Source organism: Vanacampus margaritifer, chromosome 1, assembly GCF_051991255.1.
Source record: "Vanacampus margaritifer isolate UIUO_Vmar chromosome 1, RoL_Vmar_1.0, whole genome shotgun sequence".
Taxonomy (NCBI): Eukaryota; Metazoa; Chordata; class Actinopteri; order Syngnathiformes; family Syngnathidae; genus Vanacampus; species Vanacampus margaritifer.
The window spans coordinates 17,625,969-17,854,885 of NC_135432.1; the positions used below are offsets into that span (position 1 = coordinate 17,625,969).

General features: G+C 39.1%; 4 protein-coding genes across 25 annotated transcripts; 3 read left to right on the forward strand and 1 right to left on the reverse strand.

Moving 5' to 3' along the window:
- Positions 1-601: 601 nt before the first annotated feature.
- Positions 602-29,423, forward strand: LOC144059691 (ral GTPase-activating protein subunit beta-like). Of its 7 annotated transcripts, XM_077578959.1 has the most exons (32): positions 602-741; positions 3,239-3,460; positions 4,668-4,870; positions 6,184-6,350; positions 6,534-6,720; positions 7,109-7,240; positions 8,405-8,583; positions 8,876-8,944; positions 9,333-9,484; positions 10,234-10,462; positions 11,810-11,845; positions 12,640-12,841; positions 13,303-13,470; positions 13,633-13,747; positions 13,836-13,983; positions 14,340-14,404; positions 14,539-14,683; positions 16,316-16,446; positions 16,776-16,958; positions 17,072-17,220; positions 17,562-17,749; positions 17,874-17,977; positions 18,293-18,448; positions 20,978-21,187; positions 21,332-21,490; positions 22,201-22,366; positions 22,440-22,562; positions 23,207-23,343; positions 23,420-23,528; positions 23,661-23,739; positions 25,015-25,163; positions 26,246-29,423. In XM_077578959.1, exons 2-32 carry the CDS (start codon positions 3,284-3,286, stop codon positions 26,437-26,439), a joined length of 4,611 nt encoding a protein of 1,536 aa, XP_077435085.1. In that variant the 5' UTR covers positions 602-741; positions 3,239-3,283; the 3' UTR covers positions 26,440-29,423. The 7 variants fall into 7 exon arrangements, with proteins under 7 accessions (XP_077435085.1, XP_077435094.1, XP_077435099.1 ...); XM_077578968.1 differs by lacking the exon at positions 11,810-11,845; XM_077578973.1 differs by lacking the exon at positions 8,876-8,944.
- A 2,413-nt stretch (positions 29,424-31,836) lies between these two features.
- prex1 (phosphatidylinositol-3,4,5-trisphosphate-dependent Rac exchange factor 1) lies at positions 31,837-134,718 on the forward strand. Of its 2 annotated transcripts, XM_077579009.1 has the most exons (41): positions 31,837-32,225; positions 56,628-56,693; positions 56,874-56,996; positions 63,134-63,238; positions 70,485-70,586; positions 70,699-70,860; positions 76,203-76,336; positions 76,601-76,716; positions 79,686-79,835; positions 86,219-86,366; positions 92,346-92,446; positions 94,647-94,750; positions 95,016-95,065; positions 95,609-95,684; positions 96,372-96,444; positions 100,120-100,265; positions 103,769-103,861; positions 106,318-106,466; positions 106,548-106,633; positions 108,555-108,694; positions 110,606-110,753; positions 110,979-111,154; positions 111,232-111,393; positions 114,036-114,246; positions 117,376-117,643; positions 118,097-118,315; positions 120,303-120,391; positions 120,901-120,983; positions 122,168-122,258; positions 122,493-122,621; positions 122,718-122,759; positions 123,748-123,965; positions 124,188-124,290; positions 126,835-126,978; positions 128,912-129,026; positions 129,404-129,470; positions 129,613-129,657; positions 130,258-130,433; positions 130,545-130,647; positions 132,853-132,920; positions 133,000-134,718. In XM_077579009.1, the coding sequence occupies exons 1-41, from the start codon at positions 32,082-32,084 to the stop codon at positions 133,040-133,042; spliced, it is 4,968 nt and encodes a 1,655-aa protein (XP_077435135.1). In that variant the 5' UTR covers positions 31,837-32,081; the 3' UTR covers positions 133,043-134,718. The 2 variants fall into 2 exon arrangements, with proteins under 2 accessions (XP_077435135.1, XP_077435136.1); XM_077579010.1 differs by lacking the exon at positions 129,613-129,657 and having other exon boundaries at positions 31,838-32,225.
- Positions 134,719-136,229: 1,511 nt separating this feature from the next.
- On the forward strand, positions 136,230-172,915 carry kcnq2a (potassium voltage-gated channel, KQT-like subfamily, member 2a). Of its 13 annotated transcripts, XM_077579011.1 has the most exons (18): positions 136,263-136,806; positions 146,615-146,705; positions 146,801-146,927; positions 147,020-147,195; positions 148,228-148,353; positions 148,478-148,588; positions 150,215-150,310; positions 150,406-150,500; positions 151,547-151,606; positions 153,383-153,412; positions 153,989-154,042; positions 156,448-156,653; positions 161,589-161,606; positions 162,277-162,382; positions 164,660-164,791; positions 166,761-166,829; positions 170,529-170,622; positions 170,716-172,915. In XM_077579011.1, exons 1-18 carry the CDS (start codon positions 136,499-136,501, stop codon positions 171,532-171,534), a joined length of 2,718 nt encoding a protein of 905 aa, XP_077435137.1. In that variant the 5' UTR covers positions 136,263-136,498; the 3' UTR covers positions 171,535-172,915. The 13 variants fall into 13 exon arrangements, 11 of the variants coding, with proteins under 11 accessions (XP_077435143.1, XP_077435144.1, XP_077435145.1 ...); XM_077579013.1 differs by lacking the exon at positions 153,989-154,042 and having other exon boundaries at positions 136,264-136,806; XM_077579012.1 differs by lacking the exon at positions 161,589-161,606 and having other exon boundaries at positions 136,265-136,806.
- A 2,130-nt stretch (positions 172,916-175,045) lies between these two features.
- slco4a1 (solute carrier organic anion transporter family, member 4A1) lies at positions 175,046-197,040 on the reverse strand. 3 transcript variants are annotated; one of them, XM_077546616.1, is made up of 13 exons: positions 196,912-197,022; positions 187,895-187,936; positions 184,951-186,034; positions 183,162-183,252; positions 182,429-182,550; positions 182,107-182,218; positions 181,223-181,377; positions 180,711-180,975; positions 180,071-180,236; positions 179,290-179,468; positions 177,992-178,056; positions 177,368-177,516; positions 175,046-176,236 (listed from the first exon to the last, which is right to left on the reverse strand). In XM_077546616.1, the coding sequence occupies exons 3-13, from the start codon at positions 185,771-185,773 to the stop codon at positions 176,066-176,068; spliced, it is 2,298 nt and encodes a 765-aa protein (XP_077402742.1). In that variant the 5' UTR covers positions 185,774-186,034; positions 187,895-187,936; positions 196,912-197,022; the 3' UTR covers positions 175,046-176,065. The 3 variants fall into 3 exon arrangements, with proteins under 3 accessions (XP_077402742.1, XP_077402725.1, XP_077402733.1); XM_077546599.1 differs by lacking the exon at positions 187,895-187,936 and having other exon boundaries at positions 196,912-197,040; XM_077546607.1 differs by lacking the exon at positions 196,912-197,022 and having other exon boundaries at positions 187,895-187,970.
- Positions 197,041-228,917: the final 31,877 nt, after the last annotated feature.

Here is a 228,917-nt window from a genome sequence, read left to right on the forward strand (position 1 = left end):
TGTTATTTGGGAAGTTCTTTATTCACAATCACAAATGTAGATATTTCAGTACAAAATTCTCTCTGAATCAGTGGGTGAATTCTTCTGTGGTATAGTGTAGGTCTTTGAAATGTGTTAATAAGAAAGCCCTTCAACAACTTCCTTTGTGTTTTCCGGCAGTCTGTATGCCCTGTGGCATCATGCATCTTTTCACGTTAGTCTTATTACTAGACACCTTTACATGTATTTATTTATTTATTTATTCATTCATTAATTTATTTTTTGATTTATGTATTTATTTATTTTTCTTTCTTTCTGTCTTTCTTTCTTTCTTTCTTTCTTTCTTTCTTTCTTTCTTTCTTTCTTTCTTTCTTTCTTTCTTTCTTTCTTTCTGTCTTTCTTTCTTTCTTTAGTTATTTATCTGAGTAAAAACACTAATGTCGTTTTGGCCATTTTTTCCTTGCTATGCGTGGGCTTCTAAAATCGTTTTAGATGTTATAAATCGCTATGTATGTGCTGCGGACGTAGGAATGAACCTGACGTAAACCGAGAACCGTAAATACTTTGAGGTGAAGTTTGCTGCTGTTTATTTAGCAACCAGTTGGAGGCGTCAGTATCACATCCTGTTTCCCGTGTCAAGCTGTACTATTCAAGCCTTGACATTGCGAAGATGGAGGCTGTGTAGGGTCTAAACCCAGCCATTAACCTGCAGCACTAACTGCGCATTTTTGAGACCTGTTATGATATCTCCATTTGGTCCAGGTAAGGAGAAAACCTTCGTTGCGTATGAGTTAAACGGAAGCATTTCGGTTTTGTTTGATTAGTGAGCGTCGATGACAAGGCTAATGTCAACGAAGGCGCTAACTCGTCGAAGCTAGGTTGCAAGTAGAATAAACTACAGCGTTGCTTTGGATAACTGTTATGTTAGATTGTGTATTCGCTCGGCCGAACCTGGTCTTGTTTGGACCGTACCGCAGATGCCAAGCAGCGGCTATGCAAGCGAGCTAATCATAGATGTTGTGATGTTCTTGCTAGCTAGCATCAGAAGGCTAATGGTACCGTTTCCTGGTTGCGATTCTGACTCGAAGCTTAGCATTTACTGATAATTACGACCCATTCACTGCCGCGTTCGACTATATAGAGACAAATCAACAATTATTTGTATATGTGTGGCGTATGAGACATGTTTTACGCGCCTCGGTTTACTGTCAAACGAAATGGCATACATATCAATTAGCATACAGTATTTACATTCTGTCATGCATTTTTGTGTGTGCACAGTGTTCACCCATGAAGAAATGGCACTTTCCTGAACTGTTTCTCACTCGTAGCTGAATTGGTTTAATTTGGCATTGAACGGAAACACTTTCTTTTGGAGCTTAGTAATTGTGAACCACCATACATTGACTGATGACTTACAGATATACTATATGATTGATTAACAGAGGTGACTACTGTATTTCCATTGGAAGACACAATAAACCTGTTGGAGTAATCAATGCCCTCCCACCACAAATGCTTATAGTTGTAGATACAGTATTGATAGATCAAAGCCTTAAATATAAAACAGAGTGTGATTCCAAAACACTTATCTTACACTAATATCTCGGGGTGTAATCAAACCTGATTTGTATCAAAAAGTTGAATTTTATTTAAAAGATTTGAGCACATCGGTGCACAAACTGATGAATAGGTTTCAATATTGTTTGAACTGGCTGATGGCCAAATAAGAAAGCTATAACTCAATATATGTTGATGATTTGTTGTTTCTTTATATTTCATTTATATGAATAGTTGGGCCTTTGGAGTGCATTTACAGTACTGATAAGTGAATTAATTAATATTATCATCTACTTTCTTTCAAGAAGAAACTCATACGCTCTCTGTAATGGAGTCTCCCTCTGAATCAAACCTGATTGAATAGTTCCATTTTTACATGTACTGTTCATGAATCGTTTCACACCCTAGTATCGAAATTGTACTAATACTAATATAATTTCAAACTTATCTTGCAACATTATTATTATATACATTTAAAAAAAAAAAGCCTTCAAATTTATTCTGGGGTGCACAATATATCGAGAGAGAAAAATCACAATAACGCGATATTGGCCCATGCAATATGCATATCACAAAAACATGCAATAAGTTTCCCATGTCACTTTTTACTATGAAACATCGTGGTTGAAAGTCACCCTCTTTTTCACTCCTGCTCACTCGCTTGTTACAGACACACACACACTGATAAAACAAATCCTTTGGATTTACTTAATGATAGCATGTACATCAGTTGCGCATGATTAAAATATGTTAAACTAACATGTCATTTGATTATTTTCAGTTTCACATTTTAATCATGTACTTTTTCTAAAGTGGCACGTGCCCAAAACATTTTGCAGTATAAAGTATGAGTCATGAGAGCCATTATCGCTTGGCCATCTAGCATTTAGCCCCGGCAGGGCCACACAAAGAGAATAAGTAAACTTAATTTTTTTAAATGATGTGTCATGTTAAGACGTTTCAGCGTGCAGGGCCAAAGAGGGTCGCAAATACACTTTTGAAACCCGTTATCCGTTTGAGAGTTCGACAGCAAAGAAAAAAATATTTGTGAATACTTGCATCAATAATTATTAATTATTAGTGCTGTAAAGTATTCTTTAATTTCACTGTTGAACACTCAAATGGGCTTCCGCCTACTGATTATCTACATTAAGTCTGTTTAAGGTACCTTGGGTAATTACAAATTCACCAGTGAGCGTGTCTAATAATCTAAAACGCTAAATCCGATGCCGTGTTACGGCAAACACTTTTTTTTCTGCACCACAAATCAAACAAATAGAAAAACTGTATGTACAGCAGTAACTCAACATGCCTTTGCGTGCTGCTTGATGACTGACAGCATATTCTTAGGCAGTAAAAGGTGGAAAAGCTTCCATGCCTGCACGTCGCTAGTAACGACTTGTTGGCAGCATGTATTGCTGATTATTGTTTGCTGGTCGGTGTCTGACCTTTTAAAACCAAACCATGGAATTACAGTTCCCTCTCTTTGGCAGCAACTTCTGTTTGGGCTCTGTTTCCACTTTGTATCTGCCATATTGTTTACATCCATGCTCCTCTAGTAGCGTCGTGAACAAATATTTGAGCATCATTTTAAAATGCTATAGCAAAGTAGCATTAGTTGTAGTAGCTGCAGCTACACTGATCTTCAATTATTCTTCATATACAGTATGTGGTGAACTTTTAACATGTGCGTCTGCAGGTGTGGGCATGAGGTGCGAGTAGAAGTGCAGCAGACGTCGGCACCATGTACTCGGAGTGGCGCTCGCTGCAGCTGGTGGTGCAAAGCGACCAGGGCCATCTCAGTGTTCTGCACTCCTATCCCACCACTGTGGGCACCGAGGTGGCCAACGCTGTGGTCAAGCCGCTCTGCACAGCTGTCAGCCCTGTAGCCACGGAGAACATCCTTAAGACAGACAAAGAGGTGAGAGAAGAATTTTTGTATGCATTGCATTGGTTAAGAACACCCTGGGAAGTCTGCCTTCAGGGTGTCCAAAACATATTCATTTAATAGTTGGCCCTATTAACTGGTTTAATCAAACGGCCTTTGAAAAAAAGTCAGACGGCTCTCACTAATCTAGGAAGAGTCAATTCAGCCGCCATGCCGCCACACGCTGCCATGAACAACTTCAAAATAAAAATACCACAAGTTGGCTGTCAGGGCACCAGCCAAAAAGGCTTAATGTCGAACCCGGTACGGCCTGTTTATTTATATATTATTATTATTATTTATTTACGGCATTTGGTACAACTGTGGTTGTTGTGCTCTATATATGGAGTTGAGTTGATTTGTGTTGGCATACAAGAAAATGCTTTGTAAAATGCTGGTGGAAATCCTGACACTGAATAATCCTATTCCACTTGGCCTGGAGGTGTGAGGGCTACTTTTGTTATAACAGGAGAGCGTTGCGGCAAAGCTGCAGTAATATAACTCATCTTTGGCAGAGTAGAAAAATGTATGCCTGTGAGGATTGCTGTTATCTTTCTGTATATGCTGTTGTGCAATTTTTCTTTGAATATTTGTTAACGTTTTGTACTGCAGCATTGATTCGTTTGATTGTTTAGCTTGTCTGTGGAGTTTTACATTAATGAATGATTATGTGTTAGCATTTAGCTAGCAGAGACAAAATTTAAGACAATTACTAAAAATGTTGAAATAAATTAAGTTTTCCACAATATAATCATTTAATGGGCTCTTTGCACAGCTCGACTACTTCCTGAACTTAACAGTACACCACTCCTTTTTCCTGTCTTTCATGATTGACATCACTGATTAATCCAGGTGTGTCTGTGGCCATTGTCGTCACGGTTACTGAGGTCAGGCACACCTGGATTAATCATCTTGTCCACTCATGAAAGACAGGAAATGAAGGAGTGGTATTGGGTTCAGGAAGTAGTGGATTTGTGCAAAGAGCTCATTATTTATTGAAATACACCTGTAGCTGCCAAAAGGCCAATCTACACTGTACCACTGTTTTTAATCAAATATGTTTGTGTGGCTACTCGCTCATATAAACTTGCCCATAGAACATTTAATTGAGCTTTGCCCTCAGTTCAAGTACTATTTTCTGTGATTTTAGGTGTGCTTTACGTTTGAGACTTTTATTAATGAAAATGGTTTGGCTCCCAAGGTGAAATGGACCATGGAGGTGTTGTGTTATGGCCTCACCCTTCCCCTCGAGGGTGACACTGTCAAGCTGTGCGTGGATGTGTACACAGACTGGATGATGGCCCTTGTGTCACCCAGAGACTCAATGCCTCAGCCTGTGGTCAAAGAGCCCAATTTGTATGTGCAGACCATCTTGAAACATCTCCACAATGTCTTTGTACCAAGGTGGGTCCCAAATATGTCTTGACCATTTTTGTGTTGGTTGTTGATGTTTTGTTTTTTATGACTTCATGGGGCGGGGGGCATTTTGCCTTATAATGAACAAGAAAGGTGGAAGACTGGTTAGCACGTCCGCCTCCCAGTGCAGAGGACGTGAGATTGAGTCCGGGCTTTGGCCTTCCTGGGTGGATTTTGCAATCTTTGCATGTTCTCCCTGTGACATGCATGGCAGGTTAATTGAACACTCTAAATCAGAGGTGGGCAATCTCGGTCCTCGAGGGTCGGAGTCCTGCAGCCTTTGGAGGTTTCTCACTTCCAACACAAGCTGATTCCAATCAACAGGATCGTTATCAGGCTTATGCAGAGCTTGCTGATGAGCTGATCATATATCAGCTGTGTTGGAGAAGGGCAACATGCAAAACCTGCAGGACTCTGGCCCTCGATGCCCACCTCTGCTCTAAATTTTCCCTAGGTGTGATTGTGAGTGGGGATGGTTTTTCGTCACAGTGTGCCCGCGATTGGCTGGCAACCAGTTCAGGGTGTACCCCGCCTACTGCTCGAAGTCAGCTGGGATAGGCTCTGTGACGCTTGTGAGGAATAAGCGGTTACGAAAATGGATGGATGAACAAGAAAGCTGAAGAGTAGACAGGAAGCAGGAGAGAGAGGGAATGACATGCAGTAAAGGACCTCTTGGCATTGGATAGATGCATGACAGACATATAGTAAACATTAAGGTGTTTGCTGAATGGTACTGCCATCTAGTGGCATTCATAGGTATTGCTGGAAATGTTGTTTAGTGTTACACAGCAGTTTCTGTTATCTTCAAAAAATATTTGTGTTTCTAATTTGTGATATTACTCATGTTATATACTGAGCATAAATTTAATTTGTGGTTCTCTACATATCATCACTCCGGTAGTGCTGTACTGTATGTGGTAACATTACATAACTCACGCACACAAAAAAACAATTATATGCTCACTGGACTTAAGTTATTTACTAGATTTTCTGATGTCTCGCATGATGGCTTGAACTCCAAGAATAATTTGACTTGATGGAATGGGTAATGCATTCTCATGTGGTTTATATCTGTAATCACAGAGTACACCAGAATTTTGCAAAGCGCATCCAATTATGCATAGAAAATGACGGAAATCATGTTGAAAATATAATCAACATTACAATTAAAGAAAATTGTTTTAAGAATTAAGTGTTTTTTTACCACGTACCGTTGTAGTGTAAAATATATGGTCTAATCTAAAAATGTCATCTTAGAAATTGTGCATGACCTGTGTTAAACGTATCTTTTTTTCCTCCAGGCCTGAGCAGCACAGCCTGAATCATATCAGGCTATGCCAGCAAGTCCTGACTGCCGTCCAAAAACTAGCACGAGAATCTCTTTGCATGGTCAGGGAAACCTGGGAGGTGTTGCTGCTCTTCCTGCTTCGTATTAATGACACTTTGCTTGCGCCACCTACCATCGGAGGTAATTACTGTACTTCCTCTACATGATTTGATGTCCTGATTAATCTATCCACTATTCAGGGGAGAGACAGAACCTTTCCAAAGATGAGGTTTCAAAATGAAAAAAACCCAGCCTTCTTAGCGGAGGTCATAAACTTGCATTGCCTTACTGACTACTACAACATCCGAACTTGTTGTTTACCAGTGGGCGTGGCAGAGAAACTAGCAGAGAAATTAATGGCCGTGCTGTTTGAGGTGTGGCTTCTGGCGTGCGCCCGCTGCTTTCCCACGCCGCCATACTGGAAGACAGCGAGGGAGATGCTGGCCAACTGGAGACATCATCCGCCGGTTGTAGAGCAGTGGAGCCGGGTAGCCTGTGCCCTGACCTCCAGGTTAGTTAGGCAGCAAAGTCCCATTCGTATAGAAACATTCACACAAAAGTCTGTGAATGTTTATCTCCCAAATCCATCATAAAAAACATTAGGGTCCCTTTAAAAGAAGCTCAATTGCTCTGTGGATTCAAGCTATAGATTCAAACAACTAGAAAACCTAACGCATATGTTGGCAGAGGCGTTTGCATAGTATCTGAGGATTGCTGTAATTCATTAATTTGTTTTCTTTATTTCTTAGGTATTTTTTTATTTATTAAATTGCAATTTGTAGTTATAAAAAGTCATTTTAGCTGACTTAACATATTTACTACTCTTCAATATGAGGATCTTAAGTGTCCTGTATATGGGTACTATAAGGGCATTGTTCTTTTTGTCATCCTATATTCAGACTTCTGCGCTTCACCCATGGACCTTCCTTCCCAGCTTTTAAAGTTCCTGATGAGGATGCCAACCTGATCCCTTTAGAGATGGACAATGACTGTGTGGCACAGGCGTGGTATCGTTTTCTACACATGCTCAGGTACATGAACTTACCCCAATGTCAGTGCATTCTCCACCCTGTATGAAATGCATTTTCTCCATTGGGCCTGTGTTTGTGTTGGGAGTGACAGAGGAGTTGTTGTGTAGACGGGGAACTCAAAGCTTCTCATAACTATACAAATAATTATTTGTGCTGGGGTACCTCCTCTGTACAGACGCTCCCCACCTTACGAACGAGTTACGTTCCGGACGATCGTTCGTAAGGTGAATTTGTTCGTAAGTTGCTTCAGTGCTATATTTTGTATTATAATTTATGTTTAAAGCCTATATAAGTATATTGAAGGTTTATATAAGTATGTTTAAGGCTTGTACAAGTAACCTGCATTGGTTTGTACTGAAAAAAAATTAATAAAATGGAGAGAATACGTACAGTACTGTACTGTACTACGTATGTTAGAGAGAGAGAGCGAGACACACACACACACACACAGTATGTACATGTACGTAATAAGATAAATAAAATGAAGTTTAACTTACTTTTGGAAGATGTACTCGATGCTTAAGGAGATGATGGAGGAGGAGGAAGAGGAGGATTTTATATCATGAGAGATTCTTCGTCGTCGCTGGAATCGGCTTCAAAAGTTATTTCCTGCTTCATGGGGACCGGCGTTTCTTCCTCCTCCTCCTCGCCACGTTGCTCAGCCTCCAATGAGCTCTCACAGCGCCAATCGTCGGTATTAGCGGCGGAAAGAAGCACTACGCGCAATACAAAATCTAACTTACAGCATTTCTTTCCAAACATTTTTCGACATACTGTACGCGCAGAAATGTTCGTATGTACCGTTGTTCGCAACTCGAATGTTCGTAAGTAGGGGAGCGTCTGTACTCTCCTATAATTGGATAATGATTTGGACTGTGCGCTAAACCTAAACCTGTATCACTCTGATTACATAATCCATACTAGTCAAGAAATAACGTAACATTTTCACATTATGATGCCATATAAAGTACACAAAACCAAAATACTTGTTTTCCTTAAAATTTTCACTCAGTTTTTTAAAAAAACTGTTATATATGCTGAATGAATGAAATGTCCCATTTCTATCCAATCACGAGTCATGGCTGTTATTGTACAGCTTCCTTTCAGGCTGTTGTGGAGAGATTCCCTAAATAATGCCATTGCAATTGTATATTTTGTTTCTAGCAACCCAGTGGACCTGAGCAACCCAGCTATAGTGAGCACCACTCCAAAGTTTCAAGAACAGTTTCTCAACTCCAGCAGCATCCCACACGAGGTGGTGCTGCACCCCTGTCTCAAACAACTTCCCCAGATTTTCTTCAGGGCCATGAGGGGCGTTAGCTGTCTTGTGGATGCCTTCCTTGGTAAGAAGATGAGAATATAGATAGTGCTGTGCGAAATCTTACCAATTTTCAAATGTTCGTTTTTAACATTTACATGTACAACATCATACATGAATGCATGTGGTATGAATATCCTTAAAACCTAATAAACCATTTAACTTAACCAGGATAGACTAAATCTACAAGATATGCAAGGCAAAGTTTTCCATTTTTTTGTAATATCAGTTACTTTAGCTCTTCCTGCGTAAAATTCAAATGTCCGTTAAATCATCAGACTCCATGCCAGTGTGTATTTTTTTTCTCTACGCTATAGGTGTCTCAGTTGAAAAGAGAGATGTGCGGGAGAGGGTGTTCTCTTTTTGTCCAGTGCTGCTTTCTCATGGTACAGACACCAGCTGCCTTGTTGTATAATATGGGCAAATAATAACGTGGTCTGCTCATTGGTGATGATGATATTAACAACTGGAAAGGAAGGAGTTCCAGACTTCCTTGCAGGTGCATCTGTAACACCTGCAGGGGCTCATATGTGGGCAAGCAAAAGTCAATCAGGATGAATATCAAGCACCTGTGATTTGGTTCTAACCAATTGTCTTTGCATGTTAACAAATTAATTCTGCCTAAAAATCAACTCACAGATTCCGTTGTCACATTATTCCCGTTTCTTATTACGGCAAAAAATAAAAATGCTTTAAAAGTGATTGTCATCCTTGTTTTCATATCACAGCTATCGGAGAAAAGCACTGTGTCATTTGAACTTTCTGTCTCATCAGGCATATCCCGTCCTAGAGCTGACAGTGCCCCGCCCACCCCGGTCAACAGAATGAGCATGTCTCCGCCCCCCTCCATTACCAACACCACGCCCCCTCACAGCCGTAAGCAGCGGCACACGGTTGTCACCAAAACTACAAGCAAGAGTTCGACTGTAAGTCCAAATTATGCCCAGTGTTGTGTGATTGATTTTTATTTTGTTGTGCATATTAAATTGGGTTTAATGTCAGTCCCTCATTAGTGGTTAGCATTTTTCACTTGTGGCAGTAAATGAATGAGATAAGGAAGGCTTGTTGTGCGCCCTCCTGCCGCATCGGTCTCTTAGGTCAATTTTTTTTTGGGGGTGGGGGGTGCAATATGTTCTATGTGCCCCCACCAGTGGAAAAAGCCATTTTCAATAGTAAGAACATATATTTTGTCTATAAATGTGATAACTTAAAATACCTTTAAAAATCACTGTCCACTGAAGATGACATAACCCGTGCTCAGGAAACAGGTAATGAGCAATCATGGCTCTGTTTGTTGACCAAACCCAGCAAACAGGTGAGCCGTGATTGTTCGCTACCTATTTCCTCAGCACAGGTGATTTCATCTTCAGTCGACAGCAAGTGGAAAAATTAGTTTTTAAAGGCAATAATTATGCATGGAAAATAATGGTTATCAAACTAATTCTTCAAAATAGTCACTTTTTACTGCTGAAAATGTCTCAATGAGTCAAGTATCCTTTTAAGGAGATTAATCCAGCCATTTTAATCCATCTCAGGGGTTGGCCATTTTGACATTCTAATGCCCTCTGCTGACTTTGACGTCAATTTCAGTTGTCGACCTCCTGAGGCTGAAAATGTGTGGATTAATCATTTTACCTCTTATTCATTCGTTGACTATGACGTCTTCCCCATGCAGGGCAGTGGGAGTCAACCAACAAAAGCATCCCAACAGCAGCAGCAACAAACTTCGTCTCCAACCCTGTTGTCCAGCCCAAACCAGAGCAGTTGGGAGTCCCGTCCGCTCCCTGCCCCAGCGCGACCAAAAGTCAACAGCATTCTCAACCTATTTGGCCAGTGGTTGTTTGACGCTGCCTTGGTCCACTGTAAGCTCCACAGCGGCCTCAGTCGAGACCCCAGCATGACTGGTAAGGCATGAGACTGTACCTCACTCTGTCTTTTCCATTCCATGCATGGGCAGGTGGGTGTTTTGCTGCTGGCCAATTAATATGCCTCTTTTTGTGTAGTTTTCTGTGGTTTTGGTGTCTTATTTTGATCTGTATGTTGTTGGGATATGCTTTCCTTTTTCTTTCACAACCATTGATTTAGAAAATTTTGTTGTGCCTTTTTGTGTGTGGAGGGCTTGGTTGGAAGATTATCATCAGATTTGAATCCATATACATCGCCCAACAATGAAAATCTGACTACAAACCCTGTTTATGGTGGCCTATAAATTCAATTGGTGAATATAGGTGTACTTGATAGAGATTTTTTTTAGTGTTGTCCCTTCCACTCTTTTAAAAAACTTTTTTGTTTGTTTTAGTATTTCGTAGCACCTGTTCTCATCCACTCGTCCACAGTCCTCCAGACGAGGCAAAGCCTGCTTACTTTCAAGCTGTTTCTTGCCCCCAGTTAAATTTTAATTCAAAACTGACATAAAATAAGAGAGAATTTATTGTGTATTCAAAAACCCAAATGTTGTACGGGGCACGGACGATGATCTAATATACCGCGAGTTGGGCTGAACATAGTAGGGGGTATCATGCATCTAATGTAATGGATGTAAAATACTGTATTTCCTCCAACAGTGGTCTTCATTTACACAAATACAGAAAACATGTTTATTTAAAATAAGGTATCTATTTGAGAGGAGGTGCTTATTTGAACTAAATGTTGTGTATGGGTGGAGGTAGACACACTCCTGTCTGTTCTTTGGTGGACAGAACATTTTGTTTGATTCACAAAAGCAGTCTCTATTCAGTTTCTATTAATAATGCAGTCCTATGTAGAACTAATATTTCCTTGCTAAAGTTTCTACATTGTCAGTTTGTCACCTATGTTTGAGGCACCTTCCTGAACAGCATTAGCGCTTACAGTATGTGCCTGGCTGTTAAACCATGCTGATTGACTTGTAGGGCCACCAGCTGTGTGGTTACAAAAAGAACAATCTATTTGGGGTGAGGCGTTTATTTAAGTGGATGACTCGCGTGGCGATCAATTCCAGCACACTTTTCCTTCAGAGCAGAGGTGACATTTTGGGGATTATAGCATATGGTGATTCTAAGACCACAGAGTGACAGCATGCCTGGTACCTGCTTACTGCTTCCTCCCTTTCCCGTCTCTTTCTCTTTGTGTAGTTTCCTGTATACGCTCCTCCAGTGTCTGATTGTAGTGAGTCAATGTCTTTTGTAGAGAACAACAAAAACACAATTCATGCCTGAAATGAATTGGCTGTGCTTTGATTTTGTCTCTCCACTATTTCTGTTATCTTGCAGCCTCTTTTATCCAAATTCTCCTTTCTTATAAATCTTGTAAGTAGGAGCAGCAGCTTTGTTTTCCCTCACTTGGTTTGCGTTTCTTGACCAATCTTCCCGTTTTTGAGTTGAGTTGCGCCATGATCATCGCCATTACTGCCATCGTTTTATGTTTTCACTCATCATTCTCTCCCAAAACAAACAAACAAAAAAAAAACAACATCAGCCTTATCTCAATGTCTTCGGAGGTGATGGAATGATTTTTCACCAACTGACCACATGTCTCGACCATAACGTTGCCAGTCTGTTTTATTTATTTTTGTTCGGTCACACTAATCCTTATTTGGTTTCAGATCATCTCAAGTTCAGCTTCATTTAGTTGATTTTGTATTGTCTGTTTGACTTGAACTCTGGTTTTACTGGTTTGGTGCCTCAATGCATGAAGTGAATGATCTGTGTGCCCTGAGTGGTAGCCATTTAATTGCAACAACCAGAAAGCTGACACAGGGATTTTGTTCTGTGGGCTTGCAACAGGCACATTAAATTTTCCCTGTACTTGGTCACGTTTTATGTCCCTGGATGGCAGAACTCGGCAAACTCTTTGTGTCAGAATTCCCTCCATATTGTATGTTGTGAAATGATGTGTGTGTCTGGATGTGGATTGTCATGGATTAATTAAGTTCATATGGATGTGATAGGTAATTTTCTTTTCTTTAAATGGTTTTGTTGACTTTTTTTCTGCTAACATATAAGTTTGCCTGTACAGTATGTGCATGAGCACTAGTCACGTACATGAATAGCCACATTACAATTCAGGTTGCTTTCATTCTATCTCTTCTCACCCTGTGCAGCAATAGCCACACAAGTCGGACTGGAGCTGAGAAGGAAAGGTTCCCAAATGTCTACCGACTCAATGGTGTCCAACCCTATGTTTGATGCAAATGAGTTCCCAGAGAGTTATGAGGCAGGCCGAGCTGAGGCCTGCGGAACTCTGTGCCGCATCTTCTGTAGCAAGAAAACCGGTGAAGAAATTCTACCTGTTTACCTCTCCAGGTAACATCTTCTGGCAGCCTCAGATTCTCTTATCGTATGGCATATTTTTGCTATTGTCTATAATAGATATCATTCCCCAATTTGCTAAATTTTTTTGTCCACTGAAGCAAATTAGCAGTTTACCTCAAATTGACGCCTCCCCTCTGGGGAAAAAAAAAAGAAAAAAAAAGTAACAGGCAGAGGTGGTAGGTGGTTGTAATTCCTTTAACCATAACTGATACCACCACCATTTTGTCTGCAATACAAGCTGCCTGCTGAGCAGACATGGCATCTATAAAGCTGATGTTTTCAGTGGGCGCAGTACGGTATATTTGTAAAAATATATAGAAGCTGCTACTTTTTTATTTTTTTATTATTGTTTAAACTGTGCCCATCTCTAGGCAATATATGTGAGAAAACTATGTTTCCTTATTTCAAATCTTAGAACAAGATTGAGAAAATTCTTTTTTCCTACCCAACAGGTTCTACATGGTGCTGATTCAAGGTCTCCAGATCTCTGATTTCATCTGTAGACCTGTCTTGGCCTCCATCATTCTTAACTCTTCCTCTCTCTTCTGTACTGACCTGAAGGGCATCAATGTGGTTGTACCATACTTCATAGCAGCTTTGGAGACTATTGTACCAGACAGGTCAGGCTAGTACCATGTTGCAATAAGTTTGAAATTAATCAGAACTTGAATTATCTATCGGTTTTGTTTTTCTACTGGGCATCATTCTCATGAATATTTTGCTAAATTCAGGATATCACCTTAAGTTTCTTGAAGTCTACATGCTGTGGTCATTTCTATTAGGGAGTTGTCCAAATTCAAGATGTATGTAAATCCTACTGATCTGAGGAGAGCCTCCATCAACATTCTACTGGCCATGTTGCCATTACCACACCACTTTGGTAACATCAAATCAGAGGTAATTTGTAGCTTTTATTCATTTCCCAAATTTTTGGGGGGTGAGTGTTCTGCACAGTTCAATTGAGAGGGATGGTGTCTTTTCAAAGGTTCTGTTGGAGGGCAAGTTTAACGAGGAGGATGGATCGCCTCACGACCAGCCTGTGTCGTTTTTGTCCTTGAGGCTGCGTCTCGTCAATGTTTTGATCGGAGCCCTGCAGACAGAGACTGACCCCGCCAACACGCAGCTCATCTTGGGTATCCTGCTGCTATATCTTTTCTTTACTAAAAATTGGGCCGTCCCATTTGTGCTTGAATTTCAAGGCAATAAAAAAAAAACGACAAATATTCAAATTAACATATCAGTATTGGATAAAGTGTTTTAAGTGTTTGATTTTTTCCTATATCTAATCTGACTGAATTATTAAATTTTAATACATGCAGTATAGCGCTCAACATAATTGACATAAAACCTTGAGTTTAGATTAAAAATCAAAATTAGTAGTTGCAATTGTAATTGTTGTAAATGTAATTGTTCTTTTGTTTAACCTTGCTTTGTAGCCAGTGTTCCTTTTTTTAATTTTAATGTCATTTTTATCTGTTCTCCTTTTTAGGTGCAATGCTAAATATTGTTCAAGACTCTGCACTGTTGGAATCCATAGGTGTACAGACTGAAACGGTAGGTCTTAGCTCTCTGTTATGGCAAGGTTTTTTTAATATATATTTTTTAAGCTTATTAAAAAGCTGTATTTTATGGTATTGTGCTCAGAGTATTGATCCAGGCTTCTAATCCGCTGTTTCTCATCTTTCCAGGGTAGCATAGATGGCAGCCACGTTACAATGAGAAACCAGAGTCACAGCAGAAACAACAGTGGAATTAGCTTCACCAGTGGGGGCAGCACGGAGGCTACCAGCCCAGATTCTGAACGTCCTGCCCAAGCCCTGCTTCGAGACTATGGTAGGAGGCATTATCATACATAAAAGCACATTGTAAACACATATTTGGGAACACACACACACACACACACAAAATTGCAAGCATCCTGGCCTCGCGCCGCTGGGCAAGTGTGAGCAGATGACCTCCAATCAGCTTCCCTGCTTCTCCTTCCCATTCAAAGATAGATTTGCTATTAACTGCAAATTTCCACGATAAAGAATTAATTTATGCAATAGAAAAATCTGATAAATTTAACAGAAAAATCTGAGATGTAGATGATTAATACTAAGAAATAGAGATGCACCGAATATTTGGTTACCAAAAATTTCCGGCCAAAAATGGCCCAAAAGTGCATTTTAAATTTTGTGCCAAAATACTTAAATCACTGAAAACACCACATCTCAAATAGGATGTTATGATGAAGAAAGCACAAATTAGTTTTGCTAAACGACCATACAACCTGATATTTTTTGGTAATGTGATTCTGTAAGAAATTGTCACTACATAATTGTATTTGTAATTGTGTAGGTTCCATGGCATTGAATTTAATAAATCTAAACTGAAATACAAAATGTCAATATTTTGTCACCTGAAAACGTTTAAAGACATTATAATAAAAATATAAAGAAAATATTAATATTGTCCAAAGTCTTTCTGGTCGTTGTAGTTTTGTCTGAGATGCAAAGGTTCCTGACAAAATAGCCAGAATGTACTTCAAGTTATGATAGGGGTTGGCATCTCTGAAGCCATGAGAGCATGCACATCGCTTGGACGTAACCAGGTAGCTCGCACATAGACAAATTTGGCAAAGTGCATAAAATGATCCAGCCGAAGATTTTTAATATTTGGCCAAGAATTTCCATTTCTGCGCATCTCTAATTAATACATTACTTTAATGGTAACATGAAGATTGTTTGATGTCAAGTTTGCCTGCTTTCTCATCTAATTACCGTATGGAATTTACTAATTGAAAGTTTTTGCCCCCTTAATAGCTAACGTGGTTAAAGTGGTGTGCAGAGTTAAGAGGCATTGGATAAAATGCCTCTGTAGGTGATGGCAAATAAACTTGCTGTGATGCTGTGCTTTGTTGCAACTGTTTTCGGCAAAAGAAATGAAGTGCATGAAATGCTTTGTTTTTTGCTCCTAAAAAAAATTGCTTTTTCAATTGTACTGTAGGGCTGAGCAATGTTTACAAGATACTGTGACATCAAATGTGACAAACTGCACAAACCTACTGATACCGTATATACTTACGGTCAAACATTTAATAATGGGTAGATAACAACCATTAAATTTGTACTTCCTCTATTTGAACATGATTTTGTGATAGTTTACACACAGCAAAAAAAGTCCTTAAAATAGAGGCAAATCTATAAATGAGTTACATATTGTGTATACGGTTCTTTGGGACATCAGAGATTTTGTGTAAAAAAAGAAAGATGTAAAGGAAGTAATGAGGTTAAATGTCAGCATTGGCCTGCCCTATTTGATAACATTTACATTAATATCTCGGCCTGAACATGTGCAAAATCTGCTCAACCTGTATTTCCCCCTACCCCCTTTCTCTTCCATCTCTGATTTTAAGCACCAAGAAATGTGGTGTGTTTTCTATGCTGTGCTCTATTTGGTATTTCGGGCTGTTATATGTTTTAGCTCTTCCAGATACAGCGGCAGGCCTGTTGGTGCGTAGCATCCACCTGGTCACCCAGAGGCTCAATTCCCAATGGAGGCAAGACATGAGCATTTCACTAGCTGCCCTGGAACTTTTGGCTGGCCTTGCTAAGGTAATGCTATGATGAAACAAACGCAGGTAGTTAAGTTTGTTATACCACATTCATTTTAAACAAGAACAAGGGATGTGGTTTCCTTTCCTTTAAAAAAAAGTTTTATAGACAGTAGATGCACAGAAATAAAAAGAAAGAAAATGGTAAAAGCTATCTAACTTTGTTAACAATGTTTTGGAGGTTTTTAAATAATTACATAAACATTGATTATTACTTCCTGCTGGCTTAATGGTAGAGCAGGTGTCTCCTAATTATTATAACTCGTTTTCACTTTGAGTGAGAGAAACCCATAAGCGCAGTTATATGTTATCATTTTGTCTTCTGTTTAGGTCAAGGTCGGGGTTGACTCTGCAGACCGTAAACGGGCAGTCAGCTCTATATGTGGATACATTGTGTACCAGTGTAGCCGACCAGCTCCTCTTCAGTCCAGGGATCTTCACTCCATGATTGTAGCTGCCTTCCAGTTTCTTTGTGTGTGGCTCACTGAACACCCAAACATGCTGGATGAAAAGGTACAATTTTAAATGGAGCAAACTGAATTCTTAGATTCTCAGATCAGCCATTAAATTGCTAATATATTGTGTACTGTTTAGCTCACCTTTAACATAACCTTGTTTTGGATAAGGATTGTTTGGTTGAAGTGTTGGAGATAGTGGAGTTGGGAATCTCCGGCAGCAAGTCCCGACAGGAACAGGAAGTGCGACACAAAGGGGAGAAGGAGCATAACCCCGCTTCAATGAGGGTCAAAGATGCAGCTGAGGCCACTCTTTCATGGTGAGATACAATCTTTTTCTTTTCTTTTTTAAATACATTTTTCAAAATGCATCAGAGATTGGTTTGTTGTATGTTGTTGCATAATGTAATACATCTTAACCTGTAAATTAGGGTTGAATGAATTGGTAAAATAATTAAATATGAACAAAAATTTCCCCAAATAATGTATTTGTTTATCATTTTTGTTCATAAATTCTTTAGCAATTGTTATTAGATGAAGTTATTAGTTCCCCCCTTTCCCCCTCCGCATTTTTTATGTAAAACAACATACAGTATATTGAATGTTTTTTAAGATTTTGGGGGGGGTAATTTTTTTTTTCTTGTGCTGTTTGGTCATTCAGTATCATGCAGGTCTTGGGAGCTTTCCCTTCTCCTAGCGGGCCTGCCTCCACTTGTAGTCTGCTTAACGAAGACACCCTGATTCGCTATGCACGACTCAGCGCCACTGGGGCCAGTAACTTCCGCTACTTTGTGTTGGACAACTCGGTCATACTCGCCATGTTGGAGCAACCTCTCGGAAATGAGCAGAGTTAGCAATTATGTTCTTCTTTTCACCTTTGATTATTTAGAATACTTACAATTATTGATCAAATTATATATACCTCGGATGGGCTGAAAGTTGAATAGGCTTTGGCGATTCTCTCTCATGACAGACCCCAGCCCATCAGTGACGGTTCTGATCCGAGGGACTGCTGGCAGACATGCATGGACCATGCAGCTCTTTCATCAACCCAGAGGAGCTCGAGCCAATCAAAGGGTGAGATCACACAGAAAAATTGCCACTTTTTAAAAGGAGATCACGTCAAACCAGAATAGCATCAGAGCTGCAGTTCATACAATGACTGGATGAATGTGATGGAAACTTGAATTAATACCGACAACGAAGGCTTAACAATCGCATAAAAATAATACATGGGAAGAGGACCTTGAAAAAAAATAACCACATCAAATTGCAATAGGATTGATGAGAAAAAAGACATCACAATTAGATTATTTTTCCAAAATCTTACAGCCTTACTGACAACCACAATTGTCTTCATTTCAATTGTCTCCGTTCTCTTCCTTCTCACAGCAGGTATTTGTTGCCGAGGGCCGTCCAACACCAAACAACGATGTCGGGATAAAATACAACGTCAAGCAGAGGCCCTTCCCTGAAGAAGTGGATAAGATCCCCCTTGTCAAAGCCGATGTTAGCATTCCCGATCTGGACGACATTGTTAGCAAAGAGGTCAGAGAAGTTTCTGTCATTCAACTTGTGTCCACATATTGGCTACATCTCTCATTGGTTCTATCTAATTGATAAATTACTGCATCAACTTTTTGTTATTATACAAACTGTGGTGTGTTGTAATGGCTGGCAGGATGATCTGAGAACTACAAATATGCTGAGTTATTTCCCACATGTGCGTTATGGGAGGATTGAAGTCTTAAGTGCTGGCAGGGAAGAAAAAATTATAATTACTGTATCTGCTTACAGTAATTTCTGGACTATAAGCCGCTACTTTTTTCACTTGCATTCAACCCTGCGGCTAATACAAAGGTGCATCTTATTTATCAGATCACAATGGGGCGCACTATAAAGGAAGCACAAGAGTGTCAGGCAGCGCGAAACAAACCAAGCGGGCCCAAATACATTGAACAGAGATGTGATTTTTCCGCTAATTCGCGGAATTCCGCTTTTTTTATCCCCCCCCCCCCCCCCCTCAAAAAAAAAAATCCGATTTTTTGTATTTTTTTTTTAGTAGTTCATTGTGTATGCACATGACTCCGACAGATAACATCTTCTGCTATAACAAAGACATTTGTGGTATGCTCTAATATGAGTTACTTTTCATTTGGTCATGATATAATTATTTGTTCATGAAATTTGAACTCTTCAACATTATTTATGTGTTAACTTAGTAATCACATTAGTTAGATATGATGATATTCTCAGTGATAGTTTTTAAAAGCAAAGGCAGTCCAATGTTTTTGAATGTGACTGATTTTGAGTTGACTAAAACTGCCATTTTATATGGGATAGTTCAATATACATTGAAAATTTATGCTGTTGTTTTGTCTATTTCTTTGTCATGTGAGTGCATTGAAAGTACTTAAAAACACGGAAAACCCATGAGCTCCGGGGACCTAGCTGGGTGCCAGCGGCAACCCAGACCCCCGGCTAAATTTTCAGATAATTTCACTTTGGTCAAATCACATCCCTGATTGAAAGAGACAGAATGAGAGAGGGACAACTTGTGCCCTCATTATGGAAAAGAAAGTAGCGGGAACCCGGTGCGGCAACATTAAAACACGGTCGGGTGCGGCTTATATGTGTAACAAACTCGAGTATTCCCCAAATTTAGCTAGCGCGGCTTATGGTCAGGTGCGCCTTATAGTCCAGAAATTACTGTACATGGAAATTAGGTGGTGCTCTTGGAGTTTTACATCTTGTCAATTCATGAGAATCATTGATGCATTGAACACCACTTTAGAAAACTGCTGCAGTGTTTTCAGTCATTGTCAGATTGTATTTGCGCATTACAAGAAATGAGATTTTGCGCATGACAAGAAATGAGACCGGTAGAAGGCAAGGCAATCAGAGTCAATCAAATCAAATGTTGCAGAAGCAGCAATTTATCATGTTGGACAGTTTTGAGGTATGTGCTTCCAAGCTGCGAATACTTTGCAGAGGTCTCCATGCAGTGAGCTCTAGGTTTGGGTAGGCAGGCAGTCGCAAATTGAGACGCACACAGCAATTACAAATTTGTGTGTTGGCAGGCGAGTGTACGTATCCTAGGGTGACCATATTGCTCACCCTGACCTCGAGATATTAGATACTCCGATACAAGATGCCATACATCCAAACTATTTTAACATATGCCTCCTTTGTATGGGTAGAAAATAAAACAAAAAAACATTACTCTCTTTTGAAGTCTTAAATTTTTTGCCCTGCAATCTTATTATTATTATTATTATTATTATTTTTAATACTTCGAGCGGGGTTCGTATCCATCGCCTCATGGGCAGCTCAACACTTGCTACTCAGCTAAATTTCTGGGCCACCGTCAGCCAGTGCCAGCCACAGTAAATGTTGGAGTGCACTCTGTCTCCCATTTGCCGCACAACAAAAAATTGACAATTTCAAACCCGCCCGGAAAGAATGTAATAAAGGGAATATCTCCTGTAAAACAGCTTAATTCCTCACAAAATCAAGCTAGCAATAGCAATGCCAAACACCATGTAAAGTGAAACAGCTAGTTAATCAAAGCAGATCCAAAAAGCCAATCTTTGCTTTTGCACCATTCTTTGTGAAAAGTATGAATAATTATTTGTCCGTTACTTTGCTTAAGATCCGGTAGCTAAGGCGTTGGTCTCCCATCCTTCATAAGATGGCGTTTTCCCTCAAAAGGAAGGCGTGAAATTAGTTTAATATTCTCCAGAGTGGCGTCATCTTACTGCTTTGCACTCACTAAGTGTGTTTTGAATTCACAAATGCACTGCGATTACGTACGTTTGCATAGGAATAATGGGTTGGGTTGCTGTATTCCTAAACCTGATTTGTCAATTTAGTCATTTAAAGTATAAAATAATCTATTTGTCGTCTGATTAAATCCAATTACAAATAGTCATAACCACCGTTGTCTCATAACATTTCAACACTGGGAAAGGAGACCTCTGTTTTGAGAATGTGGTTTGTGCAACCAGACATATTGCATCCACCACAAGTTGGACTTGTAACTCTTTAAACATGTTTCCTCTCATCCTTCTTATCCAGCTGGAAGTTCAACATGACAAGCTTCGCATTCTGATGACCAAGCAAATAGATTATGAGAATACGTTGGAACGGCACAGTGAGGACGTCTGGAAGTCCAAACCTTTCCCTGACCCACAGATAGACTGCAAACCTCCTCCACCTTCGCAGGAATTCCAGTCAGCTCGCCTCTTCCTCTCCCACTTTGGTTTTCTTTCTCTGGAAGCGCTCAAGGTTTGTCCACTTTTCTGCTAAAATGTTGCTATACTTACCATTATCTATGTAGGGACAATATAGTTTCTCACATTTGACAAAATGCTATCCTTATGTAATTGTTACTTCATAATGACTTCACTTATATTGGTGAATTACTGACAGGAGCCCAACAACAGTCGTCTACCTCCTCATCTGATTGGCTTGGAGTCATCTTTGCCAGGATTCTTTGATGACATCAACTACCTAGACCTGCTCCCCTGCCGCCCATTTGACACTGTGTTTGTTTTCTACATGAAGGCCGGCCAGAAAAGCAGCCATGAGGTGAGGAATACTAATTACAAAACAAATGGATGAGAGTCAACATTTTACCACAGTCAAATGTCATTTGAACAATGAATGTAGTAACAAACAAGTAATGGCCATACTGGTTGTCTGATGATGTTTGTACAGGACTAACCTCTTTCCAAAACGCTTACCAAATAATGTGATCCCAAGAAAACCTTGTAATAAATCAATTTGACTGCTTGGTTATCAATAAAAAAACATGCTGTGTTGTTTTCAAAATGGTTCACTGTTACTTATTAACTGTGGAAGGATTTCAGTGATGCAACTGTGTCCTGAAGGAAACACAGAGGATCCAGCATAAATTCTGGTTCTAAAATGTCAGTTCTTGCAAAGGTGTAATCCACAACATACAAACATGTAGCCCACATAAAAAACATAACACTATGGGAAATGTAAAGTTAACGTTATGTTCCCTTTTGACATCAACAATCAACCTTTTTTTTTTATTAAGTGTGATGTGATCTTTTTATATCGTTGACATTTTTTCTTTCTAACTTAAGCATCACAGCACATTTGCTCATCCCACAACATAAAAATCTCACACCATGCATGTTGCCATATATAAATATTTACCCTGATGCCTTTGTCTTATTTCCAAATTGAACTAAAAGAAAATTGGCACTTTCTAGCGACAGTTTTTAGTATGAATAAGTACTACTGACTCTACTCCTGTGCTATTTATTCAGATCCTGAGGAATGTGGAATCATCAGCCAGCGTCCAGCCCCACTTCTTGGAGTTCCTTCTGTCCTTAGGCTGGCCTGTGGATGTAGGGAGCCATCCAGGATGGACAGGACACCTCGATACTAGCTGGTCCCTCAACTCGTGCTCTGACAATGATGTACAACAGACTGGTAAGTTAAACGGGAACAACTTGTCAACATCAGAGATATGACAAAACTTTGAAATGTTTATTTTCTTCTGCAGACGAAGCAGCTACTCCTGAGGACACGGGAGGTTCGATGTTCAATGGGGAGAAGAAAGTTTTGTACTACGCTGATGCTCTGACGGAAATTGCCTTTGTTGTTCCGTCGCTAACTGAACATTCTGGTCAGTATTCATGCTCTCAAAACCAGCTTGACGGTTATCACTGTACATGTATGAAATCACAACCACACTATTTATTTATTTTTTAAAATGAGTGTTTTTTACCTTTTTGATCTTTCGTACTCAAACTGCTTTCAGTAATACTGGTTGTCACAAAACGATTGACATTTCATTGTCTAATAATACCACGACCATAGTTTATAAAAGTTTTTTAGGCTTTCTTTCCCACAACTTAAAATATTTACAGGTGTCTTAGCATTTCAATGACGTGCTTTTATCAGAAAATATTTGAAGGATCAATAATTACATTACCTCACTGAATTAGTTAATTAGGGGGGGGGGGGGTCGTTATATGTCATGCAAATGAGCCACTTCTCACCCCGCCCCTTCTATTGTGGGGGCACTGCTGAGTATGGCTTTGATTGCAGAGACAGGGGAGTGGTTTCTTGTTGAGCTCCAAATCTGAAATGGTGAACATGTACATTTGTGAAATCAACTATAAAATCTCTACATGTTAGTAAATTACAGCATTTTGATGAATACATTTAAAAACAAATAAGTTTTGATTATAATAATACCTGTGCAAGTTTACAGGAAGATGAGGATAAAAACTTGCTGTGGTCTTAAAAAGCTGTTTTATCTCACAGAGGAGTCATCAGTCCACAGTGACTCCACACTGGAGGCCGACACCAACATGGACCTTATGCCCAGCATACTAAAACAGCCCAATCTCACCTTGGAGCTGTTCCCTAATCACTCGGACAACCTGGAGTCTGCCAAAAAGGTGAAATTTGCTTTATTGAACAGTATTTTGGCAGGACTTTTTACTTTATGATATGTGTTTGTGTGATTTTCTGTAGCTGAGTCCTTTGGTAAAGACCAAGAGGTCTTCGAGTGGAAAATCGTTCCCACCACTGGGTCCAGAGACAAAAGTGTTTGTCGTCTGGGTGGAGCGCTTCGATGATATCGGTAGGCATGCTTGTACTGTAACTGGCTAGCAATTCCTCAGTCGATAGCTTTACACAAAAGTTTTGAATGTGATATCAAATTTGATCCTGTGGTCTTTATTGGTTTCTTGACAAGCACTGTTTGTGTTTTTAGAAAATTTCCCATTGTCTGATCTTCTTGGTGAAACCAGCACAGGTTTAGAAGCAAGTATGAGCAACAGCACCTCCTGCAGGTACTCTCAACATTTTACCACACAAATAGACCCTATTAACTTTAGTCCTCTTGAGTGTGTGTGTCATTAAGCCTTTTTGGGCCTTCTTGAACCGTGTTGTGGTAGCCCTGCCAGGACCGCCACTAATCCCGTGTAGTCATGATATAATACTTTGAGTTTAAATGATTATTTCATATTTAGTGTCTTTGTCTCGTATTATTTAAGACAGGGATTGACAGTTGGGGGGCACACCCGCACTGTGAGTGACCCTCCATTGATTAAAATTTTTTTTAAAAAAAGCTGTACTATACAGTAGTTTTAAGTTGTAATATCGCCGTCCACCACTAGACAACAATTACAGTAGATGCGGTTGCACCATGTCTTGATTAATGATATCTGTTCTGTACTCCAAGTAGGCCAAATAATTTGGGAGATTGTGAGTGACAAGCAGGACAAGCATAGTACCTAAATAATGTTAAATTTTTTAGTGAGTTGAACTTTGGGTGGCCCGACACAGTCATTTAGTAGCCCCAGGCCACTATTAATGTAGAACCCTGTCCTCAACTTTGATCGGATGCAAAACTGAAACTGTTGGTGCAAAGAAACAATTCAGCAAATTGTGTTTGGTGGTTCAACAAGAAAGGTGTTTCTTTGAAACAGGAATTGGAACATGCAGCTTGTGCAAAGTCTTGCTGAGAAAAGGAACTGTGGCCAACTTGCGACTTCTCTAAAGAGTGAAAATTGCTTCCAGGAACATTCAGTGCGCTCACCTGAAAGTTGCTGCTTGAAGAATGATACTAGAGTTGCCTCCTTTGCTCCCATTCTCCCAAGAAATTATTATTACAAGTGCCATTCAACTGTCTGATCTGATTGAATGACAGCATTGGGATGTGTGCATTGTTATGGAATTATTTTATATTTATTACATCTACACTTTGTCTGTTTAACTGGGGGGTCATCTACTCTTAATAGAACCAACATACTACGTTTCGAGTTATTAAAAGCATGCAATAAAGTAGTTTACACAGCGGCGTAAGAATACAGGGCACATTCAGGTACAGCTGGGCTTACTGCTTTTAGTTGGATTGGTTTATGAGCTAAAAGTGTTTTTCATACAAATATTTTCTGTAAATATGACTTTACTACTGCATTAGTGACGCTTAGTGAATGTGATGTAAGAACGGAACTGTCATGAGTTGAGGACCTTCTGTATTATTAAGACTAATTCTGCGTTTTTCTCAAGTCGCAAATCATACTTGTACAATATCACTGCTATTATTGTGGCTCCCGTTTCAGATCAGGGTTACTCGAGAAGGACGTTCCTCTGATCTTCATTCACCCCCTGAAGACGGGCCTCTTTCGGATCCGACTACACGGGGCTGTGGGCAAATTTAGCATGGTGATCCCTCTGGTGGATGGCATGGTCGTCAGCCGCAGGGCGCTAGGTACAGTAGTAGCTTCTCTTTTCTATTTGTTTGATGAGCATTATTTTTCAGGACTTTAATAAGGTATCGACCTGCATGCAAGCAAAAGACTCAACATGTTAAAATCTATGTACTTTTGTGTAGCTTGAGTTTGTGTAATGATTTTGATTCGGCATCTTGTTGTAGCTTGCCTTCTAAGAGGATGGACTCTTATATTGTATTTAGAAGGCTCGCCTTTTTCTTTGCCTATAGGACAGCTCATGTGTTAAGTTCCATTTCATGTAGAATGGAAGTTAGATTGTTTCTCTTATATCTATTTAAACTACTCCCATAGTGCTTTTGTTGATACAACTTGCTATGCAAAGTTGCCGCCATTTTTGTGAAATTTTCTTGATGATGAGCCAACACCTCTAAAATCCTCCAGAACAAATAAATTGAAGAAAAAACTATTTATAACTAAAGTACAGTATATTACATTCTACTGCTCTTTTCACCAATGATGTTCCTTTAGCGCTATTTGAGTTTAGTTTTGTGGGCATTTGAAACCTCACAATCATTTGGACTCGTCAACTTTAAGAATTGGAATTTGGGCCCGTACGAGCTTGTTGTATATTTTTAACTGAAACTTTTCAGCCAATCGGAGAAGGGCTTCCCCAAGTAGCGCAGCAAAACAATAATTCCATTTTAAAAATGATCGGTGCTTTTTATTTGGGTTGCGGCCATTTCACTCAGACTCAGCATTTTGATAGATTCTCATTTTTGTAAAACATTGACACATTGCTAATAATACTCTGAAAGTATTTATTGCATTTTTAGACAACCACAATGTACACCACTGGGCATCTAGTAATACTTGGAGACACCATCATAACCAATATACTGTACAACACGGTAAGCCCAAGTGTTAATCAAAAACGAGAAAAGTACAGTATTGCACTTAAGAGTTTAATGAAAATGATACCTTATTTTAAAAGTTTGAAAACAAACAGTTGAAGGTTAAATGCATCCAACTGAATTGAACTGCTCAGAACAGTAGCAGCTTGTTTTGAGATACACGGTAGAAATAGGAATGCAAAATGAAACCTGACAATGTGTCCTCGCAGGCTTCCTGGTGCGTCAAACCATCATCAACGTGTGCCGACGGAAACGCCTGGAAAGTGACTCGTACAACCCACCGCATGTGAGGCGGAAGCAGAGAATCACGGAGATTGTACAGCGTTACCGCAACAAGCAACTGGAGCCCGAATTTTACACCTCCCTCTTCCACGAGGTGGGGGAGGGAAAGCCTCACCTCTAACACAGTCCCTGCCCTGTCCTGTCTTAACACTGGCTCACAAGTGCACACAACACAACACACACACACACATACACACATTTATGCTCAACATGCATAAGTCATCGACAACACAGAATCTTTATATTTATACTGTTCAACTTTGTTATTTATATAAATTCATATATCAGCACTGTCTGACTTTGAGGGTAAAGTGTGTTAAATAGCTTAATTTCGAGGTCACGACCATTTATTGGTGATTTGAACGGCCGTGACTGTCCAGCCTCACTCAGAGGTCGTTTACATGTGACCTTTCTTTTTTCTTTGAACTGAAGAGAAACTGCAAATTTTTGGTGTTTGAGCCTGAAAAAGTAGCATGAAAACGCCTCAAGCGAAAGCTTGTCAGAATACCAGTTCCCATTTCAGTGTCAGTAATGAAAATGGTAGTCTATGAAATCCGAGGACATGCACTTTTATTTGTGTGCAGTCCGAGTGGGCATTCACAAGTATGTGATTCATACTAGGCGTGGGAATCACATGTACTCACGATACAATCTTGTGCCACTGGTAACAGGACGTCTACAGCTTTATACTTTGATTTAGTTCAATTCTATTGGAAGAAAACAATCTGAGACGCGTCACTATCTGAAGAAAGGGAAAACTATACAGAAATGTGGATAGTTGATGCGGGTGTGTGGTTTTGTGAGCGATAATGATGCACTATATTCCCGTCAATGGTGTCGTCCCACAATAACATCACAGTTCAGAATAAAATGTAAAATTAATCATGTATTGTAAAATGCATGCCAGGGACAGTAGTTGGCAATATTGCTTTGGAAAGAAATGACAGGACACGCATTCATCTTGGTATGGCGGAGACGCCACTGGACACGGTAGCAGGGTAGTAAATAAGTCAGTGTTGTGTGCGATTGGTTTAGCTGTGAAGTCCTTTATTTTTACAAACTACCATTTCTGTTCCTAACGCTACAGTGTTAACAAAAACTCATTCCATCATCCCCATATCTTTTCAGCTTTTGCCGTTTTCAGGCTCAAAAACAAAAATGCCCCCCCCCCCCCCCAAAAAAAGAAAAATCTGCTCAAACAGTCTTGTTTAAACTGCCCTTTCAGTTTCTGCTTTTGCTTCTAAAACAATAATTTGTTCTCATCCTTTACTGCAATACCAAAACACCACGTAAAATTGCCCTTTGCGATTGCGACGAGGTGATTTTCTTTTTGCTCACACGCACTTGCGTCCGAACAAACATTTCCACATACAGCTGGTGGAATCTTTGCCAAGGTGGAAGCGTGGAATGTTTACGAATCTGACACGTCAATTCATCGACATGATAAAGTCTTCCTTGTGCACACTAGTGATGGCGCCATGGCAAGCAGCTCACTAGCACACACATTTTAAGTTTGAGACTTTACTTGTCTTCTTTTACTGTATGGAGATGTCATTTTCTAGCTGCCGAAACTGGCCCGTCTCACAAGCTGCTGTGTGAGTGTGCACTTTTGCATGTGTGCATGTTTGTCCAACCAGCCAGACTGACCAAAAAAAAACAAAAAAAAAAACACCCCCATCAAAAGCATTTAAAAATAACACTGTCAATTTGAGTAATGGAATCATACAATTCTGTTTGAAATGTGTGCCTGCTATGATGTTAGTCCAAACATTTGGAGTCTCTTAGTTGTATTAAGGAGTATTTGGAATCACTAAATATTACAAAATTACACAACTTTGCACTTGTCATTTACAAGGACAAACAACTGTTATTTCATGAGATTAAAATTCGTAGTATTATTGGCGGAAAATAAATTTGTCACTAAACTAATACCGTAGTAGGAAAGACACGATTGTACAATAATTTTGTAATCTGTTCCAAACAACCCTGTTTGAAGCTGTGGTCGTTTGAGGATCCTGTCAACTTCCACAAGCAATGAACTACTGTGTAACAATGACACAATTGCATGATATTACCCAAAGACTACATGAATGATCTTCAGAGAGACAGCAGTGCCTCTGAATGTTGCGTTCACGATTGTGTGGGAATTTTGGAATTCGCTCCAAATTTATTCTCAGTTTTTCTGAAAAATATGACCGAGAAACCCTTTATGCATTTCACTCAAGTCCCTAAACGGAACCAGAGAAGTTTAAGTGTCATGTTTTAAACATGTCTGGCGACACATTTATAGGCTCAAGCATCAGTGTTATTTATATACATATCAAACTTGCAAAACTTTTGGCTGCATAGATTTAATTTTTTACATTCTAATCCTATGGAGAGAATATTTGAATGGACCCGTTTTTATTGTGTTTTAAGAAAAAGACAAGTGTGCGGTTTTGTCCACACGTTATCTCCCACAATTGTTTGTGTTCAGTCACTGTAATCTTGGTTTAAGGCCCCGCTCACTGTCTTGCCTGTAACAATGTGAATTTATTTATCACACACGTGGAACACGGCGAGTCTATTTTGTTCTATTTGGAAAGTCTTAATGCACTGAGCACATTCTGTGTTTTTCTTATTCCCTTTTGGTTACCTGAACATTTCTCTTTTTTTTTGTACCTTTTTTTTGAGCAAGTGTGTATTTGCAAAGAAATCCCTGCTGAAGGAAGAGTTTTATCGTGTGAAAATGTAAGAGGAGTGGCTCCATGGACTTTTTAACTTATCACATCTAATTGTGTATGACTCACTTTTTACTACAGTGCTTTATGCACATGCCTTTTATGGGAAGGAGAAAAGAAACCCTTTTAAATCTGCTTGGAGGAAAGCCCACATACAATCAAGACGTCCCACCTTGTATCCTGTTACTACTTCACTGATTGATCATATTTAAGAACTTTCGCCATGTACAGACGCATTGAAGGATGAATTGTAAATATACTATAGCATAAGGCATTTACAAGTTGTCTGTTGCATTCCTCACTTCAGGTGAGGAGACAGGTTGTGTATGGTTTGTGTGGGAGGAGTGCCGAATGTAACATACACCCATTAAAGCTATTATTGATATTTTTATTGCCATTTTGGTATTTTATATGCTTCTTGCAAATAAATTTAACTTTCAGTTTTATGATAAGTGTTTTTAAATGAAATAAGTGTCCCGCCCTCGGTTTAAAAGACCTCCATTCCTAGGAAAAAAATGTCTAGTCAGTCATCTCAGTCTCACTAATGCAGTACAGTCATAATTGTAATATATAGTTATGAAAAACATGTACAGGCCATACATAGTATTAAATGTAAAAAAACAAACAAAAAACTACGGCATAATGTGCTTTTTTCATGTTATGCGACGTAGGCTACTTGTTGCCACCATTCCTAGCCATAAAATGGCTTTAAAATAGTTTTGGATTACACTACAGCGTCATGTTTTTGCTTTTTAAAAAGTACATGTTTTTTGTTATAGATAGAAAGCCATCTTTAGCAGGGGTTTAGGCCCTAGGCAGTTACCGTTGTCAGTTGGTTAAAAGGAGTGGGAAAGTGAGCCAAGAAGAAATGGGCGCGGATGTGACAACCCGCCAAAAGCTACCGGGTAATTGTTAAAGCAAAGTCGCTGAACTTAATGTAACAGAAACATGTAGGTTTAAAATATAGGTAATTGAACTAACATCGGAAGGGGTGGGGGCTCTTGCTCTCAACTCGACTGTCTAGCCAGGAAAAAGACCAGAATCATTCTCTACAACAAACAGAGAATATATATATGTTTTATAAATATTTTTGCGTTTGTGTTATGCAACCTTTTGGCCGCCACATGGCGCTCCCTCCTCAAGTTAACAAGCCAGACAGTTGGCATGCAAAACCAGTGGCTGCGTTCAATTTCGTTGGTTAAACTTTACAATTTGGAGAGACCCCAGTCGAGAAAAAAAAATGCTATATCTTCTACGTTTGCAGTACGGTGGACCCCCTCTATTTATCTATCTATCGATCCATCTCAATGACAGATTAATTGAACACATACACAATCAGTGGTTTTCAACTTTTTACACCAAACACAAGTAGGCCTATCACCAAAGGAAAAAACAACTACTTTGCTGTACAAGTACTGCCAGCATGACAAACATTAAAATACAGTAGTGCAATAAAAAAATGTACCTGATGATTAAATAAATAAATGTACTTCTTAAAGATTAAATGCAACTTAAAAGTTAACTGAAGTGTACGTAGGCAGTGATTTATTTTATTATTATTTGTAATCTTTTATGCACACCACTAGTCCCATGTTCCACTAGTGCAGGGGTCCCCGGGTCTCCAAATCCAATCTTCGAGAGCCTCTATCCATCCTGTTTTCCATGTCTCCCTCTTCCAACACGCCTGAATCATTAAAGGCTTCTGCAAGAGCTGGCTGATGCTGATTAATTCAGGTGTGTTGGAGGATGGTAACCTGGAAAACAGGCTGGATAGGGGCTGCTCCCCTCCACATCTCAGCCTGTCAACGTCATAGATGGAAGGAGGCAAGCATTGTAATATGTTTCCTGGCTTCTTTTGTCATGTTCTGTTTTCACCTAGTGTCTGAAAACTGACCAATTGCCACCAAAACTTATATGCACATTCCTATTCGTGTCCACTTTGACCTGTAAAATATAAAGGTGATCGGCACAATATTTGGGACATGTGAGCTCCTATGAGGAAACATGGGGATTCTTGAGGGTGTTTTGAAATTAGTCGTAACTTGAGTGGGAAAGGTGTGAGTGTGTGTGTCTGAGAGCGTTTTAGTAGGGTAGGTGTGACCCTTTTTTAACCCTGGAGAACCCACGGGGTCAAATTTGGCCCCTATAAATTCTGCTACTCAAATAACAAAGACCTTTTTTTTTTTTTTTACAAATTTAACTTCAAAAGTCCAGAGTGCCACTTCTGACCCCTGCATGGGGCCATCTAGTGGATGAATATTGCACTTACATGAGCCAGAGTGGTGGTGACAAGATGGCTAAAATGCAACAAATAAAACAAAAAAATATATTGTTCAATGTAGCTGTGTATTTGATTGATTTTTTTTCTTAAATTCTAAATAGTTAACCGACAGTTTTTGTTATTCAGATTTTTCGAAATGATACGCCTAAATCCCAAAGGGTCAAATTTGGCCCTAATCCTAAATTAGGGAGTACATTGAAAAAAACATTGAAAAAACATATATTTTGGTGTTCAGTGAATTTATAGCAGTCATTTAATGTATAATTCATAATTTTCCAAAGAAGAAAAGGGTTCTTGGGTTCTCCAGGGTTAAATAAATTTATTTATTTCTTGTAGTGTCTGAGAGCATTTCATTTACTTTCACACACGCTCTGAGCCTTAATAATGTCCCTGATGGCTTTTCATCGCTGTGGCCCCTGCGTGTGACTGCGGGTGTCAACACTCGCCACTAGAGGAGAGTTGAGGCCCCAAGAGCGAAGCGGCCCCTCCCCCTCCCCCTCGTCCTCCTCCTCCGGTGTCCGCTGTTCGGCTCTCAGCTGCTGTTGGCTCACACAAGCGGACTTCTTCCTCTCGTGCTGGTTGAGCTTCACGCGTGGTGCTGCGAGCATCTCCGCCCAGGGGACCTTGTGGTGGATGCTTCGAAATGGACTGAGAGGCCACTAGCGAGCCAAGAACGGATACTCGACGTGAGAAGACCACTTTTTTCTCTCTCTCCAACCTCTTGTTGCGAGGCACCTTTCTGAGGGGTTAGACTCCCCCACCATGGAAGAGGAAGACGGGCATCTGGAGAACGTGGTCCACGCCGTCAAGGAGTCGGACCGACAGCAGCGACTCAGGCTGTGTGTTCTCAACGAAACGTTGAACACAGAGCGGGATTACGTGCGGACTTTGCTCTTCCTTCAGTCGGTAAGTTTGACTTCACACGCTTCACTCGATCGTCTCACCAAACTCCATTCACGAATTCGTTCATTTGGACGCGACCTCACTATCTGGAAACTGTCACGCTGAGTGAGTGTCGTGTGCAGTTGTGATCCAAAGGAGTAAAGTCAGCTCATTGATTCGGCGCTACGAATAACACCATTTAATGATGAATTCTGTGTTTAGCTTGGCTTGTTTTGCAGTAAAACGGTGTTTTTCTCTCGTAAAAAAAGAATCTCAAAGACGGCGACGGCAGTTTCTGCTACTTTTCCCCAACTCCTCTTTTCAATTTAACCTGTAGACTACTTTATTTTGCATGTGTGCACAACGTGGTCTTTACCTAGACGTTTTTGACAGCGTAGTGTTTTGTATGCTTTGACTGTGAAGTCAGACATGCTGCTATGATCTTATCTGTATGGGGGCATCATTCACACCCCTCCATTGTCTTGCATTGCCCAGGTTCAAAACAATCAGCAGTCTTGCAAGTCAATTGCTATTTATGAGCAAACAGCACCAAGACACCCCCTTCCTCTCCCCCTTCCAGATAAAGATAAAGACCCCCCTTTCTAAGGCTTTTGCCATTATTCTATCTCATTTAATTATGCACAGTTTTGCAAACGGCTCCTTACAAGGCAGGTGCTGTCTGGAAGTAGCATTTCATTTATGTATATTAAAGTAGTGCATCATTTTCCGTTTTGTTCCAATGTCAAAAGCCAGCCTCTGCTTCATGTGGCTTCCCTCTGTTTTGAACGCAGCTGTCAGCAAACACGCTATTGTTTGATGCACATGCCAGTGGTTGTTGTCCAACTTCAACATTGGCGAGTGTTGGTCACACAGTTTCCTCTTTCTCTTCATTTGGGTCACATGTTTGTCTGCACTTCCCTACTCTGAAACAGGTCTTTTTTATCCCACCCAGCCCTCACTTAGTTCACGCCACTATTATGTTATATTGTGTTATATTGTTCAGCCGTGATGTCAAACCAGGAGAACACTAGACTAGTGTGATGCATGGATCCCTAAAAAAAAAGAAAAAAGAAGCTCCTCTCTACGGCTCCGCCACGTAACAGGCGGTCAGTCAGTGCTTATCTTGTGTTGTCCCCCTCCCCTTACCGAACCCCCTTCCGGGAGCAATGATAATGGTGTAGCCTCAAAGATTTCTCCGAGACGTCGGTGGACATGTGAAAGCTGGCATCTCCCCCATTTAAGTGGTCTGAGGTCAATTCGGGCAGTTTGCGTATGTGTACATCCTCAGTTTTTGATGCGTCAACCCGGATTCTTTTATAATAATGAGTCTTAATTAATTCAAGGATGTCGCTATTTAATTTGGATGGCACTGACGATGTCTTATGTGTTCAAAGCAGGGTCCGAAGCTTTATTTTGCTCAACAAATATGTAAGCCTTGGTGGAGGTCTGCACTTTAACTGCTCTTTATATAATGTCCAAAGTATAAATGCCAAACAAAGCATGATTCTCTTTAATGCATAATCATTCAGCTCAATACGATCCAATTGAGAACAAAACTTAATTCAGTACAGGATGTCTACTATAGGTGGTACATCAGAGCAGTCTGCCAAATGTGGTATGGATAAGTTTGGCGACTTTCACAACTTCACATGAGATTCAGTTGTCTTTACATTGCGGTGTCGCAGCTCAGCCGATTGGGTTGGTCAAGGAGAAAATCTAGTGCTTTAACACACACACACAAAAAGAGTCTTTCACCAGGAGCCCTCCTCTGCTGTTAATCCTCCACTTGCTCTCTATCCAGACTCCAGCTGAGCCTGCTCTCTTACCTCAGTGGGAGCGGAGGCTTTGTTACCACTTAGCTCACAGGGGCGTAGATAAGGGAAAGGTGGGGGGGGGGGTCCCGGCTGTGGGAGCTCAGGACATATGGTTTCAGTAAAGTCACTCAAGGGTCCTTCCTTTTCTTTCTGGTCCCTTCTCAAACCTCGCTCCGTCCGAATGCATTTCCAATAAATATCCATCATAATACGAATTACCGTACAGTGAGCATGTCAAACACACTGTTCCGCTTAGGGGTGTTAGAAAAAATCGATTTGGCAATATATCGCGATATTACAGCGGGCAATTCTCAAATCGATTCGATATGCGGCCGAATCGATTTTTAAGCATCAATTTTTTATGGGAATATTCAACAAAACGTCTTACTTAGGGTTAGGATTCACGCATTAAGCATGGAAGAATGTTATATTAATGGAACATTAAGCCTTAATATTTTATTTCAGTGCTGTTCAAACATGAAACTGACTGCAACCTGTTTGTTAAATACAGTGGCTCAGTTATAAGCCTGAAGTTTCAGATAAATAAATTTCCATACAAATCTTACAGCGTACATGTACAAGTTTACTGATTTGTAGGGGTGTGAGTTGCCTAGTAACTGGCGATTCGATTTGTATCACGATTCATAGGTCACGATTTGATTCGATACCGATTAATCCCGATGCAAATCTATAAATTGATTATTGCGATTTTTTTTGTTTTTTTAAAACTCAAATTTAGAAAATACTCATCAGTAAACTTGTACATGTACGCTGTAAGATTTGTATGGAAATGTTTGAACAGCACTGAAATCAAATATTAAGGCTTAATGTTCCATTAATATAACATTCTTTCATGCGTAATGTGTGAATCCTAACCCTAAGTAAGACGTTTTGTTGAATATTCCCATAAAAAATTGATGTTTAAAAATCGATTCGGCCGTATATCGAATCGATTCGAGAATTGCGCGCTGTAATATCACAATATATTGCCGAATCCATTTTTTTCCAACACCCCTACTGATTAGTATTTTCTAAATCTGAGTTAAAATAATCACAATAATCGATTTAGAGATTCGCATTGGGATTAATCGGTATCGAATCGTGACCTATGAATCGTGATACGAATCGAATGGCCAGTTACTAGGCAATTCACACCCCTAATTTACATTTGACACATCTGCGCCGAAAACATTTGAGATATTTCTGCTAAATGCGAGTCTAGGAGCTCAATTGGGATTCAAATCAATAAAAGAAGCAACTCTTTTTTGCAAACTGTTAACAAAGGGGCATATTATTGGAAAACTCTGGGCAGCATCATTCTCATCAATAGCATCACGACAGGAGTTCAGAACAGGAGGAAAAAGCTTTAAAAAAAAAGTTTTGATTAAATTGTCACTTGTTCGGTCAAAGATATTTCGTCAAATGTCCATTTCTAAAGTTTTGGCGTTGGTGGTGATTTGATCCGTTGCTGAGAGACCTGGTGGAGATTTTTGCTTTCCCACAGTCTCATCTCGGATATCGAACATCACCTCTTGCACTAATTACCACTGATTTATTTTTAACCTCCCTTTCTACACTTCCCGGAACTCTCCCCCGATCCATAGCTTGCACAAAACAAGCCTCATAGCCGCAGTAACAGTAACACACAAAAAAAAAACACGAGTAGGTGGCGCTGAGGAGCTCATTCTTTGTGCTGAATGCAAGCAGGTAGGGCTGGAGGGAGGAATTGGGGGTTGTGAATGTGAAAAGAGAGATTAGAGGATTGCTTTTGTGTTTGTTTTTCGAGGTGTTATCATCGCACATCTGATTTCTCTGTTTGAGTGAAAGCCGGCTCACAAACAAGCCCGAGTCAATTGACGCAGCATCTTTTTTTTTTTCCAGCAACAAAATTCTCTTGTTAGCTTCTGATCACTCCTTACTGACATAGATTAGCTTTGTGTTGATTCTTGCCATGCAGGGTAGCAAAATGTAGGCCATCTATGGCTTCTGTATTCTACTCTCGGCGAGGGGATTTCCCTATAGAAGCATAACAATGGAGTTTGCTGCCATAAAAGCTGCAGGGTCTTTTTTTGGACATCCGCCCCCCTTTGTAACTTGCTTCCACCGGAGATCAGTAGACTACAGTTTGGGTTAAGAAGACCAACTCTCTTCTGCGGTGATTCTCAATTTGACATCCATTGTACATCATTTGCTTCCTGCAAATCAATACATTAGTTTGGTGCCTTGCTCAAAGGTTACTCAGCTGTGCCTGCAGCTTGATAGAGGCTAATTATTTATCCTCTTTTGCGTGTTCCAAAAATTTGAAGATAGTCTTCTTGTAAGAAAAACTCCATGCAAAGATGATTTATTACAGAGAATTCTCCGGTCACACAACAATGAACATCACGTAAAAGGTGGAATTCCAGGGTGCGTGTGTGCCCCCTCTTTTGCGGAATACAGCTTTTAAAGAATCCAAATCAGTAAGAGAACACCTATTCTCCTCCCATCATGAATAAGTAAAACAGATTGGTTCTCACACAATATGTTACATAATATTATTTTCGTACACAGTCCGCAGCTGTGTTCATCTTTTTAGACAAAATATACTCTCAGGGTACTTTTCGTACATTTTTCCCAAAACAATATCTCACAAACAAATTGAACTGGATTTAGAGTGAGTGGCCGTGAGTGATGGTGCTCTCAGGGTATGTGTGTGGCAAAATCTGTTCTCACGAACAGAATGTGTGTGCGCAAAACACTGAGAAGGAATTTTTAGACAAAAACAAGGTTAAGGTCAAATTATACTGAGTTCAACACTATTTCACCTACTCTACACATCTATAAAACATTTCAACATGGTTAATATATGAAATAAAAAATTAAAAATGTTAATGTATAACAAGCTCTCATTTTGCCATTTGGGGGAGTCCAATGCAAAAAAGATTCAGGTGTAAAAATGAAGGACATGCTTAAATGTGCAGTCTTGGCATGTGCGAGTACAGCTAAGCCAAAATAACAACGGTGGAATACGGTGCTGTAGTCGTGTTTTGCCAATTACTGGCCTGGCATGCTTTTTTTCTGGAACGTCAATAGTGAGCAACATTGGGAAAGGGCCGATACTCGATAGTCCCCTCCACTGTGTCTTGCTTGGCTTATCCTTATAGGGAGTTGTTTTGTGGAAAACACTACTTCACTTTTATATTTTTATGCAGGATCGTGAGTGATCGGCGGCAACAATGAATACACAGAGACTGATATACTGTGCTAGAATAATTGTGTCCTTTATTCCCCGCAAACAGCAATCAACACACTTCAACGCTAAGCAGCATAATATAATCATCATCAGCGCTTACCTTGACACTAGACCGGAGAGCCGACGGTCCGGATGGAACGAGCTGCTTAACGGCTGGGCAAACGTACGCTTTCCTCAGCTGACTCTACCCAAACCGCGTGCCGCTCCGTCTTTTATTCTTTACCAAGTAGGGATGAGCGTGAGAAGCCGGGCTGGCCAAGCCCTCTCCCAGGCACCCTTTCTATGAGTCGTGTCCTGCTTCAAAAACATGTTTCTGAAATAGGGAGGACTGCAGGTGTCCTGCCTCGAAAACATGTTTTCGAAACAGGGAGGACTGCAGTATAAACAAGGCATTCAACTTAAGAGTTCCCAGGCTCGATTCCGTTTCACATGTGCTTTACAACAGTTTAGATATAAGAGGTCACATGAGGACATATCAAACCGTGGTTGTGTTCCATTCAGGAGTCATTGACTATATTTACATGCAGTCAATAACAGTATCAAAACCCAAATATCTGGCAATGTTCTAGTTTTGGAAAGCCACGTAAACACGCACAAAACACCTTTTTTAACCCAAATACTTCATCATATAAATGCGTCTCGGGGTACCTCCGTTAAACGGAACGTTCGTTTGTGTTCTGCGCATGCTCAATTCGCGCAGAATCTTGGTCTACGGTACAGGAACTACCTGTTTGCGTGGCGGCCATCTTACCTTGCCACTCGCTAAGTGAGCCCAATTTGAACGGTCTTTGCAGTGAAAATGCCATAGTGTGCATATTTACACACATACAGTATATGCGCGTGTATAAGTCTGTGTGTCTGGCGCGTAACCCACCGGAACAAATAAATGGAAATACACAAACATGACGAAATACATTACGATATTACAGCATGCAATTCTCGAATCGATTCAATATGCGGCCGAATCGATTTTTAAATATCGATTTTTTTTAATGGGAATATTCAACAAAATGTCTTAGGGTTAGGATTCACACATTAAGCATGGAAGAATGTTATATTAATGGAACATTAAGCCTTAATATTTTATTTCAGTGCCGTTCAAACATGAAACAGTGAAACCTGTTTGTTAAATGCAGTGGCTCAGTTATAAGCCTGAATTTTCAGATAAATAAATACATTTTCATACAAATCTTACAGCGTACATGTACAAGTTTACTGATTTGTAGGGGTGTGAGTTGCCTAGTAACTGCCAATTCGATTCGTATCACGATTCATAGGTCACGATTTGATTTGATACCAATTAAACCCGATGCAAATATATAAATTGATTATTGCGCCTTTTTTTTAAACTCAAATTTAGAAAATACTAATTAGTAAACTTGTTCATGTACGCTGTAAGATTTTGTATGAAAATGTTTGAACAGCACTGAAATCAAATATTAAGGCTTAATGTTCCATTAATATAACATTCTTCCATGCCTAATGTGTGAATCATAACCCTAAGTAAGACGTTTGTTGAATCCCATTAAAAATTGATGTTTAAAATTGAGAATTGCGCGCTGTATTATTGCGAAATATTGCCGAATACATTTTTTTAACACTCCTACTGATTTGTATTTTTTAAATTTGAGTATCTATCTATCTATCTATCTATCTATCTATCCATCCATCCATCCATCCATTTTCTTGGCCGCTTTTCCTCACAAGGGTCGCGGGGGGTGCTGGAGCCTATCCCAGCTGGCTTCGGGCAGTAGGCGGGGTACACCCTGAACTGGTTGCCAGCCAATCGCAGGGCACACAGAGACGAACAACCACACTCACAATCACACCTAGGGACAATTTGGAGTGTTCAATTAACCTGCCATGCATGTCTTTGGAATGTGGGAGGAAACCGGAGTACCCGGTGAAAACCCACGCAAGCACGGGGAGAACATGCAAACTCCACCCAGGAAGGCCAAAGCCCGGACTCGATCTCACGTCCTCTGCACTGGGAGGCGGACGTGCTAACCAGTCAGCCACCGCGCTGCCCTCTATATATATATATATATATATATATATATATATATATATATATATATATATATATATATATATATATATATATATATATATATATATATATATATATATGTATATGTATATGTATATATATATATATATATATATATATATATAGAGAGAGAGATAGATAGATAGAGAGATAGAGAGAGAGAGAGAGAGAGAGAGAGAGAGAGAGAGAGAGAGAGAGAGAGAGAGAGAGAGAGAGAGAGAGAGAGAGAGAGAGAGAGAGAGAGAGAGAGAGAGAGAGAGAGAGAGAGAGAGAGAGAGAGAGAGAGAGAGAGAGAGAGAGAGAGAGAGAGAGAGAGAGAGAGAGAGAGAGAGAGAGAGAGAGAGAGAGAGAGAGAGAGAGAGAGTATATAGGAAAAAATCGCAATAATCGATTTCTAGATTCGTATCGGGATTAATCGGCATCGAATTGTGACCGATGAATCGTGATACGAATCGAATCGCCGGGTACTAGGCAATTCGCACCCCCAGTAGAAAGTAAGAAGCGGAAATGACATCTATTTACGTCATGACGTTGTCCGTACGTCACCGTTCGAATCCAACTGCCATGTATACAGGAGTAACTGCTTGTAATGGGGTTGTCCCAAATGTTTCAGAAACCGGAATTTTGACATTGACACCAAATATTAACTGCATGTAAATGTCTATTATTGATGGTCAAGCCACCTCAACTGTCGCCTTGGCGTACTCTGCCTCCCCCCGCCTGGAGCTTGTCACCTTATCTCTAACGCCTGTTCATGATAGACAACGGTTGTGGCCCCTTTTTTGACCCTGAGAAAAGTAAATGCTGATTAAGGCAGGGTGGTGGGGTGGGGTGGTGTCGGGGGGGTGTTCATCATCACTGTTGTGGGATAATAGGAAGGATCTGGAAATCCCGTCCTTCCTTTGGGCCACACACACGTGAGATTATAAGTGTGATGTGTTTTTCTGGCTTGCGCGCGCGTTCCTCTGCAGTTTGTTGTCGTAGTTGCAAGCAAACAGGATGACACGCACACGCGTGCTTATGCACAACATTGTGGGCGCAGAGGCCGCCGTGCAAGCAAATCGTCTCAACTTCCGTTCCAATCTTCACCATGTGTCAACTTCTTTTTGTGTGTTTTTATCTGCTCATTCGCCTCAGCCTTTCCCTCTCGGCGGCACACGCAAGCCAGCGTCAAGTTTCCCCGGGCTTTCTCTTAGGACGGGTTGGTATAAATAGCTGAACTCTCTTTTTGGCCTCCAACGCTGGTGGTTTCAGTCCAGTGCAACCTCACCCGAGCTGAAGTCATAGCAGCGCACACCGTGTAATAGAAGGCTTTTTTTAACAGCAGGTAGAACGGTTACGATGGAGGCCGGCTGAGGTTTTGCGAAGGTTTATTATTATAACTGGGCTTTAAACAGGCCATTTAGTCTCCACAGGCAAAGCGTCACACCCATATTAATCCAGCCGTCAAATGTTGTTGGCTGCTGATTTTCGAGTGTTCTGAGAAAGCAGAGGGGAGAGAATTAAACAATTTAGTTTGATTGTTTTCAGCTACGGTTAAGCAGCAACAAACTAGTAAAAACCGGAATGGGTTTCTTAGTTGCTGAATCGTAACATTAAGGACATACAATATTAGTGGCAAAAAACGTTGGCACTAATATTGTATGTCCTTAATGTTACGATAGTGTATAGCAGAACTGTGGTCCAACATTTCCTCATTGTCTTGTTTGTGAAGCATAAAATCTTGACCAACGTGAAGCAATATGTTATTGTTCCACCTAATGCTGAAAAAAGGGGTCTGTGAAAACGGACGTCAGACAATCGTCCGTTATCGGGTAAGTGATGTGAATGTTATCTTCCATCCCGCCCAGGCATAGAGGAAGTTTTAAACGTTTTCCTTCAGCACATCCGAATGTAGGGTGAGCCAAAAAATCCATTCTCATTTAGTACGATTCAGAATCCATTTTAAATGTCCCAAAATCGATTTTATTTCAATTATTTTATACTGTCTTCCCTTGGTTTGTGTGTGCCTTTATTGGGAGCGCTGTTCATGTTGTACCCGATTTGGCCACTTAGGGGCAGTGTGGCTCCACGCGGTCTGATACATTAAGTTGGAGCCACATTAAGAGAGTAGAAGGAAAAAGTCACGATCAAGTTATTCCAATAAAAGTTGTTTTTTTTGCAGCGTGGAGCCGTTCTTTTGAGTGATAAAAGTGCCACGAGTAGCGCGCTAATTAGCATTAGCGAGTCAGACTGGAGTAGATCATTCCGATTCCTTGAATTGAAGCAAAAATAATAATTGTCAATCAAATAATTTTGAATAAAAAATCGGTCTTAAGCGAAAATCGATTATGAATCGAATTCACACCTTGCACACTGCGATCCCTGGTCTTCTTATTGGGAAACATTATTTTGATGCACAACATATTATATATTATGTCTTGGCAGTAGCTGGTTTGATCTCATTTTGCCACCAGAAGTGCCATTTTTGATTGGTTCGTTAGATCCCTGACGTTGCGATACTTGTACTTCTTGTCGAACCTCTGCAAGACTGTTCAGTTGCGTTTGAAGAATGGTGCCTTGCCCCGGGGCAGATTTTACCACAGCGATGTCCCTCTCATGAAAAACCAAGGTGAATGACAGTTGACTTTTTTTTGTCACGTGTGTTTAACGTGTGTTCATAAGCCACGTTTTTCCAGGCACAAGACTCCGGCAGGAATTTAAGGAATTAAACGTTAACAAGTCTAAACCACTGTAATACCCAGAGGCATGATGTCAAAAGCCCCACCCCGAGCTCACCCCACCTCCTCCCATCAAGGGGTGCTGCTACTGTGTATTCATACTGGGAAAAAGTCACATGGTATCCTAAAAAAACAAAAAACAGAATTGAATTGTTAACAGTGTATCTAAGTTGTAATAGTGTCATATGTTATTCATGGCAGATAATGTTAGCACTGAGGCTTGCAGGGGCTTCACCAACCAAGGTAGCGGCCTTAAAATGTTTGTTGGCTTTCTCAAGTGCAACCAGATGTGTCTCCTCCATCAGGTCAGAGGTCATTTGCCCAATCGGAAAATGGCAAACAGATTTCTAGAACTTTTAAAAACGTGTCTAAGGTTACGGGATGGTTGAATTCTTTGTCTAATCAGGGAAGGCGAGTCTGAAAGTCCCAGCCTGGAGATCACATGACTTGTTAAAGAAGAAAATATTATACACATCAGTTGACAGTGGATTAATGGCTATGCCAGTTTTCATTGTTTTGTAAGATGCAAAGTATTTTAAGTATTTTTACAATAGAATTTTTGCTACATTTCAAGAGGATGTTTTTGATTATTATTTTAATTATTCTAGTCTTGATCATCTCAATTGAAAATTGATGACTATTGTTGTTGAGAAGGAATACTACAACTATTGTTAACATTCTTGGGATTCTTTTTTTTCTTTTTCTTTTTTAATACACCGCGGCCATTTTGGCCAATTGATTAGGTACGCCCAGGATTCTCGCCACTCTGCTCGCCCAGGGCGGCGGCCATCTTAGCCAATTGATTAGGTACGCCCAGGAATCTCGCCACTCTGTTCGCCCAGGGCGGCGGCCATTTTGGCCAATTGATTAGGTACGCCAAGGACTCTCTCCCCCTTGCCCACCCGGGTCGACGGCCATCTTGGCCAATTGATTAGGTACGCCAAGGACTCTCCCCCTCGCCCACCTGGGTCGGCGGCCATCTTGGCCATTTGACTACTATTAAAATTACTACAACTACAAGCACTACTTATATTATCAAATCATTCCTCTCGACTCTTCCGTTTAACTCATTCACTGCCATTGACAGCTATAGTCGTCAAAAATTCATTTGAACTATTTATATTTGTTTAGCATTTCTTTTCCATTTTTATTAACAAGAGTATGAAAAGATATAAAATTTGATATAAAATTTGTGATTAATCGTGAGTTAACTAGTGAAGTCATGCGATTAATTCCGATTATAAATTTTAATCGCCTGATGCCCCCTAAATTTTAATAATCTTTTCTTAAAAAAAAAAAATAATAAAAAATAAAAAATAAAATATATATATATTTTTTTTAATAATCTTTTATTTTTATTTTTAAGAAAAGATTATTACAAATTCGGGGCGTCAGGCGATTACAATTTTTAATTGTAAATAATTGCATGACTTCATTAGCTAACTCATGATTAATCACAGATGTTAGATCTGTTCTAAATTAATCATTTTTTTTAATAGGCTTTCATACTCTTGTTAACAAAAGTGGGGAAAAAATGTTCAACTAATAGAAATAGATCAAATGAAATTTTGACGTCTATAGCCGTCAATGGCAGTGAATGAGTTAATAATCAGATGTCTTCATTAGAAGCCTCACAGTGGCCTAAATTCAACATCTTTTGCAACTCTGACATTTGTTGCATGTTCCATTTGTCACATTTCAACACTCTGTGTTATCTTCAAAATGCCTCATATCAGTTTTATCAGTTGCAATCTTGAAATGACTGCTATCTTCCTCAGCGCTAATAAGCGTTTTTGTCAAAATGTCCGACTAGGAAAATAGATATATTTTCTTATTTCCCATTCTTTTTTTAACCTTATGTGCGTCAGTAACTGCTGATTCCACTCCGTCATAATTGTTCTTGACAGCTAATTGGCATGAATGCCGAAGGGCTTTTAAAAATCTTGGCATTTTTTCAGTGAGATGACATTTTCACCAGCCAATATCACTGCATTAAGAAGGGCTTTAGTCATCTTGAGATCTTAGCGGCGATTTTTGTTCTTGGCTGCTGACCACAAATGATGATTTAGAAGAGGAAATGTTTCACGGATTTCTTCAACATAAGTGGCTGCATAATTCACATGATCAATGTGCTATATTTGTTTTTTTTTGTTTTTTTTTACAGAATGCATCCAAAAATGAAATGAAAAGAAACAGTAGTCAGGGAGTGGTTACTCCCACAAGTGAAGATGAGACTGAATATAGGTCAGTTTGTGTATTCTGGGCTTGGAAAAGACTTTTTCATACAATCCACGCTGCTCTTTTTCTCATACCATTCCATATTTTTCTTCCTCTTAGTAATTGTACTTTTAGTTCGTAGCTCCTCTTTTGTTGGATATACCACCACACCCACTCACCATTTGAGTTGTTTCTATGATTAAGTGTATCCAACCTTTTTTATTTTTATTTTTACCAGAAAGCCCATCACTAGACAGGTCTGTTTTGCCACAAAATATGATGGACATGCTTCATTCAACAGCTTATCTTTAATTAAAACTCTAAGGCTGGACACAATTCCTTTATTTGTAATTTCAGTTTCATCAGTTTTGTATATGTGTTTGTTTCCTTCATATCAGCTCGGTGTCACATTCTTTTCTTTGGCCCCAATAAAACAAAAAAACATATTATAAACAACATTTTGGTCGCATTTCGGATTCTATGACCTCAAGGGTATTTGATTTTCGAGCTTCAATGCTTCTATCTTTATTCCATTCATTAATGGAACTTTTTTTTTCACGGAGCCCGCAATTAGCCATTTGCGCAAGAGAAATGACAATCTTCACAATTGGCTTGATTGATCCACTTGGCTTTTCCTCCCACCTGGTCTTTGGTCTGTCTGAGGCCTGACGGGTAACTGCTGGCTCACACTGCATCAGACTCCAGCGTCCAGATGGCCTCCTCAATCTGCTCCATGATGTTATCTGCATGTCACTCGCTCACAGGAAAAAAACCACTGTGGACGACAGGAACCCGAGTGTCAGGGCTGCAATAGATGACGTATTCAATTACTTTGTGGATTACCTGGATGAACAATCAGGAAAAAGTCTGATGATAGTCGTCGGTTTAGAGTGAGAGATTTGCAAAGCGAGGCAAGGCAAGTTTGTTGATGTTTCATACACAAAGGTTGTCAAATGTCTTTTGCATAGAAAACGGCAAAGTTATAAAAATAATGAAGTATATTGTAAAATGTTCATTGTTGTTTTTTTTTCAAAATCAAAATTCAGGTTACAAGTTAGTGATTTACCAGTTACTCAAGTAATTCTAAAAAGATTTATTTGTGACAGCCCTACTACATTCCATTCTTAACTCATTCATTGCCATTGACGGACGGCTATAGACTTCAAAAATTCATTTGAACTATTTCTATTAGTTTAACATTTTTTTCCACTTTTGTTAACAAGAGAGTATGAAAACCTAGAATTTTTTTAATTGTACATTTAGAACAGATATAAAATTTGTGATTAATTGGGAGTTAACTATTGAAGTCAAGCGATTAATTACGATTAGAATTTTAATCGCCTGATGCTCCAAATTTTTTATCTTTTTAATTCATTCACTGCCATTGACGACTATAAACGTCAAAAATTCATTTGAACAATTTCTATTAAAACCTAGATTTTTTTTGGACTACATTTAGAACAGATATAAATTTGTGTTTAATTGTGAGTTAACTAGTGAAGTCATGCGATTAATGACGGTTATAATTATAATCGCCTGACACCTAATCTTTTCTTTAAAAAAAAGAAGAAAAAAAGATTATTAAAAAATTAGGGGGCGTCAGGTGATTCAAATTTGTAATCTTAATTAATCGCATGACTTCACTAGTTAACTCACGATTAATCGCAAATTTTATATCCTTTCTAATTGTACAATTTTTTATTTTTTTTAGGTTTTCACACTCTTGTTAACAAAAGTGGAATTTTTTTAAAACTAATAGAAATAGTTTAAGTGAATTTTTGACGTCTATAGCCGTCAATGGCAGTGAATGAGTTAATTATTAATGTCAATGTACTTTTGCTTTAGCCATATTGTACTGAGAAGCCAGCGCAGATGTATGTTCTGCGTTCTCATTTTTCAGGTTCGAAGGTCATCATCACATTTTTGATAAGCATATTAAAGCTAGACAAAAAACACACCTGGAGAGATTTTCCTGAACAGTGATGTTGACTGAGCTGAAAATGGTTGCTATTTCTAATCAAGACATATTCATCATCATGCCCATCATCCATTCATGAATGCAGGAGAGCTTTGGTCCATTGCGGTTTCATCCCCTTGTGATCTGCTGAAGGAAGCCTGAAGTTTAAAGCCCTTCAAAGTGGAATTGAGTAAAAAGGGGGCCGAGGTTAGTAACTGGACAACATTCAAAGAAGACTTCTTTGTTTTTTGTTTTTAAAGATTGCATGTGCCAAAACAACTTTGAAGACAGCGAGGGATTGGTTGGAACGTTGTGGGAGTTTGAGGGGCGTGCGAGAGTAGAGTTGTGAATTAGGTCCTCGGGGGTGGGGGGGAGAGGCTACCGAGGTTTGCTACAAGCCGTCATTGTGGCAGCACGGCGGGCCATTCGCAAGCACTGCAGCACTTTGCCCTCTGAAGCGGGACTTTTTACATTTATTTGTTCAATTTCATGCCATGGCGACCCCAAAATGGCCTCAAGGTCTCTCCAAAACTGCCCTGTCCCCCCTGACCTCCCCTTTGTGGTTGGCTAACTCAAAAGAGACCATTAATGGATGCATTGTTTTACAGCTTGTTGTTTTCGTCCGGATGGGAAAGTGTGGAGAGTTTGTGGCTGGTGACCAGAGAACTTGCACACAAGAATCCTCAATATGTGGTTGGCTTGCGCCCTCCTCTTAGTTGGTATGGGAACTAGTGGCATTTAAAAAGGGCTTCTGACTGCAAAGTGCTCTAAATTCATTCAAGTCAATTAGCAAAGCCCTGATTGGTTCTCAAGAGGCATATCTATAATCTCTCTCCATTTTTTTGATGGAGAACCTGCTTTTTCTCCGAACTCACAGTTTTCTTTTCATTGTCCTGGAAAAAAAAATGCTTTTGTGGTGACTTGTTTCAGTTCATAATATGTATGTGTGTAGTCCCCTTCCATAAATTGATTGCCGCAAAAATTGCTGACCAAATGTCACAACAATACTATATAGTAGGGGTGTGAATTGCCTAGTACCTGGCGAGTCGATTCGTATCCCGATTCATGGGCCACGATTCGATTCGATACAGATTAATCCCGATACGAATCTAAAAATTTATTATTGCGATTCATTTTTCTTACTAAAATTTAGAAAATACCAATCAGTAAACTTGTACATAAACACTGTAAGATTTGTATGAAAATGTATTTATTTATCTGAAAATTCAGGCTTATAACTGAGCCACTGCATTTAACAAACAGGTTGCAGTCTGTTACATGTTTGAGCAGCACTGAAATAAAAATATTAAGGCTTAATGTTCCATTAATATCACATTTTTCCATGCTTAATGTGTGAATCCTAACCCTAAGTAAGACGTTTTGTTGAATATTCCCATAAAAAATTGATGTTTAAAAATCGATTCGGCTGCATATCGAATCGATTCGAGAATTGCGCGCTGTAATATCGCGATATATTGCAGAATCGATTTTTTCTACTTCCAGTCGGTATAGTGTATACAATGTTTGAATTACGAAATACGGCATTAGCTTATAGCATGTTGTTGTTGTTGATGTCACCATAACAAACAAATGCCTTGTCCCTGTCTACATTGCCTGTTGTCAAAGAACAAACGGTGATCTTCTCCTCAAATCATTTTTGAATTTGAATAACATTTTAGTGGAAGGCGCACAATTGAATTAAGAGTCCCATCAATTGTTATTTGAAAGACATTTGGGCGAATTTACTCAACATCAGCCCACAGCCAAGCACCAAGATTCAAATGGTCTTGCTCTTGAACTCAGACCTCTATTAATTTACATGAGCACATCATACTGGCACACTGGGCAGCTTTTCAGCACCTGGAAAGCAGCTCCAAGCTTGCTTGACGTCATTTCATCCCACTCTCAAGAGTGGTCATATTTCACACTTACTAAACTAAGAAAAATGAGCGAGGACCTTGTTGGCATCACGCTAAATAAGCATCACATTATACTGCGTGGACGAGCTTGATGGTGGAGGTCAAAGAGTGTCCTGAGGCTGACGTGGCAGACGTGAGGGCAGCAGGCTCCTTTACCCGCCGCCCATTGGAGCGAACACAAGGCCACACCAGCATATGGTCCATCTGGCTCCTCACACCTCACTGTCTGGCTCTTTGTTGCTGCCGATTAACTGCAGCAGTTAGCAGACCCTCCAACACGTATCTGACCCTTTGACTGAATGTCATACAATCATGCTGGATGGACCGTACATGACATTGAGCACAGTTGGCAGTGATAAAGACTTTTTTGCAATGTGTCGGGTGGCAATGATGTTGGATGTTGGCTCAAATCGAGATGTCAGGTCAGTTGAGTGACATTTAAGGTTAAAAACAATCAGTTCCAGGATGGGGGTCGACATCCAATTTGTTTTCATTACAGAGCAATTTAGCCCTTTATGATGAATGAGGAAGGTGTAATATGGCTCACGCGTCTCCTTTTTCAATATTCTAAATTCTCCACATGTATGAAAAGAAACTAATGCCTGCAAAAAAATGAAATCAATAAAACAGTCTATATTTTATAACAAGTGATTACTGTATTACTTATGAATTCTGTATACTTAATTGTTCACATTACAGCGCGGCTGTTTGGTTACAGGTTGGTTTATCATTCTGATTATTTCAAATTCACTCATATTTAAAAAAAAAAATTTTTTTCCTTTTTTAATCTTGGAAATCTCAAGTTATTGTGACACAAAGTTGTTGCCAGTTTGTTTGCGGGTTTATGTAAAGAAAGACTAATTGATTACCAATAATAAATACATTAATAAATGAGTTGCTTAGAGACATTGTTAAACTTAAAAAATACAAATATATAAATAAAATATAGTGTGATATAAATATAACATAAAACTCCAAATCCGCTGATTTCAGCATTTTAACAGTAATTACTCAATCATGTAAGCAGACTAATTAGCTTTTATGTTTAATCAAAATAAGACATTTGCAAACATCTGCTTGTACTTTGGAAAACAATTACTGAAGCAGCAACTTAATCAGCAATTAACCCAGAAAGAGAATGTCTAATGTCTTTTTTATTTATTTATTTTTATTTTTTTAAATAACTCTGGATCCAAAATGTGACAATGATTTGGTGATCACAGAATGTGATTGTAAAAAAAGCGTATGTCAACAATTTTATGGATACTGAAGCAATATTTTTCAAAGTTTTTTTAGATTACTGCCTGTTGTGTTATTTAGCATATGTGCTATATGTTGAAGTTGTTTTTTGAGTCCCAGAAAGGGACCAAATTTCTTATTTTTTGTCTTGAAGTGAGAAAGTTTGTGAAAGTGGTAAATAACTGGTGGCTGGTTTAATTTTGTAAAGCTGATTGTCACAGATGGAGCGTTGCATAAACTTTCACACTTGACTTGAGGTTCAGTGGCATTAGTAGTTAAACATGTCCTTCCTTTTTTCACAAAGGCCTCACTTCCTGCCCTGAAACAACATCTGCTGCAAAAGAGGCACTGCCTCGTTGTGCAGACTGTTTATTTTCCTGCCCTGGCTCCTTGTGCCACTTGCCACTCTGCTTGAATAGAATGATTTTTGTGTTGTCTGAAAAAGAGCTGGTTTTGTTCCCCTTCCACTTCTTCCTGTTTGTGGGCCACACGGAAACCCACTTGCAAAGGTGTGTGCCTGTGCCACTTAGTTTTCTTTCAGACTTCTCTCGCATCTTTTTTCCTGACCAATCGGCTTTCAGAACAGCATGCAATACTAATGCTATTTACAACCACTCGTGAACCGTGTTGCTAATATAATAGCATTATCATTTTTATACAAACAGAATTCCACTTGCTGTGCTTCTATTGGAAGTCATCAGATTGTGCAAGTGTACCCAATGTTGTATCTTGCTGCAATGAAGTCGACAGTGACGCAGCAGCGGGCAGTTTCACAACTTGCGGCCCACATTTGATCACTGGAAGTAGATAAAACAACATGTAGCGTAGCTTATGATAAAGAATCTAGTGACATACTTCTGTAAATACTTCTCGTCATGTGAGAGCCATCGCATATCTCCACACCGATCATCTTTTGCTCTCCCTGGTTCTTGTTTTAAGTGTGAAAATACTCTTGCTTAACAGCTTTTGTGTCAGAGGAAATGATGCAGGGTGAGAATTGTAGGAAAAAAAAAGGTACTGTATGTATGTGGGCAACACTTGGGTTACGAGTACCGACGCGGCAGAGCTGTGCGATTTAGTGATACAATATGAAGTGTCTATCTTACGATATAATCGACAATATCGTGATACAGTATTAAAATTTCCACAATATCGTTGTCGTCCTGACACGATATTAAAAGCACCGCATCTGTTAAAAAGGAGAGCTTTTATTCCATTTGTGCAGTTCTAGCACCCTCTGGTGGTTAGCTAATTAGTGCAGTTTAATTTTAATTAGGAATGTTTTGGCCACCGTGGTGGTAATCATTCCCATAAATCAGTCATACCAGCAAATATTTTTCAACATCTCCATCATAAAACGGGACTTTTGGCTTTCCGCTTCAGCCGAACACAGCATTGTGCACTTCATAGAGCTTGATGCTTTGCATTAGGAGCACATGACAATTTCATGTGACATGACATGACATGGCCAAGTTTCTTTGGCACTGCTGTTATGTACAAAAATACAACATGGTGCTTTTTTCGATGAGCTTTTTTTCAATGCAGTATTGTGAATTTTTATACAATATGATTACTTTTTTTTTTATATTGCCAACCGCTCCACTTTATTGTAATTATTGTACTGTACTTATCGTGTTTGCATTTCTGTTCTGCGATGCCGCCACGGAAGTCGTGGTACATCAATTTAAGAATGAATGCTTAACAAAGGTGTGTACTAGTTTTATTGTTGCAGTTTGAGCTAACAGAATAATTCCATTGTTTTACATGGGAAAAAAACGTTTATATAATACAGTACAGTATGTGATCAATTCACTGTATCAGCCTTTTGCTGCTTAGACATCTTCTGAATGGATTCAAAGCGTACAGGGTTTACATAGAGAAAATATGGAGTATGGATTTAGTGGTCAGTAACTAACAAATAAAGACTTTTACTTACAATCTCACATAAAGGCCAGCATTTTACAAGGTTTTCATTTTGGTTTGTAACATTCTATTGCATGAACCATTTCTGTTTTGAGCTGCTTTGGGACATTAACTTAATGACATGAGTGTTTTAAATGCACGCGGCCGGGTTGTACTTGGCAGCCTTGTATGCACTCTACGAAGAGCTACACAGGCTTGTTATTCGCCTCCAGTGGGATTGCATCATCAGCATTTTACCTTTACAGACTGCCGCGCTTCTGGCAAGAGGCCGTCATGTGCAACATCTCTCTCGAGTCCTTGCTGGCAGCTCACAAGATGAATTTGTGTCCCAGCTGACCAGCTTTTGTTAACATGCTGATGGATGTTGCTACTATTTTCACTGCCGTAACCGTAACAATGAATGCATATAGTCTGCAAGCAATCAAATGTTAGTTTGCGGAAAATGCTACAACAGGAACCAAGCCAAGAATCATTTGTTATTACGTTGTGTATGAAATGTCATCCGCAGCAGTTGGAATGTTAATTCTACAAATGTCCAATATATAGCACTAGTATGTTTGAAAGGGCTTTTTTGATTTTTAATTATTTCTCGAAAATAATACTGCCTGCAGATGCAAAACATATGTTCCCAAAACTAAACTATGAGTTATGAAGCCTATGTACAGTAGAACATCGGAGTTCGAACGTCTCGGAACTCATACAAATAGAGGACTTTGACCAAAAAATCGGAATAATAAAATGTTTCGGAGTTTGACCTCATTCTCGGAGTCTGAACATCCAAGCAAAGCCGAACGTACCTTGATCGGGTAGCCGGGTGAAGCCGAGCGATGCCGAATGCTCACATTGCGCTAGTGGAGACGAAGCGTTGCTCATTTCCAGTCGAGGTGCTCCGTACATTCGCGAGTGCATTTTGATTTTTCCGCGACAAATTTCTTGGACATGGGCCCAAAGAAAAACAGCAGTTCCAGTGGCAGAAAAAAACAATTTACAGTGCTACGAACCACAGTGGATTTAGGAAGAAGATTATCGCACCGACCGTGACTACTTCTGTAAATACTGCACAAGGACCCCCTTAGCTGTTCAACAACGTGCCTGACGCTAAACAGCGCACAGTGACCCCTTAGTAGTCTAACAATATGCCCAATGTAAAATACACTAACTCTGCACTAAACTAAAGCATGCAATAAAGCAGCATTTTTCACACCACAACATAAAGGGTAAGGTATTTTTTATTGTTTAAAATACTGTACAGGGTGTACATGTTTTTTACATAAATATAAATTAAAATAGGAATTTTCTGTTTTTGGAGCTTGGGAACGGATTGATTGCATTTACATTATTCCGTATGGGAAAAAATGTTTCGAAGGTTGAACAATTCGGACTTTGAACATTTCAAAGGAACAAATTGTGTTCAAACTTCGAGGTATCACTGTATTTAGAAAAATTATGAATACCATTACAATCTCTTAAGATACAAGCAATTGTGGCATTAATTATTCACACAATTCTCCAGTTATTATTTCAGTTTATGAAAAGCTAAGTGAATTGTGTTATTTTGATATCTGTGTAAATTACAAATTAATCTAATTTGATTTTGATTGACATAATGCAAGGTAGTCTGTGGTAATAACACATTGTTGTGCCACATCCACACAGACCTACGAATGAGTTCAGAGCGAGCATATAATAATGAATAATACAGTATATTAAAGATCAAATACTTTAATTGGTCCCGTAATTCATCAAATAACTTTTGTCAAATGCTCGTTCTTAGTTAAGATGGAAACGTATGTTTTCATTTTTCGCTAAAACAAACTAAAATTGTGGTAGCTGAGTATCCAGTGACTGAAGTAAGACCTCCTCTTTTCCAATTTTAAGATTATATCTTAATATATGCCAATCCATTTATACAATTCATCAGTGATCTGATGCCCGAAAAAAAAAACAAAGGTCACCCGAGATGGCGATAGGAGAGAGTAAACAAGGCCCATCAGCGGCATCCTTTTGCCTCTTAGTATGTTGATTAAGAAGTAATGAGCTCAACAAACGGTGTCCAGTGGGTCGAGTTGAATTACAAGCAGCTTAGCTACTGGCAGCGTAAGGGATATACCGTACTGCGGCATTTTCAATATTCACTTCATATCTTAATGTCAGTATATGAAGTGCATAGCAAAAGACGTGAAACTTCTGTTGATGGTAGTCAAGATGTCTGCTGATTTTTTTAACCTAATTCTGGTTACTTAATTCTGCCTGTTAGCGAGAGCCACCGCATCGTGATAACTTACATTGATGTTTCTGCATTTGGCAATTTATTATTATATTATATTATTAGTATGGGATTTTTTTTAATAGGTTTTAGGTGAACTAATGAATACACACACACTCACACGCACACACACACGCACATACACATACTCACCCACATACAAAAAAAAAAAAATATATATATATATATATATATATATATATATACAAAAATAATAATAAATTAATAAAAAAGGAGAGCAATGATGACATGACATGATGCACATTATTGCAACCTCCCCCACCAATAGCACGTCGGACATGTTTAGGATTGTCTTGGCAGTGGCCAATATTGTTTTGGTCTGTCTCTGATTGTGACGGTGCTCTCATGATTTCAGTCAAGATGATCAAAGTGTCGATTTGTGAGACCTGACTCGCCATGTGTTTCGTACGTGCACAGCCTCCTCCATCAAGTGATGTCAGCGTCTGAGACAGGATGGTGGATGGTGAAAAGCCAGCATATTCTCTCTAAACAAACCTGTGTGCTTTGTAATGGAACAATGACAACAGCCAACACAATCCTGGGTGAGGACGGCCAATAGAGTGAGAACTGGACTGAAAGGATTTCTTTGTTGCTCGGGCCCACCGTCCTCCCTACTAGAATCTTTCCTGTCACCACATCTGTGTAGCACATTTTTTTTGTATGATATATATATATATTTTTTTACCTGCTTTTTCTTGCACTTTTTTATTTGTTCCTCTTTTGCTCACCCCTATCCTTCTGTTACCATCATCAGCCACTTTGTGTCTTATTTGGCACTGGGCACTCTCTCACTTGATTGAACCCTTCAGTGTGGACAGATTGCCATATGGGGAAAAAATAATTAGTGCACGCCTCAAGCACAAAGTACAGTAGATTCCTCCCCAAAATACACACTCCTTGGTTTTAATTAGAGGTGGCACCTCATTTTTTTGCATTCTATTATGGTCTCTGCTGAAAATATAATTACTTCAATCTTGTGAGCAAATGTGTGATTATAAGTGTTGTTGTTTTTTTTAAGGAGGGGGACTATTGCAACACTTGGAGTTAATTTTTTTGTAGCGCTTAAAGTGTTTTTTTGGACATGACTAGAACTGGAAGCAGCAACCCGTGGTTATTTTAACGTGAAATAACCGCGTCAAAATAATTTGCATGCTGCGGTAGCTTGTAATAAGGGCTAAAGCATCTCTCCTGTTGTCACTGTGACTATTTTAGTGGCCAGTGAAGCCTCATCTCCACCAGACAGGTCAATGAAGTTCAGTCAGTGATTTTTCTATTTCCATTACGAATGGTATATTAACAATAAAGGTTGAAAAAGATTTGCAAATCTTTTGTATTCCGGTTTTATTTACATTTTACATAACGCTCTCCCTTAGAGTTAGAAGCTCGGTCATCCGGGAGGGACTCAGCGTCGAGCCGCTACTCCTCCACGTTGAGAGGAACCAGTTGAGGTGGCTCGGGCATCTGGTTCGGATGCCTCCTGGACGCCTCCCTGGGGGAGGTGTTCCGGGATATGTCCTACCGGCGGGAGGCCCCGGGGACGACCCAGGACACGCTGGAGAGACTACGTCTCTCGGCTGGCCTGGGAACGCCTTGGGATCCCGTCGGAGGAGCTGGGTGAAGTGGCTGGGGAGAGGGAAGTCTGGGCTTCCCTGCTGAAGCCGCTGCCCCCGCGACCCGACCCCGGATAAGCGGAATTGAAGATGGAACGGAAATAATGTCCTAAAATTTTTCTAATTGGTTTTGAAATGGATTTTTGTAAAGGAATTGGTTTGCAGTACAGTGACTTTAAAGAAAATGTACACTTCACAGCAGCTAGTAATCCACTCACACAGTGTCAATCGGACAGTGGTGATAGGTATGGACATTTCACAGAAACCTGAAGAGTCTGCGCTAATGCTAATGTTAATGCTAAATGCAATGCTGTCAAGAAGAGAATTGCAAGGCGAGGCCCTGGTTCTTAGCAAGACTCATAAAGTGTAACACCATTCATTACATCGACAGGAAGAGGAAGGATGATGAGGAAGGAGGAGGGTGCGGGGAACATTTGGATTCAGTGGTTTTGGAATTGACGTCCCTGCTTTTTAACCCTCTCGTTTTTGACACGACGGTTGTCTGCAGCTTATAGGTCGAAAGTCAGACGTGAGGCGGTGGTTTAAGACTGTCAGATAAAGAAGAATAGACAGAAGAATGGGGAAGCTACGGCAGAAGATAGATTCACATCCCTATTTTTTCAGTCTTTGTTCACACGTCATGACTGTGACTTGACCACCATGCCGTCCATAACCTCACTCAAAGTAATCTCGTTATGGTGGCGGTCATGTTGGAAGCAGAGTTTGACAGTGAAGTCTGTAGAATGTATACATACAGTATTCAGTGTCAGAAAACAAAATATACTAACAAAAATCTCTGTCATGTTTTACTGAAGTTCAGCGGTTCAGTTCCTATCCAGAGTTTGGATTAGAGGGGGTAAATACTGATCCGGTTGTGTTTCCATGGCAGGATGGCAATAAACATGACATCATAGCGGTGCGGCACTGTGTATCCCATCAACGAATTAAACAGAGAAGTAGTGCATAACACAGCACAAGTTGGACAGAATACAAAATATTCTCCCTACTGTGGCCAACAGACTGAGAAGGAAATACGGGAGTCTCTCATTCTCTATTGTTATTATTAAGATTCTTGGTACTGGTCCCGTGTCCTGCAGTACTATTTTGAGGTGGAAAAGTGACCACCCTAAACCAAGGCATTGGGACCATATTGTGTCGTTAAGGTGAAAGGTTAGTTAACGGTGTTTATTTTGGTAGCTTTAACCATTTCTGACAATAGATGTTCAAAATAAGTTTTATTTCAGGAAACGTCTGTCTCTATCCAGTCATTTTTGACCATCTATTTCTTTTTAGGCAATGTTTGCATTCACATTTTGCAATAATCATTTGGGGTATTTCATTGCAATTTCAACAAGACTTCAACATACAAACTGCTAAAATATGTTTCCTTAAATGTCAAACTAACTGCTTTGCGAAACATACTTAACATATCTACTGTTTTTTATTCTCCTTTCCCAGGCGTTTTTGCACAGAATCAGACAAACTGCAGATGACCAACAATGTCTTTCGCCCGAACACGTCAAGGTAGGACTGACTTCTTTTTAATCTGTATTTCCTTCCACACTGAATTGACTTTTCCTGTTGTACCTTTCTGCCCCTCATCTTGATCCATCTGTCGGTCACTTCCTTCCTCACTCCTTTCCTTTTCCTTTATCTCCCTGTTCCTTTCTATCCTCTCCGTTTCAATCATCCCACTCTTTATAGATTCTGTTTTCCAACATTGAGGACATCCTGGAACTGCACAAAGAGGTGTTGTCCTCTGTGGAGGCCATCCTGCAGCCCGAACCCCAGCCGCATCATGCACTGGGACATGTGTTTCTCCAGTTTGTAAGTCCAATCTATTAGAAGCGCACAAACCGCAACTACATGGGCATGCAAAACACGCACACTTTTCACCCGTAACCACAAATGTAGGGAAAATAACCCTAATTCTAACTTTGCCTCAAGCACCCTCCCCTAAATCTCACTCTGTTTCTTTTCTCTAGTCAGTCAGCATGTTTACATGTTTGGGTTAGTTGGCGGCAAACACCAAGTCACTATTTATGTTTTTTATTTCTGTCATTGTACTTGGGCAACTTTAGATGGTAAATGCACTTCATTTATAATAGCGCTTTTCCACCTTAGAAGGCTCTCAAATCGCTTGACTACTCATTCACCTACTGATGACACAGCATCAGGAGCAAGTGGGGGTTCAGTGTCTTGCTCAAGTATATTTCGATGTGGTCATAATGGCATGGGATCGAACCCACAACTGCTGGGTTGCGGGATGACCACTCTACCACTGAGCCACGCCGCTTTAGCCATGGTGGAGCTTTAGTCATGTTACTGTGCTGTTACTGCGTATTCAGTTCCCAAAACAAGTACCCTAAAGACTGGAGCATGCATATAACTTAACTAGGGGTGTGCCCCCCCAAAAAAATCGATTTTCATAAGAATCACGATTCTCAGAATCGATTTTAAATGTCCCCAAATCGATTTTATTTAAATTATTTTATACTGTCTTCCCTTTTTTTGTGCGTGCCTTTATTGGGAGTGCTGTTCATGTTGTACCCAATTTGGCCACTTAGGGGCAGTGTGGTTCCACGCGGTCTGATACACTGTTAAGTTGTAGCCACATTAGTAGAAAGAAAGAGTCACGATCAAGTTATTCCAATAAAAAAAATATTTATTTTTTTTGCAGCGTGGAGCCTTTTGAGTGATAAAAGTGCTGCGAGTAGAGCGCTAATTAGCATTAGCAAGTCAGACTGGAGTAGATCATTACGATTTCTTGAACATCTATAAATTGAAGCAAAATTCATTGTCAATCAAATCATTTCGGGGAAAAAATAATAATCGAAAATCGATTCCGAATCGAACCACACATCCAAAAATCGGAATCGAATCGTGAGACATTTAAAGATTCCCACCCCTAAACCCAGGACACGCTGGAGAGACTACGTCTCTCGGCTGGCCTGGGAACGCCTTGGGATCCCGTCGGAGGAGCTGGGTGAAGTGGCTGGGGAGAAGTCTGGGCTTCCTTGCTAAAGCTGCTGCCCCTGCGACCCGACCGGATAAGCGGAATTGAAGACGGAACGAAACACCCCTAAACTTAATTATTCAGTACATACAATACACATTTACACTAGAATATTCTGAATTTCCAGCAAAATAGATTGGAGTCAGATCAAAGTAGACTCCTGGGCTGCAGCCCAATACTGAGCTATTACTACTACTACTACTACTACAAATGATTTTACTGGCGGTTACTGAGTCTGCATACTTTGTGATCAGTACTAGCAATTGAAAGAAAAGGTCTAAAGTCAAATGACTGAAGCAAGTTCATCTGGTCAAGTCAATTAGAACAACTGTCTAACTTTTATTTAGCGTTATAGAGTAGCACTATTCGATTCTGTGTCTCAAACCTTTTGAAAAGTTGGACTAACTGATTCTGTAGTGTCATATAAACGCCATAGAATCTATTTGGAGTGTCTCCTTGGCTCTTTCTTTGTAAGCGTTCCACCCATCCATCCTGCTTTTCACCCCACCCACCACTGCCACCACTCCCCTCTGTTTGAACTCGTGTGGCCTCTGGGGACAAACAAAGAAGAGTCTGTGTCCGCGCAGGAAGAGCTGCTGTGTCAGTCTGCGAGGGGACAATGCCTTTGCATCTCCATCTCCATCTCGCGCTGTCTTTCTTTGAGCCACCTATTTTCAAGTCAGCTTTCACTTTTAGCATCGCAGCTGGGTACAAACGCTCAACCACTGTAACGCAAGAGCTGTGATAATTGTGTCACTGTCCAGAGAAATACATTTTGTTATGTACAGTGTGAATGACTGTAGCACGTACATTATAGATTTTAATTGTTAATGGGGAAAGCAGACCCCCAAAATATTTCATAATATGTTCTATGCAGCCCCACTTGTCTAAACATGACATTCTGATTAATATTGTAAGGAAATATTTGGCTTGACTTCCACTTTAAAGGACATGAACACGACTATGAAATGAATCAAATCATAAATCTTGCTTTGTATAAAATCTTTGTTTCCACCAAGTTGTACAGTTCATGTCTTTAAATTTCCCATTTTATTAAAATCTACAATGTTTTTGTAAAAGCGTCTAGCTAGCTCCACCCTTTACAAGGGTTTTGCACTGGCACTCCAACAAACGCTGTTGAAATGTACTGTTATTAGTATGTAATTTATGTTAAATTATGATCTTTAAAAAAAGAGAAAAAAGCAACACTTGTTTGATTTTTAATCAGATCTGTGCTGTGATGCTTTAATGTATGTCTTGTTAATTCCATTTTTTTTTTTTTTTACATTTTGGTTCTTCAATGGCATTTCCCAACATTCACACCTTTTTGAAATTGATTTTGTCAAACCATCTATAGCCGTATTTCCCAACCAACTCAGTCATTTCTTGCCGCATGAAGTGATTTCATGTGTTTTCAAGTGTCCGTTGGTAACTCCTTCAATTGGCTCATCAGATGAGACCTTCACACATGTGCCTTAGACGCCAAAGCTGTTCCGTCTGTCAGGGTGGAAAATTGATTACGGGAGTTTTTTTTCCATCCCTGCGTGGTCAGACTGGGCCACGGAAAGGTCAGACTGTGGATGTGCCAGAAGGAGGTGCTTGGATTTGGAACTGAAGTTGACTGGAAAAAAAAAAGTGTGAGTGAATGTAACGGAAAGAAGATGAATGACTGATACTGATTTTTGCCAGAGATGTTTAGCCAAAGCAATAAATCAAAACATATGAGTGTATGTAGTAAGTAATTGCATTTAAGTGTCATTTTCCAACGTAATATTGCACCATATCAAGAAAAACATCAAAACTAGACTATATGATATTTTAGTAAGTATTTTGTGTGCAAGTACATTTTAGAAAGGTAGAAACAGATTCATATTTGCAGTCATTCACACAGTTGAAATGTCTTTAAACAGACATACTGCGTATCTTTTACATTTAATTACAATTCATTTATGTCTTGTTATGCCAGCACTGATTTGATTCCAATGGATATGTTAGGATTAATTCATGAGAATGTTCCCTTAAAATTCCACGGCAAGTATATATAATGGGACAAAACCAATTGTCTGACAGGAATCACTCAGGAAGTTACTCAGATTCAAATCATGTTACACAAATTATGTTACCTGGCGATTCGATTCATATCACGATTCTTAAAGGATCATGATTCGATTCGATACCGATTAATCCCGATACAAATCTATAAATTGATTGCTGCGATTTTTTTTTCGGCCTCAAATTTAGAAAATACAAATCAGTAAACTGTAAGATTTGTATGAAAATGAATTTATTTATCTGAAAATCCAGGCCACTGCATTTAAAAAACAGGTTGCACTGTTTTATGTTTGAACAGCACTGAAATAAAATATTAAAGCTTAATGTTTCATTAATTTAACATTCTTCCATGCTTAATGTGTGAATCCTAACCTTAAGTAAGACGTTTTGTTGAATATTTCCATAAAAAAAAAATTGATGTTTAAAAATCGATTCGGCCGTATATCGAATTGATTCAAAAATTGCGTGCTGTAATATCGCGATATATTGCCAAATCCATTTATATATATATATATATATATATATATATATATATATTCTCATTTATAAAAAAAAAGACAAAAAACTTTCTTCTTCTTCTTTTATTTAACCTGATCTTTTCCCTTCCGAGTTCCATCAGCTGAAAAAGACGTGATTGGGCCAGATTGGGGAGATCTCTACATATACAAGCCATAAAATGTTTTCAGCAACATGAGTTTGTGAGACAACTTGGCAATGCTCTTCCAAACACAGAAAATTATCTACTTCTATAAAAAAAAAACACTACGCATAATAACCCCCACCCCCGTCCCCCACAAAAAAAACTAGTTTTCTTCCCCTCCCACCTTTTTTTTTCACCTTAGGCTTTGTGTTAGGACTAGGTTACGGTGAATTTTTGTATGAAATGTATTTTATGTGAAAAAGGCCGAAACCCGTCACTGTGAATGTTTGTCTGATGACGTGTGGCGCCGTGTTTATGTGTTGTTCTTTGGAGGTATTGCGCTTCTCCACACGTACCCCCTTTGTAGCTGCATATCCATTACACTTCTCTTTGCAGCCCATGACCTTCGTCACCTTCAACACCGATATCTCTCAGCCAATTGGCTGGCTGCGTCTGGATCCCCCACCACCCCGGTCGTAGCCCTTGACCCCAGGCTGAGGTCAACACCATGACTGGGATTTGATTAACCTCCCACATTGTTCCATAGGACCAGCTGCCAATCATGGCTGATCATCGTCTTCATTACTAAAGTTACTTTCTTTAACTGCATCAAGAAATCACATTTGAAGACTCTGCCCTTAGGGTGAGTCCAGCTCTCCAAAGTCCAAAAAGTAATTGCATGTTGGAGGAGAAATCAGAGGCGTCAATATTTGCTCAATCTGGGCGTCTCTTCAGCAAGTCGTCCAACACTCACGTCATTATACGTTCTGAACTACAGCCATTATGCTTTCACTTCTCAGAGCGTGACACAAACCTCTCATCCAGCGTAAAGGAATAACATTCCAGTGAAGAAGAATTTAAATAAAGCTTTACGTTTATCAAAGACTCGGGGAGCTATTCTGGGCACAAGTGGTGACTTTCACCGTCGTTCTGATGTTTAAGTTCGACCCAGTGAATAGAAGAACACTATTTGACGTGTACTCGGGGTGACTGTTTGTTGACATCCAAAGGGAGAAAATAATTCAGGTCTGGATTTGGTTGTAAATATACTTACGTAAACTGCATAAGCACTTGTTCTCTTGAGTTTTCTGCTGATTGTGATTGAGAATACAATTTTTTGCAGATTGAGTGATATCACAATTTAACCTCATACTGTACTTGCCACACTCTTTCCTGAGGTGATTTAAAAATATTTTTCTATCTTCCTGTCAAATGCAGCATTGTGCTTATTTTACTTACTTTAAAATATGTGTTAGCTTCCATTGGTTAAAGGCCCAACCTGCAGCAGTTGGTGTAAAAAACTTTTTTTTTTTATAGTATACAAATTCATAGCCTATAGTTTAGTGACTTTATAGGCATACATTTCCAAATTTACCTGAAGTAACTTCTGGGTTTCAGTGGTTGCCACAGCGACTCGCATGCACGATTTGTTTGGCCCAGTTCTAATGCTGGACGCGGTTCCAGACGCAACACGCTCATTTTTTTTTTTTTTTTATCAGGGCTTGTGGCTGGATATCGGAGCCCTGGCCAGGAATCGTACCAATTGTATGATATCATGTGTGTGGTTTTGCTGCTTTAATAACCTCATACTTATTATTAGTGTTCTTTGTTTGAGGTCAATGTGAAAGTTTTAGCTAAGGTGCCACCCAGAGTTCAAGCAGTTGTAGTTTATAAGTCTCTTACAAGGATCATTCATAAACCAGTTTCACAAACTCATCTCAACTATAGCCCCATGTTATACATAGTATCACATTCTTTATTTATTTTTTATTTTTTATTTTTTTCTGGAGAGCTCAGTATTGTTCATTCGGTAATTTTACCGATTTGACATGTTATCATCATTGCTCTCTTTTTTTTATTTTTATTAATTTTTTAAATAATTTTTATTTTATTTTTTATTTTGTATGTGGGTGAGTATGTGTATGTAGTATCACATTCTAAGGACTGAAGGGCTCACAGCAGGAGGCAGACACGGTTAAGGGTCAATTGCGGCCTTAATGGTGTTGATGCATTGTGTGTGCAATGCTAGCTATGTGAATAATGTATGACAAATGACTATACAGTATTTCTATTGGCCCGCGTATCACTTTACACATGAAGAACAGGACATATATAGAAGTTTGGCAAAGGTAGCTGCTTTAGTCTTTGGGTTATTGTAGTACAAGTATCATTATTTATTTATGATATCTTAAAAAACACAGCAAAAAGCTCTCAAATCTGTCATCCTCATTGTGTCTTTTTTCTTCTGTTTGGCAGAGGGAGAGTTTCTCAGTGTATGGCGAGTACTGTAGCAACCACGAGAAGGCTTTGCGGCTCCTCATGGAGCTGAACAAGATACCCCACATCAGGACCTTCCTCCTGGTAAGAAGCCGCTTTTGCCCTCTTCAATGCCATTGTTATGCTATTGCACCCGCTTCTCAAAAATGTATTTAGGAGGATTTCTTTCTTTCTTTCTTTCGGGAAAGTATCTCACATTAACTCTTTGACTGCCAAAAACGTTAAATAATGTTTAGTAAAATCCTATGGAGGAGTGCCAAAGATGTTAAAAGACGTTTGTTTCAAAACAGAGATGAAACTAACCATTTTCTATTGTTGATTACCGAAAAACGGAATAAGGTAGAAACAAACTTTTTTTTCTGATGAAAGATGAGAGTCCAATCTTTCATTTGGTAGTATGTGTGTTTCCATAGTCCAAACACATAATTTTCTGTGGACCTTGAAAGATCAGTCAAAATGCTTAAATCGGCTGGCACCCACGGCATCCCTTTTCTGAAAACGTCTGTCAGTCAAAGAGTTAAAAAAAAAAACACACACACACACTCACACACACGCACGCACACACCCACATACACATACTCACCCACATACAAAAAAAAATAAAAATAAAAAAAAAAGCAAAAAGGAGAGCAATGATGATGACATGTCAAATTGGTAAAATTACCGAATGAACAATACTGAGCTCTCCAGGGGAAAAAATAAAAAATAAAATAAAAAAATTAGACGATCGCCAAGCACAAACTAAAGATTGTTCTGCTTGCTTCTGGACTTAACTTTATCAAACTGAAAAATTAGTTACTCAACTATTTTCCATCAGATTTGCCGGTGAGGTGTGGAGTTTTGCTTTGGAACTCATTCCTTTGATCAGTTTGACTAACTCCTTTATTATGTTTGATGTTATGTCGTTTGTTAATGGCGCTTGTCCTTAGATTTGACCTAATTTGTTCCCACCTACTGCCATTGTCATCAGTCTCCCCAAATATCCCTGTGACATATTTCTTCTAATGTCATCTCCCTCCTCCTCTTTTTCCCTCTCATTATGTCAGATTCATTTCCATGTTTGAACACTTGCATAAAGAGGCCGAGTCCATAACAGGGTCGTAGGGGTTCTTCCTGCCCGGACAGGATGCAACTGCCATCAAGGTCACTTTTGTGTGATACTCTTGTAGTGTTTTCCGCTGCCAGCTGTTTCCATGTTTTGACACCCCAAACGTTGGGGCCCCACACAATAAGCTCAACGTGGTGAGCAGGATTTGCTGAGGACATTTTCTGCAGACTTGGATGGGCTGGGGAGATAGCGGGGCTGAGGGTCAGCCAGCTGCATATTGCTGGACGCCTTGATGGGATTGGCAGAATGATCCGATGTACATGAGTTTGTTGCTGCCAGATGTTTGCCGCCGTGTGGAAACGATGTGATTTTTCTATATTACTTATTTATTATAATTAGTGTCACAGATAAGTTGGAGCCTAACTAAGATGATTTTGGGCAAGAGGCGCATGGTACATCCTGGACTGGTTGGGAATCTGTCACAGGTCACATTTTGAGACAAGCATTCATATTCACATCTAAGTAACAAATTGCTCGAAAGTATCTTTACAATAGCTTTTTTATTTGACCATTTATGACCAAAACATCTTCTAATTTGTAGATTAACACTTAAGATGTTCACAATGGGTACTTTCAGACTAGATTCGGGTTCAAATTTCCCGCCCTTTGTCTGTGGATGCGACGTCATGAGCGTGTACGTGAAGAAGGGTGCGTGCAGTTTCATTTTTCGGCCACAGGTGGCAGTAGCGATTCGAAATGGACGTTTCTGCGTTCAACAGCTTTAAGGCCTCTATATACCAAACCGACGACAGCCAAATGTGTCCGACGGCCAATTGATTAGGTACGCCCAGGATTCTGGTCAATTAATTGGGTACGCCCTGGATTCTCGCCACTCCGCCCACCCAGGGCGGCGACCATCTTGGCCAATTAATTAGGTACACCAAGAATTCTCTCCCCTCCGCCCACCAGGGGCGGCGACCATCTTGGCCAATTGATTAGGTACGCCCAGGATTCTCGCCACTCCGCTCGCACAGGGCGGTGGCCATCTTGGCCAATTGATTAGGTACGCCCAGAATTCTCGCCACTCCGCCCATCCAGGGCGGCGGCCATCTTGGCCATGCTGTCGGCCTGACCCTTTGCATATCATGCCAGAAAAATGGTGGAAATGCACACCGCAAAAGACACCAACGCAGACTATTAAGTACCTTCTGTTCTGCTGCACATGAGTGAGAAGTAATACCATCGATTCCTCATTGTTAGAAGAAAATAATATGATAATATATGAGTAAATCCTACTTGGTATATCCAGTTGCGTCTCCAATGCGTAATTTGGCTTTAATTACTTGATTAACATATCCTTGAACAAATGTCATTGAATGTCTGTCTCTCTTGAAATGAATTCATCTTTTCAATCTTCCATCCAGACAGACATTATAATTACATTAAATGCGAAGGGTGATAATATAAAAAATAAACATACTTTTTATCGGCAATTCCGCATTTGTCACTTCCTTTTCTTGCACCGTGCACTGATTCACTAGCTAATTGACAATCAACGTGATGAAATGTCACGACGGTCCGACGCCAATTCAACATGTTGAATCTGCCAAAGACGCCCCCCCCAACGGGATTCAACGTTACCGCGGTGATTTTATACATCAATCAGATACCGATGCCCGAACACTTCCTGCCTTCTGACGTCGGATCAGTGTATCAAGGCCTTGAGAGTATTCAATAACCCTACACAAGCTCAAACCCTACACAAACCCTCTAAGCCAATTTGTAATGGATTATATTTGATTTTGGAGATTCCACTGCAGTGGAATTAATGTTATAGCCCTTCAAAGAGTTACCATAAGTGACACAGTTGGATATACTGTGTGCTGGCATTGGGTTATTCTCTGCAGTGTTAAATTCCAGTGTAATTTTCCTTCTCTGAATGTGACCATTTTCATGTTAATTGAATCACATAAAGAAGGAAGCCTCTGGAATTTCACGTAAAAATGAAGTGTTAATTACTTTGGAGGAGAAGAAGAGAAGTTAAAAGTAAAAAACGAGGTCAGAGTGAAGAACTGGGGGAGTTCTGGCTTTAGGCTGGCAGATTATAAACAAGTAGAAAAAAGAGTGGAGCGCAGCACTTAATTGGATTTAGAAATTGGGGTGTTTTAGAGGGATGGATTGGGGGGAATTCTACAGTCGGTTTTAAAGGGATTTACTTGCACAACCACCAATTTCAATCAGTTTGCTTCAGTTCAATGTAAATTATATGTATAGCCCCAATGTAGGGATGGATCGTTTCATATAGACCACGGTCCATATGTAAAAAAGAGACTTAACAGAACTTTACACGAACAAGTACTTTGATGAGGAAGTAAAAGGAAAAATTTTCAACAGAACTAATGTGCCGGGCGGCCATTTGCCTCCATCCATGGGATTGGGCAGAATCGGGCTACACAATGTACAATACACAAATCAATAGTGGTAGCAATAATAATAATAGTAGTAGGACAATAGGACCGCTGATGTTAACATTGGCTGACCACCAAGTTTGTTCAATTTTATGATCGAAAAATTCATGGACTAGACAATCGATTTCAGACTGGTTATTATTGACTTGATGACTCAGTTTGTCTTACTGATCTTTACTTACTGTCCAGACTGCTTTTGTTAATGTTTTGGTCTGGCGGTCATCATCACAACTTGCCTCATTGTCACCACACGTTACACGAAGAAAAAAATGCAGGAGTAATAAGCGTAGTGCGCATTGCGTTTGCGCATGCGTGAACATCAAGTAAAAAACAAACAAACTTGTTACCAAACAAAGCTGTCATTTGAATGATGGCGAATGGAGTGCTGAAAGTGTTTGCGTAACTGCACACCTTAAAGCTGGCAAGCATTGTTTCAGCCTTAAGTGACAAAACGACAGGTGCACTCCTAATGGAGTTTATAGGCAAAAAAAACACCGGAAGACGGAAGTGTACGCTTGTAGACCTCCGTCACTCTTCCCAATTTCCAGACAGAAAAGAAATATCCAAACGGCCGTAAAAGAGGCTAAAATTGAACATTTCTTGAACACATTTATTTTGTCAATATCCTTAAACCGAGGGAGCAGACGCAAGCATCACGAAACTTGCTAGCGAAGCGGAGTGACGGTCATTTAAGAACCGGCTTCTAGCCAATTGACCCCCTTCAGTGAAGAAAGATCCTACCCGTCTCTTGATCGCGTCCCGGTTTTGTATCCTCGATCCAACTCCCGGGAAAATGCACACATTCAGCTATATCGGCTGACATGCAAGGTGGCCAACGTTTCAAACCATGGGCTTCTTCCATCACTTGTCTTCAAGGGGTCAGAAATGACTTTGTCTCCAACGATTAACAATGACGTGGTCATTTTTCACAGCGTCTCTCTCTCCACCTTCTTTGTCAACAAGACTGGGTCAGTGCTGGATTTCACTTTCCTTTCTTTTCTTTGGTCCTTCCTCGGGTCTCCTGACGGCCTCACGACTCTGGCTGGAAGTGTTCGGTTTAGGTGAACGGTATGGGATTTTTTAATAGGTTTTAGGTGAACTAATGAATACACACGCACGCACACACGTACGCACGCACACACGCACATACACATACTCACCCACATACAAAATAAAAAATAAATAAAATTTAAAAAAAGAGCAGTGATGATGTCAAATCGGTAAAATTACCGAATAAACAATACTGAGCTCTCCAGGAAGTAAAAAAAAAAAAAAAAAGACTGGTAGTTTTTGGATCGATGCAGCATATGCATGGGCAGTTTGTCTTTCCGTTTGTCTGTTGCCGAACGCAGTCCTCGTTGTAACAGGCAATCCGCGGCGACTACAAAAGCGCTTAATTAAATCATCAACTTTGAAATCGTTTAAGGTCTCCATTGCTTTCCATTACTCTTGACTACTGTTTGGTAGCCGGGTAACGCTCCCCCCCCCCCCATGCCCACAACTTACTTAACTAGTACTACAAGAAATACTTCAGAAACAGCATTATAAATGTGAAAAGAGATGGTGCATGATGGGAAATCCCGAGCAGTCGAGGCCAATGGCAGGATAACAAAAGGATGATTCAGGACAAGCCCGAGCCAGCTTTAACTACAGTATAAGATTTACCAAAATGGAAGGTTTTAAGTCTGCTCTTAAATTAGAGAGACTCTGCCCACCAAACTGAATTGAGAGGAATCTGGAAGAGGGTTCCACAGGAGATGAGCTTTATTATCAAGGACATTCTATTTTGCTTTTGGAGATTCTGAGACCCTAAAGTAGTGGTCGCTGCAGAAGCAAGGTAGGGGGGAAAGCCCCTATGGGGTCAATGGTGAAAAAAATAGGAGATTTTGTTCATTCATGTCAGAGTCTCTGGAGTTTTATGGTTGAGAATCATATGTGCATCCTTAAAATGAAAATGAGTGCATGCTATTGTTTGTTAAGGAGCACATGGGCACGTGATGTTACAGCTCAAAACTGTGGCAGAAGCAGACCTGAAAGTGCTAAATGAAACTCAGAATTTCTTATGAAATCATAGTGGCAGGATGTTGTGGTTTACTGTAGTTTTATACGCTTAACCGAGGTTTGCAAGAACTCAAGGAATAATATCTATGCCTAGAAAAGGGTTTGAAAACAGTAGCAGAATCCACTCTCTGCACTACGATATGGTTAAAATGTAAAAAAGAAAGCAATTATGTAACAAAGTGTTGCATGGCACATTCCATTTCATTGATAACAAAAAACTTCTGTCTGGCTTCGACATGATTTGTATCGAGAGCATGACTAGCGCTGTATAAACATGTAACAATTTGTGTATAAAAAAAGATATTCAGAAAATGTGCCTCACCTCTAACTTTCCTCAACAGAACTGATTACTGCGCTGCAACACATTGTTCTGAATTGAAATGAACACAATCATCAGAGTTCATTGTTGCTGGTAGAAGAACAAATTTCCAAAGTCAAAACTTTTCAGTTTGATGAAAAAAACAAACAAACTACTATTATAACTTTGTTTATGAAAAAAAAAAGAAAATAATTTAAACTGTCTATAGCCCTGATAAAATTTTTTTGGGGAGCACTTAAATTATTGGAGTCTGCAATAATACAGATTTCCATGCAATTCGTTTACATGGGATAAGCAATAAGTACAGCTTATATTATTTCCATTTTTTTTTTTGTCTACTAGTCTTTTAGTGAAACGTGGTTGGTGTGGTATAGATGCGACTGTTGAAGCAGTAACTTTGGCATCAAATGGAGTTGCACTTCATACTTTTGTTTTGACAATTCCCATTTACCAGTTTTTGGGAATTTCGATAAACTTCACGTACCCGTGTGCATTCCCTGCAACAGATTTCTGCAAGCGAAATATTCGTTGGAACAACTCAATAGTTGCCCCAACTTTGACTAACAAGAAATAAAGGGAACATACCCGTCCCAGATTTCGAAAATATATTAACTCATTCACTGCCATTGACGGCTATAAACGTCAAAAATTCATTTTAACTATTTCTATTAGTTTAACATTTTTTCCACTTTTATTAACAAGAGTATAAAAACCCAGATTTTTTATTGTACATTTAGAACAGATATGAAATTTGTGTTTAATTGCGAATTAACTAGTGAAGTCATGCGATTAATTAGGATTAAAAACTTTAATCGCCTGACGCCCAGAATTTTTTATCTTTTTTTAAAATTATTTATTTACTGCCATATAAACGTCAAAATTTCATTTTAACTATTTCTATTAGTTTAACATTTTTCCCCACTTATGTTAACAAGAGTATGAAAACCTAGAATCTTTTTATTGTACATTTAGAACCGATATAAAATTTGTGATTAATCGTGAGTTAAACGAGTGAAGTCATGCGATTAATTACAATTAAAAAATGTAATCGCCCCTTGCCACAAACTTTTGATAATCTTTATTTTTTATTTTTATGAATTTATGGCAGTGAATGAGTTAATTAAATGATTCATTAGAACAAAATAACAGAACAATCGAATCCTAAATTATTAACCAATGGCTTGATTCGGAATCACACTCAAAATGAAAGTGAAAAATGAAGAATCCAGAGTGATCCTATTTCTGCACATTTCCCCAAGTTGTGTGAGAAAAACACGACCAACACGTGGCCGGAGATTTTTTCTGCATATTTATTTTCGAGCCTTCCTTTCTATTTTAAACATACCTGTATGGAAGCTGCACAGGGTGGCTCTGCTTCATGTTAATTGTATGTTCATTTGTCTGTATTTTTGTCTGCATTTACCTTTCCTTCAGCACTGTATGCTACTGGGAGGGAAGAAGAGCACAGATATTCCATTGGAGGGCTATCTTCTCACTCCCATCCAGAGGATCTGCAAGTATCCTCTTCTACTGAAGGTAAACCGTCACTAAAACACAACCTTAGATGGTTAAACTTGTTTGCTTGATGTCTGCACTTTCCGAATGCTCTGGCAGTTTTGAAAGATCGTAAAATATTTGCCCACCACAGGAGTTACTGAAGCGGACCCCTAAGAAGCATGCTGACTATCCTGCTGTAGAGGAGGCTCTGCAGGCCATGAAGGCTGTCTGCTCCAACATCAACGAGACAAAGCGGCAGATGGAGAAACTGGAAGCCCTGGAACAGCTGCAGTCTCACATCGAAGGCTGGGAGGTGAGAACAAGGGCAGAGTGACAGCACAGTCAGGCCGGAGTGAGACCGTAACAATTGTAATCAGGTTGGAAAATATGTGGGGGGAAGGGGTGGAAATGGAGAACATTCTCTTGGTATGCTTCCTTTTTGACGTATTCATATTTTAAAGGTTTTCACCCACACTTGTTACTCACTTGTGTTGCTAAAAAAAAGCATAGATTTAGAGATAACTAATGCCACGGCATGTTAGGTTTCATGCTCCCCGTGCCGCCCCTGTTTCACGCCACCATGGACACAACTGGATAGTCGTGAGACACCGCGGGAGAATGGGATGAGCAAACGTGACGGGCAGTGATTGCTGACGGGATTTTTAAACTTTCCAAAAATTTGCTATGGCAGTCACAGTGTGGATGAGAAACCATGTCAGCTGGAATAAAAGCGGGTGAATGTAACTAAACCTTCCAGTATGTAATAGGGCATATCAAAACGTGGAGGCGGTCCATAGTGGGATGGGAAGCATATGTATTTCTAGGGGATCTCACACTATCTGCCTATAGCTTTTCTAAAGATAAGCCATGTGTGGTAGCTTAGCAAGACTTAAATACGGTGAGGGGAAAAATCGCCAAAATCCTACATTTGGGTAATTTCTGATTTATTATATTTATTTTAAATAGGCTTACCTACTAGGCTCTACACACTATTAAGTAGGGGTGTGCCCAAAAAATCGATTCTCATAAGAATCATATTCAGAATCAATTTTAAATGTCCCAAAATCGATTTTATTTAAATTATTTTATATTGTCTTGCCTTTGTCTGTGTGTGCCTTTATTTAGAGCGCTGTTCAGATTGTACCCGGTTTGGCCACTGAGGGGCAGTGTGGTTCCACGTGTTCTAATACACTGTTAAGTTGTAGCCACATTAGAGAGTAGAAGGAAAAAGTCCCGTTCAAGTTATTCCAATAAAAGTTTTTTTTTTCAGTGTGGAGCCGTTCTTTTGAGTGATAAAAGTGCCGCGAGTAGCGCGCTAATTAGCATTAGCGAGTCAGACTGGAGTAGATTATTACAATTCCTTGCACATCTATAGATTAAAGCAAAAATCATTTTGAATAAAAATAATACATTTTTAATCGATTCTGAATCGAATCGCAGACCCAAAAATCGGAGTTGAATCGAATCGTGAGACATTCTAAGATTCCCACCCCTACTTTTAAGGCTACCTGGTGAGCCACGTTTGCTGAGCAGATGTGAGTGACAGCCACATACTGAGAAGTAAATACAGGATATCACCGTTCTCCTCCATTGTTGTCTCATTGTATTCGGTGTTGTGTAGATTTTGCAGCTTCCAGCTATACTATTTTGAAGCAGAAACCTACAACTCCGAATAGGGGCAAAAATAAGCTAAGCTAAAGTGGAAAAGTGACATAACAAGTGTAGCTCAACCTCCAATTAATTAATTAAGGGGAAAGTCAACCACCCCAAAAAATTACTTACAATAATATATTCTATGCAGGCCTAATAGTCTAAATACGGTATTCCGGTTAATATTGCGTTAGTGGAATATGAGTTAAGCAGTAAAATCCAGGATTTTTTTTAAATCAATATCAGAAGGTGGCCATTTTGCCACTTGCCTTTAATGAATCAATATTATTGTAAATTTTTTTTGTCCCTAATTGGGTATAAATGAAGCTTTTGCTAAGCAATGTCATTGTTTGAGCTTAGATTGCATGAAAGGAAAATAATACACTATCTTCTGACAGGAGTGTAGTGTATACAATTTACATGGAAGTGGGGAGGCTTATGCTAAATCTATTTCTGGTCAGATTTTTCATACCATCCTGCAAGAGACCCACCAATGTTATTAGAAACTTTGCATTAAGATTTGAATGAGAAAGGAAAAAAAGTTAATACATCACACATCTACTTATTGTGCTTACAACATAATAAAAAGCAACCTTGATTAAATTGGCCAGCATATTTCTGTCTTATCCTAAAGAGTTAATTGCCATCACAGCCAACACCCTACAGCAGGGGCACGGATGGGGCTTGGGAGCCCAATGAAGGGTCCAGTGCATTTTTCACGCCTCCCTCACCCACCACAACAGAGGCCTTGTCTTAGGAGGCACCACAGGGACAATCCACCTACACAGGGTGCCAAGGGGGATGCCAACAGGCATTTTGCCCAATCAGAAGCGCTGGAGGATGTTGAGCTCTAGTCTTACCAGCACTCGGGGTTGGAGGGGGCGCTTTTATGAGGGGACCTTTGGAGGGAAGAGAGGCAAAAAACGGAAGGATGGATCCTCTGAGTGGGCCTCACTAGCACATCCCACTGTTTGCTTGCCAAAACCAAACAAGCATCTCAAATTTCCCTTCCACAAAAATGTCACCATTTGACCATGGTCAAAGTTCACCAGAAAACAACAGAAAACCGACAAATTGCTCTGCAAAGGGAGTATGTCAATAAATACTTTAAAACCTTATAAGATACTTAAGACCCATTTTTCTTCATGTCACAGACTGTTGAAAATCACAGTTATCTGATTGACATTACATGAGATGGCATGGGATGACGTCATGTTTAAATGGCGGCTAATATGAGGACACAACACCGTTATAGTGTTCACAATGTTTACTGCACCGCTACTGTATCCAACAGTCACACTTGCTTACCAGTCACATGCCTCATATAGTCTCACTACAAGTTGAGAGCCGGCACAACAATCACTTGGTGCGTGTCAGTGACATCACCAACAAGTCTGGCACGAATATAGACTTTATTTTTGTTTTTCACTTTCAAGCTTGTACTTGTTTGCTCTCTTAGAAGCCGTGTAAATGCCTTTTTCCCGGCTTTCACACAATACAAAGATTTTTTTTTTTTATTACTCAAATAGCATTGATGTAAATGCTCAACTCAGTCGTACAATAGTATCAGCACACAACAGCATCAAATGTTCATGATCAATTATCTCGTGCTTGAATCCAGGTATTGTTGTCTTGCTCTTGTGAACATCTGGCAAATGTACTCAGAAAGAAACCCACTCCCACCACTCCCTAACAGCATTACTCTCCTCTCTCAGTAGACTCTCTTTAGGCTATTCACCTGCAGCCTTAATGGAAGTCCATTCCACTCATACCCAATCAGGTCCAGATACATTACACACATATCTTAACTCAGTGCAGTTAACGTGAGGTTAAATCGATTGGAGCCCCCGTGCTGAGGTCCAGCCAATTTCCTCATTGTGTCCATATAACGTGTGACTGATGACCTTCCATCATAAAAACATCCTCATGGGACTCAATAATGGACACTTGAGCATGGACGGACGGGTGTGGCTGGCTGAGGGGGTTTCCACAGTGTCTAAACATGAAAGACCACACTGTGGTCCAAATTTGATGTAGTATATATGTGAGTGCCTGGGGTGGCGTCCACACATGGGTGTATTTAGTTTCGGATGATTAAGAGTGGAATGAGTCGTTTTACAATGAGTAATGAGACTTTCAATTTCAGTAGGTCTTGTTTTGTCCTGAATGTTCTGCTGATATATATTGAGAGACACATGGAGCGTACCATAGCAATTCTAACATACCATGCAAATATGCACTCTAGGGGCAGTGACTTCGGGGATGGCATCAGATCATTTTAATTGGACGCTCAGAAAGTACTTTGCTATGCCATAATAACAGTTTCAATGCTTCTTTGTTCAGAAGCTTGCATTTAATAATAATAATAATATATTGAAATAGTATTATTATATAATGATCTTATTGCTGATGCTAATTTTCTTATAAAATAATATTATTGGGAGTGCTTGACTCAGCATTTTCACAATGAACTCAGTTTTGCTTGGTAATTAACTCATTCGCTGCCATTAACGGCTATAGAAGTCAAAAATTCATTTTTACTATCTCTATTAGTTTAAAATTTGTTCCCACTTTTGTTAACCATAGTATGAAAACCTAGAATTGTTTTTATGTACATTTAGAACAGATATATATATATATATTTGTGATTGTGAGCTAACTAGTGAAGTCATGCGATTAATTATGATTAAAATTTTGAATTGCCTGACGCCCCTAATTTTTAATAATCTTTTTTTTTTAAAGAAAATAAAAAAATAAAAGATTATTAAAAAAAAATGATAATAATTAAAATAATTTTTTTTAAAAGGGAAGAAAAGATTATTAAAAAATTAGGGGCGTCAGGCGATTAATTTTTTTCGTAATTAATCGCATGACTTCACTAGTTAACTGAATATTAATCAAAAATTCTAAATGTACACTAATTTTTTTTCTAGGTTTTCATACTCTGGTTAGCAAAAGTAGAATTTTTTTTTAACTAATAGAAATAGTTTTTTGACGTCTATAGCCGTCAATGACAGTGAATGAGTTAAAAGATAAGTAATTAGGGCGTACATATTTTTAAATACAATTGAATTTGAAACATTGATTAAAAGTAAAATAAATATTAATTACCTTACCAAATGCAGTGTGGCATTTCCTTCAACTCATCACTTTTATGTGAACGGATGTAATATAGGCTACATCCTAAGTGCACAATTGAAGGCTTAGTCTCCACCTTCCCCTCCTAAAATGGGATTTATGTTTCCCATAGGAAAATATAGAGCAAGGTAAACTCCATCTACTATGATGTTTAGTGTCTTTCTTTCATTACAGCTGCTGCCTGATGACAACATTTTCATTCAGTGCAGGATGGCCAGGAGCGTGGCCTCAAATTTAGAGATTTGTGTGTGGATTAGTACCTGCGCAGGCCGGGAGTACATAGAAAAATGCACACGTAAACTGCATTTGTTTTTAACTCATTCACTGCCATTGACGGCTATAGATGTAAAAAATTCCTTTGAATTATTTCTATTAGTTTAGCATTTTTCCCTACTTTTGTGAACAAGAGTATGAAAACCTAGGGAAAAAATATTGTACATTTAGAACAAATATAGCAAATTTGTGATTAATTGTGAGTTAACTAGTGAAATCATGTGATTAATAATTTTTTAATTTTTTTTTAAAAAGCAAAAAATAAAAGAAGGGGCGTCTATTAAATTAAATTAAAATTTTAAACTAATTAATCACTTGACTTCACTAGTTAACTTATGATTAATCACAAATATTATATCTGTTCTAAATGTACAATAAAAAGTTTTTTTTTCTAGGGTTTCATACTCTTGTTAACAAAAATGGAAAAAAATGTGAAACTAATAGAAATAGTTAAAATTATTTTTTGACGTCTATAGCCGTCACTGGCAGTGAATGAGTTAAATGATTCAATTTCAAATGAAGTTGTTTTTGTGCAGTGTCAAATAAAACTAACTAAGATATTTCCATTGTTTTCATTTTTACTTCTTATTCCAGGGGACTAATTTGACGGATATCTGCACAGAGTTGCTGCTTCATGGAAATCTCCTGAAGATCTCAGCGGGCAATATTCAAGAGCGGGTCTTCTTCCTGTTTGATAATCTTTTGGTCTACTGTAAGAGGAAGTCCAGGTGAGGAATGGTGATTGAAGAAAATGATTGCTGGGCATTTAGAGAGTAGTTTAAGCAGGTTTACTCGATATCGACTATGTAACTAAATGGAGGAAAAACATGAGAAATTTGAACGAATGTCCAAAATGAGTTTAACTGCAGGATATGCATGCTTCATATTTGTTTATGTCTGTATGAATGTGCAAGTGTTGCAGACGCTGTTTCACTGCCACCAGCGGATGTTTTCCATGCTGAGTGTAACCACACTGCTGTCTCATTTCCTAGGGTTTCTGGAAAAAAGTCCACCAAGAGGACCAAGTCTATCAACGGCCCTCTCTATGTGTTCAGGGGCAGAATCAACACGGAGGTGATGGAGGTGGAAAACGTGGAAGATGGAACAGGTTGGTGTTTACTCAGCAATATTACATTTAGAGACTCTCTCTCAGGTTGTTGTGAAAAACTGTAGTTATTCCATCATGGAAATCTCTATTTGCATCTGAGCGCTTTATTAAATGACTGTCATAGTACAAATGACGTAGCTCACAACTAGGGGTGTTAGAAAGAAACGATTTGGCAATATATCGCGATATTACAGGGCGCAATTCTCGAATCGATTCGATATGCGACCGAATCGATTTTTCAACATACATTTTTTATGGGAATATTCAACAAAACTTCTTACTTGGGGTTAGGATTCACACATTAAGCATGGAAGAATGTTATATTAATGGAACATTAAGCCTTAATATTTTATTTCAGTGCTGTTCAAACATGAAACAGACTGCAACCTGTTTGTTAAATGCAGTGGCTCAGTTATAAGCCTGAATTTTCAGATAAATAAATCGATTTTCATACAAATCTTACAGTGTACATGATTAGTATTCTCTAAATTTGATTGAAAGAAAAATCGCAATAAGCAATTTATAGATTTGTGTCGGGATAAATCGATATCGAATCGTGACCTATGAATCGTGATACGAATTGAATCGGCATTTTGCACCCCTACTCACGACATTAGAATATCAGTAGAGCGAAGATCTCCGCCAAGGCTGTACAGTTGAAGTTTAGGTAGGAATATATTAAATATCTTCATAAATGCACACTTCCTGCATACAGCATGCAAAAGTTTCTTCTTCCCCATTTGGGTTTCCTTTCTGTGCAATTTTGAAATCCACTTCGCTGTTATATTTATTTGCTTATGTAAACCAGGATGTATTTTGTTGCTTTTCAGTTTTCAGCTACATGACTGATAGCAAATCAGAAACAATAGCAAGTGTAATGTTTTGTTCTGTCTATTGGACATTCAATTCTGAATGGGAGTTGCGTAGTAGTAGTAGTCGCAAGACATTTGGTCATTTTTAGTCTCATGGATGTGAACAGACACTGTGACACTCTTGTTGCTGGATTAGTGTCTGTAGTCTGAATTTAAGCTTTGTGCCAATTTACAAGATTCTAATCAAATTTGTATTGCAAACCAGCCAAATAAATAAACAAACCAAAGAATAAATAAATCAGTCCTTAAATTTCTATTCTATTCTATGAATCTGATACTCGTTGACGGTTTTGTGGGTTTGGGTGGGGTGTTGTTTTTGAGTTTTTCGAAAAGGATGTAGCGCAGAACCTCATGTGGAATACCATCCGCTGTATTTGATGTTGAATATTCCGTTTAAGGTGTGGCTTCCATTCTGAGGTGCAAAAGTTGCCTCGGCATCAGCGAGAAACTTGCATTCTGGCGAACGCTGAATGTCAACGCCTCTTCTGTGGGCGAATGTGGTTCAGCTATCAGTGCAATTCAGGCGGCACTGTTGTCAATGTGTGTGTGTTGGTGTAGAAACACTGCCTTCCTCTCTATCACGTGTTTCCTCTTTTTTTTTTTTTTTTTTTGTTCTTCTGCATGTTGCCAGAATATTTTGCAATCTCACAACCACAAAGACAGAAACATAACTCACTGACTGTTTAGATTATTGGTGAAATATCCTCTGCTAAGATATTAACTCTGGGCTTGCTATGTAACAGATAACTAACGCCAGAGTTGATTAAGACAAGATAAATCCATATCTTCTAGTTTCAGATGACAGCTAAGTTTCAGCTTCTCAGGTAAAAGTTAAAAGTGTCCCCAAGGGCTGCTAAACCCAACCAGATGTCTTTTGATTTCACCAGAAGCAAAAAAAAAACAAAACTCCCCAACCTTTGCTTCTCCCAATACTACCGGAGCTCCTCCCCATTGGGCTTCAAAATATCACAAGTATTTTTGTGACCTTTGGCTACCAGGCGAGTAGCCCATTACCAGAGTGGCCATTCATTATTTAGTTGCCGCTCACCTACAGCTCAGTGGATGATGAAATTAGAAAGTCTGACAACAGATGGGATGTTTAACTGCCGTAGTTGTTTTTTTTTGCTGGTAACGTGCTCTGTATTTATATATTTTTGAGAGATGGTTATAAACTTCAAAAAATCATTTTTTCTATTTGTATTACTTTTTTTCCCTACTTTTGTTAACAAGAGTATGAAAACCTAGATTTTTTAAATTTATTTTACATTTAGAACAGATATTAAAACTTGTGATGAGTCGTGAGTTAACTAGTGATGTCATGCGATTAATTACAATTACAAATTTTAATCGCCGGACACCCCTAATTTTTAATAATCATCTCGTCAGGCGATTAAAATTTGTATTTTGGAATTAATCGCATGACTTCACTAGTTAACTCATGATTAATCACACATTTTATATCTGTTCTAAATGCACAATAAAACATTTTTTTCTAGGTTTTCATACTTTTGTTAACAAAAGTGGGAAAAAAAGAAGTCAAACTAATGTAATTTTTTTGACGTTTATAGCCGTCAATGGCATTGAATGAGTTAATGGTGCTGCGCACAGCAAGCCTTGTTGGTGACATTCCAATAGGTGAATAGAACATTATAATTTGTATTATTCTTTTTTTTAATTTAATTTTTTAAATTTTTTAATGGAGAGCTCAGTATTGTTCATTCGATTTGACATGTCATCATTGCTCTCCTTTTTTTAATATATATATATATATATATATATATATATATATATATATGTATATATATATATATATATATATATTTTTTTTTTTTTGTATGTGGGTGAGTATGTGTATGTGCGTGTGTGCGTGCGAGCGTGCGTGCACTCATCAGCCCACCTAAAACCCATTAAAAAAATCCCATACTAATAATATAATATAATAATAAATTGCCAAATGCAGAAACATCAATGTAAATTATCATAATAATTTGTATTGTTCTGATTCATCAATTTGCTTTACTTTTGTTGTCAAAGCACTCACATTCACTTCATTCCTCCTACTTTTACTGCTAATTGCGTGTTTTTCTTTCCCCACAGCGGATTATCACAGCAACAACTACACAGTGACCAACGGCTGGAAGATCCACAACACAGCGAAAAACAAGTGGTTTGTCTGCATGGCCAAAACGGCGGAGGATAAGCAGAAGTGGCTGGATGCCATCTTGAGGGAGCGAGAGCAGAGAGAGAGTGAGTAACCCTTTTCAGCATTTTTATTGCGGAGAAAAGAAAAAGAAAATATTATGCTAGATTTCCTCTCACGAAAATATCATTACGGACGATTGTATGCGCTCAACTTTCCGACTGTAGATGGCACTTTCTATCACATACATGACTAATGTGGTTCATACTGCTGGATTTTTCTCACCTTGGCCCAAATATCTGATTTAAATCATGTTGCGTTTTGGTGCATCCGTCCATGTTGTTGTGGAGGCTCATCGTGGATACGTGCGAAGCTCCCTCAGGTGATTAATTAACAACTGGATGTGCCTTTGTCCTGAAATAACAATGTTGTATCCTGTGGTGGTGTCCCACCTTGAACAAGATTTTCTTCCAAAAAATATATTAGGCTTTTAGGTGACAGGATAACGGAAGCAAAATGTCTGCTATTGTATGTGATAAAATGGTTAAATGAGCTATGCGGCTAATCTGAGTTTTCGTCAAATTAGGATTAAGGCGCTGAAAGCGGTTTGTCCTTGTAGTTTGTTTGGATGCTGAGAAGTAAGCTAAAGCTTTTGTTTGTGTGAAAATCCACATTGACTTTGTTTCACTAATTAATAATGAAACAAAGCTGTTTTCGGCTACGTAACCTGATGCTCTTTTGTCCCCTTTAAATTGTGCTCACTCTATCATTTCCACCCCTCTTCTGCTTTTAAAAGTGTTCCCACCTGTCTGTTGTGGGCCATCTGTCTTTATAATGTTTTGTGTATTACACACTGTGATTGGTTTTAACCAGATTTGCCGGGTAACATAAAAGGCCACCCGATAGTATTGATGGCTTAAAAAGATCCCAAATTTGATTGTTTGGACACGATTTGGTCGGAAATGCAGCAATACGTACTCAACAGATCGTGTTTCACAAGATGGTAAATTTGCCTTTGTAAATCCGGGCATATGTTAAATAATCGCCCACAACGGATTTGAACAATGTCAGATCTGATAGTGTGATGAATAAGCACACAGAAGTGTGCAGCAGCTTGTAGTGTTAAATTACAAGCTGGCGGAAACTGACCTGAGGCTAACAGATGCCTGATCAGTCACAGCACCTCGTTTACACTCACATTTCCCTTTCGACAGTGAACACATCTCACTGCTGGCTTACCTGTCTGTCGGCCTCTTTATTTTGGTCTTTCATCATTTTTTATTTTTTATTTTTTTTTAATTCTGAGAGAGAGCTCAGTATTGTTCATTCGGTAATTTTATCGATTCGACATGTCATCATCATTGCTCTCTTTTTTAAAAAAAAATATTTTAATTTTGTATGTGCGTGAGTGAGTGTGTATGCGTGCGTGTGATACTCATTAATTCACCTAAAACCTATTAAAAATCCCATACCGTTCACCTAAACCGCATACTTCAGAATCCAGCTAGAATCGTAAGGTTGTCAGGAGACCAGAGGAAGGATCAAAGAAAAGAAAGAAAAGTGAAATCCAGCACCGACCAGACATCACCTACTACCCACCGGGTTACCAACCAGAGTCTCACTATGGGCTTACCTGTCTGTCGGCCTCTTTATTTTGGTCTTGGTTTTCTTCAACAAAGCTCGACATTTAACCTAACACGTCTTGTGTTCTGTGTTTTTACTGTGCTCACACGTGGCTGCAATCAATCGTCCTAAAAGACATCACATTCCGATGTCCGTATTCCTGAGAAATGTTGCAGTGGCACCCTCCATATATTGCATCACATTCCACAAGTCGAAACAGTAACCCGAGCAATTGTGTCTGATTCTACTAATGATGGTGCATCCTGTTTTGTAGTGACTGAATTCTCATGAGAACAGCCTCCTTAGATAATGTGATTATGTCATGCTGGTAAGTGAAAGATGACAAGAAGCAGCTCAAGACAAACTATGGCAGCTGGACAAGAAGCTGAGAGGTCTCTGCACTGGAAAGACCCCCGTGTGTTGTTCAATAACCCCTATTGTTAAAGTCCTTTCAGCTGCTGTCACATGTAATAGAACCCAGCATCCGTCACGACCCGCCAGTACAACCACACAAGACTCCATGGACAAATTGACTTTTTATTTTCTTTTTTTTTTTGTCTCCGAATCAGAATCCAGCACTTGACACATATATTTCATCGCTGTCCAATAAAAATAAAGTAGTCACATTCTTCCAGTTAAAATATACTGGGGATGCATGACTTTCATTTGACATACAGGCATACATTATAGCAATAGGAAATTCAGCATTCAAACCTAAAAAAGTGTTTAAGGGCACTGATACTTTCTTTTGTTTCAAAGGTAACTTAAAAAAAAAACAATTGTTACCCCAAATCTTTATTATGTATTTAATTGTTTATCCGTCTTCACTTGACTGGTTGGGGTGCTGTTACTGTACCTCATAGTGAGTTTGTATGGTTATTTTAACACACGCTCAAAACACACTATATGGTGCCTTGTGTGACAAAGGGCGCCATACAGTTACTTTCATGCCACAAACTGAAAAAACTTTAGTGACATACAGTAATGCATCACAGCACTTCTTCAGATATGTGATTGTGAAAAAAGCACTAACATGAAAACATATTTTTTAGGGGTGGGAATCTTTGAATGTGTCACGATTCGATTAGATTCTGATTTTTGGGTCTGCGATACTTTTTCCTTCTACTCTCTAATGTGGCTACAACTTAACAGTGTATTAGACCGCGTGGAACCACACTGCCCCTCATTGGCCAAGCCGGGTACAACATGAACAGCGCTCCAAACAAAGGCACACACAAACAAAGGCAAGACAGTATAAAATAATTGAAATAAAATCAATTTTGGGACATTTAAAATTGATTCTGAATCTTTATGATTCTTATGAGAATCGATTTTTTGGCCACCCCTAATATTTTTGTTACTATAGCATTCATTGGAACCTCGAAAGTTAAACACAATTCATTCCCTTTGCTCGTAGAGCTCAGATTTGTTCAGATTAAAGAGAAAAAGAGGAAATATTGGCATTTTATTTAATCACATCTCTGGGAAAGCTGCTGCCATCATAGAGCCTTTGTTAACTTGACAGGTGCCCGATATAAATAACATTTGAATACAAAAACGCCAATAAAAAGGAAACAGCTGGAATTTGGTCTGCTTAATAAACAAATGAATAAAAATTTCAGCCAGCAAAATTGCCAGACAAAAACACTCAATTTGGGCAGCATGGTGATATAGTGGCTAGCACGTCTGGAATGTTCTGGGTTCGAACCTCAGCTCAGGCAGTCTTGTGTGAAATTTGCATGGTCTCCATGTGCTTGTGTATTTTTTTTCTCACTTTACACTCCAGTTTCCATCCCAAAAACATACGTGTGAGCTTGATTGAAAAATTTGACAGTGAGTGATCGGTTTGTCTGTTTTCGCCTGTGAATGGCTGGCAACTATTCTAATGTGTGCCCTACCTCCCATCCACAGTTTGCTCGGATAGGCTCCCACTCACTCGCAACACTAAAGAGGACACACATTATAGCAAATGGACGGATGGAAAACAGCCAATTTGACTGTAAAAAAATTAATTAATTAAAATGATGGCAGAAGCATCAGAATTATGATATTATGTTGAGTTTGATGCGGCCCAAAATAGATTTGAGTTTCTTATGGAGTCTCAAGCTCACGGTGAGCAAAAGACAGATAGTGTCACAGTGCAGATCAGAATTTCACCAAAAGCCACAAGGCGTTAAGGAAGGAGCTCTAAAAGTGGACTCGTGGGAGGGGCAACGCAACTCACAATAAACCTTTACAGTACATGCTTTGCTCTGACACAAGCCACGTAATTGTTAACATATCAACACACGAACAAGGTCCCAATCATTATGCCCTCCTTAACTTTGTCTAAAAAAAAAACTTGCTCAGTTGTGATTCACATCTGGAATTGTTCTTTTTTTTCTTTTTCCGGAGCCAGACTTTTATAAATAGGGGGGGGGGGGGGGGCAGGGAGGGGCTAAGGATACCTAGTATTAATGTTGTTCCGATACTGATACTGGTAACGGGAGAGGCCCCAATACTGCATTAAAACAGTGGTATCGGCATCGGCGAGTAGTAACAAGTAACATCCCGATACCATTATTTCCAACGCTAAAATAGGACTTTGGATGCAGCATCTTGTGTTTTGCTCGTGCACGACATTCACTGATGTGTGAGATGTTCTCTGCATGCCAAGCTAAGATATCCTATTAGCCCTCGAATGCTCTGAACCAATGGCAGGACATCTTTTTAATGTCGAGAAAAGAAAAAAATTGGCATTGGTACAGTATCGGCTGCAAAACTGGGTATCGGAATCGGTTTCGGGGGTCAAAAACGGTATTGGATCAACACTACTATGCGTATCTAAAGATTGTGGCAAATACTTTTGTTTTGTAAACAATTCATTTCAAACGGAGTCTCTAAATGTTGAAATATATTTAAGTACATATTATAGAACATGTAAGCAGTTCAGGAAATGCATGGATGGATTATAGCACACAATATATACCATAATGTGCTAGACAAAATGTACAATATTCGAACAATTAACAGTGTTTAACATGAATGAAATTTGAATTTTGTTTTGTGTAAGGAACAAGTCATATTTTCTTGTTGAATTTTTCACACACCCTATGAAAAAAAAAGAAAGATTTGTTACTCCTAGCACTTTATTTACCACCACATAATGTTACTAATGTTATTATTTAATAATAATGTTATTAAATCCTGCTATTAAAGCCCCCACTTCTAGACTAAAAACGTTAGGGCATATATACTAAGTAAGTGCAAAGCTGTATTCTTCAAGCTGTTTTGTGTGTGATGTTTAAATCTCTCATTTTTAAATCTACGCTTTTAATTTGGAAGGCCGCTGCGTACTTCTGTTTCCTGTTTCACGTCTTCGTTTGTCATTCATCTCATGGATTTATTTTTAGCTTGTGCAAAACAACTTTAACTTATTGATGTCCGTTCAAAACAATCTATCTGAATCTAAAATATTTTAAACAGTCACTCATATCTCACGGGGAAACCAACATGACGTTGCCAAAAACGTGTCATCTTGATGCACTGATCTGAAGTGACTCGGGAGATTCTTTTCCTCCAGACTCCTATTGAGGTAGATTGCAACATATTGTGGTACATAGCGCCACCTACCGTGCAGGAGGGGCATAGCAATTAGTAGGCGCCTGATTGAAAAAAAAAAAGGGAGGCTGCACTGGCGCCGCACGTCGTGTTATGTCAATCATTTGGCGACTGCAGGGTCCAATCTCATTTGAGCAGGGGCACGTGTCACCCTGGCCTCCCCTCTGGCCAGTGCAAGGGGCACCTGAATATAAGCCACGCTAGCTAAATTTAGTGAATACTCGAGTTTGTTACATATAAGCCGCACCCGACTTTAAGCTGCAGGTGTTTTAATGTTATCTGCTACTTTCTTTTCCATAATGAGGGTGCAAATTGTCTCGCTCTCGTCTCGGCTACTGTTTTTGGGCTCACTTGGTTTGTTTTGCTCTGCCTGACGCGCTTGCGCTTCCTTTATTTTGCGCCCCCCTAGTGATCTGATGGATAAGCCGCACCTTTGTATTAGCCGCACCTTTGTATTAGCCGCACCTTTGTATTAGCCGCAGGGTCGAATGCAAGTGAAGTCCAGAAATGACTGTAATTGCATTGATTTAGCAGTTAAGTGGTGCAGCTCTCATTGCGTATGTATTTCGCACTGCATGTTTGTGATCTGGTTCTAAATGTTGGGGTGAAATACAAATTATACATCGGAGTGTGAGCAGGATTCTCTTAAATACTCTGAGCCATTTCAACAGTCAACAGCAGGAGGAAAAAACCCACCAGGAGCCACAAAACCCCTTTGACATTTAAAGTGAGGTTAACTTTTATGTATAGTTGTTGTTTTTCTGTCAGTATGTAAAAAAAAAAAACTGTAGTGTATTGCATTTATGAAATCAATTAACAAAATTTCATTTCAACATGCAACAAAAACATTTTCATTCAGTAAGGTAAATTGCAAAGTTCTTTAAAAGTTCCTGCGGTGAAGAAGCCTCTAATGTCTATTTGAGTCCTTCTCCTATTCATGAAATTAAAGACAACTTATAATTATTCACCTGCAGTGAACCAAAAAATGGCACCATTATTTTAACGCATGTGGAACGTGCTGCCACTGTCAACTTGAATTAGAAAGGACTATGTCACCTAACAGAGTAAAATGTATTGTATATTTCCAAAATAATAGTCCAAATATTTATTTTAACTGTTAGACCAATGCACCCAAATAATGCGTAAGGATTTTCTGTAAAATTTTGGAAAATGTCTTGGCCTACAAGTTGTGCATTTATTTCAACTTCAGTTTTTTTGTTTTTTATTTTGACAATGTGTCACATTTTCTCTCTGTTGTCTCTCACAGGTCTGAAACTTGGAATGGAGCGGGATGCCTATGTGATGATAGCAGAAAAAGGAGAAAAGCTCTATCACATGATGATGACCAAGAGCCGGCACCTCGTTAAGGACAGACGCAGGAAGCTCAGCATTGTGCCCAAGTGCTTCATGGGAAAGTGAGTGCTAGAATGTCACAAGCGCTTTTCACCAGCGCTTGTATTCAGTCTTCCTGGAAAGTCTTGGCAAGATTTCCACTCTCTTCCCTACATCCTCTATATCCTCTACCTCTGCTTTGGCTTCCTATCCCAAAGCCTTTCCTTCATCTAAAGCCAAGTCCTTAGTCTAAGTCTTCCCGAAAAGCCAGGCCAAACTGACATCATGAATAATAACTGGTACCAACCAGACTTTTACCATCAGCAGACCTCAAACTAAGGCTGCCCCTCTTTCATTCATGGTTCTGTAGCGCAAATAAACAAAAACGACCTTTTAAACTTCTCTTGGAGATCCACAAATAACACTCTGAGACTGCTCAACAAGAAAAGTAAATGAAAACAAAAACATAGGAAGGTTGTCTGAAATAAGAAAAAATAGGACAAACATAGTACCCGAATAATGTAAATATTTTGAATGAGTTGAAAAACAGCATTTTTGTGCTGTCCTTGCGAGGAAAAAGACGGCGTGACTGACTCAACCATCCTCTACGATGATCCTCTGTGATGTCTTCGTGTGCAGCATCCATTGCTTGAAGTCGGGTCAACTGGTCTTCAGCCCAATGTTTATACACTCTCCACCTCCAAGCAGAAAAAAACTCCTTAATTGGCTTGAGGAAAGGAGAGTATGGGGGTAGTAGCATCTTTGGATGGGTTGCAAACCAGGCCCTGATGCAAATTCACATTTAGCATATTATGACTGACACACTGAAATCCTGCTGACATGTTTTGGAGAGGACAACCTTTAGACTGAGAAAAACAGGATGGATCAGCAAGGTCTATTCATTCAGAAAATGTGCTAAATGTGGGCACATTGTGCTAACTGTAGGCTAAATGTACACAACCATTTGCAAAGATCCACTGAGGCAATTGAGACATGTACTAAGACATTGGCAGTTTAATGAGAGCAATGAGGAATGACATGCAGTTGACACCAATTGTATGGTGATTTTGGGGATTTGTCCATGGTATTTTGAAAAATGTCATTTCCGTTTCAAGAAATGTGCCAAACCTAAGGAGAAAAACTGTAAGAGACTGTAAAAAACATACCTATTTTGCATTAGTGCATACTCAAAATGTCATTTTTGTCATATATACTAAAATAATAAATACAAACTATTATAAATAGAGGTGCAAACAAGTACCTACTTTTCCTGTGTTAACTCGTTCACTGCCATAGACTATTTCTATTAGTTAAAAAAAAAAAAAAAATCCACTTCTGTTAACAAGAGTATGAAAACCTAGAAAAAAAAATTGTACATTTAGAACAGATATAAAATTTGTGATTAATCGTGAGTTAACTATTTAAGTCATGCGATTAATTACAATTAAAAATTTTAATCGCCTGACGCCCCAAATTTTTAATAATCTTTTCTTTTCTTTTTTCAACCCCCAAAAAGATTATTAAAAAAATGTCTAGGTTCTCATACTCTTGTTAACAAAAGTGGAAAAAAAAAGTTAAACTAATAGAAATAGTTCAAATGAATTTTTGACGTTTATAGGCGTCAATGGCAGTGAATGAGTTAATGCTAAAGTGTAGTAGTGCTCAAAGCAAAAATAACAAGAAAAAGTGTCAGTTCCTTTCCAAACCTCACCTAACGGTCAAAATAATATATTCTGGATAAAACGCCATATAAAAGAGAACAACAATTTCTACAAAAAGCCCTCTGATTACAAATACATGACTTGCAGCTGGGACAGCCAATGTAATCCGTGCACTGGCTTGTTTGCGAAGTGTAATGACGACTCTTGCGCACGCAACAGAGCAGGGCCGCACTGAGGAGGTACAAAGAGCTTTCTAAATAGCACAACTTTGGTCTTCTGTTGACCTCTAATATGATTTAAAGAACCAGAGTACAATAATATGATTGAATGAGTTGGATCCAAATAAAACAGCAATAAATATAGTTCTAAACGAGTGGGACGGTTCTGATGTTCCTCTGGCCATGTTTTGCTCTCGCTGCCCTTTAACTGAATATGCCACCGTTCCGTTTGTTCCCATCGGAGCAGACTATTTTAAAATTGTGAGTCATAATTATCATGTTCTGCCCATCCACTTGCATGACACAGCTTCATTGCCAGCAGTCGTTATGAATCGGGTTCAAATTGTAATGTTAGTCAATGCGTGCTTTATATCCTTCCTGCCAGTCCACGTCGTCCTCACTTCATCACTCTGTCAAATGCACTTGATGAGGGCAACTAGTATCTGCTCCCTGCATTAGTCTTACTGATGAATGGGCAGAAGACGTTAATTTAATTAAATCGAGTGGCTGCTTTGATAACAGCCTGTTGTCCCGATAGCATAATGTCATCTATCTGATATTTTCTCAGCGTTAATACACATGAGCAGATCACATTTCATGTCTGTTTTTTCCATGCCAGGGCATTTAAGACGTTACGCTAATGAAGCTTTCATCGTATCGATACTTACATTATTTTGTGCTTACTTCTACATGTTAAGAAAAAGACTTGAGGGAATAAATGGAATCCGGTCTTTGGTGAATTTGATTGGCTCTAGCTTTTATTATTCTATTCAATAAATACAACTTTATTCATCCCACAAGGGCAAATTACAGGCTTGTAAAAACAAAGCAAACCCAGACAGCAGTATTTTTTTTTTCACACCTCAACATGTCACTGGAAACAAAACAGTAATGAAGTCATGGGATGAAACTAGTGAATTAATAATAATTATCAGTAGGAACTTAATATGTTACCGCGCAAGATATCCCCTCAAGGCAAAAGCAAAACAAAACTGCTGTTTGTGTAACGAGCTCTAGTTTGTGTCAAAAGCCTTTCTTTGTAGGCATCTAAAACAAGACAACATTGTGCTAATTTTATCGCATGCAAAATCAGTAAGAAAAGGTTCTGATCTTAGGTTTATGTATGTTTTACACACATTTGTGACTTAACTTTCTTGATGTGATACTACATTTTTTTGATGTAGTTGCACCTGTGCTTCTTGCGAGGGGAAAAAGTGTCATCGAACCCTGTATATTGTTTTTTTTTTTTACATTTAAGATTATACTGTATTTACAGTAAAGGCAAAACAATTACAATCTAATAAGATTTGATAGGGTAATCTAATAAAACAAATACATCATTTTAACATCCCTGAAACCGCATAATGACACGCAGTATAGAAAATGGATGGCTTAACTGTCTTAACTTCCTTGGAGTTGGTCATTTGCTGCCATTCAGTGTTCCATAAATAAACAACATGCTTGGGTGTGTCCCACCAAGCCGTTATCCTTGTCATCCATCATTCACTGTGTGGTGGTGGAAGGTTCTCCGTGCTTCTAATTCATGCACACACACACACACACACACACACACACTGTTAATCATGGTCATCATGATAATTTCTTTAACAGCACCGTAACCAAAATTAATCTTGCGTAGCATCTGCACACACTTGAGTTCTGTCAACTTTGATTTACTGTCACTGGCCCTTGACGTGAACGGTCCCATGCACGCTCTAAAACTGAACACAAACCCTACAAACACGAACCTACTATAAAAAATACATCACAGACATTGGATGCATCTGGCTGTTCACCGGTCAGAAAAACTCATTATGATCAAATGTAAATGTCATGCCGCACGCTGTTGCTATGGCAGGTGGTTCAAGGTGTCCGCTCTCTTCTCTTGCAATCTCGACATGTTTGCAGACTTATACTAGCTCAGTGTGTGCGAGTGCTCACTAAGGGGCCAGCCACATACATTACACATTAACTCATTCACTGCCATTGACGACTATAGACGTCAAAAATTCATTTGAGAGTATGAAAACCTAGATTTGTATTTATTGTACATTTAGAACAGATATACAATTTGTGATTAATTGTGAGTTAACTATTGAAGTCATACGGTTAAATACAATTTTAAAAAATGATCGTCTGACGACCTTAATTTTTAATAATCTTTTTTTTAAATCGCGTCAGGCGGTTAAAATTTAGAATTGTAATCAGTCACATGGCTTCAATAGTAAACTCACGATTAATCACAAATGTTATATCTGTTCTAAATGTACAATAAATAAAAATCTTGGTTTTCATACTCTTGTTAACAAAAGTGGAAAAAATGTTAAACTACTAGCTCTTTGACTGCCAAAAACGTTATATAACGTTTTGTAAAATCCTATGGAGGAGTGCCAAAGACGTTAAAATACGTTTTTTCAAAACAGAGGTGAAACTAACCATTTTCTATTGTTGATTACTGAAAAACGGAATAAGGTAGAAACAAACTTTTTTTTCTGATTAAAGATGAGAGTCCAATCTTTCATTTGGTAGTATGAGTGTTTCCATAGTCCAAACACATAATTTTCTGTGGACCTTGAAAGATCAGTCAAAAATGCTTAAATCGGCTGGCACCCATGGCATCCCTTTTCTGAAAACGTCTGGCAGTCAAAGAGTTAAAAATAGTTGAAATAAATTTTTGACGTCTATAGCCGTCAATGGCAGTGAATGAGTTAACCTAACCACACAGATGCCTTAAAGCAAAATCTAAATGTAAATGCATCAAAATTGCTAGCAGCTTCGGCCTTGAATGGCTACAGAAAGAGACGATGATGTTGACCAAAGTCCTTTTTTTTTGTTTTTGTTTTTTGGGGTGGACCTCCTAAAAGGCTCGTCGACCATAGCACATTCTAAATCTTACACGTGCATGTTTATATGCCAAGAATATGTTTTCATTTGGTGTTGATTACATTGTTTGTTTACTTTGTGGTCCTGTGGGGAGATATTCTTTCCGATTTTTTTGTTGTTGCAAAGGTTGACCTTATTTAGACATCAATTATCTTACACTTATCCTGTGTGTTAACAAGTGTTCTAGAGCCTATCCCGACTAAATTTGGCCTTGAGTTGTCAGTCAATCAATCTGTGCACATGCTGCTCAAATAAACGGCCACATCATATTCAAATCTACGGCCAATTTAACGTTTCCAAACTTAACATATAGCATTCAGCTTTTTGTTTCAATTTGTTGTGCTCACATGGGAATTTGTTGCATTTTTTCAATAGATCTAAAGAATTTATGTTAATAGGAATGGGACTTTACCTCCGTTTAGCTATTGAGAAGCTAGATTGGTTTCACGGGTGATTAATGTACAGGTCTATCCTCTGATTGCTCTTCTAGTTTCCCTGTTCTTGTTTGTTTGCACTTTTCTCAGTTGTTACATAGAAGAAAATGCTGCCTCAAATGGTCTGCATTCCCATTAGTACACAAAAGCCATTTAGCGATCAATAACACGGTCAATAATGCATTGCACTTCTCGTCATATAGAGACAAACGCTTTGGGCAAAAAGATGCTTACTACTCAAAACATCTTCATCAGTTACCGCTGGAAGAAATATTCAAGCTTCTCGGGCGCACGGGATCCAACAGAAACAGTTGATCTTTGAGAGCGCTCAGTTTCTTTTGGCGCGGGATGAAAAACGGCACCACAAATATTGTTGAGTCTTTACCGCCCAAGTGCTGCTGCTGCTGCATTACTAAAGACGCTTCTTTCTTTCGCAAAGTGAAGCCGCCTCCAGCTGCTACCCTATCTCCGCTGGAGTCCCGGGAGATGAACTCCCCCCACTCGTAATACAGAATTCAGCTGGATGGGAAGTCTTGGCAGCTGACATGTTGAAATGTTTCAGATGGCAGCTTGTTTAACTGATGCATTGAGTAGCTTCTAAATGTTTGAATAAAATGACTAAGCAGATATCTGGAATGATCTGACTTGGCTTATGATTCTTAAAATTGGCAACTGGTGCAATCAACAGCTGAACTTAAAGCTCTTTCTAATAGTGAATGTATTATTTCTCGACCAAGCAACCTACCTACATGCCTCCCTCCCTAAAATCATCTGGCAACAATCAAAATAAAGCAGTACAGATCTGTGTGAGTTTCACAAATCCTTTAAAAGCCCTTATTGACTCCTTTCTCTTTTGTTCTTCTCAGCGAGTTTGTATCGTGGCTGATCGAGAGCGGCGAGATCAGTAAACCTGACGAAGGAGTCAACTTAGGACAAGCATTGTTAGAAAATGGCATCATTCACCACGGTGAGACTGCAACACAAAATTGACTTCCTCTCCCTCCTTGTTCTCTTTTGTTTAGTTGGCCTATTTTGTTTTAGCCCATATCCTTGCCAGTAGCTTTTTGCCGAATTTTCGTCTCGTTTTCATTTACTTACCCTCTTCCACCAAACCGGTAATGATTTTGGTGATGTTTGTGTTTGTACATGTTAGTGTCAAATTTGCTTAAAAAAAAAAAAAGACAATACAGACGCTCTCCACCTTACGAACGAGTTACGTTCCGGACGATCGTTCGTAAGGTGAATTTGTTCGTAAGTTGCTTCAGTGCTATATTTTGTATTATAATTTATGTTTAAAGCCTATATAAGTATATTGAAGGTTTATATAAGTATGTTTAAGGCTTGTACAAGTAACCTGCATTGGTTTGTACTGAAAAAAACTTTTAATAAAATGGAGAGAATACGTACAGTACTGTACTGTACTACGTATGTTAGAGAGAGAGAGCGAGAGACACACACAGTATGTACATGTACGTAATAAGATAAATAAAATGAAGTTTAACTTACTTTTGGAAGATGTACTCGATGCTTAAGGAGATGATGGAGGAGGAGGAAGAGGAGGATTTTATATCATGAGAGATTCTTCGTCGTCGCTGGAATCGGCTTCAAAAGTTATTTCCTGCTTCATGGAGACCGGCGTTTTCTTCCTCCTCCTCCTCGTCACGTTGCTCAGCCTCCAATGAGCTCTCACAGCGCCAATCGTCGGTATTAGCGGCGGAAAGAAGCACTACGCGCAATACAAAATCGAACTTACAGCATTTCTTCCCGAACATTTTTCGACATACTGTACGCGCAGAAATGTTCGTATGTACCGTTGTTCGTAACTCGAATGTTCGTAAGTAGGGGAGCGTCTGTATTCTGTGGGCTGCTCGATGTTTGCCATTATGACATTTAATTTCTGAGATTATCTTGAATGTATGGTATTTGGGATCCAGGAAGAAGTTTTCCGGAATTTTATTTTTTAAGCGTTGATGGTATGCCCTCACTGAGAGCTCTCAGTTAATCATGCATGAGTCTTATTAAAATTCATGCATATGTATGAGGTGCTTACCTATGAAGATGTGCAATCTGATATTGATCCAAATTAGGACTGATTGCATGTCTTGTACCATTCTAGTATCATTTCTGTGCTGTAGTTACTGTATTGACTGATGATATCTCAGATCCTGTTTCAGGGGAATAACAGATTTGAGCAAAACCTTGCTTTCTTTGCAATTTCCCTTCCACACTGAAAACGTTCTCATGCTCAACACTTGCACTTCCACTTACCTGAATTATGCATTGGGCAATGAAAGACAAACAAACAGCTATAAATAATGTATGAATGCAGTGGTCCACATTATTGCTGAAGGGTCTGTTGTCCATCGTAAGTGCACACCGGCTCCCAGGGATATTTTTGGGTTTCCATGGAAAATCCCCCTGAAGTCTACCGTCACTGTGGCCCGCCCCCTGAGGGAGATGCCGTGATGACATGTTGGCTTCTGTGGGTTTACTGAGGTTTGGGGAAGATTCTGGCCTCACACAGTTGGTGTCAATAAATGAGGTTGACCTTGTCAAGTAATGTGGGTCATGCACAAATTTAGCATTTAAAGGGAAGGTCTTTCCCATTTTTGCATCAGCTGTAAAGCATATCACACTTCTACCATAAGAACGGAGCTACTGTAATCATTTGACTAACTTTTAATCTTATATTTGACACGTTATGACAACTGTTTTCCTCCCGCATTCCTTTGGGCTATGAAAGAAATGAAGTCTAGACGATGAAAACCAGCCGCTTGTTTGTTGTGGTGTCTTCAGTTGTTTGGCCAAATATTTGCTATTTTCCACTTTCTATGATTCATTCACTGGAAGCGAGAATTAAGTTTAAATGCAGTTAATTGCTTGGAGGAAGTTTATGGAAATTGATAACTGTCTGCCATGGTGAACATTTAAGCCTGGTTATCACTTTGCTTCTTATCCTCACGTCAATTGTCATCGTTTTTGCATTGAGATTTTATGAGGAAATAAAGTGGAACTTTTAAGGTTGAACACAATTCAGTCCAAGATTCTGGATGGTAAAAAAATCCGTTCCAGGATTTGAACTACAAATTTCTCCTTTTTAACATTCATAATGTTTATTTGAAAGTGTTTTCATGTGAGTTGTTCCCCCCACTTTGGTGTCATTTCAGTATCAGACAAGCATCAATTCAAAAATGAGCAAGTTTTGTACCGTTTCCGCTACGACGATGGCACCTACAAAGCCCGCAGCGAGATGGAGGACATCATGTCTAAGGTGTGTCATTTCATGTGTCACTTTTGTCGCCACCTTCACTACTTTTTTCAAATAAAACATGAATGAGGTAATCACTGTGTATCCCCTCTGGCCCCAATTTCTGTTCTTTAATCTGATTTGGCAACATTAAATTTGATATATGCTCTCTTTAAAGACTCGCCTCGGGGCACCCTCAGCTCAAAATTTCCTATCTTGATTCATTTGTGTGCTTGTTTATCAAAGGTGTTGTAATGTTCTCTGACTCAATGTGGGTCTTCTCTTTTAGGGCGTCAGGCTTTACTGCCGCCTCCACAGCCTCTACACGCCCGTCATCAAGTAAGTACCTGCCCTTTTCCTTTCTCTCTTTATTTTTGTTCCTCTGCGGAGCTTATCTCACTTTGAAATAAATAAATAAGCCGCAACAGAGGAGAAGAATAGAGAATCAAAAGTGCATTGACCATTTAAGCACACATTCAGCCATTCATCCCTCCTCTGGCTGATTACACTATTCAGGGTTGCATTGGTGCAAACAAAAAAAGATTAATCATTAAAGCATTAATTCTAAATGCTAAACATATAAAGTAAAATCACTGCCAGCCAGTGCTTTTTAAATACAGCATGATATTGAAATTATAGACTGCCCTACATTTCATAATGTGTCTGTCTATGATGTTTCACACGTGTTGAGTGAAGATTAAAAACCCATGTTAAAATCTGTTGAATATGTCAAACTTCACTAAAAAAGTCCTCAATTACCTTTTGGAGTCATTAATGAAAAGCTCTTTCATTTGACAAATGCCAACTTTTTGATTGCACTTGTTTAAAAAAAAAAAAAAAAAAAGAAAGGAAAAAAATGATGGTTATCTTTTGTCGTTTTAGGGACAGAGACCATCATTTGAAAACATTTAAATCCGTGGTGCCTGCTTGCAAACTCGTGGATTGGCTCCTCTCACAGGTAATGTCATTATGTTTCAATTAGAAAACAGCTGTAAGGACTAATTGCTGTTGTTTTGCTCCTGGGCTCCCCTGGAAGTATGCACTTACCAGTACCTTCCATGTATGTCGCTTGCATGCACCACGTACATGGATCCGCTGTTGTAATTGACAAATGCAATTTGGAGATTTGATGGTGAAGCGTTGCCTGCACGTGTGAAAATACAATCGAGTCTTTTACAGTCTGGCAACTGGCTCTTCTCTTCAGACTCGGGGCACAAAGCCATACGCGCATTGCACACCCCGCAATAGAGGGAAGGCAGTGGCTGCTTTGCATGAGACAGGATCGCAACCTCAATAGAGGCGATTTAATAAGGGTCAAAAGTTACAGTACTGTAATTGTAGCCTGGCAAAAGCATGTCACATACGTGGTAAGACTCCTAGCGACTCTTTTGAATGGTAAAAATATTCCATATGTCTCCTTGAAAGTATAATTTTGAATAATGAAGTCAGCTCATTGACTGTTTTGACCTAAACAAATGGTAACAACCTGATGTTTGACTAGACATTCTCGTGCATACGTTTTGTAAACACCATCATGTTGACAGTAAAAAAACGGCTTTGTAATTAATACGTTGTGCGTCAAGGTGTGTGTGAAGATGTAAGCAGGTGACGCTAGTGAATGACAGTGTGCGTCATCATTTCCCAGGGAGACTGCTCGACGCGAGAGGATGCGGTGACGCTCGGCGTGGGTCTCTGCAACAACGGCTTCTTGCATCACGGTCAGTTTAACCTCTGCTAGCGCGTGCGGATTTGAATGCTGCTGATACACATGAGTTTTTGTTGGATTCTGTACAAAGCAACTGTAATTAAAAGTGACATCATTTAGTTATTAGTTCAGAATTCATTCATAAATATGTCCATAGTTGCTTTGAAGCTATACAAATACATCTGAATAAATATTGTCAAATACAAGCAGTATCTCAAACAGTTCATTCAATTCTAATTCCGTTTTTTTTTTTTTTTTGCTTCACATAAAATTGCTTTAAGGTGTGCATTTTAATGTTGCAATACCGTTGGAAAGGAAGTGTGTTGCAGAGTCAAAGAGTTCCGACATGGTGGCAAATGTATTTATTTTTAAACGCGCTGGTTATTAAATAAGGCTTAAGAAAAAGAGGTCATGCTACAAAGTGTAATGTTATGAAAAATACACACAAAAGTCACAAAGGTTAGTTTTTTTCCAGCCTCAAAATGTCTTTCCTGAAATGTCTGGATCTAAAAGCAATTTGGCAACTGGTTGCAATTTGAGTGTAGACTAAACGCGAGCGTACACAAAAAACACGCTTTAAAAAAATGACCTGTCGTCAAAGTGAACAATAATGGAAAAGCCCTTCAGGAAAAAAATATTGCGTCTATTCAAGGATGAATACGGCATTTCACACAGACAACCCACCCAATAAAAACTGACCTTAAAACAGTTTTTGTTCCTGACCCTAATTTTGGGAACAGAAAGGCCACGCGCTCTTTAATCTTTTTGCCCACACTGTAGCGTGACGGCTTCGCCTCCAGCTCTGTATGTTGAACATAAACAGTATTAGCAGTGCATCCCAACCAGAGTTTATTTTGCTTCGCTACAGAACTGTCTGGGTTGTTCCACTAAACCACGGCAACCCCCTCAAAGCTACGTTTGAAAATGAAGACCCATTTAAAGTAGAAATGTTTGCTTCAATGCCAAAGTGTGAGGACTGCAATTCAGTGATTCGGTGTGTTTTTAAAAAATGACACATTTACAAAAAAACTTTTGGTTTGTTTCTGCTAGAGTTCAGTTCCTACAACCGTGTTGTGTTATATCACTACACTAAAGTCCTCGTTACAGTAAATATTTGTATGTAAAGAAATGACGCTTCAGGCGTCGCCGAACAATGTATTCTTATGCCGCTGTGCAAAGTAATTACGTGACGTTTATGACCTTGAAAACCTATAGTTCGTAAACCAAAGCATTTTCGTTGTCGTACTATGGGTGATGATGCTCGGTGGAACAATCAAAAGAATTTCATTGCTTCTACCTCCAACCTTTTTGTTACCATACAACATTTATTATGTATGGAAATGGCACTTCAATTTGCTCATTCTTTTATAATACAAATGTAGTGACAGTGAATGCTTAAAATGACACATTTTAACCCTGGAGAACCCAAGAACCCTTTTCTTCTTTGGAAAATTATGACTTATACATTAAATGACTGCTATAAGTTCACTGAACACCAAAATATATGTTTTTTCAATTTTAACCCTTTTTTTGAACTAGCTCAGAGTTGCTAATTTATCAAAATATATATATAAAACATACTCCTAGGCATTCTGCAACATGATATGAAATAGATTAACAAAAAAAACCACAATTTTACCATCTGATGGTTTGCTGAGAAGAAGGTTTTGTTTGGATTGATTTCCAGCTCAACAAAACAGCATGTTGCCAGCCATCTTGTCACCACCACTCTGGCTCATGTAAGTGCAATATTCATCCACTAGATGGCCCCATGCAGGGGTCAGAAGTGGCACTCTGGACTTTTGAAGTTAAATTTGTAAAAAAAAAAAAAAGGTCTTTGTTATTTGAGTAGCAGAATTTAAATGGGGCCAAATTTGACCCCGTGGGTTCTCCAGGGTTTTAAACAAACCTAGCGTAGACATTTATTGAAGACTTTGCATACTGATCGACTCAATAGAAAAAAATGTGTTTTTTCCTTTATACATTTCTACTATTTACAGTTTCTATATGAAATCCAACTGAATGCATGCTACACACATACCCTGTACATGTCCAGGTATAAGCACACACCCTTCTACCTTCTGTTTTGAAGCATGACCTGTTCTGGCGGCGTGTCCATTTTTTCTTTTTGCCTTCAGGGTCATAACCTTTTTCTTTTCAGTCACTTTCACCTTAGTCAGCACATCTGTTGCCCTTTACCTAGTTCTTCATTCCTCTTGGTTGTCTTTGACTTCCTGCGCAGTTTCTGCTGTGTTGTGGTGCAAAACAGGTAATGTGATTTGCTGAAAAGCAAAACAGGAGGCGTTGAATCATATGTGAAAGCCGCCAGGAAACTTTTGCTTAAGCGTAATTATCTGCTTCGGCCGAACCCTGAACAGCTGCTTCTCTATACCTCCACACAGGCAGCTCTGAAAATCAATAAATTAATTGCTCGAAATAGAATTGGAGAACAAAATGTAGATCATATAAAATCAGAACAAAATCTTTGACCAGTTGATCAATGTATCCAGATATATAAGAAAACTGTGGCACAAAAAAGCTTATTAAAAAATACGCACGTACACTACAACACATGTCCAATATCGAGTCTTCAATTGTTTTTCATTTCCGAAATATCACATGACGATTTTGGCGTAAAGACATAACATGTTTGTGCTGAAAGCCATAACGCTGGACCAGCATTATTGATAGTGCTCTTATAGGTCAAAATGTTTGTTTAGTGTGTGCTAATATTGTTGCATAATTGTGGATGTCATAATTCTTTGCTTGTTTAACTACACCCCCGAAGTTGAATAATTGTCATTATAAGGCCACAGCCTCTATGACTCAGAGGAAATAACTCACGTTGGTTTGAGGTGGCACAAGACCAACGTCAGCGCGTGTGTGTAATCAGTTTATGGAATTGGATGGAACTCGGGGTGCCAGGTGCTTTTTAAACCGCTCAACAGCTGCGTACCCTTGGCTCTGTGTAGCCTGATGTCTTTTACATCTCTTTGTTTACACATTGTTCACCTAAACAAACACAAACAAAATGTTGGTTATGACTTAACCAAGACAGCCACATAAATTATGCTGCACTTCAATAAATCTAATACAAGAACTGTATCGTCAACTGCCCTTCGCTGAATAATGAACGTAATTCAGATGTTAATGCTCTGACTCAAGCCAAAGTTGTTAGGCCACAGGCAGAAATGACACAATATTTTGTGGTCGAACATGTTGAGATCCATAAACAATTTGAGAGTCATGCTTGGCATGTCTTGGCAACTGTTGTACAATTGTGTTGTGATATGCCCATGCTTGTGCACTGAGCTGATGCAAAATACTGTAAAAAGTGAATGCCATCAGTCAAGGGTTGTGCAAGTGTTGCCCATGCATGACGATATCACACGGAAATGTGCAACATAACAAAACATTTTTTTGTGTTTTGTGTTTATAATGTCGTGCTCACCTGCTTGAGTGGCCCCATGTGCAGAAGCAGTGAGATGAACTAACACTGCACAGGCTGCTGCTTCTTAATAATAATAATAATAATAATAATAATACACGTTTGTGTCAGATTCACTGACCACTCAGCCAATATATGGCCTTTATGTGAAGATTTGTGCTCTTGTGAGATTTGATTTTTGTTAGTGTGTTCAACACAACTTTTTGCCAAGGCGTCATTATATTTTGCGTGTCCCCTCAGTTTTGGAGAAGAGCGAGTTCAAAGACGAGTCTCAGTTCTTCCGCTTCTACGCCGACGAGGAGACAGAAGGAACCAGCTCAAAGAGCAAACAGCTCCAGCGGAATGACTTCAAGCTCATCGAGAACATCTTGGTTAAGTCTCTTGTGGTGAGTTCAAACTATGTTTGAGGCAAAGTATGTGGAAAAAGATACAAAAGGCACACAAAGGCACTGAGGAAGCAGATTGGACAATGGTTGGTCTCTTCCACCACTGATGTAGCTACTTGTTGCGAGGCACAATTTATGGGATGCAATCCTTTTCCTTGCCAACTTATAGAAGAAGGTTTTTCAAATAAAACTAAATAACTAAATAAGCATTACAAAGCTAAGTAGATCAACATAAATTTATCCACATCCACATCTCACAGTATTACAAATACATATTAGAAAGAAAGAGAACTGGCGTCTTTCACTATACCACTTTTCAAGAAGGGAAAATTCATTGTACCTTATTTGAACAAGAAAATGCCCCCCCCATCCCCACATGTCCTCTGCAACTATAAATAGTATCATTTGTCTATAAAATTGTTGTAAGTACAGCTACTGATGCTCCTTGCACATTTTCTGACAATAGCCGATTACGGGGTTTTCATTCCGTTTGGACGTTCGGATTCATTCTAATCGGAATACATGGCTCCATGTAAACCAGGCTAATGAGAGCACCACTGCCACCTACTGTAGTGGATGTGTAATGAAACCTTAGGCAATTAGTCCAAAAAAGTCCCCAGGGTTCACACGGAGACTTTTTTGTCATTCCGATTGAAATCATTCCGAATGAAGATCTCTGGTCACTTGTTTACATGTGACGTGATCCATTCCGATCTGCCGTTTATATGCTCTCCTACTTTAATGTAATCAGCTCCACGGCAGCCGCGAGAGGCACGGACATCGATCACGTGATTTATCAAGATGGGACTTTATTCGTCATTTATCACAGTAGTTGTGATAACGTTTAAAGTACTTAAAAACAAGTTCTTCCCTCACAGACAAGCTCTGGGGAGACGCCGCCATTTTAGTGGATGGAAACGACGATGTCATGACGCATTTACGTTCTGCGCGTTGCCGCACGCAGTCTCGCCATTCCAATTGAAGTGTATGCATGACGCTCGTTCGGATTGACGAAAGGAATATACCACTCCTGTGATTCCGAATGAAATTCCATTCAAATTCAGCCTTTTTATTCCGATTACGGTGTTTATATGGAGCGTTTTCATTCCGTTTGGCCGTTCGGATTCATTCTAATTGGAATACATGGCTCCATGTAAACCAGGCTAATGAGAGCACCACTGCCACCTACTGTAGTGGATGTGTAATTAAACCTTAGGCAATTAGGCAAAAAAAAAAAAAATCCCCAGGGTTCACACGCAACCTCACATTCAAGTGGGAGAGACTAACTCCCCAAGTTAGAACTTCAAAGTTTGTTCTATGATCTTGCCGTCATGGTTTATCCGCACGTAACTTGTTCCATGGAAACGCATACAATGATTGTGGCATCTTGGCAAAAAACGTCCTTGCATTCTTTAAACGCCTCTTTGGATTGCGGCAGAACATGTAATTTAACACCTATTTATGGCCCTGGGCTGGATTTGTATTCAGGAATGAGACTTGCACCACACAGTCAAAATCATTTAGACACAGTCAAACAATCAAGAGGTGGTCTTGACTCCTTAATCCTCCCTCAATTGTATTTCTTCATTTTATTGAGACATTTCAGACTTGTATGCACTATGCTTCCAACTTTGCGGAAACTTCAGCAACTTTTATTTACCACAGACATCTTCCCCTCATCTGACACCACCATCTCCATCTTATCAGAGCTGTGCAGCAGGAAGCTGGCCCTGAATGCTTACTTAATGGAAGCCGGCTAATGTGCTCGCTAATGACCAGGTCGAGCCCTCGCTAACTGGGGAGTGGATTGCGAGAAGCAGAGAAGCAAGATGCTGTACATTACGCACATGTATGCTCATAACTGCAAATATACACCATTAGAGAGCAGTCTACTTACTGCAAAGCAATAAATTCAGTATGTCATTGCATCCCTATCAGTGGTGTTTCTAATATAAAATAATCCTAATAATAATAATAGAAAATATAGCTACAGCAACGGATAAAAAAACAAAATGCTGTAGATATATTTATTGATTTATGTAAAGTATTTGATACCATTGATCACCCATTACTTTTGCAGAAATGTGAACAATATGGAATGAGAGGTGTTGCGTTGAAATGGTTAAATAGTTATTTAAATAACAGGTTTCAATATGTAAAAATAAATAATGAAGAATCACAATTGAGAAGAGTGACCTGTGGTATACCACAAGGTTCAGTATTGGGACCGAAGTTATTTATAATTTATTTGAATGATATTTGCACGGTTTCAAATATATTAAAATTTGTTTGCACATAATAAAAACTGTAGAAAGGGAATTGATAGTGTTAATTTTTTTGGGGATTATTATAAGTTATCATGAAATGAAAAAAAGACAAAACCCATGTTTATTGGTATGCAACTCAGTAGTGAAACAAAACTAAATTTAAATGGTATATAAATTGAGCAAGTCACTGAAGCAAAGTTTTTGGGTGTGATTATTTATAACAAACTGTGTTGGAAATCACAGATAGAATATACAAAACGGAAATTGCCAAAATCAGTCAGGGATTTTCTAAATAAGAAAGGCCTCCTCATATTATATTTTTCACTTATTTTACCTCACATGTCATATTGTGCTGAAATTTGGGGCAATGTGTATAAAACAAATATAGACCCAACTGTTGAATGACAGAAAAAACAATTCGAATAATAAATAAGGTTGGTTACAGGGAAACAACTAATCAGTTATTTATAGGATCGGGTATCTTGAAATTTATGGAATTTATGAAAACAATGGAAACACTTTTTCGTGTAGTAAATAATAGCTTACCTCTTTGTATAACAAAAAAAAAAGTAAACTAAGAAAAGGAATCTAAAAGGAATCCTTATTGGGGTTTAAGAAAAAACTAAAATATAAAATAATTAATGCCACAGACAAAATGTAAAATATTAAGGCGCTTTGGTGTCCGTGAAGGGATTATTTGTATTTTTATGTGTCTTTATGTGAATGTATAGGACTGTGTTGAATTATGTTTGAGTCTTATTGTTTGAGAATGTTTCATTAAGTTATATACAGTAGGGGTAGGAGTTAAAAAGGGTTTACTTCTTTCTATTCCTTTTCCCCCCCGAAGACGTGTATAGGTTATGTTTTTGTTTTGTATGATTTTTTTATATCTTTGAATAGATTTTTTTTCTCTCTCTCTTGTTTTCTTTTTTTTAATATATGTGTATTTGAAAAATAAAATTCATTCATTCAATATTTTGGTTACCTTTTATATAGGTTTGAGGCTAGCACATCAAAATATTAAAAAATAGCCAACTAACAGGTTAATATATCAGTGCAGAAATCAAAGCAACAACGGTAGACATATTGCATGTAACAGTTTTATAATTAAAAAAAACCCAACCTAGCATTATTATCCTTGTAAAGGTAGGATATTCGATAGAGCCAGAAGTGGCCAAAGAGTGTACAGTACATATAAGACAGGTTCAATTGAGTGATTCAATCTTTGTGTGCTAGATTCACCCCGAGGAGGAGGATTACGGCTTTGAGATTGAAGAGAAAAACAAGGCCATTGTAGTGAAGTCTGTCACCAGAGGCTCACATGCTGAGGTAACTCACACACACATGCGCACACACATACACACCCAGACACAGTGTTCCTTCCCCCCTGCCCCATGGCATTAGTTCCTGTAGGTAATGGCTGTCTAATGTTTGGACGGCTGCTGTCTGTCTCCTTCTGTTTCCCTGGAGGAGCTTTGTTGTGATTGGCTGTTGGGCCACTGGGCAGGCCCACTCACATCCCCTTCACAAAAATAACACACACAACAAGGAAAATACAATGTGTCACCTTCATGGTTGGGGGACAAAATGGACTGCGAAAGTACTTTGGATAGGCAGATGATGCATCTGGTTGGACTAGTATGAACTTTGTTGTTCACTGTATTTACTCCTCCATAATAAGCATAATAAGCGCAGAAGCACCAAAGCTTTATTGAAAATGTAGGTTGGGTAGAAATCTTGGCACATGTACTTTTCCTGATATTTGTAAATGTCATTGAAATCTTGGAAAAAGATAAAGCACACTTTAAATGTGAAAATGGCTTATATAGCAATGCCAATTAACTCATTCACTGCCATACATTCATTTGAACTATTTCTATTAGTTTCACTTTTTTTTCTACTTTTGTTAACAAGAGAAAGAAAACCTAGAATTTTTTTATTGTACATTTAGAACAGATATAAAATTTGAGATTAATCGTGAGTTAACTAGTGAAGTCATGTGATTAATTGCAATAAAAAATGAATTCCTTTGTTCTTTATTTTTTTTTTTTTAAGATTAAAAAAGAAAAAGAAAAAATATATTAAAAATTAGGGGCGTCAGGCAATTAATATTAGTAATCGTAATTAATCGCATGACTTCACTAGTTAACTCACGATTAATCACAAATTTGATAATGCCCAATATTTTTTTTTCTAGGTTTTCATACTCTAGTTAACAAAAGTTTAAAAAATAACATTAAACTAATTTTTTTTTATGTCTATAGCCGTCAATGGCAGTGAATGAGTTAATCACTGGTTGACTGAAGGAGAGCGGGTTTTTTTTGTGGGGGGGTATTGTGCTCTAGATCAGTGTCTCAACTCTACATGGTGCCATTACTTTCTGTTATTTCAGTTTCCCACATTTCTCTGTTTCCCAGTGTCTGGCTAATCTCTCTCTGGTTCTCTCTCTGGGCTGTTTTTGCAGTAAACCCTCAATCTCTGCTCTCTTTTCTCCATTCCTCTCTTTCCCTCTTCGTCTTTTATTCATCATCCTCAGTGTCCCCAACCTCTCCACAATAACACCATTGGTAGTTGTGACATAGCCTGTGTGCCAGCACAGTGAATGCGGCTCAGCTGATTCCCATGGGGCTCTGAAAGGGGTTCTCACACGCGCACGCACACACGCACACGCGCACAGCCCTTTGACTATGATACTATTACATCAAGTCAGGCAAACTCCTCTCTGCTCCTCCCGGTCATTCATCCATCCCGGGCCGTTATCCAGAGTCGGGGCCTCAGCTCAGCAAAGGCCACCCCTCCGGATCTGTGTCCAGGACGCTGGACTCACACTGGACACACACAGAGCACACACTATTCTCACAACGTGACCGCATTTCATGGCCTATAGCAGGTCGCCACGTAGTGCGAGTGTCATTAGTAGAAGGTTAGTCAAAGGTTGTTTCTGACAACAATAAGCAAAGCATGCATCATGTTACATATTCTAATATTGTATTATTATGTTATGTAGCTTGAACTGTTACAAAATCCAATATGAAAAATTAAGCCATGAAAAATTAACTCATTCACTGCCATTGACGGTTATAGACGTCATAAATTCATTTGAACTATCTCGATTAGTTTAACATTTTTTCCCACTTTTGTTAACAAGAGTATGAAAACCTAGAATTTTTTTTGTATATTTAGAACAGATATAAAATTTGTGATTAATCGTGAGTTAACTAGTGAAGTCATGCGATTAATTACGATTAAAATACTGACGCCCCTAATTTTTAATAATTTCCTTTTTTTTAATAAAATTATTATTTTTTTAATTATTTATTTTTTATAATCTTTTTTAAAAGAAAAGATTATTAAAAATTAGGGGCATCAGGCGATTACAATTTATAATCGTAATTAATCGCATGACTTCACTAGTTAACTCACGATTAATCACAAATTTTATATCTGTTCTAATACAATAAAAAAAATCTAGGTTTTCATAACTCTTGTTAACAAAAGTGGGAAAAATGTTAAACGAATAGAAATAGATAGTTAATTTTTGACGTCTATAGCCGTCAATGACAGTGAATGAGTTAAGGGTGCCCCCCCCCCCCATTTTTTGGGGGGGGGGGGAATCAATACAAAATCTACGAATAGGTGAATCCATGGGAAGTATGCAAGGTTCAACGGCATATATGAAATATACAGTATACGTACAGTATATGTGCCACATATGTATATATGAGACTGCATAGGCACAATGACCTCTTATTAAAAAGGTCATCCATGTCCATCTGTCCGTCCAGATGGCGGGTCTGCAGGTGGGCAGGAAGATCCACACCATCAACGAGGACCTGTTGTTCCTCAGGCCTTTCGCCGAGGTAGAAGCCATGATCAACCAGGCCTTCTGCATACGACGCTCCCTGCGGCTGCTCGTCACCACCAAAGCTAAGGAGTAAGTGAATACACACACGCACACACACACATGCACACAGGCATTGGGGTGCTTTGGTCTAATGGGTTACTTCTCCTCCAGGATTGTGAAGGTCCCTGACAACCCAGACAGCCTTTCCTTTAGATTATGTGGCTCTGCGCCCCCTCATGTCTACGCTGTAAGGAAAGGTGAGTGACCGATTCCATTGACTGGATTGCAGAATTATTAAATGAAGTCCCCGGTGACAGGCAGTCTGTAGTGAATAACCGATCACATACCTCCACCAAGACTGGACATTTCTTATTTATATCAGCACCAAGCAGTACACATTGGTAGATAGTTGTTTCAGCACTTTTGAAATACTTGAAATGACATTCAAAATAACATTACTTAACGCTTGTAATTGCATTTATATAGACTATATGGTGTATTTTTTTTCATTACTATATTAACTTTTTTTTAAATTAAAAAAAATGTTTGGCTTATTTTGAGAGATTGCACTATAACATAAGTTTAAGTTACCAAATATAATTCCTTAATCTTATGAAGGAATATGATCGATGCATTAGTTACTGAGATATTGGGGAATATGCTAATGCATGTCAATGGAGGTGCAAAAAAACTTATTTGCAACTAAAACAGTATTGGAACTAGAAAGTAAATAAACCTAGGTCTTTGCTATTGCCATTTTTTTTTTGTCCAATTATCACGTTTTAGCCCTTTGTAGATACCGACCTCTTGCAGATGCGTGAAATTCAAGAAACCACTGAAAAATCTCAATTGCAATTTAAACTGTATCAATCTCCTTTTATCTAATACACTATTTGTGATGGAAATAACCACCTTTGCAAGGATAATAAAGCTCACAAACCCCAATAATACTACAACCAAGCTAGCACCCCCGAGAACCTTGTGAAGGATAAGCAGTTTGGAAGGAAGGAGGGAGGGAGGGAAGGAAGGAAGGAAGGATGGAGGAAAGGGAAGGAAGGGGAATGGAAGGAAGCGAGGGGAGGGAAGGGAAGGGAAGGGGAGGGAACGGGGGAAGGGGGGGAGGGAAGGGAAGGGAAAGGAAGGGAAGTGAGGGGAAGGGGAATAAAAGAAACAAACTATCCAAGTAGTCTTGCTAATAACAAGTGTGCAGCTGCTGAAGTGTAATTTCATTTCCATTTTCTAAACTCAATTACAGGCCTTATATATTTTGGAGACAGGACCCTAATGTTTGGGGACCTGTGCACATATTTCAGCAAGCCTATCCTTATAATGACACCATCAGTGCTGCTAAATGCTTTGAAAGCGTTTATGGTGTCAAAAAGACAAATAACTGGAGTGAAGTCAAGGCAAAGATGAGGTAACTCTAGCCTTTAGCCACCTGTTCCATCCCACCCTTAGTGAGCCTTTATTGCACTTTTATGACCACCTGTCACCCACACTGCATTTGGTTAAGCTTCAAATCCTTAAAAAGACCCAATTCTAGCCCACAGACACTTCTAATTATGCTGTTTTTAGACATTACATAGGCATAATCCTGACCAAAGCTGTTTAGAATTGCAATTGAACATTTATCACCTAATTTAGTTCAATATTGGGTCCAGCAGTGTTGTAGTTAGGTAACTGCTGGCACCCTAGGGAGGAAGTGATGCAAGGGATATTTTTAGATGGGAGAGAGGCAGATAATGGAGGTGTTGATTGGGCATCCATTCTGTAAAGCCATTAGTGGCTTAGAACAGCATGTTGTGGGGAAAAAAGGAATGCCTGTTTTCTTGCTGGAACAAAACAAAACTCCGGAAAGGTTATGTTCCAAAAACATCTAAAATGAGTTTTACTATTTAAAAAAATAATAATTAAATTAAAAATACAACATCATTCAAACCCATACGAAATAATATTCATTACCCGGGTAAATCTTTATTAGTTGTTCCGATTCTGGTTCCTCTCAGACTTAGATTTATCCCTCAACAACTGACACATGTTTTTAGTTTGCATTCTGTGGTCATCCAACAAAGTTTCAGTTTACACGTGGCCCCAATTTATTTATTTAAACAATACAATTCTGTCTCTCTGACTCGAGCAGATCTCACCTTTGACCTCTCTCGTTGACACTCTACACAGGCTGGGAGGCGGCAGGGGCGGGGCTTCAGCCCGGTCAGGTCATCCTGAAAGTCAACGGTAACAACGTCAACCGCAGCGACTACCAAGAGGTTCTGGAACACTTCAGCGCACAGCAGACAAACCTCGAGCTTCCCCATGTGGTGAGAAGATGCGCACGTACAAAACAAACATGGATATTTTACTATTCCATATACTGTAAGATAACATCATTATTCAGCTATGTGGCATACACAACTCATACATGTCTTGGTCCAATTTTAAATCTATCCATGTTGTGTTGTAGTAGCGTTATCCTAGCTAGCGCTAAGCTAGTTAATCTCTCAGGTCTGACGTCCAAGTTTGTCTTTCGTTTGCTGCTACGACAGCGTGAGAGGCTGCTTAACAGTTGTATTAATTAAATATTTCCATACATGCTGCTACGTCCGGGTGTCCATTATATGTAGCGCGTATGTAGCTTTCACACGTGCACTCAATCATGTAAAACACGCATGGTGTTTTTTTTAGGGCTTGGTATCAATTCAAATTTCCTCAATTGATTCGATTTCAATTCATAAGAGTTCAGTTCGATACAATTTTGATGTTTTCCGATTCAATTATCCGATATTGATTTATTATGGAACAGCAATTCTTCTTAAATATCAAGGACATGATAAAAACTCCACAAATATTGTTTTGTTTTGTTTTATTCATTTTTTCCTATCGGACACATTATTAGCGGTTACATCGATCACATAATATCATTTGCAACATTGACATCCGAAAGAAGGGCTGACGGGTAGAAGCCTTTATTAGTAACCCGTCCCCATCGATTCTTACTATACGCATCAGTCACATACATTGATTATGATAGTCATGGATTCATATCGTTATCAATCCCAGACTTAAGTCTGCACACTCCTCGCTCAGTTCATCTTGAGTAATGTCTGTGTGTAAATTAAATTCGAAATTCAATTTTGCAGAAGTGTAACTGTTAAATGATTTAGTTTATTAATGAAAGTAACACGCGTTATAGTCACTTAAGTGTTATACAAACATTGACATCAGCAAGGATGACATGAAAATATTTTCATAATTCTAATTCAGTAATTGTAAATATAAATTTAAAAAAATCTGAATTGTCTTAAAGTGCAATAAGTCAGGTCTTAAATAAATAAATAAATGTAAGAAAATACTTTTAAAATGTATTGTATGTAAACAGTAAATTTCAAGAAAACAGTAAGATACCAAAAAAAGGCTTTTAAAATGTTCTTATGAATTTATGGGAAAAAGGAGATCGATTCATGGGCTTATGAATCAATATCAGAGTCTAAAAGCGATTATTAGATTTTTTTAAACCCAGCCCTAATTTTTCACATAAATTAGTGTCACATTGAGCGTTGTCAAGTCCAATATATACACGGCACTGTGTACAAAATAAATGTTTCAACATAACTAACGTGTATCTTTCTGCAGGATTGCCAACCACTGTTGCCAACACTGTTTCCGTTTCAATATGTATTTGGTTAAGTCATATTTGAGTTCACAAGTTCACTCTTCATTGTGCTCAGCCGACATCCAACCTGCAAGACTCACGTCTGGGTAACAGGAAGTCGGTGGTGCCAGGCAGTTTTTCACAGGGCTTCAGACAGAGTGGGACGTCTCCTGACTCTATTAAGTTCACTGCAGTGCTTTGTTTTCTTTCAGTCATCCCCGCCTACTATTCTCTTTCCAAATCCTCTTCGCTCACGCTCATTGAGCAGGCTCAGCCAAAGTGTGAATCCTCTTTGGATTTGTTTTACTAAATCTTTGCAGCTTCATTTGATATCAGGATGTTGTTCATGGGGTTGATTGCACTGCTGAGTTTGGGGGTGGAGCATGAACACGAACCTCGGTAGAGCTTCTTAATTCACTTTTTTAAGTGCATATCCACATACTTCAATTCTGAATTTTAACTAGGGAAAGTTGGACCCACTTGATAATTAGTCATGAACAATCAGTTATCATTTCATTGTTAAACATTCTATTAACTGTTATACATGTTAAGATTCTGATCCGTTCTTCTGCATCCTCAGTGTCAGTGGGTGTACCGTGCTTTTGAGGACGTGGAAGAACTTCAAGGCCACCAGCGAGCTTCAGCTGAAAAGGAAGAGAGCCCGTTCAAGCCTTACCCTGTCGAAAATGGCTCCGACCACAGTGAGGAAAATGGCACCAACGGAACAGGTGACCCCTCATGCGCACCGTTGTACCCTTTTCCCTCGCCTTTTTTTGTGTCCTAAGTTCCTAACAGTTGAATTTTTGCATGTAAGCTAGAACTGCTTTATGTCTAATTAAAGATTGTATAATAATGCAGCCGTAATCATTTTTCCATCTTGATTGGCAGAGACTGATGTCTGTATTGAGTTTGTGACACCACCATTTTCTTACTTGATTTTCTATGGGCCACAGATTATAGACTGGGAAGCCTTTCCCTCTCAGATGACACACCGCTAGTCAACTTGACTGTGGATAACGTCCACCTGGAACACGGGGTGCTCTATGAATACGTCAGCACTGCTGGGATCAAGAGCCATGTCCTGGAGAAGATCATGGAGCCCAAAGGCTGCTTTAGCCTCACTGCAAAGGTAGTTAGCGGGTGGTACGTGCGTGTCACGCATTAGCTAATATATTTCCTGAAACTCTGTCCTGTCTATTCGCACAGATCCTTGAAGCGTTCTGTAGCGACGACAGGCTGTTTGTTAGTAACTGCAGCCAGCTCATCTCTCAGAATGACAAAGTGGTCACGATGCCACAGTACGAGTTCAGGCAGATCTGTGACACCAAGCTGGAGAGCATCCGATGGCGCATCAGCAGCTACCAGCAGGTACGGAGTTGAGCATGGTGGTGATTGTTGCTGGCTTGTTAGTCATATTTCCCTTCTAGATAAACTGCATTTTATTGTCTATTATGCAACTGTGAATGTTGAGGGTGTCATTTTTCAATAAATTAGAATTTTGAAATGTTCAAATGCCGTTTTTAAGTGGAGATTAATTAAGGTGAAGAAATATGGCCCTGTGTGAAATTTGCCCCCTAAACCTAATAACTGTTTGGGCCACCCTCAGCAGCAACAATTGAAATGAATCGCTTTCAATAACTGCCAATGACTCTTTCACGTCTTTGAAAAGATATTTTGGTCCACATTTCCTTGCAGAGTTAGTAAAATTCAGCAACACTGAGGGGTTTTCAGGGATTAATGGCCTATTTAAGGTCATGCCACAACATTTCAATCAGATTCAAGTACAGACTTTGACAAGCCACTTCAAAATCGTCATATTTTTTGTTTAAGCCATTCAGAAGTTGGCTTTTTGGTAGGTTTCCGAAGGTTGTTTTCCTGTAGATCCCAAGTGCCTTTCAAGAAAAAAAAATATTTTAAATGTTTTTTTGTGTGTGGGAAAATAGAATTTTACTTAAAGGCCTAAATATTTGTTTGTATCTTTATGTTTTCTTGAAATTTTCGGTTCACAGGAATTTAGATGTATTTTCTTACATTTACAAAAGAACCGTCTTAAAGTGGAAGTCAACCTCAAACATTTCTTGACAATTGTATGTGACCTCACTTGTCTAAACATGACATTCTGATTAATATTACATTTGTGGAATATGAGTTATGCAGCTTAATGCAGCCATTTTTAATCCATCTCAGGGGGTGGCCATATATATATATATATATATATATATGTATGTACAGTATGTGTGTGTGTGTGTATACAGTATAACAAAAATATTAAATATAAATATAACAAAAAATAAATCGAATTGAATCGAAAATCAATCCAAGATGTATCACGAGTTGAATCGAATTAGGCCCAAGTGAACTGAATCAAATCATTACTCAGTCCTACAGCAGAGGCTGCTTGAAGTCAAACATTCTCCCTCAGGATTTTCTGGTTAACAGCAGAATTCATGGTTCTATGAATCACAGGAAGCCATCCAGTGTTTTTGAGCCTTGCCCTCTGCCGTGGATGTGTCAGGTTGGGGCGTGGGGTGGGGGGACCCAATTGCAGGGAGCAAAAGCACCAAGGCAGGGATGCATGCAGTCAATAAAGGGGATTTCATTGAGAAAAAGGCAAACAAGCTACTTGGCAAAAATAACAAAATGTCCAAAAACATAAGTCAAAGCAAGCGACAACTCAAACAGGAACACGGCTAGGCAGGGACATGATGAAGACAGGACATGGCACGGGTGTGACAATGACACGACTCGACAAGGGCTGAAAGAAAGCACTAAACTGAGGCCCCCGTCCACACGAAAGCCAGTTTCAATGTATCCTCACAAGTTTCTTACCGTTTAGGCCGTTCGTCCACAAGATGACGCGGTTTCGGAGCTTGAAAGCGATCACTTTTGAAATCGAGCTCCAGAGTGGAAAAATTTCAAAACGAGCCCCGTACGCCTCCGTCTGGACACCGTATGCAGGATACTCCTCCAGTGATGACGTAATGGTAGCAAATTCTCACGTGACTGCACGCGAACCGTCAGTCTGTCAACAACATTGGCGGATAGCCGTGTCGTAGTCGTTTTGCGCAGCCTCCTTAGCTCGCTTATGCTTTTGCAGCAAAATATTTTGCTTCTTTATTCCCACGTTCAACAAGCGGTGTTGAACTTGAATCACCCGCCATTGTCACTTCTCCTGTGTTTGTCTTTTTCATAGCCATGTTTGTTCTGTAGATTGCAATAAAGTTAGGAAAAAAAAGTTTGCCTTCTTTGCTGATTCTTCTTCCACGCTTTGCGTTAATCCCTGTGGCTGCGCTATAGCGCCACTCCAGACTTGGCATATACATTACAGCCGTTAAACGTCCTCAGCGTCTTCTTTCGGACACGCGCAAGTCTTGAAATGCTTCTGTGTGTACGAAATTTTTTGAGGAACGAAGCCTTTGCTTCCGTCTGGGCGGGGCCTAAATACACATAGAAACGAGACAACGAGAGACACCTGGACAAGACACACGTGGCTTGGGGAGCTGATTGGGTAACACCGGGGACCGGCATGACAAGCACAAGAGGACATGATAAAACTTGACGAGACATTAACAAAGGGAGACACCCAAGGAAAACGTGACCCATAAACAAAACTAAAACACAGACATTGACAGGTTGTCATTTTTGCCTATTCTCTCGAGGGGAGGCTGGTAGATGCAAATTACTTTTTCACACAGGGCTATGTAGATTTTAATGTTTTTTCCCCAAAAAAAAAAAATGCATTTCATGTTTACTTCGGTTATCTTTTTGATATTTACATGTTTTTAATTATCTTAAATGTTAAAAGTGGGGAAACTGCAAACAATAAGAATTTAAAAAGAGGTCAAATCTTTATCACAACGCTATGTTTTCCTTCATTACTGTTGTTGTTCTCTATTTGCATTAAATCTTTTATAGTAATTATTTGCCATTGCACTTTTCTGCTACACTGTTAATTAAGAATTGTCTGTACATAATTAATAAATACTGTGTTTTACCATATTTTCTTCCAGTTTTCTATGGAGCTTCGAAACATGGCCTGGCCTACCTTCAGGCAAGCTAGCAATCGAACCCACCCGCTGAGCTGCATGGACTTTATTCCTACCAATTTCCACGTCAACCTGATGCAGGTTTCCTACCCCAAAAGTGCTACCTCCGCTGGCAGGACCTTTAGTATCCGCTTTGGACGGAAGAACTCTCTGTTTGGTCTCGACCCAGATCAAGGTAGTGCCCTATTTTAATAAATAATTGCACACGATGTTGGAAATGCAGGACATTCATCAGACTTATAGTGGTCAAAATAATGCTGTACTTTAATATTCCTTTTAATCCTCTGAGATCATTCCGTGACGGTACGAGTTGTAATAGCCGACTTAACAGCAGCTCAGCGATCAGTCTGGCTAATTGACCTTTATGGCCATTTAAATCCCACAGAGCAGGGAATGGAATGCCATTAGTTTGCTGGAGCAATTCTCATAGTAAACTGGAAGAGTGCTTTGCTGTTTGGACCCCCATTAGCCCTTGGCTATGTTCATGCTATTGATATGACAAGTGACTAGTACCATTTGCCGACGTAGGAATGTGATGGCGCTACAGCAGAGGTCAAAGGGCAGAGAAAAACACGATGCGTGTACAAGGAAAAAAGAATTTTGGCACACTAATTCCACAAAGAAATACAGGCTTTATAAAGCGCATTTTATATTATTAGTAGTAGTTCCTTTTTGACTTTCTCAATAGTCAAAGAACTCCATCCTCTCTCATAAAAGATGTAAATGAAATGAAGCTGTCTAGACAACATCTCTTGCATTGTTCCTCAGGCCTTGCTTGGGCTTCATCAGACATCTGCCTAACAGTTGCTTTGAGCAGATGTTCTCATTCATCTAAATAATGTCGGTTTTTAAAAATAGAGTACTAGGCACTGCTTTATGTCCAAGTTACTAATAATACTCACTCTGGGCCCAAAGCAGGATTTCTCCGGTTACTGCAGCTGGTTTTGCCTTTTAACTTAAGTAAACATTTGACTTAACTCTGAATGTGAGCCGCGGGAGTGCATCTCAACACACTCTTCCTTAAATGGAAGGCAGACAAAAGTGTTACTTCATAGATTTCAACATCTGTTGTGGATATCGATGTCAGACAGTCAAATCTGTTTTTCACCCACCGCAGCCCACAAGTGTTCTCTACTCTGCCCCACTTTACTCTATAATACTTGATTCTACTTTTTACACATCTGCAGTCTACATTATTGTATTCTGTACTCTACTGTGCTAATCTAACATGCAGTACTCTTATCTGCATTAGTGTAATTTTCTCTCTATTGTATTTTACCCTACCCGAATCTACTCCATTCTACTGCAGTCTATTGTGCTTTACCCTGATCTACTCTGTTTGCATGTGTTCCGTATTGTATTTTTCTCAGATCTATTTTTCATGCCTCTGCTGTAGGACTGAGTAATGATTTGATTCAGTTCACTTGGGCCTATTTCGATTCAACTCGTGATACATCTTGGATTGATTTTCGATTCAATTCGATTTATTTTTTGTTATATTTATATTTAATATTTTTGTTATACTGTATATACACACACACATACATATATATATATATATATATATATATATATATATATATGGCCACCCCCTGAGATGGATTAAAAATGGCTGCATTAAGCTGCATAACTCATATTCCACAAATCAGAATGTCATGTTTAGACAAGTGAGGTCACATACAATTGTCAAGAAATGTTTGAGGTTGACTTCCACTTTAAGGCGGTTCTTTTGTAAATGTAAGAAAATACATCTAAATTCCTGTGAACCGAAAATTTCAAGAAAACATAAAGATACAAAAAAATATTTAGGCCTTTAAGTAAAATTCTATTTTCCCACACAAAAAAACATTTAAAATAATAGTAATTTCTGTAATTTTAAGCCACTACTTTTTTTCACTTGCATTCAACCCTGCGGCTAATACAAAGGTGCGGCTTATAGGGGTGTGCTCAAAAAATCGATCGTTGCGGGCCTCTTTACAATACACGTATCGATAAGCAGGCGTCAGAAGTGATACTGCACATTAATTTGTAAATAAGCAGTTAACCACTCGTCGCTTGCAAGGCTGTGCGGCAGCAGCCTCTGAAGTTAATTGCCTAAATTAAGTGCGTGTGCAAACTTTGCACGTGCACTTAATGGCAAAGCAGCAGGAGGAGAGAGTGGGGGGAGTGGAGAAAAGAGACAATGGTGCCTTGTAGACAGTTTACTTAATCAAAAACAAAAGACATAATGTAGGTGTCCCACAAATTTAAGTCTGTTCTAAAAATAGCTCACCAGTGATAGGACACTGTGTCTTACTAAGAAAAATTTAAACAGAGGAAGACTATCAACATGTATTTATTAATGAATGAATTTATTTAAACATAACATGGTACATGTTTTTAACGTACCAATGTTTCTATATTTTGTTGAAAAACTGAATAGAACGTGTTAAATGAAAAAAAAAAGTTTTCATTTCCCCAAATATTCCAAATGAGCACATTTTAGAGCTGTCATTTTAATACTTTGATATTTTTACTCATATTGGCCCATGCCTATTTGTAAATTTTCCTTGTGTGTCTGTGAAAATGGTACCTTGCTCTGCAATACACGCGCATATAGACCAGGCATGACACTTGGTGGTAAACTCGAAGAGCTGCTAACAAAACCATTTTTGCCATCGAGCATAATAAACATATCATTTAGGTTTACATATGGTTCCTATAATAAAAATGCATGTAAAGCAATGTAAAATGTCGGGATACGTATTTTCTTGAAGACGATACGTATGCAATACGTATTGTATCGTGACCCCTGTATCGTGATACGCAACGTATCATGAGGTTGTTGGCGATACCCAGCCCTAGCGGCTTATCCATCAAATCACAAAGGGGGCGCACTATAAAGAGCGTCAAGCGGAGTAAAACAAACCAAGTGAGCCCAAGTACAGTAGGAGAGACAGAACGAGAGTGAGACAATTTGCGCCCTCATTATGGAAAAGAAAGTAACGGGAACTCTTATATACCAGTGCAGTAACATTAAAACACCTGCGGCTTACATTCGGGTGCGACTTATATGTGTAACAAACTAGAGTATTCCCCAAATTTAGCTAGCACACCTTATAGTCGGGTGCGCCTTATAGTCCAGAACTGACTCTGTTTTCACACCAACTTATGGGTAAAGTGATCGATTTATGGTTTTATAAATTGATATTCAGCTGTGAACAGAAAAATCAATTTGACTAACACTGTAAGCTATACAATGTATATCTTTTTCTTTAGCCCTCCTATACTCTGCATTAATTTACTCTCCTCTTTTTACATCCAGCCCAACTGAACCCGATGTCACACACCCAGCATTGTGTGTCAAGCATGGGAGCGCCTTCTTGGAACTCTTCAGGCCTGGACGGGGAAGGCGGAGAGGAGTCCATGAATGGGGGCGAAGGTTTGACGGACAGCCGAGGTCACGGCGAAGGCGGCTTGAGCTTTTTGCTTAAGCAGGAGGACACAGAGACGCAGGACGCCTACCTTCACTTGTACAGCCGCTTGGACGTTGCTGTTCGAGAAATGAAGCAATATGTGGCTCAGATAGATGTGTAAGTAGGAACAGTTGATTGTTCTCTTCTTCAGGAAGTCTTGACTTATCTTATCAAAACATTAGCCTAGACGTTTATGCTTGTCTCGCCTCCACAATGATATTTAGAAAACTCTGTGGAAAGAGTCGGGAGCTGTCAAGCCCACGTCGTCGTTTGTGCTTTTTTTCGCTGTGCTCTTTGCCGTGTTTAAGGCTGAGGATTTAAAAAAAGAACATTCCTCAGACCCAAAATATTTATGGGCCGGGCCAGCGCATGAATAGAAGCGAGCAATACATGCTTATTGTGAGTCTGAACGGAGGAAGGGGTGTAACATGCAACATCGAGTGAAATCTTTGATTGTGAGGGAGTCTTTGTCTTGTGACATAATGCAGTCTACATTATTATCGTTCCAAAATGACTCTTGTTTGTCAGATTATCTTTTAACTGGACATTTTTTTCCTTTTATTTGTGTAGTCTCCTGTCCTCCATCACCGAGCCCACGCAGATCCAGACAGGTGGGGGAGAGGCTCCCGTCTATGAAACGGGCCAGCCCCCTTCTTTGAGCCCCTGCGAGGACAGCTGCGACCAGGACAAAGTGGAGCAAGGTGGCATCAAAAGGGTTTGCTTCAAGGTCAACGAGGAGGACCAGGAGGACTCTGGTCACGACACGATGAGTTACAGAGACTCCTACAGGTGACTGAATCATGTCTTGAGATTTTGGTAGCTTCTAATGTCAAGTACTGTATACTCACACCTGAGCTTGCAAAATTTTCCAAATATTGGACAAGTCTGTAAGGGTTGTCACATGGAGACACGGGAAACCCTTGTCTCACACCTGGCTTAAACATGAGCAAGTGTTTACTGACTTCACAAACCCATAATGCAGCTCATGCCCCCCCCCCCCCCTTCGAAGCCTGACTATTCATTCCAGATGATGGCATTTTAATTTAAGATTGCAGGGCTAAAAATGACTTCAAAATATTTTTGGTCTGATTTGGTTATGTCATTTGCTTGTTGTGAGCTCATTCAAGTTATGTGTGTGTGTGGTGGCCCACTGAGGCCCGCCCTCCACCACCCACAAAGATGTAGTTATTGGTTGTTGGTGTGGTGGGCCGGTCTATAATAGAGCCAAAAGTTTAGGGTGCGCCCTCCTGGCCCAGTCTCTCATTAAGGCTCAGCCACAACGTGTGGAACGACATCATCGCAATAGGATGTGATGGAAAATGTAGGCCAAGCTTTGTTTGTTTACTCACTTGTATGACAATAAATTTCACAGGTGCATATATGCATGATCAGTCTTGTTGAGAGCTGCACTGTTAGAAAAGAAAGAGACAAGATGAAACTGGCTTGCTCTGACATCAGATGGCTGATAGTAAATGTGACTGCAGTAATGATGTGCAGATATCATGATTGAGTGGCTTCTGTTGCAAAAAGCTGTGCAGTAAATCTCTTACGTGAATCCCGATTCATCCGAGTTGCGCGTTGGAGGTTTCTTCTTCATCCGTTTTGTTTTTATTGGTCTCCTGACACTCATTTTCAATTTCTCTAAAATGAACCAGGTTTGAGTGAAACTGGACTTTTGCAGTGACATCACCACCTCGTGGGCTGGCATGCGTGTTAGTGTCGTTGAACAGAGATTGTTATGATAGTCTTGTCTGCTGTCTGCTACTGGAATGACTCAAATACACAGCCGTCCAGTATAGTATTGACTTTCACTGTGACTTCCATCTCTAATTATCGGATTACTTGTACTCTTGTAGCATTATATCACCATGTGAATATTTCATTCTATTACCCAAGTTTTTGCGTACTATGTCTGTCTGTTTCGATGCAATCTGTGTCTCTTTGCCTTGTACCTGTGACGTGCACTGACTATAAAGAGTCATCTTAAAAAAAAATTGTTTTTTAATCCAAGTTGCTGTTAATTATGAAATCATGAAAAAACTTTATACAATATTCCCTACAGCAAGCACAAATGCACTCATTAGAATGCTCGCTTGTATGAGTCTGCCAGTGAATGAAAAGCAAATGGTGAACCTGAGCCAAACCGGCGACAGATTGCTACGTTAACACTGTCCGCTTAATTGCTGCCATCCTTCGCAACCCCTCCAAGCAGACACACACGCACACACAAAACCGTCGGGCAGGTGACAACTAGCCATAGCTTCCCCTACTGTGCCATCCAGGAAGAAGACAAAGGCAGTCTTGTCGGCTCACCGCTAGGCCATCCATCATTCGGCGCTCTGTGAATCATTTGCGCCGCCTCAAGTGCGCACAATTAAAGTTGCTGTATAATTTAAGACGCATAACTCATTCGTGCGCTCCTGCAGATTCTGTTGAATCATGTCGACTAATGCCTTTAAATGCCAAACTTCCATAAAGTTCTGCACAGTTACTGTAATCGAGTGTAACTCTGTTTTCCATATTTAAGTAAATACTACCTTATGCTGCTACGCTTTATTGAAAGCCTCTTTTGTTGTTGCTTCAGTTAGAAACATTTCATTACATTTACGGTACTGTAAATCACAAAAAAAGGTATTTACTATCAGAAACTTAACTGACGGTATAATTACAAGATAAAGCTTAGCAGACCTCCTCTGTGGTTGCAGAGCGGAATGACGCCCTTAGCTAAATGTCGCATTTTAACTGTGTTGTTGTTCTTGTTGTGCTTTTATGTCAGTGAATGCAACAGCAACCGAGATTCTGTCCTGTCCTACACAAGCGTGAGGAGTAACAGCTCTTACCTGGGGAGTGACGAAATGGGATCAGGTAACCAAAATCTCAAGGGGAACTTTTGATTTGGTTGTCTGGTATTCATCCGGTATTTATCTGCACTGACACACTTTCACTCCTTTCTTTTTTAATTTTTGCCTGGCTCCTCTCCACATTGGAGCATAACGTCCTGATCCAAATGTGAGAGCCAACCCAAGAAAAACTGTGTCACTGCGTCTAACTACTAACATTGACACAAACAAACATATTTGCACAGACAAATATTTATGAGCTTGGGTGCAGTTATTCTGTCTGCAAATATAAATGATTAAATACGATACATCATTTTAATTATCAAAAATATATGATCATGACATTGACAGATCATCTTTAAACTATATTGTCGTGTACATATGGCTTATATTCAAGAAATATGATCGCTCCAGGGTTCCTACTTCAAAAGAGCTAATGCTAACCAAACAGGAGATGAAAACTTGCACAATGCTGAGTTAAATTTGAATTAATGTTGGGAGAAAAATCATTACAGAATGTGTTGTGCTTTCTAGGGGATGAGCTGCCGTGTGACATGAGGATCCCCTCAGACAAACAGGACAAGCTGCACGGTTGCCTTGAGCACCTTTTCAACCAGGTACGTTCACCTTTGAAGAAAAAAAAAAAAAGTACTCTATGTAAGTGTGAAAGAGTAGTGAGAGTAGTTGTGCCAAAGTTCAGTGCAGTACTGATTCTTAAAGTTTGGTATGAGCGCCACTGGTGGTACGTGACTCAGCTTTAGTGCTATTTTGAGAGTGGGGGCAGGGTGTTTTTTTTGGGGTCACTGGATACAAATTAAATTAAAAAAAAAAAAAGTGTAATATGCAATACGTCCAAACATTTGAATGAAGCTTGGAGCTATGCATACAACATGTTACTTTTTCAATCAGGTACACCACGCCTACTATGTCACTGTATTATTATTATTTTTATTTATTTTTATTTTTTTCTTAAGAGCTCAGTATTGTTCATTCAGTAATTGTAGCGATTTGACATGTCATCATCATTGCTCTCTTTTTTCTTCTTTTTTTTTTAAATAAAAAAATTATAATTTCATTTTTATTTTGTATGTGGGTTAGTATGTGTGTGTGTGTACTCATTAGTTCACCTAAAACCTATTAAAAATCCCATACCGTTCACCAAAACTGAATACTTCAGAATCCAGCTACAGTCGTGAGGTTGTCAGGAGACCCGAGGAAGGATCAAAGAAAGGAAAGTGAAATCCAGCACCGACCAGACATTACCTATGTCACTGTATTTTAACGGTCATTCGGTGGTACTAGGAGAGTTTTTTTTTCTTCCAAGTGGCACTTGGAGTAAAAAGTTTGAGAATCACCACAGTCCCCAATACAAAAAAAAGTATATATACTGGTATATATACTGGTCACAAAGGGATTAATAAAAGTATCTGGAGTTGTGGTTATTTTTCACCGAATTCTATCCTAATTTACCTAAAAATACTCCATAAGATGAGACAGTCATGCCCTGTTTATTACTTTGTTTACGTGAGAAGTTGAGTGTACCAAAAAAAAACTTCATATTGTACTTTTATTTTTGGCATCCTTCCTTTTGTGTACTTATCTGAGTGGTGTATTGTACAGGTAGCACTAAAAGAGTGGAGCTAGTCAAATGGTCTGCACTTGCTTGGCTGGGACATAACAATGTTGCACAACAAAAAAAAAACTTCAGTTTTGAGTTAATGCTGCAAATGTGTTTGCATTCCTGTCTTGAGTGTGAGTTTATTCTTGTTTTTTTTTGTTTTTTTTAATGTGTTGCACACAGGTTGACTCCATCAACTGCCTCCTCAAAGGAAGTGTCATGACCAAGGCCTGTGAGGAGACCAAGCACTTTTACTCTGACCACAGCCAACCAGGTTCATATTTGCTTATGTGTGTAGCAGGGTTCTTATAGTTTGGGAATTTTTTATTATAGTTAGATTTTATTTTGTTTTTTTAAATGTAGTTAATTTCAATGAGTTTTCAGGAGAGCTCTGTTAGTTTTTTTTATTAGTTTGAGTTATTTCATGAACGTGTAGCATGTCCACGTGAATGTGTCCTTAATAGTGTCCCCAGTCACAGATACACACTCACATGTTTTATCTGGACAGAGTTTCGGCAGACGGAGGACTGGACGGTTCGTTGCCGTTACGTCATCCACAAGAACATCCAGGAGGACCCTTGGAACCTTCCCAACTCTATTAAAACTCTGGTGGAGAGTCTGCAGAGATTTGTTGATGGTTTGTTAAATACACACTCATTATATGACAGCATGACTATTGTATGTATTCATATTTACATTATGTATAAATTTATACTGTGCATACCTTTTGCAGATGGAAAGAACCAGCTTCTCCTGGCCCTGCTGAAATGCACAGGTAGTGCGACTCATCATTGTTTTTAATGTGACTGCCATTAAAACTAAGAACACAGAACCGCATGAGAGTTTCTCATATTTTGATTATCTCATTAGAAACAGCTCTTATAATAAACATTAAATTAATTCCTCTCCAACGGTGTGAATAAAACAACACTGCATTATTATTGGTAGACATTTGAATGCAGCTCTAGTACTGAATCTCAAATCTAGATTGAGCAAATGTACCTAATATTGTGGTCAGTGTATGGTTATAAACGATTCCCTTTTCTCTCTTTTTTTCCTTCTTTTTTTCCCTCTTCTTTGCCCTTTTTGCTGTAGACAATTCCATATACTGCATCTGTTGGGTTGATGGGTTTCAGTTTCCTCTATACTTGGTAGATCTGGTGTCATTTTATTGTCTTTTTTAACTAATTTACTGCCATTGACGGCTATAGACGTCAAAAATTCATTTGAACTATATTAGTTTCACATTTTTTTTCACTTTTGTTAACAAGAGTATGAAAACCTAGATTTTTTTTACTGTGCATTTATATCAGATATAAAATTTGTGATTAATCAATTAATTACAATTTAAAAAATGTAATCGTCTGACGCCCCTAATTTTTTATAATCTTTTCTTCTTTTTTTTTTTTAAATTAGGGCATTAGGCGATTAAAATATTTTATTGTAATTAATCACGACTTCACTACTTAACTCAACATTAATCACACATTTTATATCTGTTCTAAATGTACAATACATTTTTTTCTAGGTTTTCATACTCTTGTTAACAAAAGTGGAAAAAAACGTGAAATTAATAGTTCAAATTCATTTTTGACGTCTATAGCCGTCAATGGCAGTGAATGAGTTAAAGTGTTCGTGAGTCTGCATTTTAATCATATGAACCCTTGTTTGAGTCCTCTCTGTGAGAAGTATAAAGTTTACTTACTTATCTTACCGGCATCATTCGCTCTTTTCAATCCGAATTTCCGCCTTTCTTTCACCAGACACCGCTCTGCAACTTCGGCGCGACGTCATCTTTTGCCAGGCCGCCACGGCCGCCGTGTGCACGCTGGCCGAGCAGCTGCTGGCCGCGTTACGATGTCGCTTCAACAATGCCGGCGAGTACCAGGAGGATAGCAAGGAAACCAGCCGCAAATGGCTGGAGCAAATATCCGCCATTGGCGTGCTGCTGCACTTTCAATCCACGCTAGCGCCGCATGTGGTGAGCAAAATACACAGCGTTTTAGTATGAGTATATAAAGTAATTGTTCTAAATAATTCTCCAAAGCATATACTTGCTTTATAACTGTAATGCAATACAAAGTAATTGGGAGACCTAGCAGGAATTGATGAAGAGGTTTGTTTGATGACTTTTGTGCATACAGTGTATCAAAACTGTCCTGCTGTTGCAATTTCTCAACCTGCCCCTTCTTCGCCCCTGCAGAAAGAAGAGCGGACCATGCTCGAAGACACCAAGGCGGCTCTGTCAGACTTGGACAAAGTCACAGTGTTCTTCAGGCAACTGGAGGATGAATGTCTAGTTGCAAGTAAGCTACAAAGACGTATTCAGTCAGACCAGACTGCTGGTGATGAGCAGCTGGATGGTTTGACTGAATTGGAATAAAGTTTCTTTATGTGTGCATATGGTCACTTTGACGACTTTGTCCAGATGAGAATGAATACTTAGAATAGCTGTTTGTTCCATTCTGTCGAAAGTCTTAGAATTATGAGCAAAATAACATTTTGCATAAAAATACTCTTAAAATGTGAAACGACAGTTGTTGTGGCCATCTAAAGAAAACAAAAAAAAAAAACGATTTACAGTAATTACCCAAATGGAGCATTTCTAATACTTTTTGTCAGTATTTTATTTAAACCTTGTTATACTTGTTGTGTGACGTAAACACGTTATTTATTTTTAAATTGCAATGTGTAGTGTGCAATCACCACATTCTCTGCCGGAAGCCTCTCAGCCAATTTCACAGGCTTACAGCTTGAAGGCTTTTTAAGGAAACATGCTGACCTGACAGGGGACTCTGTAAATGTCATCATTTCATTTTTCTGAGTGGTGTGTCACAATTGTAAAAACCCCATTACTGCTTTCACAGATGCCAAAAGATATGTTGTGCCAGTGTATAGTGTAATAAAATCAGATGATTTGTGGAAAAGGGGCAGACTATATCTGTCTTTTTACATTCCAGTATAACTGTAACATTATTTTGAAGATGTTTTTCTAAGGATTTGCTTTTGATTTTAGTCATTAAAAAAAGGCATGTAATGTTTCTCTGTCTATAACAGTGCTGATCATCGTTGGCAATTGTATTTTATTTTTTCAAAGGCAATCCCTATTTTTATTCCATAGATATTCCACTATTTAATATAATAATATAATATTAATTATAGTATAATATAAATTGGGTCAGTTAACCCCATGAGTAAAACTTTTTCAGATTGTGCTGAAATTTGTTATGTTGGTACATCATTGCATGGGAAGCTAAATTTCAGCCTGATCGGCTCAACAATTTCTGAAACATTTCATTTTGATTTTTCCCTCCGCTTTTTTGTTGTTGCGTGGATTTCAGAAAGCAAAAATCATAAAGAATCCAAATCTGTCATTTGTTTTTGCAGGAGAGTACGTTCGACATAAATTATTTTTCAGTTTATATTTTGACCTTGAAATTCACAATAAGGGACACGCCCAACCTCAACGACACAAATACAAAATATGCAGCTCAAAGTGTCAACTAAACTAGAGGGGTTTTCTTTTTCATATTTGAGGAAATTGGGATATGGGAAAATGGAGCTTCATGAAGCACTTGCGGTATTGTTTTACTCCTAGATGGTGATCTAGGTTTAAAGATAAAGGCTAGTGAAATGGAAATGGAGTCAAAAATATATTAAATGCCTTATCTATATTGGTTTCCTTATGAGTTCCCCTTGTAATAATAATAATAATGGTTTTAATTTATAATGCACTTTACATAAATCAGCATCTCAAAGTGCTACAAAGTAAAAGAAAACAGTCACAACAATATCAAAAAAATAAAACAGTGAAGATATGGAGTTTGAAAAAGTACAAAGGCGTACAAGTCACTGTAGTTATGGGAAAGCTTGACTGAAAAGATGGGTTTTGAGTCCTCTCTTAAATGATTCACCTGATTGTGGTGATCTTAGGGGGGCTGGGAGAGCATTCCGTAGTTTTGGAGCGACGGAGCAGAAAGCCCGGTCTACCATAGTGCGAAGTTTAGTCTTTGCCGGCTTGAGGAGGCAGGGGTTTGAGGAACGGAGGTTGCGGGATGAGGGTTGAAGACTGAGAAGTTCTTTGAGGTAGGAGGGGCCGTTGCCATGGATACATTGGTGGGTGAGCAGTTTGCAGTGTGCATTACAATAGTCCAACCGGGAGGAGACGAAAGCATGGATGAGTTTTTCATGAGTCAGCTAGGGTGATACCAGTGAGACCTTGGTTTTTGAAATTTTGAACTTTTTCTTTCTTTCCATGCCATTTTCTGGATGATCTGAGGTGTAAAAGACCCAACTTATTCACTGGTTTTGTTGTAGTACACTGGCCTGACTTGCGTGCAGGCAGCATGGGTTCATTTCCCACTGATGGTGTGAATATGAGTGAGTGTGAATGGTTGTTCTTTATATATGACTAACTGGTTACCACTTGCGGGTGCAATCCACCTTTCGCCTGAAGTCAGCTGGGATAGGCTCCAACATGCCAGGATCCTGAACAGGATAAGTGCTGTTGAAAATGGATGGATGAACGTAAACAACAAACACATTGTAACAACTAGCGTGCTTGGGGGATGAATGTCATTTTGTATCCAAGTTGGCCCAGACAAGGTTGAAGAGCTAAAACAAAACAATTTTGTTTGATTTTTAACAGGATTGAGATCTCAACATGGTCCAAAAATCTCCTCCTCCAAATTCAACATATGACATTTTTTTGATAAAATGCTATGCTTGAGTGTGTTTGAATCCACAGTATGTCCAGTTCTGATATTTGCAGTAGACTCAATGTTAGTTTTAATGATTGTGTTTAATGCATGTCTTAATAATGGCTCTTTGTCTCTGTGCGTTTGTTGCAGACTCACCCGTGTGCTACCAGGTGGAGGGGAGCCGACAGGCTCTGAAAGTGACGCTCTACCTGGATAGCTGGCACTTTAATGAGCTGCCCAGTCGGCTGCAAAATGGAGGCAGCCTCAAACTTCATACCATTCTTTTCACCAGAGGTATGCAGGGGCAAAAATCTGTTATCTCACTCAAATAATGTACGCTATGCATATATTGCAATTCTATGTACAGTAATTTCTGGACTATAAGCCGCTACTTTTTTTCGCTTCCATTCAACCCTGCGGCTAATACAAATGTGTGGCTTATCCATCAGATCACAAGGGGGCGCACTATAAAGGAAGCGCAAGAGCGTCAGGCAGAGCAAAACAAACTAAGTGAGCTAAATACAGTAGGAGAGACAATTTGTGCCCTCATTATGGAAAAGAAAGTAGTGGGAACCCGGTGCGGTAACATTAAAACACCTGTGGCTTACAGTCGGGTGCGGCTTACATGTGTAAACAAACTCGAGTATTCTCCAAATTTAGCTAGCGCGGCTTATAGTCAGGTGCGCCTTGCCTTATAGTCCAGAAATTACTGTAACCAAGTATGTTTAGTTATCAGCTGCCAAAGTAATTTATACACAAAAACTCCAACTAAACTTTTAAATTAAACAACACCTGACCCGACAGACTCGCCCATGAGCGTGTGGTTTTGATTGTTTTGTTGTTTTTATATTTCACAGTGGTGTTCAGGAAGCATCAATTAAAATCAAAGCTGTAAAATACTCAGCTTTGATTTCATACATCACTCTGGCACTCAGCTGCTCTTATTACACATTTAAGTGTTTTTTTTTTTACATTTGCCTGAAGCCATTTGCTTACCCACCTTCACTTTCCCCCTTCACTTCAAAAGTGCTCTGTACTGCGGCTGTATCAGGCCAGCCCAGTGTGAATACTTCTCCTCATGCATCATTGAGCTAAGTGCCAAAAAGTCATTAATTTTACCAAGACAACTGCTATTTGGAACACTTATCCAACGAAAGAGCTCATATGTTGTTCATATGTTTGATTGTTGAGAGTGCTGCGACTGCTTACACTGCTCAATGCTCAGCTAGGAGAGAATAGAGGAAGTACATCGCCCCCTACTGGAAAACAGTCTTCGCTGCAGATGAGAAGAATGTGCATCTTGTCTGCTGATTGATCATTAATGGATATTAGCGTTGTACTCTTAACTTCTTACATAGGTGGTGACATAGACACAAATAAAAATACTAATTTTACCGTTTAATATCAAGTAATTAAAGCATATAGATTGAGATGGCTCATTACCAGAATTCACTTTGGCGCAGTTTGCATGTATTGTACATTTTTGTTTGGATCAACAACAACATACAGTATACTTAAAAAAAAAAAAAAGCAAGGTAGTGGATATTATGTTTCGGAAATTTGTTTCTAAGGCGAACTTAAGTCCAACATTTTCTTCACACTAATATGTCATGCCCCTGCTAGTCTAAACACAGTATTCTATATTTCATTTGTGTAATATGAATTGCGAAGCAAAATCCACCCATTTTTATCAATCTGTGGGAGTGGCCATTTTGCCACTTGCTGTGAACATCACAGTTGCTTGAAGACTCGAGTAATGTCCAATCATCATGGCTCACCTGTTTGTGATTATTGTCATGTGACATTTGCAAGTTGAGCCGTGATTGATGATTACCTGAGTCCTGAGCAGCTGTGATGTCATTTTCAGTCGACAGCAAGTGGCCGTGCAAGGTAAAATGGCCGCCCCCCTGAGATGGATAAAAACAGGTGGGCCAAATCTGCTTCATTCATATTCCACAAACGCAATGTTAATCAGAATACCATGTTTAGACTAGTGCAGGTGCATAGAACATATTGCAAAAAAATAAAAATAAAAGAAAGACTTCCACCTTAAGGTAAAGATACAGCGGAATGAGAGGACTTTTTCTGCTCTTTTTAAAATCTAAAGAAGAAGAAAAAGATATAAATAAATAAATGGCACATGATTATGGAAGGGAATTGAGATCCTCCGTCACACCCGATGTGCTCTAAAAGATGAATTCTGATTCTTCCCTGCTGTGTTTTGCAGCACTGGAACGCGCGGAGGGAGTTTCTCAGCAGGACTGCATCGCCATGGAGGAGTTCCAGCAGCGCAGCAATGCTGTCTCCTTGGAGAAGGCCAAGGCCTACTACCGCAGACTCAGGTACTCGGGATGCTTACGTAACTCAAACAACATCTGCGGTATTGCTCGCAGCCTTCCCCTAAAGTTGTGAAGTGTCTTATGACATTGCGTTCAGCAGTGCTGGGAATTCCAAGATCCAACATCAAAGCATTCCACAACAAAACACACGGCTGACAGAGATGATGAGCTAGAATTTAATTTGCCAGCAGTGTTGGTGAAGCTTATGTTTTGTCAGCTGTGATACGCTACACACACACACAACTCTAATTGGAATAGACATGACAGAAAATGGATAGATTGATATATGCTTGTTTGTCTTTGTGGAATGACTAAATGTGTATGCTTTAAACTAAATAAAAAAACTGAGAAGCTGACAAGAGCATTTGCTGTCACAATAGGGCCTTCTATCTAGAGAAATCAAATCTCCCCACAGACTCCAACACCACAGCAATGAAGATTGATCAGGTAAATATTCACTTCTTATCATTATTCTGTATTTTATCGCCTTTGCTTTTTTTTTTCAATATCAAGTATTATGCTATTCCTGCAACCTAACTAAGTCCAGCTGTATGCAATGTTGTGACTGAATATATAAATGCAAGCACAGATACTGGGCCTTGAAGTTAGAGATCTTCGACCGAGCATTGCAAAAGTAAGATGAAGTGGTGTCCTGTTCCTTCACTGGAACCCCATTAGCTTGTCAAGAACCCTCCATTAACTCCAACTAACAACACTTTAGCATCCTCTATCACCTCCATTTACTGTTTACATCAGCATTGATTAGATTTTAGAGCCCCAGACTGACCGTAGTGTATAGCATTGAATTTCCAGGTCTCATATTGAGATACTCCAGTACAGTACATGTTGCTAGCTTGTAGCATCTTGTTCTAGAGTTGTGGTTGATTTGAATCTAGAGTGTGAACCATCGACTGATTATTTAATCGATTTGGAGGTGTTTATACCTTTGTACGCATAAATTGGATTATCTAGTCAAATGTGTTCATTAACTTTGTTAATTAATTTTTACATATCGGTGGCGTCGGGCCTAACCTCCAATATCACAATTTGCTAGATTTCATATTTATATAGACAAATATTGTGCAGGTGCATTTTTCCTGACTTCTGACAATCTCACTCGATGTCTTAATACAAATCAGATCAATCAACAACTCGTGACACTATTCCAAATATTATTGGCGTGGGTACAGCACTGCCTGCCTGTCAGGAGTTGACCCTCTTTTCCATCTCACAGCTACTACGACCCCTCAACACGTTGGACGACCTTTGTCGACTGATGCAGTCCTACGTCAACGTGCGCCCCGGTTCCCACGGCCACCCTTCAGGTGTCAGCGTGCTGTGCGTGTCCTCGGAGCTGTGCAATCGCCTCGGAGCCTGTCACATCACCATGTGCGCCACGGGCATGCAAAGGTAAGGCTTACTAACGCATACCTGCGAAGTCATACTCGCCATGATGCGTGTGAGGGGGCGCTCCCTTAATTCACAGTGATGCTCACATGGATTTTCCTGTGTTCTTTGCAGAAGTACCCTAAGTGTGACACTGGAACAGGCGATGATCCTTGCGAGGAACCACGGCCTTATGCCGCGATGCATAATGCAGACCATGGACATCATGCGCAAACAGGTAACCCTTGGATTTCATGATCAGAACAGTTTTTGAACTCAACAGGCATTTATTGGAGGCAGATTTCACAAATTCTTCACTCCCAAACAATTTCGCATTATTTACAACTTATCTTACATTATCCTTAAAATGTTAATATCTTATAGGTTATTTCATTTGAAAAAAAAAATGCACTAGTTAGTTTCAGGTTTTTGACAGCCAGTCAGTAGAGCAAAAACATGCATTTCCTTGCTGCTATGTGGAAAAACACTTGTGTCCATTTTGGTCATTTTTTGTTTACACTTTTATTTTTGAGATGTCTGCATTTAGTTTCATCCCAAAAATGTAAAAAAAATGACTAAAAATGGACATAGAAGTGTTTTTTACATAGCAGTGACGATATGCAGGGAAAAGAACAAATAAACAAAAACTCTGTAACGTTTTGTATTAAACCAGGTAGTGTTGTCACAATACCAACATTTTGACTTTGATACTATGCCTGTATAAAATACCTCGATACCGGTACTGAAACGGTACCTCGACAAAAATCTAAAACATCAACAAAAGCTGCAAAAATAAAACTCACAGAAGAACTTACAATTATTTATATTTTTCAATAATTCAGAATATTAGGGTGTATACATGTTAATTCATGTAAATACTGTATATATGTATGTATATACTGTATGTGCTTTCACATTGCATGCCATATCCTTGAAGTTCTGTATTGGACTGCATTTGATGTCATCTGTTTGAAATATTGGCAATACAGTGGCACTCCCATGACTCAATGTAATGTTGCTTGAGTGTGCATGCATGTCTCTGCTCCATTACGCTCCCAATTAGTCAAATGCGTCATCAAATACTACAAACTGGGAACAAAATAACTCACACTCCACTTATTTTTTGAAGGGAAGTGTCAAAAATATGGCACAACCTGTTGCTCTGTCAGTCATCTGGGCTTTTTTATGCATACCTGTGATTTCCTACTGTGTGCCTGTTCATTGAACGCTCCTTGAGACCACCCACTGCAGGAGTGAGTGATTGTTGCTTTTTCTTCTGCTTCTCCGCGCAAAAAAAACATTTGCTCTTGTTACAAAACGTCATGTCTGTCGGCCATGTACGAAAAAAAAGTTTCAAATGACACTTTTGCGTGTCATACTTTTCAACGAGGAATGGACGGCCAGAAGCGCTACACTTAATTAGCGCGTCAACGAGGAGTGCATGGCCAGTGAGCGCTTCAGTGTTCAGTGCTGGAAACCATTTTCCTCACTTCCTGAGCCCTCGTGTGACGCACACAAGATGAAAGAGGCGTGCCGCTTACTTAAGGCGTTTTCGGCTTATCCGTAGACTGGCGGGGCCATGCGTGGATGTGTACCTGCTTTGAAAACAGTTGGCGGGCTGTCGTATTTTTTAAGTACCGGTGCTAAAAAATAAAATAAAAATAATAATAAAAAATTATACGGAGACGTTTTTGATGCCAAAACATCGAGGTACGGTGCTGGTACCGGTACCCGTGCAACACTAAAACCGGGCTTAATTTAGATCCTCCCCAACATACAGGACATAGAAGGGCTTTCTCCTGTAAAAGAAAAAAAGAAGTTCATTTTGGCTCTCACACCTAAACTAAACGTTGTAGACTCAAAATTGTTGCTGTATTTAGTGTATTCTAGCATCCTGAAGATGATTCCAGCGTTAATTACACTGTGCTTATGCTCATTTTTGAAGATTTTGACCTTTTCACCTAACGTGTACAATCAGGGGCTGAAAACGCATTTAAAGCAATAAAAAGTTCATTTTGGCTCTCACACCTAAACTAAACGTTGTAGACTCAAAAATGTTAGAAAGAAGAAAAAAAAAAAAAGGGCTTTCGACGGTTAAGCTGTATCATGCTATATTGACACAAATTAATCCTTTTCCTCTTATGGCATTTTAGAGCATTACAGAAAAAAACTACACAGTAGGTTTTAAACAGCCAAGATAGGTTCCACAGAAAAAATCCAGGTGTTCACAGTATCCATTTGATCTTTCGGTTATTTTTGACTTTTTGCTCCAATGGTCCACTTTTTTTTTGTTAAAAAACAAATGCCCCTAATATCAGAAATGTACTGTGCAGTAAATAAATGAAAACATGGCATTTTGTTTTTGGGTTGTAAAGACAAATGTTGTAAAATGTTCTACATTTGTGTGGCACTTAATGCTCGCGTTTTCTCTTCCTGCCACCAGGGGGCCAGAGTTGAGCTCTCTGCTAAAAACCTCAAGGTGATGGACCAGATGCCGCCGTCAGCACCAAGGTACGGCATCAACACATTCCTCAATGTATGGCTTTCGTTTCGGCGGAATTCCCTAATTCTGTTTTTGTCCTTTTAACAGACTCTTCAAGCTATGTTTGCCACCCACAGATGGAGAACTCTAAAAAAAGAAAAACATGTAACTAAGAACTTGCAAATACGGGCAAGGCGGACATGAATCACTTTTCCGTCAAAAGGACACCGCTCCTGGACAGTTCCTCTTTTCCCTACAGTGCTTTGTTGCCATGGATTCCAACACCAATCTTAACTTGTCTGATGAGCTCGATAATATCTGGCTTCACCTTTCGACACCAATGCAAGCTGAAGTTCCAAGATTCAGGATGGAGAGTTCTGTTAGGAAGCAGCCCCATACAGTATCTGCTTCAGCTGCCTGCACAGATCTCACACGCTTAACCAAACTAGATGTAGCTCCCAACCGAAAATCAGAGGTTGTCCATTTTTGCCTCGGACTGCAACTCCAGAGGGCTGTCTGTGTTGTTATTAAGATTGGTGTTCCACAGGGCTCAATATTTGGACCCCGACTGAACAGTATCCATGTATGATTGCTGGCAGTGTAGAAGCAGAAAGTCACGGCAAGGGACGGAAAGTACCAGTGGGGATTTTAGGGGCGGATCAAACCCGGTGTATGTGGTTACTGTGCAATTACTGTAGGCTTAGTGTGAGTACTGTATTGCGGCATATGAAGGATAGTTATTTATTGTGTCTGAAAGGGGTGTTTCTTTGAATCCCCCTTCCTTATACCACACCAGGTTTGAAACAAATCTACTAGCATTCCAGCTGGCATATTGAACAGTATTTAAAGGACCAATGACCTGCCATCACTGCTTGTTTATTGTGATCTATTTATGTGAGCTTTTGACAGGAGGTCTTTTTTTTAATATTCAGGGAGTATAAGGGAGGGAAATTGACCAGAATCAGGACAAACAAAACACAATGACACAACCTTTTGTCCAGTCAATGGATAGCGATATATAATCATTGGTAAATTATTAATATATTCATTAAAGTGTACTACCTGAAGGAATACCTTCTGATATTGATGTTTGTTTTAACATTTTAAATGGTCATAAGACTGTAGGTATTAAAATAAGACTCAATGAGGGCATGTGACAGTGTTAGCAGAAAAAGTACTGTAAAGAGTTGTTAGCTGGCGCTAAACAAAGGGATCATCACCATAACATTTCTTTGTACATATAAGCTGTTACGATGACAAGCGCAAATGTTAGCTTGTGTCTTAAAGCGGACAAATAATTCCATATATTGAATTGGATCATTTTTATGTCTAAAATAAGGTATATCTAAGTTCTGCTTTTTTTTCTTCTTAATAACACTTTGTCTATGACAAGTGTAACCTCACCCATCAGTGTTGTTCTGTTTATGAAACAGGTTTGAAAAGCATTTCAGCAGTCTTGACATGCTGCATTCATTAGACTGAAGGCTTCTTCTACACTGTCTATTTATTCAAGAGAAATGAGGACCCAAACAACATCCAATTCGGTCTCAGTTGAGCAGCAATCCGGTCCTGAATTGCAGCATGAGCTCACCGTTCATGTGCATTATTGGTTTCAATGTGCTATTGACTGCAGCATGTTGAATAAACACGCATGTCATTGCCGACACTTTGTATTTACATTATTCTAATGTTTCTTACTGTATATATACGATATTTGCAATTTTATCTTGCTTGAAAATAACTGTACAAAAGGATCTTTGTTTCTAAAATTATCACTGTAAATGCGATCTTAACAAGCTAGTAAATAAAAATGTTCCAAGAATGGCAGTTCTTGTGTGCGATATGGATGGTGAAATCTATTCCATGTATGTAGTTGTGCTTTTGCAAAATATTGTAATAATGTACATTGTGCTAAATGTTTTTTATGGCATCACTCAATGGTCTGCATTGCTTGTAATTAGATGGCACATTAAAAAAATAATAATCCTGGAAACAACTTGCTGAGATGGGATAATGATGGGAAAAAAAGTCATATACTGTAAAATTATACTTCAGTTATTTATTTGTATCATTTTACATGGGTAATATTATACATTATAGTACATGGCTTTATTAGTTCATTTTAGCAAGTCTACAGTGTGCTACGCCGAGGCTAGAGGGTGCTATAGCCATGCCAAAAATCAATCTAGCCACAGTTAAGCCTCTCAAGTATTTTTCTTTGATATTCTAAAATGTATTTACAAATGACCCCCCCCCCCGACCCCCCTCCATGAATGGTTCAAGCCCCCCTTTAGTCCCAGGAGAGGAAAAAAAACATTAAAAATCAAAAATCAATATGCATTATTTAGGATTATAGGGGGGGGGGGTCCTAAATTAAATATATTTTTGTGTTGCCATGGTGATAAGTAAAAATGAATCCTTAGAAACATAGTTGCCCAAGACAGTACAGTACAGTACACCACAGGACAGCCATATACATTTGAACCGGAGACAGCTACATAACTTGTTAATATTTTATGAATATTGGCTATCAAATAAAAGCCTTCCTTGTAGCTACATGTTTTATTAGCAGTGCACAAGAGATGCTGTTACCATCTGACACATTTGGGGCAATTTTACAAGGAAGTGTGGGCAAATGACGACGTGCGAACCATGCTTAACCCCAAAAAACGAATGCTACCAATCAAGCCAAGGTTCTTGTTTTACAGAGTGCACATGGAGTGAACAACGTCTTGTTTCACCCTCATCTTAGATTGTACAAGTTATCTATTCAGCAGTGCTATGGATTAGCAATGAGTACTTCTAACTCACAGTTTTGAAGACTGGGATTCGAAATTAGGATCCTGTGTGGAGTTTGGATCTTTTCGCCTAGCGTGTGTGTGTGTTTTTATCCATGTCCTCTGGCTTCGTTTGGAAAACAGGTCGCGAGATGACCATTCACACTTGTGGACAATTTGGAGCAAGGGTGGACAAAGTATTTCCTCAGGGTACGTACGGCCGGCTCCCTCCTTTAATCCAGCCCACTGAGTGTTTTACTAACTGTACACATAACAGTATAAGTCTCTAAAGATGCATTCGTTGCTTTTACTTTTTTTTGGGGGGGGGGGGGGCATTGGGTGTATGTGATTTTGCATTTCTCACCTGCTGCCCATCACTGCTCTATGTTAAGGGTTGCATTCATTTTCTACATCACAGTGTCCTCAGGCTCAAGTCCTTTTTTATTTTGTACTAGAGCTCGGGCTCAGCATTCGCGCATTGTTACAAATTCGCAATAAACTGGAAGAAGCAAGACACATTCATTCCCCTAAAAGGCAACATTGATCACTTGTGCAGCAGCTAATTGATGAGCTGGCAAACTTCGTGTGCTTTTTCCCGACCGTTGTCTGCCAGGCAGGCGGAAGTGGAAGACGACGAGTAGAGGAGGTGAAAGTCAAATTGCAGATTGGTGAGGAGAATATTCCATTTGGCTCTCCCACACGGACCGCATTGGCCGCAGCACTGAGCGCGCGCGCACACACACTCTCTCACACACACACCCCTCACTCATCCAAGGCGATGCATTCCGACGCCACGGACCACTCCTCGCTTCAGTCGCCCCGGTTTTAGGATGGTGCAGAAATCCCTCAACGGCGGTGTTTACCCAACTCAAGCCGGCGAGAGGAAGCACAAAGTCGGCTTCGTGGGTCTGGAGCCGGGGGGTCCTGAGTCAAGCCGGGACGGGGCGCTGCTCATAGCGGGCGCCGGGAGCAGCACCAAGCGGGGCAGCGGGATCCTGTGCAGACCCAGGGGCAGCCTCTCCGCCGGGGGGAGAGCCAGACCCCCCAAGAAGAACGCCAGTTACCGCAAGCTGCAGAATTTCCTGTACATTGCGCTGGAAAGACCGCGGGGATGGGCGTTCATCTACCACGCTTATGTGTGAGTGATGCTTCCTCTTGGCCTTTTACTTTTGGGAGGGGGGCAGACTGCTGTTTCTGGGCCATTTTAAAGGGATTACGGGTTATTATGGGATGCATAGTCTTTACTGATGACGATCTTTTTTTTTTTTAAGAGTAAAAAGTTCATTTTAGACGTTGATGCTGCGTAGCAGCCAAGTTGGCATTACTTCACATGTATCATCATTTTTTTGTCGTCGTTGTGTTACTCTCTTTCTTGGTTGCGACATTTTTGATGAGTGGCAGCAGGTCTTAAGTTAATTTTAAGGTATCTAAGGTTTTTTTTTGTTGGGGGGGAAGGGGGGGGGGTTATTCCGCCTCTAATAAATATGACATATTTAGAGAAGAAATTCCTTATCCATTCCCTTATTTACTTATTTAAGAGAGTTGTCTGATGCTACAAGGATGATTTGTGGCAAATGCGTCATCTCATGTCAGCCTACAAAATACCAGTGTCTGTTTTTTTACAAATTCTCCCAGTGAAATACACACACACAGTACAGGTAATTAACATTTTTATGCCTCTGGCGTTAGCTAATTTAGCATTTCTCGTTAGTCTGGTCACAGTTTTTAACCTTGCTCTCGCAAGATGTATTCTCGCGGTGTTTGTGAGTTCACAAACTTCCGATAATCCATCTTGTACCGCTCCCAGTGATTTCCACCGATACGAACCACTGGTGGTTCGGACCAATCACAGAGCGACATTGTATTTGGGGGCGGGATATGCAGCTGTGACGAAAACAAGAAGCGCTGAAGCCATGGGAAGAAACAAACCAAACATGATGACACTGGTGGACGAATGCGTGGACTGTGTAATTAATTTTGTTCTCGCTGAATTAGTCTCTTGTATCTGCATATCAACATTGCAAAACCGACAACATAAACTCAACACCATGATATCACCTAGTCACAACAGTTGCATGTTGGTGACGACACTTTCATCCTTTGCCGTGATTGGTCGAAACAAAAGTTCGATTCTGCTTCGTCCAATCAGCTCGCAGTGTTGTACTGCATGCCCCGCCTTTCCCGAGTAAATCTACGCGGATCAGTCCCAGACTGATATTGTGGAAAACTCCCTCAAGTGAAGCACAAATCAATCTGGCTATTGCCAGGCTACACAGTTTTAGCAAAGCTATGGAAACATATTTCGATAGCTAAATTATTTTAATTTTTTTATTATTAAGTAACACTGCAGTATCAACTCTTTCTGTGCAAAACCATTATCAAAAGTGATCAAAACCGGTATTCTATGTAATTGACAGTGAAAATACAGATGAATAATAAATAAATAAATTCAGTGCACTTTTCACTCTCCTTAGGAGTTGAATCAGAACTCTTTTTTACACAAGCATTTGAACTTCTACTTAATTGCAGGGCATTTGTATTTGGATCTTCTCACATTTGTTAAGAAAAAAAAAGAGATTCTGACTTCAGGTTTCAGCACTGAAGCATGGACAGCAACAGCCACATAAAGCAAGAGCCCACTTGAAACTATTGGGGTTGAATCTGGGTCTATTGGGGTTGAATCTGGGTCACTCCGTTTATGCATCAATATAATATATATACCTCCGGTGTGTATACTTTGGCATTCCATTTGCACCATGAGTTTTAAAAAATATGACCACTGTCCGATGACAACCTTGTGCGTTGTAACAAAATATATTTGTCCATGTTCTCTAATTGTGCTGCGGCACAATATTCACTGATAATAGTAACAATAATAATAATAACGATAATAATAATAATAAGAATCACTGATGTATAGTAGCCTACTTTTAAATGTGTGTAGGCTAGCTAAAGAATTAAACCTACAATTTACAATGTTTTTTTAAATTTACATTTGTTCAACAAGAGCGTGTTTGATAACAAAGACAAAGCAATCTTTCACACGTTAAGGAAATGTCTCAAAATGTTTGTATCTTTTCTTTGCAAAGTTAAAGTGACTGTTTGGAAAACCGTAACATGCAAACTTGAATGTTTGCCATTGAAATGAATGAAAATGCAATATAATCATTCTAGGTTATATAATTAAAAAAACAAATACAATGACATAAAAATTGAAAAAAAAAAACATTTTCATTAACAAATAAAATAAAAAATTCTGTCAAAAAACGTACTGAAACTTTGCCTTACGCTAATGAAACTAAAACTAATGTGAAATTGTCATTTGTTCTTGTCTTTGTCAGTTAATATCATACAAAGCCTCACTAATAACTATCACAAGCGTCCTGTGGCTGACGGTGGAGGCCGTCAGTGTTTAATCACTCTGGTGCCTCCTTCGTTAGCTCGCTAGCTTGTCCGTTGGTACTAGCTAGCATCTTCTTCTTCTACATAAGGAAGATTTCTTCACTGGCCTTATTGTTAAGCGCATTTGGGTGGTGAGAAAAGTGTTAGAATTTTTTCTTCTTCTTTGTATTCTAGTAGGCCTACAGTAGATTTTGGCTAACCAAACTGCTGAGAAATCACAAACACTAACACCATTCTAATTCGTCACTCTTTCTTCCTTCTCTTTCTCAATAGTATTCTAATACATTTAAGCTTCCTAATAACACTGGCACTAGCAGAACTGTAGATAACATAATAAGGAAATGTTGGTGTACTTTGTATAGTTGACATTCTGGCCGTGAGTAAGTTACTGTAGGCCTATAGTGAAAATGCACGCTTGGGTAGTTGACAGACAAATTGGCCCAAGTACTGAAATATTAACGGTGCATGGCAAATTGACTGCCTTGGAAGGAGTAGTAAGATTGTGCTTTCATGGGAAAACACAGACAGACACACACGCACACACAAACTGTCTGAGTTGTTGAAATATTATCGTAGTACCGTAACAGTCAACATCTTTACCAGTTTTGAAAAGCACAGCCTTCAGCAGCCCTCGCTTGTGTGAGTCGAGTGCAGGGAGGAATACATTTGGATCCAATCTGCAGCAGAACTCCAACGTTATTTTCAGTGGAACCCTTAAAACTACCCTCGTTACATCTGAACATTAAAGAGTGAGTTTGCAGTTTTGGCACTGTAGCCTCACTTCACCCCCAAGTCTCTGAGTAAAGCCAACCCCCTCACTAACGTGCACGAGACATGCACTGTAAGAACGTGAACAGTAAGCAAGCTGCCCTTAGCCACGGCTGCTCCATTGCTAGCATGACTTATTCATGATGGAGTGTTGTGATGTTACTTTGTTTTGTGTCGAGAGCTGTCCACTTCCTTCTTGTTCACTTTTGCTGCTAATCGTAGGTAAATAATCCGTATTTACACTTAATGTTTGGCTATTCTTGTTAAATTTAGCATGCACATTGTTAACATGAGACTGTGACTGTGGCGTGTGTGAAACATTAAAATCTCTTTTACTTCTCTTGATCCTAAGATAAAGTGCTCAGTCATGATCTACTTCTACATCCGTACATGTGATTGTGCACATCTTGGTAAATTCGTGGTCGACCTTTTGCCGTACTGCCCCATTGGAACCTTAAAGCTACTGTTGAAGGAAATTATATTTTCCTTCCGCGTGTTGGTTTTCTTTCGGGTCGTGAGAATGTTGGTTATCCGAATGCAGGCTGGAGATCGATGAACAGTCACTTCGAAGCTTTTATTTCTACAGAATATTCCGGGCACAAGTGAGTTCCAGACAATGGCTGCAGCCTCTCACAAGTGCGAAGTTACAGAGGACTTACAACATTCTTATACTATCTTGAAGGGCGGTACCACAAAGCCCCCAGGAAACAGCTCACCCGGAGTTCACCGGACATGAGATACTTTAAAAACATCATACTAACACATTAAGACAAAAAGTCTATTGTTGTGGAAATAGAGGAGGCCCCCCAGACATGCTGGCACGAGCAGAAATCGCGACAGCACTCACAAAGACACATCCACAGATAAAAGTTCTACTGAGGAAATAAATAAGGAAATTAAAACAGTTATTACTAAATCTGGGCAGAAGACCCTCTTCACTACAAATGTTGTTCTTTTTTTTTCTGACAGTGTATGCTGTAAGCGTCGATGCCAACAGAGAATCTAACCCGGTGTTTTATGGACCGCTTTCTCAACAGTTCTTTAACAGAAGTTCCAATTCTGTAATGATCCATCACCAAAAGACCCCATTAAACACTGTCAAGGGTCATTCTTGTGGATTGTAAATCTAAGACATGCCGATCGATAACTGAGGTTCAACTATTTGAACTCTCAATAGCAAAGAAGCTGGTTGTCAATAAGAGTGTTAAATCCAACATCATATACCAGCTTGTCCTCCTTTTTCTTTTTTGTCCTCCTAAACGCATCGGTTTAAGCGATTGCCGCTCAGACTGTGAGACCAGCTCACGTCAAAGCCTCATTGAGTTCTTATTACAAAGCAGGGAGGCCTCTGGATGAAAAAAATCGGTCACCTGTGCCCTCGAGGAAAGACAGGAGGCCCAAAGACAAGAGCACTGAGGACATAGTTGGTTTTAACTTTTTTTGCTGAGCTAGTCATCTGAAAGCTAATGTGGAGGACGGTGGCAAACAGATGCTACCGGCAAAGACGGGCCTGATGCAGAGCACACCTGTTCTGCACAAACACCTTCATTAACCTCTGTCATTATTTTTCTTGCATTTTACAAGACAGAAGGATGCATCTATTTAATTCAACTGCAGATTGTGCGGGGCTGTAATGAACTTCATTTATACGAAAACAATATTGGGATAATATTAAACAGTATTACCAGCATTATGAAATTTGTGTTAAGTGAAATTGGACTTTAAAAAAAAGTAAAAATGATTACTCTGGATCAGAGGAACAGTAAGGAGCAAGACAGCCTGAGATGAACTAACAAGTCCTGTTTTTTCCCACAACATTACCATGGATGGACATTGCGGTGGGATCAAGCCAGAATTGACTACAACACTGATTGCTGTTACAGATGCTATCACCAAGTAATGTAAGATTGTTTTTAAAACTGTGATGGGAATAAGAGAATACTTGAATTCACATGAAACAATTGTTTTTGGTGCTGCTGTTTTGGTTTGCAATTCAGTTCAAGTGGTCAGCAGTAAACTGTTTAATGTTTATGTGTGGACAACAGGGTTATTATTGTTTTGGAATTTTTCATTTTAGTTAGTTTTTATTTTGTTTTGAGTTTTGTTTTTTAAATGTAGTTAGTTTTAATTCGTTTTCAGGGTGGTTCTGTTAGTTTTTATTAGTTTTAGTTATTTCATAAATGCTTAGTTTTAGTTAGTTTCAGTATTAGTTTTAGTTTTTTTTTTTTAAAGTGTGTATTACTTGTGCGTAATATTAAAAAAAAAAACACAATGGGAGCAACGTCATCTGAAGATGCTTTTCTATTGGCTGCTGCTAGATGATGTCACTTTTGTGTGACACACTTTCAAATGTCCTTATTCTGGTTAATATCAAAATAAATCATCCCCAAAGGCTCATGCATTAAATTGATTGCCAAAGACCAAAACGAAGGACATTTTTGCTATAATTATAGTTAGTTTTGTAAACATAAAATGTAGTTTCAGTTGGTGTTCATTTTTCAAAAAGCATTTTCAATTTTATTTTATTTCCGTTAACGAATTTTAGTTTTGTCGTTAGTTTTAGTTAACTAAAATAACCTTTGTGGACAACTGCTCATATAAACAGAGGTAAATTGGTAATTATAGTCACCTTGTGACAAATGTGGGCACAGTGTCCACTGTCCAGTCCACCGTGTTTGAGTCACGGACCCTATTAGGGCGCGTTCGGAAATACGCTCCGAGCGTGCGTGGCTTAGCAGTGATTAGCAGAAGTTTTAGGTGAAACTGAAAATGAACTGTTGCTTACATATAACAGTGGTTTGGTGTCATGTTGTAAATCATATTAACATTCGACCTCTCTCTCAGTGTTGGTCTTCTTGTCTGGCATATAAAATGTTTTTAATTTCCTTAGTGACGCATGGTCCAGTCGGGCACGACAAACCCGCCAACTAACCTCACTTTACCGATTTCCTCAGCTCGAGTTTGTCGCAGTCTATATTTAGCTTCGACGAGCATGTCCAGGGAGGCAATGTAACGCTGAGTGCTTGATCTGCAGCTCAGCAAGAAATGCACACTTTTCTGCTTCCATCAACAGACACTCGGCTTGATTGATCAATAGTTACAATTCTACTTTCGATATGTGCCTGTATCATTGCATTCCAAAAAAGTGGATAATTGGAAATGACCAACCTTCAATGATGAAAAGTGCAATGGAATGGCATGATGAAGTCAAAATTTCGACTTGTAAAGTCAGAAGTGACTGTTTAAAGCAGACCTAAACAAAGTACGGCCTGAGGGCCACATCTGGTCCAACCACAGTTTCTGACCGGCCCTCAAAGTGACCATCAAGTCAAACTATAATGTAAAAAATGATGTGCTTTCTTAAACTTGTACTGTACTTTTATTTTATGCAAACACGTGTGGACGCTAGTACAAGCAATGAAGCAAGCAAGAGCTATGACTTGTGTCTGCAGAGTTGCAAATGTATTGTTTTGCTACATTTAGCAACTTTCCCAACGCCTCCAGCCAAAAGAAACCACAGTGGTCCGAATGTTAGCAACATTCTTAGTTCCTGCACAGTGTAGAGAAGAGGGACAAGGAAATTTGGCCTTATAATACCGTATGTAAAGCTAGGGTTGGTTTCATATACTGTATTGTTCTCATGTGGCCCCATAATTGCCTCTGGAACTGAAGCAGGTGAATTCTATTTCCATTATTTCTTATGGGAAAGTAGTTTAAAAATCCAAACAAACCGGAAGACAACTAGTATCTTGACTTTAGCCTTAAATCTTTCATTCTACTGGATCAATGGTTCCCAAATTATAGCTTGTGAGCTATTTGCGACCAGCCTTGAGTTATCATCGGCTCACAGCATATCCTAAAAGTATTTGACACAATTCGTAATGCTGTTAAAAAAAAAAAAAAGCAGGGGAGGGTGGCGGCATGACAATACTACTAATAATTATGAATTGGTTTTGTATAGAGCTTTTCTATATATGCAAAGACACAAAGAAACTATTTACCACTATAATAGTAGCAAAGTTTCTCTTCATAACGCCCCAGTGAATAAAGCTAGTTGAATTTCAGAAGCAAAAATGACTTCCTCCACTTTCTGCTGTCTGAAGGTCTGATTTGCGAATATACCACGTTAAAGATCTTCAAGTAACTGATTCATAAAATGGCACTTACTAAAGATTGCTCTTATTTTGTTTCTAAATGTGGAGCGATGCTGTTGCTCAGCGCAATGGACGGATCTATTGTAGTGACATACAGGTTCACACTCACATTCCATCCCCGAATCCTGAAAATACTCAACTATTGATCACCTTCAACAGAAAGCTGTGACGTACGATTTTTTCAAAGCAACTGTATGGAAAAAAAGGAGTTCATTTGTTAAATATTTAGTGACCATTGCATGCTTTGATTTTTCTTAATGAGGCCCTAGGAGGAAAAAGTGTGGACACTAGATTCAGTATTATCAATGATCAAAACCTGGAAATCTGCCTTAAGTTCTCCTGTAAAATGTACATAAAGTAAAAAGGATGTAAAAAAAGAAAAAAAGAGTGGGAATTCTGTCAGCATTACCATTAGTTTTTAGCCGACCGTGTAACTCTAATGCTACTCACCACACATATTGAGGTGACGTCAGGTCATCATCCGTGTTTTTGTTTTTGTTTTGTTTTTTAAACTGAAGCAATTTGTGGTGGGACCTCACAAGCTCCAAGTGGCTTTAATTCATTTTTTGCAAGTGTTGATGAATTCAGACTACTGCTGTCATCTGGACCAACGTGGTATGAAGCCAAGGTCTGTTGCTATTAATCAATCATTATTATTACCAGAAAACTACTAAACCAACCACTGGGTCATTGACATATTTGTCATATTACTTTAATGACACATATACAAGTTGATTTGGAGGCTTTTTATGAGGATGGATGAAGAGGAAGTAAAAGTGAATTGTTTGAATGCTTCAGGAAGTTGCTGTATATGTTTCCTGTTTATTGACATTCCCACAGATAGAAATCTCGGTAATAGGTGGCCTGATGGATAACGAAATTAACTTAATGGTCGTAAGGCAGTAAAGCTTTTCAGCCTAGAGTGAGAGGTGTTCATTTGTGTCAATTGTGCAAATGCTGCCAGAACAAATACCGTACACATATCGGTCACATGTGATGAGTTATGGAGAATGTGAAGACATTTTTACACTCATTCCAACAAATTCCAGTACAAGAAAAATAATTTTTAAAAAAGAAACCAAAAAAAAAACAACCTCAGAAGAAAAGCTTCTTTCCCACAATGTACAATCTTTGACCCGGCAAGCTTTGACGACAGCGGCCATCAATGATGTATGAGATGCTAAAAACACTCATTACGGAGGATGACCTCACTGAAACCTGACTAAAGTGTGTGGCTCAAATGTACTTTGTCGTGCACGCAGAAATGTGCTGCACCCCACAGATTAAGCACAATCAAGTAAATTTGACTGTTTTTCTCATTCACTCAGCTTTTGAATGTCACCATAAGAAAAGACCTCAGTCCATGTTCAAAAGCAAACTTCAATGAATAAGCTTTGTCCTTCATATGGTTGACCTAATTTCAATTTCCACCAATCTGTACTACGCACTTGGTACTACTGGTTGGGAATTCTGATCTCTGTTGTTTCCGATTGGGGTGAGTCACTGCGTTAGCTACCTGACACTGTGATGTCAAACCAGTTACACATTTTCTCCTCGTCCTGTAGTACGGAGGTCATGATTCACCAACGACCAATCAATAGAGAGTAGTGGGCCTGCATCTGCTATTTCATTACTGTGCCATTGTGGTCTGGTGACAAATAGTGGTATGGTACAAGTTTTGTATAGCATCCTTAACAGCTTTCCTAAAAACAGAAGAATCAAACTACTTGGTGGACACAATTTTGAGGAAATCTGCTACCTGAGTCTGATACGGACTTTGAGATGGAATTCATATGACATTCACAAATTAAAACAAACAAACAAAAACAAATGTGTTGGCGAATGAGTTTATTTGTTTTAAGATCGGGCAATTATTTCCCATAGTGTACTGGTGACACATAATCCGGAGTTGTTGTGGTGTCATCATTCTTAACTGTAATTAATGCGGGTTGTGCCAGATTGTTTTTCATCTTCTGCATTGGTCCCAGTTTCAAATTGGGTCCAGGCATTCTCCATTAGCTAAGCATTGGATTCTTTCCAGGAGATCTTTTCTATAGGAGGTCCTTAAGGATGCCGTTTCTCGTGCTCTTATAATCCAGTTATCTCGCAGCCAATGAAATGGTAGCTGCAAGTCATTTTGGGGCGGTTGCGGAAAGGATTCTTCAATTACTTTAGTGGCTCAAAGTCCATAATGTACCTTTCTGACATTCATTCCATTGATAAGATTTTATGGATAACTTTAACCTTTTTTATCTTTTCTTCAACCAAACTTTTTCATCCAAAATCTTCCTTCCTTTCATATGAATTCACTTCTGCTATCATTTGTCTCTGTAAACGGGAGCACCACGCAGAGATGACTGATTCATTTTCCAGTTGGGTTCATTGAAATTTGAGGAACCAGTCTTGGTGTTAGAATGACCTACGGAACCAAACCCAAGTGTTGGATCGGAAGTGAACTAATAATGAATAATCTCGGGTGGTCCATTTTCACTTTGTCATTTTTTCTTTGATGTCACGTCAATCGTGTCATGCCTTTGTAAACAAATAGTATTTCTTCCCTCTGGGGTAACGATCACATGCTCATGGTCTTCTCTTCTTGTGTTCTTTCCTGTCTTTTCCTAGCTTCCTCCTGGTCTTTTCCTGTCTCATTCTCTCCGTTTTTGCCACCATTAGAGAATTCAAAAATAGTTCAGAGAGTGCCTTGTACATCCTGGTGGGTATTTCATTCCAGCAGTTAACGCACAACTTGATTGCATCCGCCTTCAATCCAAAAGCGTTAACGCCGCCCGTTTGTTTCTCCTCCAACAGGAAATCGTGACCATCGTGGTGTTCGGTGTGGAGTACATTATAAGGATATGGGCGGCTGGCTGCTGCTGTCGATACAGAGGATGGAGAGGGAGGCTCAAATTTGCCAGGAAGCCTTTCTGTGTTATAGGTGAGAAACATGTCCCATCAAATGTTCACACAGAATCTCAGTCAGGATGTTTTGGGACAAGATTGTTCAATGTGGCCCGCCGCTCTCGTCAGACATGATGGTGCTGGTCGCCTCGGTGTCTGTGCTGGCGGCTGGATCTCAAGGCAATGTTTTCGCCACGTCGGCCATCAGGAGTCTGAGGTTCTTACAGATCCTTCGCATGCTGCGTATGGACCGCCGTGGCGGGACTTGGAAGCTGCTCGGATCGGTCGTGTATGCCCACAGCAAGGTGGGCAGACATGCAGGATGTATTGTACAATTTCAAAATGGAATCATTTGCCTGACTTGGGTGCTGGCAATTCAGTGGCGTATTAACCCTGGAGAACCCAAGAACCCTTTTCTTCTTTGGAAAATTATGAATTATACATTAAATGACTGCTATAAGTTCACTGAACACCAAAATATATGTTTTTTCAATTTTAACCCTTTTTTTTTAACTAGCTCAGAGTTGCTAATTCATCAAAATATATATATAAAACATACTCCTAGGCATTCTGCAACATGATATGAAATAGATTAACAAAAAAAACACAATTTTACCATCTGATGGTTTGCTGAGAAGATGGTTTTGTTTGGATTGATTTCCAGCTCAATAAAACAGCATGTTGCCAGCCATCTTGTCACCACCACTCTGGCTCATGTAAGTGCAATATTCATCCGCTAGATGGCCCCATGCAGGGGTCAGAAGTGGCACTCTGGACTTTTGAAGTTAAATTTGTAAAAAAAAAAAAAAAAAAAAAAAAGGTCTTTGTTATTTGAGTAGCAGAATTTATAGGGGCCAAATTTGACCCTTGGGTTCTCCAGGGTTTTAATGTGAGTGTGAACGGTTGTTTGTCTCTACATGTGATTAACTGGTGACCAGTCCTGGGTGTAGTCTGCCATTTTCCCCAGAGTCATCTGAGATTGTCTCCGGCTCCCCGTGAGCCTGAACAGGATAAGCATGATAGAAAATGGATGGATTGTTATTATTGTACCAAATGATACCGTAGGTATCCTTCAATCAGCACGGACACGCCTAACATGCAGTCATGTGGCTTTTTGTGGTTAATGCATCTTAAAATTGAACTATTAGCGGGCATTAAAAGGCAGCGGCAACCCACAGAAGACAGTTTGTAATAATGTGAGGTGGTGAGAAGGAGCGAGGTCTGATGGGTAAACAGTCAAAGACATTAACACTGTCGTGTCCAGTGTTCCTACCCGTTTTATCTCAGCACGGGGACTCTATTAATGTTGATTAGTGCCTCTTGCATTGGTTGTGTAGGAGCTCATCACAGCGTGGTACATCGGATTCTTGTGTCTCATCTTGGCTTCATTCCTGGTCTACTCGGTGGAGAAGGAGTCCAACAAAGAGTTTGAGACCTATGCTGATGCCCTTTGGTGGGGACTGGTAGGAGTTATCCTTACTTTTCAGTCATAGTGATGATCACATCAAATGTTTTTGTTCATTCACTTTAGCATCTTACACCACATTTCATTGAAGCATTACATTTTGTTTTTTAATCTTCCCCCAGATTACTCTTACCACCATTGGCTATGGAGATAAGGTTCCCAAGACTTGGAATGGCCGCTTGCTGGCAGCCACCTTCAGTATGATCGGTGTGGCCTTCTTTGCACTTCCTGCGGTAAGAAGCATAATGTATGTGCTTTGTCAAGTCATTTGTTATATAACAGAAACTGAGCTGTTATGGTGATGCTTCATGAGGTAATATTTGGTTCGCTCACTCTCCAAGAATGTACAATTTGTATCCATTCAGCAACAGAGTGTTTGGCAGAAGCGTTGCCCATCAGAAACATTTGCGTTTTTGAATGTATAAATGATCGCGATTGAAAAGTAGCTCTGTGAACCACGTTTCCAATCAGTGGACTTGGACTCTTTTAATTTTTGACAATCGTACAAGGCTATGAGCCTCAAATGATGTCTTTTGTGCTCAGCATAATTTCAAAGGCACCATATCACGATAGTCTATACATTTTTGTGGCTCTGAGGATTTTGCTGAATGCAGTGGGGGCTTTAGGGTTAGTGCAAAGTAAAAAAGAAATCCAGCTATTATTATTATTATTATTATTATTATTATTATTATTATTATTATTATTATTATTATTAAAGAATTCTACTGACCTAGAACCAACTTTTGTGTCTCATATTTAGCTGTATGTTGGCTTTATTTTGCTCTGGCATGGAATTAAATTGTACGCATTAAGAGCATACAATTAAGGCTACAACGAATGATTAGTTTAATAATAGATTAATCTGTCAATTATTGTGTTGCTTCTTTCTTTCTTTCTTTTTTTTTTTAAACAGGACATCATTTCAAAGAGACTTTTAACTCTTGAGATGTTGAAATAGATTATTTGGAACACAAAGTCTCCAGGCAATGGGGTATAAGCCATGGAGGAGGCGGGACTTCCGACTTCCAGGTTTCACACATCAGCGCTGTTTCCGGTTGCTGTTTGCGTCGTGTGGGCGACGTGTTCATGTTCTTCGCAGCGTTTTTGACTTATGTTGATGTTATGAATGGGTTTTATTTCAAGTTCAACATACTGCAAAACCTCTTAAATCAAAGCTGAAATAAGTCATACCATTGTTGGCATTTCAAATTCAAGCTCTCGTGAACCCACAAAAGAAAAAAAGTTCTTTGTCCCCTTCACATTCACAAACCTCCCCTGTGGTGTTATAATGCCGACTGCGGATGTATTTGTTACTCGTTATTACACGCTCAGCTTTTTACCTCCGATTCCAAGATGTCAGAGTCAGCAGTTATACGGGTTCAATGTACCCTTTGTGGGGAGAAAAAACACACACTGTAATGCAATGTCAGCACTCAGTTGACAGGAAGTTGTGCCCGTGAAACAAAATCTACACTTTCACTAGTTTTGCTGGTTTAGGGATTTGGTCAGCGTTAAGGGTACGTTCAAAAAGTACCGTAAACAACCCATCCATTTTCTATTCCGCTTATCCTCAGCACGGGTGAACTCGAACCGATACCAGCTGCCTTTGGGCGAGCGGTCGCCTCACCGGCCATCACAGGGCACATATACACAAACAACAATTCATTCTCACATTCACAGTCGCAACTTACTTCCAGTGTACAATTAGGTCTTCTTTTTGTCATGCTATTCTTCTCCAAACCTCCATCAAATACTTGTGTTCTTTAAAACACAGCAATAGTAAAACATTTGCTTAATTACCACTGCATTTGGAAAAGAAAATAATAAAAATAAAAAAAATCCACTGTGATCTCGTGCAGGGCATCCTGGGTTCTGGTTTTGCCCTCAAAGTCCAAGAGCAGCACAGGCAGAAACATTTTGAAAAGAGACGCAATCCCGCAGCAAGCCTCATCCAGGTACTCGTTTGAACGTAGCAATCTTGAACTTGGCTCGTTTGTCATTGTCACACACGATCGCCACTATCATTTCGTGCCACATCTTCCTCTTGCAGGCTGCGTGGAGGTTTTATGCAACCAACCTTTCCCGCACGGATCTGATATCAACTTGGGATTTTTATGAGCAGACTGTTGCCACCCCAATGTACAGGTAGGCTATCATTCAGTCAAATGTTCTCTCGCAAAGTATGGACTTAACTGTGCGTTGTCCTTTTTGATATTGAATGTAAAAACAAAGGTTGACATCACTGCAGATTTTATTCTTTACAGTTGTTGTGTTGGAAGCAAATAGGAATTCATTTTTTGATTATGATCTCATCAACCCACGTTCAATAGCACTTATCACATTGAATATAAAAATAGCAAATAGGTGAGTAACAGAGGACAGATTAAAAAAAAAAAAAAGCACACTTTAGAGCGACCCGTTGTTTCACAAGTCAGGGGGATGGATTACTGTTACGTTTGTGCATACTAACATGTTTTGACACATTTGCGAACTATGAGAAAAGTTTCAGGTCTGATGTCGTAAACTACAAACCGAAAAATCTAAATACTTTTGAGCATCTGGCAGTGAGAAGAAAATCGCCGCGCTGGAGCTACCTTCCTATTTTCTTAATCTGGCAACATGTTATATGCCCCCGCACCCACCCACCTTTTTTTTCAAGGTCAAGTGAATGATCAAATGGAATCATTTTTAAAACTTGGGCTGCATTGAGATGCCTGATAGAGCTTTGAAAGGAAAACTTTGTTTGTGGTTTGGATTTAAAATATATCTTTTCTGACACGCCGTGTAAAAATAAGTAATTGAATAAGTAATTTGCTTTCCCTTCAATTCATTAGAGGAAATATAAAACATTTAATATAATTTTAGAGTATATTTTATTTATTTTCATGAATATACTAATATCCAAACTTTGCTGTTAATAATAACGTTGCACTCACTGTCAGCACAGAAGCTGCTTTAGTGACTGTTTTAATTCAGGAGCACGATATTGCAGCTTGTCTGTTCTGCTTAGAACTCCTCTATTTCATCCAAATTGTAAATGAAGGTGAAAAGGTGATGAGCGGCGTTAAAGTCAGCTGCCAGACTGAATGAAATTAGCACCCGCAGGCAAAAATCAACCTTTGGTCAGCAAGGAAGTGAACATGTTTTTTACAGAATAGCTGAATGTTAAAAGTGTCTTTCCCCCCTCTCAGATTAATTCCACCTCTGAATCAGTTGGACCTGCTGAGGAATCTAAAAGGAAGGTCTTTCAGGTACGTTCACCACACTCCTAATGTAGAGAATGATGTTCGTTGGCAATCATGATGAGCAACACTGAAGTAGTGAATCAATCATGTCAAAATACGTCATGAATCTCAAAATGGCCATTAGCGCGGCCTTGTTGGCAGTATAGAAAATGCATCCGTCACTTTGCGTAAATGGCAAATGCCACACTTTAACAATGCTAAACAGCTGTTGTGGACCAGCTGCCACAACGAGAAGAAGCAAAAAAAAAAAAAAAAGGATCAAGCATGCCCCAGGCTACCAAAAGAGGAACCAATGTGTATGTAGCCAATGGATCGCAGTAGCCATAAAAAGGGTGAACAAGAAGACGGAGGATTTGAGGTGGTGAGTCAATTACTGAATCAGGTAGTCGAGCAGATGTAGCTTGATTGTATAGTTATTAGATGAAAGACGTGATCGGGCACTTTGTACATGGTGGCTGAATCAGCTGATGCTAACTTGCCTGAAGCTAGCTTCCTACCGTAGGAGGCTAGCTTCAGGCAAGTTACCACACGCAAAATCTGGGGGAAATAATCAGTTTAGTTTGTTTGTGCTGTTACAGTTTAATAGATATTACACAGTTGAATTTAATAAACGACCAACACCATAAAGAAGACATTTTACGCCGTAAATGACGGCGATGCTGGTCGAATCAGCAGATGCTAACTTGCCTGAAGCTAGCTTCCTACCGTAGGAGGCTAGCTTCAGGCAAGTTACCACACGCAAAATGTGGGGGAAATAATCAGTTTCTTTCATTTGTGTTTCTACAGTTTAATAGATATTACACAGTTGAATTTAATAAATGACCAACACCATAAAGAAGACTTTTTACGGCGTAAATGACGGCGATGCTGGTCGAATTAGCAAATGCTAAATTGCTAGCATACCTAAATAACACTGCAAGACTTGCGTGAAACTGCTAACTTAGATGGCATTTGGGTTGGGAAATCAATCCGGATTGTAAATACTTTGTATGATCACATTAGCAAGCACTCACCAGTGTAAGTGAGGCAGCAATCCCACGTAGCAGCGTCGCTGAATTGGGGGAAAAAAAGCACCCCGACACTTCATCGGCAATGGTAATATCATCCAACATGTCCACCTCGCGCATGTGTATCATGTCCTTTTCATTAAAGTGAGTATGAATTCTCTTGGACGAAAGTTGACGGATAAACGCAAGTACACCCATTGCAAGTAATAGGCTTTGATACTAGTCACGTGACACCCGGATCTCAATATTTATTCATATTCCAAAACAAAAAATACATAATTGCACCCTTTATTAATTGCACAAATAACAAAATTAACATTTTAACCTGATCTGTGTGTACCAAATGACACAATCATGGAATTATCTTATAAAGTTTTCATGCTGTGGTTCATCTTTTGTCATTAGTCATCATTTCAATTTTTTTACCCCTGTTATTGTACATGTGTGTCTGTAGTTCCATTGTTAAATTAAACTTGGTAAATGTTTTGCGTGATATTTAAAACATAGCTTTTAATGTAAAAAAAAACATCTAAACATTACACTTACTGGTTGACATTGAATTGTCTGCTGTACACTTGAATTGTGCTTTCATTCATTTACTGTATGAATTGGAATGCATATCGACATCCAGAAGTTGCCTTTTTTTCCCCTCAGACAACCTGATTTTAATGGCTGCTTATCATTATCATTAACTTGTCTACTGGTCCTAGCCAACTTTTACAGTTTTCATCACTATCTTATTACTTTTTGAGAAATTTGCCCATTCTGCTCACAGGAAGGAGTCCCAAACGGAAACCTCTCCCAGGTCTGTAATAAGATTGATTCAGTTGTCTCTTCCTCTCGTTGGCTTCTCTTCAACTCTGCTTTTAGCTGCTGCTGAGCCACTCTTCTCGGAGTGAGTGTGTGTGTGTGTGTGTGTGCGTGCGTGTCTGTTTGGCAGCCATGGGTGTGGCTGTACATTACGAATGCCTCCTTCAAGAATAGCCGTGCTGCATTTGCATATGTGATGCTGAGGGATGAGTGCTCACAGCTTCCTTCATCATTCCATCACTGAGCTGATTTTGGACGGTGAATCATTCAACATCACCACAGGAAAAAGTGTTTTTTTAAACACTTTTCAATGCTTTGCTTGGTTTGCCCCCTCCCCCCCACTGTATTTTGACAAATGAAACATGCTTGTTGACATAGCATCAACACTTTATTGTGACTGCACGCATTTAAGTGAAATCAAAAATGTTGTAAAACGGAATTGGGTGTGCTGATGCTCGCAGAGATATTATAATTACAATAAAGTGTCATTGCAAACACAGTTTAGCGCATAACGCTAAACGTTTTTGGCTCTGTATCCACTGCTTTGTTTTTGTCTCCTCTACTGCTCCAGTATTGAGAATGCACACAAAGACAGACTTTGTGGTTGCTGTCCGAGAACTTTTAGGTATAGTTATTGTACACATATTACCTACTGCACTGCAAGTCTGTGTCACCTGCACCTGAGTTCGAGTCCTTCCTTCAACACTTCTTCTTCTTTTTTTGGGTAGATATGATGAGTTTGGGTCATGTGAAAAACGCTGGTTCGGTTTTAGGGCAGTTGCTATTTTGCACGACTAGATCCAGCAAATGGTGTTGTGGTGGGGGGAAAATGCTAGGACGTTATTCAATTGTAGATAAAATACATTTGATCGATATATATATATTTTTTTTGTTTAGTTTGAGATATTATGACTGTTTCCCTGGTGTCTTCCCCTGTTCTTTCAGTCACAAAGGGAAGATTTGAGCATCTTTAGTAGGGGTGTGCCCAAAAAAATCTATTCTCATTCTCATTCTCATTCTTCAGAATCGATTTTAAATGTCCCAAAATCGATTTTGTTAAATAATTTTATAATGTCTTCCCTTTGTTTGTGTGTGCCTTTATTGGGATGGCTGTTCATGTTGTACCCAATTTGGCCACTTAGGGGCAGTGTGGTTCCACGCAGTCTGATACACTATTAAGTTGTAGCCACATTAGAGAGTAGAAGGAAAAAGTCACGATCAAGTTATTTCAATAAAAGTAGTTTCTTTTGCAGAGTGGAGCCGTTCTTTTGAGTGATAAAAGTGCGGTGAGTAGAGCACTGATTAGCATTAGCGAGTCAGACTGGAGTAAATTCAAATTCAAGTCATTACGATTCCTTGAACATCTTTAAATTGAAGCAAAAATCATTGTCAATCAAATCATTTTGAATCAAAAATCGTTCTCAGTCGAAAATCGATTCTGAATCGAATCGCACACCCAAAAACCGGAATCGAATTGAATCGTGAGACATTCAAAGATTCCCACCCCTAATCTTTAGCATTATCTCAACACAACCTTTTCATTAGAAACAAATGTCTATTTACTAGAGCTTGGACTCTCGTCCCAAAATTCCATTCATCATTCATGTTAACGTCAGCGAATGAATTTGCATCTTGCACTTTTCTGGAGAAAAAGTCCAACAAATGAAAAATATAATTTTATCAAAAGGTCAAATAGGGTGCATTTATATAGTGCTTTATCTGCATCCTACATTTACACATCCTTACTCACTTATTTCATTGAAACGTGTTGGAGTGTAGCTTACACTGACGTGTTAACACTGCAACTCACAGAAAAGTTTACCTTATTAGTTTAAAATAACTTACTTAAATCTCCTGGATCCTGCGTAGTTTTCTCCTGTTTTAAATCAGAGTTTGCAAACTCCCTTTCATTTGTTGTTAGTAGGGTGCGAGAAGACAACAGCGAGCTGATACACTGCCTAGCTGGCATTTATTGACCGACTGCTTAACAGTTGAATTGAATGCTCATTAGCTGGCCAAATACTCCCATACACACACAATTGCTTCTGGGTGTCTGCCGTACATAGCATGTAGCTATAGCTTTCACGCATATGCACTCCTCACATAGACATGTCATACATATGTGAGACATGAGCGGCAACATTTCTCTCTGACAAACGATATGACATGCTACGACCCGATCTGACTGGAATGCGAAATCGCGACCGATTTGTGCACAGCTCTTGTATGTAGTGTATCTACTTTATAATTATAGTATATAATGTATTTTGTTAAATAGTTAGGCTGCATGATGTCTTTGTAAATAATTGTTGTAGCAATATATAAAATATTCCTCCTCTTCTTAGGTAGAAGGAATAATTGACAGTTCCATAACACAGCCGGCACAGAAAATGTGGTATCTGTAAAGCTGAGAAAGTTTAGCATGTAGTAAAAAGCTACTCCTATTTCAATATTGACCCAAAAAGAATTAGAGATGTCAAAGGGATTGTTTTATTTTGCAAGCATTTCTGCGTTATTTTCGAATAAACCTACAAAACACGTTTTGCTCACGGCCCTCTCAAAGCTAATGTATTTCATGTTTGTTTTTGTAATGAAAACTTTTTATTTGCTTTGCTGCCTTTTTGCCTTCTGATCTTCTGATTGTTTCTTTTAGCTTCTTTTCACAAGAGACCTTAATTATGATCATTTCTTTCTTTATTGCATGATTGATGTCGTCCTTCTGCACATCGAGACACCACAGCTCATCCTTTTGAGATGTCACTGTGCTTCCCATGCATGCTTGCTTGTAGCTTCCTGCTGCTTGCCTGACCTGCCGAATGCTCCGCTATGTTCCCATATGGACGTGGCTTCCACTGCTGTAGGTTCTCTTGAGGTAAGCCTCACACCAGCGCGATGCATTTTACATTTAAAGAAGCAAGAAGATAAAGAGACGTGCTGTATATTGCTTACTTCACAAATTGTTACATAACACAAAGATGCCTTGCCATTTTTTTTTCTCACAAAGGCTAACCCTTTCATTGGTCCTCCTAGTCGGAAGACGAGCCTGAAGGACAAGGTGTTCCCCAGTCCCTCCAAGGCTCCACTGGCCAAAGGGAAAGACCAGTCTCCTGGGCCAGAAGATGGCCCCGAGGCGAGCCCCAGCAAGGTCACTAAGAGCTGGAGTTTTACGGAGAAGAACCGAGGGCCCAAGCATTCTTTCAGAGTCCGAGGCAGCGCCTCACGCCAAAACTCGGAGGGTAAAGTATCTCATATTCATAAGATTCATTCAGAAAGGACAGATACTTAAGTTGGACCGCTTGGTCGGTGGGTGGTGTCTGGTCGGTGCTGGATTTCACTTTCCTTTCTTTTCTTTGGTCCTTCCTCGGGTCTCCTGATGGCCTCACGACTCTGAATGGAAGTGTTCGGTTTAGGTGAACGGTTTGGGATTTTTTAATAGGTTTTAGGTGAACTAATGAATACACACACACTCACACGCACATACACATACACATACTCACCCCCCAAAAAAAAAAAAGAGAAATGATGATGACATGTCAAATCCGTAAAATTATCAAATGAACAATACTGAGCTCTCCAGGAAAAAAAAAAAGTTGGACCGCTTGAATTTTTGATTGTCTTGGGTTCTTATATGGCACATCTGATTGACAAATAAGGCTATACAATAATAACTTATTGGCCTTTAGAAATGGTGAAAACCTCAAAAATTTTAGGATAAAAGGAATTTGGGACAAAAAAGTCAACCAGAAGGATAATTAATACAGTGTTGGGGAAGTTATGAGTGGAAATAATATTTTCTTTTTCTTTTCTGTCACGTTTGATTTGGTTCAAACGAACTCTGATGCCATTGCTCCAATAGTGCAGTTTTTGGTCAAGGGTGAGCATCATCCAAACCCATGAACACATATTTACTTGCATGTTTTCCCGGTTACTGATTCTTTATCGGCTGCGCAGAAGTCGATTTTCACCCAACCGACTGTCAAGGAGGTCAACTGAGGAGGTTCCGTCAAAGAGGTAGAATTCAGGAGATTATCTTTTTGTGCCATTTTTAATTTCATCCACAATCTTCTGCTTGGCTCTCAACAAAGGCAAACACTTTCTGCTCTTTTCCTCTCCCGCCCTTATCGCGCCGCCTGCTGACTTTTGTCACCGTCTCAACCTCCCGCTGCATTTTTCTTCTGAAAATCAAACAATGGATTTCGGTCAGTTGGTCTCTCGACACAATTAGCACAATTTTCTCAACGAGAAGAGTAGGAATGGAGGAACCTGCTTGTCCAGATGGAACATATGCTGCTGGGTACACCTTGGATTCCTGGAACAATTGGAAGACGGTGTACCTTGTCAATTCTGTCCATCAATGACGTGCATCACAGAAACTCTGATAACACATATCCTGCTTTTTGGAGCTGGCAGATTCCCAACATGTTTTATCGCAAAATTTAGAAGACGAAAACAGCTTTATTGGAAATGATACCAACGTGGAGAAGTTGGTGTGTCACCTTGAAGAATTGAGCTCCAATTCAACCAATTGATGCCCCATCGAAAGTCAGAGGAAAAGATTCAAGGCTGACTGAAATTATTGTCGACCTGTTCCCAAAACGAGTGTTATTTTGGACTCTTCTCCTGGATGTTGAAGCTGCCGGATGCTGGAGGCTCCCTCATCTCGCTCGCCCTCTTCATTCTCCTGCACTTAGTGTTCCTCATGAAACCAGCCCAAGCCGTCCATCTCCATGGCAGCCAGACAATATTCTGTAGCACGCCAGCTGGGACAGAGGACACATATTTATGCATAAACACTCATGATCATACAACCCAAATGCCAGTCTATTTAATCACCGCCTTTTCATTGGCTTTCCCCCAAAAGTGAGAGTCCAGGTGCGCTGTTAATGCGTTGGCCTTGAAAAAGCCGCAGCTACTCGGCAATGTGTCTGGGCTGTTACGTCCCTTTTATTTGATGTTACTATGTGCTGAGGTGTTTTTTCTTCCAGATCACAACTGTGCTCCAGCATAGGAACATAGTTTAAGAATTGCCTTTTTTTTTGCATTTGAGATGGGAAATATTTGATATGAGAAACTTTTGTTCAAACCCTGGAGAACCCACGGGGTCAAATTTGGCCCCTATAAATTCTGCTACTCAAATAACAAAGACCTTTTTTTTTTTTTTTTTACAAATTTAACTTCAAAAGTCCAGAGTGCCACTTCTGACCCCTCCATGGGGCCATCTAGTGGATGAATATTGCACTTACATGAGCCAGAGTGGTGGCGACAAGATGGCTGGCAACATGCTGTTTTGTTGAGCTGGAAATCAATCCAAACAAAACCATCTTCTCAGCAAACCATCAGATGGTAAAATTGTGTTTTTTTTGTTAATCTATTTCATATCATGTTGCAGAATGCCGAGGAGTATGTTTTATATATATATTTTGATAAATTAGCAATTCTGAGCTAGTTAAAAAAAAAAAAGGGTTAAAATTGAAAAAACATATATTTTGGTGTTCAGTGAACTTACAGCAGTCATTTAATGTATAATTCATAATTTTCCAAAGAAGAAAAGGGTTCTTGGGTTCTCCAGGGTTAATCTGTACTTTTTTTCCTTCCTTTTGTAATTTTTAACGGCAAAATATATTTATATATTTTTAAAAAGAGTATTGCCTTTTTTCCTCTTTTTCCACCTTGTTCCTCCCTTTCTCATCTAAGAAATCAAGGAGCCGCCCTCCCGTTCGTGCCTCCTTTGGAGACCTTGAACCTGTAAAAAATAATTTTGTTGGTCTGTACTTGTGACATGTGCAATTCTATTTCCATTATCTCGTTTTATCTGTTGTTGTTGTTTTTTTTTGTAGACTTGCCAAGTTGTCACAATCTTGTCTCAGAGCTAAAAGTGTAAAAATTATCAAAGGGTCAGAATACTTTGGGTCATGTGATTAAAAAATAAATTAATTAATAAATAAAACCGCTATTGTGGGGTCCTGAGTTAGTAATACATGCATTTCGAGTTACGAGCATGGTCACGGAACAAATTAATATAGTGTGTTTGATCCTCACCCATGGTGATCATGTCGAAGTGTCCTTGAGCAAGACACTGGACCCTGATTTGCTCCCAGTGGACATGGCAGCAGCCGAGCACTGGTGTGTGAATGTGTGAGGCATTGTAAACGGCTTTGGACACCATATGGTGTAGTTAAAAGTGATGTATAAAAAGCAGCCCAAATAATATCTATGGGGGTCTGAATCATTTTGAATAGGACAAGTGTGGTCGACTATCAAAATAAATGAACCAGTCACAGGCCGCACCCAGTAATGATGTCACAGAAGACATTCTCAGGAAAAAAAGAAGGGGACTGCTTGAAGGCACTTCTGGTATGTCAATAAGTAATCAGGGGGTGTTAATGGAATTACAATACAGTGTTTGGAATCAAGCATCTTTTGTTCAGCAGGTGCTTTGTCATGCAGGCGTTGCAGTGCAGTCAGTCATTTGTCCACAATATTTATTAGTGGCTGGCCCAATAGCATTCACATGCCATTCAGTGGCAAAAATATCAAATAGATCTTTCTCCCTCATACTCCTGATGTCTCTTCAAAGTAATCGAACACTACAGTATACATAATCACCAGAACGGTTCAACCAAAGAATCAGTGCCAATTTCATTGATGAAAAATGTTTGGCATATTTTCGTCATGAAAAATACATTTTAGACAAAAATTAAACGAAAACCAAAATAGAAGCCATTCATTGAGATGATAACGATAACTAAAATTTCATCAATGGCTAAAAGAAAAATGAAAACAACAGTGATGAAAATTCACACAATCCAATCAAAAGGAATGAACAGCGGGTGGGAGAAAAAAACAACAACCTCAGAAACTGTTCAGTGTTTACTGCACTTAATTTAATGTTTAAACATGTTTAGATTCATTGTACAGCTGTAAGATTACTGTAAACCAATTTTGCACTTTTTTTTAAATTTAGGTGAAAACTAAGTTAAATTATTCTCAGTTTCACGTTTCATTGAAACAATTAATAAAGACACCGTTGTATTAAATGTGTCTTGCGTGTTAAACCACAATTACAAATAGGTGTGTTATAATTTTCTGTATAAAAGTTGAAATGCATTCTGAAGGAAAATATCGACTTAACTCAATTTAGTTGACTAAAATTGCTCTTTTTTTCGTCGACTAAAATTGGATCAAAATTAAAATACAATCAGATGACTAAATTATGACTAAACTTGAATTAATTTTAGTCAAAAGACTATAACTAAAACTAAATTAAAATGTCTTGTCAAAATGAACACTGCAAAGAATGACCCAGCCGGAGCTCAGACATAAATCAAATTGGAAATCTGTGGGGCCACATGGTAAGACTCATACCCTAAAAAGAATAAATACTGTGTGTATATAAATATATAATATAATATATACTGGTAACAACATATAAGTGTACTGTAGGTTTAATCAAACAGATTTTATTTCAGATTCCTTTTTCAACGAATTATATATTTTTAACTCATTTACTGCCATCGACGGCTATAGACGTCAAAAATTCGTTTGAACTATTTCTATTAGTTACATTTTTTCCTCCCCACTTTTGTTAACAAGAGTATGAAAACCTAGAAAAAAATATTGTACATTTAAAACAAATATAAAATTTGTGATTAATCGTGAGTTAACTAGTGAAGTCATGCAATTGATTACGATTAAAAATTTTAATCGCCTGACACCGCTAATTTTTTATCTTTACTTCTTTTTTTTAAAAAGTGCGTCAGGCAATTACATTTTTTAATTGTCATTAATCGCATGACTTCAATAGACTCACGATTAATCACAAATGTAATATCTGATCTAAATATACAATAAAAAAATTCTAGGTTTTCATACTCTTGTTGACAAAAGTGGAAAATATATGTTAAACTAATAGAAATAGTTCAAATGAATTTTGGACGCCTATAGTCGTCAATGGCAGTGAATGAGTTAATCTACATTAGTTTGGTGAAATATAAAATTCTTACTACTTACTGTCATCTCATTCATGCAGCAATTGTTTGTCAGACATTTCCAATTATTTGTTTAGTAACTATCCAAGAGCTACTTAAAACAGTTTGTCACATTTGTCAATTATTCCTACTAAAATCCATAATGAATTGTTTTCCATGTCTTTCCTTCTTCTCTCCTTGCAGCAATTGAAGGTTTAATAAGTAAGAAATTGGGATATTTATGGTTGGCTTATACGGGGGATAGTCGTCAAGACAAGCTTCATCTATTGGAAAAACATGCATGCTGAAATCTGCTGAGCTTTTTTTCACTTGACATGAACCCCTTTGTCTTTTTAGCCCTGGGTTGACTTTGGGATCTGCAGCTACACAACAAATTTGCCGGTTTAACAAATTGCTATTGCTAGTGGGAGCAGTTTAGTAAGGTAACAGTGGGTTCAAGTCAAGTGGTGTCAAAATGAAAGGGAAAATGCCTCCAAATTGCCCGAGTCGCCATTTTGCATGAAGAGTCCTCACTTTCCTTACTAGCATCTGTCAACAGCGGTCAAGTCTAGAGACCTTTGCTTGACTCAAATCCATCAAAATAACACCTGGCTCAACTGAATTTAAAAATGACTCAGCTTATTTTCGGAGTACTTGTCAAAGGTTTCAACAAAGCTTCACAGCATTCCGAACTATCCTTTGATTCTGCACTGATTTGATTCTTTTTTACAAAGCCAACAAATGTTGCTCACAAACGTGCTATTGATCACATTATCTTACTTTTCTCTGTCAAAGACAAAAGCAACAGCTTTGCTTTGCTTCTTCTCTTGACACAGGTAGTGGGCGGGCCAAAATCATCTGAGTTAAATGTGTCCTTTTCTTTGCTTCGTAGAGGCGAGCTTTCCAGGAGAGGACATTGGTGACGACAAGAGTTGTCACTGCGAGTTTCTCGCTCAAGAATTGCCGCCAGGGTTAAGGGTTGCAATACGAGCAATATGGTAAGAGCTCACATTAAAGTCTCCTCTGCTATGTTAGCTTTACACGTGAAAATGTCAAGGGTCATTTTTATCATTTTGTTGTCATCTGGGTAAAACAAAGTTTTGGCATTGCCTTGATTTTATTTTTTTATATATTTTTTTACATTATATCTTTATGTCTGACTTCCAAATGTTTTCACTTTTAATGCGTTGGTGGGTCGTTGGTTGGATCACGGACGTTGATATGACGGACTCACAATGCCGCCTACTCGTAGCAAGAAGTGCAGCCACCGGCAGCCATCTTGTGTTGCCACTCGCTAAGTGCGCCTAACTTGAATAGATTTGATTTTTCTATTTTCACATCTGTACGGTGAAAATGAATGACGGTGAATTTCATTCCAAATTTTCTCTCATAAGGTATATCGATGAGTGCTACTCATAGATTTGTCCTTATCATGTTGTCAGAACCATCAACAATGAAATAAAAGCAATGGGAAAAAAAATGCTCTCCCCGAGAAAAAAAAAAAAGAAAAAAAAAAGGAAAAAAATGCTTTGAAATGTAAACCTCTATAAATCTCGATTCAAGATAATATACTCTGAATGGTTGCTGCAAACAGTTTGATTCGGAATCCTGGCGTAAAACACGTACTGAAAACAGTTTTTAGTGAACGCAAACAGACGTTGTCAGTAACAGTGGCAACGTAAGATGGCTGCCCTTTGCCTTCAGCCGCAAGAGTCCAATTGTTATGCTGCGTTCGAGGAAAGTGGGAAGTCTGATTTTTCCGGCTTCATACCAAGAAGTGTGCACGGGAGGAGGACCCCGACTTCACTGACGGGCTTCAATCTGATGTCACTTGACAATGGCGAACCCCATGGAGACAAAACATTATCTACAAGATTATAAACAGATACTTGATTTACTGTTACTTTGATTTAGTTATTTGACATAGGTTCACATAACACAGCGTGATTTGGAAACAAGAAACAATTTATCAGAAGCAGCCTTGAACACTTTGAGGTCAGAACTTGGACAATCCAAGTACGGAATAAATCCAACTTCCCACCTTCCTCAAACGCAGCATTCTGTGTTGAGGACGTGCAGACTTATGCTGCATTCGAGGATAGTCAGAAGTCGAACTTTTCCGAGTTTAAACCAGGAAGTGTGTACGGGAACGCCCCCTTAAACTCGGAAATTCCACTTGCAAAGTCTGAAAAAAAAATTGGGACCCCGACTTCACTGACGGGCTACAATGTGACGTCACTCTACAATGGCGACCCCTTTGGAAACACAGGCTGTGAATGGTAAACAATTCACTTGAGTATAAAACTAGATTGCTTTCTTCATTCATAAATATTCGACATAACTTCACGTAACACAACGTACGTGACATTATGTCGCTATCTCCCTGCATGAAATTATACGGTGATCTGCTAAACTGTATGAAATGCTTATGAAATAAGATCAAAACAATAAATGAAGCAAAATTGCGAGAAGGCAAGTTTGCTGGAGGTCAAATTGAGTTTTGAGGACTAAAATAAAAAACAATTTATCACTATCCTCCATTTTGGTTGTTTACTTTAGCCTCAAACTCTTTCAGGTCGGAACTGGGAAAAACCAACTCGGATAAATCCGACTTCCGACTATCCTTGAATGCAGCATTAGCCGCCATCTTGAACCGAGAATCCCTGGTGATCTCTTCCATTCACTTGTATTGTAACTGTGTTTGGCTTCAACTCGTTGAAGTCCTTACCGATTTTGACCGAGATTTTGTAATCAGGACTTTGAATATAAAGGTAAGAGCACATCATTTTATTTTATTTTAAAGAGAAATCAGCAAAACAACACATGAAAAACCTAATAACAATGAACTTGATCTTATTTTAAATACTAAATTGATTGCATTTGTTGTTAACAACTTTACACAACATAAAGCTTTAAAAACAAATGCCGTTTTTCCAAAAATTCAGTTTTGACCTTTATTGAAACGTATGCTTCAATCAAGGTCAAATTAGAAATACAGTATAGGCTAATCTACTAATCTATTTTGGGTTAATATTTTTATATCCAACTCCAGTTTCATGAACCTCATCGCACGTTACTGTTTGGCACAGTTTTTATGTCAGACGCACTTCCTGACAAATGGCAACCTTTGGAAATAAAAGCTGCTCATATTTATCCTTTAATATAAAAAAGTAAACATACTTTTTCTTTACAGCAAAAATAAAGGAATTGCCTCACCGATCCAAATTCCAATACTGTACGTTAAATGATGAAATACAGTATGTGTCTTCTTTCAGTGTCATGACATTCCTGGCATCTAAGAGAAGATTCAAGGAGAGCCTCCGACCATATGATGTCATGGACGTGATCGAGCAGTACTCGACAGGTCACTTGGACATGCTGACCCGCATCAAGAACCTACAGTCCAGGCAAGCACACGTTCACTTTACGACCGGGCAAACCTAATAATCCTCACATTACGGAGGCTGAATGTCTCCATGAAGAATGCACACAAGCATCACTCGGTTTATGAATGTATGTTTTGCTGTAGTGAAAATCTTTGTAAAATGATGTTGATGATGGTGTTTTGGATACAGGCCATGTTTGCTGTATACACACATGTGCCCACAAGCCATTTTGCCTGTTTCATTGATCATGTGTTGTATTCAGTTCTTTAGTGACATTGTCAAAAGTGCAATTCACTAATTAGAATCTGAGATTGCAACATGTCAAAGATGTTTCTGTCTACGCGAGGTCTTCCATGAACAGTACATTCAGTATATTCCCACAGGAAAACACATACTGTCACTGTCGGGCAGACACCTCTTCTGTCCAAATTTGGTCAATTTAAAACGTTTTCATAAATCAATGCTATTGGTCGGTCCACAAGTGAGTCTTCTATTATTATTATTTTTTTTTTTTTTAAGGTTTGATACCACTTTTTTTTCCCTGCCAGTATGAGTACTGAACTCTTACTGATACCACTAATACTTTTGATACATACAATTTTCCCCAAAAAACAATGACAGGTTCAAAGAAAGAGCTGTACTGTATACTATATGTAGTGTATATATGTCCCAATATAGCATTTTTTTCTTAAAATGTCATGAAATTAATGGTATTTAAAAAAATTCTTCTTATTTCTAATTTCTAGTTCCTGTTTGTAAAACGGCAACAATAGTACTGATACCTTGAAATTAGGCCGGGTATCAAAATAAGGCCAGGTATTGGGCCCACTACTATTGACCATTTGCACCGACGTCACATGATCACGTGACTGCCCTATGACGGACGGCGGAAGGAAATGATTGTTGAATGGAAGTGGACGTGACCCGGAGCGACTTAGTGATTTAGCGACTGTTATTTTACAAATTAAAAGTTATTATTGCCCGTAGAACCATGGAATATATTACTTTAACCGAAGGTCGCCTGTCAGTCGAAGTTGCACATTTAGTCGGGACCCATAGAGCACGATAATTACTTAAGTTGGAGATTGCTAGTTTGAAAACAGCCCCTTACCTTCTGTTGCATGCTGTTTTTAACCAAGTTAATCAAATCGCCGACTTTGCCGGAATTCACAGCGCACGACCTATATCGTTATGTAGTCAATGCCGTCTCTTTTCCTTACACCGGACCGTCTGATTCAAAAACTACGCTCACACCCGGGGGACAATATACCTTGTAACGCAAAGGTAAAACTTGTTTATCATACTAACTGACTTATTTTTACACAGTCCGTTCTTTATTGAAATGCTGTGATGATGTTATGTTACCATGTTTACTAGCATAGAATAAATGACTATCATAGTGGCAAGCTATGCGCTAATTTTATAAATATAACTCCGACTCCAGAGTGAAAAACTCCAAGCACAAAGACGAAATCCCCCATTATTAAACAGTCAAATGCACTTAATAGTTTTGAAGAAGGTGCGTTTTAAAACTAAGCTGTGTGTTGGTGCAGTTGGGGTGGACGGTAACTATCTGGCTCGTTAATGTGATTTGAAACACGAAATTCGACACATCTGTTATAATCTTTCTTAGAGTGTACGTTTATTAGTAAAATGTATGAACATTTATCTACTAATTACAACATTTATCTACTAATCTTGCAAAAAAAAGGATCGTTCCCATGAGGGCTGTGACGTCACGTGCAAAAGGTCAATACCTGGTATTAGTACAGTACTCAGTGCCCATCTCTAATTATTATACTTTATCATCTAAAATGTTGAAAATAGCTACAGTAGGTGTCTTTGACATCTCTTTGATGATGCAATATAAATGGCTCATTGAACAGTTTTTTTTTTGTATGTCTTTTGTGTACGGAATATATTGGAAGCGAGTATTTCCCGCCGCTTCACTTCTGGATTGCGCTCATATCATCTCTGTGTGCCTTGCCAGGATAGATATGATTGTTGGGGCCCCTCCCCCGTCAACACCTCGCCATAAGAAGTCAACTGAAGGTCCTAGGTTAGGTCATTAGACTTCTAAAGCCACAAAATCATTTTACTCAATGTTGAAGCAGCTACATTAGATGCTAACTTATCGTAATAGTTTTGACAGAAAGACCCTCTTTTGAGTTCAAGCCATTTGTCCATTTGTATGTTTAGTTTTTCTTTTTTCAGATAAAGATGCATGCAGACACATAGAAACACTTAAGAGGAAATATAATCAAAAATCAAAGCAATTTTGAGTCATGTGAATGTGGCTTCTCTCAGATGGGGGTTCTTTGCTTGGTGTCAAACTGGAGAGACAGATGGAAAAAGTCCCCCACCATCAGGATGAAATGTTAATGGCGCATGATACCACAAATAAATATGCAAGAGCATGTTCTCACATTTACTTGTACGATACCGTACAAGTAATTTGTATAGATTAACCCCTGGGCTTTATTTGTCCATTTTCTGGCTTTTTTATGTTTTTCTGTTTTTCATCAAAGAAAAAGCATTTGAAAAAAATACACTAGGGACCTGACATTTTACCAGGATTGTTTAAAAATGTAGAAGTTCAAATTGGCGCCATGCTGTAATTTATAATTATTACCAAACAGGAGGGAGAGATTCACATGAAATTGTTGCAATAATGCCCGATTTTGGCTCATTGACTCCCATTATAAATCACAGTTTTTGACATGCTATAAACCTGATGTATTATAATGCATTTTCCGTGATTACTGATGCAATCGCTTCTTTGACGAGTCATAAACATGAAAATAGAGGAATTTGTGTATTGAGAGTGTTAACACAAAAATCCACTAGGGGGCGCCAAAGGCTAATAAATGAATACAAAATGCATGCATAAAAAAATTCTATTGTTATGACTTATGGACTTGTTTGAGCCTCTAACTATGTCATATGAAATAGTTATCTCACTTCAAAGGAAATGCCTGATTTTGGCAAAATTACAAGAGTTTTGTGCTATTCGGAAAACTGCCATTGTGTGAAAACTGGGCATGCAGAAAAAATTCTATTGTTATGACTTATGGACTTATTCAAGCCTCTAAATATGTCATATGAAATATTCAAATTAGTCTTTTATTTTATATATATATATATACAGCATAGTTAGTCTTGCTATTAGAATAATACCGCTATTATTGTCCATAGGGGGCATTAAAAAAATAAAATGAAATAAAAACTATATATGTATAGATAGGTCTGATGCCACTGAACATTTTGAGCGGTTGAAAGTGAAAAAATATTCATAAATGACTAAGTTATCTCACTTCAAAGGAAATGCCTGATTTTGGCAAAATTACAAGAGTTTTGTGCTATTCAGAAAAATGCCATTGTGAAAAACTGGGCATGCATAAAAAAATTCTATTGTTATGACTTATGACCTTGTTTGAGCCTCTAACCATGTCATATGAAATATTAAAATTATTATTTGATTTTATATATATATATATACACAGCATAGTTAGTCTTGCTATTAGCATAATACTGCTATTGTTGTCCATAGGGGGCATTAAAAAAAATAAAAAAAATAAAAACTATATATGTGTAGATAGGTCTGATGCCACTAAACATTTTGAGCGGTTGAAAGTGAAAAAAAATATTCAGAAATGACTAAGTTATCTCACTTCAAAGGAAATGCCTGATTTTGGCAAAATTACAAGAGTTTTGTGCTATTCAGAAAAATGGCATTGTGAAAAACTGGGCATGCATAAATATTTTTTATTGTTATGACTTATGGACTTATTCAAGCCTCTAAATATGTCATGAAATATTCAAATTAGACCTTTATTTTACATATATATATACAGCATAGTTAATTTTGCTGTTAGCATAATACTGCTATTATTGTCCATAGAGGGCATTAAAAAAAACATTTTTTTTAAAAAACTATATATGTATAGATAGGTCTGATGCCAGTGAACATTTTGAGCGGTTGAAAGTGAAAAAAATATTCATAAATGACTAAGTTATCACACTTCAAAGGAAATGCCAGATTTTGGCAAAAATTACAAGAATGTAATCAAACTATAATAACGCCCAGGGGTTAAACGTTTATAATAAATACATTAAATTTTGTTTTGAGGAATCGGAAAGCTCAGCTTAAGACTCGTGTTTACAGAGCATAATCATTTTAACGATATAATGTAGTCCTAATTTTTTTTAATGTTACCTACAAAATTCTTGTGAGAACATGTTGCATGCATTGTGTTGCATTTTGGGCCGGGACTCACTTCACTCACTCATCACTATACAATAGCAAGTGGCTAACCTTGTACTGTATATGTCACGCATGTATTCACTTGTATGCACATCACAGTTCAAATGCTCACTTTATTTTATATGCAGTGGAACCTCATAGGTCCGACCATTTGTTCTGCATTGCTGCTCGTACTCCAATTTACTTGTGCTTAGAAAAATGTGTTCCTAGTTAAAATGCATGCATCAACTTAACCTTTACGCAATGACGATGACAGCTTGAAATAGATAATAATTTATAGCAGTCACCCTCACAACAGGCTAATTTTCAGGCAAAAAAAGAGAAAAACAAATGTAAAGTGTACTATAATTAATGAATTCTTGATGTCAGAGGAATTCCATTATGACATCTGTGAACTGATTTAAATAGCAAAAAAATGCATTCGAGTAATATACTTCAAACTTGTATGGGCTGGTTAATTATATATATATAAATATATATATATATAAATGGGCAGCACGGTGGCTGACTGGTTAGCACGTCCGCCTCCCAGTGCAGAGGACGTGAGATCGAGTCCGGGCTTCGGCCTTCCTGGGTGGAGTTTGCATGTTCTCCCCGTGCTTGCGTGGGTTTTCACCGGGTACTCCGGTTTCCTCCCACATTCCAAAAACATGCATGGCAGGTTAATTGAACACTCCAAATTGTCCCTAGGTGTGAATGTGAGTGTGGTTGTTCGTCTCTGTGTGCCCTGCGATTGGCTGGCAACCAGTTCAGGGTGTACCCTGCCTACTGCCCGAAGCCAGCTGGGATAGGCTCCAGCACCCCCGCGACCCTTGTGAGGAAAAAAGCGGGCAAGAAAATGGATGGATGGATGGATATATATAAATTAACACATGATGGGTCAGTAGACACTTGACACCTAGCAATTAAAAAGTCCAGTTTCTGTAATATTTCAATTTGAAATCATGTTGACCACTGCTTAATACAACCAGATCAAATTTAATGTCACCGCTCTCCCTTTTGGTCAGAGTGTAAAAGATTAGGCTACATCATTAATTGCGACTGTAGTGGAATCAAAATTTAGAGGTTCCATTGTAGTTTGAAGTTATTTTTTCTGTCCATTCATTGGTAGCATGACAACATCAAATTATAAATGTTGTTTTCATATGTATACGATGTAAAAGTAAGTCACACTGTCTTTTTCAAAGGTAGTCTGTGTGGAGTTTTCTGCATACAAATGTGAGCAAAGGTTCACTCAACACCATATTGCTTGAAAATGGTAATTTCTATTTTAACATTCATTTGCATATAGGCAATGTTGCCATTCAATAAAAAGTATACATTTCTAAGTTTGGGGGGAACTCACCAAATTTGGAGATACATTGGAACAGGTATATATATATTTTTTCCTTATGGCATTCTTAAAGATCAGAAAATCCACAAATTACCTTTAATGTCACAGAACTGTACAGCTACAGTATTTGTAACCTCAGATCTTCCATATTCTAATGCTAGAGTTGACCAAATAGTGGGTAAAGGTTCAAAAGGTGAGGCGGAGGCGACGGAGGACCCGAGCATGATGGGACGTCTGGTCAAAGTCGAGAAACAGGTGAGGACGGCAGCTGGTTGGATCAATCTTTGATTCTGCTGGTGTGTTTCTCGTAATCCGTCTTGGTTTTGTGTGCTTTCCTTCACCCTGCAGGTGGTCTGCATGGACAGAAAGCTGGATTTTCTGGTCCATGCGTATATTCAGCGCATGGGCATCCCCCGCTCGGAGACAGAGGCCTTTTTTAACTCCAAAGAACTATATCCAGCGCCGCCTTACCACAGCCCAGTAGAGAGCAAGGACAAGCAGGAGATGGCCAAGGAGGAACGGGAGCTGGAGGACATCGTGTGCACTGATGGCTCTTTAGCGGAGAAAGAGCCTTTATCGGCTGCGCATGTGTCGGGATCAGTGGGTTCCCCTTCTGTGTCCCACAGTCGCCCTTCTACCTCGTGGCAGCATCAGCTGCAGCACCCCGTCAGCCAGCCGGCCTGGAACAGCAGCGTGGCCAACACGCCGTCCCCCGTTGGCGGCGGCGGCGATTCCCCCCGACTGTTCCGCCTCCCCCCTCCGCCCGCTCCGCTCCACGAGCGTTCGAGCCAAGAGAGCGGCTCCTTGAGCAGGAGACGTCACCGGAGGCAGCGTCGTCGTCCGCAGGACGCCACAAACGCCGGGAGCGACACGTCCCTCTCCATCCCGTCCGTGGACCACGAGGAGCTGGAGCGCTCCTTCAGTGGTTTCAGCATCTCTCAGGCCAAGGAGGACTTTTTCGGAGCGTCTTTCTTTCCAGGCAACGGCGGAGGAGGGTCCGCCGCAGCGGGCACTGAAGCCGGAGCCCCTCCTCCACTCTGTGCCAAGGTGAGGCCTTTCCTAGCGGAGGGCGAATCCGACACGGACTCGGACCTCTACGCTCCCTCGCCGCTGTCCTTCACTGGTGAGGCCTCCTGTGGGGAGAGAGGATGGCCCGGACTCAAGTAGCTCGGACCATTGTCGCCCTGTTTGGCAAAGACGCCAAAATGGTCACGTAACCCAGAAGCCAATGTTGCTATGATTTTGAGTAATGGACGATTTACTACTGAACGTGGACACATCATGACTCTTTGTCTGGGATAGAACATGGCGAGCAATGCTTTCATACGTTGCATAAAGGCAACAAATAATGATTGCATTCATTTGTATTTTTTTTGTATTTGAGTTCAAGCTTCACGGTACGGGGTTCGGAACTGAAAGAAAGGAGGCAAATCTACCATTCTAGCATAAAAGCAGGACTGGTATTGTTTTGGTCCCCGTTTTTTTTAATTTGTAAAAACAGCAAATGCACAAATTGCATAAAGCCGAGTTGTGGCGCATGTACAGGAAATAATTCGGATCAGGAAAGAATTCATATCACTACTTTGTCCACAATTTGGTGTGTTACATACTCATTCCAAGCTATGCATGTCCTTTCTTTTCTTTTATTCAACTTCCACACTAAACACCTCTTGTGTACACATTATAGCACTAGCAAGGAAGAACACGCTATATTTCAGGACAAATTCCAGATTAAAAAAGAAAAAGAAAAAGAAAATATATGGTAGGATATAGAAGATGACATGTTTTCACTTTTCACCTCTTCCGACCTTTTTATGCCACGATTGTAAAATGCTCTGGTCTGTCATATTCAGGAACCAGAGAGTAGTTTGCCGTACACATACGGGTGGACAAATTAAAACAAATCTCTGTTGATGGTAGAAAAAAAAAAAAAACTAAATGCAACTATCCATTCATCTTTTTTTAAATATATATTTATCTATCTGATTGAGGCAACCACGACAATCATTTGTGATCTACTTGTCCTTCCTATATGAGCTGGATCCTCAGCTGACTTTGGCCTTGAAGTAGGCTACACCTTCACAACCCTATTGATAGACAAACAACAATTTACACTCACATTCGTACCTATGGACAATTTAGAGTCTTCAATTAACCTACAAAATATGTTTTTTGGAACGTGAGCCGTATCTGGAAAAAACTCACAAGCATGTGGAAAGTCGGATTTGAAGCCTCTACCTGAGAACTGTGACGCGGATATACGAACCACTTGCCCACCTAGATGCCTATTTCTCCTTTATTTCAATTATAACAAGTACTTCATCGTCATACAGGACTTACAATGATACACGGACTTAAATATAGAAATATTGACAGGACAGTAAGTGCAGTAGTGGTACGTGTTTCTGCCTGATGGTTTTGGATTGAAATCTCTCCATTGGCCTTCCTGTGTGAACTCTGCATGTTCTTCCCGTGCTTGTGTGTGTGTGTGCGTGCGTTTTCTGGCCAATCTGGCTTCCTAACCCAATAAAAAATGACTTTTTGTTAAGTTTTGTTCAATCTTACTTTCCATAAAGCAAACCTGAATTGATGATAAATGTGATTAGTATGACTCATTGTTGGAATAGATTAGTGGTTTGATAAGGTTAGCTAATTTAGAGACATTTGCTAAAATACACAAATTGCAGATTAGAAATCAGTGGGATTTTCAGTGTCATTATTCAGCCTGCATTTCCCCAATATTACTGAGGAGCCCGCACAGTTATTTGCCCATTTGTGAAGCCCCTGCATGGCATGTAAATGGTTGATTTCAGATGCTCCTACAGACATTTTAGATAAGAGATCCGCAGAATATATTAAATTGTGCTGCATGTAAACTACTCATTTAAATTTCTTCACATGCCCTTTCTTCTTGGATTGAGTTAAAAAAAAACATTTTCCAGACATCCTTTTGCCTCCCATGCATCAATTAGATACGCTGCTGTTATGTTTGTTTTATGAGGAAATGCAATAAAATGCAGCCAAGGCAATCATAGGCCTTCGTTCTTTAAAAAACAAAATGGCCTTTCAGCATAGGCTCCGAAATTACTGACATCTGAAAGTAAAATTCCAATGTGGGCAATTGTTGCAAATTAAAAATGTATCCATGGTAGTACTAAAAGCATGGGATGTAAGGGGGCAAAGCATGTTCAAACCTCATTCACAGTTTAACACAGAAACATGAACATAACAATATATACACACATTCAATAACATTTCATAGGTTTATCTCACAGGATTCTCAATTCATATTTTGAAAAAAAGAAACTAACTCACTGGCATGTTTGCTACCAGCCAAAGAACTGACTTTCAACACCATCATGTCATTGTACTTTCCTCTTCAATAATAAAACTTTTGTACATCTCCAAAAGTGGATGACTCTTCTTTAGATTGAAGCTCACTAGATTAAATCAGTGACTGAGTAAGGGGCCATCGAGGCCTTCATTTCAAAGGGAGGGCTTACCTACTGAATCTTTGAATATTTGTTCTGTGAAATTGTATTCATTTAGTCCTTACTCTTTGTTCCGTTGCTTTTCCTCTTGGCTGTTTCCAGTACTGTACGTGTACTGTATGTGGATTTGTTGTCCAATCAGATTTCATTTTAGCCTCACATGCTGCTTTGTCAATCCAATCTATCCAAGGCTGTCAGAATCATCTAGTGTTTACTATGTATCAGCGTTACAAGCTGGCTGTTTCGATAAACTAACTTCCCACTTCTAAAAAAGTAGAAGTAAAAGTAGCCCCCCCCCCCCCCCCCCCCCCATGCACACCGTTCAGCCAGGGTCTACCCCCCTCTGCCTCTAATTGGCTGGTACCCCCTGCCTACACTGATTAGATTGGCTAATTTGTGGCATGAGGACTGATGAGCCAATCGGAGGCAGAGCAGGGCGGGTCTTGTCGAGGAAAACAATCCTTCAAATGCTCCAGTCGTGATGCTGACCCAGAAATGTAGATCAGATTAACTGATTTGCCCTCGTACACGGCCCAGCTATAGGCTGGCACTTGATTTTTAGGTACGGTAAATTAAAACACAACAATGGATTTAGGATTCAGCACAAAACAATACTGTTTTTCACTATTTTTGTTCATTGTTCACTAAATACTGTAATTTCTTTCATAACATATACATTGTTTATCTCATGTTAAATGCATTTTACATTATTTCAGGCTGCATGTGTTACCAAACTGTTCTTAAAAGGTCACGATAATTTGATTATTGTGAGCAAGTACAAATAACGTATTTTTAATCCGTTTTAATTAAATTTTTACATTGAGAGTTAACCCACTACACCACTGCTCATGGGTGTAAAATACGAGTTTCTATTTCGTCTCTCACGACCGCCAGGTGGCGGTGCTGAGCAGCACGGAAAATGCCTCGTTTTCTCTAAAATTGTAAAATTAACTTTTAATTTTTTTTCTCCCACTGGAGGGCGCACTGACAACACTTAAATGACATTCTGAAATTTGGCTGCTACTTGATGCAAAAAAGTGAGCTCATATTTGTTAAGAAATTTCAGATTACTCTGCAAAAAGATAATCTGAATATTTCAGTATGTACCTGCAATTATTTGCACAACAAAATATTTTGATGACTCTGGGGATAAACCTCAACCTGTTAAAATGAGAACACTCACAAAATATTTATCTGAAGCTTTAATTATAAAACGCTTACATTTCTGAAACAGCGCATAAAAATAGATTCAAATTCAGCTTTCTTAAAAAAACACTTAGTACAAAATGAAAGTCTGAAATGCACAGCTAGCGTTCAGTACAACACTGGTAACATACAATAATAAATTCATCCAGAATAACAGTATCTTTTGTCAACAACGAAAGCGGTATTCATTAGAATATGGAACAAAGTGTGGATATACGACATCATCATGTTACAGCAACTTTGGCAAATGTGTCATCACATTTCTGTTGCAGTTAAGAAACTGCACAAAGCTCCATTATAATTTTCAAAACATTTTGATTAAGGTGCAGCTAATGTAGTCTCTTAAATCTGCTGAGCAGGGCAATTAAAGCAAATGATGAACTGACGAGATCAATGTCAAAAACGCTTACATCCACGTGCACAAATAGGAATACAAATGTGCTTTTCTGTTTTTGATTGCATGTTTGAGCTGCTGTGGTGACCAACCACTTTTGAAATGCTTTTGTAGTATGACTAAAAATGACCACCAAAAAAAAAAAAGATTTGGAAGACATTGAGCTTCAATGTCGAGTCATGGCTTTATTTGTGAGGAGCAATTAAGGAAAGTGTGGCTACAGTATCCTGTGGCACTGCGGCATAAATAAAAGGAGCAAACAGATAGATAAGCCTTTCCTTCACTCACTGCAAATGCTTCATAACGTATGTCATGCAAACTAAACAGAAGTCTGCTAGACCCGAGTTACTTGAGCCGTCATGTCATCTTTCAAAGTCATTATGGTTCTTTCTCATGCACCTTTTAAAATGAGTTTTAATCTCAGCTGCTTTAGATCTATTACACTTGATTTCCCTTTAATTTGTCACCCAATTGAAGGTGAAGTATAAGTGTGGAACTGATTACGAAGAACAGAGAGATTTTGCTTGAGTGTTGGGGAAAAATAACCTCCCTAAAGCTGAAGCTATCAAAGAATCATTGGCCACTCCACAGCTGAGCGTGTCTGTTGTCAAAGTCTGGCATGCGGGTTGATGATGACACCGTCTGCAGGAAGGTCTTTCACAGGTAAGTCGCTCTTGTCGCAGGTTTCGTGATCACTGCTTTCACGGCTGCTTTGAGGCGACTCTGAAGGAGGCTTGTACAAGATGCTGGCCAGCAAGAAGAAGATTGTCCCCAAAACCTGAAAGCAACAAATACAAGCCAGGGAGTAGGTTTGAAGTCAAAGAAGCCACTTTAGTATATATAGCAGCAGCAATTTTTCATCAGTGAGACTAGGGTGTCTCAATAGAAGCACACACTGCTTAACCACGTTATGGCAAAAAATATTAATTTAAATATGGAGAAAAGACATAGATACATGCAAAATATGTACTCTTAATACATTTTCATTTTTCATAATATATTTGGTTGGTGATATAAAAAAAAGGTCACAATATTGTAAAAAAAATGAGCTCATACTAAAAAAGAAGCACAACATTATGCTTTGTACATAGCAGCAATGCATATTAATAACCTACCATATACAGTATAATCACACTTAATATTGAGGCACTTACTTGCTAATGCACTCACACATTGAGTTCCTCCACATATTGATTTAGTTCACAAGCATATTACGTTCCCCTTTTTCTGACAAGTAGATTTTAAACATAGAGGGCTAAAACATGCCTTGAAACTGCACTAAAAAACTAGCCACCAGAGGGTGCAAAAACTGCAGAAATGGAAATCAAACTGACATTAATAACAGATGTGCTGTCGTGATGTGACGACAATGATACTGTGGCAGTTTCACAATATTGCCGTTATCGTTACATCCCTAATCCTAACCAACAACAAAGGGCTTGAAGCAAAAAACAACATCACATCCTATGATTTCCCCCCAGCACAAATGGCCAAAATTGATTTTGTACTTAATAAATCCAAAAAATAATTTGTAAAGTAAATAAGTAAAAAAAAAAAAAAGTAACAATCTTTATGGAGTTGCCGTTGTCTTGATTTTTGACATGTGTGTTATTTCTAACAGTAACAAGTGGAAGAGAAAACTGACACATCAGACAGTAACCTGACAGACTTCACACAAGAGGCAGTGTCAGCTTGACTTTGGGCTACTTTTGTCATTGTTGATGTGATTGGCACCAGTGAACGTGAAATGTGATTACAGTAGCCAGCAAGTGCTCAACACTTGCCCAATCAAGACATTAGCCAGCTAAAATTCAAACAGCCTCAAAGTGTTCTAGTTCTCGTAATTTCACATGTAATTGACACACAAAGAATCGAATACAATTAGGAGATCTGATGTGCAAGCATTTACCTTATAAATGATGCCAGCAAGGAGCATGTATTGGCTCATGGCTGAGTTCTGATACAGGTAACAAGAGCCCTGCTCACCACATTGATCTTGCCACAATAAACAGGAAATGTCAATCAAAGAGCCAAATGCGATGGGTCCAGGAATACTACCTGTGAGCAAACAACAACTGACGGATTAGACAAACATTTGAATGGTGAGAGTCAAAATCAGGTAGCTGCAAGTAAGAGTTTAAAGCAAACACCACAGTGTATTAGTCATTAAACCTTAAAAATGGCCGCTTCCAAATCCTTGAGCTGGTACACTGGTTTCTATTAAGGAGAAAGCAGCCGTCGTTGCTATGGTTACGCCGGGTGACCACCTCTCATGTTGTGTTGTGCCATGTTCAGCACTGACATTGTAGTTGTTTGCTGTGCTTTGACATTGCATTCAGAATGTGCAATCATTGGATTCTAACGCTATTTTCGCTTAACACAAGCAGGTTTACCACTGCTCATTTGTTGTAATGATCTTGACTTAAAAGTTACACTTAGGGAACTGTAGGGAAGTCCAGTTACAACCCCCTTCCCCCCCAAAAAAAGTTCTCTATGACTCTATTAAAGCAAAGTTTAAAAGTATGCATCTTACCAAATGTGCGCACCACAATCCACTGGATGCCGAGTGCAAATGATCTCTGACTGTCTGGCACACACCTAAAACAGAACAATACTAGTTATAAACATTACACACACACACACACACCCTGGTACGTTACCACATTGTAAATATTTTGTAAGTTCTAAACTCAGATCAAAACAGAGCATTATGACTTGTCAAGGCAAAACCCATTCAACAGTTTACTTAAAGTGGAAGTCAACCGTAAACATTTCTTGACAATAATATGTTAGATGTGGCATCATTAGTCTAAACATGACATTCTGATTAATATTGTATTGGTCGAGTATGAGTTATGCAGCTAAATTCTGCCGTTTTTACCCATCTCAGGGGTTGGCCATTTTGCCACTTCTTGTTGACTGAAGATTAAGTTCCGGGTACACATGGAGCCTTTTTAGTTTTTCCAATTCAAATCATACCGAATGAAGGTCTGTGGTCACCTGTTTACATGTGACGTAACCTATTCCGATCTGCCGTTTACTTGCTCCTTTAATCAGATCAGCCCCGCGTCAGCCGTCAGACGCGCGGACACCCATCATGTGATTTAGGCTGGCAGAGGGAGACAGCACGGCGGGGCGCTCGGACTCAACCCCGGATACCGGGGCCAGCTCTAGGTGCCCGAGGAGGCTCACCGGAGCGGGGCAGGCCATAACACCTCCAACCACCCCCCCGGCCCAGGAGATCGGGAGGAAGGCGCCACCATTTATACGTATGGAAACGCCGATGTCATGACGCATTTACGACAAGACAGAACATGCGCATCCTCGCCATTCCGATTGAAGTGTTTACATGATGCTCAATGGGACTGACGAAAGGAATATACTGAATAAATGAATGAAATTCCATTCGGATTCAGCCTTTTCATTCCGATTGAGGTGTTTATATGGAGCATTTTCATTCCGTTTGGCCGTTCGGATTCATTCTAATCCGAATACATGGCTCCATGTAAACCCGGTTAATGTTGCTGAGGGCTCAGGCAACGACCAATCATAGCTCATATATTTCTGAAGCTGCGCTGTGATTGGTTGTTACCTGAGACCTGAGCAACATTGATGTCATTTTCAGTCGACAGCAAGTGGCAAAATGGCCGCCCCCTGAGATGGACAAAAACAGCTGGATTTTGCATCTTAATTCATATTCCACTAACGCAATATTACCCAGAATACCATATTTACACTAGTGGAGCTGCATCGAACATATTACAGTACTGTATTGTCAAATAAAAACATTTGGTGTTGGAAAAAAAAAAAAGCTAAATTTGACAACCTGACCTGAGTGTGGCAGTGAGTGCCGGGATGCTGCAGAGGAAGGTGAAGAAGATGATGATGAAGAAGAACGAGAGGAAGGCTGACATGTGGTGGCAGCTGCTGCCACACTTTCCTGCCATAGCGAATCCATTGTGGTCCAAGGAGGCATTTGCCCCCACCACACAGCTGCATCCAGAGTACACCTAGGTGCACGCCACGGGATGCTATGTCACACAACTGGCCTTCTTTTTATCATCTTCCCATATATTGTTTTTTCTTTTTGTACACTACCATCCAATTTTTATTCTGCTTAACTTGTTTAGGTTAAGTTTAATTATGCTGTGTGATTTTATTTTTTAAATCAAGCACTCCAGAGCAGTGTTTTACCAACCCATTATTGAGCCAAGGCACAGAACATCAACAAAAATGTCCCAACAATTTAATGTACACTTTTTGCGATTCATAATTTGGAAGAGCATTTTGTCGCTGTACAGAAAAACACTTATGTCCACTTTTTTATTATTATTATTATTTTTTTTTTTTTTGGGATGTCTGTATTCAGTTTCAACCCCTAGGCCTAAACGTAAAAATTAAAAAAAAAAAACAAATAAAACAACAATTGGACATGTGTTTTTCATATGCGAGCAACGATTGCTTTGTTCTGATTTTCAGACCAATTAAGTGAAATGTGATCATTTCAAAGTGGTTAGGAATCAATGTTCCACCACCTCTTTAAGTAGGGTTGATGTTTTGAATGAAGCGTTGCAAAATACTAGACCGTCCTGTAAACTCAACGTGCAGTTACCTTTTTTCCCGTGGAATTCTCTGTGTGGTTGATGGCCGTACAGCCAGCATGGCAGGGGGAGTAATACATGATGTGATCAGCACCACAAACTGGGTTATACAGCTCCAGGTCACAGCCACAGCCTTCATTGCAGCCCACCGTCAAGCTCTCTGTTACAGACGAATTGCTGAAGGAATTTCCCAGCAGCCAGGATGGAACAAGAAGAAGAACCATTTTCAATATTTTGTCAGAAAACACAAGTACTCTGATTTTCTATGTTTGGTCAATGTTTATATGGCATTTTTCTGGAACTCAAAAAGATGGCATGAAAATAAATCCAAAATTACACACTTCACATCTGTTTTTAGTTCTAAAAAGTCTTATGTAGATTGGATCCTTATCATCTATTATATCATGATGGTATCAGAATTTCCCTTGAGACATTTCCACTGAGATTTCCACAAGAAATGAAGGGAATTCATACGAATGTCAAGTAATTTATGGGAATGCACCAGAAATGTGTACAGCTAATGTTATCTTTGAACAACACGCAACATTGAATCAAAGTGTTTGAAAAATACTCTAAACATCAAAACAAATATACCCTACCATGAACTACCAAATACCCAACAGTTCCATAAACAAACAAGTGTGTGTTCACCTGTTTCCTGCACTCAGATGATTAGGTTGGTCATAGAGCTGTTTGAACTGGTCCATCGGACTCTTGACAGCAGACTGGTATGGAGCGGTGATTCCGGCCAAGGGCACATTGGGGCAGTGGATGAGAAAGACGAAGATGGCGATCAGGCTAACTGCAGCGCAGAGCATGCAGAAACGAATGAGGCCTCGGCAGCGGAGGTTCAGTTTCTTTACGATATAGCCCCCCAGGAAAGTGCCCCCCCCTCCGGCGGGTACCACCATGTAGCCTGGAAAAACAAATAAAAAACATAATCATCCAATAGTTCACATCCAAAGAATGAAGGATCATGCTAAGTTGTTATTTAGATTTCTCATCTGTCAGTCCCTAAAAAAAAACAGACCCCAATGCCAGGCAAGGAATGACAGAAGGACCCCCACCCCACCAGTCAGAGGTCTGAACCAGGAACCCAGAGAATTTATAGGCAGTAGTGAACCCCAAAAACCCAGCCCAACAGTAATTTGTTCATCACTCACCAAACCATGTGGCAGCTTCAGATGCACTGAGGCTGAACTGAGACTCTAAGAATTTCGGACCAAACGTAGACATGCCAGCAATGAGGGTAGCCTCCGTAGCACCAGCCAAGCACAAAAACAGGAAGGTGGGATTCTTCAGGAGGAACAACATAGATCTGGAAAATAATTAATACATATAGACGTATATGTGTGTGTATATATATATATATTTATATATATACATATTTATTTATTTATTTCCCCCCTTAAATATGAAAACGGTATGTAATTATTTTTAAAAGAGTTTTTAGAAGAGTGCTGTGTTGCTTGATAAATGTGTGTGAAGATTAAGAACCAATGAATAAACTTCATTTTAATTAAATCCTGCTGCTCTAATCCCAACAGCTTTGAGCTATTCTTAGTACAGTTACATTACTATGGTGCTACATTGAAAGAGCTGAAATGTTACATAATGGACCCTGCTTAAACAATGTGGATTATCTAAAATAATGATGCACCTCAATTTTTTTTTAATAATCTTGACTAATTCAAACTGTGTGCAATTTATTCTACAGGTATAACATATGCGATTCTTCCTATTACAAAACAATTTATACTTTTACGCTATTGAATGTAAAAAAAATAAATAAATCCACATAACAAAAAATGCACTAATATGCTGTCAAAAATGTGCCGAAGCAAAAAGTGGTGCTCCAAGTATGACCCCCAATTGTTAAGGCCAGTTTAGCCCATCAGAAGCCAGAACAGGCTCAATTAGTTAACAAAAAAAAATTCTAATCAGCTATAGTGGTCCTCAATATACGTAGCACAGAACTAAAGTTAAAAAACATTTTCATATATTCATATGAACATTTCCAAAAACTGCACACTAGAGCCACACTTACCTTGGCATGTCTTTGACTGATTTGCCAAAATGAGGGTCCGAAGCGGTGGTGTGACTGCCATCTTTGAGTTGGTGGGCCTCAGACACTCGCATGGCCTTATGCTGCTGAGAACCTGGAGGAGAACCAAGTCAGATTTGACCAAAGAAAGAAGCAAATGCAATGATGTCACACAAGATAACCAAGCTGTAGCTCAAAATGAGATTATTATCATTTGAAAGGGAAACAAAGTATTGCGTAATCCTCACAATTTCAAGTGTAACGCTATACACATGTATACAACAATATGTATTTGTATCCAGTTGTGAAAGTGCATCATGAGTACCTGGCAGCTGTCTTGGGTAGGCCAGGATGGGGAACGCCACCAAGAGAGCTGCTGCTCCTCCGAGTAGGAAGCCGATCCACCAAGCACCGACCCACAAAGGGTTCTCTGGAGTCATCTCTGTCCTGTCACACACACACACAAATTACAGTAAGCATTGTTTTAGAAATGATGGGGGTTTTGCGAGAGCCAAGATGCGAACCCCAAACTTCAGAAATAGTTCTCAATCTTTTTACGATGTACCACCTAATAAAATGTATTTTCACTCCTAGTAGCACCATCATGACCCATTTCAAAATAGAGTGGCATTGTAGGCCTAAGTGCTCAACAAAAACAAAACAAAGGTTTTAAATCATGAAAATTAGATTTAATACAGTATTATTGTAAGTCACTGTGATGATAGGCAGTTTAAACATTAACACTGCGCTTAATTGTAGGAAAAAACCTGCACTTAAATACTGTTGACTAAAAAAAAGTTACATAAAAGTTGTACAAAAATAAATGTTATGTAACAGTTGTTTCAATTAAATGCATTAAACCCAAATAGGGTACACTTAGGCAGGGATCAAACTTAAAGAAATATTTCACAAAGTTCACCATGCTGCTTGCTTGCTGATCAAATTTGCGCAAAACAATGAAGTCTCCGATGGTGTAGTGGTTTATTCTTTCCTGCAGCTACGACACGGGTTCAGTTAGGTTCTGACAAAGTGAATGCGAGTGTTAAGTGTTGACTCACGTGAGGTGGATCTCTGTATAAATGTTGAGGAAGTAACCCCCGAGCAGATATCCTGCTGCTGGACCCACAATGGCTGCAGTATAAAAGATCCCTGCGGATGGAAAGGGAAAGCATGGGTGTGTCTTCAGGTACTTTCTCTGTTACTGGGCTTCTTTGTTCAAAAATGGATCAGGTTTCATAAAGGGAGGCCACATTACACTGTTTTGGTATCTGCATCACACAGCTGCAATTTTAATACAGTAACTGACAGTTACGTGATGATATGCAAGACAGACTACATGCGTTATTTATGATGGTTTTTACACATAATGAGACAGCTAATGCACTTTACTCCAACTTCTCAATGTAGAGGCTAAGGATGTATATTAAAACGTCATGATACAATAATTATTACGATATGAACCTCACCATACGATAATTATCACAATGTTGTGGGTAAGTGGCTAACACACAAGAAATATGGATAATACTAAAGAATGTAATTAAAAATAGTTTTAAAAAAAATAGATTATCCAGAATATTTTATAAAAGATAAACATTTTGTCATTGAGATTGAAATTTCAGACATAGCTAATGATTTTAATGATTTTTTTTTTTTTTTTTTAATGTTGGCAGTAATTTGGCAAAAGAAAGAAATGACATAAGAGGTTTGGCATATAAATGGATGAAAAGTTATTTGGATAATAGAGATCAGTACATACAGTTTAACAATATACAATCAAAACACTTGAGGATTACTCATGGAGTCCCCCAAGGGTCTGTGCTAGGCCCCAAATTATTTATATTGTACAAAAACAATATCTGTTGTGTCTCAAAAATATTCAAAAGTGTCTTATTTGCCGATGACACAACTCTCTACTGTTCAGGAGAGAACCTGAAGCAGCTTCTGACTACCGTGGAGAATGAATTATACACATTAAAAAAATGGTTTGACTCAAACAAATGATCATTAAACTTAAAGAAAACCAAGTTGATAGTTTTTTGTACTAGACAAACCACACAACAGGTCAAAATTATGGTAAATTGAATAGAAAGAGTGTATGAAAATAAATTTCTTGGAGTAGTTATTGATGAAAAATTATGTTGGAGGTCACACAGAAAAGGAAAATTTCAACAATTATAGGGATACTCTTTAAAACTAAGGATGTCCTAAATAAGAAATCATTATTATCATATCTGACCTATTGTGTGGAAATCTGGGGAAACGCATATAAAACAAATAACGACCCGGTTTTCAAACTGCAAAAAAGAGCCAAGAGAATTATAAATCGATCAAAATATACAGAGCCAACTCATTCTCTATTTAAATCAAATACAATGAAATTCTACGACTTAGTTGAATTTAAAATAGCACAAATATATACATATATCCACAGGGAGCGTCTGGAGTGGAACTAAGAGCCGCAGGTTGCAGACCCCCAGTAGTTCACAATGCTGTGTTTTACTGCAGCGGGTCAAAAGTAATGTTTTTTTATGGACAGGTTGAAAAATATTTGCTAGTATGACTGAACATGAGCAATTGCATGTAATTGCATGTGACTCGTGTCAATTTGTGGAGGAATTCATACGTGTTCCCCTTCACCTGGCCATCAGCGTGGGTCTTAAACCTAGGTGGCCAAAACATGCTTAATTAAAATTAAACTGCACTAATAAACTAACCAACAGAGGGAATACAACCCCTCCTTTTTAACAGAAATGCTGCTTTCAATATCGCGACATGGTGTTGACAAGGGAAATTTAAACCCCCAGTGATGTAAATCCTTTGAATTAATTCCAAGATGTAGCTCACCAGTGTAAACAGGGCCGTAGGTTGACTTGACGTTCTCATCCAGATACGTGACTCCCAGCGTGTAAAGAGGGGTAGCGCCCATTCCGTGAAGAAATTGTCCCAGCATGAACACAAATCGATAACCGGGCAATCCCCCGCCCTCTTGGTCCTGGCAAGAGCTGGTCTGGTTGGCAGAGCACATTCCAGTTTGCTCGGACAGACTGACCTGGTAAGGTGGCGTGATGAAGTGAGGCAAGGCAAAGACCAGAGAACCCACAGCCATGAGAAGCACCCCCCAACCGAGCCAGCGAGGCTTGTGGCCCGTCCCGCCAAAGTAGCTGACAAAGGCCAGGCAAATGCACGCCGCAATGTCGTAGGTGCTGGCGATGAGGCCCGCGTCGTAGCTTCGCAGGTCGAAGCGTCTCTCGATGGTCGTCACCACTGTGTTGATGAAGCCATTGATGATCATCCCCTGGAGGAAAGAGGCCACGCACAGGAAAAACAACACCCATCGGGGAGTGTTGAAGACTTGGATAGCTTTGGGTGTCAGAGCCCCCCAGCCGCATAGCTGATCTGAGTCTGTGGGGGACGGATTTAATCGAATCTGTGACTCTGCGCTAAGGGTGGTTTGTGCACTATAGATCTGTCCCGGAAAGGTGGAAGCTCCAGTGAGAATGCGGGGCTGAACGGGACCATCGGTGCATCTGGGTCCCGAGTCTGTGAGGCTGTCTATGTGAGGGTCCACAGGGCTGGGGGTGTCCAGAGAGGGGCCCCTGCTCAGAGGGAGGCCATGAAGGTCAAGGAGCTCCTGCCTGGAGCTAAAGGAGGCATCAGCATTGAGCATTGAGGGTCTTGGGCTTCAGATGGGGGCAAGAAAAGGGGAAACTACTTGGACAGGGCAATATACGCTACTTGTGAAATAACTTTAGCCAGGAGAAAATATGAAGCAGGCCAAGTTGAAATGTTCCAGTGTCCTAATTTAGCTGGTTTCTGCAATTACAAATACTTGCTTCTTGTGTACTGTATTCCATGCAACAACACTGCTGAGTGCTTCTTAAGGCTGTTGTACTTTATAAAGCAACACAACTGGTTGGCTCATGGCATCCTGTAGAGAGAAGACAATAGATGATTTAAAATATAACCAGAGCTGTATATTGGTACAGTTAATTTTCATTGATTCTGTGAAAAAAAGATTGCTTGTCCACTTAAGAAATGATTTGGCTTGGGAAATCATTTTGGGAATGTCAGTTGCAGCGCAAAGTATGGGGTATCCCACTGCACACAGTAACAGGATAGGAAAACATTAGCACGTGCTAATTTCTGTACGCTCAAAAGCTGATGTGACGACATGCCTTGTTGACCAATGAGCCATTCTTTCAAAGCCTTCTGGCCAATTTGTAGTAGCACCTCATAGAACCCACAGCTGGTAGTACCTGCGCCTGGCAGTCAGCCTTAGTTAACACTTGGGGAAAACCTGCATCTTAATGCTCTTAATTGCAGGATGATAATTATTTAAAATGTTGCAAAAACAACTTCCATTTTCACTTTTTTAAATCTGTACCACCATTCATACATAAGTCATGAAGAGGAATGAAAACACTTCTAAATATAAATAAAACACATCAAAAGTGAGTCATGTAGAACATTGTCAAATCATGTGACTCTGTATTCATTATTAACTCATTCACTGCCATTGACGGCTATATTGACATCAATAATTCATTAGAGCTATTTCTATTAGTTTCCACTTTCACTAACAAGAGTATGAAAACCTACAAAAAAATGTATTGTACATTTAGAACAGATATAAAATTTGATTAGTCATGAGTTAACTATTGAAGTCATGCGATTAATTACAGTTAAAAAATGTAATCGTCTGACGCCTCTAATTTTTTTATATTTTCTTTTTTGTTTAATTACTTAATTATTTAAACTCCAGAATAATCACAAATTTTATATATGTTCTAAATGTATAATACTTTTTTTCCCTAGGTTTTCATACTCTTGTTAACAAAAGTGGAAAAAAATGAAACTAATAGAAATAGTTTGAATGAAATTGTGACGTCTATAGCCATCAATGGCAGTGAATGAGTTAATAATGAATAGAGTCACATGATTTGGCAATGTTCTACATGACTCACTTTTGATGTGTTTTATTTATATTTAGAAGTGTTTTCATTCCTCTTCATGACTTATTATTGGTATGAATGGTGGTGATATGGATTTAAAAAAAGTGAAACTAATAGAAATAGTTCACATGAATTTTTGACGTCTATAGCCGTCAATGGCAGTGAATGAGTTAAACATAGCACTCACAGGAAAGGTTTGTAGAACACCCATCAAGTTGACAAAAGAGATTTTAACATGCTTTGACAGACCTTTAGTGACAGTTATGTGTATGGACAGACCCCTTTTTTGTTGTTGTTGTTTGGGCCTGCCATTCTGTCGTGAAAAAGGCGCAACGCTAAAGGAAAATACTCTTCCAATGAAAACACAGCTGGTATGTGAAGGAATGTGAACATCTGTTGTATTTAATACCTATGTAAGAAAAGTGAATAAAAACACGAGTAACTGTTTAGCTAGTCATTTTGAGGGGAACTTTTGCTTTGACACGAAAATGTTATAAATAAATAAATAATGTTGTCTTCTTACGTTATATTCTCCTAGAAAGGTGTACACCAGTATGTACAATATTTGGAGTCTACCGGTCCATCACAGGGCATACGTAGAGACCGAAAAGCATTCACACACATTCACACCATCACCATGCACCAACGCAAGCTGCTTGCATGGTGAGTGAGCCACGACACCGTCAGTGATGGCAAGATAAATATGTTAATAACTAATAGGACACTTAAGAGTCATAGCTATGCATGCTTTTGAATTGATCTTAAAAATATCAAATGGATATTTTAAGTGTCCTCAAAAACCCAGCTACATAATATTAGGAGTTACTGCACCCTACCTTCAGTCCAACATGTCACAGTCAACAGGTCTGGAAAAAAGTCTGTTGAAGAAAGAGTGGAAAAGATGAAAGTGAAACAACTTCTGAGCCCATCTCAGAAAGCCTCTTATAGTGCTGAGGCAGCACATCAGGACACGCCCAGTGGGAGTGCCTGACTCGTTCTGACGCTACATAATCCTCCTGCAAGATGCTCACGAGGTCCACTGTACATTCACCCATCCATTTTCTGTGCTGCTTATCCTCACTAGGGTCGCAGGTGAGCTGGATCTTATTCCAGATGGCAACTTTGGTCCTCGAGAGCCACATTCCTGCACGTTTTGGATGTCTTCTTCCTCCAACACAGGTGATTTAAATGATCAGCATGAGCTCTGGAGAAGCCCGATAACGATCCTCGCCTGTGTTGGAGGATGGAGACATCTAAATGGTTGCCTACCGCTGACTACAGAGACACGGGCTACACCCTAAAATGGACGCCAATAAGTCATAGGACACATACATACATGGACAACCATTCACACCGTTGAGTGGTGAACGGAACCCACGCTGGCTGCACCCAAGTCAGGCAATTGTACCACTAAAGCATCAGTGGCTACAACAGAAACATTCACACCGTTTTCCTTTGTTAAATTCTTTTCTGATATCCGCCTTTTCATTTGTGATATCAAAGTGAAATCACAGCAAGTTTTTCTTCACAGCAGTAACCTTTGCTTTTGTCTCCTCGGGAGGGTCTTTCCTCCCCTGTGGGAAACAAAGGCCAGGAATGGGTTTGAGATTATGCTTCTCAGAAGCAGCCAATTCAGTTCAGTTGTTAGCTCTCCGTTCACACAAGAAATATGGATAATACTAAATAATGTAATTAAAAATTGTTTAAAAAAAATAGATTATCCAGCATATTTTATAAAAGATAAAAAATTTTGTCATTGAGATTTTTTTTTTGAGAGTTTTTTAAAAACGTACTGTTGCGACCCCGAATGGGAAGAGCTGAAGACTCAAAGTGGAACCTCTGGTTTTTGTGTCCAGTATTTTCATTTGATTGCTTCATCCTCGTTTGCATCTTAAATCCCCCTCGTTGTCAGCGGCCGCATTTAGGTTCTCAAAAGTCTGTCCATTCTTGTGTGAGTCTACTGTGAGTCCCCCCACCCCCAAAAAAGTTTCAAGGCAGCGTTGCAGGCATCTGTAAAAGTCAACATGTTGCTTTATCAAACCCTCCAGTTCCACACTGCTTATCCAGATGAGAGTCATGGGTGAGCTGGAGTCCGTCCAATTAGACAGAATTTAAAAGACTACACCCTACAGTAGGCTGGTTGCCAGTCACGCACAGGACATTGAGAGAGACAAACAAGCATTCATTCTCACATTCAAACTGTCACTGAGTTGGAACTGAAGTGAAGTGAACCATAACAATAAAGTTGCTTTTCTATGTAAATGAAACTGAGCATCGGGTTTATTTATGTTCACGATGCCTGCGATATTTTTTTGGTGGCACATGAGCTAGCAACATAGCTGGTATGTCTTGACTATTTTGACATTTTGAAACACATGCACAAAAGTCAGACAAGTGACGCATCATGAGCCAGAATACATCACAAAGTCAAGCAGGCTGTCCTTCGTCTTGGAAAGCTTCGGTTTGAGCAGGTGCTCAACCACAAATTCAACTCTCAATAATCTCTTCTACATTACTTGTTATGACACTACAACCTCTGATTATAATAACTACTGTATCAGCTCTATATGGAGAAATTTGAGTCAATCAAAGCAAAGTCACCAAAATAACACTTCTCTTCCACTTCATAAAAGAATGCACGATTGTACATTTTTAGACCGCAGTGTTACGGGAACTTGTGGATAGTTATGAAACTGTTTCATGGAAAGTATACCCAAGATAGATTTTACATTGCATAGGTGTTAGATTGCAACATTCTGTACAGATCTAGAATTTTTTATTTTGTGCTGTGTGTGTGTGTGTGTGCGCACGCGTGCGCACGCTTGTGCAGAAATAACGGTGACTTCCCTTTAGTGTTGCACATTATACTGCAGGTCACGTGAGTCAGTACTAACAGTCGCTAAGCATGGCTTAATTAAGAAACCTTTCCCAAAAGTTTGAATTATCTCACTACTTGTCATTTTTAAAACCTGCCTTAATAGCCATTTATATTCCTTAGCTTTTAACACAGCTTGAGATTCTGCCCTGGCTGTGGTCTTATTTTTATTGTTTTCACCTTGTTTTATTGATTCTTAATTTGTATTTTTGCATTTATGAACAGCTTTGTTTCAGTTGTGTTTTCTCATAAAATGAGTTGAGTCATTTTCTACTTTACTTTCTACAACATGTTTGAGTTTGTTGCTCTTTAATCAGATAAAAGGTGTTCTTGTGCTTCCTGTTCTTTCACAAACACATCATGGGTACGGCCCATTTCGCATCCTGATTTCCCTCATGAGGGTCATGGAAATGCCGGAGCCTTTTCAAGCAAACCTGGGCCAAGAGGCGGGGTACACACTTGACTGGTCACCAGTCAATTTTACGAGACATTGCACAACATTGAACAGCACGCAACCAATCAACATTAACATTCACACCTATGGACAATTTAAGAGTTTTGAACTTACATGTACGTATTGTATTTTGGCAGGAGGTCAGACTACTACTACTACTTCTGAACCTCAGAACTGCGAAGCCGGCTGGGCCATCTTGCACATAACATTGTGAGAATGGGTGAGCAGATTGAGGCAGCATTTTGTGAGTGAAGGGAAGTTAGCACGTCTCTCTCACAGTCGTGTGTGTGTGAAATGCGTGGTGTGCGCGATGTGGAAAATGGAAAGTATCTAGAACATGCTCACTTTCACTTTCAGTCCCAGTTTTTTTTTTGCATGCACACACACATCACGACACTGTCAACACAAAACTAAAAGAAGGGACTTTTGGCTTTCTCCCGACATGGACAGATATCAAGAACATGCTCACTTTCACTTTCAGTCACAGCTTTTTTTTTTCATGCACACACACATCACGACACTGTCAAAACAAAACTAAAAGAAAGGACTTTTGGCTTTCTCCCGACATGGACGGATATCAAGAACATGGTCACATTCAGTTACTGTTATATTGTTTACACATGTTCAAAAACACACAAACTAAAACTCCCTGACTAAAACTGCAAACTGCCTCTCTCCATCTCGCCTGCGACCCAAATGAGGACAAGCACTATTTAAAAAAATGAGTGGCTTTCTTTTTAGATAGACAAATGAGCAGACTAGCAGCCGTTAGCCTCTAACCTTTAGAAACGGTTGACAACCTACAATAAGCTACTCATTTAGAAAACTCCGCTCTTCACATACTATTCACAAGATGTTACTGCTCTTAACTCATTCACTGACAGTGACACCTATAAACGTCAAAAAATTATTTGAAGTATTTCTATTAGTTAAAAAAAAATTCACCACTTTTGTTAACAATTAGGGGCGTGAGGCGATTAAAATTTTCAATTGTAATTAATCACATGACTTCAATAGTTAACTCACGATTAATCACAAATTTTATATCTGTTCTAAATGTACAATATTTTTTTCCTAGGTTTTCATACTATTGTTAACAAAAGTGGAAAAAAGTGTTAAACTGATATGAATAGTTAAAATGAATTTTTGACGTCTATAGCCGTCAATGGCAGTGGATGAGTTAAGGGGGACATAATATGTTTAAAACATTGTATCATCTAACTTATGGGAAACCATTGTTAGGTATTTTCACTCTTTAAGAGTGTGGTTCACCAGAATGCGACATTTATCAGAGAATTCCTGCCCACTTTATTTACTAAGGAAAACGCATCAGCAAGCTACAACAAGCTACTTATTAGATTTCATTACAAATACAAAAGCTACATATCGCTGATGTGGGGCCAAAACCTTGTACCTCCAAAATGGTCACTTTCATTAGACCCCAAAATGGTTGTTTAACAATTAACATTGCATCATCAAAGAGCATTTTCAACACTTGATTGGTCAATAATTCGTAAAAAAAAAAAAGACACCTACGTGTGTGGAGTGACCAAAAGTAGATATTTTTGAAAAAAATATGAAATTTGCCAAATTGTGATTTATGAGGTTTCAGCCAGCAATATAGATAGCATCGTGTTCTTACCAAGCTGTGATCATGTGGTTCCCTTTTGTAAAACTCCTTCACATCAACGTTTTGACTCTACGCTACGCTTCCTGTGATGGCCGCTGCACATTTTCCATCTCAGTCTAGGATTGAGTAATTAAATCCGTCGCTTTCAACAATCTGTACTAACAGGCGATGCACTACTGCGGTTTCATCGTCACGTCTGCAACTGCTAATGATTTTAGTCAATATGGCGCCTCCCTTACATTGATTAATTATTGTGTTCAATTTGTATTTCGCAAATGCAATATTACCGTGTTTTGCCTCGTGTTGGCACGGAGTATGCTTGACTTAGCTTATATACACCCACTCCACTTTACTCTTTCATGTCTACGTTGAAACAATTTGTGTTTGGTCTTTGTTGCATTGATGTTGTTCTTGGGTTTGGCTTAGAGTACCGGTACTTAAATGGAGATGGAATGGACGGTCATGAATAGAATAATGTGCTTTGTCATGCCCCCAAAACTCGTCTGATAGCCTACTGTGAACTAATGAAAGTGCTTACTAGTAGCCTACATTTGGTGTATGGATATTGCTCCTCTCCGATATGTGTTTTTTTATAAAAAAAAATAAATAAATGGATGTGTCCATGTAATCAACAACATTCTTCTTTTTTTTCTTTTTCTGGAGAGCTCAGTATTGTTCATTCGGTAATTTTACCGATTCGACATGTCATGATCATTGCTCCCTCTTTTATTTTTTTATTTTTTATTTTGTATGTGCGTGAGTATGTACATGGGCGTGTGTATGTGTGTGTGCATGTGTGCGTGTGAGTATGTACATGAGTACACTAATGAGTGAACTAATGATAGTTCACCTAAAACATATTTAAAATCCCATATTGTTCACCTAAACCAAATACTAGAGTCGTGAGGTTGTCAGGAGACCCGAGGAAGGATCAAAGAAAAGAAAGAAAAGTGAAATCCAGCACCGACCAGACATTACCTACTACCCACCCGGTTACCAACCAGAGTCTTTCACCAACCCCAACAACATTATTCTAATTACAATTTATAGGAAGGTACTAATTAGAGATGTTCAATACCACTTTTTTTCAGAACAATAACAATACAAGTACTCAACTCTTGAGTAGTCATCGATACCTAGTACCGAGACCACTAGTACTTTTATTACATGAAATTTCCCCCCTAAAAACAATGACAGATAATTGTAAAGAAAGACCTAAATGTCCCAATATAGCATTTTCCTTAAAATTTCATGAAATTAATGAAAATGTTCTATTCTACTAATTTCTTATTTTTGGTTCCTGATTGTAAAACGGACAATATCTGCTGCCATCATGAGTACCGATTATGAAAAGTGTCATATGGATTTTTTTTCTTACATGGCCGACAGCCTCGGCAAGCCAACAGACGTGACGTTTTGGAACAAGAGCAAATGTTTTTGTTCGCGGAGAAGCAGAAGAAAAAGCAACAATCACTCCTGCAGTGGGTGGTCTCAAGGTGCGTTCAATGAACAGGCACACAGTAGGAAATCACAGGTATGCATAGAAAAAGCCCAGATGACTGACAGAGCGACAGGTTGTGATGCATTTTTGACACGTCCCTTAAAAAATAAGTGGAGTGTGAGTTATTTTGTTCCCAGTTTGTAGTATTTGATGACGCATTTGACTAATTGGGAGCGTAATGGAGCAGAGCAGAGACATGCACGCACACTCAAGCAACGTTACATTGAGTCATGGGAGTGCCACTGTATCAACAAGATTTAAAACAGATGACATCAAATGCAGTCCAATACAAGAATATGGCATGCAATGTGAAAGCTTACATACAGTATATACATAAATATATGCAGTATTTACATAAATTAACATGTATATATCCTAATATTTTGAATTACCGGTAATAAAAAATAAAAATAATTTTGCTGCTTTTGCTGATGTTTTAGATTTTTGTCGCGGTACCGTTTCAGTACCAGTATCGAGGTATTTTATACAGGTATAGTACCGAAGTCAGAATTTTGGTATCGTGACAATACTAGTTCCAAACCATTTGTATTAGCTATCTAAATAAAGATAGAATGTTACTCATTGAGAAACAACATTCAAGGCATCGGTTCAGCAATTCACTAAACTGTCAACAACAAAAACAGATTCTTCCACTTAATCTGTAAAAGCTGCCGAGTAATAAGTAATCCTCTCTGACCCTCTGCGCACATACGATTACTAGTCAGATGTTACGCAATCATACACTGAGCTCAGAGCAGTCCAGAGTATTTCAGGAAATTTTTATTTGTTTGTTTGCATATACTGTATAAAATTTTTAATCCAAAAAACAATAAATAAATAAAATCAGGATCTTATTGTTTTGATGTTTCACTCGAGTAAGTGTTTTACTGCTTTTATGAGACTTTCTTAATATCAAGTATCAACTAACAAATTGCTTTCAACACAACAAAGTGGGAGTGTATTGTGAACATCGCTTGTCATCGCATCAGTTACAACTCAGATACTAGCTTTGAAGGCAGAATATTGTTGCGATGCCTTTACGGTTCTATTCCACATTAGTGTGGTTTATATTGGACATTAACAGGCACTGTTAAAGGAGCTTAGGGTCAACTCGCACTTTGGCGCACAATGCTTGGGGCAGTGTTCTCCTGCTTTGGCCTCATGTGTTTCTTCTGTAAACTAGGTCACACAATCTCATTCAAACTAAACTGCATTAGTTCTGCATTGCGATTATTGCTACAGCAACAGAACAAATTATGAAATGACTATGCTATCATAAAACAAATGCAATGTTCGACAGTATTTTATATTTGTTCAGTTGATATCTTTTGGTTGGAAATGACACATGATTGTGACAAAAACTTTAAGAAGTTGTATTAGGGATATGTAAAATGATTAATATTGCAATATTTTGCACCATTCTAGACGTTGACCATTGACTCATCTGTTTACAATCATGACACCTTGGATTACGTCAACATTATGATTTTCAAATTACATTGCTAAGACATTTCTTTGCAGTGGTTCTAAAACTGTTCTACAGCAAGCACCAACTACAAAAATATGTACTAAGCTCTCCCACTAACAGTATAATGACCAACATTAAAATACTATAGCATAGTAGGTTAAAGTGTTCATCCAGTATGAGACAGAGGTTAACTTCCCTTCAAGTATATTTAGGTTACTGTAACATTCTGCAGTTTGAACATCCCTGCACCTAAATAAATAAATAAATAAATATATATATGTATATATATATATATATATATATAGACGATACTGTGCAAAAAAACCTCACGATATTGTTAAAAAATGGGGGGGAAGCACAATGTTGTGTTTTTGTGCTTTTGGCATGTCATCTCACATGTCATTGGCAGGTGCTACTATTGGCTCAGCGGCGTTAAGTATCATGGTCTATGTAAATCACAATGCTGTGTTCGACTGAAGGGAAAAAAAATACATGTAATATTTTTTGACAGAGATGTTGAAAAATATTTGGTGGTATGACTGATTTATGGGAGTGATAATCACTGTAGTGGCCAAAACATTCCTAATTAAAACTAAACTGCTCTAATTAACTAACCACCAGAGGGCGCTAGAACTGCGCAAATGGAACACAACCTCACCCTTTTAACAGATGTACTTTTAATATCGTGGCATGACAAGGATATTGTGTCAATTTTAATATTGCAAGTTTGCAACATTGCAATGTTGCCGTTATCGTTACATCCATAAAAAAGAGAATTTATATTTTAAAACTAGTTGATAATTATTTAATTAAAACGTGTTGCACTTGAGTGTAACAAAATATATCTACATACATAAAAACAAAAAAAACAAAAAAACAGTTCTGAAACACTAAATGCAAAATTAAACTACATAGTTGAACTGTACTATAAGTAGTGAAATAGTGATTATTTCACATATCACTAGAGGGAGCCCATACTTTTATAACAACTGTTCATAACTGTATACCTATCCTTCTTCTTGTCCTTCCTGTTGACGGCTGATCCCATCATTAATGTTATGTTAGTTCACAGAACACAAAGGATCAGTTTGATGTGCTCATGAGCCAACATTTGGACTAGACCCCCATTTCTCCTTAAATATGTCCCTGTTTTGCAAAATTGCATGCGTCCAACGTTGTGTGAATAGTTTGGGAAAGGCTCTTTCATGTTTTCCAGCACACAAAGCAAGACGATGATCCATCATAAGCACGCTTGAATGAGTTTGTCAATTATTACACACATTTTGGATCAACTGCAACAGATATTGTGATATCTATCACGTCAGTACCTGGTATCCACCCATCCATCCATCCATCCATATAATCATGAATACAATATGTTTGCACTCAGGTGATATGAACTATCATCTAAAGATTCGCCATTTTGAACAGAAACTATGTGCATTTATGAAACGAATGCAATAAACATATTATCTGGGTCTGGGTCTTGGTGCACCCCTCACACCCCTGCAAGGAGGGAACCACCCTCACTATGCAGCCGTGAAGCGATAAAGGTAGCATATCGTGCAAAAACACGCGGAAGTAATGACTTTTCTGCGTCGATGGGCAGCGACGTGACAGCTAAACGAACGGCGTTATAATTCATATCTTGCTAGTTGCTAGAGGGAGCGAATCACGTGAACAATCAGATGTTGCATGAATTGCCGATGTGTTTATGACTATAGCTAGGGTTCATTTTGCGAGGCAGAGCAAGTCACTGGATTACAAAACACTCCCTTTTGTTCACTGTTGTCGCAAACGCGGTGCAGGTTGCATGCTTGAGGCATGTCTGGTGCGCGTGCACCGGCGGCATCAGCACCTTATAGTGCATGCAACGCCACCTTTATTTATTTTTTTAAATGTTATATTTAACGAACGTGGCTTACCTTCAAACGTGCATATACACCCTCTCTCGTCTCACCACGTCTGGTTTCCTGAGATAAATGTGACGGTACAGGTGGCGCATGCTGACAACCGCAGCTCGGGAGGTCTCGAAGCACGTTGCCGGCTGCCGCCTTGTGAAAGTGTCAATATGGCGAGCGGGTACTATAGTGACACAGCTAGTGACATCAACCGTGAAGCTGCAAAAGGGCAGCACTGCTGTCCTGTACGTGTTATGGTTATGTTTAAATAATAAATGTATGTAATGTAAATAATAATGCCTATGTTTAAATAATGCGCCTGAGTCAGTCGAGTAAAATGAAATAAAGACACGAATACAATTTAAATGTATTCGAGTCCAACACTATAATCCAACTCGACCTCTATAATTTGTTCTCGTTTCTAACGAAACAGGAAATAATTTAAATAGAAATAAAACGTTCTAGAGTTAGCAACACCAGTTACAACAGTGCAGATTGCAGAAGAAGCCTTTTTCAACAGCTGCAATAGTAAATAAATACTGTAAGTTATGTTGATTTATATTGTGAAGTAGGTAGACTAGCATTACCTAGATACTTTCAGCCTAAAAACGTAAAAGAAAACAGACTACTGTAAATGTTTTATTTTCAAACAGTTACACGCAGTGGAAGTAATTTTCTGTTAGCCGTTGTATGAACTTTTTACCAGTAGAGGGTGCCAACAGACTGTATAACAACAATGTATTTGGGCCCGTAGGGTAATATTAAAACAAAAACAATATGACAGTCTTTTATGGTAACGAAACACTTTATTTTTCACAAAAGTGTGAAAAGAAGGTAACCCCGGGAAAAGGTCAACACAAGTATTGAATATTGTACATAACCGAGACAATTTTTCAATTTCTTATTCCTTTTAATGTCTGGTGCCACTAAAAGTCCAAGTGACTGACACATAAAGAAAACATATAATGCCTGAAAGCACTTTTTTGGGGAGAATCTGCAGTACAATACCATAGCTATTTACTGTATGTAAGAATTAATTAAGTGGTTTTTGGTCATTATCAAGAAAACCTTTAGAAGTCTTAGGTCCAGTTAATTAAAATTTAGGGTTGCAATTTTTTTATTTGACTAAACCAAGGTTTAGTGTTTTGCTTCCTAAGAAGGCCTGTGAATTACATGACGACAAAAAACATGACATGTAAAAATGAAGAATTTCTTACAGGTGAATGATGTCATGTTCCACAAAGACTTCTGTTTGGTATACGACTAATAGATTCCCCCAGTCTGGAGATGCAGACATCTATCACTTCTTATAGGGCCATTACTGTGTAGAGTGAGTTATGCAACATGAAATGAAAAGATCTTTTGATTAATGATGTGTTGTATGTAGACATGATCATGTCTGATGCATGCCTTACATCACTCTCAAAAGTTCTTCTTTTTTTTTTTTTTTGCTTCATATGAAACACAAGAGGGCACTCTGCTCTATATAGTGAGACCTCTAAAACAGAGAACTGCCTCATACAGGTACTGTAGATTTTCGTTTGTTTCTTTTAAATAATTGTCTGTGATCAGTGACCACGAGCCGTGTACTTAATGCTTTTCCAGTGTTAAATTATGTAATTTACGTGCCTGCCAACCTATCAAGTAGGAAATTACATAACCATGTAAACATTTTGAGCCCTTCCTATTTTCTAAATTGTGTCTGAGAGCAAGCAGTTCTGAATATTTCTGGAATGTGACTTTAGCAAGAAAGTTAATTTACATACCCCCAAGAAAGAGGGCTCAACAATTATCTCCGCCCCCTAGTCATGATGGTTACGATTCACCATACTCGTCATTGGCCCTGCAGCAGAGGAGCGTGGTGCCAGAAATGACTCATTTCCAAGAGACAAGAATTCCCCCTCAAAATATGCTAATTAATTTGACTTTTTTTATGGAATTACTCCATTTTCTTCTCTTGACAATTTACTTTACTTGACTGGAATGTGTGACATATGAAAAGAAAACACTTCCTGGCAGCCTTTAAGCTATTCTTAAAAGGCTCTTGTGCAATAATAACGTGACGAAATTATTCGACAGATGCCGAAAAGACAAGTCTTCACTGATATACAATAATTTGTTTGTGGTTTCTGTTCTCTGCTAGCCAGCTAGCAGCGATTGAGTCTGGCCTGAGGTGGGGCAAATCTGAAAGAGGCAGCGGAAAGAACCAAAAGTCGAGTGTGACGTTAGAAAAGCAACTTGTGCGCATGTCCTCCATACGTCAATGTGTTAGTGGAGTTGCCGTAGCTGGCGGATAAACATGGCCGACCTTCTGCGCATGTGCGCCTCAGATCGTGTAATTGCATTTCTTAACAAGAAAATGTGTATGTAGTGCGTCTCCCAGTCTTATTAGTACAAATGTGTTTCATACACGGTTGCATTTTCGCCGCCTTTGAGAGTGGCCTCCACTTCTTGCGATTCCGAGCAAGCAGCTTAGTTAGAACATTCATATTATGTCCATTATCTTCTTTTGAAATAAATGCTTCCAGGGCCCTAAAATGCTGGGGTTTCAATGACTCAATGTTTTTGATCATTTAAAGGGATACTTGACTCATTGAGCCATTTTCAGCAGTATAAAGTTAATATTTTGTCAACAATTACATTGATAATGTAATTTTTTCCCATGTACAATTAACTTGCTGTCGACTAAAGATGACATCACCTGTGCTGAGGAAATAGGTAACGACCAACAGGGCTAGACTGGTCGTCTGGCATGCAGGGCATATGCTCTTTGTGCCAGCCTTTTTTGGGGCCGATGCAGTGCTTTTTAATTAATTATTTTCCCACATTCTACCGTAAGAGACGGGCCCACAATTTAGATGGACCAGTCCGTTAATCCATTTCGAAGACATAGCAAACTGAAACATCATCAATAAATGTCAGTGGCATAACTACATGTCAGGCAAGAGTCGGACCTAAGTCAAAATGCGAGGGGCGATTTTTTTTGTGCCAGTCCACCCCAGACGACCAATCACGGCTCACTTGTTTTCTGGGTTTGGTCAGCAAACTGAACCGTGATTGGTCGGTACCTGTTTCTCAGCACAGGTGATGCCATCTTCAGTTGACAGCAAGTGGCCATATTAGTTTTTAAAAGTATTATTTGTTCATGAAAAATAATGAAGTTATCACATCATTTATATAGACAAAATATTATCTTCTTACTGTTGAAAATGGCTCAATCAGTCAAGTATCCATTTAAAAGTTAATTTAATGCTGAATTAAAACTATTGTCTCTCCCACGCGCCATTTTGAGTGTTATGAAATGACAAAAGCAAATAAACGAATTTCATAATACGGTTTGTTTTAACAGCAGTCAATGGCGGCCTGCCTGTTTTTTCTTTCAAGAAAGTGGGTGTGGCTTGCCAGGTTAGTTCTGTGCTGAGTTGACAAAAAACACAAAATAAGCCTTAAGTTAAAATTTTGAGCTGAATGCAACACAACACACACACACACATGCTGAGTGAATATGGTTTTGCGTGTTCATGCAGCTATTTCACAGGAGGGTGCGATAGTGCTGAGTAGCGGGATCCTGACATTGGGGACTTTAACATTCATCACACTCAGTCATACACACTGCAGTAACCCCGAGGCCCGATGCGCTTTAATTATAAGTCACCCGGCTAATCAATAGGAAGAAGGATAATTCCATTTCAACACCCAATATGCGTTTATGCCGATGTCAGATTTAAACGACTCGAGCCTTGATTACACTCATATTGTGTTTGTGTATTTATAACTGTGTGATCTATAAGGTGCTTGAATGTGCGCTAGCATTATTTCAGGCAGAGTGAGCAGCATTGATGGCTTATCACGCATATGACTGGAAGCGAATCTAACAGCGCTGCAAAACATTTATAACATGAAATATGAATGGATTCCTCAGCCTATTTTATTCTTTGGTAAATGCATTCACCCACAGGCCATTGTAGAGAAGTGTGTGCATGTGTGTGGTAAGTGGGGGAGGGTTCATACACAATCTATGATGACACTTGCATGAATCCAGAAATCATGGGAGTTCTAGCAAAACAAAAACAAACTGAACTTGGCTCCAATTACACCTGGCATGCATCACATATTGTTAAAAAAACAAACAAAAACATGAGGTTCTTTTTGCCTTATGAAAACTCAAAATTGATGACTGAGACTGAGAAATATGACAATTAGCATTCTTATTCAACATGTTATTATTATTCATGAAATCTTAAATAGGGTTTCTTACTTACTGAATTACATACGTTTAAAATGTGCATTCAGCTTTGTAATTTGAAAAATAAAAACATTAATATTTGTTTTAAATTCTTTAGGTACTTTATATATATATATATATATATATATATATATATATATATATATATACACACACACACACACACATATATATATATATATATATATATGATATTGTGACACATTTGTAACAAGTAAAAAAAAAAATTGCTGCCGTGTGACCTTTGACCCCAACTGCCTAAAACATCTTGTGTCAGCTTGCCTTTTAAGGGCGTAGTGGTCCAAAAATGAAGACAAGTACTTTTGATTAAACGTCAGAAGACCAAGTTGGTCCAAGTAAAATTAATCTGTTAGAGCATGAAGAACATAACCTGGATGTGCATCATTAGCTTGGTGCTAACACAGCGAGAGTTGCCTCCATAATTTATTCTATCCACAAGGATTATTATTTTAGATTGAAATGGATGTGATCCTGAATGGCTCTGCACCACTGCTTGGTGCAACATGAGTGATGAGGTCAGGCGTGTGTGTGTATGTGTGTGTGTTATAAAGTGAGAGTCGCACTGGACCTTGTCTGTGCATTTGAGAGAGGGTCAACACCACGTGTCGACAATGTGAATGAAAACTGCTGAAAAGCGCGATCCTCTCAGGGAGGTTTTCAATCAATTTACACGAGCCATATGTCTACAGTTTGGTTTGGTACAGTAAACACGGATTTGGTCATGTGTCTGCAGGAGGTAGTCAACACATAATGTGACGTCAGAACAGTACGAAACATGAAGCACTACTGAATTCAACAAAAAAGAACTGGATAGAGTACAGTGTCCCGTGTGTGGATATCATAAACAAGAAACACAAAATGTCTGTAGCGCTATCATATTTTTGACACAATGTTACAAATAAGCTCTTTGGTTGGCACCTTCAACTTCAAACGGCCTTCGGGCTAAATCCAAAGTCATCATTCACACCAGCGATGTTTTTCAAGAAATTTGTCAGCCTTTCAAGTGTATGGACAAGACACAAAATGTGCCCTTAACTGTGAGGTCCAGTCAGAAACAGAATTAACATTGTGATAAAAAAAAAAGGCATATTAATTAATATTAATAGCACATTGGAGAAAATTGTCAAAAACAATATATGAAAAAAAAAATAGATATACACAATCTAAAATGGTATCATGTGAAATAGTAATATATATATATATATATATACATATATATATATATATATATATATATATATTAGTGCTGTCAAAGTTAAAGCGTTAACTGATTAATTAATTACAAAAATTACCGCATTAATCATGAATTAACGCTGATTTATCGCACTTATTTTTGACCATAGATTATCCTTTAGCGTGGCAGCGGATGGCTATGTTTAAGGTAGTACAGGTTGGGTTTGAGCAATAAATATTTCTCTCTCTCTCAATATCAATATATATATATATACGTGTGTGTGTATGTGTGGACTTTGGCTGTGATTTTTTCTCCTAAAAGGTACAGAAGTGTAATTCTTTTTTAACCAGAACATCATTGTACTGTCACTTAATCTCCCCGTCACCATCAGCCCTAGTAACTGAAGCACAACAGTTTAAGAATCTGATGGCTCACATTGTCTTTATTCACCGACCTAATTGTCATAATTAGAGCCGCCTTAAATGGAACTGCGCTGCACTAAGGACTAGACTAGACAACATGCTGAAGTGGAGTCAAAGCAGAGAAAACGTGCAAGGAAGTTACTGACGTTAGGGCGTTAGTTAAATATCAAACACAGATTTAATTCAATTATGGCGACACTAAATAATGTTATATGATTTATTAATGCATACACGACCCAGTGTGTGTATGACTAAACATCCCGTACCCAATCTCTTCTCTTTATGCTTACTGAATGACCCTATCATTGCGTTTTTCATTATTTTTATCTTTTTAAGTGTCAGAAACGGTGACACCCACTCGGGGGATTTGTTGTACACTTCTAAAAAGACATACGAGCTCCCAGGCAGACACACATCAGTGTGACGGGGCCGTCTGCTCCCTCCTGTCGCCTCATTTGTTGCAGCATCAGGCTGCTCTCTCGGAGGAGGCCTCGCTTTATGCCCTTGTCAGCAAACTTCAGCTTTCACACGTGCCCCTCCCCACTCTTCTCACTTCTCAAATTCTTTAGTACCCTGCCACACACTGATCATCCCCTCCCATCCCACCAGCAGCCTTTTTCATCTTTCAAGGTGCTAATTTTGACTTTTGTCATTGCTGTGTTCTTGTTGCAAAGGAACATGTAGTCAATTTTAGGGTGACGCATGGATAAAAGATGAACGCATGATAACCATTCGCTTTTGGAGTCTCTTTGGCAGTTTGCCATGCCACACATTTAAAAACGGTGGCGCCCTGTCTGCCCATTCACTTCTTTCTAGCTCTGGCAAGCAAATGGTCACAAGCATGGACCCGGTCATTTTATGAAATGTTGTGGAGAGGTGGTGCAAGAGCCAAAGTAGATCTTATTTAATGTCAGTATGTATGTAAAACTCAAAGATGTGTAGATTCGGATTGAGAGATGACAACTCTAACACCTGCAGATTATTTATTTATTTATTTATATATTTATTTATTTATGTATTTATTTATGTATTTATTTGTTGATTTATAATTGTTTTTTATATTTTGCAAATGTTTCTGGAAGGCCATTAATAGTTCCCAATTTGAAAACTGTTTATCATATGATCTGTAATAAATCATATAGCTGATTTGAAAAACTGAAAAGAAAATACACTGTCATTGACACAGCACACACTGATATGAAAAAATAAATAATGTTGACTCTGTACAAACAAACAACCAAAAAAACCTATTCTTGATTACCGTGGTGACCTTTCTGATATTAAGAAGGTCCATAACAAGGGAGAAAGAAGCAAAATGGCTGCCATTCGCCCGTTCCCACTCACATCACAGATACGTTTGAATTGTAGGAGGAACTCTGTTAGGTGTTGATTTTAAAACATATGCTTAACAGAATTGCTTATATTTAACTCTCTGGATTAACACCAACTCTTTATAGGAACTAACTCTCACTGGTTTGTATTAGACAAGAAAAGTGTTGAGTCAACACTGTATTTTTAACATACAACACCAACACTGGAAATTTAACACTTTAATATTTTCTGTGTGCTCATAAAGGCATGTGTATTTGGTTGTGCGTGTTTCCACATATATATTTGTTCTAAAACCAGTACTATGAGGTACTATTATATGGGTGATGGGGGTTGTGGTCTACTGAGTGTCAGTTTAGTTGTTGTTGACGTTTGTGCGTGACTGCTGGCCCGCGTTTGTGTTTAGTAACTGTGTGCGTTTGGGTTGTCGTTTGTTTCTTCTCAACGGAGCAGTTCAAGTGTGAAGGAGGGTCACCACAGAGCGGAACGGCATTTTCGGCAAAGAAGTGATTGTCAGGGGACACATGCAGGCAAGTGAAGAGAAATTTACCGCTTCATCAAGCTGTTTGGTTTTTGCTCTGTGGGCAGTCAGTACCATAACATGCCACACACACACACACATCATCCGTATTTTCAAGGTAAAAAACACATCGGCTTGACTTTACAGACCCAAGATTGAAGTTCACCTCTATTAGTCGATGAAGGTCACAGTCTGCATACTGTATGGATACAAGTCAGGGCTCTGGTGCAGAAGACGGCCAATGGATTCAGCCTCATACTTATGTGAGGCTAAAAGACGAAAAGAGGTGTTCGGGGAGGATGTGAAGTGATAGAGTGGAAACAATGAAAAGAGCAAGGTGGGGTAGAGGCTCTGTTACAACGCAATAGATATCATGTGAAAGCGCTGTCTATTCTTTTCTTGTTCTGTCTTTTTTTTTTTTCTATTGCTCTCATCGTGCAGGATGGATGGAGGTCATTCATTATCTGCTGGTCCACTGAGACCAGTATCTTCCTCAGCAGTTTCAACAAGGCCCACCATGCACAGCAGTGGGGGGAGGATTCAAAGAGGGCCTGAGGTGTTCATTGTACCCATGTTGGTCTACTCACAAGACACTAAAGCCCTGTTTCGCCCCATGCATAATTAGTACACATTTCCATTAGAGATGAGCAATTGGCTACATTTCGGTTTTGGTATGGATTACTGGTCAATTGCTCGTGAGCACGTCTGCTTCATGGTTCTGATCTTGGCTCGTTTCTTTCCACATCCAAAAACATGCATGTATCTCAAAAAATCTAGATGTGAATGTGAGTGTGAAAGGTTGTCTAAATGCACACATGAATTGGCTGATGAAAGTCAAATCACTCACGATATTCTTCATTTTAACAGAGATCTTAATGAGTTGAAGTGCTATAAAAGATGTATTAATGTTATGGATAGGGTATATCATTTATTCTTTACGCTTTCAATTGGCAGTTCAAAAATAAAACACACAAACACACACAGACGCACGCACGCACGCACGCACGCACGCACGCACGCACACAAAAGGGAAACCTTATTTAGTGAACCCTTATTTCGTAATTACTTATTTAATCAAACTCAAAAATGAATAAAAAAATGTCACAAATAAAAAAAATGAATACGCTTTTGCAACTAAACTTTAGCTTGTTAGCCAAAACCAGTCAACTGAGATGTAAACTTTGCACACAGTTCTTTGTGCATCATTCAACAATGGACAAATGAAAATAACTGTTGTTGAATCGACTTGTCCCAAGACTAATGGTGGTCTGTGTGGACATGAGTGAGCTGAAAACAATGCGATCAGACAGGCAGACAGAAAAGTCATGTTTTGTTCCTTGTCTAAACAATACATAAACGTCCATGATGTAATATGGCTAATGGATCATTTGGTGGATTGTGGTCGCGGTGTGGAACATCGGGTTGATTGTAAGGGCTATAAGCTAACATATCTTTATTGAGGCTCATTATCAAACTTCAGACTCAGTTTTTTTTTTTTTTTTTTTTTTTACCATTTAGTATTTTTCATCTGGGCCTAAATTAAAAAAATTAAAAATGCTGATTTATTATTATTGTTTTTTTAACATTTGTGTTTGATTTAAAACAAATAAAATAAAAAAATAACAATAGAATCAATTACTTTTTTATATGAAAAAAAAAAAATCAAAGAATTGTAAATAGAAAGAACAAATGACACGTGGGTTTTAGGGTTATGTATTGACAATATACTTCCTAAGATAATTTTATTAGTGAGATTGTGTTTGTCAGTTGTGCAAACCAAGAATGAAAGGAAAGGAACCGTCAACGCAAGGCCGTGAAGGATCTAAAACGTAACCATTGGGATTCTGATGTTCACCAGAGATGGCATAAAAAAAAACAACCTTCACTTAATTATGTCGAATTATAAATTTATAAACATAAATAAATACATTTCTTCTTGCAATGACCATGTCGTCTCTCCAGTGTAGTGCATTCACAGTGTCAAACAATATAGTTTTGTTTTTGTTTTTTGCTACGGAACTCGGTCATTAATAATTTCCTCATTATGGGCACGCGTGCACACATAAATGTTGAGGTACAATAAGTGTGCGCAGCAGTTCTACACCGCTTTACAAAGCTAATTGAGGTTAATGAGTGTAAATGCTAAGTAAAAACACATTAATGAGAGTAATTAAGATTGCCATGTGTGTGAGGTGCAGTCAGTTGAAAATCCCACAGCTATCAACGAAGGTTTTCAACACTTCCGCTGTCAAAGACTGAAATGCAGCCCTTGATTGAGAATGTATACAGTGCCATAAAAATAAAGTACCAATTGGTTTGTCTATTTGTTTAGAAATGACTTCATCTTGGACATGACAGAAGGCGGTCATGCATACACTGCAGGTGGAAGCATCCTCAGCTGGAGTCAATGTCGCAACAAGGCATGCCAACGCATCACACTCACTTCTTGGCCTGAAGACAGACAGCCTATGATAAATAGGAAGATGACATCACCTCCATTTCGATAAAGGGGCGCTGTGGGAGGAAAGACACCTCACGTCCTTGTAATCTGCTACTGCAAAGAACACCAAAGTGGGTTTTAAAGTTGTCAATTATGTTTCATTTGATGTGTTTTCCTGCATTTCGATGGACAGTTTTGTCCACGGAAAACTTTGTCGCATCTTCACATTCTTTGTCACAGTTGAGCCCCAACCGGCAATTGTTGTATTCAGCCAATCACTTTCGTGATTGCCTTTAAAGTTACTTTTCAAAGGTATTTTAAAAACAAATATATTTTTATCTTCCTTTATTTGGGGTTAGAAAACAAAAAAAATCCAAAACTAAAATTTTGAGTCCTAAAACAACTGCAGAATCTAATGCTAGACTGAATTAACAATGTATTTTTACATTAATGTGTTAAGGTCAAACATTGCCAAGAAACCCAAGAAACTCTTTCAAATAGCAGTTGAATGTTTGCTTTATTGATTGGGTACAGCCATTTGCTGAATCAATTAATGCACAATCAATAATTATTATGTTTAATATAATATTTTAAAAAGGAGTTCTAAACTCCTGTTTCATTGCAAGTCTTGTATTGCTTGTAGTGGATGTAGCTGCACTTCCATAACTGAAGGTATTTGTCCTTATTTAGAACACAAACTTGTTCAAATTGAAACAAGAGCACCTCCTGTGGTCGCAGTGAAGTGGTACAACCTATTTTAATGCTGCATTCACACCAAAACCGAGGGGGAGAAGAGGCATTTCGGCGGCACGTTTGCATTGTTGTCAATGTACTTCACGCGGACCGGAACGAAAGTTCATAGGGCGGCGCGGAGGATGCGTTCGGAGCGCTGGGACGCGGTGCGGCGCAGCGAAATCCGCACATTCGCATTTTTCGCCAAAGTTGACATTTTTTTCACGTATTTAAAAAAAGGCACTGCTGGAGAAAATAGTGCCCCGGTTGTATAGTCCCAGGAAAGAAGTGGAAGTAATCGGTGGTGCTCTCTTTTTGTTGACTCGCTGAAGTGCTTTACCGAGGGACACGCCTCCTCCGAATGCAGGAATGAGCGACAATCGTTCAAAAAAAAAACTCTCTGCGGTGAAATGCTAGCAAAGGAAGCGTTCCAGATCGCCTTTTCAGTTTTGGTGTGAATGCAACATAACACAATTTTTTTTCAAGACACCAAAGAATCAACAATCAATCAATTGATCACTTGCACAAATTTAACACCATTTTTATTACTCAATCATTTCATTCATCAAGCCATTCTATTGATAGTAAATGTCAGTCAATTAGTCAATTGTAACTTCCGTCTAGCGGAACTCACTGGTGGCAAAGCTCTCATGGGGAACCTGTGTGTGTGAGTCAGTGTGTGTGTGCGTGTGTGTGTGTGTGTGTGTGTGTGTGTGTGTGTGTGTGTGTGTGTGAGTGTGTCAGGAAGAGAGAGGAGGATGGGGGCAGGAGAGGACAAGGGGCAGAAATCGATACATTTTAACTGAAAGCCCTTGTGTAGCAGAAACAGAGACATGAAGCAGGAAAGCAGGAGACAGAAAAGAGGTGAAGAAGTTCAATAGAGAAGGAAGCAAGGAGGAAAGGCCTGCCAATCATCTTGACCTTATTCAGGAGGCTTCGTTTGTGAACTGAAGCTATACAATTCATCAGTTTTAATTGATTTGCATACGTACATGTATTTTTAGAATAAGTATTCAGAAAAAAAAAGAAAAGAGCAATGATGGTGACATGTCCAATCGGTAAAATTACCGAATGAACAATACTGAGCTCTCCAGAAGAAAAAAAAAAAAGAATAAGTATTCAGTGTCATTTGTGTTGTGGAAGAGAGCTCTTCAAATACCAGCTTTCTTATTATTATAAATGTCAAATTTCTGTTGATTTAATCAAATTGTACTGAACAGACAACATCACATGTCCAGTACGTTATCTTTCCTACATAGCAACATGTTCAAATTCCCTAAACCACTCTTCATGCTATTAACTATTGTGTGAAAGAGACATTATTAAAGTACCTTTGAGGTAGAAGCAAAAGAATCCAAATCATTTCTGTACACATGGCACATCAATTTATATCAGTGACATACACTCGCACGCACTTAGCCAGATGCTAGTTCCACTATGTCACCGCAAACGACTTTACAGCAATATTCTCTGTTATTGAATGAGAGCATATTACTGTCAACTCTCATTTATAGCCGAGACGCAGGACACCCAGTTAAAACTTTTCGATTAATTTCCCTTTGCAGAATGTGCTCATCTTCTCCTCCTTTGGGAATTGTGGAAGTGAGGCTGTTAAAGCTTTAAGGCAGGGGGTGCTCTGTCAGAGTCAAAACGTTTGAATAAAGTCAGCTTTGTACAAGCAATACCTACTGTAATACATTAGAGTTATAAAGCATTTCAAAGTGAGAAATAGGACAAAATGTATGCAATCAAGACATCTCATGAACGTAACTTTTTCCATTTTACCGTGGATATGCAGTATCTGAGGTGCAGAAGTTTAAGCAGAAACATCTCATCAAAATATACATTTGCAAACATTAAGTCATGTTTCACTGACTCTTAACTGCAGGGAGTCAAGCCCAAAAAAGATTCAAAGCAACGGGGAATATCAGGAATTCTGTTTGATTCTACAGATTGTGCATCCTTATTCATTAAACTCCACCCAACTCAACTCAACTTTATTTATAGAGCACTTTAAAAACAACCATATGCAAAGTCACATTTATGAAGTAAAAATCTGACAAAATAGTCCTGCCTACCAAGTAGGATCAAACAGAGCAAACAGAATAAAGGCAACTTGGAAATAGATCTAAAAATCGACAGCGCAGACAACGTAATTACGTAAATAACATAATTTCTGCTTTTAACTTACTATACGTTCAATAAAAGACATATTTACGTCACTCACCACGCTAAATAAAGTAGTCGCATTTCTCCTTGCTCCAGAAGTGTGCTTCTTGCTGCAAGCATCATGTTTGTTGACATCGGTGAAGGGAAAATAACCATAGTTTGATATGTCCTCATGTAACCTCTTATATAAGGATATGTTGTTGTCCTGAACTGTTGTACGAATCCAGGTGCCCAACAATTTGTGAATAAAGGGCGGAATCAACCTGGGAACACTATAGTCCTCCCTGCTTCGGAAACATGTTTTCGAGGGTGCCTGGGAGTGAATGCCTTGTTTATACTACAGTCCTCCCTGCTTCAGAAACATGTTTTCGAGGGTGCCTGGGAGAGGGCTTGGACAGCCCGGTTTCTCACGCTCACAACTTTTTGTTAACGAATAAAAGACGGAGCGGCACACGGTGTGGGTAGAGTCAGCTGTGGGATACGTACGATTGCCCAGACGTTTTTGCAGCTCGTTCTACCCGGACCGTCGGCTCTCCAGCCTAATGTCAAGGTAAGCGCTGATGATGATCATATTATGCTGCTTAGCGTTGACGTGTGTTGATTGCTGTTTGCTAGGAATAAAAGGCACATTTGTTCTAGCACAGTATATCAGTCTCTGCGTATTCATTGTTACCGCCGATCACTCACGATCCTACATAAAAATATAAAAGTGAAGTAGTGTTTTCCCCAAAACAATCGGCTTGAGTATTTCCGGTGGGTTACACGTCAGAAGCCTGGACTTATATACTTGTGTTTACTGTGTGTGTATATAGGCACAAACTGTGGCGTTTTCGCTGTAGAGACACAAAATAATGTGAAAACGCAGTGGAGAAATCAATGTATTCAAGGGAGGCTCCTTTAGCAAGCTTGTACAAGTCGTGACTACGGTACATAGACCAAAGTAGATCCTTGCAAATCAAATAAGCAAAGAAGAAAAAAACGGAGTAAATGTGCATTGTTTTCAGAAAAAAAAAACATAACTCCAAAAAGCAAACCATTATTAAAGGCCAGACAGTAGACACTGTTGAGAGCTATAAATATCTTGGGACAGTCTTAGAAAATAAGTTAAATTTGACTTGGCACTCAGACAATCTTCAAAAAAAAAGGTCCAGCAACGACTGTCCTGTCTGAGGAAACTTTCCAAATTTCACATCGATAAGTCCTTGATGATTTTATTTTCTAAATCATACAATGAATCTGTGTTGACTTTCTCTCTTCTCTGCTGGTTTGGCAACCAAATCAACACTAAATTAAAAAAAATTGGACTGAGCAAAATAATTAATACAACCAGTAAAATATTGGGAGTTTATCAAAGCTCACTTACAGATTTGTTCAACAGGCAATTATTCAGGAAAGCCAATGCCGTTTTTTTCGGATGACTCCCATATTTTATATTTTGAATTTGAGATGTTGCTGTCTAGATCTCGGTTTAAATTTCCGAGGATTAAAAGCAACAGGTACAAGCATTCCTTTGTCCCTTCAACCATTTCTCTCTTGAACTCCAGTCGGGAGAGGATTTGTACCTGATTGTTTGACAGTTTTTATTGATTTTTATTGATTCGCTTGATTTGGTATGTGTATGCCAGTTATACAAAAATTGCTGTTTGCACTTTCCCCGTCATGTATGGGCGTTGCTTCGTCTTGTTGATTCTTGTGCTAATATGCACTGTATTTTTTTTAAACCTCCGATGCTCTTAGTTCTTTATGTTTTGTTTGTCTTAAATGTTGTTCACTGCTTGCTGCAACAATAATTGCCCTACGGGGACACAAATACATTTGAATTTGAACTTCAAGAAAAGAAGACGAAGAAGAAAAGAGTGATCAAGATATTACGAATGTGTTTATAAAAGCAAGAATTCCGGTTATGAAAGGAGTAACCCAGGGCTTTTATTCAGGTTTTTGAAATCCTGAATGAGAGCATATTCGGGTTTTTGCATGTGTTTACATGGCCTTACCAAAACCAATTATTGGCAATATTCGGCTTTAAAAAGGGTTATTGCCTGCATGTAAACGTAGTCAATGGCCAAAAACCGATTGAGCAATACTCGGGAGAACCTCTTTAAAGAAATGAGGATGAACAGAGTCCTAAATAGAGCTGGATGGTTTATCTGGCGAACCATCCTCTAAATATCTCAAGTGGAAAACTTTGAAAGAATTTAACAGCCAAACAAGGGACATGTACAAAGGGGGGCCAAATGTACAGTTTGGAATCTATTGCACATTTCAGGGGAAGGCTGGAATGGAATCTTGGATGACATTTCAGGTACATTCCTTCACATTGGTCAGATGTTGCGCAGAGTGTGTGTTCTGCGTTTTCGGAGGAGGCGGCTCTGCTGGTTCGTAAATGTCAAAGAAAGAGCAATTAGAAAGTATAGGAGGGACATGAGAAGTTGAAAATGAAGGAAAAGGACTACAATCGTCACCTTTAAAGATTCACATCAGCAAGGCCTGGTGGATAATGTCCAGCATCAATACAAGATAATGCTTATGCACAAACAAATATACAGTACACACACACACACACACACACACACACACACACGCACGCACGCACGCACGCACGCACGCACGCACGCACGCACGCACGCACGCACGCACACACGCACACACACACACACACACACACACACACACACACACACACACACACAGTCTCCACGGTACAGAGGAGCCCTCTTCACTTTTCTTGCCTCTCATCTCCATTCCAATACCTTTATTAAAATGTCTCTTATTGTTTTATGAGACTTGGCACATTGTGATTGGATAAATATGCCGATGTACGGTAAAGGACAACGTTATTGTGTGCTTGCGTTGGCCGGCATGTTTGGCAGCAGTTGGCTAAACTTTTTAGTGAGAGTGGAGGACAAATTGGTGCCAAAAGGCTTTCTGATTAGCATAATGAAGCTGCTAGAGGTTAGAAACATGCTCTTTAGCATGGTTAGCGCAAAAGCACAATTTACTAACTTGCTACCTACTAATGTTATGCCGTTGTATAATGAATTGAAGCATAGATAGATATTGACTACCAATTATTATGATTATTAAAAAATAAACCCATACATTCTAAAGTTTCTTTTATGATTAGAAAATTTTTCTCTCAGTAGATCGACTCCTTTACTTTGCTCACAGAGGTATTATGACTTGATTGATTGCTTCAGCCCTTGTTTACCCACACACTCATTTGAAACGCAGCACAAGTGTTTTCAATAATCCCACAGATTTAACGGGTTGTAAACACACCGCAATCTTAATCAAAATGCTGTCGCTTGGCTTGTTTATTTGCAAGTTTATTTGTAATGTGCGTGTTCCGCTTGATTCTCTCACTTCTTCAGGAGCATTTCCAATTTTGACAAGCACCGATTCATCACAGCTGCAATTACATATACAGCCTACACATTTTCTAATGACCCACTTGCCCATGACAGCAAAAACACAAAAGCACCGCATCCACCATTTCAGCATGTTGTTTTCAATGCATATTCAGAGTAAAAAATAATTATGTCATGATACCATAAAGCATTTATTAAAGTATACAAAACGTTTCATGTATTAAGTGTGGAACACTCCAAAATGAACTCCCGTCTTTGACATTTTCCACAACATCTCCCAGCTTTCAATCACAGTTTCTAGTTGGTCAACCATCTTTTCTCTGATGGGTAGGCTTTGCATTCATCACACCCTGACCAGGTCAAATGAAGCTTCAAAAAATGTTACATTGTAAAAGTTTACAAGGACTTGCAGCCACATTAAAACAAGTCACACCTTCAGATGGCAATGCAGCGTTCGAAGGTGCAAATGGAAGCTTGAGGTGTAAAACTTGGAGGCCAAGGAAGCAAAATAAGAAGATTAAGGCAAAAAGAGTCAAGTACACAGCAAATCGGTCAGTGTTAAATTTCCAATGTTCGACCAAATATGCAGTTAGCAGTGTTATTCTAACACTGTTAGGATCACATGTTACACTGTCAGAGTAAATTTGCTGTTGGTGTAGATGTTGGGTGTAACCTGAATAGCACTACCTTGAGTGTCAAATTGACCACACCCTCATTTGTAGGATAAACTGTCCAATTTTCCAGCGCGCTGTCAACATTTCAATAGCGATACATCCAGTTGTTGCTGTCAGGACGGCATTGCTCAGTGGTAGTGTGGTGGTCTTGCAACCCTGACAGTGCAGGTTTGATCCCACTAGTGACTATGTCAAAGTCTCCTCTAAAGAAACAAATTTGTGGGAAACCATGCTGTTATTGAAAGTAAACGTCCTACTGTAGCTGTTGAACATAAGAGGAGTGCTTGGGCTACCATTTGCAATGAATTCAATGCAAATGACTGCAGGTGAAATATGTCTGTTATGATCTCAAAAATGCCAGATAAATTTCGTGACATTGCTTACTTACATTGAATGATATACTCTGTAGAAGAAACCCGACAATGAACATTTAGACAATGGACAAGAAAAACTGAACCCAAATTAGTTACCGCTTGCAAATACAGATTATTCCACTGTCTGTCTCTCCCATTATTTTTATTTTATTTTAAGGATGATGTGAGTTTTATTTTTTTTTTAACATTGATGTTTTCCCAGAGGAAATGAGCCATTGCACAAAGAATCTTCCACATCTGGTATGGCATGCCTGAAAGAAGATGCTGCCTTCCAGCAGAGACCAAAAAGGATGCCCATGCATGAAAAGATAGCCTTGGAGTTTCATGAGCAGAAAATAAAATATATGAAAGACATGAAAATGAAAATTCTACACATTGAATATGGATATGAAATTAGAAGAGAGAGCTTTTTTTTCTTTGGTCCTTCCTCTGGTCTCCTGACGACCTCATGACTCTGGCCGGAAGTGTTTGGTTTAGGTGAACGGTATGGGATTTTTTTAATAGGTTTTAGGTGAACTAATGAATACACAAACACTTGCACGCACGCACGCCCGCCCGCACACACACACACACACACACACACGCACATACACATGCTCACCCACATATATAAAAAAAAATAAAAAAAAAAATATATATATATAAAAAAAGGAGAGCAATGATGACATGTCAAATCGAATGAACAATACTGAGCTCTCCAGGAAAAAAATAAAATAAAAAAAATAAAAAAAATAATAATAAAAAAGAAAAAAAAGAAGAGAGAGCTGTTCAAAGAATGATGTGTGAGAAAGCTGTGTAATGAAATACATTCTGAAAATATTTTTTTGCCCACTTGAGAGAATTTTGGCCAACACAAAAGCCTTGGTTTAGTTTTGTCATTGAAAATTTCCGCATGATTTTTTTATATAGCTTATATTGTACATAACAAACACAATTAAGGCAAAAACAAACCATAATCGATCATTTAATGGTTAAAAAATATTTTTAATTTAATTACTGCAACTTGAAATGAGTAGAAGTCCTCGGTTTTTCTGCCACCATGATGGGAACACCTGGATCATTCTTTTGTTCCGTCAGGACAGATTTGCTGCTTCAGAAGATGTAGCAATGATCACCTATCATCTTTGCACATACGAAAGCAATCTCTGAAAGTTATTTCATCAAATTGATGCAAATTGATGCATTGTTGATTTCTCCTATCCACATTTATTTGCCTGTCCGGCCTTTGTAGTTAATGTTATTGTTCATTTAGATATGGTAAGTACTCCACGCTCCCAAACTATCTGTGCTCCCTTTCACTAATAGTACTAAAATGAAGTTAAACCTGCCTCCTTGCAGGATTAATTTAATCTTCAATTTAATTCAAGAGTAGCTCCGCACTCTTACAATTGGCTTTGCTTAAATCAGAACAGGCTAATTCTATGACTATTTTAATATACATCTGTGCAAGTGACTTAGAATTAAGACAGCTCAAACAGCATATTAGTCTGAGACTAGTCCCGAGCCTATATCTCATGAATTTCTTTTCACTAAATCAACTCTCCCAAAATGCATTAAATGGTTGATATAATCCTCCAAATAGTAGCCTAATCCCACGTCCAAAGCTAACATCTTGAAGCAAAGCAAACTACGTACACCAGGAGGGCATTGTCCCACTTTTACCTTTCTATTTACATTTTTTTGGGTTCACTGGCTACTTCCTGCTTCACTCAAGATGCTGAACGGATTGGAGGCGCAATATATTTTTGGTGGGAAAGGTTCCATTGATGCTACATTGACCCACAAATCCCCACCATCATTTTATGGGTCTTCCCTTGAGCCCGCCCACCACATAACAACCACTTGAGGCACAGATCTCTAACAATAAACAAACATTTTTAAAATGTAAATTTTACTTGATCAAAGTAGCTATTTTTGTGTTGTGAAACATTAATATTCAGTTTTCCAGTAAGACATTAAATACATAATGAAAGAATGATGTGATTTTGTCAGATTGATGGCCAGTCTTATTTATCTGCAATAGCCACAACACTACTTTACTCAAAATAATGTTAGGTGCATAGACTTATATGTGATGAATACATCAATATTGGTGTGCAAGAGTTCCACACAAGTTAATCTTTTGTGTATCATTGTGTAATAAGGCATCACATCTCTGTAAAATATATACATATTTTTGAGGAGCCGAGGACATTGTGGTAGAGTGGCACACGGGACCATCTAAAACCCTTCACATAGAGTAAAAAAAAAAAAAAGAGGTGAATATCACTTCATGTCAGAAAACCGCATTCAGGTGTCCCAAATGTATGTGACATCTCTCACGCCAACCTCTGAAAATATCACAATGATTGCTCCAATATTTAGGATTTTATTGGCATAGTGTTTTCCTCATTACTAACACAAGCTTCTGGAGAGGAAAACACTTAACGTCCATTAAATCTGAAACATTGGAGCAAAGTTTCTACATGGTACATTTTGTAAAGTAAATTTTACTTTGAAAGACTATATTCGGTACCAGTCTAAATAGAGTCAACTTTATACCCGGAAGAGAGTAAAATTTTCCACAAATAAACAGAGGAACAATTACAGAAGCTTCAGGTTGGGAGACAGCCAATCTAACCACTCACCCATGACCCTCCCCCTCCTGCTCTGTGTCAATATATCACATATTTCAGGTGAAATCATTGTAACTCCATTTTTGGTCTCCTTTTGGTCACACCAGCTTTGTTAACTTGTAATAAAACGGGCATAGCTGATGTGGTAGTGTGGCTGTCTTCCATGCTGAAGGTTGTGGGATCATTCCTCAATCCTTAAGTGTTATTATGTTGTTGTAGTTTTATTATTATTATTTTTTTGTATTCTACTCTCTGAAAGTGTGAGAGTGGGACCGAATATAGTCTTTTTTGAGTCAAATTTATGACAACATCAATGGCAGATTTCAGACACTAGGATGATGTTAGCCTTTAAACATTACACGCTTGTCCCTGGCACAATCACAGTATGGTGAGTGAGGAGGGACACAATACATTGGGGTTACCAAATAAAGAGTCATGAACCCCTTTCATAAAGAAACTCCAAGAGCCACAAACCGTTCTAAAATGAAGATCATTTCTCTTTTTTTCCCCTTCTTTTTATTCCTGCTGCAGACAACACTCATTCATGGGGTCAGAATGACATAATACATTTCAAAGTAATGACTCGGTTTTGGGTTGGTGTCAAAATGACTGTTTTGCAAAAGAGTTTTGAATAGTATTTATTGTATATTGCCTACATGACAAAGAATAGGCAGTTAGGCACATTAACATTTAATTACCAAAACAAAGCTGAAGTGAAGACAAAGATCAATTCACATTAAGAGAGAAGGTGCATGTAAAATGTAGTCTGTTTTACTTCTGCGAAATTGCGTGATCATGTGATTTAGGTTTCACTGTATGAATTAGACAACATAAATATGAGTATAGAGCAGAGGTGGGCATCGAGGGCCGGAGTCCTGCATGTTTTGCATGTTGCCCTTCTCCAACACAGCTGATATATGATCAGCTCATCAGCAAGCTCTGCATAAGCCTGATAACGATCCTGTTGATTGGAATCAGCTTGTGTTGGAAGTGAGAAACCTCCCAAACCTGCAGGACTGCCCACATCTGGTATAGAGCATCCATACAGTACAATAATGTGTACTGCGCAATTATTGATGTTTGAAAGAATGGAGTGTTCATTGAACAGTCACCGCCCTTGCTCTAAATCAAGAAATAAGATCACCTGATCCATTTGTAGGCATTTCATGTCTTTTATTGATTGAAATATGAGTACCACAATCAAAGCTTGCATTTGGTGCATGCATTCACAAAAAAAAAAAAAAAAGCATTTACAGCAACAGTTTCCCTTTCACCATCACCGGAGATAACTTACCAATTTTGATGACAAATTACAGTCACGTAAGATATTCATGGCCCAAAAAATTGGCTATTTTCACGTACATGCATGAGACAAATGGGGGGGTCGGCGCGATCAATGCACAGCTACAGCTGGTTGAAGGGGACCAAATCCATTGAACAGTTGATTTGGTTCCATTTTACCAGCTTTAGCAAAGCATTTTCATGAGTTGTTTGGGATGGGGAGGACGCGGATACTGGGACAGAAGCTTGCTGCAGCTGGAGGAAACCATCTGGATGAACACCTGCAAGAGCGAGACAAGGAAAAAAATAATGTCAGTTCATGTGGCAGATGCATCTAAACAAGCATGCACAACACACTCACACACAAATATGCCGACGCAGTAAACACACAGTCGCTGATTATCAGTCGTTGCCCTTGAAAGTGTGCTTGTTTTGCGTCAAAGAAGCATAAGTATACAAAAAAAAGAGAATGAAGTAAAGATGGAAAAAGTGGATGAGGAAAATGAACAGGATAGTGGAAAGGAAAGAGCAAACAAGAAGAAAATAAAATCAGGCGGTGGATGTGTGTGCGTGTGTGCACGCTCGAGCGAGTGTGTGGAGAGCCTTAAGAGATAAGAAAGGCGCTACAAAAGTTGAGAAAACAATGAATTCATCACCTAAACTGTCAATAGCACTAATGAAGGCACACACGGGACGGCATGCTAGAGAATTAACTCTCATGACCTCCAGCATTGTGCGGCATTTGTCTGTAACACACGCACACGCATCTCAACATTTGTGTGAGCCATCCAGAGTCTGGAGCGCCGCAGTGCCCAGATGATGCACTCAGCACTCTCGCATCAGCGGGACACAATTCCTGCTTCTGTTTGCCAATTGCTTAGCATTTAATCGTTAGGGAATCAAGCGTTCAAACAGAGTATTGACCCCACAATGCAAGCTGTCAATATTTTCAGGCTGAATATGTAAACCTTCTTTCACTACTTACAGTACTGAAGTTTTTTTTTTTTTATGCCTGTGTGTTATTTTCACAACTATGTCTATATGCAAGAGACCTCTGTAAAAACAAGTTTGTTTCTTTTCAGTGTACAAAGTGATACTTTTTGTAGACCTACTGGACATATATAGCATCACTTTTCAAAATGACATGCAAAATAAGTGGTAGGAAACTGTAATATTTTAAATGAAGAAACAATAAACAAGGATTATAAAAACAGTTCTTGCATCATTGAGGTTTATTAGCCAGTTCACATGAAGGTTTAGTAGGATTTCATACAACAAATATAACACTATAATTGTTGACTATATTTTCATAAGTAATTGGAATGTGGTAAAATAATCAATACAATTATCATCATGTTGGTAGTCAGCCTATTCTTGAGTACTTAGTTAGATTTAACACAATTTGTCAGTTTTCAAAAAAAATTTTTCCAATTAATGTTGCAAATAGAAATAATATTAAATACTTTCATACTACTTTCAGCAGCAATGTGGCTACTAACCCTGTTTGGAAATAATTATTTTTGAAATAAACAGGCTTTCATCTCCTGGTGTAACCCGACCCAACTAGAGAAAGCTGCAAGGTGTGGAAATAGTAGTTTTCATCATCTTTTATTGTGTGTGACGCTATTTTCTCCTGTGTGAAATTACATTGTCAGGTTGCTTAAAGAAATTATTGAGCATCTTTTGCATGAAGAGAAATAACATTTTAATAACTATTGTAAAAATGTAAATAGATGAAGGGAACAAGAAGTGCAAGACACAAAGTCATGGACAGTTAAGTCAAACCGGACTGAAAAACTGAATCATGATATGAGAATAAAGCTTTGTTTGTTGTGCTTTTATTGGATTCTGTTCCAGTACGATTATTCCATCTCTTCATGGGTGTACGGTTCTAACAGTGTAGTGGTTTACATGGCTTCATTCGGTGTAGGCCTTGTGGGTTCAGTTCCAACTTGACGTTGTGGATGTGAATGGTTGTTGTGCCTTTATAGGCATCCTGTGATTGATCGGTGCGCAGTTAATTATAATATCACCAGGCAGTATTATGCATTAATCAATAAATGAACAAAACTCTCCACAATACGCCACAATATCTTTGTAAATAAAGAAGGTACGATCTTTCTGGATTACACACTAGAACTAGCAAATTGCTGGTGTCACACAGAAGCCTCATAATTTGACAAATTTCACATTTTTTGAAAACATCTATACTTTTGAACAGTGCACACAGTGAGTGCCATTTGTACGAATTATTGACCGACCTAAAGTGTTGAGTCTTTGTATGCAATGTTAGTGGTTGAACAAACAGGCCGTTTTGGGGGTGTGCTGAAAAGTGACGATTTTGGAGGTACAAGGTATTGGCCAGTTGCCAGCAAAATTAAAAAACATTCATTTAAACAACACGTTCTTCTCTAAAAACTGCTCCCTCATAATAGTAATAGTAATAATAGAAATGTAAATCCATCTTTTCATAATCATCAGTTTATGTTGTGTGTTAAATATTATATAATTCTTACTAAAACTTTACTTATGCAGCACTTTTCACACATAATAATGCAACTCTAAGTGCTGTGGTACAACATAAAAACAAAACCTGCCCCCTCTTCACAACGCCCGTGCTCACACACACACACAACACACAACCTGAAGAACTATGATTAAAAAAAGACATGCTAAGGCATAGTGTAACCATGTGAGGAAAAACACCCAAGGGGAGCTCGTTCACACTGCGAGGGATGGCAACCCACAAGCACAGGGAGGGAGCGCTGCCATTCCAGGCCCAGGTTGACTGGGAGAGGCCCTGCAAATGGTGCAGAACCTCCAGGACGACCCAGAGAAGGCCAGTCAACCCCCCCCCCCCCCCACATGAGGAAGCACTGGAGCTAAAAGTCAACAGAATAAAACGAGCTAAGAGATACTTTACAACAACTATTATACGTGTGCAACTGCAAATTGGACGCCTCCAAACTGTCTGTACTATTTATGCCGCATCATGTTTGCACCAGCAGGTTTCCTCCGTCAGGCCCAACTGCACTGTAGGCATTGGCCGGCCTCTTTTCTATTCCGGGTGTATGCTGCATTCCTGGCCTTATATTGAAAGACTGGAAGCAAGAAGAATGGGTGGGGACGGTTTGACACCAGCGAAGAGGGACAAGGCGGGGCACGACGCACTGGGAAAGTCAGTCAAGGGGGTCACGGCGGGAAGGTCAGTCACGGTGCAAATAATCCCGGGGGACCCGCTCACAGCGCAAGAGTGTGGTGTTACGGAACAGCTGCCAGCCAACCAGCGAGTTCGCCACTTCCAAGTCAGTCCCACAGCGGACTCTGTCACTCTCGTTCACCGTCTTATTTTCATTACATGGCCTGACGCCAGAGCTCCACAAGCCCAACTTTCCATCACTCACGCTGCTCTGAGTGTCGGCTTCTGTTTTTTCCCTCTCAGCCCTCTCCCTTAATCCGGCCAAGTGAACCTCAACGAGCGACCCGCTGTTGAGTTACAGCATGAGAGCGCCATGGGCGCGGCCTGCGAACCTGAAATTGCACCACTTCCCGTCGCACTGTGACTGCGACCGACTGATCAAGAGGCCCGGGCCGAAGTGAGGCCACTGTTACAAAATGGCCATTAAAATCCACTTAAGAAGGCAATAATCCTCTGTAATGCTGCATTGAAATGAAGCACATATAGACACGGCATCCTAATGATGGTGCATGTCTGATGAGAGTGTCTGCCAGTTGGTAATTAGCTTAATGCAAGGGTCACCATAGTAATGAAGAAAATGTTGACCTGTGGTCAGGCTGTAAAGTGAGTCTTCTAGGTTCGGTTGTATTTATTCCTGCTGGCCTTGTAGAAAATGGGAGTAAAAATATGAGTGCTGTGTTAAATACTTTATACTGTATTTTTGGTTATTATTGCGGACTGCTGAAAATCATGTACAGTTAAAAAATTTAAAATACATATTTTGAATTTAAGTACATTTATATTCACTGACAAAAATGTCTTAAATGATTGTGACACAAGCACAGTAAGCAGCATTTGACCCAAAGTTCATTCTTGATTTTCTTTTGTTTGATTGTTTAATGTTGCGCTGGTCTTTGTTTGCCCCCTGAGCTGTATGCGCATATTCACTGTTCTAAACTAAGAGTTTTTGAAACTGAGAGCTTCTTCATGGGTAGTGATAAATGGGCAGGGACGCCAGTTTGATACACACAGTTATTTTGGGTGAAATAATTTTCTCATCATCATTGTGCCTGCTCACACTGATGGGCACCATCTTTGTGACTCCTGATAGTGCTAGAAGTTAACCTGGATTATTTTAAAATAGTGCAAAACGGCATATATATATATATATATATATATATATATATATATATATATATATATATATATATATATATATATATATATCAATAATTTTCATAATGTAAAAAAACAACAACCAAAACTATAATATGAAAATAGCAGTAGGCCTACTTTATACATTTAATGAATGCGGCCTATTTAGTTAGTCTTTCTGATGGCCACAAGAAATATTCAAAGCATATTGTGGAGCCAAGAAAGTACTTTCCCACTGCCGTCATGTGACAATGCTGTGGTCCTTTGATGTGATGCATAGAGGCAGTAAGATGGTCTTCCCATTGATACAATAACCACTAGAGGAGGGGCGGGGAACCCTGGTCCTCAAGAGCCACTGTCCTGCCTGTTTTTGATGTATCCCTCCACCAACACACCTGATTCAATGAACATTCAACTTCTACAGAGCTTGCAGACGAGCTGATTATTTGAATCAGCTGTGTTGGAGGAGTGAGGCATACAAAACAGGCAGGACAGTGGCTCTCGAGGACCAGGGTTCTCCACCCCTATACTAGAGTAAGCCTCAGCTGGTTGAGGACGTGCAGATCTAGCCGCCATTTTGAACCGGGAGTCCCTGGCAATCTCTTCCATTCACTCGTATTGAGGTAGCTGTGTTTGGCTCAATATAGTAATCAGAATTTGTCTTTACCAATTTTGACAGTGATTGGTGTGGTAGAAGCATCAGATATGGAGCTATAATACAACATTGACACATTTTGGAGCTGAGGGTTGAGGACCCAATTGCAGGGAAAGAAGGGAGACAGGATGGTCTCAAAAACAACATGTATTTAGTCACCAAAAGAACAAAACAAACAAGGTAGCTACTTGAATCTTCAAAAACTATAAATCAACAAAAAGACTAATATAACAAGGATCAACTTACCTCGAAACAAACACAAGGCAGAAGACATGGCTAGACTCGACATAAGTCAGGTTTCCATCCAATTGTTTCAAATTTTTTAAGCGAATTTACTGAAAATGCGCAAAACGGACATGCGCCTTATGTCCGTTTCCATCATTTCCGCTTTTGCATTAATTTAAAAAAAAAGGAAAAAAAGAGAGCAATGATGATGACATGTCAAATCGGTAAAATTACCGAATGAACAATACTGAGCTCTCCAGAAAATAAATAAATAAAATAAAATAAAAAATAAAAAAATTCTGCTTTTGCGAATATTGAGAGGGGACTTTGGCGCTGTAGGTGGCAGTATACACCATACAGATGGGATTCCCCAGTAATTCAAAAGAAGAAGAAGTTTGCTTTTGTAATTCTTGACAAAACATAGCGTTTCTCTGCTGTTTTCCATATTTATTTAATATTCGCTTCTTTAATTAATTAAAAAAAGATTTCAGTTTCGTTGTCCCCCCCCCCCCCCCCTCAACCTCCAACTATACCTTATTATATCGTCCGCCATTGCTTTGTGATTGCAAACGTAAGTGTGACATAATATCCGGTCAGAACGTGCGTCGTGTAGCAAGACCTGTTTTTATAGACAAAATTCGCATTTTCCTTTTTTTGATACGCTTAAATATCCACCCCCTCCAAGCGTAACAATCTTTTTAGTGAATTTTGGGCCCTTTTTTGAATTTATAGCGTTTCCATTCAGTTTTATTTTCGCATTTCTTGAAAATTTGAACAAAAAGGGGTGGATGGAAACCCAACTACAGACAGAGACCACTAAGCCAAACAATTAAGAAACAATGACGGAAAGAAACCAGGAAAGTTGAATACAATCTACAGTACTGACAAGCCAATGAGGAACACCGGGACAAGACACAAGTGGCTGAGAGAGCTGAATGGTAAACAAAAGACACAAAAACCTAATGAGACACAAATTCGATCATGACACCACACACGTGGTGAATTTAGGCTTTTGGTAAAGGTAATATTATAAGGTAAAGGTAATATTATATAATAAATACATTTTATAAAAGGGAGTGAACTTGACCTTATATCAAAGACCCTTTATTTTTCTTGCTTTCGCATTATTGAACAATTGGAATAGTTTGAAGCATAATTAAAAGCTTTAAAAACAAATGTTTCAATGAAAGTATCAATTGTATAACAAGCTAATCTTCTATTAGCCTCCAGACTCAAGAATACACGTAGTCAGCGCCTCACCAACCATGAACTGAGCAACCTCTACTTACTAAGTTACTAAGACCATACTGGAGAAAATGCAAACATTCAAGATGAATCAAGCTTTACCGCCACTCAACATTCCGGCTAGTAATGCTAATGATGTAATGCTAACAATCTTGCAGGCAGCCCACTGCAGACAACAGCTAACTGGCTCCTCTTCCATCACCCCACTCGTCCCCCTGCCCGCACCCTACCCTTGACTCAGCACCATTTCAGCATTTTAAAACCTGATTGGCTAATCAGAGGAAGCGACTGGAGCGTCACAGAAACCTTTTTATCCTTCGCTTTGCTCTGGCTGAAGATAAAACACGTCTTATGGATAAAAAAAAAAAAAGAAATCGAATTTTGCATGCTGACCTTGCAAGGCAACTCGGCCCAGGTACTGAAACGGTACAACGAAAAATGTATCCGTTATCATTTGACAGTCCACTGTGGGTTAATGCAGCAGGTGATAATGCTATCTACTCTCCAGGGTCACCTGCTTGACCTTGTGTCAGTGCTGTGTTTGTCACACAGCAGCACACACAAACTAATATGTGAGCACTTTTATTCATGATCCTAACAAAATTTTAAATGCTGCTCCAGTAGAGGACATTATTGAGTGTTCCAAGCTGATACCTTGTAATTATTGCAGTGTTTATCATCTTGATTTTGCCTCATAATGATTTAATCCTCAAAGCCCTTTTATTCAGTAGCCTTTTAATCTAACGTCAACACCCTAAAGACAATCAATAGCTATTTAGATGATATATTTAATTATCTCCACTCTTCTTTTCCAGCCTTTCTTTGTGGGTGACAGTTTGACAGTAGTGGAGTAGATTATTTGCACTTTAATTATTTTTTTTATGCGATCCCCTTAAATATAAACAAATTTAATGTTAGAGGTTCTACTGTACATTGCAGAATGTTGCAGGGAGGGCAAATATTGCGATTAGGAATCTAACCCGAAGCAGCAGAGACAACACTAATGCTTCTACAATAAACATAAGAAGCACTATTTTTAATTTTTCACGACACTCCTATGTGCTGAATTGTGTAGGTTAAAACTCAATATGAATACAGGAAGAATGACACCTTATAAATCATATCTCCAAGCATACAGTATGTCGGCCTCAACAAGACAAGACAAGTATGTTATCTAAATCCAACCAGCCTTGACTCCTTCTTGGATATGTCGTCAACCCACCAGCACCCCATCCATAACTTTAATGACAGAAATAAAAACAAGATAAAGACGAGAATAACGTTGCAGCTGCTGTGATTTTATGTGTTAAGAAAATGCTGAGATGAAGTTTCAAACATGGTGGAAATGTCGTTGTTTAAAGATGCTTGAGGCGGCCAATTAACTGACAGTGAAGTCGACTCACAAGCTATTCACGCTATATATACGTATATATATACGTATATATATATATATATATATATATATATATATATATATATATATATATATATATATATATATATATATATATATGTGTGTGTTAGGGATGTGACAAAAAATTCAATTTTAAATGTCCCCAAATCGATTTTATTTAAATTATTTTATAATGTCTTGCCTTTGTCTGTGTGTGCATTTATCTGTTCATTTTGTACCCGGTTTGGCCACTGAGGGGCAGTCTAGTTCCACGCGGTCTTATACACTGTTAAGTTGTAGCCACATTAAAGAGTAGAAGGAAAAAGTCACGATCAAGTTATTCCAATAAAAGTTTTTTTTTTTCCAGCGTGGAGCTGTTTCTTTTGAGTGATAAAAGTTCTGTGAGTAGCGCGCTAATTAGCTAATTAGATCATTACAATTCCTTGCACATCTACAGTATAAAAAAACATCATTGTCAATCAAATCATTTTGAATACAAAATCTTTCTTAAACGAAAATCGATTCTGAATCGAATTGCAGGCCCAAAAATCAGAATCAAATTTAATCGTGAGACATTCAAAGATTCCCACCCCTAATATATATATATATATACATATGTTGGCATGACAAGAAAAGCTTCCATTTCTCTTGTGAAATTGGATTAAGATGGCAAAGGGGACAGACAAAGTTAAATGAAACAATCTCAGGTAATGTATTTGCACATTTTTCCTTTTTAAGGATTTCCTTCACCGTCAACGTGGAGAAGAGGCAGTTTCATTTTGTTGGAGAGTGACGTCATGATGCACGCTCGTAAAAGCTGCCGCAACCCTGCCTTTTATCTTCACCTTCCTGTCTGTCCTGGTGACTGTGATTCATAAGCTGAGCACGCTTCCACGCCACCCCTCCTCCACCAACCCCTCCCCTCTTTCAACTGGACAGCACTTTTACTTATTTAAGCCTTGATTCATTAGAGACTTCAGCTGAGTCACATACGTGTACTTGATATACATTCTGTCCAGTGCAGTTAAAAACACAAGAAGTTACTTTTTCATCCCTGATACGTATGAAGTTGATTGATGTATGTACTGGCGATGTACATAAACAATGTCTGCTTATTTCTCAGAATTCATACAGTTTAAATAACAGTATGATTTATGATCTCTCAGTATTCACACATCTATGTGCGTTTGGAGGTGTGCTTACTTGTTTCCGAGCTAATGGAATGTGATCCCGCCAAGGTAATGCTCTGATATGGTTACATCCGCCGGGGTGGGGGTGGGGAGGTGCGTTCAATTCGACAAAATGGACCCCGTAAGTGGTACAGCAGCCTGAGGCCAGCACACACACTCCCGCTGTTAACACTAATAAAGGGTTGTTCTTCTTTTTCTTCTTCTGTACACTAAACCTCCAAGTTGTGCCGCATCTCTGCTGCTGATTCAGCGCTTCTTGCAAGTGCGGAACGCTCGCTCGTACAGACGGTAATCCAGCTATCATACACTGTAATAGTCTCAGGGCCACAAAATGGAAGCAATTATAGCAAAGCACACAACGATCTGGGGAACAGATCACAACGCATAACTCTTTATGGCTTTGGGAGATTTACTTTGAGCGACTGGCGCTTGTGCAATTGGTAATTTATATTCTTTACGACCTAGCTTTCATCCTCTATTGTTTTTCTCTTTTTTTGTCTTCCTTTTTAGATAAACATACACAAAATCATTTTAATGTTACCTTTGTGTCGTTTTTTTCAGTCCCTTATCTTTTTCTATCCCCCAACCTGTACACTTCAACTTCTATTTCTGCCTCTCTTCCAGTAGCCTTGTCCTGACTCTGCACTCTCCTCTGCTTCTCCTCGATAGTGGAGGGGAGTGGAGGGCCTTATGAGCATCTTTGGCTCTCCCAAATGATGGGCTACAGCAGGCGGGACCCTGGACACTCAATAGCCATTCACGGCAGGGATATAGAAAGTACTTTTTTTTTTCTCCTCCAAATTTTGGGCTCAGTAAAGTCAAAGAAAGACTCATCCAGGCAACGAAGGTGGCGGATGGGGTTTTGGTTGTGCGGACAGACTTTATTTTAAGTTTAAGGGGAAAAAAAAAGGTTTTAAAGTTATAGTTTTTTTTTTTTTTTCTCACCACGTGTGTATTGCATTGTTTGGCAACCTGGTCAACTCTCAATTTCCCCGTCAGTTGTGAGTACAGTATTGTGAATAAGTTGATTTTATTGGATTTATTAAAAAACAAATGTGAATGTGAAAACACACCAGGAGACCACGCAGACACATGCAAACTCCACCCAGAAAGGCCAAAGCCCGGACTCAATCTCACGTACTCTGCACTGCAAGGCAGACGTTCTAACCAGTCAGCCACCGTCCCGCTACGCAAGTTAATTTCATATTTACAGTTTGACATATTTTTTAAATGGATCTCTATGGAATTCACAAATAGGAAATTAAGGCCACCTTCAGTCCACCAAATCGTGCCCCTTTGGTGATTGAACATGAATTTCCATTTTAAACCTAAATGGGAGAATTGCCAAACCTTAAAAGGGTGCAAGAAAGGCGCGTGCTAATATTGAAAGACTGTGGAGCGTCACATCACCGACTTTTCAAGGTAACATTACTACATCAACATTTCAGAATATAAACAAAATGAGCATGCAGGCAGTAAGATGCACATTTTTGGGGGGGAGGGGTGCGGTTGGGGGCACCACCATTCCTTGTTACTTCAATTACTTTATAACATCAGCGCATAACAATATCCCGTGCTCTCATTTGTAGGCAGCAATCCCCCCCCCCCCCATATCTACAGTAAT

Bases quoted from the DNA above. Each gene is read 5' to 3' on its own strand.
- LOC144059691 (XM_077578959.1), top strand. From the start codon at position 3,284: ATGTACTCGGAGTGGCGCTCGCTGCAGCTGGTGGTGCAAAGCGACCAG. The intron at 13,471-13,632 runs GTCAGGCTAGTA...CATTTCTATTAG, and splicing joins GAGACTATTGTACCAGACAG to GGAGTTGTCCAAATTCAAGA. The intron at 16,447-16,775 runs GTAATGCTATGA...TCTTCTGTTTAG, and splicing joins TTTTGGCTGGCCTTGCTAAG to GTCAAGGTCGGGGTTGACTC.
- prex1 (XM_077579009.1), top strand. From the start codon at position 32,082: ATGGAAGAGGAAGACGGGCATCTGGAGAACGTGGTCCACGCCGTCAAG. The intron at 92,447-94,646 runs GTGAGACTGCAA...GTGTCATTTCAG, and splicing joins AAATGGCATCATTCACCACG to TATCAGACAAGCATCAATTC. The intron at 114,247-117,375 runs GTAGTGCCCTAT...TTTTACATCCAG, and splicing joins TGGTCTCGACCCAGATCAAG to CCCAACTGAACCCGATGTCA.
- kcnq2a (XM_077579011.1), top strand. From the start codon at position 136,499: ATGGTGCAGAAATCCCTCAACGGCGGTGTTTACCCAACTCAAGCCGGC. The intron at 151,607-153,382 runs GTACGTTCACCA...TTCTGCTCACAG, and splicing joins CTAAAAGGAAGGTCTTTCAG to GAAGGAGTCCCAAACGGAAA. The intron at 164,792-166,760 runs GCAAGCACACGT...GTGCCTTGCCAG, and splicing joins ATCAAGAACCTACAGTCCAG to GATAGATATGATTGTTGGGG.
- slco4a1 (XM_077546599.1), bottom strand. From the start codon at position 185,773: ATGCTCAATGCTGATGCCTCCTTTAGCTCCAGGCAGGAGCTCCTTGAC. The intron at 182,551-183,161 runs GTGAGTCAACAC...TGTGTGTGACAG, and splicing joins TATACAGAGATCCACCTCAC to GACAGAGATGACTCCAGAGA. The intron at 182,219-182,428 runs GTACTCATGATG...GTTCTCCTCCAG, and splicing joins CTACCCAAGACAGCTGCCAG to GTTCTCAGCAGCATAAGGCC.